General features: G+C 49.0%; 14 protein-coding genes and 3 non-coding genes across 42 annotated transcripts; 9 read left to right on the top strand and 8 right to left on the bottom strand.

The window, feature by feature from the left end:
* Positions 1–25,953: 25,953 nt before the first annotated feature.
* On the top strand, positions 25,954–42,583 carry Esyt1 (extended synaptotagmin 1). Its single transcript, XM_075954176.1, has 31 exons — positions 25,954–26,384; positions 28,289–28,330; positions 28,726–28,860; positions 28,954–29,027; positions 29,123–29,195; positions 29,444–29,533; positions 29,805–29,860; positions 30,678–30,801; positions 30,882–31,058; positions 31,153–31,235; positions 31,850–31,898; positions 32,033–32,119; positions 32,205–32,297; positions 32,520–32,591; positions 32,691–32,777; positions 34,979–35,128; positions 35,346–35,492; positions 35,595–35,771; positions 35,903–35,985; positions 36,073–36,121; positions 36,208–36,297; positions 36,379–36,474; positions 36,665–36,736; positions 36,840–36,926; positions 40,613–40,753; positions 40,914–41,062; positions 41,154–41,252; positions 41,336–41,467; positions 41,544–41,649; positions 41,819–41,868; positions 42,173–42,583. Exons 1-31 carry the CDS (start codon positions 26,022–26,024, stop codon positions 42,210–42,212), a joined length of 3,273 nt encoding a protein of 1,090 aa, XP_075810291.1. The 5' UTR covers positions 25,954–26,021; the 3' UTR covers positions 42,213–42,583.
* Positions 42,584–53,811: 11,228 nt separating this feature from the next.
* Positions 53,812–58,724, top strand: Myl6b (myosin light chain 6B). 2 transcript variants are annotated; one of them, XM_075954913.1, is made up of 7 exons: positions 53,812–53,914; positions 55,252–55,467; positions 56,003–56,030; positions 56,267–56,410; positions 57,753–57,926; positions 58,274–58,351; positions 58,463–58,724. In XM_075954913.1, exons 2-7 carry the CDS (start codon positions 55,297–55,299, stop codon positions 58,489–58,491), a joined length of 624 nt encoding a protein of 207 aa, XP_075811028.1. In that variant the 5' UTR covers positions 53,812–53,914; positions 55,252–55,296; the 3' UTR covers positions 58,492–58,724. The 2 variants fall into 2 exon arrangements, with proteins under 2 accessions (XP_075811028.1, XP_075811027.1); XM_075954912.1 differs by having other exon boundaries at positions 56,159–56,410.
* Positions 58,725–58,959: 235 nt separating this feature from the next.
* Positions 58,960–62,007, top strand: Myl6 (myosin light chain 6). Of its 4 annotated transcripts, XM_075954916.1 has the most exons (7): positions 58,960–59,057; positions 59,316–59,343; positions 60,164–60,307; positions 60,495–60,668; positions 60,759–60,836; positions 61,112–61,156; positions 61,836–62,007. In XM_075954916.1, exons 1-6 carry the CDS (start codon positions 59,055–59,057, stop codon positions 61,138–61,140), a joined length of 456 nt encoding a protein of 151 aa, XP_075811031.1. In that variant the 5' UTR covers positions 58,960–59,054; the 3' UTR covers positions 61,141–61,156; positions 61,836–62,007. The 4 variants fall into 4 exon arrangements, with proteins under 4 accessions (XP_075811031.1, XP_075811030.1, XP_075811029.1 ...); XM_075954915.1 differs by lacking the exon at positions 61,112–61,156 and having other exon boundaries at positions 58,973–59,057; XM_075954914.1 differs by lacking the exons at positions 58,960–59,057; positions 61,112–61,156.
* A 656-nt stretch (positions 62,008–62,663) lies between these two features.
* On the bottom strand, positions 62,664–91,568 carry Smarcc2 (SWI/SNF related BAF chromatin remodeling complex subunit C2). Of its 11 annotated transcripts, none has more exons than XM_075954902.1 (30): positions 91,395–91,568; positions 89,491–89,610; positions 87,756–87,841; positions 86,882–86,963; positions 86,697–86,789; positions 85,468–85,537; positions 85,196–85,265; positions 83,527–83,602; positions 83,244–83,375; positions 82,822–82,937; positions 82,451–82,575; positions 78,619–78,678; positions 78,466–78,503; positions 78,093–78,223; positions 77,830–77,901; positions 73,207–73,320; positions 72,681–72,834; positions 71,929–72,021; positions 71,487–71,606; positions 71,343–71,405; positions 70,729–70,987; positions 70,329–70,490; positions 70,013–70,077; positions 69,265–69,400; positions 69,018–69,184; positions 68,357–68,491; positions 65,159–65,540; positions 64,829–64,912; positions 64,484–64,549; positions 62,664–63,949 (listed from the first exon to the last, which is right to left on the bottom strand). In XM_075954902.1, the coding sequence occupies exons 1-30, from the start codon at positions 91,503–91,505 to the stop codon at positions 63,873–63,875; spliced, it is 3,459 nt and encodes a 1,152-aa protein (XP_075811017.1). In that variant the 5' UTR covers positions 91,506–91,568; the 3' UTR covers positions 62,664–63,872. The 11 variants fall into 11 exon arrangements, with proteins under 11 accessions (XP_075811017.1, XP_075811018.1, XP_075811013.1 ...); XM_075954903.1 differs by having other exon boundaries at positions 71,487–71,603; XM_075954898.1 differs by having other exon boundaries at positions 64,484–64,912.
* LOC142839048 (uncharacterized) lies at positions 76,822–77,793 on the bottom strand. Of its 3 annotated transcripts, none has more exons than XM_075954909.1 (2): positions 77,058–77,793; positions 76,822–77,024 (listed from the first exon to the last, which is right to left on the bottom strand). In XM_075954909.1, exons 1-2 carry the CDS (start codon positions 77,693–77,695, stop codon positions 76,916–76,918), a joined length of 747 nt encoding a protein of 248 aa, XP_075811024.1. In that variant the 5' UTR covers positions 77,696–77,793; the 3' UTR covers positions 76,822–76,915. The 3 variants fall into 3 exon arrangements, with proteins under 3 accessions (XP_075811024.1, XP_075811026.1, XP_075811025.1); XM_075954911.1 differs by having other exon boundaries at positions 76,822–77,090; positions 77,157–77,793; XM_075954910.1 differs by having other exon boundaries at positions 76,822–77,222; positions 77,256–77,793.
* A 579-nt stretch (positions 91,569–92,147) lies between the features above and the next one.
* Positions 92,148–92,229, top strand: Trnas-cga (transfer RNA serine (anticodon CGA)). Its single transcript has one exon. It is a non-coding gene; the product is annotated as a tRNA-Ser (tRNA).
* A 13,917-nt stretch (positions 92,230–106,146) lies between these two features.
* On the bottom strand, positions 106,147–139,498 carry Rnf41 (ring finger protein 41). Of its 2 annotated transcripts, XM_075954889.1 has the most exons (8): positions 139,178–139,371; positions 134,376–134,558; positions 115,613–115,725; positions 110,307–110,578; positions 109,408–109,543; positions 108,975–109,078; positions 107,817–108,194; positions 107,345–107,469 (listed from the first exon to the last, which is right to left on the bottom strand). In XM_075954889.1, exons 3-7 carry the CDS (start codon positions 115,700–115,702, stop codon positions 107,843–107,845), a joined length of 954 nt encoding a protein of 317 aa, XP_075811004.1. In that variant the 5' UTR covers positions 115,703–115,725; positions 134,376–134,558; positions 139,178–139,371; the 3' UTR covers positions 107,345–107,469; positions 107,817–107,842. The 2 variants fall into 2 exon arrangements, with proteins under 2 accessions (XP_075811003.1, XP_075811004.1); XM_075954888.1 differs by having other exon boundaries at positions 106,147–108,194; positions 139,178–139,498.
* Positions 139,499–140,007: 509 nt separating this feature from the next.
* On the top strand, positions 140,008–140,124 carry LOC142839073 (small nucleolar RNA SNORA33). The gene has a single exon (XR_012908680.1). It is a non-coding gene; the product is annotated as a small nucleolar RNA SNORA33 (small nucleolar RNA).
* A 1,310-nt stretch (positions 140,125–141,434) lies between these two features.
* On the top strand, positions 141,435–147,635 carry Nabp2 (nucleic acid binding protein 2). The gene is made up of 7 exons (XM_075954887.1): positions 141,435–141,566; positions 141,951–142,052; positions 142,486–142,624; positions 142,709–142,780; positions 142,946–143,027; positions 143,122–143,185; positions 147,104–147,635. Exons 2-7 carry the CDS (start codon positions 141,974–141,976, stop codon positions 147,301–147,303), a joined length of 636 nt encoding a protein of 211 aa, XP_075811002.1. The 5' UTR covers positions 141,435–141,566; positions 141,951–141,973; the 3' UTR covers positions 147,304–147,635.
* Positions 147,636–147,781: 146 nt separating this feature from the next.
* On the top strand, positions 147,782–155,708 carry Slc39a5 (solute carrier family 39 member 5). 8 transcript variants are annotated; one of them, XM_075954664.1, is made up of 13 exons: positions 147,804–147,859; positions 147,983–148,030; positions 148,525–148,580; positions 148,853–149,205; positions 149,570–149,753; positions 150,434–150,596; positions 150,711–150,880; positions 151,193–151,330; positions 151,689–151,782; positions 151,870–152,037; positions 152,161–152,241; positions 152,364–152,554; positions 152,868–155,708. In XM_075954664.1, exons 4-13 carry the CDS (start codon positions 148,922–148,924, stop codon positions 153,009–153,011), a joined length of 1,617 nt encoding a protein of 538 aa, XP_075810779.1. In that variant the 5' UTR covers positions 147,804–147,859; positions 147,983–148,030; positions 148,525–148,580; positions 148,853–148,921; the 3' UTR covers positions 153,012–155,708. The 8 variants fall into 8 exon arrangements, with proteins under 8 accessions (XP_075810786.1, XP_075810784.1, XP_075810779.1 ...); XM_075954666.1 differs by having other exon boundaries at positions 147,805–147,859; positions 148,463–148,580; XM_075954665.1 differs by having other exon boundaries at positions 147,807–147,859; positions 148,494–148,580.
* On the bottom strand, positions 153,084–171,629 carry Ankrd52 (ankyrin repeat domain 52). The gene is made up of 28 exons (XM_075954663.1): positions 171,468–171,629; positions 171,064–171,147; positions 170,544–170,622; positions 170,307–170,377; positions 169,144–169,344; positions 167,864–167,951; positions 167,493–167,635; positions 167,000–167,212; positions 166,692–166,770; positions 166,332–166,446; positions 166,065–166,147; positions 165,870–165,987; positions 165,636–165,704; positions 165,356–165,496; positions 165,198–165,278; positions 162,657–162,768; positions 162,402–162,473; positions 161,819–162,020; positions 161,548–161,635; positions 161,348–161,465; positions 160,371–160,590; positions 160,140–160,227; positions 159,966–160,049; positions 159,742–159,887; positions 159,309–159,391; positions 159,110–159,192; positions 158,837–158,928; positions 153,084–158,469 (listed from the first exon to the last, which is right to left on the bottom strand). Exons 1-28 carry the CDS (start codon positions 171,492–171,494, stop codon positions 158,219–158,221), a joined length of 3,231 nt encoding a protein of 1,076 aa, XP_075810778.1. The 5' UTR covers positions 171,495–171,629; the 3' UTR covers positions 153,084–158,218.
* Positions 171,630–179,937: 8,308 nt separating this feature from the next.
* Coq10a (coenzyme Q10A) lies at positions 179,938–186,384 on the top strand. The gene is made up of 5 exons (XM_075954615.1): positions 179,938–180,355; positions 180,898–181,044; positions 184,025–184,217; positions 184,666–184,767; positions 184,994–186,384. Exons 1-5 carry the CDS (start codon positions 180,216–180,218, stop codon positions 185,159–185,161), a joined length of 750 nt encoding a protein of 249 aa, XP_075810730.1. The 5' UTR covers positions 179,938–180,215; the 3' UTR covers positions 185,162–186,384.
* Positions 186,342–211,530, bottom strand: Cs (citrate synthase). Its single transcript, XM_075954614.1, has 11 exons — positions 211,201–211,530; positions 198,548–198,598; positions 197,551–197,658; positions 196,882–196,947; positions 195,509–195,640; positions 195,143–195,331; positions 191,060–191,259; positions 190,103–190,232; positions 189,878–189,979; positions 188,886–189,095; positions 186,342–187,875 (listed from the first exon to the last, which is right to left on the bottom strand). Exons 1-11 carry the CDS (start codon positions 211,240–211,242, stop codon positions 187,705–187,707), a joined length of 1,401 nt encoding a protein of 466 aa, XP_075810729.1. The 5' UTR covers positions 211,243–211,530; the 3' UTR covers positions 186,342–187,704.
* LOC142839069 (U8 small nucleolar RNA) lies at positions 198,905–199,032 on the bottom strand. Its single transcript, XR_012908677.1, has one exon. It is a non-coding gene; the product is annotated as a U8 small nucleolar RNA (small nucleolar RNA).
* A 10,029-nt stretch (positions 211,531–221,559) lies between the features above and the next one.
* Positions 221,560–225,845, bottom strand: Cnpy2 (canopy FGF signaling regulator 2). The gene is made up of 6 exons (XM_075954319.1): positions 225,598–225,845; positions 224,937–225,049; positions 224,690–224,805; positions 222,379–222,582; positions 222,054–222,150; positions 221,560–221,720 (listed from the first exon to the last, which is right to left on the bottom strand). Exons 2-6 carry the CDS (start codon positions 225,022–225,024, stop codon positions 221,677–221,679), a joined length of 549 nt encoding a protein of 182 aa, XP_075810434.1. The 5' UTR covers positions 225,025–225,049; positions 225,598–225,845; the 3' UTR covers positions 221,560–221,676.
* Positions 225,846–226,767: 922 nt separating this feature from the next.
* Pan2 (poly(A) specific ribonuclease subunit PAN2) lies at positions 226,768–247,146 on the bottom strand. 2 transcript variants are annotated; one of them, XM_075954155.1, is made up of 26 exons: positions 247,018–247,146; positions 246,017–246,415; positions 241,691–241,860; positions 241,474–241,594; positions 241,248–241,325; positions 240,618–240,885; positions 239,406–239,748; positions 239,112–239,208; positions 237,426–237,545; positions 237,083–237,202; positions 236,703–236,831; positions 236,393–236,592; positions 236,157–236,293; positions 235,921–236,027; positions 235,672–235,770; positions 235,285–235,355; positions 235,041–235,185; positions 234,622–234,765; positions 234,462–234,521; positions 233,727–233,817; positions 231,973–232,130; positions 231,730–231,873; positions 230,779–230,958; positions 229,743–229,836; positions 228,176–228,373; positions 226,768–227,642 (listed from the first exon to the last, which is right to left on the bottom strand). In XM_075954155.1, the coding sequence occupies exons 2-26, from the start codon at positions 246,296–246,298 to the stop codon at positions 227,608–227,610; spliced, it is 3,591 nt and encodes a 1,196-aa protein (XP_075810270.1). In that variant the 5' UTR covers positions 246,299–246,415; positions 247,018–247,146; the 3' UTR covers positions 226,768–227,607. The 2 variants fall into 2 exon arrangements, with proteins under 2 accessions (XP_075810270.1, XP_075810271.1); XM_075954156.1 differs by having other exon boundaries at positions 227,070–227,642; positions 236,157–236,290.
* A 5,330-nt stretch (positions 247,147–252,476) lies between these two features.
* Il23a (interleukin 23 subunit alpha) lies at positions 252,477–254,969 on the top strand. Its single transcript, XM_075954352.1, has 4 exons — positions 252,477–253,361; positions 253,741–253,842; positions 254,088–254,228; positions 254,330–254,969. The coding sequence occupies exons 1-4, from the start codon at positions 253,200–253,202 to the stop codon at positions 254,507–254,509; spliced, it is 585 nt and encodes a 194-aa protein (XP_075810467.1). The 5' UTR covers positions 252,477–253,199; the 3' UTR covers positions 254,510–254,969.
* The last annotated feature ends 653 nt before the right edge of the window (positions 254,970–255,622 follow it).

The following is a 255,622-nucleotide window of genomic DNA, read 5'->3' as shown; positions in this document are numbered from 1 at the left end:
GGGGCATGGGACTATTTGTTCCTTTCCACAACTACTTCAAGCTGACAATGGGGGCATTGCTATCAGGGCCCAAGCAGGTTGAAAGGCTAGCCAAAGGTAGGGAGGGAAATTAGGCAATGGGGCACTCATCAGACTTCGTTGAAAGGACAGGGTGTGTTCACATCAGCTGGACTGGTCCACATCAGCTTTCAGGAAGTCCAGGGCTTGCCGCCATTCAGAGCAGGTTGCAGTCAGCAGCTGATGCTTAGATGCGTCTGCCAGCCAAGTGGAAGCTATTGGGATAAGTTTAAACTGGGAACAGAAGTTAAATTTTATATACTTAAAGAAAAATCATGTTGTAGATAAAGAGCAGATAACAGGTATCTGTAAACAGAAGGAATAGACTCAGACCGTTGAGTCCTAGCAAAAACTATAGATTTTAGTTAGAAGCATGTTTAATTTTTTGCTCTCCAGAGAACTGTGTATAGTTTGGACAAAGATGCCTTTGGCCCAATGGGAAACACCGTTTAGTTCATATTTAAATGGCAACTAGAATAGATCTAAAATCTTGAGCTTGTGACCCACACAGTAAGTAGTCATTGCTCTATCAGCTTATTAGAACTCCGATAGAGGGGGAAGAAATCAGAAACATTTTCCATATCTTAACCTGTATTTACATCTCATTTTTTTCAGACCCTCAAAGCTTATGAACTTTTATATCCTCAGACCTTAAAACATTTTCTAAGAGACCAAGTAGCTTTAGAATGAGCTAACAAGGAGTTATAGCTTTGTGGAAGAATCTGGATACCTTTTGCTGCTAAACTGACATTATAACTGCCCTAGCCATCAATACTATCAGAGATCCTAGAAGGATAAATAAAGTATATCTGAGTACAGACCAAATAGTTTCCAAATCTATTAAAACTGACAGGGACCAGAGTCCATATACAAAGTCATACCCAGGTCTCCATAGCATTGGAGGCAGAAATATCTAGAACAACAGTCTTACTGTCTAAGCCAGGCCCATAAGGCGAATATTTTTCCTGTGGAAAAGAGACATGGAAAAGACTGACCTTATTTTGTTTAGACAAAATTGGTGCAATCAATTCTCCAAGGTCCTGCTGTTTGTCCACAGTCTGGACCTGGTCCTGGCAGCTGGTGTTGCACTGGGGCATCTCGCCCAGTGGTCAGCGTCATCATAATCCAGGTGGAGACATCTGGTGTCCATAATTTTCTTTGGAGACTTGGGTTACTGCTAGGATCTCAGAGTCTCTGCCTAATATAGTAAGCTTTTTAATCATTATTTTAAACGCCATATTCTGCAGATCTCTGAAGTATGAGGGCTGCCTAGGTATGTCTGATTAGACAAACTTTGGGTTTTTTGTTTGTTTGTTTGTTTGTTTTTTGAGACAGGGTTTCTCTGTGGCTTTGGAGCCTGTCCTGGAACTAGCTCTGTAGACCAGGCTGGTCTCGAACTCACAGAGATCCGCCTGCCTCTGCCTCCTGAGGTGTGCGCCACCATCGCCTGGCGACAAACTTTGTTTTTTATTACTTGTTTTAAATAAGGCTTATTTTTGTAACTAATTATATCAGTACTTTAAAGATGACTAACTAACTTGTATTTTCTAACGGTCTATAATAAGTTAGCAGCTTTTAAAAGACCAGAACTCCACACTCTAATGATTTAGAATTAAAGCTAATAAAGGAACTGAATTAGTCATTCCGAGGGTAAACACAGAACAAGTTTCTATCTAGCTGTTACTTCTGTCTCCTGCAAAGGCAAGGAACAGGTCCCAGGGTTAACTGGGAAAAGCAGGGAGTCTAAGGGTTAGCACTGCCCTAGGGTAAACTGAGGCTCAGGTCTACCTTCCTGCTGATCTAGAGAACCCATCTTGGCAGGTGTGTACAAAGTTGACCCGGGAAAGCTGCCCTGGACCCTACATTTTTCCCCCTTCACGAGTACCGATAACAGGACTCAATCATGGATCCTGTCTGTCCAGGGGCTCAAGGGGGGGTGATACTGGAACCTCTATACCATCAATCGAACAGAATTGATCCGTTCTCAAATAAAAGCCATCAGTCTGTTGATAAGAAGAAACAAGATCATTTGGGCCCATTTGAGCTGGAAGCAAGGTTGTTAACCAAGGAGACCAGTCGAACAAGTTTTCATCCAGCTTCCCTGTGAGTGTTCTGTTCTCTATCATTAACAAGGCCATCGAATCTCTAATTACCCCGGAGTGGTTGACATAGAAACAACATTCTTTCTCCAGAAGAGGAGGTCCTTAGTATCAATACAGAAATTTATGAGAGGCTCTTTGTATCAATACAAAAATTTAAGAGAGGCTCTTAATATCAATACAAAAATTTATGACTCAGTCTATCCAAACAGCTTAAACCTAACAAAGTTAGCAAGACAAGGAGGCTAAACATACATTGTTAAGTCTGAATAGACCTTGAACAAGGAATTAAATTTTTAAATTGTTAGTTAATTATTTTTAATGCTTTGACCTTTTAATATAGTATTCCGTGTTATAGTGATCCCCCCATTACAAAATCTTTCCCGTTGTTATTTTACAACTGCAGTTTTGCCTATATTGTGAATCTCAATTTAAACATCTGACATGCAGGTGGTCCCAGGCTACCCCTGTACAACCCCCAAAAGATTGAGAGTCACAGGATTGGATGCTGTTCCAAGCCCTCTATCAAACTGCTTGGGTCACTGTCTTCTTCATCACAAGAAATGAACATTTCCATTTCTGGTTAACTTAAAATTAGGCTCTGACCCTAATTTTTAGCCTTTTATTTTAAGTTCAAATATTAGCAACATAAAACATTTTTTTTTTTTTTTTGATTTTTCGAGACAGGGTTTCTCTGTGGTTTTGGAGCCTGTCCTGGAACTAGCTCTTGTAGACCAGGCTGGTCTCGAACTCACAGAGATCCGCCTGCCTCTGCCTCCCAAGTGCTGGGATTAAAGGCGTGCGCCACCACCGCCCGGCAACATAAAACATTTTATAAGCACAAATGTCCAACCACCTTATACATTTCTTTAAATTTTTTAAAAAACAGTAAGTCTCTTAAATGTTTTCCTGCAATATCAAAGATAACGTACTTCTTTGGTCCCACCCTCGACAGCATATGCATGGCCTGTTTTTTAGATCTCAGCCTGCTCTATTTCACGGTAGCTGGTGCTTCTTTGACTATCACCTGGCACTGGCATTCCTAAAACCGTTAAGGCCCATTGTTGCAACTGCACATTCTTTGGGACGCTAGTCCTGCCGTACATTTGTAGACCTCAGTTGTTTCCTGTGATCCCTTTATGTCTTTATAACCATTTTCACCTTGGTGACTCTTAAATTAACCAAGTCTAGCTGGCAGAGCTAGGTACATTTTTGAGTTTATAAACATTGAGGTGCAGCTTTAATAGTTTAAATTCTTTATATTATATTATATTTATATAATTCTTTATATTTATATTATATTTTAAACCTTGTTTTTAGAAAGAGACATGAGTCATCATGCACAAATCTATCCCAACCCCAATTATCTTGGAGGTTTGTTAGCTCCACTCCACATGGTCACCTTTAGTCAAGATGGCGGTGAAATCATGTAGTCATGTGACATTCTTTTTTTTTTTAACTCTAGCAAAATGGCAATCCAAAATTTAAAATGGAATCATGCCTTATGTTTTTTAAATTACCCATGTTTTATTTAAGTAAATAAAACTTAAATAAATAAATTTACTTAAATAAAACATGGATCTAACAAAGGAAGAGCCATAATTCAATTCTAGAGCCAGCTTTTCAATAAAAAATAAACCAGCACATAGCAGTTTTAACATTATCTATACCAAAAAAAATCATATGAATTTCTGCTAACCCAAATTCAAGAGTCAGAGCTCAATGATAAATTTCTGAAGTCAGGCCCATAAATGTGGCCACAGCAGTGATGGGTGGCAGAGACAACAAAAATAGCCAGACCATTTCTGTCTCAGCTCCACGCTTGCAAGAAAACTTACAAAGACAAACTTTTCAACAAAACAAGCATATTCAGTATGAAACCACAGCAAACATCATTTACATCCCCTTCTGACTTTTTATAAACCTTCAATCTGTTTTCCCTCTCTTTGTTCTTTCAGTCTCCTGCTCTCCCTCACTTTCCAGACAACATACCAAAGTCTTTCTCGCTTCTCAGACAACATAAAAATTCTTACCAAAGTCTTTCTTGTGATTTCCTTAAGTGGTGTATAATAAATTGTATGGCTACAATATTTTAAACAAGAACAGAAATATGCATATACTATAACAAAAATAACTTTAAATTTACATCATATAAAATCCCGCACCAGCCTGAAACATTTGAGACCAACAGTAGTTTTTTCCATACCCTAACCAATAATAATTTATAACCAACCCCTATAAATGATGATAGATATTTATAACACATTGAATCTGAATGACCAAAGCACCTCCGGTGGAGGGAAGTCTGGTTACAGTGTCACAACATGGCCATTGCAGCTTAACACCTATAGCTAGAGTCCTTGACCCACAGAACCAAACCTTGGTCAGGTTTGACCAGAAGTTGAGGCACGCAGCTCCCAGAGTGGGCGGAGAGAACTCATCCACCAGCATGGGAGGGGGCAGGGTGGTACGCAGCATGGGGGAGAAGGATTGCTAACCTCTCCAGCCACAGCAATTAACCCCAGAGTCTCTGTTCAGTGTTTGAAATCCTATTGGGGCAGTCAGTCCCCTATAGCTGTGGCTGGCACCCTTGCTACATTGTAACAACAAGGGTGTATAACCCAGCCGCCATCGGTACAAGCGTGCTGCCCCTTAGCCTCCTGCTTGTATTTGACAAACCTGCCCGTGTTGCCCTTGCACTACAGGCCAAGGCTGACTCCTTTTCATGAAATGTTTTAGGCGGGTCTCGAGGTTATTTGTCTTATCCCTTTTTTTTTTTTTTTTTTTTTGGTTTTTTGAGACAAGGTTTCTCTGTGGTTTTGGAGCCTGTCCTGTAACTAGCTCTTGTAGACCAGGCTGGTCTCTAACTCACAGAGATCCACCTGACTCTGCCTCCCAAGTGCTGGGATTAAAGGCGTGCACCACCACCGCCCGGCTGTCTTATCCCTTTAAGGAAAATATATCCCTATGCTTATGGCCCTATCTCTAAAGTCCTGTAAGTGGTCCCAATATCAAAGTCAAAGAAGTCGTGATTTGAGTCTGTCCCATATCGTCAGCGACAGGCTAAGTCAGGACGAAAAGACAAAAACACAACAACACACAGACACACAGGACAATAAACAGATAAATCCTCTTGACACGGAACGAAACCAAAGACGACAGCCTCAAGTTGTTTTGCAGGTGCGACCGCCCGTCTATCTACAGAACCGAGACATTGGGAGCATCCCTCATGTCTCTCTACAGAGCTGAGACCGCATCCCCCGTGTCTCTCTACAGAACCAATACCACATGCCGCGTGTCTCTCTACAGAACTGAGACTGTAACCCGCGTATCTATGCAGAGTTGAGACTGCATCCGCAAGTCTCTATACAGAACTGAGACCATTACCAGAGTGTTTCTGAGACCGCTATCCACCCACATGTCTCACCATAGAGAACCACCCTCTGCAGAAGGGCCCTGGGGACGTCTCCTCCTGGGAACTCCGCCTGTGATCTTTTCCCGTGTCCGCCTAGAACCTCTCTAGGCTCTTACAGTTCCTGGGCCGCTTACAGAAAGACATGAGACACAGACAGGAGACCTGAAACAGAACACAAACAACTTACTGGCCAGTTGAAGGCTTTACGGGTGGTAGTCCCAGTGGGCTTGGGGGATCCGGGACGAGCCCCCAAATGTTATGGCCAGATCCGCGAAGTCCCCTAAAATCCAACAAGGAGACCGAGTCCTGTATGTAAAAGCAAAGAGCCTTTATTTTATGCAAGTTTCCCAACTCGGTCTCTCCGCATGTCCAACATATTGGAATAAACACAGAGCCCCAAGCTAGTTAGAGTTGGGTTTTTATAGCAGTAAAGGTAGGGTTAATGGGTTTCTGAGGTTCAGCACCCCTGACTGGCTGACATTTGTCTAGGGGTGTCCTGGTGAGTGTGCTGGCAGGTGATCCTATCTACAGCGGTTGGCACAGATTTCTTGGGTGGTGCTCAGGTAATCTTAGTTTGTGGTTCTTCCTGCAACCAGGTATTGCTTCAGGGTAAACTGCTGAGACTCAGACCTCCATTAAACTTATCATGGCTGAGTCCTACTCTGGCAGGTGATGATGGTTGGAAATAAAGAACTTCCTTCGGGTGGTCTATTTCTATTTAGCTTATCGTGGCTAGCCCGCCCCTACAGCATCAAAAAGGGCAGTAGACTTATGTCTTTGAGTTGTAGTCAAAGTTTGGGAATCTAAACAATAGCATAGAGATGAGGAAAGAAATCTGTAACAATTTTTCATGTACCTTAAATCACTTTCTAAGACCCTCACAGCCTACTTAAGCTCCTGTACCCTCAGACCCCAGACCTTTGTAAACTCCCATGTACAGACTGTCCCCGAGGCTGTCACCGCCAAACTTTCGCATCCACAACCTTCGTAACTCTGTCTCTCTTTTAGACCATCGTGGCTTCAGACCTTTATAACTTGGTGGGTGGGGAAGGTGGGGAGATGGGGTTAGTTCACTGACATACTTTATAGGTGTGGGTTAGGCTCTGTAAAAGAGTCTTATCTGGGGGCTGGAAAGATGGCTCAGCGGTTAAGGTCACTGACTGTCCAGAGAACCTGGGTTCAGTTTCCAGCATCTACAGGGCAATTCACAACTGATACCCTCCAAGAGCTGAGCTGATATCCCCACCTAGGCAAACATACAGGCAAGACACCAGTGCACATAAAGCTTTATATATATATATATATATATATATTACCTGCTGGGGGTCTTGTCAGGTGAGTGGAGAAAGGACAGAAGGCATTTAGTATTAGAGTGATATTAGTTGATGTAAACAAATGATGTCCCGCCGGTTGTGGTGGCGCACGCCGGTAGGATTTGCTGAAGGAGGCAGAGGCAGGAGGATCACGAGTTCGAGGCCAGCCTGGGCTACACATTTAAAAAAAAAAAAAAAAAAAAAAAAAAAAAACAAAACAAATGATGTCCCGTGCTGGAGATGGTAGGGATGTTGTTACCTGGGTTACACAGTAAGGTGACCTGTAGGGAAGTGGGCAGGTTGCTTAGGGATGAAAGGGCAGCTTGATGGGCTGCCATGGTGACATTACTGTTGCCTTTACTGAGAATGGAGGGCTCAGTCTGATGTGTCTTGCAATGAAACAATGGCTTGTTTCTGAGAGGGTAAAAGAAAGGCCTTGAGGACATTGTGGATATATGAAGAGTTAGAAATTATGTTGTCTTTTTTGTTTTGTTCTTTTGGCCTAGCTCTGGAGTCAGCACCCAGCCCTAACCCATCCTTTGTGTTCCAGGTTTCTTTTGTTGCCCTATGGGAATCTTGTCTGAGAGTTTCCCATGGATACAAAGCCTATGCAAACCTTGGTTAGGGGGCAACCCGGAAAACCCCCTGAATCAGGTATTTGCACTTGGCATTGCATTTTTGGAAGCTTCATTCAGCATATGGAAATCAACTGGCTAACGTAGAAATATGGGAAAATAAAAATGCCCTGGGCTAAGGGAAAGTGCTTCAGTCCTTTGAGTCTGGATGCTCCTGCGGCCGCAAAGGCCAAGTTCATTGTCAAGCGTCTCTGAGTCTTCATTTTACGAACCCGTGTGAACTCACATCTGCGCCATGTCACCAGTGACATTTAGTGCCCAACATGTCGCTTGAGGAAGGACAAAGGATTCGCTGAAGAAGGGCAGTCCTAGAAGCTGACCACTCTGAGAACTAGAAGTGCTCTCAGGATAAGAGGACTCCAGGACCTTCACGGTCACGGGGAGTCCAAACGCGCCATCTCGGGAGCAACAAAATGTAGTCGCTAAAATGCTTGTCAAAAGAAAAGGTGGAACTGCACAATTTTTTTTTTTGAGACAGGGTTTCTCTGTGGCTTTGGAGCCTGTCCTGTAACTAGCTCTTGTAGACCAGGCTGGCCTCGAACTCACAGAGATCCGCCTGCCTCTACCTCCCGAGTGCTGGGATTAAAGGCGTGTGCCACCATCGCCCGGCCGAACTGCACAATTTTTAAGGAAAGAAATAAAATGGCTCCTGAGACAAAAAATAAATTAAGGAGAAAGGCCCTTCTCTGAGGGAAGGGAGGAAGACACAAGGAAATTTCCTGATAGAGAAGAGGGAAGGAAGGGAGACACAAGGAAATATCCCGAAGGAGAAAGGTCCTTCTCGGTAGAGAAGAGAGAAGGAAGGGAGACACAAGGAAATATCCCGAAGGAGAAAGGTCCTTCTCAGTAGAGAAGAGAAAAGGAAGGGAGATACAAAGAAATTTCCCGATACAAAAGGGAAAAATGTTTAACCAAGAAAAAAGGGTTTTGCTGGTAAAAGGGAGAAAATATTGATTCAAGACCTAAAAATTAAAAGGCCCAGTGAAAGATAAATAAAGGAAAGAAAAAAGCCTCTTCCCAGTAGATATGGAGGAAGAAGAAAGGCTCTTTCTGATCTAAGACACTGAGACTAGCGAAAAGTCAGAGCTCTCTCTGGCTGCACCCTGCCAGTCGGCTTCCAGAGGGCAGTGCGGCGTCTGAATACCGACAGACGGCCTCTCTGCTGCAGCCTGAGCGTGCTCCGCAAGCCCAGAAATTAGAATTTTGTTGTGTTTGCTTAACTTTGGTTAAAATTTTGTTGCTCCTCCCCCCCCAAGTGGGAATAACTCAGTAGTAAAGGTCCCTTCATGGGAAATAGTTTCTTTTTTTCACTAATAATGGGAATAACTCATTATCAATGATTCCCTTCATGGCAGAAAGAAGGATTTAAACAACCCCAGCTTCTAGTAAGAACAATTGAGGTCTAAATTTCCAGAGATATTGGTATTCATTATTTTGGAGATGGTCTCTTGATTGTCCAGTTAATGTTTAAATAAATGTTTAATTTTCATAGTAAAAAACTAAAAGAACAAAATTCATGATTTAAAACTATATTAGTGAGTATTATCTTGTCTCTTTATCATTATGGAAAATTTGACTCTGTCTTTAAGTTTTTCTAAAAATTTTAGTTAAATTCTATAAAAATGTAACACCTGAAACAGATTGGGTTGTTAAGTTATTAGATAATATGAACACTGTTAGGAATATTTCTTAGACAAGCCTCTCCACTGACACAAATAATTCCAATCAGACCGAATCAGACCAAATAAAAGATGCCCGCATTTAATGCAGCGCTCCCGGGTGGTACCCGGAAAGCATAGCGAGGGGAAGAGAGAGAAGAGGAGACCACACAAAACCCGGAGACCACGTGGACATTCTCTGGGGAGCAGTTTAAGTAGCCTGTGGGAGTGGTCTTGACCCTCCCTGGGGAGGGGGTCACCGTTTGGCAGGCTTTCTCCGAGGTAGAGTCTGGACTAAGGTACCTCCCAGGAAGAGGACTTGAAATGGAGTTTCCTGCCTAGTATTCCAAAGATGGGTGCCAGGGGCTGGGATGAGGCCCCCCGACTATAATATTCCAGACTCTTTGTATAAAGGGGTGTTAGGGAGCTGGGGTGATACTTTTGACCAAACATTCCAGGCTTTTTGGATAAGGGTGTGCCAGCAAGCTGAGGTGAAGCCCCTCAACCAAACATTTTATTTTTTTTTAATATTTATTTATTTATTATGTATACAATATTCTGTCTGTGTGTATGCCTGCAGGCCAGCAGAGGGCACCAGACCTCATCACAGATGGTTGTGAGCCATCATGTGGCCGCTGCGAATCGAACTCAGGACCTTTGGAAGAGCAGGCAATGCTCCCAACCTCTGAGCCATCTCTCCAGCCCTCAACCAAACATTTTAGACTCCTTGAATAAAGGGGTGCTGGCTCAAGTCTTGTTGCTTCCTGTGGGCTTGGGGAAATGTGAGAGAGGGGAGTGCTGGGAGTTGGTAGGCTCACGCTCAGGGAGAGGTGTGGCTGGAGCGGATTCTGGTTTATTGCCATCCTGGAGACCTCAGCCAGCTGTTTCCTGAGGGAGATGAGAAGGCAGGTGGCTATGAGGAAAAAATATTGTTATTATTGGCCCTATGAATGGGGCCAACCATGGGAAGAGTCATTAACTGCCTGAAAGAATGGGACAGAGAAGTGCCCTGGTTGTACAGGTGAGGCTTGAGCTATAAGTGGGACACAATAGCAGATAAAACCAGATTTTAGTAGGCAGGTGTCCTTGATCCAGGAGAGTTGGTACCGATGGTGAAGTCCCAGGAGCTGGTGCAGGTGTCGGCATTGTCTGGAGAGCGCTTTGTAAGTTGGTCTTGGCCCAGACAGCAGGAGTGACCTGTAAAATATGCTTGAAAATGGGTGGGGTTAAAATAGACTCTGGAGACTGCTAGTCTTTATCAGACCAGATTTCTTGATGACGCAGCAGAACTTTTCCCAGGAACCTGTAGGTATCTGTAAGGCAACTGGAACAGATTTACATTTTGGTGTCATAGCAAAAGGCTATTGCTTTAGGTTAAAAGGTATGAACATTTTAGAAGATATTTAAGGGGAACTGGAAACTCTGAACCTCTGAAGATACATCTGAAACCTGTTAGTCCTGGACTATGAAGCCTGTTAAGGAGGCACACCTGTCTGTGTTTTAGCAGGAAACTTAACAAATGAAGTAATGAGTTACCAGTACCTTAAGTCATCAAATGCCATTAGACAGATCTAAGGGGGATAAATGAGCAGAAACGAGACAGCTATTTTTGCTACGCAGGCAATCCCAAGCCTCTCCTTAGTCCTCGGAGAACACCAGCCTAGAAGCAGTGCTTGCCAGTAGCTGCTGAGTCCAAGAGGCCCAAAGATTTTCCTGTGTGTGTGTGTGGGGGGGGAGATTTAGTCTACCTGTCTTGGCAGGATGAGACGATCGATTCTCTAGGTGGCATCCAGGAACCAGGTACTGCCTCAGGTACTGAGACTCAGGCCTCTATTGAGCTTGTCAGGGCAGGGTCCTATAGTAGAAGGGACAAACTATACATATTGGGCCTTCACCCTCAGTCCTCCAATTAACGTAGCAGTGAGTTGGGGAAATATGGATATTCCTGTAGTGGTTATGAATTTTCATGGCTACTGTTCCTTATGACAGCCAAAATCCTGCTCTGCCAACGGAGGAGGGTAGAGTTACTATTACACCGTGGGAGTGCAGGGAATTCCTATTTGCATGGGAAATGGAACGCAACGCCTAAGTTTAACCTCTCCAACACGACTACCCGTACCCAATACTACCCAAAATAGTCTTAACAAGTTTTTTATCCTTCAAGCGTCTGGTTTTAAAGGGCAGGAGATGATGCTACTAGTTCCATAAATCTACCCTTCTGTGAGATGTGGGTTACCAACAAGGACTCTGGCTGAGCACACTGGCAACAATGTATGAGTGAGCGGCCTCAGTGTTAGTTAGTATCTCCTAGTGAGTGGCCTCAAATGTTAGTTTAATATCTCCTAGTGAGAGGCCTCAAGTGTTAGTTAGTATCTCCCAGGGAGCTGCTAGACAGCACAGACTGGAACCCTTTTGGTTTACCTCAAAGAAAATATTCTCACTCAGAGTTAAGATGGGAGCCGTAATTTGAATGGGACTGGAAATTAATGCTTCTGTTAATGAACCTGTTCCGTGGTATGGAGTTCTCTATGGCAAGTCCTCTCCTGCAATCTGGCGGCTCATTGCAGACTAGCTGGTAGAAACTGGCAAGTGCCTGTTACCCTTTTAAGGCACGGGAAAGAAAATTAAACATTAAGGCTGATAAATACAACTTGTCTTTTAGACTGAACCAGAGCCGTCCTTGCTGTCTACTCAAGGGCTGCACGATGGTAGCCTAGCAGTTACTACATCACTTGTGAACATTGTGCCTTCACACTGGTGTTAATTCTAGGATGTTTTTAAATTTGACCTTGAGAGTTTATGTATTCTTAGAGCAAGGCCAGCAATCTGGATACCGGTGAGGTTGTCGAGGCCATGGCAAGACTCTCCTGTGATGGTCCTGGTACAGAAGATGGCTGAGAGACTATTGAAACATATCGAATGGTGGGCTGGTTACTGCAGCTGTTGTTCTGGTGGAAGTTCCATCCCAAGCCCCCTCCCCTGCGACTTGCCTCAGTCCAGACTCCATCCCCGAGGAAGCCCAATGATGACCCCTCCCCAGAGATGCTCAAGACCACTCCCACAGGGTATTTAAACTGTACTGCAGAGAAAAAAAAACATGTGGTTTTCCGGTCTTTCTTCCCTATCTCCTCTCTGGGGGGCTGGAAGGCCATCTGGGAGCATGGTATCTATTAAACCTGGGCTTTTTTTTTTCTGGAATTCCATGTTGACTTGTTAATTCAATACGTTAACTATTTTTTTAATTTATTTATTTATTAAAGATTTCTGTCTCTTCCCCGCCACCGCCTCCCATTTCCCTCCCCCTCCCCCAATTAAGTCCCCCCACCCTCAGCCCGAAAAGCAATCAGGGTTCCCTGTCCTGTGGGAAGTCCAAGGAACCCCTACCTCCATCCAGGTCTAGTAAGTTGAGAATCCAAACTGCCTAGGCTCCCACAAAGCCAGTGCGTGCAGTAGGATCAGAAACCCATTGCCATTGTTCTTGAGTTCTCAGTAGTCCTCATTGTCCACTATGTTCAGAGAGTCCAGTTTTATCCCAAGCTTTTCCAGACCCAGGCCAGCTGGTCTTGGTGAGTTCCCAGTAGAACATCCCCATTGTCTCAGTGTGTGGGTGCACCCCTCGCGGTCCTGAATTCTTTGCTCGTGCTCTCTCTCCTTCTACTCCTGATTTGGACCTTGAGATTTCAGTCCTGTGCTCCAATGTGGGTCTCTGTCTCTGTCTCCTTTCATCGCTTGCTGAAGGTTAATATTCAGGAGGATGCCTATATGTTTTTCTTTATTTAGCTTCTCTAGGATCACTAATTATAGGCTCAATGTCCTTGGTTTATGGCTAGAAACCAAATATGAGTGAGTACATCCCATGTTCCTCTTTTTGGGTCTGGCTTACCTCACTCAGGATAGTGTTTTCTATTTCCATCCATTTGCATGCAAAATTCAAGAAGTCCTTGTTTTTTATTGCTGAGTAGTACTCTAATATGTATATATTCCATACTTTCTTCATCCATTCTTCCATTGAAGGGCATCTAGGTTGTTTCCAGGTTCTGGCTATCACAAACAATGCTGCTATGAACATCGTAGAACATATACTTTTGTTGTATGATAAGGCCTCTCTTGGGTATATTCCCAAGAGTGGTATTGCTGGGTCCAGGGGTAAGTTGATCCCGAATTTCCTGAGAAACCGCCACACTGCTTTCCAAAGTGGTTGCACAAGTTTGCATTCCCACCAGCAACGGATGAGTGTACCCCTTTCTCCACAACCTCTCCAACAAAGGCTATCATTGGTGTTTTTTATTTTAGCCATTCTGACAGGTGTAAGATGGTATCTTAAAGTTGTCTTGATTTGCATTTCCCTGATCGCTAAGGAAGTTGAGCATGACCTTAAGTGTCTTTTGGCCATTTGAAGTTCTTCTGTTGAGAATTCTCTCTTCAGCTCAATGCCCCATTTTATAATTGGGTTGATTAGCTAAACCTGGGCTTTTTCTAATTTGGTCTAATTTGGATTATTGCGTCAGTGGAGAGGCTTGTCAGGGTGCAGAAACCTTTCATCTGGGAGTCCCACTGAGGGGGTGTTTATCCCACTGTCCCGGAGGGCCATGTACTGGGAAAACACCCTTCTACCCCACACCCGCTCTCCTCCAGGCTAACATCAGCCGGGTAAGTTGCCCTTTTCAAGTCATTGCCTTAGAGACCTAGGGCCTTCTGTGATTTTCGGGGTGTCCTCCGAAAGACCCCCTGCTGCCAAAGGCTAAGTTCATCCTCTTCATTTCATGGACCCGCGTAAACCTACACTCGCTCCACGTCACCTGCGACAGGCCTGTATAGATCTGGGAGGCAGTGAGCCAGGGCTAAAAGAGAGAGCTTTTAAGTTTTAAGAATTGTTTGTCGATGGGAGGAAGAGGCTAATGAGAGATCTGGATGTAGCTTGGTGTAGTGGACATACTAGAAGGGAGAATCTAGGGACCCATGAGCAGAGGACGTTGGCCATCTCCAAAAAGGAAACCAGTTTAGATTTTGTTGAGGACAGGGATAAAGAGTGGAGACGGGCAAGGAGTCTAAAATGAGGTGCTTATGGGTTGGGGTGAGAGAGAACCCAAAATAAGTGGTGTGGGAAGAGGAGAGTTGAGCTTCAGGAGGCGAGATCCAGTAACTCCTGGAACTGAGAAAGTTGAGGACGAGGCAGCACCAGATGGGCCACGGGAAAGGAGGAGGTCACCCACCTACTGAAGCAGGTGGGAGGAGAGAAGAAGAAGGAGGGAGGCAGGCCAGGTGCCTGGGCAAAAAGGCGGGGTGTGCCTTTAAATCCCTGGGGAAGGACAGTCCGGGCTGGTTGTGGGGATTGGTGGGCATCAGGGTCTGTCCAAGTGAAGGCAAAAGATCTTGAGAATGAGCATTTAGCCATGTTGAGAAGACAGCATCTTTAAGGCCTAGGACTGAGAAGCGAGGAGTGTTGCCAGGTATATCAGATAAGGGTTGGGAACCAGAGGGCAGAGAGGGACAAGTGGCAGTGTTGATGGAGCAAAGGTCTTGGACGAGGCGGAAGGTTCTGGTAGGGTTTTTGACTGCCAATATTATAGGGTGAAGAGGAGGAGCACAGAAGCCACTAGAACAAAAGGGATAGAATGGCTGGGAGGTCGTATTGCATGCCTTTGATCCTAGAACTCAGGAGGCAGAGGCAGGCGGATCTTGGTGAGTTCGAGGCCAAACTGGTCTATAAGTGAGTTCCAGTACAGTCAGGGCTACACAGAGAAACCCTGTCTGGTATTCCCCCACTCTCCCCGCAATAAAGATTGAATGATAAATTTGAGTCCTCTGAGGCTGGTTAAGGGTAGGGCGTGTTGGACTTGGAGAGGAGTCTACAGATAGAAGATTCTTTTTTTAAAAAAAAAGATTTATTTATTTTATGTATATAGGTGTTCTATCTGTATGTATGACTTTATGCCTGAAGAAGAGGGCATCAGATCCTTCTGCAGATGGTCATGAGCCACCATGTGGTTGCTGGGAATTGAACTCAGGTCCTCTGGAAGAGCAGCCAATGCTCTTAACCACTGAACCATCTCTCCAGCCCCCAGGCAGAAGATTCTTTAAAGGGGTTCTGAGCCAGGTGGTGGTGCACACCTTTAATCCCAGCACTCAGGAGGCAGAGGCAGGCGGATCTCTGTGAGTTCGAGCCCAGCCTGGTCTACGAGAGCTAGTTCCAGGACAGGCTCCAAAGCTACAGAGAAACCCTGTCTCAAAACAAGCAAACTAAAGGGATTCTGGAGGGTGTTAGGGTGGAAAAATAAAATTTATGCCAGAAGAATATCTCTTTCTAGTAAGGAAATAGGGGTGAGGGAAGGAGGAGGCAGGAGCTGCAAGGAAAAGCCTGCGGGGGGGTTAAGGGTGGAGTCCGGAGGGTCTGGAGGACTGGCCATGCACTCCGGCTGTGGGCGAGGGAGGAGTGTGGGGAAGCAAAGGGCACAGAGTGAGGTCCTAGGCTCCTGGGCGGTGTTGGTGTGGGTTTAGGCGGGTCAGTCAGTGTCATCAGAGATCTGAGAAGGATGAGCTATAGTAGGTGGTATAATTTATGGCGTATGTATTAAAATGGCAGAGAGTTTTCCATTACCTGGACAGTTGCCCTCAGCTCCAGTGGTCTCGATGGCCGTGGTGGTCTTCACTGTCGTGTGGGCAGTAGGCCTTTGACTGTCAAACCCAGCTCGGAGAGATTTTACCTGCTGAGGAACTTGGGGAAATGGAGGGCAACCTACCCAGAAGTATTTACAGTTTGAGCAGAACCCTGGGAGCAGGCAAGGTGGGGGGGTAGTTTATCCAAGTGGTTAGCGTCACCACAAGCCAGGTGGGGTCATCATCAATGCCCTATGTATCTTCTTTGGAGACCATAGGGCTTATGGTAGGCATGTCTCTATAACTATTAAATATTTAAAATGCCACATTTCCATATTTTGTATATCTCTGAAGAGTTTGAGGACCAATCTATTCAGTATGTTTAACTTTGGAAGCATAGATAAATCAGGTGTGTGTAGTCAATGCAGAGAGAGGGTGGAAAAATGAAACTCCATTGAAGGGAATCTCTATAAGCTGAGGCGGGGGTGGCTCCGTGGCTGAGATGTGTTCGGGCATAGAGAAGCTATAGGAGAGGCCTAGGGGCTCTTAAGGAAAAGAAAGAACACGGAAGGAGCTGAGGGCCAGAGCTGACTGGACAGAGTGCAGGTGACAGGAGACAGACAATCGTAGGCAGCTTCTGGGAGATGGAGAGGAAAGGGTTAAGTTGGGAAATTGAACGTTGTACCTGCATGTATGTACGTGCTCCACATGCATGCCTGGTACTTGCAGAGGCTTGAAGAAAATGCCGGATCCCCTGCAACTGAAGCTATGGACAGCTGTACACTGGCGTGTGGGCGCTAGTGTCTGAGTTAGTCATAGACAGCTGTACACTGGCGTGTGGGCGCTAGTGTCTGAGTTAGTCACAGCTGTACACTGGCGTGTGGGCGTTAGTGTCTGAGTTAGTCACAGACAGCTGTACACTGGTGTGTGGGCGCTAGTGTCTGAGTTAGTCACAGACGGCTGTACACTGGCGTGTGGGCGCTAGTGTCTGAGTTAGTCACAGCTGTACACTGGCGTGTGGGTGCTAGTGTCTGAGTTAGTCACAGACAGCTGTACACTGGCGTGTGGGCGTTAGTGTCTGAGTTAGTCACAGACAGCTGTACACTGGCGTGTGGGCGCTAGTGTCTGAGTTAGTCACAGCTGTACACTGGCGTGTGGGCGCTAGTGTCTGAGTTAGTCACAGCTGTACACTGGCGTGTGGGCGTTAGTGTCTGAGTTAGTCACAGACAGCTGTACACTGGCGTGTGGGCGCTAGTGTCTGAGTTAGTCACAGACGGCTGTACACTGGCGTGTGGGCGCTAGTGTCTGAGTTAGTCACAGCTGTACACTGGCGTGTGGGCGCTAGTGTCTGAGTTAGTCACAGACGGCTGTACACTGGCGTGTGGGCGCTAGTGTCTGAGTTAGTCACAGACAGCTGTACACTGGAGTGTGGGCGCTAGTGTCTGAGTTAGTCACAGCTGTACACTGGTGTGTGGGCGCTAGTGTCTGAGTTAGTCACAGACAGCTGTACACTGGCGTGTGGGCGCTAGTGTCTGAGTTAGTCACAGCTGTACACTGGCGTGTGGGCGCTAGTGTCTGAGTTAGTCACAGCTGTACACTGGCGTGTGGGCGCTAGTGTCTGAGTTAGTCACAGACGGCTGTACACTGGCGTGTGGGCGCTAGTGTCTGAGTTAGTCACAGACAGCTGTACACTGGAGTGTGGGCGCTAGTGTCTGAGTTAGTCACAGCTGTACACTGGCGTGTGGGCGCTAGTGTCTGAGTTAGTCACAGACAGCTGTACACTGGCGTGTGGGCGTTAGTGTCTGAGTTAGTCACAAACAGCTGTACACTGGCGTGTGGACGTTAGTGTCTGAGTTAGTCACAGCTGTACACTGGCGTGTGGGCACTAGTGTCTGAGTTAGTCACAGCTGTACACTGGCGTGTGGGCGCTAGTGTCTGAGTTAGTCACAGCTGTACACTGGCGTGTGGGCGCTAGTGTCTGAGTTAGTGTTCTAGTGCTGTGAAGAGACCCCGTGACCACAGCAACTCTTCTGAGGAAAGCATCCAATTTAGAGCTGCCTTACAGTTTAGAGGTTCAGTCTATTATCGTCATGGTGGGAAGCGTGGTGGCACAGTGGCAGACATGGTAGCTGAGAGTTCTACATCTGGACCCACGGGCACACACTTCCTCCTGCAAGACGACGCCTCCTGATCCTTCTCAGGCAGCACCACTCCTTAACAACCATGCATTTAATAGGAGCCTATGAGCGCCATTTTTACTGAAACCACTGCAGCTTGGAACTGAACCTGGGTTATAATGAGAGATTCCACAGAGCCATTGCATCCGGCTAGAATTCCAGAGTGATAGCACCCAGGCTTTGAGCTACCTTTTGTAGTGATTATGATATAGAAATGAATACTTGGTATGGACTTTAGTTTATTGATAGAAATTTAAGGTCAATTTTGTTATATGTATATTTCTACTTTTATTTAAGGGATTATGTTTATACAGCTCATTTAAATTAATGTATAATTTAAAATTGCAGATTAATAGATAGTCATTTATAATAATCAAACTTGTAGTTGTGTTAGATTTTCTAGATATACAGAGATCTATTTCAGTTAGATTATCTTCAACACTTCAAAGACCTATAGAATATGGCATTTAAAAGGTTTTAAGAAGGCCGGGCAGTGGTGGCACACGTCTTTAATCCCAGCACTCGGGAGGCAGAGGCAGGCGGATCTCTGTGAGTTCGAGCCCAGCCTGGTCTACAAGCGCTAGTTCCAGGACAGGCTCCAAAACTACAGAGAAACCCTGTCTCGAAAAACCAAAAAAAAAAAAAAAAGGTTTTAAGAACTTAGACTTTTCTCAACAGGGAGACATGTCTGCTTCTGGCAGCACCAATTACTTCAGAGAGGTTAATGAGCATTGAAGAAGCTTGTTATGAAATTTGCCTTCAATGTGGCAAGACTAGTCATTTGGGCAAGAAACTGCTCTTGTCTGAACTGCTTGGCGGTATGCTGTATGAACAAGACATGCAGGACACACAGAAAATGACTGCTAAACTTGCCAAAAGAAGGTGAGACAGCCCTTCAGGGTTCCTGCTTCATGAAAGAGTCTGCTAGACATTGGCCACAGGACACAGAAGAAAGTGACTGACACACTGCCAGTATAGGTGAAACATTCTTTCAAATTTCCTGCTTCATGGAAAAGTCTGCCTGATACTATGGGCCTGTAGGCTGAAGATGGGTGCCCCAATGTCATAAAAGAATTTTGGGTGACTGTCTAGGCAGTGAGATGTCTCTGTCAATTCTAGAGTTTTGGAAGCTGCTTACAATGTACTTCCTATTTACTTAGGTAATACTATATGCTTCTGGAGTCTTTGATGGAATTGAAGAATAGATAATAATAACCACTTTCCTCATAACTTAGTGAATACACTTTAATACAAGACAGACTCCTCAGGATAGGGTGGTCACTGAAATAATCTCTGTTGGGGCTGGAGAGATGGTTCAGAGGTTAAGAGCACTGATTGCTCTTCCAGAGGTCCTGAGTTCAATTCCCAGCAACCACATGGTGGCTCACAACCATCTATAATGAGATCTGGTGCCCTCTTCTGGCATACAAACATACATGGAAGGAATGTTGTATACATAATAAATAAATAAATCTTTTAAAAAAAAGAAATAATCTCTGTTATTTGCTAATTACCTGAGACTGGACATTTAGCATGCATTTCTTGCTTGATGTTGGTTGTAATTCTATTTTTGTGTATGTTTTCGCTTTTTCTTTTTCCTGGACAATACTTGATATTTGTTATTATTGTATATAGTTTTGTTTTAGGTTTAGAGCCCTCCTATTCAGACTAAAGGGGGAGGTGTTGTGGGAACTCCTTCAGCCAATAGCCTTTTGAATACCAGCCCATTAGGGCATGGTCTGAGGTACCAAAAACACAGACGAGACATGCGCTTGTCCCCTTTTTCCTTTTGCCTGGTTGATGGTTGGAGTTTGGTCCTCAGCTCCCAGCACCCACAGAGAAGAAGAATGCAGTGGCTTTCTCATTGTGAATGCTCCCCAATAAACATTTGCTATCCTTTATTACAGGCTCTTGAGGACCTCCTTTAATTACACTACACTCTGGTGCCCAGCGTGGGGCTAGATAATTGTAATTATAGTTTTCCTTAGTATGATAAACAATAATATAGTTATGAAACTTTAGACTCAGAAAGATAGGATAGATGATAAAATATTTTCTTTAATTTTACCAAATACAAATAGACTAAATATTGTAACTGTAATTCTTGCTTGATACCTGTTTTGTTACATGTAATTTTACTATGTTAAAGTTAAATCCTTCCTCTTTATTTAGACAAAAAAGGGGAGATTATGTGGGATTCCCCTCTGTATACTGTGAATATGTTTTATTACCATTGGTTAATAAAGAAGCTGCTTTGGCCTATGGCAGGGCTTTATATAGCTGGGCAGGAAAACTAAATGGAATGCAGGGGAAAAGAAGGCAGAGTCAGGCAGATGCCATGTAGCCGCCCAAGAAGCAAGATGTGAGGTAATAAATCACGTGGTAAAATATAATAGAAATGGGTTAATTTAAGATGTAAGTTAGTTATTAAGAAGCCTAAGCTGATAGGCCAAAGAGTATGTAATTAATATTAGGCCTCAGAGTGGTTATTTTATAAGCAGCTTTGGAAACAGGTGAGCAGAGAAAACCTGGTTGGGGGGAGGGGAGGGCAGCGGGATGGGAAATATTTGTAGCTCCAGATTCTTATCTGAGTTCTTCCTGAAGGATTCCAGAGCTTTTGCAAAACTTAGTAATGAGAGAATCTGGCAAGCCAGGAGGTTTCAAGGCTGAGAATCACTTAGGCAAATGATTCCTTCAAACAACTGTAGATAAGAGGCTTGGGTATGCGGAAATTGCTTGCTAAAGGCATAAATTGTGTAGCAATAAAGAGGTTTTTTTGCAAAGTAATGAACTGATATAGAGATGAATACTTTGCATTGGTATGGATCTTGGCTCATTAATACAAATTTAAGCTCAATTTTGTTATATGTATATTTCTGCTCTTGATTAAGGTATTTTGTTTGTGCAGATCATTTAAAATGTAATGTACAATTAAAAATTGCAGATTAATAGATAGTATCTATAATAGTCAAGTTTGTAGTCATGTTAGTTAGGTTTTCTACATGTACAGAGATACATTTTAGATGGCTAGGCATTCTTCAAACCTTTTAAAAAACTAACAGAACATGGCATTTAAAATGTTTAAAGGGCTGGAGAGATGGCTTGGTGGTTCAGAGCACTGACTCCTCTTCCAGAGGTCCTGAGTTCAATTCCCAGCAACCACATGGTGGCTCACAACCATCTGTACTGACATCTGGCGCCCTCCTCTGGCATGCGGGCAGAGGCAGAATGTTGTATACATAATAAATAAATAAATCTTTCAAAAAAATAAAATAAAATGTTTTAAGAATTTAGGACTTTTCATGACAATGAGACACAGCTGCTCCTGGAAGCACCAATCTACTTCAAGAAGATGATGGGCATTGAAGAGGCTCCTTATGGAGTTTGTTAGCCATTTGGGCAAGACCCTGCTCTTGCCTGGCCTGCTTGATCTTGTACTGTATAAACTGGACTTGCAGGGCCCATAGAAAAATGACTGCTGAAGTTGCCTAAAGGCGAGACAGTCCTTCAGGGTTCCTCCTTCATGAGAGAACTGCCAGACATTTTCCAGGACACAGAAGAAGGCAGCTGATGAACTTTGCCAGTACATAAGAGATCTTCGAGTTTCCTGATTTATGGAGAAGTCTGTCAGATACAATGGGCCTGTAGGCTGGAGAGGGATGCCTAGAAGAACTTCAGGTGACTATCCAGGCAGCGAGATGTCTCTGTCAGTTCTAGAGTTGTGGAAGTTGCTTGCAATGTACTACTACCTATTAGCTTACATAATACTTTATCCTTCCGGAGTCTTTGATGGGATTGAAGAATAGATAATTATTATAATTATAGTTTTCCTTAGTTATGATAAAAAGTAAAGTATATATAAACATTGTAACTGTAGTTTTTGGTTGATAACTGTTTTGTCATATGTTAAAATTGAAATCTTCATTTTTAATTAGACAGAAAAGGGGAGGTGATATGGGTTTCCCCCCTGTATGCTGTGAATATGTTTTACTACCATTGGTTAATAAAAGAAGCTGCTGGGGCTAGAGAGATGGCTCAGCGGTTAAGAGCATTGCCTGCTCTTCCAGAGGTCCTGAGTTCAATTCCCAGCAACAACATGGTGGCTCACAACCATCTATAATGAGGTCGGGTGCCCTCTTCTGGCCTGCAGGCATACACACAGATAGAACATTGGTATACATAATAAATAAATAAATATTAAATAAATAAAAGAAGCTGCTTTGGCCTATAGCTGGGCAGAATATAGCCAGGCTGGAAGATATCTCTCTCTCTCCTCTCTCTCTCCTTTCTCTCTCTACATAGAGTCAGAGAGGTGCCATGTAGCTGCTGGAGGATGACACCCGGCCTTGGTACCAATAAACCACAAGCCTCATGGTAAGATATAAAATAATATAAATGGATTAATTTACAATGTAAGAACTACCTTTAAATAAGCTTAAGCTATTGACGAAACACTATTGCAACTAATATGTTTTCTGTGTGATTATTTTGGGTCTGGGTGGCCAGGAAATAAATGAGCAGCCTCCGCCAACAATGAAGTAACAAGCGGTCATTCATCAGAAGCTGGCTCGCCTTGCTGCCTTTTGCTAAGCCTGTATTATATTCTGGAGTGACTCCTTCTCTTCAAAGGCCCCATGCAGAATAGAACCCCAACACTGGGTCCTCTGCAAGAGCAGCCAGTGCTCCTAACTATACCTGTCTCTCCAGTTCTACAGATTTACATTCTCTATTAGAATTTCCATATCAGAAACCAGGCATAGTGCTTCATGTCTGTGATTCCAACACTTAAAGTTCTGAGGCAGGAGGATCAGGAGTTCAAGGCCAGTTGTAGCCCCTTTGAATCTGAGACCAGTTTGAGATATGAAAGCCTGTCTCAAAAAAAGGGGGGGGGGCTGGAAAGATGGCTCAGTGGTTAAGAGCTTACACTGCTCTTCCAGAGGTCCTGAGTTCAATTCTCAACACCCTTATTATGTAGATCACAACTCTTGCTCCAGGGGCATCTGATGTCTCTGGCCTCCCAGGCACCTCCACACACAGACACAAATACGCATGATTAAAAATAGTAAAACTAAATCTTTATCAAAACAATGAAAAAACCCACAACTCTTTTAGATCAGACTTGACAGAGGCTGAGCAGATAAAAGTACTTGCTGTGTAACTTGAGTTCAATCTCGAGTTCAAGGTGGAAGGGCCAAGTCCTGGAAACTGAACTCTACCTGCACATACATGAAGTATATAAATGTGACAATATATATCATTTATATTCCATGGAAAAGTGGGAAGAGAGCCACCTTCACAATGATATTCTCTGACCTATACACGCACACACTATACATAGGATAATTTTTTAAAAGACCAGGTTTGGTGAGGTGTGCCTTTAATGTCAGCATTTGCGGGGCAAAGGCAGTTGGATTTCTGTAATTTCTCTAACTTCAAAGCCAGCCTGGTCTACACAGTGAGTCCCAGGCCAGCCAGGGCAACATAGTGAAATCATTTTAAAGCTGCGTGTGTACCAGAGTGCACGGGAGCTCAGAGGGCGGCTCCCAGGAGTTGGCTCTCCACTTCACCTGGTGGATCTGGGCACTGATCTCAGGTCATCAGACAGCAAGGACCTTCACCCAGTGAGCCACCTCGAAGGCACTCCGCGTTATTTTCTGAGAATAAGTCTCACTGGATTTGGAACTTGCTATTTAGGCTAGACTGGCAGCTCAGCCAGTCCTAGAAACTCTCCTCTCAACCTTCCCAGAGTTAGGACGGGACTAAGACACATGCTGCCACATTCAGGGGTGCACGCACGCGCGCGCGCGTGTGTGTGTGTGTGTGTGTGTGTGAGAGAGAGAGAGAGAGAGAGAGAGAGAGAGAGAGAGAGAGAAGGCCCATGTGGAGTCCAGAGTTCAGGTGTGTGTGCATGCATTTGTATGTGTGTGTGCATGTGTGTGTGTGTTAGGGGGCCCACATGAAGGCCAGAGTTCAGGTGTGTGTGCATGTGTGTGTATGTGTGTGTGTGCATGTGTGTGTACGTGTGTGTGTGTGTGTGCATTTGTGTGTATGTGTGTATGTGTTAAGGGGCCCACATGAAGGCCAGAGTTCAGGTGTGCATGCGTGCGTGTGTGTGTGTTAAGGGGCCCACATGAAGGCCAGAGTTCAGGTGTGCATGCGTGCGTGTGTGTGTGTTAAGGGACCCACACGGAGGCCAGAGTTCGGGTGTGTGTGTGTGTGCATGCATGTGTATGTGTGGCGGGGTGTCCAAATGGGGGCCAGAGTTCAGCATTCAGGGGTTATCCTCACCTTTCTACTTCTGAGGCGGATCGCTCTGCTGCTTCATAAACCAGTTGGCTCTGGAGCCTTGGACAGTCTCCTGTTTCCACCTCCTGTGTCCTGAAGGTGCCCAGTGCTATTAGAGATGTTCTTACAGGAGTGTGGGGATCTGAACTCAGGACATCAGGCCTTTACCCACTGAGCTTTCGTTTGTGGGTGCTGGGGACTGAGCTTAGGTCCTCATGGGCTATACGGACTGAGCCATCTCCCAGTCTGCCCCCTTCTTTCCCTCCCTTCCTTTAGTTTCTACTATGTTGTATCTCAGGCTGCTTTAGCCTCCCAAATGCTGGATTACAGCTGTGAGCCATCCCTCCTGGCAGAATTCACTATAGTGTCTTAGAAGTTCCCAATTGTGCCAGGAGGTGGTGGCGCACGCCTTTAATCCAGCACTGGGGAGGCAGAGGCAGGCGGATCTCTGTGAGTTGGAGCTCAGCCTGGTTTACATGAGTGAGTTCCAGGAAAGGCTCCAAAGCTACCAAGAAACCCTGTCTCGAAAACAAAAAAAAAAAAGTTCCCAATTATGCTAATTGTATGTCAACTTGACACAAGCAAGGATCATCTGAGAGAAGAGAACCTCGACTGAGAAAATGCCCCCATTGGATTGGAGAGAGTTCAGCCCATTGTGGGTGATGCCATCCCTGGGCAGGTCCAAGGTTCTACAGGAAAGCAGGTTGAGCAAGCCATGGGGAGCAAGCCAGTAAGCAGCACTCCTCATGGCCTCTGCATCAGCTCCTGCCTCCAGGTTCCTTCCTAGTTTGAGTTCCTGCCCTGACTTCCTTCGCTGATGGACTATGACGTGTAAGTGGAAGCCAAATAAACCCTTTCCTCCCCAAGTCGCTTTGGGCCATGGCTTTCATTGCCGCAATCGTAAGACTGACTCAGACACCAAGCATCAGGAAATGACTGGAAAGGGAATTGCTGTTGCAGCGGAACCCTCACCTACTTTTGGTGTCGGTTTAGGCTCGATTTGCCCTCTGTGGTAGAGGTGACTAACTGGGAGATGCTAGAGAGAAACAACCCTCACTTCGCGTACTCCTCTCCGCTTCGCCACTTCCTTCAAGGCTGGAATATTAGAACTCTAATTCTCATTCTCTGGTTCTTTAGTTGTCTCACAGACAAGGGAGGGGACTGAGGACAGGATCAGTTGACAGCCGGAGTCGGTCATTCAAGGCTTTCATTCCAAATAGGGTCATTTCTCTGACGTCTCTGTAAGGACAGCCAGAAAACGCTCAGAAGACAAAGAATATTCTTAGAATGAAAACTTGGGAAAGTTGACAAAGACTATGGAAGATTCAGACAGACACTGCCAAGCCATCTGAAGGGGTGGAAAGATAATACTGACCACCCGCCACCCCTCAACACAAGCTCTCTCTGAACTCAGTAATTAGAGTAGCGGCTCTGCATGACGTCACTCCACAGGCGCTCCAATCCCACGTGGGAGGAGCAGTTGCTCCCGCCTCTAAGTGGGACGCCGCGCCCTGTTCTTTCTATGACCAGTCAAATACTGCCTTTTGGTTTCTTTCCTCCTTTTCCCGCCATCCAGCCCTCCCATCTTGACCCGCTGGTCCAATCACCGAGGTCCTGCCATCCCAAGCCCTCTAGTTTCTCAGGTCTGCGCGGCACGAACCAACCCCAACGGGCAGGGGCGTGGCGAAGCTTGAGGTCCCCGGGAGCACTATATATTTGGGGGGGAGCTGGACCAGACCCGGAGCTGCTGCAGCTAGTCCGGAGGGTGCCCCGAGAGGTTGCCCCATGGAGCGCTCCCCTGAAGAAGAGGGCGCCGGCCCCGAACCCGCGGGGCAGCCCCCTGCCACCGACACCTCGCGGGACCCGGGCTCGGGGGTCCCACCCGCTGGCCCAGGTGCAGCAAGCGAGGCCCTGGCGGTGCTGTCTTCCTTCGGACGGCGCTTGTTGGTGTTGGTGCCCGTGTACCTGGCCGGGGCTGCGGGTCTTAGCGTGGGTTTCGTGCTGTTCGGCCTCGCCCTCTACCTGGGCTGGCGCCGGGTCCGCGACGGGAAAGCACGGAGCCTGCGGGCAGCGAGGCAGCTGCTGGATGACGAGGAGCGGATCACAGCAGAAACGCTTTATATGAGCAACCGGGAACTACCTGCCTGGGTGAGTTGCCACTTCAGCCCTTGGTGCAGTATAGCTCTTCCTAGTCCTTCAACTCGGGCTCTCCCTCCCTATGAAGTAAGCTCCCCGACTTGGGACGGTGCCCCCCGCCCCCAGACTTCACCTCGTCCCGTTAGCGCTTGCTTGCTGGGACCGATACCCACTCTCTCCGCCCACCCTTGCCGCAGAGCGGATCCTTCCACCGAATCGGGACTTCTTCGTCAGTCTCCTCGGACTACGGCAGTACATCTGAGTGGCCGCTCCCAGCCCCGGCTCCCTCCCAGCCAAGCGTGTAGAATGCTCACTGTTCCTGACTTCTGGCGTCGCTCGCGCCTTTGCCACGCTGCCTCTGGGGATCCCTTCACCCCACCCCCCGTGATCGCTCAGAGGTTCCCCCGGCTTTGCTAGCTCTTTCAAGGCTTTTTATCTACTTAAGGGCATCAGGGCTTCCCGTTTCCTGCCTTGTCCCTAGGTACCCGCTGAGACCCAACCCTGCAAGCTTTGTTCAGCACCTGGAAGTGACCCACCGCAGTCGCCTTCCAGTCTCAAGTCAGCCGGGAGGCAGGGCAGCCGAGGCAGCTGCTGGGCCCAGGGAGGGGGTGCTGGGAAGAGGGTACTGTGGCCGCTACAGTTCCCGCTGCTCTCTCTATTCGCACCCTGGGCGGCCCCACCCTTTTCCGGACTGTGGGCAACCTTCGCTAGCTTGCTTAGCTGACCCAGGCCAGTATTTCTGTACCCTGTCTCCTGGGCTGAAAGAGATGCCTCTCTGGCCTTGCTAAAGCTGAGCGGGCTGGTTACCAACCCCTCCCTGGTACCCTTTCCAGAAGAGGTACCAGTTAGGTAGAGAGTGGCAGACACAGTCACACTTAACATGCCCTGGAGAGAGAAAAAGGAAGAAATGGTTCCATCTACTCCAAGCAGCAACTATTACTCCTACTCTACTTCGTATCATGGGAATTAATCCTCTCCTTCCCCGCTCCATGCAGAGCACAGGTGTCCTTTCCCATAGAAGGAGTTACTCAGGAAGAGAGAGAAAGGAGGTAGGGAGGATGGGAGCGAGGAGAGAGAGGACCTCTGCAGAGGCTTGCTTGCGCAGGCACTAGCGCACCAGGCCTCAGTAGCTCTTCCAGCCCCTCCCTAGGCTATCAAAGGGTTGTTTCTTCTCCTTCACCTTCTTCGATGGGAGCCCACGCCCAGTCCCAGGAGAGCAGGGAAGGCTGGACAAAAGAACCAGGACTTCTTCGTCCCAGGATTCCCTAGAGCTCTGATTTGACAGGATCTCCCCGGGAAAGAATGTGCCCTTCTCTTTAAGACTCCTCCTCCCTCCCCCTCCTTTGCCCCAGAAGCTACCATTTCTCCGCACTCTCGAAAGCCTGCCAGCTCCCCTCTCTAAAGAAGCCTGCGTGGCCATATTCTAAAGACAGAAGTCTCCTGCCCCCAGGATTGTATGCTTAAATCTGAATTAAAACCTTTTGCTTACTGGGCGTGGTGGCATAAAGCTTTAATCTCAGCACTTGGGAGGCAGAAGCAGGTGGATCTCTGTGAGCTGGAGGCCAGCCTGGTCTACAGAGTGAGTTCCAGGTCATGCAGGGCCACACAATGAGACCCTGTCTACAAACAGAAAACAACTTTGTGCTGTCTTTAGACATAGCCTCATGGCCCTCCTGCCTCTGCCTTCTAAGTGTTGGGAATGGTTTGTATTCCTAAACCCAGCCAACCCCCCCCCCTTTTTTTTGCTTTAAAAGGAAGGAAGAGGAAAAGAGAGGGAGGGGGCACACCCAGCCCCTTGGTGTGGGGAGTCCCTGCCAGAGGGACATGTCCCATCTCTTCTGCGTGCACCCCACTGTCCTCTTAGGAAGCATACATGTAAAGTATACTTACCCCTGACTCTGTTTCCCCACTTCCAGGTCAGCTTCCCAGATGTGGAAAAGGTTGAATGGCTAAACAAGGTGAGGACTGTCTTGGCTTTGATTTTTCCTGAGTGGGGTTTATTAATCTTTCGAGACCTCTTACACCTCAATTCTATTTGAGCCTAGTCCCCAAAGCTGCCCATGGAGATGGCTCTGTCTTCCTGCCCCAAAGGTAGCCTCAGACTCCTGACCCTCCCAGCTCAGCATCACTCCTCAGAAAAGAGCTATGTGCTGTCAGGCCCAGGCAGGTAGAACTTGCCTTTAGACCAGTGGTTCTCAGCCTTCTTACTGCTGTGGTGACCCCCGACCATAAAATTATTTCCATTGCTGCTTCATAATTGTAATGTAAATATCTTTGTTTTCTGATGAAAGGGTCGTTCGACCCCTGAGGGTCGCGGGCAAGGGGACTCTCCTCTGATTTCTTTTCCTCCCAGATTGTGGCCCAGGTGTGGCCCTTCCTAGGCCAGTATATGGAGAAGCTCCTGGCTGAAACGGTGGCTCCAGCTGTCCGGGGCGCTAACCCCCATCTGCAAACCTTCACGTTTACGCGTGTGGAGCTGGGTGAGAAGGTGCGCTGGGAAGAAATGGCCAGGGGGTTGGGGAGGCAGCAAGGGCTGAGATGCTCCTTTCCTCCTGCCTCTTCTGAGACCACCTCTCTTTAGCCAGTACGCATCATCGGCGTCAAGGTTCACCCTAGTCAGAGAAAAGATCAGATTCTATTGGACTTGAACGTCAGGTAACTCACCACCTCCCCACTCCCCGTGGGTGGGTCTCAGTCTCTCTGCTGAAGCCCTAGCACTAACCTTTATTTTCTTCCTCACTGCCTCCCAGCTATGTAGGTGATGTCCAGATTGATGTGGAAGTCAAGAAGTATTTCTGCAAAGCAGGAGTCAAGGGCATGCAGGTAGGGCAGGCATCAGGGGCTGTTACAAGAGCCCGAGGTTTCATGGGCTCTGGGGCAGGTGTCAGGGGCTCATTATGGGGAGCCCGAAGTTTCACCATCTCTGGCAGGCTCTGGCAGGCGTCAGGGGCTCCTTATGGAGAGTCTGAGGTTTCATGGGCTCTGGAGTGAACAGTCAAGGCTGGGGAAGTGCGGGAGGGCACGGGACCTCTTCTGGAGAAGACTCTGATCTTCCTGCTCTCTCACCCTAGCTACACGGTGTCTTGCGGGTGATTCTTGAGCCACTCACAGGGGACCTTCCTATCGTGGGGGCTGTGTCGATGTTCTTTATCAAACGCCCGGTAAGAGAGGCCATTGGCAGGAAATGGGAAACAGGCTTGTGGGTGTTGGGAAGAGAGAAAGGTGGTATAGAGGTAGCTAAAGGGATTGAGAAGACTGAGCGTGACAGTGCTCCCTGAGAGCCAGCCTGACTCTTCTGAGTGTGACAGTGCTCCCTGAGAGCCATCCTGATTCTTCTGAGTGTGGCAATGCTCCCCGAGAGCCATCCTGACTCTTCTGAGTGTGGCAGTGCTCCCCGAGAGCCATCCTGACTCTTCTGCCCTTTTCTTCCAGACACTTGACATCAACTGGACAGGGATGACCAATCTGCTGGACATTCCAGGACTTAGGTACTGGGCACCTTTGGGCACCTTCCCAGTCAGTATTGCAGTCCAGGGCTGAGGGTTCAGAGACACAAAGCAGTGAAGCCTCTGCCTCTGTCTTCGAGACCTCACTGCAGTGGGGAGATTGGACATGAACTCCAGGGAAGTTTCAGAATGGGGTTTTTTCTTCCATGGAGGAACATGCCATGAGGGAATGGAGACTCCTCAAGCAGGGGAAGAAAGAGCAAGGAAGGCTGGGAATAGCAAAGGGAACCAGGGCCTGAAAGGAGCAAGAAAGATTCTCAAAGTCTCCCGCTCTGGTGAGATGGCTCAGTGGGCAAAGGCATTTGCTGCCAATCTGATGGGTTCCCCACCATGTGGCATACGTGTGCACACACATATGAAACAAACGTAATTTTAAAAAAGACAAAGACGACTTTCTAAGCTAGGTGTGATGGCACACACCTGTAATTGCAGTACCTGGGAGGTGGAGGCAGGAGGCGGTCAGGGCAGGCATGGGCTACGCCTACGAGGAGTTCAGGGCAGGCATGGGCTACGTAACAAACCCTACGAGGAGTTCAGGGCAGGCATGGGCTACAGAACAAACCCTATGAAGAGTTCAGGGCCAGCATGGGCTACAGAACAAACCCTATGAAGAGTTCAGGGCCAGCATGGGCTACAGAACAAACCCTTTGAGAAGTTCAGGGCCAGCATGGGCTACGTAACCAACCCTCACCCAGCCAGGGATCCACAGCGAGACCTAAAAGGCTGAAGCCTTCTCTGCAGTGGGAACACAGTTGAGTGTGAGGAATTTGAACCTTTCCTCTTCCTACCCCTTGTTCAGCTCCCTCTCCGACACCATGATCATGGATTCTATTGCTGCCTTCCTTGTGCTGCCCAACCGACTCCTGGTGCCCCTTGTGCCCGACCTTCATGATGTGGCCCAGTTGCGCTCCCCATTACCCAGGGTATGGCATCTGAAGAGACCGATCTCCCTCAGGGGCCTGGGCTGGGTTCTTAACTTCTTACCTTTGGTTCCTAACCCCAGGGCATCATTCGGATCCACCTCCTGGCAGCCCGAGGGCTGAGTTCCAAGGACAAATACGTAAAAGGCCTGATCGAGGGCAAATCAGACCCCTATGCCCTGGTTCGCGTGGGCACCCAGACATTCTGCAGTCGTGTCATAGATGAGGAACTCAACCCTCACTGGGGGGAGACCTACGAGGTAAGACGCTGTGGAGCAGCAGTGTGTGGTCGTGGGAGAAGCCCTCACGCCTGCGGCCTGCAGCCCTGAGACCAGAGGTCACTGTGCTCCCCAGGTGATCGTCCATGAGGTCCCGGGGCAGGAGATTGAGGTGGAGGTGTTTGATAAAGATCCAGATAAAGATGATTTTCTGGGAAGGTGAGACTGTGCGTTTTAGATTCTAAAGTTCCAGTGTTCCCAAGATTCTGAAAGTTCTCTCTCTCTCCCCCTCTCCCTCTCCTTCCATCTCTTTTTCTCTCTTCCTCTTTCCCTCCCTCCCTCCCTTCCTCCTCTCTCTCTCCTCCTCTCCCTCTCCTTCTTCCTCTCTTCCTCTCTCCCTCTTCCTCTCCCTTTCCCTCCCTCCTTCCCTCCCTCCCTCTCTCTCTCTCTCTCTCTCTCTCTCTCTCTCTCTCTCCTTCTCCTTCTTCTCTCCCTCTCTCCCTTTTTATCTCCCCCCACCTCCTTCCCTTAGTGTAAGATCCTCTTGGGGCTGGAGAGATGGCTCAGCCGGTAAGCTTGCAGAGGACCCAAGTTCAGGTCCATGGGAGGTTCACAACTTCCTGTAACTCCAGCTCCTGGTCCTCTGGCCTCCCAGGCACCTTCACTCATGCACATACCCCACACAGACCACACAGAGACTTCTTCAAGATAAATGAGAAGGATTCTCTGGTTATCCCTGGGGGGTGAGTGGAAGGCCACTGACTGGCTGCTAATTACCATTCCCCCTTTCTCCTCACTGCCCCCTCTTCTCCCCACCCTCCCCACCCCTCCAGAATGAAGTTGGATGTTGGGAAAGTACTACAGGCTGGAGTCCTGGATGATGTAAGTTGGGAGAAGAGGATGTGGGAGTGACCTCACCCTATGGGCAACCGATAGCTGCTACCGTGGTGACGGTGATGAACGGATGGGTTGGTAACCCATCTCTACTTCTCACTTCCCTCACTTCCTTCCTTCAGTGGTACCCGCTACAAGGTGGGCAGGGCCAAGTTCATTTGAGACTAGAATGGCTATCACTTTTGCCAGATGCAGAGAAACTGGATAAGGTAAGCTGCTCGGGAAACAGAAGGCAGGCAGGGGTGACATTTGGGGACAGAAGGATGAGGTCTGACCACGGTTCTCTCATCCCAGGTCCTACAGTGGAATCGGGGCATCACCTCTCGACCCGAGCCCCCATCAGCTGCCATCCTCGTTGTCTACTTGGACCGGGCCCAGGATCTCCCTGTGAGTTTGTCTTGTAGAGTGGGTGACAGAGCCTTGGGAAAAGGATGCCCGCTCCTCCTTAACTGAGGATGCAGATGCCCCTGCCTACAAAGGGGTACCATGAAGGTTCTGGGGGGGTGGGGTCAGGTCTACCTGGAGGAAGAGAGTCTGCTAACCCCACCTTCCTTCATCAAACCCAGACATCCAACCCTCAAATTCTAAATTCTGTCCCCCCCAACACAGCTGAAGAAGGGAAACAAGGAACCCAACCCCATGGTGCAGCTATCAGTTCAGGATGTGACCCAGGAGAGCAAGGTAAGGGAGCACAGGCTCCTCCTCAGGATGCTTGCAAGTGAGAGTCAGCCAAACGGGAATGGTGTTGGGAACCCATCCTCACGCCATCATCGCTCTCAGGCTGCCTACGGCACCAACAGCCCGGTATGGGAAGAAGCGTTCCGATTTTTCCTGCAAGACCCCCGGAGCCAGGAGCTTGATGTTCAGGTGAGAGCCACCTCATTCTTCCTGTCTCCCAAGCTTTATCAGTACATTTTGTTCCGTGTGTGTGTGTGCATGCATGTGTGTGTGTGTGCACACGCGTGTGTATATGTGCATGCGTGTGTAAGATGCTGGGGATTAATTCAGGGCTTCATTTGTTCTAGGCATTAGATTAGGGCTTTTGTTTTGAGACAGGGTTTCTCTACATAGCCCTGCTTGTCACAGAAATCCGCCTGCCTCTTCCTCCCAAGTGCTGAGATCAAAGGCGTAGGCTGCTACAGCCAGTTCTGTTTTGGACAGGGTCTCACTGTATAGGCCAGGCTGGCCTCAGACTCAGAGAAATCCACCTGCCTCTCTGCCTGAGTGCTTAAAGGTGTGTGCTACCACACCAGGCCTAGAGTTCATGTTACAAGTGGTAACTCTGTGCTTGAAATGAGTAACTTTTATGGTGTGCAGATTGTGCCCCAGTAAAATTAAGATTTTAAAGGTCATAGAAAATCGTGAAAGCCAGTATCATGGCTTCTGTGCTCACCCATCAGTTTCCTAGAGGACAGACCTAATTATATACAAAGACCATATGTACAGCCTTTAAAATGGTGAGAGAAGACGTGGAGGCTGAGGCAGGTGGGATTTGGAGACGGGGGCTAGCAGAGCTGCTCAGAGGGTCAAGTCCTGCCTGGTGACTGGGGAACAAGCCACAGAATATACAGAGAGGCGGAAGAGACCTGACTGCGCCCTTGTCCTCTGACCTGCACACACATGCACGGGGCGCCTTCCATAAGATGTGCCGTCACGCACAACAGTTTTGTTCTTCCCAAACAGTGATAGAGTTTGTGAAGGAGCAAAGATCTCAATGGAGCCTAAGGCATAGATAAGTAGGGTTGAAATAGGCAGGAGGGAGAGAATGACAGTCTTCTCAGGGAAACAATGAGCAGAGGTAGACGAGATGGTGGTGTTGAAAAAAGATGGGAAAATCTGGTTGTGAGTGAACAAAAGGTTTGTGACTGTCTAGGAGGGAGTGGACAGGGAGATCAGCTGGAGTCATGTGTAACTGTCTGGGGAAGTGGGGTACAGGGAGATCAGCTGGAGTCATGTGTGACTGTCTGGGGGGGAGTGCGGTGCAGGGAGATCAGCTGGAGTCGTGTGTAACTGTCTGGGGGGGATGGGGTGCAGAGATATCAGCTGGAGTCATGTGTAACTGTCTGGGGGGAGTGGGGTGCAGGGAGATCAGCTGGAGTCATGTGTGACTGTCTGGGGGGAGTGGGGTGCAGAGATATCAGCTGGAGTCATGTGTAACTGTCTGGGGGAGTGGGGTGCAGGGAGATCAGCTGGAGTCATGTGTAACTGTCTGGGGGGAGTGGGGTGCAGAGATATCAGCTGGAGTCATGTGTAACTGTCTGGGGGAGTGGGGTGCAGGGAGATCAGCTGGAGTCATGTGTAACTGTCTGGGGGAGTGGGGTGCAGGGAGATCAGCTGGAGTCATGTGTAACTGTCTGGGGGGAGTGGGGTGCAGAGATATCAGCTGGAGTCATGTGTAACTGTCTGGGGGAGTGGGGTGCAGGGAGATCAGCTGGAGTCATGTGTAACTGTCTGGGGGGAGTGGGGTACAGGGAGATCAGCTGGAGTCATGTGTAACTGTCTGGGGGGAGTGGGGTGCAGGGAGATCAGCTGGAGTCATGTGTAACTGTCTGGGGGGATTGGGGTACAGAGATCAGCTGGAGTCATGTGTAACTGTCTGGGGGAGTGGGGTGCAGGGAGATCAGCTGGAGTCATGTGTAACTGTCTGGGGGGAGTGGGGTGCAGGGAGATCAGCTGGAGTCATGTGTAACTGTCTGGAGGGAAGTGGGGTACAGGGAGATCAGCTGGAGTCATGTGTAACTGTCTGGGAGAGTGGGGTGCAGGGAGATCAGCTGGAGTCATGTGTGACTGTCTGGGGGGAGTGGGGTGCAGGGAGATCAGCTGGAGTCATGTGTAACTGTCTGGGGGGAGTGGGGTTCAGGGAGATCAGCTGGAGTCATGTGTGACTGTCTGGGGGGAGTGGGGTTCAGGGAGATCAGCTGGGTTCGTGTGTGACTGTCTGAGGGGGAGTGGGGTGCAGAGAGATCAGCTGGAGTTGTGTGTAACTGTCTGGGGGGAGTGGGGTGCAGGGAGATCAGCTGGGTTCGTGCTGGTGTCCTCAATATGGCTTCACCTCACTCCTCCTGTAGGTGAAGGATGACTCCAGGGCCCTGACATTAGGGGCACTGACTCTCCCTCTGGCTCGCCTGTTGACGGCCTCGGAACTCACCCTGGACCAGTGGTTCCAGCTCAGCAGCTCAGGCCCAAACTCCAGGCTCTACATGAAACTGGTCATGCGGGTACGGTGATGGAGGTGATGGAGGATGCAGGGGTGCTGGGGCGGCCTGGGGATTCCTTGGTATTCAGAGCATGGAAGGGGAGCCCATTCATATCAAAAGGTGTAGCTCCTGTAGATGGGTCTGAGGCACATCAAACAATGTTCGCTCATCCCCAGAGCCCCTGCACCGTCCTTCAGCCTGCGCGGTGACTTAACTGCCATCACGCTGTCTTTCCCAGATCTTATACTTGGATTCATCAGAAATCCGCTTCCCCACTGTACCGGGCGCCCAGGACCTGGACAGCGGCAGCCCCCAGACAGGCAGCAGCGTAGATATGCCCCCTCGGCCCTGGCAGACATCTCCTAACAGCCACTTTGGGACTGAGGTAAGTGGTCCCCGGAAACAGAGAAGTTTGTGTTCGCCCACACTGTACCAGGCCTGTTCTAGGGTGGGTTCTGAGGTCTTGCCCCGTCTGTCCCTCCTGCAGAATGTTCTTCGGATCCATGTATTAGAGGCTCAGGACCTAATTGCCAAAGATCGTTTCCTGGGGGGATTGGTGAAGGGCAAATCAGACCCCTATGTCAAACTGAGGGTGGCGGGACAAAGCTTCCGGAGCCATGTTGTTCGGGAGGATCTCAATCCCCGCTGGAACGAGGTTTTTGAGGTCAGAACTGAGTGACTGGGACTCCTATCTGCTCCATGGTGTCTGCCAGTCCTCCGTGGTCAGAGGGCGGGGGATGGGCAGAGAGGAAGAGGAGAGAAATCCCTTTCATCTGCACCGTTTCCCCCTGGTAGGTGATTGTCACCTCGATTCCAGGCCAAGAGCTTGAGATTGAGGTCTTTGATAAGGACTTGGACAAGGATGACTTTTTGGGCAGGTAGGAGTTGGGAGTTCAGGTGGACAGATAATGTTGGCCACATGGGCCGTGGTATTGACCCCAGCCCCTTGTCTCCACTCTCTGCAGGTATAAAATAAGTCTCACCACAGTCCTCAACAGCGGCTTCCTTGACGAGGTGAGCATGAGATGAGACCCACACCTCCTCCTCGTCACCATGGCAACCATCTCATCCTCGCCCCCCCTCCCTGCCCATCTCCACAGTGGCTGACCCTGGAGGATGTCCCATCTGGCCGGCTGCACTTGCGCCTGGAACGGCTGACCCCTAGACCTACTGCTGCTGAGTTAGAAGAGGTGAGGGGGAACGGCTGGAGACAGGGTGGAGCTGGGTGAGCCTTCCCTCAGCTCCCATCCACAGCCAGCTCTGTGTCCCAGGTGCTGCAGGTCAACAGTCTGATCCAGACTCAGAAGAGCTCAGAGCTGGCAGCGGCCCTGCTCTCTGTCTACTTGGAACGGGCAGATAATCTGCCGGTAAGAGCGGCTCCCCATGGCTTTCGTGGCCCCTCTTTGGGCTCCCTTGGGTGTGAGTACACCTTATAGATCTGGAAGAGCAAGCGGCCCCACTGGAGGGTGGTGCTGGGATGAGGGGGGCTAGGAAGTGCACATGGCGGTGTGGGCATGGCATTAATTTGTGAATTTATGACTGACACTGTCCTTCCAGCTCCGAAAAGGCACCAAGCCTCCCAACTCGTATGCTACTCTCACTGTGGGAGAAACTTCCCATAAAACCAAGGTAGGAAAAGATGCCTTGTAGCGGGGATCCTTTACTGCTAAGGGTAGGGGGAAGAGCCAAGAAGACAGTTCCCCCCCACTGACCAACTCCTCATCTCCAACAGACCGTTTCCCAGACGTCAGCCCCTATCTGGGAGGAGAACACCTCCTTTCTCATCAGGAAGCCACATGCGGAGAGCCTGGAGCTTCAGGTAATGGGGACTCACTGCGCAGGTCCTGCGGCTCCAGCCACACGCCGCAGGAAAGCTCTTGGTGGCAAACACTTGTAATCATGTTGCTTGGGGATCTGAAGCAGGAGGATTGCCCTGAGTTCATAAGCCAGTCTGGGCTAGTAAGATCTTGTTTCAAAAAACAAAAAGGCAGGAAAGATGGCTTAGTGGTTAAGAGCACTGGCTGTTCTTCCAGAGGATCTAGCTTCAAATCCCAGCACCCACATGGTGGCTCACAACTGTCTGTAACTTCAAGATCTGACATCCTCACACAGGTATACATGCAGGCAAAATACCAATGCCTGTAAAATAAATAAATTATAAAACAATTTATAATTGGGAGAGGAAGCAAAGAAAGCTTGACTCCCCTATCCTTGGGAGTTACTCTGCCATAGGAGGAGGGCAGTAACCAGAGAATACATACAGCAGTGTAACTGAGGCCAGGCGGTGGTGGCGCATGACTTAATCCCAGCTCGTGGGAGGCAGAGGCAGGCAGACTGGTCTCTGTGAGTCTGAGGTTAGCCTGGTCTACAAAGAGTTTCAGGACAGCCAAGTCTGTTAAACAGAGAAACCCTGTCTCGAAAAACGAAAGAAAAAAAGAAAAAGAAGAGAGAGAGAGAGAGAGAGAGAGAGAGAGAGAGAGAGAGAGAGAGAGAGAAAGCAGTGTGACTGAGTGTAAAGGCAAAATGTGGGGAGAGAAAAGGAGGGGTCCTACCAGCTGAGGTGGGGCAGAGAAAACCATCCTCGGGAGACTTCTGAACTTTGAGACCCCATCTCAAGTGAGGGAGACATCGGAGTGATTACGATAGTACAAAGGTCTGCTAGAAATAGTTTAGATTTTGTTGAGTGTGCACACACATGTGAGTGCTGGTCTGTGGGAGTCAGAGGACAACCGTGGATGACATGACTTGATTTCTGCCTTGTTTTAGACAGGGTCCCTTTGGTTTGTTTTGTTCTGTGTCCACTAAGGCTAGCTGGCCAAGCTCCTGTGGCTTCTATCTCCTCATGCAGACATTGCATTGGTCACTTGGGTTGGACTGTGGGGTTTGAACTCAGGTTCTCATTGCCCCCACTGGGTCACCTCCTAGCCCCACTATTGTCTCCCTCTTAAACAAAACAAAAATAAGTTTTTATTGGATAACTCTCTGGCCTAGAGCTCACAGAGAGCCACTTGACTCTGTCTCCCAAGTACTGGAATTAAAGATATGTGGCACCATGCCTGACTTGTTTGTTTGTTTTGAGGCATGGTTTCTCAGTAGCTTTGGAGCCAGTCCTGGAACTCGCTCTGTAGACCAGGCTGGCCTTGAACTCACAGAGGTCTGCCTGCCTCTGCCTCCTGAGTGCTGGGATTAAAGGGGTGCGCCACCACTGCCTGGCGCCTGGCTATTTTTTGTTGTTGTTGTTGTTCGTTTGTTTGTTTAAAAACTTCTGGGTGTTTTTGTTGACTTTTTGAGACAGCATCTCACACTGTAGCCTCTACTTCTGACAGTCTTCCTGTCCCAACCCCCTGAATGCTGGAGTTGCCCGCATGGGACTCCCACCTGCTGTTTTTGCTTGTTTTGAGAGGAAGGTAGATGTGAATCGCCTGGGTTCCAGACTTAAGGTGCCTGGATGGGGAAAGGTGATGCTGATCTCATAGCAAGGGATTATTTGAATTTGCAGTCTTCAAGGGAAATCTCTGAAGAGCCACCCAGAAGGCAGACCTGTGTGGCGTTGACTGCTTTCCCCGTGGTGGGAGCAAGCGCCTGCCTGGGCCTGCAACCATGGGCAAGAGCGCCCCAGAAGCATGCCAACTGAAAAAGGCAGCTGATACGCTGTGCGCCCTCACAACTCAAAGACAGATCATGGAAGAATTTTCAAGGGACCTAAATTATAGCAAGAGTACCATGAAAGAGCAGGTTGCAGAAACCAAGATAGTTTTAAAAGACTGGAAGAGACCTCAAGTTTCCAAGAGGTAGAATAAAGACAATTTAAAAATTATGAGCCGGAAAAATAACGACAGCTTGAATTTTGCAGGAAAATGGATGGAACTAGAAAACATTATTTTGAGTGAGGTAACCCAGACACAAAAAGACAATTATCACATGTACTCACTCATAGGTGGTTTTTAAACATAAAGCAAAGAAAGTCAGCCTACAAATCACAATCTCAGAGAACTTAGACAACAATGCGGACACTAAGAGAGACATGCATAGATCTAGTCTACATGGGACGTAGAAAGTAGAAAAAGACAGGATCTTCTGAGTAAATTGGGAGCCTGGGGACCTTGGGGGAGGGTTGAAGCGGGGAGGGGAGAGGCAGGGAGGAGAGCAGAAAAAAAAATATAGAGCCCAATAAATAGCAATAAAATTAAAAAAGATACAAAAAAATTATGAGCTGGGCAGTGGTGGTGCATGCTTTTAATCCCAGTACTCAGGAGGCAGAGGCAGATGGATTTCTGAGTTTGAGGCCAGCCTGGTCTACAGAGCGAGTTCCAGGATAGCCAAGGCTACACAGAGAAACCCTGTTTGGAAAAACAAAACCAGTAATGAGACATGTAAAAGGTGTGTGTCAGTTCTTCTTGCCTTTCCTAACAGGAGGCAGTAGATGCTACACTATCTGTGAAGTTAAATAAGAGGACGGGAGACATGCCTCGGCACGTAAAAGCGCACGCATGCAAGCCTGACACCAGGGTGTGATCTCTGGAACCTACTCCTATCAACTGTCATGACATTTGTGATTCTGTACACACACTAATATTAAAAAGCCAGGAAATACAAAGAGGTATAGGCATAGCTGGGCGGTGGTGGCGCACGCCTTCAATCCCAGCACTCGGGAGGCAGAGGCAGGTAGATCTCTGTGAGTTCGAGGCCAGCCCGGTCTACAGAGTGAGTTCCAGGACAGTCAGGGCTACACAGAGAAACCCTATCTTAACTCCTTCCTCCCCCCCAAAAAAAAAGTTAGATGTGAAATATAGAAAATATGGTAGGCAGAATTTTCTTTTCTTTCTTGGAGACATGGAGTCCAAGCTGGCTCCAAACTTGGTCTGTAGCCTAAGATGACCCTCAATTTCTGGCCCTCCTGTCTCCACCCCGAGTGCTGGGATGATAGGCATGCACCCTCACACCCAGATTTATGTGGAGCTGGGGACTGAACTCAGAGCTTCAAGCATGCTAGGCAAGCAGTCCACCGACTGTGCTACATGCCCAGATACTCATCCTTTGCTTTCTCCTAGTGAGACTATGTAGCCCTGGCTGTCCTGGGACTTGCTATGTAGATCAGGCTGCCCTCAAACTAAGAGATCTACCTGCTTCTGCCTCCTGATTGCTTGGATTAAAGGTGTGCGCCACCATGCCTGGCAATTAACTTTTAGTTTTTGCTGTTCTTTTTTCACTCTGGTGGTCCTGCTGGTAAGCATGTAAAAGCTTATGAAGGAGAAAGTAGAGTCTAAGAAAAACTAGGCATGGTGGCTCACGCCTGTAATCCCAGCCCTGGAGAGGCTGAGGTAGGCGGATCACAGTATCTGAAGGCAGCCTGGATGAGACCTGTTCTCCGGGATAGGGGACAGAGGGGCTAGCGGATGTAAGTGTGTTCTGTTCTTCCAAAAAGGGACTCTCTCACCAAACCACCCAAGTGTTTGGTTCATAAACGCCGAGCTTCAATAATTGATCAGTAAATTTGCCCCACAGGTTCGGGGTGAAGGGACCGGCACTTTGGGCTCCATATCCCTGCCTCTCTCGGAGCTCCTCCAGGCAGACCGACTCTGCTTGGACAAATGGTTCACGCTCACTAATGGTCAGGGCCAAGTGCTAATGCGAGCGCAGCTAGGGGTGAGTACCAGGGGGCGGCAGCGGGGCAGGGCTCAGGGCTGAAGTACCAGGAGGCGGCAGCGGGAGAGGGCTCAGGGCGGAGCGATGCCCAAGGGATGGGAGCAGAGGTGGTGACCTTCTAGTGAGGACCCTGCCCAGCTCACGCCTCTCCTGCCCCCAGATCCTGGTGTCCCAACACTCAGGAGTGGAAGCCCACAGCCACAGCCACAGTTCCTCTTCTCTCAATGAGGAGCCCAAGGCCTCAGGGGCAGCCGCTCACATCACCTCCCCGGTGCAGGAGGTCCGGCATCGCCTGCCGCATGGTGACAGGTAAGGGATTGAGATGGAGATGGTTTGCCAGCAAAAATACGAAGTTTGGCTCAAGGCTTTCCTAGACGCCATATTCTCCGTTTTCCCACAGCCCCTCTGAGGCTCCTATTGGGCCTCTGGGCCAGGTGAAGCTGACGGTGTGGTACCACAGTGACGAACAGAAGCTGGTCAGCATCATCCACAGCTGCCGGTAAGACCCTGCCGCCCGTCCTCTGGGGTCGCTGCAGTCCTGCCGCGCCAGCGCTTCAATGCCCGCACCCTTCTCTGTCCTAGGGCCCTTAGACAAAACGGCCGGGATCTCCCAGATCCCTATGTATCGCTGTTGCTACTCCCAGACAAGAACCGAGGCACCAAGAGGAAGACCTCACAGAAGAAAAAGACCCTGGACCCGGAGTTCAACGAGCGGTCAGTGAACGGCCCTTTCCACGGGGAGGTGGAAGGCTTCAGCTGCGCCTTGTGCTCTAATCCCGTACCTTTCCAGGTTCGAGTGGGAGCTGCCCCTGGATGGGTCTCTCAGGCGAAAACTAGATGTGTCTGTGAAGTCAAACTCCTCCTTCATGTCAAGAGAGCGTGAGCTTCTGGGAAAGGTAAGAGGGCGAGGAGGAGGCAGGATGACCTAGCTTCCTGTTAAGGAGACCACCAGGGTGCCTCGGAGAAGTGACGCTATCCTCTCTGCCGTGGTTTGAGATCAGATGTGACGATGGCGTGTTCTTTAAATACCAAAATACCACCTCAGCCCTGCCATCTTCCACGCAGGTGCAGCTGGATCTAGCTGAGATAGACCTCTCCCAGGGTGCAGCCCAATGGTGAGTGTCCGCATAGGAGCGGGTGGGACTGGGTAGGCACGGTGGAGCAATCCCAGTCTCAGGAAGAGGACGCAGAGGAAGCTGAGAACCATTGATCCCATTAAGCACGGAAGCCCTAGGCATGTCTTTCACTGTGCCTGGTGGCTCTTGGCTGTAGTCCCAGCCTGTGGGGGGCTGGAGAATTGTGGGTTCCAGAACAGCCTGACTCCACAGCAAGTTCCAGGCTGGGGTGCAGACAGAATGAGACTCTGTCTTAGAAAGCAGGACAGACGCATCTGCCTGAGCTCCGTCCTTGTTTCCCTAGGTATGACCTGACGGATGACAAAGACAAGAATGGATCCTAGGAGCTGGTGACGCCTGACATTGCTCTGTCTTCTTGCCTTGCCTCTTGCCTCAGTGTGGTGAGCCTTCAGCTGGGGCTCCAGGGCTGAGCCTGAGCCCCTTTGCCTTCTGGGCCCGTATCAGGGTCTTTGCCTGACCAAAGACGATCATGTAACCCTCTGCTGCACGGCCTTTATCCTTCGGGCTCCTCGGGCAGGGACCTAAGCTGGCTATTTCCTGCTCTGCCTGCACCCCGTTCTGCCTCCCACCTCCTCAGGGCCTCACAACCTGTGCCTGGCCACTGGCAGCACCAGCAGTGGTACAAGATCATGCCAGATACAGCTTTTGGGAAGCTTTTTTTTTTTTTACATAATAAAAACTATACAGAAAAACAGCTTCACAAACTCGCGTGCCGTCTTTGTACAGGGCCAATGCTAATCTCTCTTATGGCTCTAAGTTAGTCCGTGCTGCCGAATTGAGCATCGGGTCTTCTGTAACTGCCATGGGCCACCAAGGAGAAACACCTGGGTGTGAAGGTAGACACGTGTAGAAAATGTACAGATTCACCCCCACCTTACTCAACCCACTCTTGAAAATAGACGCACTCTGATAGGCACACCAGTCTGATTCACTTTGTGTGAACTGGGAACACTTAGGTCTAACCCACCTCCAGGTCATTAGAAATTGGTCTGGAGGTGGTAATGTTCAGATGGGCAGAAAAGACTCCAGGCAGCAGGACTGGGTTTTGACAAAGGGCAGAGGCTCTACGCTCACCGTACAACTAATCTGATGTGGAGTTCCGCACCTCCTCTGTCAATCCACGGTATCTTCTATTAAACATTAGGCTCAAACCAACTGCGGCCCTTTCCCTACGGATAGGAACTCCAGCCTACCCACCACATCTCTCCAACTGTCAAAAGCTTTCATTCAATTTGAAAAGATGTGTTTACTTGATGGTTAAAACCTTCTGAGTGCTGGGACCACACATGCGCACTACTACAGCTGGCTTTTTTTTTCCTTTCTTTCTTTCTTTCTTTCTTTCTTTCTTTCTTTCTTTCTTTCTTTCTTTCTTTCTTTTTAAGACAGGGTTTCTCCGTAGCTCTTGGTTCCTGTCCTGGAACTAGCTTTTGTAGACCAGGCTGGCCTCGAACTCACAGAGATTCGCCTGCCTCTGCCTCCCGAGTGCTGGGATTAAAGGCGTGCGCCACACTCCCCCCCCTTTTTTTTTAAGACTGAGCCATACCCTGTAGCCCAGGCTGGCCTCAGCCTCGTGGCATTCCTGCTGCAGCCTCCTTTTGGATGCTAGACTTCCAGGCATGAGCCACCGTGTCCATCCAAGACTGAGTGTTGACTTCACTGTCTGTGAACGGAGCTGGCGTGTTTTTATCAGCCTGCGTGCGCTCGGCTACACCTATCGAAAGGTCCAGACCCCTCATTCCAGAATTTAAAACAAAGTTTAGTATTCTTATGTAGTTAGTCCAGGCTGGCCTGGAACATGTGGCAACTCTCCTGCCTCACTCTTCTGAGTGCCGGGATTACAGGTGTGTCGGCCACCTTCAACTTCACTTCAGCATCTAGGAGGGGGAAGAACTAGAGACACTAGGTGGAGAAACTTAAAACTAAAGTTTCTTATATAATTATGAGATGCAGGGCACAGATAGCCCAAGGCCTGCTGTTCTAGCAGGATTTAGAAAATATAACCTGCGGGTTTGTTATATATGATTTCAAAAGATGCTCACTTTTTTTTTTTTTTTTGTTTCCTGAGACTGGGTTTCTCTGTGTAATCCTGGCTGTCCTGGAATTGGTTCTGTAGACCAGGCTGGCCTCAAACTCAGGAATAAGCCTGCCTCTGCCTCCTTAGTGCTGGTATTAAAGGCATGTGCCACTACTTTTAAGTAATTGTATTTCCAGAAACCCAGAAGACTCGGTAACTTCTGCTCTGGAAGGCTCTTCCTCTTTTCCCAAAGCTACAGAAAGGAAGAATTCCAGATCACAGCAGCTTTGAGACAGCACGGTACACAGCTGCCTTTAATCGTGAGGCAAAAATGTGTTAAAAGCACTGGCTGCTTTAGCAGAGAATCCAGGTTTGGTTCCCAGCTCCCACACGACAGCACCAAACCCTTTGTAACCTCAGTTCCACGAGCTCCAATAGGCACACATCAGCATACAGCAAAACATGTGTACACAAAGTGAAATAAATCTTTAAAAAAACCACTGTCTATGTTTTTTAAAAGGATTTGAAGAATCGTCTGTCATGGAATTAAATACACTTGTTATTTCTCAAACAACTTTGTTTCTGTAGTCAGGACCTTATGCACGCTAGCTCTACCACTGAGTTGTAGCCTTAGTTCAAAACTTAAAAAATTTGAGGGCGGCAGTCTCACCAAGTTGCCCATACTAGCCTTGAACTTGTGATCCTCCTGCCTCAGCTCCCCAAGCAGCTGAGACTACAGACCTATGTCACTGGACCCAGTCTGTGGTTTCTTATCTTCTCTGTGTGTGCAATTTGTATGCATTCATGTGTTGGAGGTATGCTTGCATGTGTGTGTGTGTAGGTCAGAGGTCAACCTCAAGTCTTCCTCAAACTGTCCCTCTTTGCTTTTCATTTTATTACAATGATGTAGTGTGTGTGTGGTGTGTGTGTGTGTGTGTGTGTGTGCATGCATGTCACTGTGTGTATGTGGAGGTCAGATTGGAGGAACTGGTTTTCTCCTACCACGTGGGTCTAGGAATCAAGGCAGTCAGTCTTTGCCCACTGAGTCATTCTGCTGGCCTCTACTCTTGTCTTTTGGAGATAGGATCTTCCAATGTGTCCTTGGCTGGCCTTGCTATGTAGACCAGGCTGGCCTCTAACTCATTGATATCTGTCTGCCTCTGCCTCTGCCTCCTGTGTGCCGGCCCAAACTCAGGTTCTTGTGCTTGTACAGCCAGCTGTCTCCCCAGGAAACAATTTTGAAACATCTTGCTACATAGCCCAGGCTCGCCTTAAACAGTCCTCCGCCTCTGGTCCCAGAGTTCTGGAATTACAAGCACACGTTCCAGTACCCAGAAGCTTTTACTCTGTGTGTGTGTGTGTGTGTGTGTGTGTGTGTGTGTGTGTGTGTGTGTGTTGGGTACAAACCCAGGGCAAATGTTCTACCACTGAGTTACAGCCCCAGCCAGTCCTAAATGACGTACTCTGACAGTGGCGGGTACAGGCTATGCCCCTCTTGGAACATGGCTTTATTGGACCAAACGATGTGCCGTAGTTAGGTGACTGTGGCAACTCAGTTATCTGCCAGCCTTTCCCTTGTTCCCCACCCACAGAACCCTCCAGCATTCTTGGTGGCAGTGCACGAGCCCTAACGGGTTAACATAAAAGTTCCCCTCTCTAACTTGGAATAATTGCGACCCAGTTAGAGTCAGCAAGATGTAAAGAGAAGTTGGTTGGGAACTAGAGCACTAGAGAAAGCAGTTAAAGCCTGGCAGGCAAGGGGGGCACGCTTTTGATCCCAGCACTCAGGAGGCCAAGGCGAGAGACCTCTGTGAGTTTGAGGCCAGCCTGATAACAGTTCTAGTCAGCCAGGACCAAGTGAGAGACTCTCAAAGTACCTTACTGCTCTAGCAGAGAACATGGTACATATACGTACATGCAGGCAAAATGCCCACACACGTAAAAAGAAGCCTAAAAAATCATTTAAAAAAAACCACATGGAGCAACACAGTGGTGGCAAATGCTTTTAATCCTAACATATGCAGGTGAACCTCTTGAATTGAAGGCCACAGTGCTGACACTCGTCACATCAGGTGTGCTGATGACATACCTGAGATTGATCCCTAGATCCACATAAAGATGGAAAAAGTTGTGACCTTGACACATAGCCCACACAAACAAAATCTGAGGAGGGGCTGTTTTTTGAAAGCCTCACTTTGTGGCCCTGGCTGGCCTGAAATTCACAGAGACCTGCCTGGGGAGTGGGGGGAGGTCTCTGAGGAGCTCCAGGCTAGTCAAGGCTATACCGTGAGACTTTGTCTCCAAAACCCGATTTAATTAAAGTATCAATGAGTCGCCTGGAGCTCAGCGAGTCATTTCCCTTCCCTCACAGCATCTATTTCAAATCTTTACCACCTTCTGTAGTCATCTCCTCCCACTTCCTCCTCAGCCTGTCAATCACCTCCCCATCTCAGGGTGAGAATGTAAACAGTGTAAGGCAAGGCTTCCAACCTTCAGGCCTCCTGCGTGCCTCCCTGCTGGCTCTAGCTGTAGGGCAGATCGGCTCTTGACTGTCTACAAATATTTCAAGACTGTGTGTGGCCCAGGTGACCTGGTTCTGCTTGATGCTGGACAGTGACAGTGTGCATGCATGTGCATGTATGTGCATGCATGTGTGTATTGTGTGCATGTGCGTGCGTGTGTGTGCGTGTGCATGTGCGTGCATGTGTGCATGTGCGTGTACTGTGAGCATGTATGTGTGTGTATATGTGTGGGTGTACATGCATGTACACGAATGTGCCTGTATGTGTGTGCATGGTGGAAGAGGGCATAAAAGACCAAAGGAACAACCTGAGCAACCGAGAAGGTTATCTTTGAAGATCTGCAAGCTACTGGGCGCGGCTGGACAGGAACGCGGTCAGTACAGGAAATAAGTGTTTGAAGTCGAAACTGTGTTCCTTTCATGGGTTGTGCCGGCATGCTGGGCAAGAGCTCAGCCTGATCTATACCCGCGCCCTAATCTGTATCAAAGCACATGGAAGCTGATAAAAGCTGGTCATCACAGGAGGCTAAGGCAGATGAACTGCCACAGTCTGAGTTCCAGGACAGCCTGGGATACAGACTAAGATCCCGTCTCTAAAAACCAAACACCCACGCTGTCTCACAACAAAACAAAAACAAAGTATGTGCAGACCGGGTTATGAATATGAAAGGATTTCAAACAGGGAGACGACATAAGAAGTACATTCCGAGGTGGGTGGGCAAACTGGCTCATCCCTCAAAGCCACCTGCCGCCAACTGCAATAACCTGAGCGTGACCCCAGAGCTCACTCAGTAGGAAGAACCACATCTTCACAAATTATCCTTTGCCCTTAGCACCCACCAACCTCCACAAAACAAAGAACTTTTTAAAAGTACACTTTGAAGCCTAGGTTTGGTGGCACATGCCTTTAACCCCAGCACTCAGGAAGCAGAGGCAGAGGCAAAGGCAGGAGGATCTCTGGGAGTTTGAGGCCAGTCTGGTCTATATAGTGAGTTCAGAACAGCCTGGACTATAAAAGAGACCTTGTCTCAAAAAAAAAAAAAAAACCATTTTGAAATGATCACTGTTTATTAAAGCCTAGATTACTATGTGTTAGGTAGTTTGTTCTCTGTGCTTTCCAACAGGCTATAAAAAAACTACAAGAAGATCGGGTGGTGGTGGTGCACTCCTTTAATCCCAGAATTCAGGGGCAGAGTCAGGCGGATCTCTGTGAGTTCGAGGCTAGCCTGGTCTACAAGAGCTAGTTCCAGGACATGCTCCAGAGCTACAGAGAAACCCTGTGTCAAAAAATTAAAAACAAAAAACAAACAAACAAACAAACAAAACCTACAAGATTTCTAGGCCCAGCACAGACCTTAGAAGCAATCTGTGTTTGCTGGCACACAAAGTTCCCAGGAGATTTTAAAGAACAGCTAGTTCTCTGACTTCTGCCTTAGAAAAGGAAACTGGCTTTATTTATATCTATATATTGCATCTCACTATAAAAAGAACCCAGGAAGGGTTTCATAAACTACAGCTCATAGGACCGCTCCATTACCCTCCTTTTCATTGCGGGTCAGCTACTGTCTTAGCAGCTGCGACAAAACACCATGGCCGAATCAGGTTGGAAAGGAAAGGGTTTATTTTCTTTTTTCTTATTTATTTATTTATTTATTTATTTATTTATTTATTTATTTATTTATGAGACAGGGTTTCTCTGTGGCTTTTGGAGCCTGTTCTGAAACTAGCTCTGTAGACCAGGCTGGCCTTGAACTCACAGAGATCCACCTGCCTCTGACTCCCGAGTGCTGGGATTAAAGGAGTGCGCCACCACCGCCCAGCTCCCCCGTATTGTGGTTTTTTTTTTTTTTTTTTTGGTTTTTCGAGAAAGGGTTTCTCTGTAGCTTTGGTGCCCGTCCTGGAACTTGCTCTGTAGACCAGCCTGGCCTTGATCTCACAGAGATCTGCCTGCCTCTGTTGTTTTTGTTTTGTTTTTTTGATATCAGCTTCTCTGTGTAACAGCCATACCTGTCCTGGAACTAGCTCTGTAGACCAGGCTGGTCTCGAACAGAGACCCACCTGCCTCTGACTCCTGAGTGCTGGGATTAAAGGCGTGCGCCACCACTGCCAGGCAAAACATCCCAAAATTTAGAAGTCCCATAGACTTTAAAAATTCAAACACTAGGGCTGGCAAGAAGACTCAGTGGTTAAGAGTACTGGATGATCTTCCAGAGGACCTGGGTTCAATTCCCAGCACCTACATGGCAGCTCCAACTGCCTATAGCTCCAGTTCAAGGGGACCTGGCACCCTCACACAGACATACATGCAGGCAAAGCACCAATGCATATAAAATAAATAAATCTGGGGGCTGGAGAGATGGCTCAGAGGTTAAGAACACTGGCTGCTCTTCCAGAGGTCCTGAGTTCAATTCCCAGCAACGGCATGGTGGCTCACAACCATCTAGAATGAGATCTGGTGCCCTCTTCTGGCCTGCAGGCATACATGCAGACAGAACACTGTATACATAATAAATAAATAAATCTTTAAAATAAATAAATAAATCTTCACAAATTCACATATAAAAGCCCAAAGTTCGAATATTTAAAATGTTCAAAATCTAACTGTAAAATAAAAAATATAGCCAGCAGTAGAGACACACGCCTTTGAAATCCCAGCACTTGGGAGGCAGAGGCAGGCGGATCTCTGAGTCTGAGGCCAGCTCTGGTCTACAGAGCCAGTTCCAAGACAGCTGGGGCTACACAAAGTCTCAACTCCCCACCCCCACCCAAAGTTACTTTCTTACATCAAGAAGGAAGAAGCAGTTTGCAGTACAATCTGAACAAAGCAAAACCAAATTCCAACAGTGTAAACAGTGTCCAGTGTCTGGAATTCATGCGCCATCTGCGCTCCTCCAAAGGGCTCGGGTCACTTCTCTGGCTCCGCCCTCTGCAGCACACCCTGCCTGACTACTGGGCTCAGGCTGGCTCCACTCCACTGCCGCTGTGTTCTTGGTGGTCATTCCTGGCACTGGCATCTCCAAACGCTGGGGTCCTCTCCTGCGACTGGGCTGCACTTTCACCAACAGGCTCTCTTGGGCTCTCTTCAGGGACTCCAGGCCTGCAGCAGGGTCAAACCTCGGCGACTCTTGTGCGGTCCCTTTATGCCTTCAAAGCAGTATCAGTGGGTGACTCTTTCACTACCAAGTTCAGCGGCCGGCATGAGGCTCAAGCTTGGCTGCCTCTGGACCACAGCTTCAGTGCGCTAACGCGGTGGAAACACTTCCTGGGAGAGTTTGACTCAGTGAGTCACAGCTGACCCTTCAGCCCCAGCTGGCCAGATAGCAGAGGCCTCGCAGGGAAGGCCGGCTTCTTTGCTTCCCTCGGAAACTTCACAAGCCAGGCTTCCGTGTTCTGCACTGCTCCCATGTTTGTGTCTTTCCCACAGAACAGCCCGCCTGTAGGGTCCGGGGAGACGATGAAGACCCCCGACTTCAACAGTATGTGAGAGCAAACAGCATTTAACACTACAGCATGCGGGGGACCCTGAGAGAAGCTGCGGGCTCCTTTTAACATAGCTAGTGCTGTTCCGGTGACAGTGAGGTCATCACACCGCTAGTTGGTTAAGTAAGCAACAGTTACATTCTCTTATTTCTAATTGGCTGAGGTTTAGTCTTATCATTTTTGGATTTCAGGGGGGTTACAGGAACTGTCTTTGAGACCTTGTGGGGAGGACTCAGGCCTATGATGTGTGTTTTTCCTTCACCCCAATGCAGTGGATAATTGGTTCTCGGCTGGGGGGGGGGCACTTGTGTGTCCTCCTCAGAGAACCCAAACTGAAGTTCAGTTGTGAGACTGGCTGGGAGCGTTTAACCCCTTCACACTGGGCTCTGAGCCCAGCTGTTTGGTTTGTCCTCCACAACCAAACAGCTAAGGTACACTAATCGCTGGCCCAGGGATGGCACCACCCACCATGGGCTGCCCCCCCCCCCCCCCCCCCCCCGTGGTCCCCATCTTCTGGAGGCACTTTCTCAGTTGAGGCTGCCTTCTCTCGGATGATGCATTTGTGGCAGGCTGACATAGAAATTAGCCAGCCCACTTATCTTGGCTAATAATTTCTTTCTGTTGCTTTAGAAAGTAGGTGTTCCCCCCACCTAAGCTATTGTCCTCCTAGTGTTTAAAAACCTAGTTGTGGGGGCTGGAGAGATGGCTCAGTGGTTAAGAGCATTGCCTGCTCTTCCAAAGGTCCTGAGTTTAATTCCCGGCAACCACATGGTGGCTCACAACCATCTGTAATGAGATCTGGTGCCCTCTTCTGGCCTGCAGACATACACACAGACAGAATATTGTATGCATAATAAATAAATATTAAATAAATAAATAAAAACCTAGTTGTATGGGGGGACCCATTACCCAAGTTTCTGAAACGATGTGCCGCTGTGCAGTTATCAAAACGTCTTCCCTTTCAGGGCTATGGGTGTTGTAGAGTGCTTGCCCAGCGTGCAGGAAGCTCTGGTTCAACCCCAAGAACCTCGTAAACGCGGTTGCTGGGAGGTAGATCACTCAAGGTCAAGCACACACCTTTAACTCCGGCACCCGGAAGGAGGAGACAGGTGGATCCCTGGGAGTCCAGACCAGCCAGTGAGGCCATTTAAAAGGAAGCCATGCCAGAAGACCCATCTAGCTAGGATCATAGGTTGGGCTGCGCGAGATCTCTCCCCAAAACAAAATGTCTTTCTTTGGGGGGTGATGGAGACTGAACCAGTGCGGACAAGCGCTCTGCCTCCAGCCTTCTGTACCTGTTGCTTCATTGCTTCGGGGATAGCGTCTCTCTACATTACCACAGTCCTCCGGTGCTTGTTTGTCCTTCCTCCACCTCCAGACCGGGCTCCCACATAGGCACCACCAAGGCTACTTCATTGATTTTTCTTTCTGGTTTAAGACAAGGTCTTCCCGTGTCCCAGGCTGGACTAAGACTGCAGAGCTGAGGCTAAATCTGAACTTCTAATTCTCTGAGCTCCACCTCTTGAACGCTAGGATTGTTGGTGTATGCCACCACGCCCACTTTATCTAGTGCTGGCCCTTAGGAACGCTAGGAAAACCCCAGTCCAAGAGAGCTGTTCTCCTTAGCTCCTACCTCCCCCGGATTCTACCACAGAGCTAAATTTCAAGCTCTCAATTTTTTTGTTTTTGTGTTTTGAGACAGGGTTTCTCTGTGTAGCTTTGGAGCCTGTCCTGGAACTTGCTCTGTAGACCAGACTAACCTTGATCTCCCAGAGATGATCCACCTGCCTCTGCCTCCCGAGTGCTGAGATTAAAGGTGTGAGCCATCACTGCCTGGCTGGATTTTTAATATCCTTTGGAAGTGTGTATTAAATTATATTGAGACTAATATTAGAATAAAGTGGGCATGGTGATACATGGCTACAATCATGGTGAGGTTCTGGATTCTATTAAAAAACACTTTCAAAAATCAGCCAGTGCAAATTATGAGCTAACGCGTCACTTACAAACATGACCTTTCTCTAAAGAGTCTTGTAACTACTTATGATTAATGCATTCCTTCTTCCTCTCCCATCTGTTTACACCAATTAACCCTTCAAAAATGTGATACAAGGGATGTTGGGCATGGGGGCACAGCTCAGGCCCTCCAGCACCTAGAGGCAGAGGCAGGAGTCTTAGGAGTTAAGGCAGGATCAGGTGACATGAGACTGTCTCAAACAAGAGGCCAATAGACATGCTGACGTTGGGAATTTTCTTTGCCGTGTTTGGAGCATGTACACTCCATTCTGCTTTTTTTTCTTTTTAATTTTATTTATTATGTATACAACATTCCTTCCAAGTATGCTTGTGTGCCAGAAGAGGGCACCAGATCTCAGTACAGATGGTTGGGAGCCACCATGTGGTTGCTGGGAATTGAACTCAGGACCTCTGGAAAAGCAGTCAGTGCTCTTAACCTCTGAGCCATCTCTCCAGCCCCCACTCCATTCTGTTTTACTGATTTAATATTGCGTGACTATGGGGCAGGAGAAATGGCTCGGTGGCTAGGAGCATTGGATTGCTTGGGTGGTGGCCATGCCTTTAATTCCAGCACTTGGGAGGCAGAGGCAGATGAAACTCCTGAGTTTGGGGCAAGACTGCTTTACAAAGCGAAAAACACAGAAAAACCCTGTTTCAGGGGGAAAAAAAAATCAAAAGGGCACTTGATTAGGGTTCAATTCCCAATATCCACCTTGCAGGGTAGAACTTTCTGTTGCTTCTGTTCCAAGGGATCCAATGCGGTCTGGGACCTTCCTAGGCATCAGGCATGCAACGGTGCACACACATACATGCAGGCAAAACGACGTTTACTCATAAAAATAAACCCTTGGGCACATGGTGGCACAGGCCTTTAATCCCAGCACTCGGGAGGGGCATGTGGATCTCTGTGAGTCTCGGGATAGTCAGACCCGGCCTCAATAACAAACTTGGAAAATGTTACCGTGCCTAAGCACGAGAGTTATTTCATGGGACCAGAGAGACCACTCCCTTTCTCAGGTGCACAGCCTCCAGGAATATTGTTTCCTTTATCCTGAGACAGGATCTCGTGTAGACCAGGCTGGCTTGAACCTCCACCTCCTGAGTGCTGGGACCCGGAGCTTTGTGCTTGGTAAGTAAACACTCTATCAACTGAGCACCCATCCCCAGCACCCGTACAGACCTTTTTACTCTTCGGAGCTTTCTCCAGCTAGGGAGAGTGTGTTTGTTTCTGGCCACAAAGTTGGCTCGAGCCTCATTATTCCTACGGTGTCGTTGGCAGTTTTCTACCCTGAGCTATTTCTGGTCCACTTGCTTTCACAGGCTCTACTATGGGGCACCCCGCCAGAGTATTTACTCATCTGGCCAGGGACAGTGGTCCAGTTCCCTCTGCACCCAGACCTTTAGTAACCGCCAGGGAGAAAGGGCGAGCGCCCAGGCTGCAGAGCCCAGCGCGGCATTTTCAGGGCATCTGTGAGCACGGGGGAGGCCTCACCACTAGCGTCTGGGGCACATGACCCGGCTTAACTGCAAATCTTAACGTTTATTTCAGGAACCAGCTTCCTAAGAGCAAATGTAAAAATGAAAAAAAAAATTCAAACTTTACAGCTTCAAGCCACACAATTCCGCGGGTTTGGTTCTTAGCAACCGCAGGGAGGAAGCGAAAGCAACCTCCGCCCAGCCCCACCCCCAGGCTTGCGGGCATCCCCAGGCTTGCGGGCGTCCGTGGACCCCGCAGCCGTGAGGTCGTGGGTGGGGACCTTCAAACCCTTTCAGTTCCGGAACCCGCGCACACTGCGGAGCCTGAGTCACCAACTGCCACCGCAGGCCGGAAGTCACCGCCCCGCCACCTCTCACCGCGGGAGAAAGGTTTCCTGTGAGCCAGGGAGCGCTCACGGACTACGACTCCCAGCATGCTCCGCGGCCGCCGCAGTTAACCCTTCAGGGCCCAGAGCCGCCCTGCGTCTCGCCCCCGCCCCTTCCTAGCATCGGGCAAGGTAAGTTTTGCACGGTTGGGTGGGCCTTCTTTTCTCTAAGGTTTAGGAGTGTGAATAAGAGAAACAGGTGTGTTGTCTGCAGAAGGATTTCTTATTTTCCAAAAAAAATGGGACAATTTTCAGTAAAAAGATTCTGACGCCCTTTTACAAAGGCAGACACATTATCACTCCCCAGGGCCTAAGTGGAATGACCGGTCTCTCAGAAGGCTACCTAAATCTTCTTTCTCCAAGAATAGAATAGCCAGAGTCTGCTCCTAGTTCCCAAACACGACCCCTCCCCTTTGCCATGACTTCCAGCAGGGTTTGTGACTGAGAGCCAAGCTCAGGTTTTTATTCTGCTCCTGCTTGGGGTGTGGGTATGGGAATACCCATGGACCAGTCGGGATCCTGTAATCTTTCGGATTAGAGAATCTAGGCTCCTTGTCTCCCAGAGCCCTCCCTTCGTGTGTGTGTTCTCTACAAGCTCCTCAGGCACCCTAGCCTTTTGTCTTATTTGAATAACAGTACCTTGTGAGAAACCGTTCTTTCTTGGGAAGTATATGTGGCAGATGTTAAACCTTGTCTACACCTGCTCCCCTAAGTCAGCACCAGGTGCAGAAGACAGGGCAATGCCATTTTCCGGCTGCTGTGTGTGGCTCCAGGTTGGGGGTAGCCTAGGGACCTACATGCTCTAATGATCATTAAACTATGGGAATGGGCACACACCTCCCCTTTATTTAAAAATTTTCAGAATTTATTTAAAATTTTCCCACTAGGTTCCTATACTGGCCAGCTCCCCACTCCATCCCCAAGACCTCCAATGCTTGGGTCTTCTACAGTCTGAAGCTAATGCAACGGTTTTTGTTGCATTTTGTTTTGTTTTGTTTTGGAGACAGGGTTTACTCTGTTTAACAGCCTGGGTTGTCCTGGAACTAGCTCTTGTAGACCAGGCTGGCCTCGAACTCACAGAGATCCGCCTGCCTCTGCCTCCTGAGCGCTGAGATTAAAGGCTCCTGTGACCACTGCCCCGGCTCTCATTGTGTTTTTTACCCCTCTTCCCTTCACTCCCTTCTCAGCAGCACTGGCAAACACCCTATTCTCACCCTGGAGGTTAAATCTGAGAAGTCTCCTGTTTCTTTCCCCTACCCTTAAAGGAAACAATGTTCTTGTCAGCTTTGGGGGAGGAGTGGCAGAAGAAAGAAACTTTGGGACAGGAGTCCTGAACTACAGGAGGTCAGGGGAGTGAAGGCAGACAGGCGTAACTCTCCTGTCCCTCACCCTTGCCACCGCCAACTGGCTCCCTGCCCCGTCCCTGCCCCCGCCCCTTGACATCCCAGACTCCCTGCCTATTTAAACAGAGATGGGTGCCCCATCGGCACACTGTCCTTTGGCCACCTGACATCATGCCGCCCAAGAAGGATGTTCCTGTGAAGAAACCAACAGGACCCCCCATCTCTAAGCCTGCTGCCAAGTCTGCAGCAGGGACCCCTCCAGCCAAGACCAAGGCTGAGCCAGCTGCCCCCCAGGCCCCTGCAAAAACCCAGGAGCCTCCTGTCGATCTCTCCAAAGTCGTGGTGAGTCCCAGGAAAGTGTGGCTTGGAAGGGGAGGTTCAAGGATGCCATCCAGCCCAGGGAATCAGGGAATGGGTGGGAATATGAATGAGCACCGTAGGGAGATTGGGGGTTCCCAGGCCAGTTTCAAGGTGAAGGGAAAGGGGTTGTCTGTTTAACTCAAAAGACCACATCTCTGAACCCCAGGAGGGGAGACTAAAGAGGACAGGCTTGTTAGACAATCACAGCTGGGGGCAGGGGTAAATTTAGCCTTTGTTCAGCCCCCAGTTATGTGAGGGATGCAGGACTCAGGGCAGTGGAGGGAGGGGAACAGGTGGCATGGGATTAGCCCTGTTCCCAGGAAACCCTCCCCCTTTAATTCCTCTTGGGATTCTCCCAAGGCCCGAGCCGGGGATGGGACCAAAGTGGCGGGGCTCTCAGCCTCATCCCTTTGGGCCCCTCCCCAGAAGTGGCTGCCAGTGGGGTGGGCAAGCCAGAGAGGGATTGAAAAGGCCCTGCCATCTCTCCTCTCCTCACTTCTTCCCCCTCCCCTCACAGATCGAGTTTAACAAGGACCAGCTGGAGGGTGAGAAGCCATTTCCTAAACCCCATTGTCTAGTCCCAAGCCCCTGGTCAGAGTCTCTGCTCTGCAGTGCTGACCTTGAAGCCTCCCACTCTTGTCCTGGTTTCCTCCCTTGTTCTGCCCAGCTGCAGCACACAGTGCCTTGCCCAGCTCTAGCATAAGATGTCCAGACGAAACCTCCCTTCTGTCTGGAAGTGATGGGACTCCTCACCATCTCTCACCCTCTCCTCACACCCCAGAGTTCAAGGAGGCCTTTGAGCTGTTTGACCGAACAGGTGATGGCAAGATCCTGTACAGCCAATGTGGAGACCTGATGAGGGCCCTGGGCCAGAACCCTACCAACGCCGAGGTGCTCAAGGTCCTGGGGAACCCCAAGAGCGATGGTGAGAGGGACCCTGGAATATGTGGGTTCTCAGTTTTCTTCTTCTTCGAGATTGTATGGGTTCTACCTTGGGACGCTGCGCTCCCTATCTTTCTTTTATCTCTCTCTCTCTCTCTCTCTCTCTCTCTTGTGTTTTTGAGACAGGGTTTCTCTGTGTAGCACTGGCTGGCCTCAAACTCACAGAGATCCACCTGCCTCTGCCTCTTGAGTGCTGGAATTAAAGACGTGCATCACCACCACCCTTTTTTTGTTTTTCAAAACAGGGTTTCTCCTTCCCTTTCTTTTTTAACATGGAATGCTTCACCAATGTGCCTGCCGTCCTTGCACCGGGGCCAGGCTAAGCTCGGTACTGTTCCGCTTTAAGTATCTGTGCTGCCAAAGCAAGCACCACAGAGCTCCATTTCCAGCCTGTAGCTTTCTTTCGTGCTCCCCTCTCCCAGGACAGGGTCTCTATCCTAGCCAAGAGTGATTTTAAATTCTGATCCTTCACCTCCTGTCTACTTCTGCCTACCAGAATGCTGGGATTACTCCAATTTATGTGGCCGCTGGATTTGAATCCAGTGCCTTGTGGAAGACAGACAAGCCCTTTTTACTGAACCATATCCCTGTTCTTTTACTCTTTGAGACAGGTTCTAAGTTACTCAGAGTGGCCTTGACCACATGGCTTCTGCTGCCCTTGAACCTACAGCTCTATCCCAGTAGCACTAACAGCCCAGGTTGTTCTGGGACTAACTATATAGACCAGGCTGGCCTCAAACTCACAGAGCGCTGCCTTCCTCTGCCTCTGAGTGCTGGGGCAGCAGAAGGTGCGAGCCACCACCCACGGATTAGCAGTTTTCTCTTTGTCTTGAGTATCCTGACACTCCACTGGTCCCCAGTGCTCCCTTTTTAATTTTTTTTTTTTTAAATATTTATTTATTTATTATGTATACAATATTCTGTCTGTATGCCTGAAGGCCAGAAGAGGGCGCCAGACCTCTTTACAGATGGTTGTAAGCCACCATGTGGTTGCTGGGAATTGAACTCAGGACCTTTGGAAGAGCAGGCAATGCTCTTAACCTCTGAGCCATCTCTCCAGCCCTCCCTTTTTAATTTTTATGCAGACATGAGGAATCACTAAATTGTTTGGCTGGCCTTGAATTCGCCTGGCCACTCTGCTCCCCATAGTGGCACTTTTCCCTGATGGGTAAGGATGCCAGGCTGGATCTCAGGACTTCAGAAGCTGTCGAGCACGGGGCAGGAAAACATCCTGAATGCTGAGGGGGATGACGCTACTGTGACAGGACGGACGCAACTGGATCCTCACCTCGGTGATCCCTCTCTCACCTCTCTCTCATCTCCAGAGCTGAAGTCCCGACGCGTGGACTTTGAGACGTTCCTGCCTATGCTCCAAGCAGTGGCCAAGAACCGGGACCAAGGCACATATGAGGACTACCTGGAGGGGCTACGTGTGTTTGACAAAGAGGGCAATGGCAAAGTCATGGGAGCAGAGCTCAGACATGTTCTGACCACCCTGGGTGAGGCAGGGACCGGAACTGTGGGGTGGAGAAGGGGGTGGACCAGAAAGAGTCCGGTAAAGCCTGGAATGGGATTGCAGTCCTGCAGTCTTGGGCAGGGACTGGAAAGGCAGAATCAGAGGAACTCGCTCATCCAGAGGCTGAGGTGGGAGCCCCACGCCCCCCCCCCCCTTTGCAAGCCAGACTTGTGCTGATTCCATGCAAGTCTCAACCCTTGCGGCTTGTTTCGTTGTCTGTCAAAGCTTCCACCAGTTCCAAGGCACTGTTGGTGTGGGCCAGGTGGAAAGAAAAGGGCAGGGTGAAAGGGCAGGCTTGAGCTCATGAGGCGCTCGGGGTTCGGGGTTCAGGTGAGAAGATGACTGAGGAAGAGGTGGAGACTGTCCTGGCAGGCCACGAGGACAGCAACGGCTGCATCAACTATGAGGGTAAGGGGGCAGGAGCAGACCAGAGGATGAGGGGGGCACCCTCAATTTCCTTAAGTTCGATGGATTACCCTGAAGTCAGTTTCTGAAGTCCTCTCACCCTCTCTCGTGCAGCCTTCCTGAAGCACATCCTAAGCCTCTGAGCTCCTCAGAGTCCTCCCCCGCTAGTGTCGTCCTGAGGCTCCTAGACCAACCAGACAGAAGAACAGGCCGTGCGTTTTCGGGTCTGTGCAGCTCAAGCACCAGGGCGGGACAACTTTCTTTTCCCGACTCAGACCCAGCCGGGTCGATACTTACCCCACCTCCCAGGCGGCTAGGAGCGCATTCCTGCCACTAGGCGGCACTTAGAGTTTTCAAATAAAAACATGGTTCCTGCTTTGGTCTCCGACTGTTTTCTTTTGAGAAAGGGGAAGGAGGGAAGTAGTCCTGTCTTCTGTCAAAGCCCAAATTCCCTGTTCTTTGTGCAGCTCGGGAGAAGAGCTTCCAAAGAGTCGCAACCCAGGCCTGGGGCGTTTCTGAGCGGAGGGTGGGGGCTTCTCACTTCATTACTAATGTAGTGATGTCATCCGCATGGGCCCAGACTAGCATTCCTATTGGGTGAAGCTGCAGGTGACGTCGTACGCCATGGGACGTACTAAAGCTAGGGTTGGGTCGGGACTCGGAGCCATTACTGCCGGAAAAGGTCCTGCAGAGCTGAGCAGCCAAGATGGTGGGCCTCGGGTATCGGGAGATTAGGGGATTTGGGGCAAGGAGGGAGCCATGGGTCGGGGGAGAGAAGCCAGTGGATGTGGACAAAGGCAAGCCCAGGTCTTGGAAGGTTGTACGTGGGGGTCGGAAGGTCTAGGGCTCTGCCTCAGGAAGCGAGCCCTCACCTTGAAATAGGAGTCGGGGTTCAGTTTGTAAGGCCGGGATAGAAGCTTGCGGGGTTGGACTTGAGGTGCTGACCAGTGCCTTCTTCTCCGAGCAGTGTGACTTCACCGAGGACCAGACCGCAGGTAGGCAGCCTCTGGCCCCCAACGGAGGTCACCCTTACCCTAGGGGGACACCCTCCGCTGGCATCTACTCTCCGATCCCAGCTTGTCAGCTCTTCAGCATTCCCGGGAGATTGCCACATGGATTTCCTTCTCCTCCTCTCTGGATCCTCCATTTTCTTTTTTCATTCTTTCTTCCTTCCCCCTCCACTCTAGATCTGAGCCCCAAGCACTGGGCGAGTTTTAGGTGGTGTGGGTATGTCAAACAACTTGTTTGGTTACTGCCTGTTGTATGTCTGGTCTATTGATGGCTGTGTTCTGCCTCTTCTAATCTGCCACTTTTGCCTATCCCGTGATAACTCCCCCCCCCCGCCCCCAGCTTGGATTGCGAAGACTGTAGCAGTGCCTTGGTAATTGTGAAGATGGGTTCTGGGGAGTTTGCTAAGGATGTGACTTAACTTTCCCCCTGGAAGACCTCTGTAAGGGGAAGGGTGGGAAGTGGCTGGCTAGAATGACCCTAGATAGAGTCCCTAGCCGCTGCTACTTCCTTATATGGACAGGACCTAGCGGGGCGGCAACCAATTCCTAGGGAGTAGTGGAGAGCCTGCGTGCTGCGGGCTCGGGTGTGTAAACAAACAGGTGGATGCCTCCTTGTGCTAAGGGGAAGGTGGCTGTGTCTTTCTGGGGGACATTTGAGTTAGTAGAAATAGATCCCTATGGGCAGTCTTGGGTGTACAGGACAGGGGGTCCGGTTTCTCCAGCACGATTAAAGTTGAATTGGCAGCAGAGTTGTACAGTCCGGACTGGCTTCATTCCCAGGGCTGTTGTTCATTTGAATCCTCAGAGTTCAAGGAGGCTTTCCAGCTGTTTGACCGAACAGGTGATGGCAAGATCCTGTACAGCCAATGTGGGGACGTGATGAGGGCCCTGGGCCAGAACCCTACCAACGCCGAGGTGCTCAAGGTCCTGGGGAACCCCAAGAGCGATGGTGAGCTTCTCAAGAATTTAGTGCGCCAGTGGGTTTATGGTTGTTCGGCTAAAAGCACCCCTGTATCTTCATAGGCTCAGCCAGCCAGTCCTGCAGATTCTCCCTTCTCTGCCACACCCGTCAGTTCACTTGTGTTCCAAGAACACGAGTGGTTCTCTTGGCTGACACTTGTACCTCCTACATGCAGAGATGAATGTGAAGGTGCTGGACTTCGAGCACTTCCTGCCCATGCTGCAGACTGTGGCCAAGAACAAGGACCAGGGAACTTATGAGGACTATGTCGAAGGCCTTCGTGTGTTCGACAAGGAAGGGAATGGTACCGTCATGGGTGCTGAAATCCGGCATGTCCTCGTCACACTGGGTAAGGCTCTGTGACCTTGCTCTGGAGCTGGGCTGCCACCCTGATACACCTCACCTGTCACCCAGCTCTCAAATGACCCTTCCTCTGCAGGAGAGAAGATGACAGAGGAGGAAGTGGAGATGCTGGTGGCGGGTCATGAGGATAGCAACGGTTGTATCAACTATGAAGGTGAGTGTCCAGCTGTCAACTGGAGCCTTTGAGGAGGAAGTGGTTTTAGGGCACATTAAGGATGGCACCTGAGGTGTTTTCTCCCTAGATTTGGTTCCAGAAAGGAGCCAAGAGTCAAGGGGCAAGGTCCAGTCCAGCCTGGGAGGGGGCTCTGGGTACACAACGGCAACAGAAGGGTGGGCTATGAGTGGGAAGCAAACAGAACGTCTGTCCCCACTGCTGACCCCTTCACCCATGTCTGTGTCTTCACCATTAATGTCTCTTCCTTCCTGCAGCATTTGTGAGGCACATCCTGTCGGGGTGACGGGCCCATGGGGCGGGTACGGCTCCTCCCAGCCTCTCCTCTAGTGTCTCCCTGGTGTTTCCTTTCTTCCCAACTGTGCTCTCTAGCCCCCCGCCCATAGCTACTACCAACTGACTTCCTCCTGGCATGATTCTGCATGGAGCTGGCTTGGGAGGGGAGGGTTCCTCAGTAAGGAAAGCAGCTTGGGGGTGTGGTACCTCCTTACTTCTCTCCGGTCTCTGAGGTTGGACTTACTTGGTGCTGGTGTCAGGAAATTCTCACCAGCTTCTCGAAAAGGCTTGCCTTATGGTGGATCTTTGGCCCTGGAGCATGGAGAGTTGCAAAGGGGGGTGGGCTGCTTGCCCCGTTCTGCTGCTATAACAAAACGGTTCTCTCCATCCCTCTGCTGGACAGCTTGGAGGTACCTAACTCAAAACTGTCCTCTCCTGCCAGTGGCTGACAGTAGTTCTAGGTGTAGTTGAGAACTCTGCCTCTGCTGTGTTCTTGCTACTCAGCGTGGGGTGGGGGCTAACAGCTGCTGGGAGGGGAGCCAGGGACAGAGAGAACTGGTCACTCAAGGTGGCTCTTGGCAAACTAACCCCAGGGTTGGTTGCTGTGGCCATGTTCCTCATGCCACCTTCATGATCTGTGGTCTCCTGGCCCGTGGTGCACCCTCCCGAGCCCTTTCCTTGGCTTACTCCACCTCTCCCCCACAGAGCTTGTCCGGATGGTGCTGAACGGCTGAGGACATTTCCAGACCCCGAGCCTGTGCCTTGCCCAGTGTGGGATCTCCCTGTGGCCCCTCCTAGGCTCCCTTGTCACAGCACCTTGCCATCTGGTCTCTTCTGGATGTCTGTCTTCACCAAATAAAATTCTCTCTTTGCCCTATTTGGTTCCATTTCCTTTCCTGGTCAGGGTGAGGGAGGAAAGGGTGAGGCGGTACTGATGTCTGTTCTGAGACAAAGCTCTGGGCTGAGGGTGGGGTTTAGGAAAAACTGGATTAGGGCCTCATTAATGAAAGGCTCCCCTTTGGGGAATGAAGAAAGCCATAAATCCCTACAGCTAGCTGTGTGCTTGTGTGGGGGGATCCTTTTGCTCTATTCTGGGTCAAGTTATATTTCTTGGCCTTAGGGCTTCTTTGAAACAGGTCCCCACCCTCCTAGGTACTGACCGCCTTTGTGGGAAAGCCTGTGGGTATTCACTGGAGCTAAACTGCCGGGACATACTAGCACAGCTACAGCCTGTCTTGTGCTGTCTGCAGGGCTGGGGGCCAGTGACGACAGTGGGAGGTGAGTGCCTGCCTCCTCCCTAATAAGGGAAGGAATGTAGCCACTGTCTGAAAGGATTTAGATCCATTCTTCCAAGAGCTATTTCAGGGCAGGTGAACACGGCTGCTGCAGGTCCTAAATGCTGGGTTGCCTTTGGCCTTCTGTGGCAGGAGACTGACATCTGTGGGCCTGTGGTAAATGCCCAGTGAGGGACTCCAGGAAGGCTGCCCCCTCCCTAGCAGCCACAGGTAAGAGAACACAGGCATTCACAAGATGGAACTGAAAGCAAATTAATTTATATAAAAAAAATTAAAAAAAGAAAAAGAACAAAGAAAAGAAAATTTTACAGAAAACTTTGAACAGAGGAAAGGTGCCAAGATGCAGAGGAAAAGAAACACTGGGACAGGAGGAACAAAGGGCTGGCAGCAGGGACCAAGCATTGGTGTGGAGCCTGAGATCCTGTCTGCCTCACGAGGAGGGTGAGGAGAAGGAACCGGAGTGCAGAGGCACTGAAGTCCAGGGAGCAGGGCCATGCCACGCTGCCCCCAAATCTTTGTCCTCATTTGGGGAACTCCTAGCTATCAGTGAGGGTCTGTCAGGCTTGGTGGGAGAGGGCAGAATTAGCAGAGTGTCCCCACAGGTCTTAAGTGCTTTTCAAATTTTCAGGGTTTGCAAACTCCCCATCCTCTTAGAGCTCCCGCTTCAAGCCATCTAGGCTCTCACAGATACAACCAGAAAGAGCAGGAAGAACAGCCCCAACTGCGGCCCTTCCTTCCTCTATCGTCTACCATGGAATCCCCCCAAAATAATATCCCCACCAAATACACGTGCGCTGACATCAACTAAGCAGGTGACTTTTAAAAACAAACACAGCTGACATTCAGAGGGAAGGTCACTGCTGAGCTGTGGCCTAAAACAGCAGCGGGAGGGCTCAGCATGGTAAACTGGAATGGGTGAGGGAGCTGACTTAGTGCCAAGGGGCTCAGGGAGACAGGCTTGGTACCCTAGTCCATCCCCACAGCTCGCCCCCAAACCTTAATTCCCCTTAAAATCTGCCCTTCCCCCTCAAAAAAAGTTATTTTTTGTGGACTCCAATATGTCTTTTTAAAACCTCCCTTTTAAAGGGTTTTGTTTTCACGATATCCACTTCAAAAATACAGTAGTCTGAAGGGGGCACCCTCAGAAGTGGTTAGCAGAATCTCCTATAAACATCTTTCCCTGGCCCTTCCTTTGAGGGCTCCATTTCCACCCTAGCCTCTCTCCCAGGCATGAGGAACATCTTTTAGTCAGAAGTCCGTGGATAAGAACTGGATATAAAACTGCACACCTCTGATGGGCATGGTGGGGCGGTGAGGGGGCATGAGGAGCTTTCCTTACGTAGTGATGAACTCTCCAGGCTCAGAGAGGTCCCAGAAGTGGGGGAGGGCTGTTCCTGGAACTGTGACCTCCATGGGGAGTGAGGGGGAAAGATGGCTGGCTGGCTCCTCACTGTGGAGGCGGCACAGGGGTGACTGTGCCTGGGCTCGGAGCTGTGGGGTCTGGAGGCAGGGGGGTGCCGGGGTCTGCGGAGAAAAGGAAGATGAATGGGCTGGAGCAAGCAGAGGAAACGAACCAGCCCCAGGCTCCACACACAAACTGGGCATGGCATGCAGTGGGTGGGTAGATGGATGAGGTACCCACTCTGTTTAGCTTCTTTTCCCCAATACCCCTTTCCACCTGACACTGGGAAGACCCCAAACCATCTTCCTGCCCCCAAGGACTCTAGATGGGGCATCTGAATGTGGTGGGAACAAGCAAAGGAATGCCATCATCATGCGTATGGGCAGCTAGTGTCCAGGTTTACAACGGAGGTCCTCTGCGCACTGGACTCCTCCATGACCCACCAGTGAATGGCCCCAGCGTCATCCCAGAGGTGGCAGCTGCCAAATGGGGAAGTGGAGGACAGCCAGAGAGGCCCTTCCTCCTGTGTTCTAGTTTTACCAGAGTGCTGAGAACAGCTGTGGAAATTCTAGTATCTAACCCTTTACCCACCTGCCCTCCTTCCCACCATGTGGAACCCTCTCCCTCACCCTTCTCCCCTCCTGGCCCCTTCTCACCTGGCAGTGGGCTGGCACTGGGCAGGAGGTTGCCCTGAACAGCTGCCACAATGGCAGGGCTCTGGGCTGCGGCGGATCCGAGCCCCGGCCCGAGAGGCAAGGAAGATGGCATGGTGGTGGTCGCCGGCAGGTTAGGATGTAGAGGGTTCGCCATGGACACAGGCAGGTTAGGTGGGGGGATAGTGCCCGGGGCAAACGGGAGATGGTGGTGATGCCCATGCAGGTTAGGGGGAGGGGGAAGGTTAATACTAATGGAGTCAGCTAGACTACCAAATGGGATGATGGATGGAGCAGCAGGAGGAGGAGGAGGCGGCATGCCAAAAGGCAAACCCAAAGGAGCATTACCCGCCACGCCTGGGTGCCCGCTGCCTGGCACTGCCCCTGGCATCATTGAGGGAGGAGTTTGTTGGTTGGGGAACGGTGAGGGGCCTAGAAATAAACAGAACAAAGACATGAGAGGAGAAAAATCTTACACAGCAGCTCAAGCTTCCCTAGCCTGACACCAGAATAGAACTCCAGGTAAGTCTGGGAAGATATCCCTGCTGGTCTGTGGACATAATAACGGAGTCCACCTGTAGAAACTTATCGCCGGGCCCAGCAGGAATTCCCTTCAAAGGAACCAGAACATTTGCTTGGCTCTCTGCAGCCAACAAACACTGCAGGATGCATACTCACCGTGGGGTCCAGGGGGGGGTACCCCTGGTGGGACTGCCCCAGGCTGGGAGGCTCCAGCTGCTTGTGGCTGTTGTGGCCCTGCAGTTGACCCTGCTTGCCCGATCTGCTCAGAAGGGCCCAAGCTTCCAGGAGGGGCCCCACCGCCAGCAGGAGCAGGGGCCACAGCTGCTGGAGCCACAGCTAGACCGTGGGCCGTGGGAGGCCCAGCAGCCCCAGGCGGGGCTATGGGCTGGGAGCCTGGGGGCAGGGTTGGTGGCTGCTGCTGCTGCTGCTGGTGCATCTGCTGGAAGTGCTGCTGCCGGGCCCTCATCTCTGCGTACTTCAGCTGTTCCATGTGGAAGGCCTGCCGGTCGGCCAGGAGCTGCTGCCTCTGGTACTCCAGCTGCCAGTGCCAACAAAATACGGTCAGCAGGTCCAGATCCTTGGGCAGATGCCTCAGCCCCACTTTTTCTTTTGGAAGACCCTATTGCTCAGGCTGGTGTATCCCCAAGACTGACCCTTGGGCACACCCCAGTCCACAGACTCCCGGCCACCCATGCTGCTCCTCACTGCACGACTATCTTTTTTTTTGTTGTTTTGTTTTGTTTTTCAAGACAGGGTTTCTCTGTGGTTTTGGAGCCTGTCCTGGAACTAGCTCTTGTAGACCAGGCTGGTCTCGAACTCACAGAGATCCGCCTGCCTCTGCCTCCCGAGTGCTGGGATTAAAGGCGTGCGCCACCACCGCCCGGCTTGCACGACTATTTTCTGGTGTGGTTCCAGTTTGTTTCAGTCCCAAACTCTGAACTTGTTATTACTCTGATTTGAAAATGCTTCCAGTTCTTATGAATTCAAGTTCTCTTCTCCCTTCAAGACAGGCTAAAAACTTGACTATTCTAGTGAGCCATCCTACATGGGTTCACTGGCCTCTGAATTTTGTTTTTGTTCTGAATCTCCCAGATTTGTTTAGTTATTTATTTTTAGAATTGGGGTTTCTCTGTTATCCCTGGCTGTCTGGAACTCACTATGTAGACTAGGCTGGCCTCAAACTCACAGAGTTCTTTGCCTCCTGAGTGCTGGGGTTAAAGGTGAAGATTTTAAAGTTACTCTTAACGATGTGTATGGACATGCATCTGTGTGGGTGTCTGAGAAAGTCCTCCAGGGGCAGACATGGGTCTGTTCCCAACGGCTCAGCCAGTCTACCCCTTAGAAAATCTTCTAATATGAATTTTCTGGGTAGTTTAAGTATTGTTAACTGTTTCTGATACCTCCTATTAAATATCTGATGTCTCCAGGGTCCTCATCTTCTACTTCTTTATAAGTCCTCAAAGAAACTGACTTGATACTTGTCTGTCCCATCTATTGTCCAAATTTACATCCCTAGTATCTTATCACCTCTTAAATCCGTTCACTCACCCAACTTTAGGAAACTCTAGTAGAGAGGAAAGCAGTCTCCAGACTAGAGATGCTGCAGCAGCCAGAACCCAGCCGCAGCCCACCTGCCCCACTCTCCTCAGCCTCACACCCGAGCCCACCTGCCCCACTCTCCTCACACCCGAGCCCACCTGCCCCACTCTCCTCACACCCGAGCCCACCTGCCCCACTCTCCTCACACCCGAGCCCACCTGCCCCACTCTCCTCAGCCTCACACCCGAGCCCACCTGCCCCACTCTCCTCAGCCTCACACCCGAGCCCACCTGCCCCACTCTCCTCAGCCTCACACCCGAGCCCACCTGCCCCACTCTCCTCACACCCGAGCCCACCTGCCCCACTCTCCTCAGCCTCACACCCGAGCCCACCTGCCCCACTCTCCTCACACCCGAGCCCACCTGCCCCACTCTCCTCAGCCTCACACCCGAGCCCACCTGCCCCACTCTCCTCAGCCTCACACCCGAGCCCACCTGCCCCACTCTCCTCACACCCGAGCCCACCTGCCCCACTCTCCTCACACCCGAGCCCACCTGCCCCACTCTCCTCACACCCGAGCCCACCTGCCCCACTCTCCTCACACCCGAGCCCACCTGCCCCACTCTCCTCACACCCGAGCCCACCTGCCCCACTCTCCTCAGCCTCACACCCGAGCCCACCTGCCCCACTCTCCTCAGCCTCACACCCGAGCCCACCTGCCCCACTCTCCTCAGCCTCACACCCGAGCCCACCTGCCCCACTCTCCTCAGCCTCACACCCGAGCCCACCTGCCCCACTCTCCTCACACCCGAGCCCACCTGCCCCACTCTCCTCACACCCGAGCCCACCTGCCCCACTCTCCTCAGCCTCACACCCGAGCCCACCTGCCCCACTCTCCTCAGCCTCACACCCGAGCCCACCTGCCCCACTCTCCTCAGCCTCACACCCGAGCCCACCTGCCCCACTCTCCTCACACCCGAGCCCACCTGCCCCACTCTCCTCACACCCGAGCCCACCTGCCCCACTCTCCTCAGCCTCACACCCGAGCCCACCTGCCCCACTCTCCTCAGCCTCACACCTGAGCCCACCTGCCCCACTCTCCTCACACCTGAGCCCACCTGCCCCACTCTCCTCACACCTGAGCCCACCTGCCCCACTCTCCTCACACCCGAGCCCACCTGCCCCACTCTCCTCACACCTGAGCCCACCTGCCCCACTCTCCTCAGCCTCACACCCGAGCCCACCTGCCCCACTCTCCTCACACCCGAGCCCACCTGCCCCACTCTCCTCAGCCTCACACCCGAGCCCACCTGCCCCACTCTCCTCAGCCTCACACCTGAGCCCACCTGCCCCACTCTCCTCACACCTGAGCCCACCTGCCCCACTCTCCTCAGCCTCACACCCGAGCCCACCTGCCCCACTCTCCTCATACCTGAGCCCACCTGCCCCACTCTCCTCACACCTGAGCCCACCTGCCCCACTCTCCTCACACCTGAGCCCACCTGCCCCACTCTCCTCAGCCTCACACCCGAGCCCACCTGCCCCACTCTCCTCACACCCCTGAGCCCACCTGCCCCACTCTCCTCACACCTGAGCCCACCTGCCCCACTCTCCTCAGCCTCACACCCGAGCCCACCTGCCCCACTCTCCTCACACCCGAGCCCACCTGCCTCACTCTCCTCACACCTGAGCCCACCTGCCTCACTCTCCTCACACCTGAGCCCACCCGCCCCACTCTCCTCAGCCTCACACCCCTGAGCCCAGGCTTCTGGCAGGGCTCCAGGTTCCTGCTGACTCCTGACTGGAGCTACTCACTGCTTCTCGCTCCCGGTCCATTATTGTCTCTAGCTCCTCAAAATGGCGGAGTTTAATCTCTAGTTTCTTCATCTGGGTCTCCACCAGCAGGGCCACCAAAGACTTGATCTTCCTCTCCTCCACCGCAGCCAAATGCTAGGTAAGGAATGTGACGGGGTCAGCCAGAGGACTCAGCTGCAGACACTCCAGGGGGAGAGGGAAGGGCAGAGGCTGGCAGGTTTAAGAAGGAAGGAGCTGTGACCACAACTCAGAACACTATAACTATATTTTTTTTTGTTTTTTTGTTTTTTTTTGTTTTTCGAGACAGGGTTTCTCTGTGGTTTTGGAGCCTGTCCTGGAACTAGCTCTGTAGACCAGGCTGGTCTCGAACTCACAGAGATCCGCCTGCCTCTGCCTCCCAAGTGCTGGGATTAAAGGCGTGCGCCACCACCGCCCGGCAACTATATTTTTTTAAATATAAAAAGCACGTAGAAAAAGAATAGCAAGAAATAAGACAGGTAAAAGAAATCAAAGGGCTAGAAACAGCCAACATAAGAGATTTAAAAGGTTAAAAGAGATGACTAACTCATTTAGGATAAAAATTCAAGGGAAGAGGCCGGCCCTAAGGAGTGAGAAGGGAAGGTCTAGGTGAAGTGGGCAGCTTCTCTGAGGAGACCCTCACCTTGGCCTTCACTGCGGCAGCGGCCAGGGCAGCGGCAGCAGCTGTGGAGAGGTTCCCCTCACCAATGTCTCGCTCCACCTTCGTTCTCCTCTCCCCCTCTGACTCCACCGCCTCCTTCAGCACTTCCTCCTGTCCTTCTTTCGGCTCCTTGTCTTTCTCAGGATCAGCTGTGGCAGGAGGAAGGCTGACTCAGCCTTCTGAGTGCACATCCCGCTCCTGCCCACACACACCGTGCTGGGTGGCTCACCTGCCGGGTCCCCGTCGCTCTTCTCGGACTCCTTCTCACTGTCCCCTTCTTTCCCTTTCTCCTCATCCTTCTTGGGAGCCTCACTGGCTTCCTCCTTCGCTTCTTCCTCTGCAATACCTGCTCCTTCCCGTGGTTCCTGCAGTTCCAGAAGAAGAAAGGAAGACACTGGAGAATGCAGTTCTCACAGGCCCCGGGCTGTAACTGACTCTGACTTACTGCTCCTCTGTGTGCATGTGTAGTGTGTGCTGCATGGACATGTAAGGGTGTGTAAACCTATGTGTGAACATGCCGAGGTCAGAGCAGGACAGGGGTATCTCACTGCCTTAAAGACAGGTCCACCTTCCGATGGTCCCACAATGGTGTATCAGGAATGTAAAACGATGCCAAACTTGGTTTTTTGGTTTTTTTTTTTTGTTTTTTTTGTTTTTTCAAGATAGGGTTTCTTTGTGTAATAGTTCTGGCTGTCCTCGAACTTGCTTTGTAGAACAGGCTGGCCTTGAACTCACTGAGATCCACCTGACTCTGCCTTCTGAGTGCTGGATTAAAGGTGTGTGGTACCATGCCCGGCCAATGCCAAAGTTTACAAAGGTGCCAGGGATACTAATTCATATTTGTAGAACAAGCACTCTTAGCACTAACCGTCTCAGCCCCACACAACCCCTCCCTCCAGGAGACGGCCCTTCCACTGGATCCCTTATCCCACAGGCTGTACCCAGCCTCATCCAGACGCAAGTCTCTCCCTCCGTACCTTCGGCTCCTTCTTCTCATCTGCCGCCTGGCCCTCTGCCCGGGCCTCATCAGTCCCACTTTCCTCTGGACCCATGGAGAAAGGAGAGAAAGGAGAGATGTCTGTAAGTCCCATCTACGTGACAAGTTCTCAGCAGACAGAGCCTCAAGGACAGGACCAGAAGGAGCCACAGTCCCTAGAGTGACTTCACGAGGACAATAAACTCGCGGACTCTCTCCCATTTGTGCTGTGACGGGCAGACCACACGGGATGGCACAGGGCAGCCGGCTGGAGCAGGCTCTTGGTGATGGGGAGAGATCTAAAAGCCAGTGCTCACCAATGCGCTCGGGCTCGTCAGAGGTGGTTCCCGCAATGCCACTGCTTTCGAGACCAAAGGCAGGATCTGCCTTGCCTGTGACCTTGGCTGCTTCTTCCACTTTCCGCACATGGGCTTCCACCAAGGCTGTGGGCACCTCTTCCTTCATTTTGGAGAACTCTTCTGTAAGACCCAGAGGGGGAGAGGCTGGGACGAAGCAGGAGGCCCGTTCTGGTCATCCCTGTGAACGCTTTCTTACAAGCCCATCTTCCTCTAAGAGCAACATGGAGTTTAGACAGGTGCCTGACCTAAGGCAGCAACAGACAAGGCCAGCAGGGCAGCCAGACTTGAGAAGGTTTCACTCTGAGTGTCTAACCCTGCAAAACAAACCAAGAGGGCCGGCCCCCACACCCCAAATTACCTAAGGCTGACTTCGCAGCAGCAGAGGCGACACGGGGGTCGACGACAGAGGCCAGGAAGGCAACAGTGCTCATAACAGGGTTGCCCGACTGACTGAAGGGGATGGGCTGGTAGGCCAGAGGGCCTAGGGAGGCCTCCGAGTCCTCCAGGTATGGGTCTTCAATGGGAAGGCGAAGAAAATGCAAGATGCACTCGTCCTGCGTGCGGCTCCCCACATGTTCAGACACTTTGTTCCAGTCATCCTTGTACATTTCCAGAGCCTGGAGGAGTGGTGGAGACACAACTCCGCTTACTCAGCCACTTCCCTCCAAGGTCAGCTCCCCCCATCCTAAGGGCATCTGGCTTCAAAGCTCTTCGTGTTCTGGTATTTCTGTACTCGGCTGGATCCAAGGGGGATCTCCAAGTAGCACTAAGAAAGGATATGGGATGATAAAAAGGCCCAAATTCCTGACCTGGAGCTGTTCCTGGGACAAATGTGACCAGCACAGAGAGGGGAGCAGCCGGGCCTGGTGCTGCACTCACACCAGAATGCACGAGAGCTCCCTACTCAGGGGCAGCTAGCACCCCAGACACTTTGTCCTCACAGCAGAGCTCTCCTTGCCTTGCCCCAATTACCTCCAGGAGCAGCAGCGTCTCCTGTTCTGTCCACTCCCGAGTGGCACTGGCTGCAGCTTTACTCTGCAGAGAAACAGGTGCGTCAGTCAGAGTCAAACTGCATGGAGCCAAGGCTCTCAAGCCCAGGCCGACTGCACCTCATACCTTGGAGGCGACATTCTTCTTTGTATACATGTCTGTGCGCAGTCCAAAGTTCTGCATGTCCGTGGGTTTCTCTTTGCCTTTGTCAGGAAAGTTGAGCATTTGTTGGGAAGCAGAGCTCTGCTATTTATGGAAGGGGAGACGAGGAGCACATGAGTATAAGTGGTCACAGGAGGCAGAGAGAGAGAAAGAGAAAGACAGACAGAGACAGAGAGACAGAGAGAGAGAGAGAGAGAGAGAGAGAGACGGAGAGAGAGAGAGACGGAGAGAGAGAGAGAGACAGAGAGAAGGAGCTTCTTCCCCAAAGCCAGGGGTGCCCTGGCAGGACTTCCTCCCTTCCTGCTGCAGCTCCTCTGCCCTCTGCTCTCTTGCCTCTTCTTTCCAGGCAGGGGCCCCCCAGTGAAGGGGCAAATAAATAGCCCAGCGGGGTCTGCACCCCACCTACCAGCTCTGGCTTGCCCTTAGCCGTCTCTGGCACCAGGTCATCCAGCTCTTTGCCCTTCCGCCCAGCCTTGGTATCAGCATCAACCTGGCGGCCCTGGGGGACAGAGCTCGGCGTCATGGAAGCTGGGCAGAAAGTGGGCAGGTCAAGGCCTTGGAGGCCTAGAGGTGCACTGGGCAGCCACAGCTCTGGGAACACTCATGCCACTGTCCCATGCTGCCTCCAAGATTAATCAGACATGTAGTTGGCATGATAGACATTTGTAGTCACATGTATCTACAGATGCTCTAAGGAGCTGGACGGCAGATTCTAATCCTAGATTCAGTATCTTGTATGAGCCACGCAATGTTTTCTTCTCTGTCTAATAATGTATGGAATGGAAATGGAAGAAAACAAGGTGACAATAATTATGAGGCAAAAATGAAAAAATATGGGAAACATGACAAAGGGTAAAAACTTCATACGAGTTATGGCAAGCCATGTCTGTATCTGTTCTATCTCCTGCGTTAGCCTGTCTGTTCCCTGGGATAAGGAGCAACTTCTCTCCCTCAGCAAGTGTCAGGGCTAACAGAAGGATGAAACACAAGGGCTGACCCCTGTGGCCCCTTTCTAACCCATTGCTCAAGAAGAAGCCCTACAGCACCCCTGACTCAGTACTCTCAAACATACACAAATAAAAAGTGAACAGAAAAAGAAAAGTCCAAAGAAGTCCTGTCTTACCCACCCACCCTTGTCCCCAGTGCCCCTCACCCTACCTGTGGGGTCTTGGGCTGAAGAGGAACCAGCCCTGATGGTGTGTCCGCCAAGACATGGAAGTGAGACGTGGGTGGAGGCCCCATTGGGGTTGGTCGGCTCTCAGCATCTACCTGGTAGTTAATAAGACCCCATTGTTCCAGGAAGGCATGGACCCTGTGAGAGAAAGGAAGGGTGGGCCATATGGGACAGCCAGAAAGGAGGAAGACTAGTGCCATCACCTACTCGTCACTGACAGTGACACCCAGGTACACATCTCCAGCCTGGACTTCTCTCCATGACCACGTCCTAGTGACCATCTCCTCCTAGACGGCTGGTAAAGTCCATCCAACTGCCTTTCAGCTAAGGACACGGCCCTCTGTCCAATTTTACATCACATTTCCGATCCCCTAAGTAGTTATGTATGGCAGGGGCTTTCTCTAGGTGTGTTCTCCTGCTTATTCCCTATTTTCCTGAAAGCATCTGTAGCTCCGCCAAGACACACACAGCCGTCCTCTCAAACTCACTCTCCACGGAAGCAAGACCCACCTCATGATAGCGCAGACATCACCTGCCAAGTTCCGCCGACAGGCAGTGGATGTTAGATACTCCTGGGGATTCAGTCGGTAAGTGTCAATCATGAAGTTTCGATACGCCAGGTAGCTTACAAGAGTCAGAGAGACGAATAAGAGGAAGAAAATTAGTGTTTGTTGAGGCCCAAGGGGAGGAAAAGCGAGAAAAGTGCTACCGACCCCTTTTGTGTGACAAAGAGAGAGAAGCCAGGGCTACCTAACTCCACGGAGACGGCAAACCAGGTTCAGGAAAAATGTCTGTTTCCCAAGACACTAAAAAAGTCCTTGCCCACGCATCTAGCCAATCAGCCTGATGCTGGAGAAGGACCTTAAAGACTGCTTTTTTCATTTTTTTTTTCTGGTTTTGAGACAGGGTTTCTCTGTATATCCCTGCCTATCCTGAAACTCCATGGGTAGTTCCAGGCTGACCTCAAACACAGAGATCTGTCTGCCTCTGCCTCCCAAGTACTGGGGTTAAAGGTGTGCGCCACCACCGCCAAGCTGTTGATTTACTTTGTTATGTGTATGGGTATTTTGCCTACATGTATATCCGTGTACTACATGCATGCCTGGTGCCCAAGTACGCCAAAAGGAGTTGTTGGTTCCCCAGGAATTGGAGTTGTCAACAGATGTGCGCCATCACATAGGTGCTGGGACTCAAACCCAGGTCCTCTGCAAGAGCGGTCAGCCCTTCATCGCTGAGCCATCTTTCCAGCCTTTACGGGTTGCTTTTGTTTTGGCTCTTAAACTTTTTACTTATAATTTTTTAAATTTATCATTTTCTGACACAGTCTTGTGTAGTACAGGCTAGCCTTGTGTAGACCGTCATGTGTAGTACAGGCTAGCCTTGTGTAGACCGTCTTGTGTAGTACAGGCTAGCCTTGTGTAGACCGTCATGTGCCTCTGCCTCCCAATGGCTAGGATTACAAATGTGTAACACTGTACTTTTTAAAGTTAGTTTTTACATATGCTGGTTTTCTCCATTATTTACGCTTATGTATTCTTTACCTGTATGCACTCGCAGTCCACAGAGCACCTGTGGAGGTGAGATGGCAGCTTTCATGAGCTGGTTCTCTCCCGCCAGCACGGGGGACCCAGGGACCAATCGCAGATCAGACTCAAAACTGCTAAGCCTTCTCACTCCCTCTCTCTCTTCTGTTTTTTTAAAACTCCATTATTTCTTCACACACTTCACACATTTGTATTTGCAGTGTGTGTGCATGAGTACCATGTGGATCCCACCAGGCCAGCTAGCTCTTTCTCTTGTCACTTTTTTAATCAATTGTGTGTATTTGTGTATGCTCCAAGGCACAAGTATGGAGGTCAGAGGACAGCCTATGGGAGTCCACTCTCTCCTGCCATATGGATTCTAGGGACCCACACAGCTCATCAGCTTGGTGGCAGGCACCCTTACCCACTGAGCCATCTCACAGGCCCTTTTTGTTTCTTTTTGCTTTAAAAAAAAAAAAAGATTTATTTTATTTTAGGGGCCAGAGACAGGGCTCAGAGGTTAAGAGCTCCTTCTTGCAGAGGACCTGGCTCAGTTCCCAGCACCCACATGGAGGCTCACAACACATGTAACTCCAATCCTAGAGGATCTGATGCCCTCTTCTGACCCCAAAGGTACCTTGCACATACACAGAGAATGTACAGAATACATGTATGCATGCATGCATAAATATATTTAAAAATATCGAGGCTCACTTTACTGTTAATTATCTGTGGGGTATGCGCATTGCATGCAGGATCTGAGTTGTAAGTAGTTGAGAGCCGCTTGACGTGGGTGCTGGGAACCAAACTGGTCCTCTGCAAGAGCCAGTGCACACTCACAACCACGGATTATCTCCACACAACACTTCTTGTTTTTGTTTTTTGTTTTGTTTTTTGTTTTGAGACACAGTCTCACTATATAGCACTGGCTGCCTTAGAACTCGCTCTGTAGACCAGGCTGGCCTTGAGCTCACAGAGGTCCGTCTGCCTCTGCCTCCTGAGTGCTGGGATTAAAGATGTGTGCCACCATGTCTGGCTTTTTTTTCCCTCTTGAGACAAGATTTCACTTTGTAGTTCAGGTTAGTCTGGAACTTGCTTTGTAGCCTAGACTGGCCTAGAACTTATGATCTTGCCTCAGTCACCCAAACGTTGGGATGTAATTTATATTTGAAGTTAGAAAGATTTAAAGCCAGATGCCAGTCTTATCATGATAATGATGTCAAGTTATCCCTAACGTAAGACACCCCTGGTGTGACATGGGATGTCCGTGGGGAGCTACCTGTGTCTAACATATTGTAGCCCAAAAATGGCAGCTTCTGGGCTAGGGCTATGCAGATCCCAGCACGGGCGCGGACCACTCATGGCGGCCTCCAGTTCCAGCTCCAACAGATCCAGCACCCTCTTCTGGCCTCTGTGGGTCTGCACCCACATACACATACACACAGACAGTAACTTAACAAATAAAATAAATCTTGCCAGGCAGTGGTGGCGCACGCCTTTAATCCCAGCACTCGGGAGGCAGAGACAGGTGGATCTCTTGTGAGTTCTAGGCCAGCCTGGTCTACAGAGTGAATTGTAGGACAGTTAGGGCTACACAGAGAAACCCTGCCTTGAAGAAGAAAAAATACAAAGCCAAAAAAAAAACCCACCCCACTCTTAATATTAAAAAGGTAGCTGTTATAAAGTATAAAATCAGACTCTGAGCCAAACTACAGGTCAGACCCTGGTTTCACATCTTACTAGCTGTGTGAGCTCACTCAGGTGACACTGTCACCTGCTCCTCCTGCCAGCATTCTAGTGTGTAAGCTAGACACAGTGGTCACCAGCCTCCTGAGACTAGTCAGTGCTGGGGCCGCTCTCGGGGACGTCAGCAGTTCCCACTCGCCGTTCCTGAAAGCAGGTGTGATAACGGGACCATGTCATCTGGTAACCAACTCCCTGTCCTTCTGACGAACCCCGCCCTCCTCAAGAGGGAGAACAGACGCCCCGACCCCGACCCCAACACACACAGAGGGAGGCTGAGCAGCAGCAGGCACAGAGGGAACATCCCAGTCCCAGTCTCAGCCGTCCTGTCAAGTCTCACAGTCAGGTGTCTTAGAAGAGCCAGAGGGATGCATAAGAGTTTACAGCCAGCTCAAGGAGGGAGTGTGTCCCACATGGCACACAGCAGTGATCAATTCAACACCAACACCTCACCCTGGCCCTGGCTGGCATCAGATGTGTGGACGAGATTGACTCACAGAGGTCTGCAGACAGCGCTAGGACACAGCTCCTGTGCACATCAGGCCCGGGTTCTGCTTTGGAGCCACATCCCCGCCCTGGACCTTACATACTACTCTTTCAGAATGCACTCTCTGGTATTTCTTAGAACTGGACCTTCCCTTTAGTTCCTTCTCATTTTCTTTTTTCTTCTCTTTGAAAAAGTCTAGCTAGGAAGCCCACATTGGCCTCAAATTTGAGTTCTTGTTTCAGCCACCCTCCCACGTGCTAGGACCACAGACAGACGTGAGCCACCAGGGCTGGCCTTATCTTGTTTTCTTACCAGGATTTCAACCTAGTCCTAGTCATTTACATTTAATTAAAGTTGCTGCACACACTAAGGTCATGTACATTACAAAGAACAATTGTGACTGGAACTCTCTGAAGCCCACAGAAGGGCACACCTCCTCACACCTGAAGTCCACAGAAGAGCAGACCTACTCACACCTGAAGTCCACAGAAGGGCACACCTCCTCACACCTGAAGCCCACAGAAGGGCACACCTCCTCACACCTGAAGCCCACAGAAGGGCACACCTCCTCACACCTGAAGACCACAGAAGGGCACACCTCCTCACACCTGAAGCCCACAGAAGGGCACACCTCCTCACACCTGAAGACCACAGAAGGGCACACCTCCTCACACCTGAAGACCACAGAAGGGCACACCTCCTCACACCTGAAGCCCACAGAAGGGCACACCTCCTCACACCTGAAGCCCACAGAAGGGCACACCTCCTCACACCTGAAGACCACAGAAGGGCACACCTGCTCACACCTGAAGCCCACAGAAGGGCACACCTCCTCACACCTGAAGCCCACAGAAGGGCACACCTCCTCACACCTGAAGCCCACAGAAGGGCACACCTCCTCACACCTGAAGCCCACAGAAGGGCACACCTCCTCACACCTGAAGCCCACAGAAGGGCACACCTCCTCACACCTGAAGCCCACAGAAGGGCACACCTCCTCACACCTGAAGCCCACAGAAGGGCACACCTCGTCACACCTGAAGTCCACAGAAGGGCACACCTCCTCACACCTGAAGTCCACAGAAGGGCACACCTCCTCACACCTGAAGTCCACAGAAGGGCACACCTGCTCACACCTGACGTCCACAGAAGGGCACACCTGCTCACACCTGACGTCCACAGAAGGGCACAGCTCCTCACACCTGAAGCCCACAGAAGGGCACACCTCCTCACACCTGAAGACCATGCTTTAAGGCTCAGGCTGCAGCTGCCTCTGTCATGTGTACGTACGCCTGACAGAGAGCCTGCCTGGATGTTGCTAAATCTGGAAGGGTGAAAGCAGAAAGGACACCAAAAGACAGCCATGAGCTGAAATCTTACATCTCTGGAGTCTTGGACTTGTTCTTGCCGTTGAAGAACTCAGGGAGAGCCCTCCGCTCAATGGCGTGAACACTGCAGGAGAAATCACAATGGGTCAGGAGAGGGATTTAGGGGTGGAAGAGGAGCCCTAAAGGGAGTGTGGTCACGAAGCAGCCCTAAACTGTAGAGAGGCCAGAAACTCCTCAAGTGCTGGAGGGTCTCTGGAAGGCAGTGCAACATCAGCCTCACTGAGGCCGAAGGACTGACGGACGGGTTGGCCGTACCTATTGTAGTCAAACCAGGCGGCGTAGCTGGGGATGATGATGTGATGGGTCTGCTCGGTCACGTTGTCCTCGTGCAGGTCTGGATTCTTGGTCTGCTCCCCCTTGTTGCCCGTACTGCTCTCGTCCTCATCCTGTGATACGGAGGCTGCTGGACACACAGCATTCCCACTCCCCGCCTAGCACCCCTCCGGTTCCTACACCCAGGAGCAGGGACACTAAGAGAGGTGGTGAGAACGAGCACATGGGCCCTGGGGCTGTGAGCGGCTGCAGCACTGAGCAACAGCTAGAGGACTCTACGGTGGGAAAAGCCCAGGCAGAAGGAACTACAGTCACAATCACAGAGAGAGGTAGAGCCCCTCTAAACTGGCTCCACCTTGCCCGTGGTCTCCATGCTTTCATCCTCCTGTTCATCTGAAACGGAAAGAAGGCGAGATGTAAGGCTAGAGCCTCCTACTGAAAGCCAGAAGGCTAGGGAGGTGAGCTGAGCTCTCCCTGCCGGGCACTGCCCGCCTTAAGGCTGTCTTACCCAGGTCAGTCATGGTGCCTCCTTTAACTGGAGCTGACTCCGAGTCCTTCTTAGTGTTGACTGCCAGGAGAGAAGAGCCACTGTATTAGACACGCTGGCCAGAACCAAGCCCTCAGTTCTCGACTGTTAATAGTTTTACATGTCTTGCTTTCTCAGAACACTCTGAAACAGACTTGTTAATTCACTGCCCTTACTGAACCAACGATCTCATGTAGCTTCTTTATCTACGTGTGTGTGAACTCTTGACTGCCTGCCTCAACATCCTGAGGGCCATCTTTGACTGCTTCTCTACATAATCTTTTATTATGAATTTGAACTAGATCATTCCATAGATAAGTAGTTAGATGCCATCCCTTGATGGCCTGGAACTGACCTAGAGCCTCATGCATGTACGCAAGTACTCCACCAGGGTTACAGCTTCAGCCCAAGCCTCTTGTGTTTGTTCTTTTTAAGAGTGTCTCATGTACTCGAGGTTCCAACTCTCCAGCCCCGAGTGCTGGGGTACAGCCGGCATCACCACCACGCCCAGGTCCCCAGCACTCTTCCTTTTTTCCCTTTTTCTCCCCAACTTTTTAATTTTGGTTTTGGCTTTGTGAAACAGTCTTATGCTGGAGAGATGGCTCTGCAGTTAAGAGCACTGGTTGCTTTTACAGAGTTCCTGAGTTCAGTTCCCAGCACTCACATGGTGGCTCACAACCATCTGTAATTGTAGTCCCATGGAATCTGATGCCCTCTTCTGGAGTGCAGAGGTACATGTACACACCCATATACATAAAATAAATCTAAATAAATCTTTTTTTTTTTTTTAAGAAACACAGACTCAAGTAGCTCAGGTAGGTTTTGAATTCACTATGTGGCTAAGACTGGCTTTGAACTCCTGATCAACTTGCCTGCCAAGCGCAGGATTACAGTTACACAGTTATGACTTTGCTGCTTCTTTAGAGACAGGTTGGCTTTAGGAGTCATTCCCAGCCCAGAAGGCTTAGCACTACTTATCCCCTCCTGCCTCAGTCCTGCAAGTGATTGGGATTATAAGCCTATGCTATGCCACCAGGCTTAGTTGAATGGTTAGAGTGTAATTTATTATTATTATTATTATTTTGGTTTTTTCAAGACAGAGTTTCACTGTGTAGCCCTGGCTGTCCTGGAATTCACTGTAGACCAGGCTGGCCTTGAACTCATAGAGATCCACCTGCCTCTGCCTCCCAAGTGTTGGGATTTAAAACTATCTGCCACTAAGCCTGACTTAAATATTTAAACAAGGTTTTTAAAAAACTGCAGTACGGGGACAGAATGCAGGACTCTGTACCCCCCAGGCAGGTGCTCCACAATAAGCTGCACCCCAACCTAATCTTTGTTTGTTTGTTTTTGTTTTTTTCAAGGCAGGGTTTCTCTGTAGCTTTGGAGCCTGTCCTGGAACTCTTGTAGGTCAGGCTGGCCTCAAACTCACAGAAACCGGCCTGCCTCTGCCTCCTAGTACTGGGATTAAAGGCGTGCACCACCACTGGCCCGGCTCCCAACCTAATCTTAAACATCTTAAAGCAAAAGATAATTCTCCTCATTAATTCATACACAAACACTCTGGGCATGCAGCTCTGCGTATCTCAGCCTGGACTGCATTTCTGGAGGCTCTGAGGTTGCGAATGGGACAGAGACTGTAAGCCAGTACTGGAGTCAACAGTCTCTATATGGGACCCTCATACAGCGCGGCAGCTAACACCTCCGACATACAGAAGAAATGCAGGGTTTCTCTTTAGTTATTCCTGCTGCCCTTTACGTTTTTCTTTTTTAAAAAATATTTGCTTTATAGCTATATGCGTACATGTGCGTGTATGTGAACACATGTAACACATGCATGTGACCATGTGTAACATGTGTATGTGAGCATGTATGTATGTGAACACATGTAACGTGTGTGACCATGTGTAACATGCGTGTGTGTGACCATGTGTAACATGTGTATGTGTGAGCATGTATGTATGTGAACACATGTAACGTGTGTGACCACGTGTAACATGCGTGTGTGCGACCATGTGTAACATGTGTACATGTGTGCACATGTGTAAAGGTGCTCCAGGAAGCCAGAAGAGAGCACTGGGTTCCCTGGAGAGTTTTTATTTAATGTAACCCATCTATGTGGGTGCTGGGAACTCCCGGTCCTCTAAGAGCAGCATGTACTCTTAATTGCCGAGCCATTTTTTAGCCCCAATGTTTTTCTTTTTAAAAAATTCAAATTTTTTAAATACCTTAGTCTAGAGTTCTTTAAAAGGCATGGGGGGGGACCACAAAACAGACACTGTGAGGAGAAGAGGGAGGAAAAACTGCACTGGGATGTGAAATAGATAAATTTGCTAAAGGAATAAAAAAAAAGATAGGCCAGGTGGTGGTAGCGCAAGCCTTTAAACCCAGCACTTGGGAGACAGAGGCAGGCGGATATCTGTGAGTTCGAGGCCAGCCTGGTCTACAAAGTGAGCTCCAGGACAGTAAGGGCTACACAAAGAAACCCTGTCTTGAAAAACAAAAACAAAAGTAAGTCACTTTTGAGATGTATTTTATGTGTACGAGTGCTTTTGCTAGAATGTGCTCCTCCTGCAGCAGTGCCAGAAGAGGGTGCTGGGTCCCATGGGACTGGAATTCGACAGCTGTGAACCATCACTATGGGAGCCAGGAATCAAACCAGGGGCCTCTGCAAGGGCTCAGCTCTTAAACACTGAGCCAACTGTCCAGCTCCCACCCCACTCCATTTTTTTATGATAATGTTTGCATAAGCTTTATAATGGCCTAAAGTAATGTTTTTGTAGTATAATTTGTATAATTTACCTTGAAATATATATATACACATGTATACACATATTTAATGATTTATTTATTTGCATTGATGTTTGCCTACACGTACGTCTGTATAAGGATGCTGGATCCTCTGGAACTAGAATTACAGTCAGTTGTAAGCTGCCATGTGGGTGCTAGGAATTGAACTCTGGAAGAACAGCCAGTGCTCTTAATGGCTGAGCCATCACTCCAGCCCCTTTTGAAATCTATCTTATTGATAGGAATGAATAATCAAAGCTATTAGGTTAGAGCGATAGCTCAGTCAGTAAAGTGCCTGAAGACCTGATTAGTCCTTAGGACCCACGTACAGGGCCGCGCACAGGCATGGTGGCATGACCTTACCATCACAGCATTGGGAAGCAGAGAAAAGCAGACTAGCCTGATCCTGAAGACCCAGGTCTCAAAACACAAGGTAGAGGCAAGATAGTACAGTGGGTAATGGTACTTACAGCCAGTCCCTGGAGCACATGGTGAAAGGAGAGAACCAACCCCACAGCTGTCTTCTGACCTCCACATATGCACTGTGGCAAGTTCTCTCTCTCTCTCTCTCTCTCTCTCTCTCTCTCTCTCTCTCTCTCTCTCTCTCTCTCTCTCTCTCTCTCACACACACACACACACACACACAATGTAAATAAATGTTAAATAACAAGGCAGAGGCTCCTGAGGAACAACACCTGAAGGTGAGCACAGCCTCTATATGCTTGTATGTGTGTGCACATACACAAAAGGATTTGGAGAACCAGGGCTGTAGTTCTGTGGTAGAGCATTTGCTAGTACCCAGGAGGTCCTAGGTTCGATCCCCAGAAGAGGAAAACAGGAAGTGTGCAAACAACTGCCCTCAGCTGGAAGGATCAGACATGAATACCAAGCAAGAGGATTTCTCAGGGTAATGCTAATTTCACTGACCAGCTCTGCAGAAGGGAAAGCTACTTTAGATCTGGAGAACCCACCCTTTCAGGAGCTTGGCACAGCAGGGATGGGGAAGAGTGGGTGTTGGCCATACCTGCTTTGGGGAGTGTCACCTCTTCTACGTTTGGGACTGGTGAGGGTTCATCCATGTCTTTCGTCAGCTCTTCCTGCTCCTCTTCTCTGTGGCCTCGCTTTGACTTGGTGTAAGGTGTTGAGGGTCTGGGAAAGAGAGGAGAGAGAGAGCATCAGGGCAGAGCTGGGTGGAACAGAGTGGTCCGCAGAGTGATGGGGTGGTACAGAAGACTTCCTTTAGTGTAGGGACTACCACCATCAAGCAGGCATATGAAGATTCCCTCCCCATCCTCTCAGACACCCAGCCAGGGGCAGTGACTTCAAGAAGCATGTCTTTCCTTTAGCATGCACCACGTGGATAGTGCCTGTGGGCGCTGGCGAGGGGTCGCATACCCTTTCTTAGCGTTCTTCTTCTTAGCTTCTGGGGTCGGCGAAGGAGACGGAGAGCGCTTCCTCTTTTTATAGTTCCCCCCCTTCTTGTCCCGTCTGTCTGAATCCGGGCTGTTTACCTGCACATCAGAGAACTGGGATAAATGTCAGCCTCCAGCTCCCAGTGAGGCCTATTCTGAGGTTTAAGTTAGGTGCTCAAGAAAAACAAGCAGGGGCTGGAGAGATGGCTCAGTGGTTAAGAGTACTGTCTGCTCTTCCAGAGGTCCTGAGTTCAATTCCCAGCAACCACATGGTGGCTCCAAACCATCTGTAAAGAGATCTGGTGCCCTCCTCTGGTGTGTGGGTATAAATGGAGGCAGAAAGTTGTGTATATATAATAAATAAATCTTTAAAAAAAAAAAAAAGAAAAACAAGCAGAATTTCACCTCATCTGTCAGCGTCTTCGCCGAGATCTTCTTCCGTCGGGAAACAGGGCTTTTGTCGTCATTGACTTCATAGTCTTCCTCATTCATCCACTCATTGAAGGTGTCTGTGTCGAGGATCCACTTGGCGTGAATCTAAAGTGCAAAGGCAGATCATGTGGGGAGTTACCAGAAGCCAGGGCTCTGTCTAGAGACTCAACACAAGCCCAAGTGCACAGAGCCCCTGTCCCTACAGAGAGCGCTAGTGCAGGGTGTTACTCCAGGGGTGGAAGGTAGTAAGGCTCACCTTCCGAGGTTTCTCAGGCGTTGGAGCATCTTCCACAGATGCTTCAATTTCACTAGCTGGGATCCACGTATCGTAACTGCCGGAAGAGATTCAGCATGAAGTCGAGACAACAGGATGGAGAGATGGGAACCGAGTGCAGCCTTGCACTTCCTTTTCTTTCTCTCTCTCTTTTTCCCCACTGCACAGAGATGATGAAACCTGGGCCTCCACCACTGAATTATACACCCAGTCCTGCCTTTTCCATTTACAAAAAATATTCAGCTGTTGATTTGCCCAATTAAATTGGGATTCTTTTTACCATAAAGCAATAAAAGTATATTATAAAATATTTCAAGCAGTTGGGCGTGGTGACTTATGCCTATTATCCCCACACTCAGGAGTTGGGGCAGAAAAACAGATGCAAGTTCAAGGCCAGCCTAAGGAGCATAGTGAAACTCAGTCTCAAAAACCCAAATAGAAAACCAACCAACGAACAAAAACACAGAAGGGGAAAAAAAGCTTTAAAAAAACCTGAATTCTATCCCAGAACCTATATGAAAGTTCTGGGCATGGTACTGAGGAGATGGTTCAGCAGTTAAGAGCAACTGTTGCTCTGGCAGAGGACCCAGGACCAGTTCCTGGCACCCACATTACGGCTCACAACTGTCTGTAATTGCAGTTCAAGAGAATCTGTAGGCACCAGGCATGCGTGTGGTGCACACACATAAATGCAGACAAAACACTCATAAACATAAAATTAAACAAACAATCCATTCTACACCAATTGGTGAGTTCCAGGCCAATGAGAAACCCTGTCTCAGAGGAAATGGACAGGATGACCTGAGGATGACCTAGGATCACCCCACACATACATGTGCATGCACACACGCAGAGTAGAAACACACATTAAAAACATTTGGAGTGGCGGTACATGCCTTTAAACCCGGGAGGCAGAGGCACACAGATCTCTGTGAGTTCAAGGTTAGCCTGATCTACTTGGTGAGTCCCAGGTCAGCCAAAATTACATTAGTAGAACCCTGTCCTAAAACAAAACAAATACCAGGAACTGGGCACTGGGCATGGTGGTGTTTGTTGGTAACACAAGCACCAAGGAGGCTGAGGCATGAGTTCCAGACCAGCTTGGTAGAATGTCCTGGTCTCAAAACAAACACCAAACCAAAAAGCAGTGGCTAGAGAGATGGCTAAGCATTTAAGATCAATTGCTGCTCCTGTAGAGAACCTAAGTTTGGCTCCTACCACCCATAAGGTGGCTCACAACATCTGTAACTTCAGTTCCAGAGAATCCGATGCTCTCTTCTGACCTCTCTAGGTACTAGGCACACACATGGTTCACAAACATACATGCAGGCAAAACATTTATACACAGTAAGTAAAAAAATCTAAAAAAAAATCAAAGAAAAAGGGAACACACACAAAGTCAGTGTGATGGCGCAAGTCTTTAATACCAGCACTAAGGAGGCTGAGACAGGAGGATTGCTATAAGTTTGAGGCCAGTCTGAGCTACCCAGCAAGTTTGATGCCAGCCTGGATTACATAGCAAAATTCTGTACTTAAAAAAACCAAAACAAGGAAATAAACAACCCATAAACAGTGCCTTCTTGCTCTGCCAGATGGCTTCTGTGTCTCGCTGCGGCTGCTTCTCCCGACTACCCTGAGAACCCATCCTCACCTGTCAGGGTAGTAGCCCCAGTGCAGAAGAACTTGCTTGTCTCTCTTCATAACTGGCCGTACCCATTCCTCTGAGGATAGAGACAGAGAAGAGAGAGGTAAGCTGGAAAGAAGCACAAAGACCGACCAGACAAAGGCACTGAGCAGTCTCCTGTTCTGGCAGGAGATGCAGGGTTGCAACGCTCAGAGCCTCAGGTGGCGTACAGTGAACTAAGCTGCCCTTCATCCACTAGCCCAAGCCACTGTAGCAGAGGACGAGAAAGTGGGTCTCACCTTCTTCTAGGTTCCCTGGGACAGGATACACAACATGGGAGGCATTGCTCTTGTCCTCAGTAACAGTTCCCTGGACAGACAGACAAGAGAGCAAGTAAATCAACTGCCTTTTCAATCACTCTCAGGAATAAATCAAAGAATTAAAATGAAATCGCAGGTTTGCCTCTCTAATGACATCTTTCATGCGGGGGTATTGAATCCGTTTGTATTTCCTAGCAATACCATCTAAGTGGCACAGAATCACAGTGGCAATGATGTGCTCGCATTAGAAACGCCAAAGAACTACATGTCCCCCAGACAGCCCTCTGCACAGACCTGCAGTGGACAGGTGTGGTGTGTGCAGAGGCTTGGGGTCAACAAGTGTCCTTTATTCCTCTCCACCGTGTTTTGAGACAGTGAACCCAGTTTGACATCTCAGCTATGTGAGTTGGGTGACGAGCCCCAGGATGTGCTCGTTTCTACCTCCCAGCACTGGAGTTGTCGGTCTGAACCACAACACCCAGGTTTCACGTGTTCTGAGGATCCAGACCCAGGTCTTCATGCCTGCATAACACACACTGAGAGCCATCTCGCAGCCCTACCCATTGGAATTTGTTTTTGTTTTTACTTTTTTGTTTTTCGAGACAGGGTTTCTCTGAGTAACAGCCCTAGCTGTCCTGGAAGTCGTTCTGTAGACCAGGCTGGCCTCAAACTCACAGAGATCCGCCTGCCTCTGCCTCCTGAGTTCTGGGATTAAAGGTGTGCGCCACCACCACATGGCACCCATGGGAAATTTAAAGTGGACAATATCTGCCTATCCATAATATCTGCTTCTTATTAAAAACTAGTTCCAAGCACTCAAAAAAAAAAGTTCCAGAAAATAGAGATTTTTGTTGAGGCTGTTTTAACAATATCACTCTATAGTCCAGGCAGGCCTGAACATACTATGTTGTCAAGTATGACTTTTGATCCTTGTGCTGCTACTTCCCATGTGCCAGGGCATATCACTGCACCTGCTCCCAAGGCTGCATTTCTCAGAAATCAGATATGGCACGTTCAGTGGAAGGTCTTCTCCTTCAACCATGACGATGCAGCCAAGGGGAGCAGTGACAACTCTTTCGAGCCTACAAGCTGTTTCCTGATGGAAGACACCATCAGTCACGGAGGAAGACAGTGTAACCATGGTAACAATGGTGTAAACCAGGCAGGAGTTCAGAAGCCTCTGACTTACCGGCCTCCCTCATACTCACCTGGTGTCTCTTAACAATGTCTTTTAATTTCCCTAGCAGTTTGGGCTCAATCTCTGGGCACAGGAAAATGTTAGGTCGAGACAGGCAATTATTCTGTGAGGAGAAGAAGTCGCTGAGATGAGGAAAGGCTGTTTTATGTTCTCACTGTGGAGAGGGAAATGGAGACGGTGTGTGCTGAATTTTACCTGCACCAAGGACTTCTCAATGGTCATGAACATTTCCACGTTGCGGTCCATTCGGGACGGGTTCTGGAAATCGTAACGCCGCCTTGTAAAGGGACAGTAACCTAGTCAGTTATATTCTTTGTCTGGGGAAAGGAGAGGGTGAAGGATTTTCTCTCTTTAATTTATATTTTTATTTTACATGTATGGCTGCTTTGCCTGCATGTATGTACCATGTGTCTGAGGAGGCCAGAAAAGGTCATTGGATCCCCTGGAACTGGGGTTACAGAAGGTTGTGAGCAGCCATGTGGGAATGGGACCATGTCCTCTGGAAGAGCAGCCAGGGCACTTAGCCACCACTGAGCCATGTCTTTAGTCTCGACAGTACATAACTTTTGTCTTTTTTGTTTATTTGTCTGTTTGAGATAGAGTTTCTCTGTGTAACATCCCCGGCTATCCTGAAACTTGCTCTGTAGACCAGGCTGGCTTTGAACTCACGGAGATCCACCTGCCTCTGCCTTCTGAGTGCTGGGATTAAAGGTGGGCGCCATCGCCCTGTTTGGTACGTAACTTCTTACACGGGAAATCAGGAGGTAATCTTGTCACAAATTTTGCCCAAATCAAAGGGAACGAAGGATTCCTGGTCTCAACTGCATAAATCACCTCTGTCTAATCCAAAAGGACAAAGTTTGAGATGTCCACCTAAGAGGCCTCTTCCCAGACTTCACACCCCTCCCTCGTTCTTGGGGACTGTTCTGGCTGTGACAGCTATTTTTCTGACCTATGAAAATAAAAGACTCGTAGCATTTCTAATGTGTTCTCTCACTTCAGAAGGACCCCAGGAAATAACAGGAATTGTCTCTAAACTAAATGAAAGAGCAGAGAGAAGGCATCTCACCATCCCTGGTCACTCTTGAATTTGTAGGCGGCTGCAAGAATGTGGCACAGGGATCCTCCTGCTTTGAAATCTAGGAAACATTTGATCTGGAAATTGAGACAGGGAGAGGTGTGAAGGTTACATTGTATATTTTTTTTTTGTCACATAAAAATCCTGCCACAAAAATTCCACTCTGAACTGATCTCCCTCTCATGTTTTACTTTGTTTGCTTGTTTTTCCTTTTTTCTTTTTGTTTTTTTCAAGACAAGGTTTCTCTGTGTAACAGCCCTGGCTATCCTGGAACTTGATTTGTAGACCAGGCTGCCTCCAATTCACAGAGCTCTGCCTGCCTCTGCCTCCTGAGCGCTAGGATCAAAGGTGTACGCCACCCTGCCATTTGCTTGTGTTTAAGACAGTGTCTCACTATGTAGCCCTGGCTGGCCTAAAACCCACACGTAGACCAAGTTAGGCTGGAGCTTTGCAGCAATTCCTCTGCCTCTATCTACCGAGCTCTGGGATTAAAGGCATTAAACCCACGTCATTGCACCACGTGACCTGGAAAAAGTTAGAAAAGAAACCAATATTCATTTTCAAAATGTCATTTTGAACCAAGCATTCTACCGGATTACCTCATGTACTACTGATGAAATGCTACAAATTGGCTATCAAATTCATGGAGAGATGAAATTATTAAGACTCATAAAGGTTGCCCCACAGCCGTCATGGGACAGAACCAGGACTAAACACAAGTTTATGCAAACTCAAATCTCATTGCCCATTCTCAGGGATTGCATGTATTAGTTTATTGTGTCCATGTGTCCTCCTGGAGGTCTCTCCTTCCAGCATGTGGGTAGCTGAAGGGAGCCACCCCCTTTGTGGCACTGCAGACACAATTCGGGGCTAGGCACGCGCTCTGTCTGTAGGCTTCCTGACTCAGCCGACCCAGGTTTATTCTTCTTTTTGCCCTTTTTTTTTTTTTTCAAGACAGGGTTTCTCTTTGTAGACCAGGTAGTCCTACCACTCACAGAGATCCGCCTGCCTCTGCCGCTGGAGTGCCAGGATTAAAGTCATGCACCACCATGACTGGCTGTGACTCAGGCTTCTAAGTGGTGGGTATATCAGATGTGTGCCGCCATGCCTGGTCTCAAACCTCACTCTATTTGACTTTTTTCAGATTTATTTATGTGTATATGTGTTTTGCCTTGTGTGTGCATCACGTGAGTGAGTGCCCATGATGGAGAATCAGGAGGCCGTAAACCACCACGTGGGTACTGGAAACCAAACCTAGGTCCTCTGCAAGTGCTCTTAACCACCGAGCCATCTCTCCTGCTCCCAAAACGTCACCCCCTTTTAAGAGGGCAGCAGGAAAGAGACACCGGAGGACTGACCCCCACAGCCTGAGATTGCATGCTTTTTCAAAAATAACAGGAATAGTCAACTGAGGCTAGTTTAAGCCCTGATGCCCTGACCACTAGTGGAGACTTACTGTAGGAAATAAATCTATCAAAATTATGAAATTTGTTTTTAAAAAAGTGGGTTTTATTTTTGTTTTTCTCTTGAGACAGGGTCTCACAATATGGCACACACCATCTGAACTGCTATGTGGGTCAGGTTAGCCTCCAACTCTTGATTCTCCTGCCTCAACTTCCCTAATTCTGGGATTACATGCACGTAGGGGAAAAAAATAAAAAGGCAAACAATAAAAAACTCCCCTTCCAGTTGGGAGGCCTCGTCCCCCCCCCTCCTTTGCACTCACCGGCAGTTTGGTAAGGGGTGCGTTGCTGACATGTTTGCCAAAAACCTCTTCCTGAAACTGGAGCAACTGCACAACCAGGCTCGACAGGGACTTGTTGGTCGGTGGTTCCGCCTGTATGTACTGGGGAAGGAGGGAAAGGAAGACAGGGATGGCAGGCCGATTCTCTGCCACCTGCCATTTCTTCCCCGTGAGTTCCTGGAAGCCCCTGGGGCAGACATGTCTTGTCTATATACAGAGGACTCCAGCACTCCTGAATTGTAGCTGCACCCCAACACTGGCACTGCAGGACACCCTGATATCTGGCCATCTCGTCCCCAACCAACAGTAAAATCTGCAAGGTTTATAGAGCTCAAGGCAAGAAAACAAACATCCCTTTGAGGCTCTAAGTGACACAACAATGTATTTCTTGGGGGGCCATGATAAAGGAGCATGTTTCCACACATACTGTGTCTTAAAAGGGCAAAAAGGAGAGGCAGGGCAAGCCGACTTACAAACTAAGCCTGTACATTTTGCTTCTACTGAAGCCAGGCATGATGGTCATTGTTGGGTCTCCTCTCTAGAAGGAGCGCAGACCACTTCCCCCCCCCCCCCACACAAACTAAGTAGGAAGACACCCTACTTATCCCTTTCTGAGGACAGGAGACCTCAGACATTTCCATTGCCTGCTACCTGGGATCCTACCTTTCTGTCCTGTTCACTGAGCCAGGAGGTTAATTTTCTCTTTACCTTTTGACCCCTATTTCCTCTACCCTAATCGGAGTCAGCACCTCTCGGTGGGAGGTGTAAAAAGATCTGTTGTAACAAAAGAGTTAAACACTTGAAAGCTGAATCAGGTCACAGCTGTCAATCCCCTCGGGGTTCCAGACTTAAGACCCTAGTCGGGTCTCCTTTCAAAAGGTCAAAAAAAACGGAAGACTGGGAACCAGAGCCTCACGCAGGGGGTTCAAACAAGTCACAGAGCCAACAGCTGTTTGTCAAGAGTCTGACACCCACAGAGACCCCAAACGGTTTTAGGGCCAAAATCAAGCCAGGATTAGAGGTGAGTTCTGAAGCTGTCCACTATTCTGACAGGCTGCAAAGCCAGGGTAGGAAGAAAGCTAGAGGGGAAAAGAGCCCTTAGCCTGGGGTAGTGAAGAAGCAGGCCATACCCAGGAAAAAAAAAAAGGCCTAGGGACAATGAAGACATGAGAATGAGATTTGTGTAAAAAAGAGAAAAAAGACAGGTAAGGGCTTCTGAACCCTTTTGTTCACCACCTCTATTATTTCCAGTTACGGGGTGGGGGTGGGGTCTAGCGCTAGGAAGCTTATCCCAGCCACTGGACCTCAAACCCAAAGCGATGCTAGGTTGGGTGGCAGAGCGACTTTATTGTGAAGCCAAGGGCCGGGCTGAGGGACTGCTGCACCGGGACTCGCACGCCCCGTCCCCCGAGGAGGTGCGGGGACGAGCCTGGGAGACAGGTGATTCCCCAGGTAGAGCCCCTTCCCACGGCCTGCTCCGCGCCTGGATCGCCAGCTGCTTTCTCCGTCTGTCTCCGGACGCACACAAAGCCAGCACCGGGGAGGCCTGGGCCGCGCCGGTACCTGGCTCGGCGGGGAGCTCCGGCGGGCGCCGCGGCTCGCACACCGGAGGAGAGGAGGCGCGCGACGGCACCCGGCCGGCCGGCCCCGGGCCGGTTAGCCGGGAGGGTGACGGCTATCGCGCCCCGGGCCGCCGCCCCGGGTCGCCGCGAGCAGGGGGCAGAGGGCGCAGAGGGGCACGGTGGGGGCGGGGTGGGGGAGGGGCGCGGAGGCCGCGGAGGCCGCGGGGAGGGGCGCGGCGGCCCGAGGGTGGGCCGGCCCCGGGGAGCGCGAGCCCTTTGTCCCGGCGGCCCCGGGGCGGCCCCCGTGCGGCCCGGCCGGCGTACCTTCTTGTAGTTCTTGCCGAGCCAGAGCCGCACGTTATCGAACTGGGTCACGGTGTCCGCGGCCTCGTAGTACTTCACGTTGGGGCCGCCGTCCTTCTTCCGCACCGCCATCTTCTCGGGCTCGGGCCCCGCCGCCGCCCGCCCCGCTCAGCTCAGCTCCCGCCTCCTCCTCCGCCCGCCTCCCGCCGCCACGGCCGCCGCCTCCCGCCGCCTGGGCCGGCCCCGGCCCGCCGAGCGCCCCCTGCCGGCGGCCCGGCACGACGCGGCGGCGGCGGCGGCGAGAGCGGACGGACGCGGCGCACCCGGGCCCGCGACGGGGCCTCCCGCTTGGTTTCGCGGCGGGAACGGGCTTCGGCTCCCACCCCGCGGGAACGCGGGTCCCCGGGAGCCCCGCCCCGTCGCCCCGAGCGGCCCGCACCGTGCACGTTCTGGAGGCTCCGAGCCCTTTCGCTCCCCAAACTTCCTTCACTTATTCGCATTTCTCTGCCAAGCCCACGGGCGCCTGACGCTGCGGTGCCGGTGCACCTAGCACCCTCTGGCGCCACCCCGGGGGCCTCCGTGTGGTCTCCGGGTCCTGACAGTCATCTCTGGTTAAGGAATCGGTTTGCCAGCCCGGAGCCCCCGACCCTGCCGGGCGCGGCGGAAGACGGGAGGGCGCGGCTCGAGGTGTGCGCCTCGGGGCCACCAACGCGACGGGGTCATGGCCCCGAGCGGTCCCTTTCTGTAAGCGTGCGGCGAAGCATAGTTTTGGGAGTCACGGTGGCCGAGTGGTTAAGGCGTTGGACTCGAAATCCAATGGGGTTTCCCCGCACAGGTTCGAATCCTGTTCGTGACGATAGGTTCCTTTTTCATTTCCCCTTTTCATCTACACGAGGAAGTAAAATAAATGGTCGCACCATTTCAGTAGGTTAGGTTGGGGTGGCAGAAACTCAATTATGAACACTTGTATTGGATGCTAGGATACTAGACCCTTTGAGATTTCTGTAACCATTCATGGGATAATGAAGGATTTTGTTAGGGTATGTGGGTGTTGTGCAATGATAGTCAACCCTGAAATTTCTACGAAAAGAGGGTATCTCCAAAATTTACGATCAGGCCTAGGAGGAGGCCTATTGAAACTTGAGCGCTGTAGATCCCACGACTTGAGATGATAACTTGGTATTCAATATTTATTAGGTAACAGAAACAGGTTCAAATCTTTATGTACATTAACCAAACTAAGAACTCATCCTTTCTCAACCTCTTACCTTTCACTGCCCCCAGTTCTTGGAAACTTGTTTTTGCTTCATCTCATTTCCTGCATCACAAAATCTTCTCCAAGAAGGAGCTCTGAGAATTCATGGAGCTTTCTTGTATTTGTGCCGGTTTCCCACTGCTTCCCCGCACCCTTTTAAACACAGTTCCGCTGCCTCCCCATCACCAAATGTCCGCATTCCTTCAGTTCCACATGCGCTGAGTCGCTCCAGCTGGAACCTGTCGTCCTTCCATCAACAATAATTTGCGTACAAGGAATCTTTTTATTTGTTTGCTTTTTGAGAGAGTTTCACTGTAGCCCAGGGTGGCCTGCTGAGACTCCTTCTGCCTCCGTCCCCTGACTGTTTAAGATGACATGTTTGAGCTATCAAACCCACCTTGCAAGGAATCTCTTCTTGTGTAACAAATTATGTTGATTCTGGCTTCTAAATCAGCCCAGTTTTCTCAAGGATGCAGTGCAAGGAGGTTCTACCGCTTGTCACTCTTTGAGAAGCTGCAGTAGGCTGGCGCAAGCCTTTAATCCAGCACTCAGAAGGCAGAGGCAGGAGGATCTCTGGGAGTTCAAGGCCAGCGTGGTCTACTGAGCGAGTTCCAGGACAGCCAAGCTACATAGTGAAACCCTGTTGTAGGAATAAGGCCGCTAGTTAGTTCCCAGCCGTTTAGCCCAGAAATAATCACATAGAAACTGTATTATTTAAATCACTGCTTGGCCCATTAGCTCTAACTTCTTATTGGCTAACTCTTATATCTTAATTTAACCCATTTCTAGTCATCTGTGTATTGCCACATGGCTGTGGCTTACTGGCAAGATTCCAACCGGCGTCTGTCTCTGGTGGGGCTACATGGCTTCTCTCTGACTCTGCACCTCTTCCGCCAGCAATCATCTTAGGTTTTCCTGCCTAGCTAAATTCTGCCCTCCTATAGGTCCAAAGCAGTTTCTTTAATCATAGCATACAGAGGGAAGTCCCACATCACCCTGTCTACCTCTGAGGAGCTGTTTATTATATGTTTGGGTATATTGGAGTAGCCACTAACCTTAACCCCTGCCACAGCTGCTTGTGTGGCATGACCTGACTCTTAATCCCTCTTAGCAGGTTTTTACTGCACTCCATCCCCTGGTCATCTGGCCTTGTCCCGGCTGTTTTGTGTTGGCACGCTCTTCCTCATCCTTACTGTCCTTCCTCAGTCTCCTCTGGTTGGAGGTGACTTCTCTCTGGTGCACAATCCCAGCACTTCGGAAGACGAGGAGGAAGATTGCTGTTGGTTCAAGGTCAGGCTGAGTTGCACTGACTGGAGACTCAGCTCAGCTGGTTGAGTACTAGAATATGTGGAGCCTAGAACTACACGAACTGGGCGTGATGGGGCATCGGAAGTTCAAAATCATCTGCTACAGACCCTGTCTTAAAACCATTAAAACCAAAACCTTCCTGATCACCTGCTGCTCATCCCATCCTCCACCCTAAACCGTACAGGAAGTCTTTCTTCTGCCAAGTCCTTTTCCTTGCTATGTGAATGAATGCACGTGTGTTTTCGTCTTCATTCCAACTGGACTGTAGGTGTCCTGAGAGTTAGGGTGGTGTTTGGTTTTGCCTTGTTGTTTTTCGTTTGTGAAATCTCTTCAGCAAGGCTTTAAACACAGTTGTGATCAAAGATGTAGCACAGTAATTAGCAGAGTCCTCCCCCCCCCCTTTTTTTTGCATGCTTTCTGATTAAAAATCTGGAGCACCAGAAGAACTGGCCAGCAGAGGGCAGTCGACAGCCATGTTGTGAGGCGGAGAAGGCCCCGCAGTTTACAAAATGGAGGCTGCAGAAGGAGGAGGAGCTCCCCACACTTGGGGGTTCATGAAGATCATCCCTTCCGCTCTCAGATACTCACCCCAGAACCTTTAGGTGTGAGACGCCAGGGTTTCTGACCTGGGTGTGCAATAGGTACTTCGAATTTCTAGTTAGGCACAGTGGCACATCCTTGTGACCCCAGCAAAGATGAGACTGACTGAGGCAAGAGGATCATGAATTAGAGGTCAACCTGGGCTACATTGCATGTTAAGTTCAAGGCCAATTTGGGCTGTAATGAGACCCTGCCTAAAAAAAAAATTATTTTATTTTATTTATTTTTGGTTTTTCGAGACAAGAGTTCCTTCTGGCTGTCCTGGAACTCACTCTGTAGACCAGGCTGGCCTCGAACCCACAGAGACCCACCTGCCTCTGTATCCCAAGTGCTGGGATTAAAGGCATGCACCACCACCATCTGGCTAAAGAATTATTTTTATTGTTATATTATTTTACCATTATAGACATACTCTTTACTTTTTTTTACCCTTTTGTCTGCCCCAACAGACTCCATCCGTCCTTTGACTTCATGTTGAAGTGGATGAACCGTGCCTCCCTGTTCTTGAATATTTACACTCCGCTCAGTGTTTGACTTCCCAGCTCATCTCCTCCCATTTATCTTCACTGAGGTTTACAATCCTGCTGTCCTGGCCGCCTATGAAATCTTCCATAACACCTTTGTCTTAGGGTTTCTATCGCCGTGACGAAACACATGACCAAAAGCAAGTTGGGGAGGAAAAGGTTTATTTGGCTTACACTTCCACATCACTGTCCATCACTGAAGGAAGTCAGGACAGGAACTCAAGCAGGGCAGGAACCTGGAGGCAGGAGCTGATGCACAGGCCATGGAGGGGTGCTGCTTGCAGGTTTGATCAGCCTGATTTCTTATAGAACCCAGAGCCACCGTCCCAGGGATGGCATGCGCCACCATTGCTTGGCTGACAGTAGTTTTTATTCTTATTTTTCAGATAAAATGTTTGTCTTTTAAGACCTCAACAAAAAGCCAGCCACACTAAACCTTATTGAAGAGAAAGTGGGAAGTACACTTGAACGCATTGAACCACTTCCTAAATATAATCCCAGCAGCACAGACACTGAGAGAAACAATTAATAAATGGGACCTCCTGAAACTGAAAAGCTTCTGTAAAGCAAAGGACACAGCCAACAAGACAAAACGACAGCTTACAGAATGGGAAAAGATCTTTACTAACCCCACAGCAGACAGAGGTCTGATCTCCAAAATATGCAAAGAACTCAAGAAATTGGTCATCAAAAGAACAAATAACCCAATAAAAAAAATGGAGTACAGACCTAAACAGAGAACTCTCAACAGAGGAATCTAAAATGGTTGAAAGACACTTAAGGAAATATTCGATATCCTTAGTCATCAGAGAAATGCAAATCAAAACAACTCTGAGATTCCATCTTACACCTGTAAGAGTGGCCAAGATCAAAAACACTGATGACAACTTATGCTGGAGAGGTTGTGGGGAAAAGGGAACACTTCTGCATTGCTGGTGGGAATGCAAGCTAGTACAACCCCTTTGGATATCAGTGTGGTGATTTCTCAGAAAATTAGGAAACAACCTTCCTCAAGACCCAGTGATACCACTTTTAAGTATATATTCAAAGGATGCTCAATCATGCCACAAGGACATGTGCTCAACTATGTTCATAGCAGCTTTGTTTGTCATTGCCAGAACCTGGAAACAACCTAAATGCCCCTTGATTGAAGAATGGATAAGGAAAATGTGGTACATTTACACAATGGAGTACTACACAGCAGAAAAAAATAACGACAGCTTGAATTTTGCAGGAAAATGGGTGGAACAAGAAAACATTATTTTGAGTGAGGTAACCCAGACACAAAAAGACAATTATCACATGTACTCACTCATAGATGGTTTTTAAACATAAAGCAAAGAAAGCCAGCCTACAAACCACAATCCCAGAGAACTTAGACAACAATGCGGACACTCAGAGAGACTTATATAGATCTAATCTACATGGGAAGTAGAAAGTAGAAAAAGACAAGATCTCTTGAGTAAATTGGGAGCAAGGGGACCCTGGGGGACCATTGAAGGGGGAGAGGAGAGGCAGAGAGGGGAGCAGAGAAAAATGTAGAGCTCAATAAATATCAATTTAAAAAATCAGAAAAAAAAAGTTTGTCTTTTTGACTTTAGCTTTTCACTACCTGGATATCTTTTAGGTTAAAATTATTCTTTAATTTAAATTTTATATGTTTACAACAGTTCTCCCTTCTCCTACCAACTCATCCCATGTAATTTCCTAACCCTTAAATTCATGGCCTGCCTTCCTTCTGCCTTCCTTCTCTCCCTCCCTCCCTCCCTCCTTCCTTTCTTCTTTTGAGGCCTGGTTTTGCTACAAAGCACAGACTGGCCTTGAATTTACAGAAATCCACCAGCCTCTACCTCCTGAAAACTGGGATTAAAGGTGTGCACCACTATGCCCTATCTCACTTTCCATTTATTTATTTATTTATTTATTTATTTATTTATTTATTTATTTATTTATTTATTATGTATACAATGTTCTGTCTGTGTGTATGTATGCAGGCCAGAAGAGGGCACCAGACCTCTTTACAGATGGTTGTGAGCCACCATGTGGTTGCTGGGAATTGAACTCAGGACCTTTGGAAGAGCAGGCAATGCTCTTAACCACTGAGCCATCTCTCCAGCCCCCCTATCACACTTTCTTATTGTCGTTCTCTCTTACACACACACATGAGCACGCGTGCACACACACACACACACACACACACACACTCATATAAACATAAACTGAGCGTGGTGGCACATGCCTTTAATCCTAGCAGCACTGGGAGGCAGAAACTGGAGGATCTGTGAGTCTGAAGACAGCCTGGTCTACAGAGGAAGTTCCAGGACAGTCAGGGCTATACAGAGAGACCTTGTCTAGAAAAACAATAAATATAACCTGGGCTGCAGAGATAGCTCAGAGGTTAAGAGCACTGGCTGCTCTTCCAGAGATCCTGAGTTCAATTCCCAGCAACTTCATGGTGGGTCACAATGTTCTATAATGAGATTTGGTGCCCTTTTCTGGCACGTATCAACACTGTATACATAATAAACAAATAAATAAAAAATCTTTTTTAATATTTATTTATTTATTATGTATACAATGTTCTGTCTGTGTGTATGCCTGCAGGCCAGAAGAGGGCATCAGACCTCATTACAGATGGTTGTGAGCCATCATGTGGTTGCTGGGAATTGAACTCAGGACCTTTGGAAGAGCAGGCAATGCTCTTAACCGCCGAGCCATTTCTCCAGCCCCATAAATAAAAATCTTAAAAGAAAAAAATAAATATAACCTGCTGAGTTTATGAACAAACTTAGTGTTGTTCATGTGTTTTAGGGCTAAGCACTGATTGGATAACCAGTTAGGGGGCTCAACCCTGGGAAAGACCAATTCTTCCTCTCTCAGCAATCATTGTTTGTAGCTTTAAATCTAGAGGTGAGGCCCCACGAGATTTCCCTCATCCATGTTGGCATGTCAACTGGTGTTGGACTTGTTCAGGTCTTGTTTGACCATATTGCTGAGGGTTCACGGATACAGCTCCTGTCATATACAGAAGACACAATCTCACAGCAGATGTCCTGTCCTCTGGCTCTTACAGTCTTTCCGCCTCCTCTTCCTCAACGTCCCCTGAGCCTTAGATGTAGGAGTTGTGTTGTAGATGCGTTCATTGGTGCTGGGCACGCCACAGTTGTTTCTCTGCACTTTGATCACTTGTGGCTTCCTGGAATGGTCTCTTGTCTGCTTCAAGAGGAAGCTTTCCTTGTGAGGGGTGAGAGCTACACTTTTCTGTTGTGGCGAATTAGCTAAAGATGCAAAGATGGGTTGTTTATGTTACATTTGTTTAACTCTGTAAAGCTGTGTTACTTTGCCTGTCTAAAACACCTGATTGGTCTAACAAAGAGCTGAGCGGCCAATAGCAAGGCAGGAGAGAGGCAGGGCTGGCGGGCAGAGATAATAAAATAGGAAGAGGAGAGAAAAGAGGACAAAGGAGAGGAGGGGGCCAGCCGCACAGCCAATCATGGAGTGAGAAGTAAAGACAGAATATAGAATACAAGAAGGCAAAAGCCCAGAGGCAGGAAGTAGATGGGACAATTTAAGTCAAAAGCTGGCTAGAAACAAGCCAAGTTAAGGCTATGTATTCAAATGTAAGACTAGGTTTGCATGTATTTGGGGTCTGGGTGGTGGTCCCCCAAAGAGTAAAGATTAACAAACCAACTACACTCATCTGTGGGTGTTAGGATAAGTATTTAGGGTGCAGTTGGAAATTACACTGGTCCAATAATTGCCAATGGTAGGCCCTCTAAGCCCTATGACCTCACTAACCACAATGGTTGGTCAGAGTCACCAGGCATGAATTCCCCCATTGAATGGGCCTCAAATCCAGTTCAACAGTCACTATTGCATGTTTCGGGTTATCCTGCCATGCTGGTCATTGTTGTGGTCTATAGATTTTAGAGTTGGCAGGACCATTGATTGGTTTCCTCCTTTGGCAGCTTGCACAAGACCTCCTGGTGTTTTGAGAGCTTGTCCTCAGCAGAGACTTTTGGATAGGATCCAGACCCAGGTTGATTACTCTATGTCCTATTGGAACCACTTCCTTTTTAACATTTGTTTATTTTTTGTTTTTTTAAGACAGGGTTTCTCTGTGTACCTTTGGAGCCCGACCTGGAACTCACCCTGTAGACCAGGCTGGCCTCGAACTCGCAGAGATCCGCCAGCCTCGGCCTGCTGGGATTAATGGGGTGTGCCACCACCACCTGGAAACCTTCTATTCTTCCCAGTAAAATATTCCACACCTAGGCAGTCTGGTGACTTGTGGCTCCATGCGACAGCCAGTTCCTGCTGTCCTCGTGGTTCTTCTCATTCTAAACAGCAGCAGCTAACACCACTCTCCAAACCTCAACTACAAACCAAAACAGTTTTATGTAACTGACAGATTTTTTTAAAGTAATTAAATTTTTTATTTCTGTGTATATTTGCGTGTATGTATAAGTGCTGGTGCCCAAGGAGGCCCAAAGAAGGCACCAGATCCTCTGAGCTGGAATAACAGACAGTTCTGAGCTGCCCAACATGGGTCCTGAGAACTGAATTCAGATCCTATGCAAAAACAGCAAATGCTCTTAACCCACGGAATCACACTAATTCTACACACCCACATACACACGGGGAGGGGACACAGCCGTAGGAAGAATCCAGCACTCCTAGCTTAATATCCCCTTTCAGTTTAATGACTTGCTTCACATTTTAAAAGGCTTGGTTAAGCGTCTGTGGTTTATCCTAAAGCAAACCAGAGGACTTGGGCTAAACCGACCTTACCCCACAGCTGCTAGGAAGGATGGCATGTGCGGACACTTCGGGAACTCCCGACAGCTGATTTACAGGCCCCCTTACAGTGATTCATTGCTTCAAAACTGTCAGTTTTATCATGTCTCTTCCTTTGTTCTTTAATACCTCTGTAATTTACCTACGTCCATTCATTGCCTTCTATCTCTTTGTGCGTCTTCTCTAAGGGTAGCTTTTTGAGCTCAGTTTCAGGTAGCTTGGGAGCTCACTAAGTAGATGAGGTTAATTTCTGTCCCTCTCGCATTTACCTCCCACAAACTGGGAGTATAGGTGTCTCACCACAGGTAGCTTTATTATGAGGCAGGGCTGTGGTACATGGTCTGTGCTTGCCTCGTACTCACGGCACATTTCCTATTCCACCTGCGGAGTGTTGGGATTACAGGCGGGCATCAGCTACTCTATCGTCAGCATTGGTCCCTAGAGGGTCGGGATTACAGGCGGGCACCACCTACACCTACTCTATCGTCAGCATTGGTCCCTAGAGAGTCGGGACTACAGACGGGCATCAGCTACTGTATCGTCAGTACCGGTCCCTAGAGGGTCGGGATTACAGGCGGGCACCACCTACTCTATCGTCAGTACCGGTCCCTAGAGAGTCGGGATTACAGGCGGGCACCACCTACTCTATCGTCAGTACCGGTCCCTAGAGAGTCAGGATTACAGGCGGGCACCACCTACTCTATCATCAGTACCGGTCCCTAGAGAGTCGGGATTACAGGCGGGCACCACCTACTCTATCGTCAGTACCGGTCCCTAGAGGGTCGGGATTACAGGCGGGCACCACCTACTCTATCGTCAGTACCGGTCCCTAGAGAGTCGGGATTACAGGCGGGCACCACCTACACCTACTCTATCGTCAGCATCGGTCCCTAGAGAGTCGGGATTACAGGCGGGCACCACCTACTCTATCGTCAGTACCGGTCCCTAGAGAGTCAGGATTACAGGCGGGCACCACCTACTCTATCGTCAGCATCGGTCCCTAGAGAGTCGGGATTGGCCGGGCGGGCGGTGGTGGCGCATGCCTTTAATCCCAGCACTCGGGAGGCAGAGGCAGGCGGATCTCTGTGAGTTTGAGGCCAGCCTGGTCTACAGAGCAAGTTCCAGGACAGGTTCCAAAGCTACAGAGAAACCCTGTCTTGAAAAACCAAAAAAAAAAAAAAAAAAAAAAAAAAAGAAAAAGAAAGAAAAGAGAGTCGGGATTACAGGCGGGCACCACCAACTCTAGTCTATCATTAGTATCAGTCCCTAGCATATATTGATAGTCTCTGAGCAAATAATCCCCAAATCCATCTTTTATTTTTGAAAAAAATTTATTTTGTGTGTCTGTGTGCACGTATACTCCATGTAAGCAGGCGCCTGAAGAAACCATTGGGCAGCAGTAAATCTTTTGTTTGTTTTTCGAGACAGCTTTGGAGCCTGTCCTGGAACTAGCTCTTATAGACCAGCCTGACCTCGAACTCACAGAGATCCGCCTGCCTCTGCCTCCCGAGTGCTGGGATTAAAGGCTTGCGCCACCACCGCCCAGCATGGCAGTGGATCTTGGAGTTAGCGGCAGCGGATGGACGGGACCTGGAGTTAGCGGCAGTGGATGGATGATGGACGGGACCTGGAGTTAGCGGCAGTGGTGAGCTGCCCAAAAGTTATCTAGAAACCATCACTTGACTCTTGCTAATCCCCAGCCTGCTCTTTTAGACTTGCCAGGGTCAGGCTGACCTTGAACTCTCAGTCCTGTCTAGCCTCCAAAAAGTGCTGGGATTACAGGGGTGGGGCACTAAACTGGGGATCAAACCTAGGCTTTGTGAATGCCAGGTGCTCTACTGAGTAGGCTTCACCTCTAGGCCTCTAAACTCATGTCTTTTCGGGTTTTGTTTGTTTCTTTTGGTTTTTCGAGACAGGGTTTCACTGTAGTTTTAGAGCTCTTGTAGACCAGGCTGGTCTTGAACTCACAGAGATCCACCTGCCTCTGCCTCCTGAGTGCTGGGATTAAAGAAGGTGTGTGCCACCACTACCTAATTTTTTTAATGTTGCCAAATTTGAAAACACACACACACAATGAAGAGACAGGGGTAGTGGTGGGACAGTTGGGTCTGTTCTGTTGTCACCAAAACAAATTCTTCAGATGTCTTCAATTCTCAGAATTTGGATGCCCTTACACCATCAGGCTGGGAAAGGAATAGCAGTGTTAGGAGGGGTGACTGACCCCTATCACCATGAGGAAACTGGACTGCCTCTCCACCATGGAGGTCAGAAAGATTAGGTCTGGAGTGCAGGAGATCTTTCAGGTTATCTCTTGGTGCAACCATGTCCTGTAAGTAAAGTCGATGGGAAACTACAGTCTAATCCAGGCAGGGTGACAAAGGGCCCAGGCCCTCAGGAATGAAGGGAAGGGTCACTCCTTGAGGAAAAGAATCAGGACCCACTGAGGGGCTTGTTGAGGGTAGAGGAGATACAGAACGGGTGAAGGCCGTCATAAACACCAGCTAAGGCTACGTGACCAGTTGCAGAAATGATCATAATTGAGCTTTCTGTCCGATTTTGTTAGGAATGTGTGTGCCGGATAGCTTTATGTCAACCTGACAAAAGCCAGCACTGCAGGAGCCGAGGAGCCTCAGCTGAGAAAATGACTGCCGAGCCTGTAGGGCATTTTCTTAGTGACTGACTGACGGGCGGGGTTGGGGGGAAGACAGCCCATTCCGGGTGGGGCCCTCTCTCGGTTCATTAAGAAAGCAGGCTGAGCCAGCCCTGGGAAGCAGGCCAGTAAGCAGCTCCCCTCCACGGTCTGTGCATCAGCTCCCGCCTCCAGGTTCCTATCCCGACTTCAAAGATGAACAGCGATGTGGAAACAAAAGTCAAACAAACTCTTCCCCACAAGTTGCTTAGTCACGGTGTTTCATCCCAGTAATAACCCAGAGGAAAACACCACGCTTACACAGATATTTGTGTTCTCCTTCTTTTGTTTTTTTGAGACAGGGTTTCTCTGTGTGGCCCTAGATGTCCTAGAATTTACTCTGTAGACCAGGTTGGCCTCAAACTCAAGAGATCTGCCTGCCTCTGCCTCTCAGGTGCCGGCGTTAAAGGTGAGCCTTACCACACTGGCTTGATTTATCATGTAATGTAGCATCAATTGAGAGAGGGTATCAGTATTTGTTCTGAGTTACCAAGAGAAGCATGATTACGACATGGCTATAGTTTCCATTCGCAAGTTAAGCATGACATTGGAGATGCCATGGTATGTTACGTTGACAAGGGGTGGGTTTATAATGGCTGCTCTTGGTTGTTTTTTTTTTTTTAATGCTTTCATTCTCACATTTTCTTTTTTTTTTCATATTTATTTATTTATTATGTATACACTGTGTGTATGCCCGCAGGCCAGAAGAGGGCACCAGACCCCATTACAGATGGTTGTGAGCCACCATGTGGTTGCTGGGAATTGAACTCAGGACCTTTGGAAGAGCAGGCAGTGCTCTTAACCTCTGAGCCATCTCTCCAGCCCTGCTCTTGGTTGTTAACACTACATCTGGAATTTAATTAAAACCCAAGCAACTGCGCACACCTGTGAGGGACATTTTTTTTCTCTTAAATCATTCGAAGTGGGAAGAGTCATCTTTAATGTGGATCTTTTGAGGAGGGAAGACCGCCCCCCCCCAATCTGGGTCACACCTTTTAGTGGCAGCCTACAGAAAGGACATGGGGAAGGTGGCTCGTCTTTGGCTGTTTCCTCTTGCTGGCAGGTCCATTCCTTCACTGGCACAGGGCCTCCTCCTTCAGGATCCCAGCACATGCTGAAGACCTGATGAGGCGTCCAGCCTCAATGAACAACTATTAGATTCTTGGACTTTTCCATTGCTGGGCAGCCATTGCTGGACTAGCTGACTAATAGATCTTCATATTTACCATTGACCTATTTCTCTACCTACTTACCATGACTAATAAAAGACCCTTGTCTCAAAATAAAAACTCTCTGGAGCATGTGTGGTGACAGAGATAGGCAGAGATCTCTGTGAGTTAAAGGCTATAGCAAGTTCCCGGCCAAGTCAGAGAAGCTGCACAGTGAGACCCTATCTGTAAAAGAATTGTATAACCTAGAAAGAAGACAAGGGGCCATTCAAGGCATTCAAAATTAACTGCGGGGAATGATATGGAAAGTTCTTCTGTATATGTGTTGTTTTATTGGTTAATAAGATGATGCTTGGGTCTATGACAAGGCAGAATAGAGCTAGGCAGGAAAACTAAACTGAATGCTGGGAGAAAGAAGGTGGAGTCAAGGAAAAGCCATGTAGCCTCCACAGGAGACAGATGCTGGATGTTGGAAAGAATCTTACCTGTAGGCCACAAACATGTGGAGATACACAGATTAATAGAAACTGGTTAATTTAAGATTCTTAAAAAAAAGCATGAGCCAAAAAGAAGCATGAGCTAATAGGCCAAGCAGTGTTGTAATAATACAGTTCCTGTGTGATTATTTCAGGTCTGGGTAGCTGGGAACAAACAAACATCCTCCAACTACAAGAGATGGCTCAGTGGTTAAGAGTATTGACTCCTCTTCCAGAGGAGGACCCAAGCTCAGTTCCCAGCACCTACATGGTAGCTTCACAACCCTTGTTTAATTCTAGTCCTAGGCGATCAAATGCTCTCTTCTGCTCTCCTTAGATACCATGCATGCATGTGATACACAAACACATATGCAGACAAAACTTTCATACACTCATACTTTAAAAAAAAACTGCTTCAAGGGGAAAAAGTAACAGGATTCTTCTGACACAGGCACATACTTTCTCAGTGCTCCACACTGTGACTGCCAATCATTCTCTTTCTCCTCTCTCTTCCTCCTTCTATCTCTCTCTGTCCCCCACCCTCACCCCAATACGTAGCACAGGCTGGCCTGGAACTGTGCAGAACAAATGGCCTCTGACTCAACCATTTTCCCACTTCAATGTTCATAGTGCTTGGACTACAGGTGTGCATCACGGCAGAAGGCTCAGCACGGTACGTGCATAGCGGCAGAAGGCCCAATGGTCCGATCAGTTTCTGCACATGAAAGTGTGGACTCCAGAAAAAGAACATCCTTTCCCCAACTCCTGTGTCAGGAGAACTCCAATAGATTCATATCAGCTCATGATAAAGGGTCAACTAGTTGACAGAGTTGAGGGTTAGAGAGATGGTTCAGTGGTTAAAGAGCACTGGCTGCTCTTTCATAGGACCTGGGTTCAAACCCAAGCACTCACATGGTAGCTCCCAACCATCTGTGACTTCAGTTCCAGGGGATCCAATGCCCTCTTCTGGACTCTATGGGCAACAGCCATGCATGTGGTGTACAGACATACATACACAGGCAAAACACTCATATATGTAATCTTAACAAACACACATACACTCTTTGGTGGTTTCTCACAGTAGGAAGAAAGTAGTAATAAACATGTTTAGCAGAAGTATGTGAGCACATATTTGACATGCGTGTGCATATCCATAATTTCCAGGTGGTCAGAAGAGGATGCTGGGCATCCTGTTTTATTGCTCTGACTTATTCCTTCAACCTTTTGTTTTGTTTTTCAAGGCAGGGTCTCTCTGTGTAGCCTTGGCTGTCCTGGAACTCACTCGGTAGACCAGGCTGGTCTTGAACTCACAGAGATCCGCCTGCCTCTGCCTCCCGAGTGCTGGGATTCAAGGTGTGCACCACTATACCCAGCTACCTTATTCCTTTGAGACATCTATCACTGAACTTGGAGTCAGGGTAGAGACCAGCAAGCTCCAGTGAGCCTCCAATCTCTGCCCACACAGAGAGGGAGTTAAAAGATGATCTTGGCCATGCTCGGTTTTTCTGCACGTGCTGGGAATTTGAGTTCAGACCCTCATGCTCGGGCAGCAAGAATTCTTTCCTCCGTAGCCACCTCCCCAGCCCAGGGGAGTCCTGACCAGGGCTAAAGACAGCAGGATAGTGATTCCCACCTCCTTCCCTACATGTATTGTTGGGAGACCCTTCCTCACTTGCTGTCGGCTTCCAGATCGAGTGCCGGCAAGTCTCCTTAGCATCCCCCAAATGCAGGACCATTTAGGAAAGCAGAATTCAGGCCAAAGGCACACACTCCAAAGAGAATACAGTTCAGCTGACTGGAGGCAGGAAGGACAGAGCACGTGATGGATACACAGCTCCACAGACACCCGAGGCTTCGCAAAGTCAGTTTAGGGGACACCCGACAAGGAGGGTGGGCAACGAAAACGCAAGGTCAAAGCAAGGGAGCATTCTGTACATAAGGGGAGCCATTAAGAATTTAAAGTTGAATGAAAGATTTATTAGTGCAGGGAACACACGGACAGCAGAGAGAGCACAACAGAGAAGGGCAGACACCGGTGCAGAGGGCACGGAAGCTTTAGCCTCCTCGCTTATCCGAGAGTTAGGGAAGGACAGTGTGGGCCTGGACGAGGCAGGCAGGGCAAAGAGGAATGAAGAAATGTAGTAATCCAACTAAGTACAGCAGCCTTTCAAATACCTGAGCAGTGCCCTGGAGCTAGAACACCTGCCTTCTCCTTACGGTCCTCAAGATATAGACCGCCACCCCAACCCTAAGGGAGCCATGACTCAACTACCTGGACCAACAGCTGCCTGGAATGAAACTCCCAGAGAAGCTACTGTATGGTGAAGGGGAGCCCAGACACCGCCATTCGCACTCCAACCTATTGTTCCTCCTTGCTCACCTTACAGTCACACAGGGACCCAGCAATGGCCCAGGGAGTCTTGAGTGGGCCTGGGTCAGGCAGTGCATTCAGGCTGCACTTGGAGACATCTGATTTGTGCCCCATTTGAAGGTCAGGACCCAGATAAACAGAAGTTTCCTCAGGAAACGGGAGAAGAGTCGCCTTCAAAATGTACATGCCGATTCTAGGGTTTTCACAAGATCGGGAGGGCAGGAGCAAATTCTTCATGGGACACAGGTATTGTCTCAGATAGGGTGACGGGGGGGGGGGGGTTTAGAGCAGGTATCAGACCAAAGACTGTGCTGGAAAGGAAACATATAAAACAGGTCCTACCCAAACCCACCCTACCCGGAATCCCCACAATAGGAACAGCAAAAAAAAGGTTTTAAGTTTTGATTTTTTTTTCTTTTTTTTTCCTTTCTTAAAAAAAAAAAGTAAATAAATTAAATTGCCAACAATGTGGCCGGGCTGGAGAGCAGGAGAGCCATACTCAGGCTATTCTATGAAAACAAGAGTGGGTAACAGAAGGGACTTGTGACTGCGAATATAAACGGTGTGGAAGGAAATCAAACTCGCTACAATCCCAGGGCTGGGGAGGGGCTATGGAGGTACCAGGGACACGCCATGAGAGGCAGTGCCTATCCTAGTCAGCAGAGCCAGACAGCAGCTTCCGGCTTTCCTGCTGAGTGTATGAACCCCAGCCCTGCCCTTCCCTAATTATGAAAATGGGTGGGAAAGGAGAGTTCAATGGGCATCTCAGCGTCCTAGCCTGCATGGCCAGGGGGCTGCACAGGGGTGCACTCAGCACAGACCTCCAGTCTTCCCCAAGAGCCGTCAGTGGTGAGCAGGTCCTGACCTCGTTGCTTACTAAGAGGCTGAGCCCGCCTGCTCGGATGCCCTGGTTTTAGAGGAGAGGGACAGTTAGAGATTCCTTACTCCGCCCTGATCCTCTAGGGAAAACAAATGTCTTTGTGCTTTCTGAAAATGTTTGGGAGCCAGGGATCTTAGGCAGGAGAATACAGAAATGGGGATTTCTCCACCCAGACCGAAACGTTACAGACATTTGGGGGAATGAATATGGCAACAGGCAGGAATTTGGGCTCACCCACTGAAAGGCTGACCGAAGTGCCCCAAGGTCCTTCGTGCCAGAAAAGCAGGGAGTGTGTGGCTCAATTACAAGCCATGACATAAGGACAGGGAGAACTCAGGGCTCAGTGGCTGGAGCAGTGGGCTCTCCAATTCTACCTCTCCTGGAAGCCAGTCACGCTCTCTCAGATCTCCTCCACACCGTGCGCAAATATCATGACGAGCCCTGGTTCCTGCACCATGTCGTCGCCCATGTGCTGGTTCTCGCAGGCCATCACCACAACGGCCTGCTTGCCAGGGATGCGCTTGGCCACGTAGTTCTCATAGTAGCGCCGGTTCATCTGTCTCGTCTCTAGTGTGGCCAAACCCTGGGGCCAGCTCCGTTCATGGGCATTTTCAATCAGCTCGTTGACAATAGAGGCCGGGCAGCCACTTTCCACCAGCGAGCGCTTGATTACAGCCTGGAGCACGGCATCAGGTGTGGAGATCATCCCTCCCCAGCGGGTCACTCTAGCAGGCTGGAGGGAGTTCACCCACCTGTGGAGAGGGTTGGGATGCTCATTCCAGATCATGCCTTCCTCTGCTCTGGCTTTTTTCCCTAACAGAAATGACTACCTGCTCTGTAGGGTAGTTGACTGGTCCAGAAAACCCGAATCTTTGCCTAGTTGGTCCTGTCCAGGTCCCATCACTCACCATATTCAGCCCCGCGAGTCTAGACTGTTATTCTCTGAGGTCCCAGCGTGTGCCTAGCATGCTGCAGTGCCTGCTCCCCCCAGCGTACTGGATGAAGAGCTGCGTCCTCTCAGCACCACTGCACTCCAGTCTCACACTCACAGTCTGGGCATCAACTGTGCAGGCCTCTCCAACCTCCCCTGTTCACTTGCTGGGTTTCCCCACACTTTAGATGCCTTCCCGAGACAGGGTTTCTCTCTGTAGCTTTGGAGCCTGTTCTGGAACTAGCTCTTGTAGACCAGTCTGGCCTCGAACTCACAAAGACCTACCTGCCTCTGCCTCCCTGAGCGCTGGGATTAAAGGCGTGCGCCACCACTGCCCGGCTCCTCTGGGCTGCAAATTATCCGTTTGGTTCTAAGTACCCCTCAGCTGACTCTGACAAACTGCATCCTCAGGTAGGGGTCCTCCTCCATCCACCCCAATGAACAAGAGATCAGTACTGGAGCTGAGGGTTTTGCTCCTCTTGCTGCCCGTCCTCCACCCAGCAGTGGCCCTGCCCGATTTCTCTTATGCTCTTCCTCCTTTGGGGCCTTGGTGCCAGGCCATGGAACGAGAGACTGCACACCCATCCCGAATGACACTCACTCGAGAATCTCGTTGTACTCGATTGTCTCCTCCAGGTTCTGAAGGTTGGGGTTGACGCTGCGGATCGCACGCATGTAAGCCTTCAGCAGCTGGATGTCTCGCTTCTGTGGGGGGAAGGACAGCCAGAGGGGACGGTCAGGCCAGACAGCAATCTGAGAATAAGGGTGCTTACGATATCTGCGGAACAGTACTACAAATTTCTACGAGAGGACAGGCAGGGCTGTCTCACGCCAGCTGTCTCCCCAGGACTTAGCAGAGTGGCTTCGTGAAGAAGGCACTCCGCGGGTGTCAGGTGACTGAGTGACGTGAGTGGATGTAGGAAGTGAGGACATCCCAGCTGACTCTCTACAGAGTATCTGCTGTGGTCTCACGGGGGGGGGGGTCTGTGATGGGCAGGTTATTTAGGCATGCCCCCTCACTCGCTGGGCCCCACCTGTTCCGCCAGCTGGTGCTTGTGTTCAGCCGATGTCTTCTCCAGTTCTGCGATTCGCGTCTGCTGCTGCTGCACCACGGAGCGCAGGTGCTTAATGCAATTGTGATTTGGCAGCTCATCTTTGGGCATCTCCAGGCTGCAGTCCAGAGTGGGGTAAGAGAGAACAGGCTATTCAACAGGACCTGCGTGCTAACGGCTTCTTCAGCTTCTTCTATCCGCTGCTCACACGGCCAACAATCTTTCCAGCCTCCTCTCTTCGCTTTCTTTTCCTGGCCCCACATACTGAACTTCCACCCATCGAGACTTAATGTTCCAGAGGACCCCACCAACACCTTAAGACAAGGTCTCGTGCGGCCAGACTGGCCTCCAACTTGTGCCAAGGATGATCTTGACACTTCTGATCTCCCCCAAACCCCCAACTTTGTGTATAGGAAAGCAAGCACTCTACCAACTGGGAGTAATACATCCCCACCCCCACCTCCACCCCATCTTCTGAGCCTCTAAGAGCCTGCCCGATTCTTAGGATGCCGTTCTAAATTAGGAGGGAAACTGCTGTGTCCTGTCAGGCGGCTCAGTGGGAGTCTACCAGCACACATATTTCTTCTGGGCAGTCCTGGATTGCTGTTCCAGGTACCAGTGTTTAATCGAATATTTCCCACCCCACACAGACAGAAAATAGGGCAGAAGGGAACAAGAGAGGCTAGAAACTAGAACCGGCAGCCTGATGGAGAGAGAGCAAAGTGCCTCCATCTTCAGCGTTATCAGAGGGCTGCTGTCCTCTTTTTTAACAATACAAGAGCAAAGTGGCCATAGCTGGAAAGTGAGATCTGCGGGCAGGGAGCCTACAGGAGCGTAAATGGAAGGCCTTATCTGAACGGGGCGGAGGGAGGGACTCTCACCCACAGCCCTGTTCACAGGTCACGGGCCGCTTCGGGTTGTGCTCACAGTCACTGAGGTGGGACATGAGGTTGTCAAGCCGGACAACAGCACTGCAGCCAAACACAGCGTTGTCACAGGCGATCTGCAGCTTTGACAGCATGTTCCGCATGATCCGGGGTACGGGGCGCAGGTGGGCGACCGTGACAACGCTGCGGTCTACCGGACACGTCTGCTGCTGAGAGAACCATTGGGTGATGCAGGCGTTGCAGAAAGCATGCTCACAGTGAGGTGCCTAGAAGGGACAGGGAGGCGCAAAAGGGACACAAGGGAATTATCAGGAGCTGAGAGCCTAGATCTGATAACCACGAAGCCAGCCAAGCCTCTGAGCTGAGAGCCTGGATCTGATAACCACGAAGCCAGTCAAGCCTCTTGAGCTGAGAGCCTGGATCTGATAACTGTTAAGTTGGAAGCACAGCCTCCAGCCCCTGGCATCTATCCCAGCCCCCTGGCCTGGGAGTTGCATTGCTCTGGACTCCAAATCCCAGCATGCCAGGGTATTTAAGTAAGCTCCCAGAGGAGAAACGTGTGGTTCTGGGTTTGCATGGGCTCCCTGCCTTTCTGTTTCCCCGCCATGCGCTCAGCCACCCGAGAGCATCATTCTTAATAAAACGATGGGCATTTTGATTTGGTTTGAGTTGACCTAATTGGATTTCTTGCGCCGGCAGAGCCGCCTTTCTTATTATTTTTACTTAACAATAACCATGAAGCCAGTCAAGCCTCGGAGCAGGTTCTAGGCCCAGAGGTCCAGGGGTTGGTCACAGGGTCATGGCAAATTATAGATCTATTTGGGGCAGGGCGTTTTCGGGTCAGGCATCCGACTTACTTCTGTGTTTAATAGTACAAATGAGTTGTGAGCCAAGACAAACAAGGTTACACAACAGTAAGAGACATAAATAACACCAGGACAATGGGGTGATGACACAGGCGGTCAATCACTAATTGCTGACAGGACTGCACAACAGCAATTGCTAAGACGTCTAGAGGAAGGCAAGGTCGGCCACAGCCAATCCCAGGCTTGAAGAGGATTCAGATGCAGTTTAGAGGGAGCAAAACCTCACTAACCACAGCAGAAATAAGACAGTACAAGAGCTGGGTGGCGGCGGCACACAGCTTTAATCCCAGAGGAGGTAGAGGCAGGAGGATCTCTGTGAGTTCCAGAAATCTATCTTAAAAAACCAAAGAGAGAGAGAGAGGGAGGGAGGGAGGAAGGGAGGGAGGGAGGGAGAGAGGGAGGGAGGGAACAAGAGTTGCTGTGGCCGTGCATGGGCTTAGGCAGAAGTCTCCTGAGTGCCTGCCCTAGATGGCAAAACCTTGTTAGCCCAGAAACCAAATGGAGCTGGTGGATGACTCAGCAGGCTAGCTCCAGGGACTGCGTGTGTATTCACGAGCATGGACAGACACACTGAGCAAACACGCAAGAAAACAATCCAGCTGTGGGCGCCCATCTCTAATCCCAGCTCTCTGGAGGCAGAGGCAGGCAGATCTCTGAGTTCCATGTCAGCCTGGTCTACAGAGTGAGACTTTGTCTCAACAAACAAGCAACTGTCCCCTGGAATCCCTAAACAAACAGGTTGGAGAGATGGCTCAGCAATTAACAGCACAGGCTGCTCTTCCAGAGGACCCAGGTTCAGTTCCGAGCACCCACATGGAGCTCACAACAACCTCTAACTTTGGTTTCAGGTGTTCTGACAGTTTCTTTTCTAAATACATGAGGAATTCTCCTTTCCCTCCCTCCCTCTCACACACACATACACGTAAATAAAAATAAAAAATATTTTTAAGACATGAAAGGAAAACAAAAGACCCAACAAGAAAGCAAGTGGCCAGAGTCAGGAAAACTTTCTTGAGAGGTAAGAGTCTTGGCTATGTAGTCTCATTGTCCTTAAGCTTGTCCTACCTTCCCCACTCACAGCAGCTACACTGGGCTCCTAACCGAAGGATCTCAAGGTCCTGGCTAGTTGGATTACAAAACCTGTTTCAAAAACCAAAGCAACCCCTCCTCCTAACTACCTCCCACAATTGTATATACTGTATATATTGTGTACACACACACACACACACACTCACACTCATTTCTTTGAGAAGGTTGGTGCCCTGGTCCCTGAGACAACACTTTCTGGCACTCAGCAATGGGCAACAATACTTAAGTCAGGTTAGTTTTTGACTTCTTGGGTGTGCAAGTGCAGATGAGCCGTGGAGCTGCTCCCCACTCCACTGTGGCTCCCGGAGACTGAGCTCGCCATCAGGCTTGTGTGGAATGTGCTTCACCCATCTCACAGGCCCAGGTTTCACTTTTTAGAGACTCAGAGACAGGGCTGGGGAGACGGCTCAGCAGGTAAAGGTGTTTGAGACCCAGCCTGATGGAAGCAAACTGTCCTTTGACCACCACATGTCATGGCACACTCATGCCCACTCACTACACACACAGAATAATAGGTAAAATGTTAGTGGCCCCATGTTTTTTTAAAACAAAGTCCACACATGCCATCCTATCCGTGAAGCAGCTATGTAGGGAAGGCAGGTGCCAACACACCTGATTCATCTTCAAGCCTCTAAGAAAACAACCTGAGATCTGTATGCTTTTCTCCTCTATTGCTACGAACCCATTCCAAGTTCCTATCACACCATCTCTGACCTAAATTATTAAGCATGCCTCCCAACTGGTTTCTCTTGCCTCTTCTTATCCAGGCTGCATCTATCAGTCAGAACGATCATTTGAAAGGGCAAACCGGGCTGGGGATACAGCTCAGTGCAGAGAACCTGCCTGGCAGGAACGAAGCCCAGCTGCCATCTCTAGCACCACAAAAAGGAAAACAAGAGCTACATTCCTGGCTTCCCTTAAACACTTGCAGTCATCTGTAAGGCACTAACTAGAGAAGGATTGGTGAGATAGCTCGGAAGATGAGGGTGCTTGCCGCACTTCATGTTCAGCACCCAGGACTCCTGTCGAAAAAGAGAATTGAGGGGGCTGGAGAGATGGCTCAGTGGTTAAGAGCATTGCCTGCTCTTCCAAAGGTCCTGAGTACAATTCCCAGCAACCACATGGTGGCTCACAACCATCTGTAATGAGGTCTGGTGCCCTCTTCTGGCCTGCAGACATACACACAGACAGAATATTGTATACATAATAAAGAAATAAATATTAAAAATAAATAATAAAAAAAGAAAAAGAGAATTGAATTTCGTAAGTTGTCCTCTGACCGGTGTGTTCGAGGACACACATGCACAGACACACTCTAAATGTGATTTTTAAAAATGTAATTAAATTACATTAGAAGATACTTCTTTTTTTTTTTTGTAATTGGAAAAAGTTTTTCACACAATCTCTTCTGAGCCCCTCCAACAGGGAGTGAGGGACCTTGGAACACTCAGTCTTAAATGGGAATCTTCATCAAAGCCCTCGACACAGGGCTCAGGGGATCCTGAAGAGGAGGTGGGAAGATTTTAAGAGCCAAAGGGGACGGAAGGCAGCAAGGAATAAAGGCCTGCTAGACAAGACTAAGGCAGCATGCACAGGGCCTGGGCCCAAGCCAGCTGGCGTCCCGGCACTTCCCGGGGGAAGCGGACACGAGCCCCATTCCTAACTGAGAACTGCCACGAAAGAAAAATTAGTTTTCCCTTGACCTTTGACAATTTTACTTTTATTATTTTCAATCATGTGTAGCTGTGAGTGTCTGCGGGGGACATGTACGTGAGTGTGGGTGCCCGAGGAAGCCAGAGGCTTTGGAACCCCTTAAAGCTGGAGTTAAAGCACTAGAAAGCCACCAGACATGGTGCTGGGAATTAGTCTGGGTTCCCTGGGACATCAGCGAGTCCTTGACACCACTGCAACATCTCTCCAGCTGCAGCTTGACTTCAAAATCATTTCAATGTATTACCCATTCATAAATAAGTAAATAGTTCCGTGGTAAGACAAGCCCACACGGGCCCTTAGAAACAAACTGACGACCATGAGGGCCACCTGCCTACTCCCTGAGGAGGGGAACACTGGAGACGGGGGTGGCTCCTGACTTTGGGCTCACTGACAACCATTCATCTCTCCAGGTGACTCTCCTTAAATGACGGTGCCAGAGAGCAAACAATGCTCTGCCAAGAAAGAGGGGCAGGACTCCCGTGACCTCTTGACACCACCAGACAGTTGCTCACATCCATCTAAAGTGCCTTTAACAGCATTAGGCTCCAAAGACACAGAAAGGGCTCTGGTTCCAGGACTGACAGCCATTGTGGTGGACCTGACTCTGCTCCTTCCGGCGGCTGAAAACTGGAGAGGAAGAGTCAGCTCAGTCTGGAGGGAAGCCAGCCCTGTGAAGAGTCTAAAAGCAGCAATGAGATGACCGTAATTGGTGTCCTGGTTTGGAGAATTGTATCATCTCAATTGGCCAAGTGGCAAAGGAATAATTGGTATTTGCAAAACGAGGGCAACAAGGCTCATGGAGGATGATGTCCCATGCACGTCTGTGTCAGTGAGATTCACATTCAGTTTGCCTGGCAATTCCGAGCTTCTCAACCTATCCCAGGAGAAGACAAATGACTCAGAGCCTGGTCGGGCTGGTAGAGAAAATGACCTATTGGCCTGGCAGCTTTCACATCAAACAGCATGGCTCCACCAAACCTCCCAGTAGCTCCCAGGAAGAAAAAGGGGTCCCCATCTGTTAGATGCTAGACTCGAGGCAGGCAAAAGAGGTTCCAGGGAGACAGCTGGGCACACAAAGCATTCGCTGTCCGAGTGCAGCACGAACTGATCAAGCAAGCCTAGGTCAGTCATGGACAGAACACAGACCTTAGAGTTCTCACAAAAAAAGCAACTACCAAGCCATTGTGGGAAGAAATACACAGCTGACTATTTTTTTTAAAGATTTATTTATTTATTATGTATATAATATTCTGTCTACATGTATGCCTGCAGGCCAGAAGAGGGCACCAGACCTCATTACAGATGGTTGTGAGCCACCATGTGGTTGCTGGGAATTGAACTCAGGACCTTTGGAAGAGCAGGCAATGCTCTTAACCACTGAGCCATCTCTCCAGCCCCCCACAGCTGACTATTGTACACCACAAATATCTCAATGAACCCAGGTCTAGATACACTCCAGGATGTCATTACTTTCCTTGTAACCACAAATTCTCCTCTGTACCAAAGCTCGGCTGGGGGCAGGAATGGGAGAAGAACACAGGGACCCCCAGGAGTCCATTCCTCAAAAGTATGTTCTTTGGTAGTTTTAATGCCATAGGCTGCCCCCGCAAACCTGCCCTTATACCCACTCACCTGTACTGGCTCCTCCAAGACTCCGCTGCAAATAGGGCAGATAAGGTCCTCGTCAACGTCCCCCTGGAAACGTGTTACGTCATACCCCATGTCTCATCACTGAAACCCAGGTCCTGGAAGCAGTAACAAGAAAAAGAGGTCATTTTAGAAAAAGCTGCATCGATGTGGTCAAAACACCTGCTCACTGCCAAATCCCATCATTCACTCCATGGACATTCATTGAGAATCTGGTACCCGAGGGATGCGAGGACTAATCCAGGGAGAGCAGACATCACATTAGCGCACACACATCACGATGCGATGCAGGTGTCCCTGGAGGCTGAGACAGACAGGACTCCCAGCCCAGGCTGGAAGAAGGGAGCTTCTGAGACATTTTCCAGAAATGTGTCCTTAGGGCAGTAAGAGCTAGCTAGGTGGAAGGCGGGCCTGAGGGGTACAAAGAGTTGTCAAGACAGAGTCTAAACAAGCCAGCAAAGGCCAGGCCACCAAGAATTCCACGTGGAATTAGACTCCGGCACAAAGGCCATGAGCTGTCACTGAAAGGTTTAACAAGGAGCTGATGACATTTCTCTTTTGTGCTAGAGCGCACAGTGCACGAGTCCCCGGGTTCAATCCTCAACATCAAAAACTATCGCTGGGTACAGTGGCGCACACCTTTAGTCCCAACACAGGGGAGGCAGAGGCAGGCGGATCTCTGAGTCCAAGGCCAGCCTTGACTACAAAGTCAGTTGCAGGGCAGCCAGGGCTACATAATGAGACCGTTTCTCAAAAAACCAAAACCAACAACAAAAAAAAAACCTCATTGTGCCAACAGGGAAGCGACTGGAGACAAAAAACTGTAGGTGATGGTGAGAACCTGAATGAGTGCTTGTGACAGGGACAGAGAAGGGCAGAGCTGCTCTGCTGCCTTGGAGCTCACAAAGGTCAAACCCAAAGAAGTCAGGCTGAACACTGTCCCCGGCCTCTCTGTCCACCCGACCGACCGGTCAGGCTGAACACTGTCCCCGGCCTCTCTGTCCACCCGACCGACCAGTCAGACTGAACACTGTCCCCGGCCTCTCTGTCCACCCGACCAGAGAGGTCAGACTGAACACTGTCCCCGGCCTCTCTGTCCACCCGACCGACCAGTCAGACTGAACACTGTCCCCGGCCTCTCTGTCCACCCGACCAGAGAAGTCAGGCTGAACACTGTCCCCGGCCTCTCTGTCCACCCGACCGACCGGTCAGGCTGAACACTGTCCCCGGTCTCTCTGTCCACCCAACCGACCGGTCAGACTGAACACTGTCCCCGGTCTCTCTGTCCACCCGACCAGAGAAGTCAGGCTGAACACTTTCCCGGCCTCTCTGTCCACCCGACCGACCGGTCAGGCTGAACACTGTCCCCGGCCTCTCTGTCCACCCGACCAGAGAAGTCAGGCTGAACACTGTCCCGGCCTCTCTGTCCACCCGACCAGAGAAGTCAGACTGAACACTGTCCCCGGCCTCTCTGTCCACCCGACCAGAGAAGTCAGACTGAACACTGTCCCCGGCCTCTCTGTCCACCCAACCGACCGGTCAGGCTGAACACTGTCCCCGGCCTCTCTGTCCACCCGATCGACCGGTCAGACTGAACACTGTCCCCGGTCTCTCTGTCCACCCGACCAGAGAAGTCAGGCTGAACACTGTCCCGGCCTCTCTGTCCACCCGACCGACCAGTCAGGCTGAACACTGTCCCCGGCCTCTCTGTCCACCCGACCGACCGGTCAGACTGAACACTGTCCCCGGTCTCTCTGTCCACCCGACCAGAGAAGTCAGGCTGAACACTGTCCCGGCCTCTCTGTCCACCCGACCAGAGAAGTCAGACTGAACACTGTGTCCGGCCTCTCTGTCCACCCGACCAACAGGTCAGACTGAACACTGTCCCCGGTCTCTCTGTCCACCCGACCGACCGGTCAGGCTGAACACTGTGTCCGGCCTCTCTGTCCACCCGACCAGAGAAGTCAGACTGAACACTGTCCCCGGCCTCTCTGTCCACCCGACCGACCGGTCAGGCTGAACACTGTCCCCGGCCTCTCTGTCCACCCGACCGACCAGTCAGGCTGAACACTGTCCCCGGCCTCTCTGTCCACCCGACCGACCGGTCAGGCTGAACACTGTCCCTGGCCTCTCTGTCCACCCGACCGACCAGTCAGGCTGAACACTGTCCCCGGCCTCTCTGTCCACCCGACCGACCGGTCAGGCTGAACACTGTCCTCGGCCTCTCTGTCCACCCGACCGACCGGTCAGGCTGAACACTGTCCCCGGCCTCTCTGTCCACCCGACCAGAGAAGTCAGACTGAACACTGTCCCCGGCCTCTCTGTCCACCCGACCGACCGGTCAGGCTGAACACTGTCCTCGGCCTCTCTGTCCACCCGACCGACCGGTCAGGCTGAACACTGTCCCCGGCCTCTCTGTCCACCCGACCGACCAGTCAGGCTGAACACTGTCCCCGGCCTCTCTGTCCACCCGACCAGAGAAGTCAGACTGAACACTGTCCCCGGTCTCTCTGTCCACCCGACCGACCGGTCAGGCTGAACACTGTCCTCGGCCTCTCTGTCCACCCAACCGACCGGTCAGGCTGAACACTGTCCCCGGCCTCTCTGTCCACCCGACCGACCGGTCAGGCTGAACACTGTCCCCGGCCTCTCTGTCCACCCGACCGACCAGTCAGGCTGAACACTGTCCCCGGCCTCTCTGTCCACCCGACCAGAGAAGTCAGGCTGAACACTGTCCCCGGCCTCTCTGTCCACCCGACCAGAGAAGTCAGACTGAACACTGTCCCCGGCCTCTCTGTCCACCCGACCGACCGGTCAGGCTGAACACTGTGTCCGGCCTCTCTGTCCACCCGACCAGAGAAGTCAGGCTGAACACTGTCCCCGGTCTCTCTGTCCACCCGACCGACCGGTCAGGCTGAACACTGTGTCCGGCCTCTCTGTCCACCCGACCAGAGAAGTCAGACTGAACACTGTCCCCGGCCTCTCTGTCCACCCGACCGACCAGTCAGACTGAACACTGTCCCCGGCCTCTCTGTCCACCCGACCGACCGGTCAGACTGAACACTGTCCCCGGCCTCTCTGTCCACCCGACCGACCGGTCAGACTGAACACTGTCCCCGGCCTCTCTGTCCACCCGACTGACCGGTCAGACTTGAGTTGAACACATGATGTTATGCTGATCCCTCAGCCTGTGATGGTCTTGAAGAGGTGAGTCAGTTCTCAGGACTCAGAGTCAGACCATCCAATTCTATTTTGTTACTTATTGCGTGTGGGATGGGGACACACATACATACATGCCATAGTACATACATGAGGTCTGTAGTGGTTTGAATGAGGAATGTGCCCCACAGGTTTTAACACTGGGTCACCAGTTGGTGGTGCCACCACCTCATTTCCCGTTCTCTCATTTCCTCTCTCTGTATCCCCCCTTGTCTGTCTGTCTCTCTCTTTCCACCCCCCCCCCTTCTCTGTGTGAGGATAGAAGATGTAACAGTCAGCTACCTGCTCCTATTCCTGCCAGCGCCCAAGGCCTTCCCCACCATCACAGACTCTAGTCCTCTAGAACCTTAATGCAAGACAACCCCTGCCTTAAGTTGTCCTTGGTCACGGTGTTTCGTCACAGCAACAGAAAATGACTAGACAGTTATGTTTTGGTAATTCCCAGCCTCCTGAATTTTAAAAAAGTTTATATAGAAGCAAAACAACACCTTAGCGTCACCAGGAAGCCTGTAAAGGAGAATGAATTAAGAACCGTATGTCACAAGGCACGGTACTACACACCTGTCACCCCAGCCCTCATGGCAAGTTGGGAGGCCGGCCTGCTCCACATGGTTCCAAGCTACAAACCACACAGTGAGACTCTATCTCAGAACCAGAGCAGGCTAGGGAGATGGCTCAGGAAAAGTGCTCTAAGTGAGGACCATGCTGGGGAGGCGGAGATGGGAGCCCCGGGGCTAGCCAAATCAGTGAGCTCTGAGCTCAGTGACCGGTCCTGTCTCAGAAGATAAGGAAGGGAACAACTGGAACACTGGTCTCTACACGCATACTCACACGCATGCACACAGCTGGTCAGGGCTCATGCTTCACTCACTGGGAGTGTTTGGCAGGCACATCCATTGCTGTTCAATCTCAGCATAACAGAAAAATGAAAAATAACAGTTTAGCAAAAAAAAAAAATCTTCCCAGGGGCAGATTGGTGGTGTACTGCAGCGGTACACTGCTTGCCTAGAATTGTGCATACAATCCCCGACACTACAGAAAGGAGAATCTTTCTAGCTAGTGTAGGGACACATCCCTTTATTCCTAGCATTGGACAGGCAGAGGGAGGAGGCTTGCCACAAGTTCTAGGCCAGCCTGAGCTACAGTGAGTTCTAGTCTACCCAGAGAGACCTCATTTAAAAAAAGAACAAAGCCACCTTCCTAACCTATAGTGTACACTCACACACAGACACATGCGCCTGCGCACGCACACACACAGACACACAGAGAAAACATTTGCTGAATATCACCTACACATCAAGAAGCATGGCAAATCCTAGCTCCTCTAAAGTCACTAATGGAGTCAACACAAGGTTTAAGGAACATGAATGCCTTCAAAAATTGACCCAAAGCCTTTAATCCCAGCACTCGGGAGGCAGAGGCAGGTAGATAGCAGTGAGTTCGAGGCCAGGACCGCCAAAGATACACAGAGAAACCTTGTTTCAAAAACCAAAACAAAAAGGAAGGAAGGAAGGAAGGAAGGAAGGAAGGAAGGAAAGAAGGAAAGAAGGAAAGAAGGAAAGAAGGAAAGAAGGAAAGAAGGAAGGAAGAAAGTTACTTAGTTGACTCAAAACTGACTTTCCAGATAACTTTTAAACAATTTTCTCAGCCTAGGCAACACAGTAATTTGGAGCTAGGAAGTTCTTTTTTTTGTTTTTAGTTTCTCAAGACAGGGTTTCTCCACGTAACCACCATGGCTGTCCTGGAACTCACCCTGTAGACTAGCAGACCTTGAACTCAGGGAGATCCACCAGCCTCGGCCTCTGCTTCTCAAGATCTGGGATTAAAGGCCTGTGGGCGGCTGCCTAGCACACTGTAGAATGTTAAGGACCTCTGACCTCTGCCGCTAGAAGTCTGCAGCATTCCCCAAGTGTGACAAACAAGCACCTTTCTGGACCCCGAGAGAGAAGAACTAGCCCTGGCGGACGACCACTGCTTTAGGAAGATGAAGTCAGCATTGAGGCGCATGACACAGGCCTCTGACACAGATAAAAGAGCAAGAAGCAAATCACAAAGCCGTCTGCACGGGACACAGCTCGGGGACAGAGTGCTTGCCCAGCGTGCATTAAACCCTGGGCTTGATCTCAGCACTGATCAAAATAACAAAACAGCCAGAAATCAAAAGCAACTTAGTGTTGTGTAGTCCAAATACTGAAGAGATGGAGGCAGGTAGATCGCTGAGTTTGAAGTCAGTCTGGGCTTCTCTGTCAGTGAAACCTTAACTTAGAAACCAAAAGCATGCCGGGTGGTGGTGGGGCACACCTTTAGTCCCAACACGCGTGTGTCCTGGCACACTGTTACAGTTAGAATTAACCCAGAGCTCTGGTGTCCACTGGGATTGCCATGATGAACATTTATAAATTGTTATGTTTTTAACTTTTTACTTTGATGATTCTGACTTATACTGACTTCATCCTGATTCTCAATTTTTTCCCCAAAGACAGGGTTTCTCTGTGTAACAGTCCTGGCTGTCCTGGAACTCGCTCTTGTAGACCAGGCTGGCCTCGAATGCAGTGATTCACCTGCCTCTGCCTCCCGAGTGCTGGCATTGAAGGCGTGCGCCACTACTACTGCCTGGCTTCTCAAAATATTTTTAAAATTTATTTTTATGTGTTTTGGTGTGTAGCTGGAGTATTTCTGTCCCGCCCAGTCCGCTAGACCAGCTTTTTCCCGCCCACTGGATCCTGCAGCCACTTTTAAAATAATCATCGAGCCGGGCGGTGGTGGCGCATGCCTTTAATCCCAGCACTCGGGAGGCAGAGGCAGGCGGATCTCTGTGAGTTCGAGGCCAGCCTGGTCTACAAGAGCTAGTTCCAGGACAGGAACCAAAAGCTACAGAGAAACCCTGTCTCGAAAAATCAAAAAAAAAATAAATAAATAAAATAATCATCGAGAGGCTTAATATTAATTATAATTTTTTTGGCCAATAGCTCACACTTCTTACTGGCTAGCTCTACACACAAATTAGTCCATTCTAATAATCTGTATATCGTCATGTGTCCCAAGCTTACCAGTAATGTTCTGGTATCTTACTCTTCTAGCAGCTGCTGGTGTCTCCTTGACTTGCCTTCTTTCTCCCTGTATCTCTGTATGTATTTCCCACCTAGCAATATTCTTTTTTAAAAGATATTTATTTGTTATGTATACAATATTCTGTGTGTATGCCTGCAGACCAGAAGAGGGCACCAGACCTCATTACAGATGGTTGTGAGTCACCATGTGGTTGCTGGGAATTGAACTCAGGATCTTTGGAAGAGCAGGCAATGTTCTTAACCTCTGAGCCATCTCTCCAGCCCCTATCTAGCTATATTCTGCCCTGCCATAGACCAAAGCACCTTCTTTATTAACCAATGGTAATAAGATACATTCATAGGATACAGGGGGGCATCCCACATCACCTCCCCTTTTCTGTCTAATTAACTAGACAGTCACAGTTACAATCCTCTCAGATCTCAGCTAAGGACATTTTAAGTACAAAACTTGGACTCTTCAGAAGCGAACAGCTATTGGACTGTCACCTACAGTCTGGACATTTAGAGTGTGCTTCTTGCTTCATGTTGTTCTTGTTGGCTGTAATTTAAGTTTTGTTTATGTAATTACCTTTTCTTTCTTATGGACAATAGTTGATAGTTCTTATTGTATACAGTTTATGTGAGGATTAGAACATTCTTAATTAGAAAGGGAAAGTGTAGGAGCTTGATCCGTTTAGCTAAAGACATTTGGAGGTGACCTGACATGGCATGTTTTTTTCTGATACTTAAGAATGGGGGAGGGGAGGACAAAGGTGGAGGGGGTTGTGCTTGCGCGCTCCCCCCCCTCTCTCTCTCTGCCAGATGTGAACAGATTCTGATGCACAGGTGACCAGGTCCACAGCATGTATTATGTATGCACATCATATGCCTGTATTATGTATGCACTCCACATGCCTGTATTATGTATGCCCTCCACATGCATGTCTGGTGCCCATGAAGGCCAGAAGAGGGTGGTGGGTCCTCTGGAACTGGAGTTACAGATGACCTTGAGTCACCCTGCGGAAGCTGGGAAACAAATCCAGGTCCTCTGAAGATCAGCCATTAACTACTGAGCCATCGCTCCAGCCAATTCTCAAATTGTTAATATTTTATCGCATTTGTACGTTTCTCTATAAAAACATGTAAGTGGATGTATTGTAGCTGAGCATGGGGCTTTATACATGGTGCACAGAATACATGCAGGCAAAACATGCAAACACAAACAATAAAAATAAATATCTCTAGAGGAAAAACTCTGAGAATAACATTTAGACCTAACACCTTTTAAAGTAAACTTTGTTTTTTTTTTGTTTTTTTGTTTTTGTTTTTTGGTTTTTCGAGACAGGGTTTCTCTGTGGTTTTGGAGCCTGTCCTGGAACTAGCTCTTGTAGACCAGGCTGGTCTCGAACTCACAAAGATTCGCCTGCCTCTGCCTCCCAAGTGCTGGGATTAAAGGCGTGCACCACCACCGCCCGGCTTAAACTTTGTTTTTTGACAATTTCATACACTAAATGTTCTGGACCTTTCTCATTCTCCTCCTCCTCCGAATAACACCCTCCTCCCTAGATACCTCTCTCTCCCCCCTATTTATTAACTAGTTTTAGCTTTAGTGTCCCACAGAGTTTAAGTATGGCTGTCTGTGTAACTTTCAGATTGGACTTTCATGAGAGATTGCTGGGCTCACCAGTGGATACACAACTGGTTTACAGAGATCATTCAAGAGCAGCCAGGGTTACTCAGAGAAACCCTGTCTTGAAATACCAGAACAAAAACAAGCAACAAAAAACTGGCTGGTTAAATAAGAATACTGCTCTATCTGCCCTGTAGCTCAAGGCTGGTAAGGGTCTCTAGCACTGGGTTGCTACTTTTCCGTGGTGATGAATAACTGTACAAAGAGACTTTTGAGTGTGCATATGCCTAAAGTATTCTATGCAAGAAACTGGTATGAGTTGACCGTGGTGATGCACACCCTTTGATCCCACCACTCAGGAGCAAGACACAGAGGGGTCTTGGAGTTCGAGGCCAGCCTCACTGGTCTACACGGTGAGATTCAAGAGAACCAGGGCCTATATAGTGAGTCCTTATCTCAGAAGGGGGGAAAAAAAAAAGAATTGATACGATCAATTTTCTGGATTTTGTGTTTTGCTTTGTTTCTTGAGACAGGGTTTCTCTGTTTAGCCTTGGATGTCCTGGAACTAGCTCTGTAGACCTCAAACTCAGAGATCTGCCTGCCTCTGGCTCCCAAGTGCTGGGGGACTAAAGGTCTATGCACAGCCAGCACTATCGCCGAGTGCTTTGTATCTGTGTATATGTGTGTTTGCTTTTTGTTTTTTGTTTTTTTTTTAAATGTGCTCTGGTGTTTTGCCTGTATACCTATGTGAGGGTACTGGATCCTGAAGTTAGAGACAGGTGTGAGCCACCATGTGGGTGCTGGGAATTGAACCCAGGTCTTCTGGAAGAACCATCAGTGCTCTTAACAATCTCTCCAGCCCTTTTGCTGTTTTTTGTTTGTTTGTTTTTGAGGCAGGGTTTCTCTGTAGCTTTGGAGCCTGTCCTGAAACTCGCTCTGTAGACCAGGCTGGCCTCGAACTCACAGAGATCCATCTGTCTCACTCTCCTGAGTGCTGGGATTAAAGGTGTGTGCCACTACCTGGCCTTTTGCTATGCTTTTAAGACAGAGTCTTATGGAATACACAGGAACTGGCTCTGTGGTGGACTACCTTGAATTTCTGATCCTCTTTCTTCTGCCTCCCAAGTTCTGGGGTACAGATATGTGCCACCAGGACCAGCTAGCTCTCTGTTTTTAACTTGTAAGAAGGGACAAAGGCAAACCAGCAAATTTAACCTCCTGCATCCCCTCCCTATTTAGAATGCTGAGCATGTGCCTAAGGCCTACTTTATACAGGGCTGGGGGTTCTATACAACTGAGCGACACTCCTAGGTCTTAAACCTTGACTATGAAAGAGTTGCATTCTCCTCATGACTGGAAGTTTGCATGGCTGCCAAATTTCTTCCTGAAACAAACTACTGCAGTTAAAGTTCTGCTTTTAGCACAGAAACAAATCTTTTGCCTGAAGCAGGTACAGGTTCCATAGGATCAGGCACCATCTTCTGTCCTCCATGGGTACCACGCTCACATGTGGTACACAAACCTACACTCAGGCAAAACACCTTACAAACAAAATAATGTTTTTGTTTTGTTTGGAACTCACTAAATAGACCAGGCTAACCTAGAATCACAGAGATCCACATGCTTCTGCTTAGAATTACAGGTATACACTATTATGCCCAGTTAAAAATAAATTAAAAAAAAAAATAGCCCATGTAGTAGGGAGGGAAGGTGGTGGAGGAATCAAAACAATCATATGCACCTATGAAATTGTTTTAAAAAGAAATCTATCAAGTTAGAAAATCTAAAAAGTTAGAAAACTTTATGCTTACTTTGACAACACATATACTAAAATTGGAACAATAAGAGAAGAATAGCAGAGCCCTGTGCAAGGACTATGAAGTGATTTTTTTTTAATTGTGAGTGTGTGAGGATATAGTGTATATGTATCCTCATATGGATACATATATGTATGTATGTGTATATGATGGAGGCAGAAGTCAGCATAAGCGTCTTTCCTCCCTATGTTGTTTTTTAATTGGTTAATTTTGCCCATGTGTACTAGGTCTCACCTGCATGTCTATGTACCACATGCATGCAGTACTCAGGGGCCAGAAGGTGTTGGGTCTCCTGGAGCTGCCTTATAGACAGTTATGAACCACCATGTGGGTGCTGAGAAACACTGAACCATCTCTTCAACCCTTAAGTTTTGAGAGTTCTCTCAATGAACCTAGACGGGCTAGCCTGGCCAGCAGACTCTAGGGTAAGGGGCAAAGTTCAGTCATTATATCTGGCTTTGACACAGTTGCCAGAGATCAAAACTCATGTCCTCATGCTTGTCTGGTGGACACATTACTGACTCTACCCGTCACAGAGTTGGGGGACTTAATCAGTATTTTCATCTTATTTAAGTTTGTGTGTGTATATGTTTGTAGGCACATGCACACCATAGCTTGAATGTGGAGGACAGAGCTAACGTATGGAGGTTGGTTCTCTCCTTCCACCATGTGGGTCCTGGACTGGACTTGAATGTGGAGGACAGAGCTAACGTATGGAGGTTGGTTCTCTCCTTCCACCATGTGGGTCCTGGACTGGACTTGAATGTGGAGGACAGAGCTCACGTATGGAGGTTGGTTCTCTCCTTCCACCATGGGGGTCCTGGACTGGACTCAGGTGGCCAGCTTAGGGGATAGGTGCCTTTATACACCGAGGCGTGTCACAGCCCAAAACTTTCAAGTTTACTAGCTAGAGTGGAGGCTCACACTTACAATCCATCATTTAAGAAGCTGAGGCAGAGGACTGATGAATTTCACGGAAGCCCTGGGTATACAGTCAGACACGGCTTTAAAAAACGTCAAGTATTTAGGGCTAGAGACGTAGCTCAGTTGGCAGAGGGCTTGATTAGCATGCAGCCAGCCCCAAGTTTGAGCCTCAACAGCACATAAACCAGGTGTGGTGGGAAACACCTAATCTTACCACTCGGGTAGCAGGCACAAGATGATGAGAAGCTCAGGGTCATTCTCAGCCACAAAGAGTATGAGGCCAGTCTGGACCACGAGATAGTCTTTAATTAAAATAAAATATTAATAATCCATGCACTCAGCAGTCACACCTCTGAGAGGTTAAGACCCGTTTAATCTACATAGTGAGTTTCAGGCTAGCCAGAGCTACACAGTGACACCCTATCTCAAGAATAATAATAACAATAACCAAACAAATACATAAATAGACTATCTGGGACTGGAGAGGACTGCTGTTAAAGAGGGCCGGAGTTCAACTCTCAGGACCAACAGCAGACAGCTCACAGCTGCCTTTAACTCCAGCTGCAGGGGATCATACAATTAAAATACATTTAAAATTTACTGGTGTGTCTGGGTGCTGTTGAGATGGCTCAGCAGTTAAGAGCACTTGTTGCTCTTATAGAGGACCCTAGCTCTATTCCCAGAACCCACAGTGCTAAAAAACACTTCAATGCCAACTCTCTTCTGCCATTCACTGGCACTGCATGTACGCAGTGCACAGGAAAAAAGACCCCACACATAGAATTACATAAATTTTTAATAATATGTCATATATGCACACAATAGTAATTTTAAATGTTAGAAAATTTCACTGACATTTGTTTATTGTTTTTTGCCCTACCTTTCCTACAGTGATAATGGCTTGGGATTTGTTTGTTTGGGAGAGGGGAAGGGTCTCAGAGAGCAAACACAGAATATCATGTTTTATTCGTATTGAGGAATGACGACGCCAACATTCACTGACCTTTACTATGTGTCTGTCATGATTTTAAGCACTTTTAGCCTATTAACTAATCCTAGACAACTCTCTGATGTAGACACTATCATTATTCACGTTTTAATGAGTGACAGAGGCACAGAACTTAAAAAGCTTGTCCGGAATCACAGGACAAACTGGTGGTCAAACCAGATTCAATCAAAGCCAGGCAGACCGGCTCCAGAGCTGTGCCGCAGCGTGGAAACGCAAGCTATAAACTGTGCACGGCAGCCCCATCTTTACAGAAGCAGCTTTTACAGTGGTGTGCACAGGGCTGGGGAGGAGCTAGGGCACAAAGGTGTCTGGTGCTCAGCCTGATGACCTGGGTTTAATCCTTGAAACCAACACTGTGGAAGGAGGGAAAACAGCTTTTTGTTTGTTTGTTTGTTTGGTTTGGTTTTTCAAGACAGGGTTTCTCTGTGTCGCTTTGTGGCCTGCCCTGGAACTAGCTCTTGTAGATTCGCCTGCCTCTGCCTCCCGAGTGCTGGGATTAAAGGTGTGTGCCACCACCGCCTGGTAAGAAAACCGAGTCTTCCAAGTTGTCCTCTGACCTCACACACGCACTATGCCATACTGAGTACATGCTCACACATGCACATACACACACTTTTTTATGTAAAAGAAATCTAGATGTTAGACTTCTGTTTTAGCTCAAGCGTTACATTTTTGCAAGATTTACTTAACATGGGGGCTGGAGAGATGGCTCAGTGGTTAAGAGCATTGCCTGCTCTTCCAAAGGTCCTGAGTTCAATTCCCAGCAACCACATGGTGGCTCACAACCATCTGTAATGAGGTCTGGCGCCCTCTTCTGGCCTGCAGACATACATACAGATAGACTATTGTATACATAATAAATAAATAAATATTAAGAAAAAAAGGATTTAAAAATAAAGATTTACTTAACAATTATCTTTTTCTGTCTTGTTCTTTTCCCCCATGTACATTCGTGTTTGTGTGTTTATGTGTTTGTCTGTGTGCATGGGAAGTCATGTGTACCTGTGTGTGTAGAGGAGGCTCCAGGCTGACCCAAGAGTCTTCATCCTTGGTCAAAGCCCAGCTCTCACAATCACCGCTTGTGCAGCAAGTGGTGTAAATGTGGCCGTGGAGGTCTCCCCATGCCCTTTTTCTTATTCATAAGTGGCAACACAGCGGCTCATGTCTCTAGTACTAGCACTTGAGAGGTAGAGGTAGGAGGATTCCTAGTTTGAGCTAACTTGAGCCTACATAACAAATTCTAGCCGGGCGGTGGTGGTGCACGCCTTTAATCCCCGCACTCGGGAGGCAGAGGCAGGTGGATCTCTGTGAGTTCGAGACCAGTCTGGTCTACAAGAGCTAGTGCCAGGACAGGCTCCAAAGCCACAGAGAAACCCTGTCTCAAAAAAAAAAAAAAAAAAAACAAATTCTAAGACAGCCAGACTACATATCTAGAGCTGCCCCGAGGCCCCCAAAAAAGCCAAGCATGGTGGCTCACACCTTAATCTCAGTACTTGAGAGGCAGAAACAGAAGGGGTCTGAAGCTAGCTTGGTCTATATAAGGACTTGTCTTAACAGCCTGCCTGCACCTCCCTGTGCTGAGATTACAGATACGCACCAAGTTTGGTTTTATGTGGTGCTAGGATCAAACCTGGGGCATCGTGCATGCTGGGCAAGTGTTCTAGCAACCAAGCTTCAATCCCAGCACTGCTAGGCTAGGGTGTAGCTTAAGGGAAAGACACCTGCCTAGCAGATCTAAAGCTCTGGGCTCAATGCCTAGCATAGAGACGTGCAAGGAGGGAAAGAATTAAAGGAGGGAAGGAAGGAAAGGCAAGCTAGTAACGCCTTAAAAACACAAATTACATGAGATTCCCATGGCCCTAAAATAAATACCATGGGATGTCTCTGACTATACAGACAGCCAGGGGAAACAGAAACCTTCTAATGGTTAAGGAATTTGCAGTAACCTCATGGTCCCTACCTATCAAGCCAGAGTTCTAACAGCCTGAGGAGATGCTAGGTGTGTGGTTTGGGATGCAGCTCCGTGGTAAAGCACTTGTCGGGCGTGCTCAAGGTCTTAGGTCTAGAACAGAGCAGCAAAGTCAGGTACGTTGGTGTCCCATTTAATCCCAGCACTCAGAGGCAGAGGTAAGTGGATCTTCTGTGAGTCTGAGGCCAGCCTAGTCTGTATAAGAAGTTCCAGGACTGCCAGGGGTAGTAACAGAAAGCCCTATCTCAAAAGACAAAAACAAAACAAACTTACCAGCAGCACAGGCATGGTTATTTCTTTTTTAAAGGTGTGCTGGCTAGTTTTATGTCAACTTGACACAAGCTAGAATCATATGTGAGAAGGAGCCTCAATTGAGAAAATATCTGTATAAGATTCAGCTAAAGGCAGGCCTGTAAGGCATTTTCTTATAGTGATTGATGTGGTAGGGGCCGTGCCAGACTGGCTGTCCTGGGTTCTATAAGAAAGCAGGCTGAACAAGCCATGATGAGCAAGCCAGTAAGCAGCTCTTTTCCATGGCCTCTGCATCAGCTCCTGCCTCCAGGTTCCTGCCCTGCTTGAGACCCTGTCCTGACTTCCTCAAGTGATGAACGGTGACACGGAAGTGTCAGCCTCTCCAACCTGCTTTTGGTCATGGTGTTTCATCACAGCAACAGTAACCCTACCCATGAGAAAGAGGTACCAAGGTTATGGAGTATATGGCCATGTTGTTTTTCAGAGGATTGTGGGAAGACTTGGGGACTCTGAGCTAGGAAATCCATTGAGTGTTCAAAGCTGGGGGCTCTGTCCTGAGGAAGCCTGGACTCTTAAGAGCGCTGAGAGAACTGGGGGGGGGGGGGTGCCTGGCTCCTGAACCTGCAGAGGGAAGTGAGAGCCACCTAAAGACTCTATCAGGGTCAGCTGGGATAGAGAAATTAGCAGTGCCTGAGACGAGACTAGCATCACTGAGGGTAAGGAGACCAGGCTGGCCTCAAACTCACAGAAATTTACCTGCCTCTGCCTTTTTTTTTTTATATTTATTTATTTATTTAGTATACAATATTCTGTCTGTGTGCATGTCTGCAGGCCAGAAGAGGGCACCAGACCTCTTTACAGATGGTTGTGAGCCACCATGTGGTTGCCGGGAATTGAACTCAGGACCTTTGGAAGAGCAGGCAATGCTCTTAACCACTGAGCCATCTCTCCAGCCCCCACCTGCCTCTGCCTTTTAAGTGCTGGGACTAAAGGTGTGTGCACAGGCCTTTAATGCCAGCACTTGGGAGGCAGATGCAGGCAGATCTCTGAGAGTTTAAGGCCAGCCTGGTCTACAAATTGAGTTCCAGGACAGCTGGGACTGTTACACAGGGAAACCCTATCTCAAAAAAAAGATGTGTGCCACCATTCCCAGCTCTTTAAAGCATGCACATTCATTCACAAACGCATGCACACATGCTAAGGCAAGCATTAGAGCAGCCATCTTAACTCATGACATATTTTAAGGTGATTCGGGCATGCTGTCCCCATTCTCAACAAATGGTGAAGGGCAAGTGAGAGGTAAGAGATGTAGTCTCTTTCCTCCACTCCCTCAAAACATGTCATCCTATCTCTCTGTCTCCTAATAACCAGATCTAGAAAGAAGTGACGTTCCCTTGCATTAATCCTAAAAGGGACTTGAGATTACCTAATGCTAACTACTCACTTTAAAATAGCCAGTCTCTACTTCATTGGTTTTCGTCAGCATCTCAAGTCAAACTCTCGTGCTTACTTACTTTACTTTTTTTGAAGTAGCCTGGTTCAGGAACAGAAAATAAGGCTGCTCAGGGCTGGAGACGGCACTCAGTGATAGATTGTTCGCTTAGCTTGCCTAGGTTTCATCTCCATTACTTCACGTAAGATGGGGCTGGTGAGGTGGCTCAGCAGCTAAAGGTGCTTGATAAACAATCCTGGTGACCTGAGTTCAACCCCTGGAAGCCACATAACGGTGGAAAGAGAGAAGCGATTCCACAAAGTTGTGTCTGACCTCTACGTGTGCCAAGGCACAGCTGGCACCCTGTCATGCAGCCACACTACACCAATTCTGAGTCTGAGCCTTAGGTCTAATGCTATCTCGACCAATGTGTTACCCTGGACCTCAGTTTTCTTACACTGTGTGACAAGAACATCCTGGCTATGCAATTTTCAAAGCACTCTATAGTTTCTATGATTTTGTGATTAAGAATATAAAATATAAAACAAAAATGGATATGAAGTGACAATTATATTACAAAAGGCACTTAGCTTTCCCATCAACGAAACTCCTTCCTCAGCAACTCTCTTGAAAGGAAGTGTGCTGTGGTATAATCTTTCTGTACACTGTGACTATATGTTGCTCTCATTGGTTGATAAGAAAAGCTGCTTTGACCTATAGCAAGGCAGAATATAGCTAGGTGGGAAAGCCAAACTAATACAGGGAGAAAGAAGGGCAGAGTCGGGAGAGATGTAAGCCAGCCATCCAAGAAATAAGATGCCAGCAGACCAGTAAAACCCATGTATCACCCATGGCCACGTGGTGATACATAGACTAATAGAAATGGGTTAATTTAAATGTAAGAGCTAGTTAGTGATAGGCCTGAGCTATTAAAAAAAAAGGAAGAAATACAGATTTACAAAAATACAGTTAATCAAAGTTATAGCCATGTTAGTTAGGTTTCCTAGATATACAAAGAAATATTTCAGATAGCTAGGTATTCTTCAAACATTTCAAAGACCTACAGAATATGGCATTTAATAACTTAGACTTTTCCTGACAGTGAGACACATCTGCTCCTAGCAGCACCAATATATTCCAGAGAAGATGATGGGCATCAAACAAACTCCATATGAAATTTGTTCTCTTTATAGCAGAAGTTAGCCATGTGGGCAAAGAAACTGCCCTTGCTTCAACTGTTAACAGTAGTGTCCAAACTGGAACAGCCGGAAACAAGAAGGCAACAAACTGCTGAACTTTACTAAGACAAGGGAGAATAGTACTTCAAAATTCCCCACTTCACAGAAAAGTCCATCAGACATGTTAGGCCTGTAGGTCAAAGATGGATGCCTCAACATTGCAGAGGAACCTTGGGTGACTGTTCAGGCAGCCAGCTGTTTCTGTCATTTCTTACATTTTTGGAAGTCATTTGTTTGCACTTCCTGTTTACTCAGGTAATATTATTTCCTCCTTGGGTCTTTAATGGAGTTGAATACTAGTTATAATTATAGTTTTTCTTAATTATAAAATAAGGTAAATTAGATATAAAACTTTAAACTCACCAAAATAGGATAAATATTTTCTTTAATTTTGTCTAATACAAATAGGCTAGATATAGTAACTGTAATTCTTACTTGATAACTGTTTTATTGTCTGTAATTTCACTATGTTAAAGTTGAAACTTTTCTTTTTGATTAGACAGAAAGGGGAAAATGCTGTGGGAAAATCTTTCTGTATGCTGTGAGTATATGTTATTTTCATTGGTTGATAATAAAAGCTGCTTTGGCCTATAGCAAGTTAGGAAAGTCAAACTAAATACAAGGAAAAAGAAGGGTAGAGTTGGGAGAGACACAAGCCAACCTCCCAAGAAATAAGATGCCAGCAGACCAGTAATGCCATGGCCACATGGCAATACGTGAATTAATAGGAATGGTTAATTTAAATATGAGATAGTAATAAGCCTGAGCTATAGGTAAAACAGTTTGTAAGTCTCTGGATGATTATTTAGAAGTGGAAGTGAGAACAGAGAAACCTCCATTTATAGAAGCAGCTTCCTATTATTATAGCAGGAGAAACTGTAAACTGAAACTGTCTTCAGAAATCAGTTTCCCCCTTTATGAGATGGGGAAGCAGGGCTGCCTGGCTTCTCAGCTCTATTTACTCCTAGAATGTCAGAACTGCCATTTATCAGAGGATAGTTACTACTCTAGAGGGCTTTTGGTTTTGAGATAGACAGGGTCTCAGTATGCAGGCCTGCTTGTCCTCGACAATTCATATTCACAGCAATCCACCCTTCTGCTTCTGCCTCCCAAGTGATGGAATTAAAGGCGTGCACCACTACACCTGGCTCAGAGGACTTTTAAAGTTGAGTTTCTTTAGTACATTTAATTGGGAGTTCGTTCTTCCTCCCTCCCTCCCTCCCTCCCTTCATGTGTGTGCAGTGTGTGCAGTGTCACTCCTGGGACCTGACTACCTCTCACCCCCAATGTTTGTTTATAGGCTTTTACACAGCTCCTGGGGATTTGAACTTGGCTCTTTTTGCTTTCACAGCAAGAGCTCTGATGCACTGAACCATCTTTTCAGCCCTAAATTCACCTTCTTGAAGAATTCAGAAGGCCTACAGTTTTTTATTTGTTTGTTTGTTTTTCGAGACAGGGCTTCTCTGCCTCCTGAGTTCTGGGATTAAAGGCGTGTGCCACCACTGCCGGGCTGGGCCTATAGTTCTTTAAGAACCAATCAAATGTCTGATTTAAGGCCTGCCAGGCTTCGAAAGACAGCAGGGACTCCCAGCTGTCCAGCAGCTCACAGCACTGTTTGTGTGGTCAATCCAAATCTCCTTTCATCCTAAGTATACAATCCTCTTGTCAACCGAGACTTGTAGGGAAGAGAAAACATGACTCTCTTCTCACTAAGGCACAGGTATAATCCAATGAGTGTACAAAATGAACAAAATAAAACTATCAACAATGAGTGAGGTAACCCAGACACAGAAAGACAATTATCACGTACTCACTCATAGGTGGTTTTTAAACATAAAGCAAAGAAAGCCAGCCTACAAACCACAATCCCAGAGAACTTAGACAACAATGCGGACACTAAGAGAGACTTACATAGATATAAACTATGTAGAAAGTACAAAAAGACAAGATCTCCTGAGTAAATTGGGAGCCTGGGGACCTTGGGGGAGGATTGAAGTGGTGAGGGAAGAGGCAAGGAGGGGAGCAGAGAAAAATGTAGAGCTCAATAAAAATCAATTAAAAAACACTATCAACAAAATTAGAGACACAAACAGGATAGCATGCATTCATTGCAGAGAGCTTCAGGGAACCAGGTTTTCGAGGTCAGGAGGAATCTTCACAGAGAAAAGAAGCAAGTCTGAAATGAGATTCCAAATCCAGGCTGTTTACCTTCCAGGTGGTGGGGGCAGGCTCCCTGTTTACAAGGTTCCAACCCCCTGATGCCTCCACTCTGGGCCACTCAGGAAATGCTCCAAGGATCCCATCTTGTTGGCTATTCTCCAACTGAGCCTTTCTTCCTAGTGACAAGTTTCATGGCCAAGAGGTGGGTATGATGTCACAATCAGGAGTAATCTATTAAAAGGAACAGGGAAGAAAAAATGTCAGTAGGGAATTGATTGCCATTTAGCAGTAGGGGTGGGGAAAGGGACGCGCGGAGACCCGGTGGGCGGGGCATCCAGGTGGGCGGGGCATCCAGGTGGGCGGGGCATCCAGGTGGCAGATGAGAAACTCCTCTCAGGGCTGCAGGTTTCTGTACCACTCTACAAACGAGGGACTTGGTCTAGTAAAGTCAAACACAGCGAGTGGAGGGAAAGAAACAGCAGCAAAGGTAGAAAGCAAAGCTACTGGAGGCAAGATTTGTTTAAAAACATATAGGAAAAGAAAAAGGAGCGCTGAGTCTTTGCTTGTGCGTACAAAGTCATGAACTTCATCCCAGCACCACACAAACTGGGGGAGGGGGTAGTGATGCAGGCCCATAATCTTAGTGTTCTGGAAGTAGAGGCAAGAAGATCAAAATTCAAGGGTACCTGGGGCCCTGACACGCACACACATGGACTATTCCTTTACACTGTGTGAATATATGTCGCTGTGATTGGTTTGATAAAAAAGCTGACTGGCTGATGGCGAGGCAAGGTTTTCAGGGCGGAGAGAATGCTGGGGAGAAGGCAGAGTTGTAGAACACACCACGAGACAGAGAGGAAGCAGGGTGGGAAGTACGCAGAGGAGGTAAATGAGCCTTGGGGCAGCACCAGATGAAGAGAAAAGGGTTGTTATAAGTGCTATAAACAAGCTGAGCTATGGCTGAGCATTTATAATTAATAGTAAGTCTCTGTGTAGTTATTTTGGAACTGGTTGATGGGGATATACATACGCATTAATTTTAGAAAATTATTTTATCTCATTTTTTATATATGGGGTACAGCCTCCTATGTCTGTGCATCACACTGTGCCTGGTCCGGGAACTGATCCACTGTTACTGGAGTTACAGACAGCTGTGAACTGCCTGGTAGGTTTCTGGCATTGAACCCTGGTTGTCTGGAAGAGCAGTCAGTACACTTAACCACTGAGTCATCTCTCCAGTCCCTGTATTTACACTTCTTTATTCAACATATGAATTCTTATTTTCCCTGTACTAGCCTCGAATGTTTGCAAAGTGCTTTCTCGCAAATTATTTCCTGTCAAAAGAATTCTGGAGACCGTGACTGGTAGGTAGCTCATGCCTGTCATCCCAGCACTCGGAAGGTGAAGTAGGGGAATTCATGACTGGTAGGTAGCTCATGCCTGTCATCCCAGCACTCGGAAGGTGAAGTAGGAGAATTCATGACTGGTAGGTAGCTCATGCCTGTCATCCCAGCACTCGGAAGGTGAAGTAGGAGAATTCTGAGTTCGAGGCCAGCTCCAACTACATAGCGAGCGTAGGATGCAGGCCAAACCTTGTCTCAAACAAAAACAAAAACAAAACTGCTGGCTTGAGATGCAGCAGCAGAACATTTGCACTGCCTGGCATTTACAGGGCACTGGGACCCAATCCTTAGTGCCACAGAAAAAGCCCTGGGCTGGACAAGATGGCGCATGCCTGGAAGCCAGGACTCAAGTGGGAAGGCACTGAGTTTCAAGCCAGCCTGGACAGCACAGAGACCCTGTCTCAATAAATCAAGAAGTCTATTTCTAAAGTGTGTCCAAACCCAGTTTTCAATAAGAGAGAATTAGGCCAAAGCAGAAATGCTGGTTCACACCGCAATCCTCGCACTTGGGATCTTGGGATCAAGAGCAGGAGTTCAAGGTCAGCCTGGCCTATATGAGACCCAGTCTCAAAAAAAAAAAAAATTAAAACTTTCAAAACGCAGCCAGGCAGTGGTGGTGCACGCCTTTACTCCCAGCACTTGGGAGGCAGAGGCAGACAGATCTCTTGTGAGTTTGAGATAGGCTTGGTCTACAGAGTGAGTTCCAGGACATCAGGGCTACACAGAGACACCCTGTCTTTAACAAAACAAAAACAAAACCCAAAGCATCTGGAGAGATGGCTCAGTGGTTAAGAGCATTGCCTGCTCTTCCAAAGGTCCTGAGTTCAATTCCCAGCAACCACATGGTGGCTCACAATCATCTGTAAAGAGGTCTGCGCCCTCTTCTGGCCTTCAGGCATAAAGACAGAATATTGTATACATAATAAATAAATAAATAAATAAATAAATAATATTAAAAAAAGGGGGGCTATAGAGATGGCTCAGTGGTTAAGACCTCTGCTCTTCTAGAGGTCCTGAGTTCAATTCCCAGCAACCACATGATGGCTCCAAACCATCTGTAATGAGATCTGGCACCCTCCTCTGGCGTGTGGGTATACATGGAGGCCGAAAGTTGTATAAATAAATAAATTAATTAAAAAAAAAACCCAAAGCATCCAGGCCCCACCTTCCATGTGGAGAACATTATTTGACAGAGACAACCAAGAATGCAGCTATAGGTGCAAACTGGGAAATACTCCTGAAGGAAATCAGGCTTTAAAAAAGGAGAGAAGAGGGGTGGGGGCTGAGGAAACTGGTGGTACTCAAAAATCAGCTCCTACCTGTACCCAACTCCTGGGAGGCTGAGACAGAAGGATCACTGCAAATTCAAGGTCAGCAGGGGCTACAGGGTTGGACTACAGGTAGGTTGACCCTTTCTCAAATAACTGGTAAGGAGGGAAACATGGGGTGGTGTTCCAAGGAGGGCAACTTGGCAGGTTAGAGCAGCGGGGCTGGGCTGACTAGAGGCAGAGCCATGCCTACAGAGATGGAACCAAGTCCATTCAGTGACAGACAGGAATACTAACCAAACTCCCGCTAACCATGCTTCTTGCATCATTGTGATGTGTGTATCAATAGTTCAAGGGCTATGTTGGGATGAAATAGGATAAAGATTTTTTTTCATTTTATTATTATTATTGTTGGTTTTTCCAGGCAGGGTTTCTCTGTGAAGCCCTAGTTGTCCTGGCACTAGCTCTGTAGACCAGGCTGGCCTCGAACTCACAAAGATCTGCCTGCCTCTGCCTCCCAAGTGCTGGGATTAAAGGCGTGTGCCACCCCCACCCAGCGATGATGACGACTTTCGTGCAGAACGTACAGTCTCCATCTCCCGAATACGGAACATTTGCTAGACAGTTCAAACACTCAACTGCAGCATGCTCGGCGTGTGTTCTCCAGTGAAGAGACGAAGGTGTAGAACCTGGCCCTTTCTCTTCCCAGCGGCCCAAAAGAGAGTGTGAGAGCTGATGCTCCTCTACACTACTTGTTCCCCCGAAACACACATAACACGGCAGACGGAAAGCTTCCTTCCTTTGCACAATACCCCATTTCCCAACAACCTGGCACACGCACCTGGACCTCAAAAAATGCTTCCAGGAAGAGGGATTATTGGCTATACTCAGTCTCCTAGGGTCAAGTTTCACACCCAGAAACGAAAAAGCTTCCCGCACTGGGAAAATGGGACCAGAGATTGTGGACCAAGCAGAGAGCCCGGAGAGAAAGGTCTTGGGTTATCCCAGCCATCGCTCTGCCACCCAACAACCAGACAACTTCAAATAAGCCATTGTAACCTTTCAGTTTTCAGTCTCTCCAACTGTCAAACAGAGATGACACTTGCCTTATCTTACATATTATCTCAGAAATCAAACAAGATAATGAATATAAAAGGAGATTCTAGACTGCTATTAGTTGTGGCAACAGGAAGGGACAATAAATTCACAGGGACAAGAGGAAATGTATGACATTGTTTGTTCCTTCTTTTCAATTACTGGGAAGCAGGCCCTGCCACGGGGTCTACTGGAAACAGAGTGGTACCAATACCTTCTCTTTCCCCTCACCTTCTCTTACCGCTATTCAATCCCATTCCTTCTTGAGGAAATACTAGCAAACAGCAACACTGTTATTAGCTAAAACTATTGAATAAGAAGTACCTGCTCTGACAACAGTGGCCTTCGTGACCGCCACATTTGCTACCAGTTGAGATGAAGCTAGTTTCTTAGTAGGAAAAGTGTATGCTAATCCAAAAACACGCTCAATCCTTCTTGTTTTCGGCTCTTTCTCCTGTTCCCTGCTCTCTATCCACCAACTGTTCTGCCTCCTTGGGCTGGGGTGGATTCCCAGGGTATAAAGTGAGGAGATGTGCAGACGGGAGAGCGGAGCTGCAAATCATTCAGGGGTAAGGATGTAAGGAATGTAAGAGTCCTCCACGGAGGGGTGGGAGGGGAGAGGAGCGGCGAAGGAATAAAAGAGAAAGACAAGGCTGCCAAAGACAAGGCATGGGAAAGAAGCCAAGCTATGGCGCTCGGAGGGCGGAGGTTTGGGTTCCGCGGTTCCTGCCAAGGCTAGCCCCCAGAACGTTCCCTTCCTCGCCTCCAGCCCCGTCAATCATTGCCATTTAAACTCCACGTTGTCCCCTAGCCCGAGCGGTCTGCTCCTCCCCGGTCCTCAGGCCAGCACAAGGCCACTCCCGCACTTCCAAGGCTTCGCTACTCCAAAGGACCTCCCCAAGCTCCAGAGCCCCCAGCTCACCACCGACTCCTCCCAGCCGAGCTAGCTCCCTTCCTCCATTTTCCGCTTCCTCTCGACCCCCGGCACCTCCGACCCAGGCGCCAATCCACTGGGACCTCGCCCCCTCCGCTCCCCTCCCCTCTCACACCCTGGGTTAGAAGCTCGCTCAGGCGCGTTACGCACCGCTCTGGACGCGGCCTGGGTTCTCCGGACGCGGGACCAGACTGGAGCTGAGGCCACGGCGGCCGCGGAGTAGCCTGGGTGCCGGGTCTCAGCCTTTCCCGGCAGGGGAAGGGGAAGGGAAGGATGGGGAAAAGGGTTCCGACCACTCCTGGTTGTCTTGGACTAACCCTTTGCCACGCCCATTGCTGCTACGCAACGGGGCGGAAGCCCGTCACCAAACCCCGCCCCTTTGTTTAACTCGGTGGCGACCCGACGCTCCCCGCGAGCTGCCTACGCGGGACCTGGGCTAGCTAGGCCTCCTCTCGGGGCCGGAAGTTCTTCAGGACCCCGGCTGGGACTTTATAGCCATTTGGGAGGGAGGACTGTGTCCTTCAGGTGTGACAATCTGGGGCGATCCTGGGTGAACCGCCCTGCTAAGTCGCTCCGCGTTCGATAATGCACGTCTCGGGTGCTAGAACTGAAGCAACGCCGGGGCGAGACAGCCTCGGGGCAACTGGTGACCTGCTGTCCTCCCAGTCCCTCAGTTTCCAGTGCTGTGGTCAGCCTCGCCGAGCCTCCCGACCTTGTGACTCACTGTCACGGGAATGGATACAGCAGTTAACTTGGAAGGCTGCGGGGTGGGGAGGGAGTGTCTTGCCGCAAAGCTTTGATCAGGGGTGTTCTAAGGGTCGCCCGACTGCCAGCCGCACACTCTTGCAGCATTCACGATGCCTCTTCAAAAAACCCAGAGCGCCCTGAAACACTAAAGGGTTTGATTCCCTAAGGGTGCGGCGCCGTGATTGGAGGGATGTGGGTGGGAGAGAACCCGGGCTTCGAGGAAAATCTTGGTGGAGTTTAAAAGTCTCTGTGCTTCTGCAGATATTTAGAAAAGGCAGGCAATAGTGGTGCTATGTTACGAGCCTTAAGGACAGCTGAAGTCCTTAAGGTCCCTGAAAATGGCTAAAGTATAAATAAATAAATAAATAAATAAATAAATAAATAAATAAATAAATAAAAGCCTCTGTGATAGGTAAGGGATCAAGCAAGACAGAAAGTGCAATTACGTTACCTCTTAGGCTAACTTGTGTCAAACAGTATCTGTTATAGTATCTTTTCACAAGGGAAATACACATTATTACATAGGTAACTGGTTTATTTATAAGAATATAGAGCTAGCGGTGTGGTGGTGGCGCACGTCTTTAATCCCAGCACTCGGGAGGCAGACACAGGACTGTGAGTTCGAGGCCAGCTTGGTTTACTGATCGAGTTCCAGGACAGGCTCCAAAGCTACAGAGAAACCCTGTCTCAAAACAAAGACAAACAAACAAAAAAAGCAAACAAAAAAAGAATACAAAATAATACCGAGCCTTTGAAGACACTCTGACAATCCAAGGAAACTAAAAGTTCTGGGTGGTTTCGTGCTCGAGGAAGCTATAAGGTCCAGTGAGAAAAGAAAATAGGAACCAGACATGCCTTGTGAACCAAATGAAACTTGCTTTTTTTATGTCCTGGGTTCCATTTCTGCCACAAGGAGACTGAGTCTGCCTAATGCCTTTCTATGAGTAAATGCCATTGATGCTGAGGTCGAATAGTGTATTAAAGATGAAGGCACCCTATGGGAGGAGGTGGAAATTTTTAATAAATAAATGCCGGGCGGTGGTGGCGCATGCCTTTAATCCCAGCACTTGGGAGGCAGAGGCAGGCGGATCTCTGTGAGTTCGAGACCAGCCTGGTCTACTAGAGCTAGTTCCAGGACAGAGAAACCACAGAGAAACCCTGTCTCGAAAAAACCAAATAAATAAATAAATAATAAATGAATGAATGAATGAATAAATAAATAAATAAGATGAAGGCCCCGTATGCGTAAATTCCTGCTCTGTCTTAGGTATCGCTTTTTACCGAACTTTCCATTTTCATGTGTAAAAATGGAATTTATTTGTTTAAGAATTGCAGAGAAAAGAAGCGAAGAGACAGGGTGGGATTCAAACTTTTGTCCGCTGCATTCCAAAACCCTTGGACCTTTTCTCCATTGTGCCACTACTTGAAAAGGAAAAAAAACTCTTGAGAGCTTGAAGTCCTTTCTCTGAGCCAAAGGAATGATTGCTAGTTGAGGCGCCCCCTGGTGGTCCGTCCATCTTTTCTCCTACGGAAGTAATCTCCCTCAAGGCTCCTTTAAAGCCTAAACCCGCCCCGTTCGCGGCGCGTGAATATCGGAGTCTGATTGGAGGGGCGGTGGCTGGAGGCGGGACACTGGAGAGCGCATCGGTCCCTATTGGCTGGAGAAGGTCAGGGGACACTTCCGGGAATGTTTGCGCTCCCGCGTTCCACTCCGCAGCATCCGGGGGCAGCTAGCCCCCTGGCTCCCCCTGCGGGTGGCTTGGCGGTGTGCACGGTCCCGCCTGCCGGCTGGGTGGGTAGTGGGCTGTGGGTGGGGAGGGGATGGTCCGAGTTCTGGGTGTGGGATGAGGGTTCAGGAAGATCTGCGGAGTAAGTTTCTGGTCCCTGGCTCTGCACCGAGTTCCCTAGGAGTCTCCTTTAGCCTCCCTGCTTCGGAGCGTGAGACTAAAAGCATCCTGACCGAGGGAGGGCCAGCCCCTAAGCATCTTATCCAGAGATCTCTGAGTTCTGATCTTGAAGTACGAGGCCCCCAGGGAAGTTAGTTTCTCACCTCCTAGAAGGGTTAGAGAAGGACCAAGGCTGCCGGATCCCCGCCTGGTGTGGTGGGTAGGCCAAGCGGGAGCATGGGGACGAAGGCTTCAGACCTTGAGCCTTCATCTCCCGTTTCCACTTCCAGCGGGGTGCCGCGGTTCGGGAAGCATGACGACCGAGACCTTCGTGAAGGATATCAAGCCCGGGCTCAAGAACCTGAACCTCATCTTCATTGTACTAGAGACAGGTGGCTTTGCATGCGCAGTGGACTCGGGGGGTGGGGGGCGCAAACGGGGAGGAGCATGGAGAGTGGGGGCACACGGGACCACCGCCTGCGTTCTGAACTTGTTGCCTGCACTGGGAGGAGACTCCCCAAGGCCCTCTAATCCCTCAGACCTGCTGGCACAGGAGCTAGCTGCCCGTGGGAAGAGAGTAGACAGAACTCTAGATAGCCTAATGCCTCAAGAACCACGCGGGCCTTTTCCACTCAGGGCTCTCTCCATGGTGCTGGACCCTCCTGTCTCACCCCACACCCACGCATAACCTCCTGCCCCAAGGAGGGATACGAGCTTTGCTTAGCGTCTACACTTTCACCTCATTCAAACAATACCCAGACTTCCGCTACCACCACACCACTTGTAGGACTTTGATTCGACCCCCATGTATTTCTTCCCTCAAAGGCCGAGTGACTAAGACCAAGGACGGGCACGAGGTTCGGACCTGTAAAGTAGCAGACAAAACGGGCAGCATCAATATCTCCGTGTGGGACGATGTGGGCAACCTAATCCAGCCTGGCGACATTATCCGACTCACCAAAGGGTAAGTCAAGGCTCCTAGCAGTGGTTAAAAGTCGCTACGCTTTTCTCAAGACTGAATCCTGCTTGCCCCCACTCCACCCCACAGGTATGCTTCCGTGTTCAAGGGTTGCCTGACACTATACACCGGCCGTGGGGGCGATCTGCAGAAGATTGGCGAGTAAGTTCTGCCTTGGGAATTTGGGTAAGCACTAGCTGCTCCAGTCAGAAAGTTACGGTTTCCCAGAAGGCATCGCAGACAAGCCTGTGCAGGCCACACACCTCAGGGCCGGATTTGTCTGTGGCCCAAAAGATGGCTCCAAGGCTTTGGCTTCTTTCCTTGCAGATTCTGCATGGTTTATTCCGAAGTTCCTAATTTCAGTGAGCCCAGTCCAGAATATAACACTCAGCAGGCGCCCAACAAATCGGTGAGTTCCCCGTCTGGAGAAGAGGTGCAAATCAGCGTGGTGCTGAGGAGGGTCTGAGTGTGTGACCGACCAGCCTGTCAATCTGTGCTTTCAGGTGCAGAACGACAGTGGCCCTGCTGCCCCGCCAGCTACCACAGGACCCCCTGCTGCCGCTCCAGGTAAATAAGCACATTTCTTTCTGCCCACCTGTCCCTTCTCTCAAGGCTACCGTCTACCACCTGGGTCTCCCTGTGCCTTCATTTGCATACCTCCTCAGTAGTGTTAAGATGTGGAGACCGGTCCCATCCACGGACAGAGCTACAGGGCTCTCTCCTTTTGTCACGAGTTAAAAATAAAAGGAAAATGCTTTCTCCACAGTTGCCAATGACTATTGAGAGCAAACAAGTTTATATGGACCATATTTAAAATATTCTTGTAATAAGTCCATATATACACACTCATATATATAAATATATAGTCATAAATTACTAAGTGATGGGACTATATTCAGAGAAAGAGTTACATACACACATCCCTTGATTGTGTGGCCTACTACATCCCTAAGCTATGTGGCATGACCTATGGTTTTCTTTTTAGTTTGTCGTTTTCCTTTTTCTTTTTCTTTCTTTTAATACAAGATAGGCCAGGCTGGCCCAAATTCACAAAGAATCCCCTGCTTAGGTCTCACTAAGGGATTAAAGGCATATGCTACAATTTTAAAAATCATTATATTGTTATTTAAGTTTTCATGAGCATAATCCCAGCACCGGGGAGATGAGACCAAAGAATTGTCACAAGTGCCTAGCAGTGGTGGTGCACACCTTTAATCCCACACTTGGGAGGCAAAGGCAGGTGGATCTCAGAGTTCAAGGCCTGCCTGGTATACAGAATGAGTTCCAGGACAGCCAGAGCTACATAGAGAAACCCTATGTTGAAGAAACAAAAACTAAACATAAAACAAAAAGAACGGTAAATACTTATGCAGTAACATATGATCACATAGTAACTGATTATAAGTGATATGATCCATAACTGTGTGTTGCGCCTTTTTAAGGCCCACCGCTCTTCAGGCTGCTTTAACCGCATCACTGCAAACACATCCTGTTGCCTTACGCTGCAACTGCTCTGGCTGCAGTAGCAGTAGGCAATGGGAAGGTCACAGAGCTAGTTCCAGGTCAGCCAGGACTACACAGAAAAGCCCTGTCTCGAAAAGAAAAAAAGTGATATTTTTTAATCTATTTTTACTTTATATGTATGTTTTGCCTACATGTATGTCTGTACCACATGCATGCAATGCCCAAGGAGGCCAGAAGAGGGTCATAGATCCACTGAAACTAGAGTTACAGGTGGTTGTTAGCTGCAATGTGGATGCCAAACCTGGGTCAGCTGGAAAAGTAGCCAGTGCCTAAGCCATTTGTGGCTGTCTTGCTCTGTCTGGCTGTTGCTGACTGAGACCAAAGGCTATGTATCCAATCACAAGCAAAGAGACTGAATTTGTGCTTTCATGCTGGAGTTCAGCTCTTAGAATGGGCCACCCAAGCCCGACAAAGCAGCCTACACCCTTAATCCCATCTTTTGTGAGTCACCAACAGGTGGGTCTCTGTGAGTTCAAGGCCAGCCTCTTCTACTTAGCAAGTTCCAGGACAGTCAGGGCTCAAACAAACAAAAAAAAAAAAGATGAGCCACCCACAGTGGACTGAGTCTTCCCATGTGATTAAGTTAATTATAGTCCCTGGCAGACAGTCCCTCATTTGATATGTGACTGTATATATCACCTACTGGTTCTGGCTTTGTGGAGAACCTCCAATGGTATAATACAAATCGATGCTATTTCATCACACTATAAAAATTAGCATCTGCGGTGGCACATGCATTTAATCCCAGCACTCGGGAAACAGAGGCAGGTGGATCTCTGTGAGTTTGAGGCCAACATGGTCTACAAAGTGAGTTCCAGGACATCCAGGGCTGTTACACAGAGACACCCTGTCTCAAACACACACACAATCAGCATCTCTGTTTTCAGTTGAAAATGACTTAAGAGCTAGAGAGATGGCTTGTTGGTTTAGAGCACTGGCTGCCCGTGTAGAGGGCCTGGTTTGGTTCCCAGCACTCTTTCATGGCAGTTCTAGTTCCAGGAGATCCAGCACAATTTTTGGCCTTATGTGTCCTGGTCAGCTAATGTGGGCACTCATGTGGACGTCAGAGGACAGCCTGTGGGTGTCAGTTCTCCTACTGTGTGGGTTCCGGGGACAGAACTCAAGCCATCAGGTTTGGCAGCCGCTGTCCTTATCCTCTGAGCCATCTTGCCAGCCTCATGACCGTATTGTAGTAGTGGCGATGGTGGCTGTTTTAAAATAGGTCTCATGTAGCCCAGGCTGACCTCCAACTGCTAGGTAAGGCCTAGAACTCCTAATCTCCCTGGTGTGTGTGTTGGGGGGTTGCAGGTAGGGGGCTCCATGCTCAGTGATTTGTGATCGCCAGGCATCTTGGTTCCCCTCTGTTGTCGTAAGTTATCCTGGCAGCTAGCAGTGCAGGGGAGGAAGGACTTTCTAGTTCACAGTTCCAGGTTACATGTAGTCCATCAGTGAACAGAAAACAGAAACAGCTGGCCACATGATGTGCATGGTCAGGAGCAGAGAAATGGTGCTACCCAGAGTGGGCTGGGTCTTCCCACATCATTAATTACAATCTCCCATAGACATGCCCCCAGGCCAACCAACGTAGACATCCTTCTTGCCTCTTGCCATCCTCCCAGGTGATTCTAGGCTGTCAAGTTGGTATCATAAGAAACCATCACACAGGGGCTGGAGATGGCTCAGTGGTTAAGAGCATTGCCTGCTCTTCCAAAGGTCCTGAGTTCAATTCCCAGCAACCACATGGTGGCTCACAACCATCTGTAAAGAGGTCCGGTGCCCTCTTCTGGCCTGCAGACATGCACACAGACAGAATATTGTATGCATAATAAATAAATAAATTAAAAAAAAAAGAAACCACACATGCTGGGCGGTGGTGGCGCACACCTTTAATCCCAGCACTCGGGAGGCAGAGGCAGGCGGATCTTTGTGAATTCAAAGCCAGCCTAGGGAAGGGTGGTGACGATATAGTAACTGGTGTTTCATCATCTCACATTTGTGACTCCATTTAAATATTTAAAATATAGAAGTGTTGGGATCAGCAAGATGGTTCAGGAGCTACTCGACATCAAGCCTGACAACCTGAGTTCAATCCCCAGCGTATCCACATGGTAGACTTCTGAAAGTCGTATGCATGTACACACACACACATACACATACACACATGGGCGTGTACACACACATACATACACACACACATACATATACACACACGGGCGTGTACACACACACACATACATACACACACACACAGGCGTGTACACATACACACACAGGCGTACACACAGTAAATACAGAATATATGTGGGGGACAGGATGTGATGAACAGCTAAGAGGCTCCTCAGTGGTAGAGGGATTTTCACTGAACAGAAACCTCAGCCCTTCTGCCCATGCTGCTCCATTTACAATCACCTTGGGCCTTAGGACATTTTTTCAGAGCCTTGAACCGAACAGCTAATTCCAGGTGTGATTCCCAAAGAACACATACCAGAGTTCATGTAGCGGCTCCCAAAACTACCAAAGGGTCCCATTCGTATCTGTAGTCTGTTGCTTACTGCACTCTATTTATTCGGAACTGCCTGCCTAGGGGATGGTGCCACCCACAGTGGACGGGGTCTTCCCACAGCATTAATTACAGTCCCCTATATACACACCCAACAATGTAGACAGTCCCTCACTGACACTTCCCAGGAGACTCTAGGTTGTGTCAAGCTGACAGTTAAAATTATCAAGCCTTCCCTGTCATGATGGTCATGGACTTACCCGCTGAACTGGAAACCCCAATAAACTTATTTATAAAAAAATTGAGGCTAGGGCCCCGTTCATACTCACGACAGTCTTTTTATGCTTGGTCAGCACTCAGACAGCTGTGCGTGACGACCCATCCACTTGCGGGGCGTGTAAGTAGGCCTTGAGGATGGGCTCTTACCTAAACTAATTCTGTGTTTCTTCTCCTACGACCAGCTTCTGAGAGCCAGAATGGGAATGGACTGAGCACCCCACCAGGCCCTGGTGGCGGCCCCCACCCCTCTCACACTCCCTCACATCCTCCCAGCACCCGAATCACTCGAAGCCAACCCAACCACACACCTTCTGGCCTTCCTGGCCCCTCCAGCAATCCTGTCAGCAATGGCAAAGAAACCCGCAGGAGCAGCAAGAGATAGCAAGAAATGAGTTCTCTCCTTCCGCCACGACCACGACCCACGCATCTCTGCCAGAGAACAAGACAGTCTTCTACTGGGCTGCTGGCTTTGAGACTGGAGGGTGGAGTCGATTGTATTTCAGCCACTACGTTTCTCTGAGGGGTGCTGAGCAGTAGCCTTGTGCACCTCAAGCTCATGCCTTCCTTGTCCTGCTGACGCTGCCTGTCCCCTGGGATCCAGGGCCCTCTGCCTGCCCTCCTTCCTCTGGAAAAGACAGTCTGCTTTTTTGTGGGGGATATGAGGGTCTAACTGAAAACCCTCCTTCCTAATAAATGCACCCACTCTCTTCTGGACTCTTTTTTTTTTGTTTGTTTGTAGGAAAAGCAGTTAGTTAGCAAGTGTGCTCTTAGGGAGTGTGGCGCCCAGGCAAGGAAGCCTTAGGCAAAGCAAGCCTGCCCCTTTAAGGTAGTGTCCCTCCCCTACCCCCTCCCTGCAGGTGACCCTTGTCCAGCCTTGCCTGCCACAAGAAGGCTGGGTGCCCCTTCCTCTGGTGTCCTGTCTCCTGGCCTGCTGTCAGGTAATGCCAGCCTTAACCCCCTCCCCCGGCCAATCACTCTAATCAGACTTTGATCCCCTGATCTCAGGCCAGGTCAGATGTCAGAAGGGAGCCAGCCCTGTTCTGGTTTCTTTTCCTCAACAGGGTTTCCCCTTTTTCGTTCATTGATTCCAGAGTCGTGAGTGCGGGCAGGTAGCACTTGCTGAATTGGGGAATTGCTGGGAGCGGTTTCTGCCCTGAGCGCATCTGCGATTACTACTTACCTGCCTCTCCCCCACCCTCAGTTTAGGGGCACCTTGGTTCAACTTTCCAGGGAAGGAGGGGATGGGGTTGGAAACAGGAAGCTCAGTACCTCACATAAGGTACCTGGGGAGGGGTGTTTTCAGAAGGCTCGGTGGTACTGAATGGGCTATAAATATTTAAGAGGAAAAAATCTGAGAACCCATGTTCCTAACCATGTGGCTTCCTTAGGGCAGGTGGTGGCCCCTCCCCAGTCAGGACGACTTTTGACCTTCTCATCCCAGAGACCAGTGAACCATTAACTCCTATATGAACCTTCCCACACTTGCCCCACCCCTAACTCCGCCCCAAAGCAGCTGGGAAGAGGGGACCTATCCATTTCAGCCCTGTGACAGGACTTCCATTGCATCTGAAGGCTGAACTCCTGACTCAGGAATCTCTTAAAGTCCACAGTGAGAACTTCCAGGAACCTGCGGTGACACCTCTCACACTGCCAGCAGGGGTGAGGCCCTGCGTATTGAGGGGGAATAGGGAGGTGGAGCCAAGTGAGAGGTGGGTCTGGGGGAATCTGAGATGTTAGTCGACTCTGGACCAGATGGAGGGAGAACGCCAGTCAGGAGGCTGCTGCAGAAGGCAGAGGAAGGGACAGGAAGCCTGAGCCTGCAGAGCCTGCTGACGGTCCCAGCTGAAGCTGCATTAAGTGCATGCAACCATTCTCCCCAGCTGAGCTGAAGAGCAGACTGACCTGACCCCACACCCTCCTCCTTGTTCTAGGACACAATCCTCAGCATGCTCAAAGGGAAATAGAAGTCAGAACCAGAGCCTCTAACCTGTACCCCAGTGATGGGGCCCCCCGTGCACCAGCTGGTGGCTGGCCTGTGCATGGGGGTGGTCTTGGGCTGGGTAGGAGGCTCAGCCCCCAGCCTGGGCCCAGCTGAACAGGAGCAGAACCACTACCTGGCCCAGCTGTTTGGCCTGTACGGCGAGAACGGAACACTGACTGCAGGGGGCTTGGCCCGGCTTCTCCACAGCCTAGGGCTGGGCCGAGTTCAGGGGCTTCGCCTGGGACACCACGAGCCTCCAACTGGGCGGGCTGCACCCCCAAATGGCGACAATTTCACACACAGGTATTACTCTCTCTCCCAACCCCCAAAAGTCCCAGCTCCCCTCAGGGCTCTCGAATTGCCTATGGCTGGCTTCTTGAGTCCTCAAGTGCCCAACTGCTCCATATCCTTGAAGGTCTTGCTAACCTTTTCATTCTCCCCTCCAGATCCTTAGGTCCATAAAGTCCTTGCTCTTGGTCTTAATACGCACATCTCCAGGCTTCTCCACCCCAGGCCCACAGTTACCCATTCTAGGCTCTCCTGTAAATGACAGCTCTCAGACTTTCCTGGGACTATGGCTGTCTCTCCTTCACAAAAGCTCTCAGGAGACTCTCAGAGCAGATGTCTGGGAATTTAGGGAACCTGACTCTTAATCCATCTAATCTAGACTACAGGAACCGGAGCTGAGCGTTCATGTCTGGGCAGGAATGCCTCTGAGTCCTTCAGGCTGGGGTGACCTGGAGGAGTCAAAAGCCCCTGACCTGCCCCACGAGCCAGGACCCTCGGGCCTAGACCTCTTTCACAGGCTTCTGCTGCTGGACCATTCTTTGGCTGACCACCTGAATGAAGATGTAAGTGTGAGGGAGCAGGAGCCACGGGACTAGGTGGCCTCAAGTGTCTGTAGTCAGTAATTGTTAGGATACGTTATTCTAATAGTGAAAGATATCTCCTCTGACCAAATTGCCACACTTAGCACACACACACAATCCAGAGAAGTATCTCAGGGTAGGTTGGTGATGTGGAGAGTCCCGGAGATGACAGCCCCGTCTATCTAGAAAAAGTCATTTTTCCCCTTGTTCCACATATACAAGAAGGCAAAGCTGTCAGAGCCTGAGATCAGTTGTCACGCCCCATCAAAAGCAGCACCCGGCCTAGGCTGGATCAACGCACGACAGGGATGTTGACTAAAGATGTCGGGTTCCTTTCCCTTAGAGGATTCTGGTGTGGCGGGCTCTAGCCTAGACACCAAAACAGCTCCATCACTAGAGCAAGGAAACTGCCAGAGCATGAGGGAGAAACGACAGCAGTACCCACCAGAAAACTGAGAAATTTATGTTGCCTACTAGGACTGAATCCTCACCAGTGACTAACAGACATTAGTTATTAAGTTCCCTTATCTGCCTCCCCCCCCCCCCGCGCTCCGTCTCTAATGCATGTGCCAGTGTGAGCCAAGGGGATCCTGAGAGAACTGGGACTTCTTGGCTGTAGTTCACTGTGACTCCCTAATACACAGTCCTCTCCTCAATCCCAGTGTCTGAATGGTTCCCAGCTGCTGGTCAACTTTGGCCTGAACCCTGTTGCTCCTCTGACCCCTCGTCAGTTTGCTCTGCTATGCCCAGCTCTGCTTTACCAGATTGACAGCCGTGTTTGCATCAAGACTGCAGCTCCAGCACCTCCAGGAGACGTACTGTCCGGTCAGTGAGTGACCGAGTCCCTCGCTAAGAAAAGGGGCTCACTGGGGTCCACCCTCTCCTTGGTGCCTCTGGGCCAGCCCTGGCCTGACATTAGCCCCAATTCTTCCTTCCCAGCTCTGCTTCACAGTGCCCTGGCGGTCCTGCTGCTCAGCCTCCCTGCTCCCCTCTCCCTGCTGCTGCTGAGGCTTCTGGGACCTCGTCTGCTGCAGCCTGTGCTAGGCTTCCTGGGGGCCCTGGCCGTGGGCACTCTTTGTGGAGATGCATTGCTACACCTGTTGCCTCACGTACGTGAAACTCCATCTTCATACCCTGACCCAGTGGCAGTTAGCTGACCTCCAGGGATCCTTGTGCTCCTAGCCATAGGACTCCCTCCCCAGAAACTTTCTGTTAGCTCCCACATCCTAAACCCCTGCCCCCGCCCCTCCGGCTTCAGCCACACTGCCTTCTACTGGGATATGAGTAAAGCTTGCTACCCCTTCACTGGGAGAAGGGGATGCTATGGGGTGGGGGTGGGGGGTCCCAGGATCTGCCCTGACCTACTTTCTGACAGGCGCGAGGAAGGCAGCACACAGGACCTAATACCTACTTTCTGACAGGCACGAGAGGGGCAGCACACAGGAACTAATGAGCAACCAGAGGACCTGGGTCCGGGGCTGTCAGTGCTTGGTGGCCTCTTCCTGCTCTTCGTGCTAGAGAACGTGCTAGGACTGGTGCGGCACCGAGGGCTCAGGCCAGTGAGTGACACCTTTTCTACTCCTGCTAAACCCAGCGTCCTAGCGGAGCCAGGAGCGGGGCCACATGTGCTCCTGGGCCTTGGCTTGCTTGGCCAAAACCGCATAGGACTTGTCCGCTACTGAGTGGTACGGGTTTCTTAGCATAGACTCAGGACTTCTGGCCAAATGGCATTTTCTGTGGTTCATATCAACAGTCAACAGAGGGAAATGCCAGCCTGGGAAAGGGAGGAGGTCAAAAAGCATTCTCCAGGTGCTGGAGGTGGAACCAGGTGTTCATTTTCCCAGCTGCTGGCCCAGTTTCCCCTTAGCCCCTGGCTCTGCTGCCTCCTCCACCAGGAGGGATGCCCTCCCATTTCAGAGATGCTGCAGGCACAAAAGGGATCTTGGAGAATCGAACCTTGACCCAGAGGATGGCAGTGGGATGGTCCTTCGACCCCTACAGGCAGCTCCAGGTGACTAGAAGAAAACATGAGTACACTACCAACCTGTGGCTCCCACTTGCAGTCAACTAACACGTGTCCCGGTCCTTCTTACTGCAGAGCCAGAGGTTCAGGGCCAGAGGGAGATCAGCCAGTCCCCACCAGCTCCAGCCCCTCCTGGGCACCGAGGCCACAGTCATGAGCAGCAGGGAGGCAGCGGCACCAACATTGCATGGATGGTTCTCCTGGGAGACGGCCTGCACAACCTCACGGACGGGCTCGCATTAGGTGTGCAGTCACGGGAGCAGAGGGGGGAGAGGGTGCCAGGAAGGTGCGAGAGGCGAGGGAACCAGAGGGAGGGCAGACAGCAACTCCCGTCTTCAAGAACACCCTTGGATTCTGCCGTGCCAGGTGCTGCCTTCTCTGCCGGCTTCTCCAGCGGCCTCAGCACCACCCTGGCGGTCTTCTGCCACGAGCTGCCCCATGAACTGGGTAGGAATGGCAAGAGGGGGGCAGGTGGGGCAGAAAGGAGACCTCCGCAGAGTGGAGCTCAGAGGTAAACGGACACAAGTGAGGGGCAGCCCGACTCACCCTCCTCTCCTGTCCCCCCACAGGTGACTTTGCCATGCTGCTTCAGGCAGGGCTGTCCTTCCGGAGGCTGCTGTTGCTGAGCCTCGTTTCTGGAGCCCTGGGACTGGGGGGTGCAGCCCTCGGGGTGGGGCTCAGTTTGGGCCCTGTCCCCCTCACTCCCTGGGTGTTTGGGGTCACAGCTGGGGTCTTCCTCTACGTGGCCCTTGTGGATATGGTGAGACGTGGGATAGGACAGACAATTCAAGGATAGTGGGTAGGTGGGCGTGGGGGAGAGGAAGTGCTAGCTCATCCTTCACTTTGAGGTCTGGAGAGGATGGCGCAGGGCCCCATCAGAAGTATCCAAAGGTGGGGGCACAGGATGGGGGCAGGCTTGGTGGCATACACCTTTAATCCCATTACTCACTCAGGAGGCAGCCTGGTCTACAGAGTACTGTAGGCCAGCAGGGTTAAACAGTGAGCTCTTACCTCAGAAGTAAACAAGTATGTCACAGGTAAGAGCAGAGATCTGACAGTCTCCTTCCTTCCAGCTGCCAGCCCTGCTCCGGCCTCCTGAGCCCCTGCCTGTGCTCCACATCCTCCTGCAGGGGCTGGGCCTGCTGCTGGGGGGCAGCCTCATGCTTACTATAGCCCTGCTGGAGGAACAGCTACTGCCCGTGGTTCCTGATGGCTGATGGGGGCCAGTGGCAAAGGATCCAGATTGCCCTTCCTTCCCCCCAACCACAGGAACGGAGGCCGGACACAGGGCCAGTAGGAGCAATAGGATTTTAATAAACAGAACCCATCCCAAAGCCATGACTACGACAGTTGTACTTGCACCAAAACAGCATAGAAAACCAGGGTGTGGTGGGAGGGCTCAAAGCAGGTTGGGGGAGGACAAGAGTGGGGGCCTGGAGAATGTGGGGTGCATCAGTCTTCAGGGATAGCATTGTGCTTTAGCCCAGGTAGGAGGGGGAGGGGCAGGGCAAATGCACCAAGGTTCCCGTTTGTGTTTTTTCTGCTGCCCTCAGCACCCTGGGGTGCAGGTATCTGGGCTTTATTGCTGCCCACCAGCATTAAACACCCCTGACCCCAACACTAGCACCACAGGTGGATCCGGGATAGGGGGAAGGGCAGGAATGGGGAAATTGCTTAGAGAAAGATTCAACTAGAATCCAGTGAATTGTGCTCAGTTCTCTTTACTTCCTACAACCGAGTACATGGGTCACAGGGTGGAGGGTGCGACAGGACATGGAACATGCCCCTCCGTGCCCAACACACCTGCACACAGGATGGTGGTGTCTGCAGCATCACAGGTCATGCAGGGCATGGGGAAGGGGAGGTTCACACACACATAGTTGCCCACAGTGGGTACCAGACAGAGAACACCCCTGAATATACACAGCTGTACATGGGGAACCCCAGGTCCCCACCCAACCCTCTCCCCTGTCTTGCTGTTCCCCAGCAGGGGAACTGTATTGCTTTGAGAGAGCCACCCTGGGGCTGCTCTGCCAGGCACCCTCCCCTCCCACCCACCCCTATTTTGGCACATCTGCAAGACACACGGCAGCGAGAGTAGGCACCCTCTCTCCCAGGCTTCTGTGGCTTGGAGTTGGGGAAGGGGGTAGGAGATACCACCCTCCATCTTTCCCCTAGCCCTTCCCAAACCCCTGCCAGACCCACTCCAGCCAAACCCACCCACCCCCGAAACACGCACACACTCACACACACAGCTGAGCTATCCAGGAATACGAGTGAACAAGATTGTCCAGGATGGGAGCAGAGGCGGGAGGAAGGACTGGAAGCAGAGACCCCACCCTGGCATGGGTTAGACTGGCACAACAGCTACTTTAGTGCAACTGGAGGGGCGCCCAGAGCGAGGTGGGAACAGGAGGGCCCAGGGGGGTCCTCTCGTCACCCGCCATCCTCTGCCCTCCCAAATGCAGTGACAGTGTCCCCCTCACACCTACGTGGGCAACAGCAGCCTCAGAGTCAGTACCTTCAAGTAATTCAAAGAGCAGACCCTCCCCACCCCAACCCCTCCCATCTCTGGGAATTTGGTCGCTTCTCTACAGGGCTGGGTTGGGAGGAGAAGCCCCAAGTCAAACCCTTCTTCTCTACCTCCCTCCTCCCCGGCCACTGGGCTGGTCCTCAAAGACTCCTTCCTCTGTCCTCGCCCAGGCTGGGTGCAGGCCCAGAGGGTTGGAGCCACACAGAAGGAAGAGGCTGCATTGCTCCCTGCCCCTCCCCAAAGGTAGGGTTCAGACTTGGCAGGAGGGATGGCCATACTGGCTTGCCCCGGGAGCAGGGCTAGGGTCTGTAAGGCTATTTTCCTTTGCGGTGGGAGGGGGGCAGGGAATGAGCACTGGGTGTGGGAGAGGGTGAGAAACAGCTGAATGGGAAGGAGGAAGAGGAGGAAGGGGCCTCCCCGCTGGAGCATAGTTACCGGAGTCATTTCAGCAAAGAAACGCTCGTGTGCATAAGATACACAGTGCGCATTCCCAGCCTGCCAACCTGGCCCCACCCCACCTCTCGGGACCCCTTCCAAGACCACAGAGAGGGTTTTGGGGGTACAGTTGTAGAACCACCCCCATCCCCAGCCTCTTCTCCCCTCTGGTCCGGGAGGAGGAGGAGCTCGGCTGGCGGACAGCGGTGGAAGCGGTATTGTTTTCCTTTGGTTACATATTGAAGGCAAAGGTGAGCTGGACTTACAGTCAACACGGACAGGGTGAGGAAGGAAGAGGGGCCATGGCTGGGGTCAGAGAGGGAGGCGGCCCTCCTCAGCCCCTCCACCCCAAGGAACACATGTCTACATGGGGTGGCAGTCCCTCAGTCTCATGTCTCCCACCCCCCACAGCACCAAACAAAAGGAGAAGCCCCCTCCCCCAAGGGCTACTCCCCACCCCAACCTGGGCTGTACATTCAGTGGTTTTCAGCAGTCCTATGGCTCAGGGGGCCACGGGGTGGGGGAGGTGGCCCACCAATCTTAGAATCTCAGTTGGACAGTGGCAGTGACCTGGGTCTGTGGTCCATCCCAGGACCCACAGTTTGTGCCATTTGTTTTTTCTAAAGGATGGTACACAACCCTACAAAAGCCACCGCCCAATCAGAAACATCCCCCTAAAATCGGAAACTAAAAACTGGCTCTTCTCATGTCGCCCCGACTCACGCGTCTGTTTCCCTGTCTCCTATGTAGCCCCGCTCGGCTCCTGTGCTGGGACCTCGGGCTGCCCCGGGCCTCACGTAAAATGGGTCTTTTCACAAAAGTGCTTATTACTCGATGCAAGTGCTTTAGAGCTGCGGTGGGGGGAGGGGAGGGGAAGAGGAGAGGGAAGGGGGTGTTCCCTCCCCACCCGACCCCCTTAAGATTGGGGGGCATTCTGCCTGTTTTACTTCTCCACACCCGTTTAAGTCAAAGAGGTTTAAAACAAAATCTTAACATGACAATAAATATGCAGTGGCCATGAGGATGGTCAGAATGCTTCAGAGACAGCGGCGGGGAGCCGGGGGTGCGGGATTTCCTTTGGCATAAGGAGAGGAGGCTGCTGGCCCTCCAGGCCCCCTCACACCACATGAGGGACAGAGGGCTCCCTGTCATATTCCCAGCACTGCTGACACCGTGCTCAGGACAGCAGGGAACAGACAGCCACCAGAAATCTCATCTAGCAAAACCAAACAATGGGGCTCCTGACCAACGCTCAGTCAGGTTCCTTCTGTCATCGCCAAGCAGTGATAAAGGAGAACACGACTGATGCCCAAGTCCTCCCCAGGGGAACCATTTCCCTGCTCCCCACGCCCCCACCACCTAATTCCCAGCACCAAGATGAAAGGGAGGGGGTGAAATGGGAAGGTTTTAGGGAAGAGAATCAAAGTTAGGGGCAAGCTATGCAGAACCAGCAGGGTGGGGGTGGGGGCGGCAGCCCTTAAGAGAGGTCACATTGATTGTCGTCTAGGGAAGGAGAGGGCATGAAGGGATGTGGGCAAGAGGGGCATTGCAAGGCCCTTTGGCTTTGAAAACAAAAATAAAAACTAAAAGCTGCACAATCCTTCTCACCAATATGGTCACGCGGAAGCCTTGAAATGGTTTAGGATCTGAGGTGGGGTAGCAAGACACAGAGAGATAAACAGGGACCACAGAAAGCAAAGTCGAACACCCCAGGCTTCTGGGAACCAGCGTGAGGTATGGTGCAGGGTGTCTGTAGGGGGAAGGGCTCCCTGGGACAGCCCCTCTCCCATCAGCTCACCCTCGGCAAGGGTGGCAAGACATTCAAGGGACACAACTGAGAAACGGGTAAGAATGTGAGCAGAGCGAGCGGGGTAGGGAAGGAGGTGGAGGGGTCCCTGGGAGAGACCCCTGGACTGTGTAAACGAAGCCCATCCAGTTCTCAGTTCTCAGGGGGCAATACTGATGGCAGCCAAACTGGGCAAGGATGCACGGTGGGGGAGAGGGGCAGGACTTCTATTCAAGTTCTGTGTCTTGGCCCCTGGCTGAGGTATTGCGTGTGAGGAAAGGACACTGGGTTATGGGATTGGGTCCGACTGTGCAGAGGCTCACTAAGGAGATGAATGGACAGGGCATCTGAAGGGACCAGGGCCAGACGCAATGCTACATTTAAAGAGAGCACCGCCCCTTCTCGTTCCAGCCCAGTTTGGCTTCTCAGGTACATTCCAGGAATCGTATTCGTGCAACGCCTACTCAACCCCATCTCTCCCCACGCTAGGAAGGCAGGGACTGAGCCTCAAGGTCCATCTGTTGCTCCCTTGACCAGTGCTTTCCCTCACTGGAGGAGGCCTGGTTCCCTAACAAGCAGGCCCTACACTGCCCCTGCCCTTCCCACCATCTTTGGCTTCATATCAGGAGCGACTGGGGCAGTGGGTACTCTCAGACATGACAGAAGGTGGAGACAGGGGCATGGAGGAACTCCGGGACTGGGGGACACAGGAGGAAGAAATGGTCCCTACCTCCACTCACATGCAAACACATGCCTGAAACACAGAGGACATACTAGGGCTGTACTTTTGAAATGGGCAGGATATTAATTTGTTTCTTCCCCTAAAGAATAAAATGCTTACTTAAAAATTCATGACAAGCCTCAGAATTCAGGGAGAAGAGAGCCAAGGAGGGAATGGCCACAGGCTCCCCTCCCCGAAAAGAAGTTAAAAGAAAGAAGCAAGGTTAAAGTGCGTGGTTGGAGGCCAGGCTAGAAGTAGGGGAGGAAGCAGGCTGTGGAGGCAGAAGCAGCCCTTGGTTTGCACATGAGGAGCCAGGGGAGAACGTGGGATGAGGGCCAGGTTCAGTAGTTGCTGCTTCAAGTGTCTGCATTTGAATTTAAGGGATGATAGGATATGGGGGGAAGCTCTAGGCCCCAGTGCTAAATACCCTCCCCCCTCATCCTCTAGCTGCCCCTGAAGGGGGAGGGGGACACCCCCAGAGTGCTCACACAGTACCAGAAATTAAGGCTTCTCACTGCTGCAGGGATGGAGGGGCCAAGCAGGAAGGCAGTGATGGGTATGGAAGAAAAGGGGGAATCTGCCTGGCAGCAGGGGAAAGAGGGGGACACAGAGAGGAGAGTCAGAAGGAAGAGTTGGGGGAGCTGGCAGCAAACAGGGGAAACTGAGATGGAGTCAAGGAGGGGGAGCCAGGCATTTAGCAATCATTTTGGGACACTTGGCAGAAGGGGGTGCCCTGGGGGTACCAAGAGCCTGGGGTGCTCCCTGTGGGTCCCAGACCTCTGCCAGGCCAGGATGGTGTGGCAAAGGGGTAAGCAGCTGCTCCCCAGTGCTTCCTCCCCTACCCCACCGCCCAGTCGTGTTCTCCTTTAAAGTGCCCAAATGTTTAGACTTCCTCTAATAAATAGAATAAGGTATCAGCCGCCGGCAGGGAGAGGGACACTGGAGGGGGCTACTCGGAGTAGCAGCCATCTAACCCAATGGCGCCATGCCGCTCCTGGCTGTAGGGACAGGAGGCCCCATGAGGCAGGGCGCCACAGCCACCCACCGTCTTGGCGGCTGCGATGCCGCAGTTCTTGAGCAGGCTGAAGCTGAAAGGACTGACGGCGTCCTTGGGTGGGAAAGGCTTCATGGTGGAGAGGATCAAGGCCAGGCAGTCCGCCACATCCTTGTTTGGGGCGCAGGCCAGTGCTGGGGTGTGACCTGCGGGCCAACGGGAAGGACTGAGCACTCTGGGCACTGGAGGGGTACCAAGAGGGGCAGGAGCCCACTGTAGTCAGAAATCCAGGTGGCAAGGGCCCAGGGAGGCCCATGGCAAACTCTGACTGCAGGGTAAAGGGCAGCAAACACACAGACAGCAGACTGGGGTGTGGGAGGCCTTCCTGACCCTGCCAGATCCACCTCATTCCACCAGATTCCCCTGAGACTTAGAATACTGGTATTGGGTCCCTAATCTCAAGAGGTCCCCTGGGAAGAAAATCTCACTTATGGCAAGGGGAAGAAGTCACCTTCTGAAGAAGGCCCCTGACCCCAAACCCAGGAGAAGCAGGGGGCTCTGGATTCCACCCACCTTCTTCATCCACAGCCAGCACTGTGGCCCCACGACTCAGCAGGGCCTGCACCACAGAAGCAAGTCCATTCCGGGCAGCAATGTGGAGTGGCCTTAGAAGAAAGACAACAGAGAAGGGACAGTGAGCAGAATGCCAGGCTGTCTTGCCACCCCAAGGTGGGTGACAAGGACACTGAACAAATACTGTGAGCTCCAGGGAGCCCCTGGAGTATAGGTTGCTTTCTTCACCCACCTGCCTCCCCCAGCCAGGAGCCCCCTTCCCCGGGCACTCACATCTGCAGCGCACTGTTGGTAGCATTGATAAGGCCAAGGTCTTGGGTTTCTGCCAGGATCATGAGGGCACATTTCTCATGGCCCTGAGGAAGAGGACAGAAAGTGGACACTTGTGGAGTAGAACCCTAACAGACCACAGAGTAGGAGCAGTCTATCCCACAACCCTGAGCCACTTTCCCGAGCCTGCTCTGGGCAGTACCTTGCTACAAGCCAGGTGCAGGGCAGTGTTCTTGTTCTCGTCCAGCACAGTCAGGTCTGCCTTCCCGCGATACAGCAGAAATTCTACAAAGGGAACAGGATAGACTGATGTCTTCCCCAGAGCAGTAGCCAAACCACTCACCCTCTGTCCACAGGAGGTGGGACACCCCTTTGGGTTTTTTGTTTTGTTTTGTTTTTTGAGATAGGATTTCTCTGTACCTTTGGAGCCTGTCCTGGAACTAGCTTTTGTAGACCAGGCTGGTCTCAAACTCAGAGCAATCCACCTGCCTCTGCCTCCCAAGTGCTGGGATTAAAGGTGTGCACCACCAGCGCCCAGCGACATCCTCTTGTATTATAAACCCCAGGTCCCTGTATGCCCTCCAGGATGGGCTGGCCCACCCCATCAGCATCCTGTCACGGTGGCCCCTACACACCCACAGCAGCAGTCTGCCCGTTCTCGGCTGCCGTCATTAGCGCAGTGCGGCCAGTGTGGTCAGTGGCATTCACTTCTGCTTGATGTTGCAACAGCATCTGGAGCCCAGAGACATTGTCCGCGAAGGCAGCGGCGTGAAGGGGGGTCCTGGAGGGGAGGCAGAATAGAATGAAATAGGGAACACTCTTCTGCGGGCGCAGAAACCAGAGGATTCCTGTCACTCACCGTCCTTTGGCGTCTCGGCTGTTCACAATCTTGGCACCCAGAGCTCCCAGCAGCATCTCTGTGGTGCTGTCCTGGTTATTAATTCTGGAGAGGGGAGGAGGGATCATCAGAAGCAGCGAACTAGAGGACTTCCTACCTGAGCCCGGGTCCCCCCGAGAAGGTTGATGCACATACACTGCACAGTGCAAAGGAGTGAAGGGGTTTCCCTCCAAGTATGAGAACGGGCTGTGTTCAAGTAACAACTCCAGACAATCTTCATGTCCTGGCACAAGGAAGAAAGCACAGTAAGGGTGAGAAACAGCAAAATCCTCCATGTGTCCTGTCCTGCCTCTGGCCCCCCAATCTACTTCCAGATCCCCCTCCGACTATATACATCCCTGTGCCCGCCAAAGGCCCCACTCGTACCAGTGTAGGAGGCCCAGTGCATGGGCGAGTATCCGCTGTAATCAACACCAGCATCTAGGGGGTCTGTGGAAAGCGCAGCCTGCAGCAGAGTCCGCAGCACTGCAGTATGGCCACAGGCTGAGGCCAGGTGAATAGGGGTGCGGCCCTTAAAGTCTCGGCACAGCACAAATGCATCATGGTCCAGCAGGGCAGCCAGGCAGTCCTCACAGCCAGTCACTGCCTGCAGGGCACACAGAGGACAAGTGGTGATAAGCCACTCTTTTTCCAGTGGCTAGTTGCTGGGGGCTGGCCCAGCAGCAAGAACTATTTCCAGGAATCCATCCTTTCCACAATAATTCTAGTGTTAGGGGTCAGCAGCTACTTTCCTCATAGGCAGAATGGCCAGAGTCAATCCTGAAACTCTCGGAACAAAAGACCAAGCAGAGGGTGAGGAGACTGAGGCCCAAAGGATTCTGTGGTTCTGAAAGCCAGGCACACCTGGAGTCTCAGTTACTCAGGAGGCTGAGGCTGGAGGATCCCTGGAGCCCAACAGTGGAGAACCAGCCTGGGTGACAGAGACCCCTCAGATCAAAAGAGCTGCTGGGCACGGTAGTACACACCCAGCACTTGGAAACCAGAGGCAGGCAGATCTCTGAGTTAAGGACAGCTTGGCCTACGTATTAATTCAGAGCCTGCCAGGCTCCATAGCGAGATCCTATCTATTAAAAAAACAAATCAACCCAACCCAGCCCTGAAAGGACAGCAGCAAAGCTTAGGTGGGCAGCAAGCACAGTCTGGGTGGGCAATGGCTGAAGATGATGACAGACAATGTCACCAGAAAGGAGGGGAGATACTCATCTCAGAGCAAACACAGGCCCGGGAAGACTCAGAGGCAGAATCCTATTCTACTTACTGACACTGATGCCCTGCTGCCGGGGGTCCTGTGCTCCCACCCGGAGCCTGTAGGTGAGCAACCTTATCCCCAGCAGCCCACTCACCCCACGGTGGAGGGCGGTGCGGCCCCGGAGGTCAGCAGCATCAGCTGTGGATCCTTTCTCTAGCAGCAGATGTACACAGTCCACGTGACCATTCATAATGGCCAGCATCAGTGGGGTTCTACAGAGCAGGGAGGAGAGAGGTGAGGGAGAAAGGACAAGGGTCTGGCAAAGGGGAACACACACCCCTGGCCCACACTCACTGTCCATAGGCATCCATGACATCTGTGATGTCAGCTCGCTCCCCACTGTCAATCAGCAAGTGCAGGGAGTCAGTGTGGCCAGAGGCAGCTGAAAGAGAAGGGGGCCTCTGTCAGGACAAAGTCGGGAGGGAAGAAGGGCTCAAGGACTGCAGTCCTGCGATGGCCTAGGGCAAGGAGAAAGCTTCAGGTAGGAAGCCATGAATCAAGACTTGGAGTTTCCGTCCTCCTTGCCCTAGCACACTCCCAGCCCTACTATTCAGGGGCCACTAACCAGCAGCATGCAGGGGTGTCCACTTGCGTTTACGCTCCTTGATGAGGGCAGAGGCACCGTGGGCCGTGAGCACCTCCACACACTCTGTAGAGCCTCGCTCCGTGGCCAGGAAGAGCGCGGTCCGGCCCTTGTGGTCCCTGACATCCAGATTCACCAGCGTTTCTGCCAGTGTCTTCAGGGCTTCACAGTGACCGTTGTAGGCCTGTGGGCAACCGACAATCAGCTGATGACCGTCCTCTTCCTACTCTGCTCCGGGACTCAGGGGAGCTCCAAGTACACACAGTCAGCACACTCTTTCCAGACAACCCGTCTGCCGCATCCCAGTGAGAATGCAGACACAAGGCTGGCGGGGGCTCAGCAGGGAAAGATGCTGTACAAGCCTGAGAACCTGAGCTGCAGCCCTGGAGCCCAAACACAGGTAGGAGGAGAGCTTCACAGGCACACTATGGTACACACATGTCCATGCACACGTCATCATCATTCATACACACAATCATACTAAGTAAAAAAATTCAAGTTATTCTTGACACCTGCGAATGGTCAGGTCAGAACAAGAAGGCACAAGGAGAAGACATGGACTCACAGCTAAGTGCAAAGGGCTGACGGGAACGGTGCTCTCCACATCCTCCAGGCAGTTAAAGGACATTTCTAAGAGCTGCAATGAGCAGGAAAATACATGCTGAGGTTCTGGAACATCCAAGATGTGGGCCCCCCCCTGCCACTTACAGGAACCCCTTAATCTCCCAATTCTACTGCCCCTGGCTTTGTGACCACGAACCTGAAGGCAGACTACAGCCCTGCTCCTGCCCCCTCCCCCAGACCAGGTTCCCAAACGTACCAGTTCGAGGTTCTGTCTGTTGCCGTAGGCGGCTGCATAGTGCACAGCTGTGTAGCCCTGCCTGTCCCGCAGGGAGGGGTCTGCACCATTATCCAATAAGAACTCCAGACAGCTGGGGAGCCAGGGTAGATTGTCAGGCAGGGATAGGCCCAGCCCAGCAAAGATGCAGCTGAGGGGGAGGGGGGGAGGGAGCAGGGGCAAGGGAATCCCGCAGGCCAAGTTCTGTTCTGAGCAAGTTCTCTAAATCCTGCCCACCTAGTCTTCAACCCTACACCTGGACCACCAGCTCCAACACTGTCCTTTCCTCTGTACCCTCTTCCAGAGAACATGGGCACATGGTTGGCTAACAGCCTGCTGGTAGAGGTGGGTATGCTCATTCCTGCCTCCAAACCTGCTCCTCCCCCAAATGGCTAAAGTCCAACTCACTGAAAACTCAGACTGCCTTGCTCTGCTGTCTGGGGTCTTCCTAAATACCTGTTTGTTCCCTTCGCAGGGTTCCCTTGGTGCTCTTCGCTTCCCTTAGTCAGAGTTGTAACAGTAATGACATTTAGCATTTACTCTGTGTGGTAAGCATCTCTGCCTATTCATTTAACTGTTGCAATCATGCTCAGAGCTAGGTATTTTCATCCCTACTAGAGCTGAGAAAACCTAAGCAGAGGGGGAAGTCACAGAGCTGAGCCTCTGACCCCTTCAACATCCCCGCCCCAGGTCTTTCTATTGAACTCACTCTGTAGACTAGGCTGGTCTCAAACTCAGAGATCCATCTGTTTCTGCCTCCTAAGTGCCAGGATTAAGGGTGTGTGCCACCAGGCCTGGGTTTTTTCTTGTTTGCTTTTTGAGCCCCCTGTAGCCTAAGCGGGCTGTAAACTCACACTGTAGAGAATGACCTTAAGTTCCTGACCTTCCTACTGTATCTACTAAGCATTAGAATTAAAGGCCTGTGACACCATGCCCTACGTTTTCTGTTTTTAAAGTCAGGGTCTCATTTAGTAGCCTTGGCTGTCATGGGAGCATCCATATAGACCAGGCTGGCCTTGAACAGAGATCTGCTTCTGCCTCCCAAATACTAGGATCAGAGGTGGGTGCCATAATGACCAGCTCTGTTCAAACTCAATTTCTGAATTCTAAGACTTGCAGACAAATCACAAGGACAATGAGCTTCCATACACCTCACACTCAGTCTCCCACGGCCAACTTCTTACATCAGCGATACGAAAGCTCTTTACCTATGGTTTTTTTCTTTTAGTTTTCTGAGAAAGGGTTTCTTTGTGTAACAGTCCTAGCTGTCCTGGAACTAGCTCTGTAGACCAGGCTGGTCTTGAACACATAGAGATCTGCCTGCCTCTGCCTCCTGAGTGCTGGGATTAAAGGTGTGTGCCACCATCGCCCGGCTGTTTTAGACTTTTTAATGAGGCTTATGGAAACACAATTTCTCCTATTCATTTACGTCACTAGTTTTCAACTAATTTTGCCCTCTAGGCAAACAGTCCTTGACTGGAAGCGTCACTCCAGTCCCTGGCATCCATTCTGGGATGCTTGGTCATAAACATCACCTCAGCTCCTTATCACACCCCTATATCCAAGAGTCTGAAATGTAAAGCAGGGGGCATCACCCCAGCCCTCTAACACCCCTATATCCAAGAAGTCTGGGATGACTGGAAGCCCCTGGCCTAGCAGTTGCCCTGGCTTGAACTCCAACTCCCAGCTTGCCAAGCGCTGACCCCTCCCCGGGGAGGGTCAGGACCACTCTCCCCGGCTATTTAGACTTGTGCTGGAAAGAACACTTGGTTTTGGGTCTCTGTGTCTGTGTGCATTTTCTTCCTTTTCCTTGCCGTGCTCTCCCGGCCACCCAAGGATGCTGTCTAATAAAGCCGGGCACTTGATCTGTTTTAATCTGGTCTGATTGGATTTCTTTGTGACGGCACAGAGATTTTTCCTAACAGTACTGAAGAAATTTTTGGTCGTCACGTTGTTTTGATGTTGAGAACTGTTTTAACATTGTACTCTACCCCCACACAGCCCTGGAGTAACTCAACTGTCCTGTTTTGTCTGAGAGAGAAGGTCTGACTGTGTAGCCCTGGCTGACCTGTAACTCACAATATAGACCAGGCTGGCCTCAACCTCTGCTTCCCGAGTGCTGGGAATAAAGGTTCATCTTTCATCCTTTAGTACCAGCTAGGAGGTGGCCCAGCAGCATACTGCCTGCCCAGAATGAACAAAGATCATCCCAGGATTCATCCCCAGCACTTCAGTACCTAGAGCCACACCTGGAACACGAAGAATGAACATTCGGTTAAGACGTCTCATGTATGTAGTTTTCCCAGCTTTCTAAGGGGCACTTTTAAGCCTCTCCCTCAGGACAGGGGCTATCTGTCATCTTTCACCACAGGCAGTGCCCTATCACCCCACACTGCTAGCCAACTGACAAGGCAGCACTGGCGGTGGTGGCCACAGCAATGAAGATTCAAAATGGGCGGGAGGATAAAAGGGCCAGGTGGCACCGCAGGGGAGGCCCAAGCCAGTGTCCTCCTCAGTACTTACAAGAAGGCCTCCTTCCTGCGGGATTCCTTCAGTAGCTCATCCTCTTCAGCATCGTGGCTGGAAGCAGTGTGGGGTTCCGCTCTGGCATAACAGAGGAGAACGGTTAGGAGATCGAGGAGAGACAAAGGGTTTACAAAGAAGCAAGGTAGGAGCCTGACCTCCGGTAGGTGTCAGAAGCAGCAGCATAGTGAAGAGGAGAGCAGCCTTTACAGTCAGCCTCGTTGACGCCCGCCCCGGCGGTCACCAGTGTCACTGCGCACTGATAGCTCCCGTTGGCAGCTGCATAGTGCAGTGGGGTCCTGGGGAGCATGTTACAGTATGAGTGACAGACTCAGGGACAGATAGAGCAGGCCCAGATGTGTAGTAAAAGGGTACACGGTAACACGCTCCTCCTCCTCCTTCCATGGCCAGCCCTGGGCGCCCTGCACATGAACTTGCCTTCCAAACTTGTCTCTCCTTCTCAGGTCCGCCCCACTGCTCAAAAGCAAATTAAGACATTCAACATTCCTAAAAGAAGATCAGGCGCAAAAGTGAGAGCCTTGAAGCAGGGCCACCAACCCAAGGAGAAGCTGAGAACGCAAAACAAGACCATCTCTATCTGTTCAAGGCAAGAGTCGGGCAGACAGTGGGTACCCATGCCCAGCTCACAAGGCCTAGAAGGAAAGGACTCACCCTCCAGAAGCAGCAGCATGAAGACAGGTGCGGCCAAGGCTGTCAGGTGTGTTGATGTCAAACCCAGCAGAGAGCACGTGCTCATTGCTGAGTGAAGACACGATGCTGTACAGCTGACCTGGAGGAGCACACCAGCCACATAAGCATCCAGGAGCCTCAGCCTCCTCTGCCCCACCCCCGCCAGTCAGCACATACCTGAGGAAAGAAGCTTCCGGCAACAGTCAGAGAATCCAAAGAGAACAGCTAAGTGCAGGGGAAACATGTCGTGGATACCGCGCCTGGGAAGAGGTTGAGGGGCTCAGCGCTGGGGCCAAGGAAGGACCAGTTACAGAGCTCCTTTCTGTGGTCTCTCACTGCCACCCTAGGAATTAGGGGAAGAGGGTCCCCAAACTTCCCTGACAGCATCTTAGGGCCTCTGTGTTTGACGTGAACGGCACACACAGTCCCGCTGCCGCGACTCACCGGGCGGTGTCCGCGCCATTGGTCATCAGAGTGCTGATGAGCAGCTCGTGTCCATAGCGAGCGGCCACATGTAGTGGTGTGTTCCCAAATTTGTCAGCACAGTCGATCTCGCTACCTGAGGCCAGGACACACAACCCAGGCACACCTCAGGCTCAGGTCTACTCACACCAGGCAGGGAGCACTTGAGGGCTCTTTATTACAGGTTGGACTGAATAGGCATTCTCCATGCTTTTTTTTTTTTAAGCCTCAGACTGGGAAAAGGTAGAGTTCCAAACACCTATCTTGAGTGAAGATGGGGAGAGAGGAAGCAGGGGGTTCTAGGTCCCCTGGAGGAAGAGAGCACAAAGTCTGAGCCCGTACCATTCTGAATGAGGATCTGGGAACGCGTGAAACGGCCATGGATAGCAGCCATGTGCAGAGGACTTTTTCCTTCTTTGCTCTGTGGAGACATGTTGGTGCTTGTTAAACATAAAGCAGAAACTGCCCTGTGTCCTCTTTGAAGAGCACATCGACCAGGATGGAAATGTGACATGGTTACCCAACCACGGTCTCGAGGCCCTGATAAGACCTAACCACCCAGGAGACCAGTGGGTAATTCCCCCAGGAGAACTACATGGACATGGTTGGAGTTTCAGAGCTATTAATATATGTCTCATCCTCTTAGGTACCTGGTAGTTGACATCAGCCCCGTTATTAACCAACAGCTCCAAGCAGAGGGCGCCATTGGTGGAGACAGCAGCCACATGCAGCGGTGTGAAACCCTTGTCGTTCGGCTGGTTGACGTTGGCTCCGGCGTTCACCAGCTCAATAGCCACAGCATCCTGGCCCAGGTAGCAAGCGATGTGCAAGGCTGTGTTTCCAAAGGCATTGGGCTCATCGATCTGGGTTTCCAGGGGGAAGGTATGGGTTATCAGTCGAAACAAGGCTGGAAGCAGCCAATTAGCCTAAGAGTCCTAGAAATCCACCCATCAGTCCCTTCGGGTTTCTGCTCCAAAAGAATAATGCCATTACATAACATGAGCCTTCTTCAGGTCCTTCCACCGTACCCTTCCAACCTTCAGAAACCACACCAACAGCCCCAGAACCCGCCCATCTCTATAACAAATTCTGACTTCCAATTCCCTGTCTTGAACACCGAGACACAGCGTTTACTGCTCTGACCTCAGCCCCCATCCGGAGCAAGTACTTCACCACTTCAATCTGGCCGCTGGCCGCAGCTGTGTGGAGCAGCCCGTAGCCCTTTCGGTCCTTACAGCTGAGGTCTGCTCCACGTGCCACCAGCAGTTTCAGGACCTCCAAATGCCCTAGGGAAAGAAGGAAAAAAAAGTAGGCCTAGGGTGAACCCAAAGGCCCCAAGCTCCTCCCCAAAGGCCCCAAGCTCCTCCCCCAAAGGCCCCAAGCCCAAGCTCCTCCCCCAAAGGCCCCAAGCTCCTCCCCCTCAAGGACACCAAGCTCCTTCTCCCAAAGGCCCCAGGCTCCTCCCTCCAAAGACTTACTCCCTATTCCTGCCCCTTTCCCTATGTGTCTCTCACCTAGGAAAGCTGCCCAGTGCAGCGGCTGCCGCTCCTTTTTATCACAGACATTCAGGCTGGCTCCCTTATTGAGGAGCAGGTTCACCGTCTATGTGAGGATAAAAAAGACACAGACAGGTTCATGCCCTCAACCTACCCAAGGGCAGAGCCTGCCGATCTCCTGAAAAATAGATGGCAGCCTGGTATCTTTTCGCTTCGTGTTTAAGTGCCTGGGTAGCAGCTAGTGCCTCTGTTCCTGAGCAAAACAATCTGGGATCAGGCACCACAAGATGCCACTGGATAACAGAAATGAAGGCTCTCTTGGGTGCTCTGCCGGCTCTCAGAATCTCACAAGTCTCTGCAAATGTGCTGGACAACATGGACTTTCTCATCATAAAAAAAGACACATACATAAAAAATTTCCAGTGCCCCACGCCTTTAACTCCAGCACTCCAGAGGTAAAGACAGGCAATCTCTGAGTTTGAGGTCAGCTTGGCCTCAGTTGAATTCCAGCTCTACTTAAGGAAACCATGTCTCAAAAAAAAATTAAAACAAAACAAAATACAAATAAAAATTTCCATGGAATCTCAAAAAGTCCTCCTGAAGTCCAAGTCAAACTTCAGGATAAGTATTGCGGCACATGCCTGCAGTAACTTAACTAGCGCTCGGGCAGGAAAACTGTCACAGTTTAAGGCTGTCTCAAAATAATAGCTAAAAAGAGGGATGTAGCTATGGTTGAGCAGTTGACACTCACCTACCAACGAAAACACCAGAAAGCAAAAGAATTTCAATTGTGGATTCGAAGTACAGCTCAGTAACACAGCCCTTACTGAGCACATAACACAGTCATTTAATAAAAACTCAGTGCAAACTGCTGATGGTAGTGCATGCCTTTAATCCCAGCACTCAGAAGGCAGAGGAAGGGAGACATAGGTGAGTTCAAATTCAAGCCTGGTCTAAACTACACAGCAAGTTCCAGGCCAGCCAAGCATACGTAGTGAGACCCTGCCTCAAAAACAGACAAAACAGCCAGGCATAGCACACGCCTTTAATCCCAGCACTTGGGAGGCAGAGACAGATGTCTGTGAATTTGAGGCCAGCCTGGTCTACAAAGAGAGTTCCTGGACAGTCAGAGCTGTAACATAGAGAAACCCTGTCTCGAACAGACAAAACAAAATCCCACAAAACCCTCAATCTAATCATTCATTTGCTGCTCGAGCCCCTCCTGCCCCGAGCCCAGAAACACGGAAAGAGTGAGTGGGTGGGGAAGGGGAGACTGCGCAGAGCAGCGTGGTCCTCACCTCGAGATGCCCACTGTGTACTGCATGGTGCAGAGCACTGCGCCCGCTCCTGTCAGCCACGTTGAGGCTGCTCAACAGGGGAGCCAGAGCCTCAGCACACTTGGTGGCCCGGTTGGCAGCAGCCACATGCAGTGGTGTCTGCCACAGCTTGTCCCGGGCATTCACATCAGCTGAGTGTGCCAGCAGCAGTCCCAGCACCTTCTGTGGAGGAGCAAGGGACAAGAGAAGATAGAAGGAGAGCAGGAAGTAAAACAAGAGGGAGGAAGCAGGAGGGGCTGGCCCCGCTCCTTCCCAGGGTAGCCTCTTCATCCTCTTCTTTTCTCTACACTGTTCTCTCCTAACCTGATCTCACGAGAGCTTAAACATCTTTGCTGAGGGAAACAGATCCTTCTTCCCCAAGCCACCCTCCGATCGCCCTCAACCCAGCTCCTAAACATCTTCACTCACACGTACCCCCCCACCCTAGGTAAACCCATACACCCCAAGCCTAACCTGCAGGAAAATCAAACGCTCACACTACATTAGTGCCAAAAACACCATCCCCAAAGCCCTTCCTTGGGCACCAAAATCCTATCTATTACCCCAACAAACACACATACTGGATCCTCTCCAAACTCCTACCAAAATGCCCCCCCTTAGACACCGCACACATCATTCTACCTGACCTCAAGCTTTTCCCCTCCTAGCAGCTGGAGCTAAGGAAGTGATGGAGGATCCAGGAAGAGGTCTTTCCCTCTCTTCAAGGTTGACGGCACCATGGCACGCAACTCCACAAATGAGTTTGTCCCCTTATGCAGTCAGCCTCCATGTTGAGTGAGGGGCAAGGACGCATCACTACTTGCCACCCCATCACAACTAGAGAAATCTTAGTGCCCAGAGGGGGACCAGACTTAAGGTGGCCCCCCGGGGAGGGATGACTCACTCAGGCCTGGCAGCAGGGCCCCCGCAGTCTGCCAGCCCAGTGTTAAGCTCTCCCTGACGTCACATCAGCTGGCAGCACTCAGCCCCCCTTACCAGCCAGTTCTAGGGGCAGGAAGGAGGGGCCAGAGCCTGGTCTCCTCCCTGCATGGGGCAGAATAGTCCACAGGGCAGAGAGCTGAGTTTCTCTAGCCCTTCAACCCATCCTTTGTGGAAAGGTGAACTGAGTGAGGTAGGGTCCATACCTCATTTCGGGAGGCAGCGGCACGATGAAGAGGGGTCAGCCACAGTGTGTCCTTAGCGTTGACATTAGCACCTGTGTGGACACAGTTTCCTATTTTGTTGGGATTGAGGGGTGGGGGAATGGGAACCTGAATGGACAAAGAGGCACATTCCTGGACCAGGCACCCGCAATCAACCCGTGGGTATGAAGAGTCTTCTCCCCTCCCTAGGTGCCACACCTTCCTGCTCCCCACTTTCACCTGACATCAGTAGCAACTGGAGGATGGGGACATCGCCTACGTAGGCAGCAGCATGCAATGGGGTTCGCCTCTCTTGGTCCTGGAAAGGCAGAAAGAGGCAGCTGCAGAGAGAAATTACCCTGGACCCTGGCTCAAGTATAAGAACTCCAAGCCCGTCCCTACCATCCCTTCCTCTAGGTTCTGCAGGGTCTCAAATCCCTATACTGGGATTCAAAAGGCAGCATCCTGGGAGGGTGGAGTCAGGGACACCGACCGAGAAACCTACTCCTTTTTCCAGGAGGGGTGGGGGCGCTGCAGACCCCTATGGTCGAGAGGAGAACATCGTTCTCTGGGTATCCCCAGAACCCGTTGGTCGGTGCTCCATGCCTGACCAACCCTTAAATGCGGAGCAGGCTCTCATTTCGAAGTAGAAAGAGCTGCAGTTTCATCACAGCAGAGGAGAAACGGAGCCGCCCCACTTGTGGGGAGGGGTCCCGAACACCGGAGCCCGGATTCCGGCTCGCCATCCTCCCCAACTCACCAGCACATTGATGTTCTCCTTCTGCGAGAGGAGGGAACGCACTTCCTCCACATCTCGGCTAAAGATGGCCTGGACCAGGGGCGGCTGCAGGGAGAACCAGCTTTCAGGGAGAGGGCCAGAGCCAGAGCGGAACCGGGAGGTGGGGGAGCACACAGGTTGGAGGGGGGCGTCGCTGGAGGGGCTCCGCTACAGGGGTCCTGGCTGCAGCAGATTCCGGCGGTGCCTCCACCGGTCGCCAGGCCCCCAAGGACACCGGCTCCGCGGACGGCAGCACGGCGTGGGGCGCGGCGGGAGCCGCGGGAAACCCCGGGCTCGGGCCCAGCCTAGGCCGCACATCCCCAGGCTCGCGTGGCGGCGGGGCCGGGCCCTGGAAGGAGGACGTGGGGAAGGGCAGAAGGGCTGACCTGGTCCGTGATGCTGAGGATCCCCATGGCCCGGCCCAGGCTCCGTCCGCATCGAGCTCGCGGCGGCGGTGGCGGCGGCGGCAGCGGCAGCGGCAGCGGCGGCGGCTCCACCGGGGACACGGGGCGGCCCAGGCGGCGGCTGCGGCGGCGGCGGCTGCGGGGAGAGGGCGGCCCCGCCTACCGGGGGGCGGGCGAGCGGGAGCCCGCAGCGCTCCCTGGCGGCGAGCCTGGGCCGGGCCTCAGGGCGCTCTCAGCACCGACTGCCCAGGCCTCGCTCCCTCCGCCCGCGCCAGGGCGAGCGGGGCAGTCCGGGCTGCTTCGCCAAGCGCGGGTTCCTCTGCTCCACCCGCCGGCTGCGCCGTGCTCGCCGTGCTCGCCGCTGCAGCCTAGCGGCCCGAGAGGGCCCCACAGGGCCATGGCACGAACTCGGGTCTGATCCGCCGGGGACTCCCAAACTCAGGACCAAGCTGCGGGCCAGAATCCACACAACCCACATTGCCCCAGCAGAGCAGACTTCTCCCGACCGCACTCACTCACACCCTCAAGTCCTCTACAGATAGGAAAAACTCGGTGTATGGCGACCTGAGGCTTATATAGAGCCCCAGAACGAGTCTCCAGTGGGGGGAAAGAAAATAGCAAGACGGCTAAATTACAGAGAAATCCCAAGAAAGACTCCTGTTTCAGGAAGCCCCACAAAAAGCAGGACATCTGGCAGCTGGAGAAAGAAGGCCTCTAAGACCAACAGAAGGGACACCAACCAACTCCATAAGAACCCCGCTGCCGGTTAGGGTAGTAACGCTTTAAAGAGTGGTCAGTAAAGGCAAACTCCCCTTCACCCGCTGGAGAGGAGGGAGGAAGAGAGGAAGGAAGTAAAGAAGGAGGAGGGGAAGGAAGGAAGGAAGAAAGGAAAGAAGGAAGGAAGGAAGGAAGGGAGGGAGGGAAAGGGGGAAAAGGCAGTTAATTAGGGACAACTGGTAGGAGGGAACTGGAGGAATAAAGAAAAGTGGAGTTTGGTAGATTAGTACAACTTATAAATTCATGCCAGAGACAGGCATGAATCATGCCTAAAATTCCTACACACTGGAAACTGAGGCAAGATTGTGTGTTCGAGAACCGTCTGGGCTAAATAATGAGACCCAGTCTAGCCTAGTTTCTTTTCGTTACTACCAAAAACGACTAGGGGAGGCAAGGGTTTATTTCATCTTACACTTCCAGGGCACAATCCTTCTTCGACTAAAGTTAGAGCAGAAACTCACACACGAGCCGGAACGCAGAGCCAGGGAGATGAAAGCTGAAGCAGCTCAAGCTGAACTAAGATTTCTAAACCAGCTCAGGACCACCTGCCTAGGGATGGTACCACCCACAGTGGGCTGGGCCCTCCTACATCAATCATCAATTAGCAAATGAGAAAGTGTTGGGGCTGGGGAGGTGGTTCAGCTGGTTAAGAGTGCTGGCTACCCTTCCAAAGGACCCAATTCCCAACACCCACATAGCAACTCACAGCGGTTTATAACTCCAATTCCAGATATTTTGGTAGGCTTCTGGCCTCTTTGGTCACCAGGTATGCATTTGGTGCAGACCTAGATATGCAGGTGAAACAATACATGTAAGGTAATAAAGGCATGCCATTAATCCCAGCACTAGGAGGCAGAGGTAGGTGGATCTCAGAGTTCGAGGCTAGCCTGGTCAACAAAGCACGTTCCAAGACAGCCAGGACTATTACATAGAGAAACCCTGACTCAAAAAACAATAGCAATATTAAATTAAATTTTTAAGTTAAATTGAAAAGAAGGAAAGGCCGGGCGGTGGTGGCACACAGCTTTAATCCCGGCACTCAGGAGGCAGAGGCAGGTGGATCTCTGTGAGTTCGAGGCCAACCTGATCTACAGAGCAAGTTCCAGGCCAGGACTGGCTGGCTCCAATAGCTACTGAGAAACCCTGTCTCAAAAAGCCAAAAAAGAGGAGAAAAAAAGAAAAGAAAAAAGAAAATCCTTGGGCTGGAGAGATGGCTCATTGGTTAAGAGCATTGCCTGCTCTTCCAAAGGTCCTGAGTTCAATTCCCAGCAACCACATGGTGGCTCACAACCATCTGTAATGGGGTCTGCTGGCCTCTTCTGGCCTGCAGGCATATACACAGACAGAATATTGTATACATAATAAATAAATAAATATTAAAAAAAAGAAAAAAGAAAATCCTTGGCATGCTCTCAGGTGAATCTTATCTAGGCAATCATCTCGCTCTCTTTCTTTCTTTTTTGAGACAGGTTCTCACTATGTAATGTAGCCCAGGCCATCCTGGAACTCCCAACTCCCTCTGTAGACCAGGCTGGCCTCTAACTCCCAGAGATCCATCTGCCTCTGCCTCCTGAGTGCTGGGAGTAAAGGTGTGTGCCACCACCGCCCAGCTATAACAATTATTTGAGCAGCAGAAGTAAAGGACCTGAGTTCAACTCCTGGGCGCCACATGGTAGGAGAGAACCATGTCCTGAAAGTTGTCCTCTGCCCTTCACATGCAAGCTTCAACACATAAGCACCCCCAATTCCTCCAGTCTCAGGGGACCCAACATCTGGTCTCCATGGGCTCTTGTACCTCCCCTCTTCCCAGATCACTCTGGGTTGTGTCAAGTTAACAATAAAAACTAAATAATGCCAGGTGGTGGTGAACTTTAACCCCAGAACCCAGGAGGCAGAAGCAGGTGGATCTCTGTGAGTTCAAGGTCAACATGGTCTACAGAGTGAGCTCCCAACAGCCAGAGCCAGAGCTTTTACACAGAGCAACCCTGTCTTTAAAAAACTAAACCATGCCAGGCGGTGGTGGCGCATGCCTTTAATCCCAGCACTTGGGAGGCAGAGACAGGCGGATCTCTGTGAGTTCGAGGCCAGCCTGGTCTACAAGAGCTAGTTCCAGGACAGGCTCCAAAGCCACAGAGAAACCCTGTCTCAAAAAAACCAAAAAACAAAAAAAACAAAAAAAAAAACTAAAAAAACTAATGGTCTGGTGCCCTCATTACAATTTTTAAAATATTTATTTATTTATTTATTTATTATGTATACAACATTCTTTCCATGTATGTCTGCAGGCCAGAAGAGGGCACCAGACCTCATTACAGATGGTTGTGAGCCACCATGTGGTTGCTGGGAATTGAACTCAGGACCTTTGGAAAAGCAGGCAGTGTTCTTAACTACTGAGCCATCTCTCCAGCCCTCAACAACGTCTTCTGACCTCTTCAGGCTCTACACAAATGTGGTGCATTTACATACATGCATGAAAACACTCATACACATGAAATAAAAATAAATAAATATTTTAAAAATTACTACAATTACTATTCTTGTTATTAATTTTTTAAAGGTTTACTTATTATGTATACAGTATTCTGCCTGCATGGATGCCTGCAGGCCAGAAGAAGGTACCAGATCCCAGTATAGATGGTTGTCATCATGTGGTTGCTGGGAACTGAACTCAGGACCTCTGGAAGAATAGTGCTCTTAACCACTGGGCCATCTCTCCAGCCCTTGTCACCAAGTTTTATGACCTAAGTTTAATCCCTGGAACGCATACAGTGGGAGAGGAGAACCTACTTCCGAAAGCTGTCATCCCTCACCCACACACAGGCCATGGCGCAGCACACATGTGCATTCGAAGGCTTATGAGTACACACAGAAGTCAGTAAATAAATACATGTGAAAATGGTTGGGGGTTTTTTTTGTTTTTTTTTTTTTGTTTGTTTGTTTTAGTGATACAATGTTTGCCTAGCATGTGTGAAGTCTTGGGTTTAATCCACATCATTACGAATTGAAAAAAAATTGTGGGGCTGGAGAGATGGCTCAGCGGTTAAGAGCATTGCCTGCTCTTCTTCCAAAGGTCCTGAGTTCAATTACCAGCAACCACATGGTGGCTCACAATCATCTGTAATGAGGTCTGGTGCCCTCTTCTGGCCTGCAGGCATACTTGGAAAGAATGTTGTATACATAATAAATAAATAAATATTAAAAAAATTGTATCACACACCCAACACCTAAGTATTGGTTTTTGCTGTTACTGTCTGTTGGTTAGTTGGTTTTCTAAGCCTAGGAAATCAGCATCTGGGACAGGCACTTTATATCTGAGGCGGAGGAAGAGGGAGGAGATAGAAACTGAACCCAGCTGAGGGGCACATGGAAGCTAGTGTTTTAGCTTGCCATTGGGTGTGAGCTTGGTCATTGGGTGTGATGGGCATCCAGGAATGGCTAAGCTGGGCTGTGACCCAAGGAGGAGGAGAGGAGCACACACCCTCCACTGCCCAAAATAGCTTAGTAACCTGAGGAATGGAGGCAGGGGTTGAGCTGGAGTCATGTGCTGGGGCCTGGCTCAGGAGTGGAGGTGAGTGAGGGACAGAACCAGACTGACCCTCTGGGCAGCTGGAAAGAGGAAGGGCTGGGGGTTAGCTAGTTACTATTAGTTAGAGCAAGAAAGACAAGAAATAAAGGAAATGATTTAGTAACATTGTCACATCTGGAGTTCAGAGTGAAGCTAAGAGCGGGAACTGGTGACAAAGGCCACCTATGCACACAGTGGAACTTTCTGGAGATGGTGACATCACTTGTGTTCCCAGCACTTGTGAGGTCCAGGTAGGAGGGTCAGGAGTTCAAGGTTCAGGGAAGCTTGGACTAATAAGACCTTGTCTTTAAAACCAGAGATTGTTGGAGGTGGGGGGTCAGCATTTAGGAGCCCTGGCTGCTTTTCCAGAGGACCTGGGTTCAATTCCCAGAATCTACACAGAAGCTCATAACCATCTGAGAGCCTAATGTCCCCTTCTGGCCTCTGAGGACACCAAGCACACACGTGCATGTGTGTGTGCACAAACATACATTCGGCCAAAACACCTATACACATAAAAAATTAAAAATAAATTGGGTAACTCTAGACTCTCTCTCTCTTCCTTCTTTTCTCCCTCTTTTTTTCCCCCTTTCTCTATGACAATGTCTTACTCTGTAGCCAGGATGGCCTCGAACTCACTATGTAACCTACTCTGGCTTCAAAATCATCCTGAGTTCTGAGATCCCAAGTGTGCAGAATCAAGCCTGATTTGCCTTGCCTTTCTTTAGACTGGTTTTCATTCTTCTAACGTAACAATAGGCACACAGACCGTAGTACAACCCACTCTATGACGGACCAGTGGGGACCGTAACACAGTCCTTAGCACAGCTGACTCCATGATGGAAATACCATTCAGATCATAAAATCCAGCATGTAGACCAGATTGTTTACCTGCCAAAAAGAAAAACAGAGCCTAATCCATCAAAGCCCATAGTTCTGGGAAAGTCCCTAAATGCACTAACCTTGCTTTTTGGCTTCTGTAGTTCTGCTTCTGGCTAACGGTTCTTGTTAACTGAAGCATATCAACCAGGATATTGTTTTTATGCTTTAAAAACTCACCCTGAGAAAGGCTCAGGGCTATGCCGGGATCCTGATTACCAGTAGAGTTGCCAGCTGACTGATGAAGGCTTTCTATTGGCTTACCCCCATGTCTGAGCAGTCTTATCTGGGGTCTACCCCACAATGCTAACAAGGATTCAGTATATATACTGCACTATACTAATAAGTCAGTAGGTAGAAACTTGGGGGTTTTAGAAGGATGGTGGGTACACTTTTAGCCCAACACTTGGGAGGCAGAGGCAGACAGATCTCTGGGGGGGTTGAGAATAGCCTGGCCTACATAGGAAGTTCCAGGGCAGCCAGGAATATATAGTGAGAATTTGTCTCAGGGCTGGAGAGATGGCTCAGAGGTTAAGAGCATTGCCTGCTCTTCCAAAGGTCCTGAGTTCAATTCCCAGCAACCACATGGTGGCTCAAAACCATCGGTAATGGGGTCTGGTGCCCTCTTCTGGCCTGAAGGCATACACGCAGACAGAATATTGTATACATAATAAATAAATATTCTTAAAAAAAGAAAAAAGAGAATTTGTCTCAAAACAAACAAGAAAGGAGTTATAGCCAAGTATGGTATCATAAGTCTGTAACCTCCACATTTAGGAGGAATATCAGGAGTTCAAGGCCAACTTTGGTTACATAATAAGTTTGAGGAAAGCCTGAGCTATGTGAAACCCTGTCTTAAAACCAAACAAAACAGAAGGTTTTTGTTTGTTTGTGTTTTTAAGAAACTTTTAAGTTATGGCAAGTGTCTCTTTTTGAAAATAAAGCAAACACATAAAACAGTGAATGAGAAAACACAGGATGTACGCTTGTTTACATTGAATTCTGCGTTCAGGGCAGTACTGCCTGGGTTCCGTCGAGAGTCTTCCTGGAGGAAGACATGGAAGGAACTGTAGATGGCAGGGGCACAACAAGAGCTAACGGAGTGAACTAGGCAAGGATTAAGCGGAAGTAATTAGCTATTTAATTAGTCGAAGGACAGCAAGCAAATTGGTTTTGTAGGGCTACTGGACCTTAGGGATTCTGAAGCAAGTTAGCTCAGTGAAGGCAGAGTGCTAATGAGGTCATAGTTCAGTCATGTATCCCAGTTAACTCCTCGCTTTTCCTCAACATGCTCCTTCCTGCTCACTCCGAGCAGCTGTCTCCTACGTCAGAGGTGGGTTCAGACCAGAGGGTGACGCTGACCTGACAAGTGGCTGCCCTTCAAGGTCACGCGCCCTCAGAACACCACTTCAGACTGGAAGGAAAGAGGGCACACCAGGCCCTCCCTGAGGTGCCTAGAGAGAGAGGTGTCAGAAGAAGAAAAAAAAAATGAAAATATTCTGCAGCTGGGGGTTTCATTCCCTCAGGAAGGTGGAAGAAAGGGAGCAAAAGGAAAAGAGTCATTTTAAAAAAAACCAAACTTTTTATTAAGTGTATGTGCGCGCACGCGTGTAGGTCAGAGGAGAAGGCTCTTTCCATGCAGGTCCTGGAGATTGAATGCAGATCAGGCTTGGCAGCAAGCACCTTTACCCATTGAGCCATCTGGCCAGCCTGTCTTGGCTGTGAGATGGGATCCAGGACCTCATTTGTGTAAAACCATTCGACTTGCATCACAATGTAGCTTTGCCTGCCTGTCCTCTCGCTGCCACCACCTTTGATTATCAGGCTCCGTGACAGTCCCAACGTCCTTAAATTCAGCCGCACATGACAGAATTGTGCTTGCTCTTACATCCATCTAGGTCTAGTCTCTTTCTAATTTGTAGTTTGTTTCTCTTCTCTCTTTTTCCTTTGGTGTGTGTGTGTGTGTGTGTGTGTACAGTGTTCTGTACTGCAGGCCAGAAGAGGGCACCAGATCTCATTACAGATGGCTGTGAGCCACCATGTGGTTGCAGAGAATTGAACTCAGGACCTCTGGAAGAGCAGCCAGCCAGTGCTCCAGCCCATAATCAGCAAATTTCCTTCAAGATAATTAACTTATTTTTATTTTATGTGCATTGGTGTTTTGCCTGCATGTATTTCTGTGTCTGAAGAAGTTCGATTCCCTGGAACTGGAGTTACAGACAGTTGTGAGTTGTCATGTGGGTGCTGGGAATTGAAGCAGTCAGGGTTCTTAACCACTGAGCCATCTCTCCAGCCCCTGTTTGTATCTATCTACTTTTACCAAGAGCAATTGTTTTCTCCTTGAATCATGGGAAGTAATAGGTGGTATTCACTGTCGGGCTTGAACTGTGATGTCTCATCTTCCATTGAGTACACGTTTTTCCAGACAATGATGGTTCTTTTCTCTAAAAGTAAAATTTGGCCAGCTGTGATGTCTCACATCTGAAATCCCAGCAACTAGGAAGCTGTGGCAAGAGAATTCCTGTGAGTTTGAGGTCAACACAAGTTACAGACCAAGGTCATGTCTCAAAAACACCTCCCTAACGTGATTGCCACCTGAGGTTCATGCCCGAAACCACAGCAGCCAAGGACCTCCGAGAGCTCCAAACCAGTCTGGCCTACAAGTGAGGGCGCCTTAAAAAAACAAAACATGTCTTATGTTTGGTTTGAGACTGAGGCTTGCCTCAATGTGTAGATCGGGCTATTCTACAACTGGCTATGTAGCCCAGGCTGGCTTGAAACTCGTGGCAACCCTCCTGCCTCGGCCGCTGACCTCTTCTCATAAATATTAAGGGGAAATTGTGTTCCTAGGGACGTTCGTGAAGGACTGCGAATTCAAGGCCAGCCCAGGAGAAGAAGCTGAATATCTTGTCTAGAATAACGAGGCGGGGGAGGGAGAAGAGGGAGTGGAGAGCGATGGGAAATTCAAGTCAGCCCAGAGCTTGCAACGTTAATATCCTTTCCCAAAGACACAAATCAGCAGCAGACACCGCGAAGCCCACCGAGCTGAGCGGGAGCCTCGCAATGCTAAAGGGCTTGTGGAGCCCTAGCTCGGGACAGCTACGGACACATCTGCCGTTGACCCGCCCACGACGTCGCCTCTGCGCCTACGTATCAGGTCCTGTGACCACAGCCTCGCCAAGTAGTTTGTGCCAGCCGACCTCGCTCCCCCAGCTTAATCGCTATAGCTCCTCAGACGCGCACCCGGCGCCCTCGCTCTCTCGCCAGAGGTGTCAAAGAAACTACATCTCCCGACAGGCAGCGTTGCCCTTTCCTTCCTCCCTCGCTCTCCCACTCCAGATCCCTGGCAACGGCGTGACGTGAGGGGACCCGGAGCTGCGGTCAGTGCTAGCCTACTCGGCGCGCGGGCCGGAGCAGGGAGAAGGCATCCGGAGCCCGCGCCCGCCGCCCTTCCCGCCCGGCCTCCTCCGCAGCCGCCGCAGCCCCGAGGACCAGGGACGGGCGCGCGCATGGCCTCTGCGGGCGCGCGGAGGCTCCCGGCCCCGACGCGCGCGGCCGCCCGGAGCTGCTGCGGCTTCTCGCTCCGCCCGGGCACGCGCGCGGTCCCGCCCCCGCCCCCGGGCCCTCCGCGGCCGCCGCGGCCAATGAGGTGAGAGGCGGACCCGGGCATCCGCTCGGGACGGGAGGGGGTCGCCCGGCCGGCACCCCGAAGTTCTGCGGTGGAGGGTGGCAGCCCTTACATGGCGGGCCGGAGAAGGGTCGGCATTGGTAGTGCCCTGGGAGCCCGACTGGAGCTCTGGAGATACAAGTTACATGCTCGGGGTGGTGCGTGCCAGCCTCTTCTCGGCTTCGCGGGCGCCCTGGCTTTGATGGGCCCGGCCGGACCGTGGGCACGGGGATGCTACGAGTTTGCTTGCAGCAGTAGCGTTGCTCCAAAGGCAGCTGGCACCTCGGCCGTGTCCGTCTTTTTCCCATCCCCACCCCTGGCCCTGTCCTCAGCCGCCCTCGACCTTTCGCACTCGTGACTGCCTGGCCAGCCAGCCAGCCCTGCTAGCTGGAGCAGGTGCTGGGGGGAGAAGGGCTTGCCCGAACGACCTTCCTCCGTGATGCATCCCTCTTCCCCTTCACCTGGAATTGGCTGAATACAAAAAAAGAACCGTGACGCTGCCTCTCCTTTCCTTTTGGTGCTAGGTTTCTGATTTCCTGTAACCTCTTCTTGCCTCGCGCTGCCCAGGTCTTGGCGGCTGAGGCTGGCCTACCTCCCAGTCGTTCCTTCATGGGCTTTGCTGCTCCCTTCACCAACAAGAGGAAGGCTTACTCGGAGCGTAGGATCATGGGGTGAGCATCCTTCTCTTCCACTCCAAATAAATAACCACGTGCTAATAGTTGGTAAAATCCATATTGGACCACCCACCTCCCCAGCAATGTTTTTGCTGCCAGCCTCCCAACCTAAATTTCCCTCCTCGGTTGCTCTGCCCCTGCATTAAATGAGTCTAGAATTGGGTTACCTCATAGAAACGTTATCAAGTACAGGCCGACCTGTATGTAATCTCAGCTCTGGAGGCCAGAGGCAGGATTGCAAGCTTGTAGTCTCCCTGGGTTACATAGCCCAGAGCCTGCGTCATACATATTATACACACACACTTGAGACAGGGTCTCACATAGCCTAAGTTGGCCTTGAACTTCTAACTATCCTGTCTCCACCTACCTCTCTAGAGCGGGGGTTACAGGCACGTGCCACCGTGCTGGTTTCCTGCAGCGCTGAGGACTGAGCCTAGAACCTGTGCATGCTAAGAAACCACTTCCCAGTTTGTTTGTTTGTTTGGTTTTTGAGACAGGGTTTCTCTGTGGCTTTTGGAGCCTGTCCTGGAACTAGCTCTGTAGACCAGGCTGGTCTCGAACTCACAGAGATCCACCTACCTCTGCCTCCCGAGTGCTGGGATTAAAGGCGTGCGCCACCACCGCCCGGCGTTGTTTGTTTTTTTTGAGCCAGGATCTCATTATGTACCCCTGACTGTCCACCTTGTAATTATATAGACCAGACTGGCCTCTAACTCAGAGATCTGCCTGCTTCTGCCCTGAGTGCTGGGACTAAAGGCTTGCATCACTATACCAGGCTTCATTTTTGTTTTGTGACAAGGTCTTATTATGTAGCCCTGGCTGGCCTGGGACTTACAGAGATCCAATGGCCTCTGCCTCCCAAATGCTGCGATAAAGGCATGCATCACCATACCTAGCTGCAACAAAATGCTTTTAAAAACTTATAAACTATAGGGTCTGGAGAGTCGGCTCAGTGGTTAAGAGCACTTGCTACAAAGCACCCAGGTTTGATTCCCAGCCCCACATGGAGGTTTACCACCTCTTCAAGCGCCAGCACACACATCGTGCACAAACATACATGCAGACAAAGCACTCATACACATAAAAATAGGCCTAAAGATTGTTTAACTATGAAATGGTTTAATGACTCCAGCTCCAGAGATCTTGCATCCTGCTCTGGACTCTGTAGGCACAAGCATTCATGTGCCCATACCCTCCCCGAAACATACACATAATTAAAGAAAACTCAGTAGTGACGAGTACATGCTTACAACTTTAGCACGCTGGAGGCTTAGGCAGCAGGATCCCTATCAGCTTCACCCCACTAACCTGCACTACAGGCTACACTGCTAGACCTTGTTTAAAAACGGGGTGGTGGTGGTCAGATGGCTCTGGAGGCTGCCAAGAGTGATGACCTGAGTTTGATCCCCTGGATCTACATGGTGGAACGGCAGAGCCCACTCGGGAGTTGTCTTCTGATCTCAGAGTGCACTGGGGCACAGCTCCCACACACAGATAAACAAATGCAAAATACTACGTAATTATTTGAGTCAGGTCTATGTAACAGCCCTGGACGCCTTGGAACTCACTGTAGACCACCTGCCTCCTGAGTGCTGGGATTAAAGGCTTGTGGTACTAGAAGTAACATATTAAAGAAGAAAAAGACCGGGGCTGGAGAGATGGCTCAGAGGTTAAGAGCATTGCCTGCTCTTCCAAAGGTCCTGAGTTCAATTCCCAGCAACCACATGGTGGCTCACAACCATCTGTAATGAGGTCTGGTGCCCTCTTCTGGCCTGCAGGCATACAAGCAAACAGAATAATGTATACCTAATAAATAAATAAATATTAAAAAAAAAAGAAGAAAAAGATGCGGGGTATTATTTTGAGCCTCGTTATGTACTAGCTGCTAGGCTGAATGGGTGAGCAATCCTAAGTGCTGAATTACAGGTGAGTACTATCAAACCTGTTTATTTTTTTAAGAGTTTTAATGATGTGTAACTGTATGTGGGTGTATGCACATACATGAGTGCAAGTGTTTTTGGAGACCAGAGTTGATCCTCCTTACAGAGGTTGTAAGCTATGGGTTCTGGAAATCAAACCCGGGTCCTCTGAAAGAGCAGTCAGTGCTCTTAACCAATGGGCCATCTCTCCATCCAGTGTATGTGGTGCTGGTGACTGAACCTAAGGCTTCACGCCAAATAAGTGTTCTACTAACTGAACTATGCCTCCAGTCTATACAGGTAGGTATTTTACATAAACTGTCTCATTTCATCCTCACAAACAAATGAACCGAGTATTATTTGCTCGTGTATTATAGATAAAAGAAAGGAGGCATAGGTAGTTTACCTAAGACCACACTAATAAGTTGTAGAGTTGTTCCCAGCACTGCTGAGGCAGGAGGATCATGAATTGGAAGCCAGCTTGTGCCCATAGTGGTTTAAGGTCAGCCTGAGCCACAAAAGATTGTCTTTTCAAAATAATCCAATGGCAGGGCTGGAGAGATGGCTCAGTGGTTAAGAGCATTGCCTGCTCTTCCAAAGGTCCTGAGTTCAATTCCCGGCAACTACATGGTGGCTCACAATCTGTAAAGAGGTCTGGCGCCCTCTTCTGGCCTTCAGGCATACAGACAGAATATTGTATACATAATAAATAAATAAATATTAAAAAAAAACCAAAATAATCCAATGGCCCAGCACTTGGCACCAAGCATAAAGACCCAATCAAATTTGATTCCTCAACTCCACAAGCTAGAAGAACTGGCTGCTTTTTCTCTGCTCTCCACACGTTTTACAAAATAGTAAAATGTAAAAAAAAAAAAAAGACTTGGCTACCAATAAAACTGACATCCTGTCATCTAAAGCCTCTATCGGGATAAAATAATGTATCATCCAGGTCTCTTTGGGTGCCTGGTTTGTGGGCAAAGATTGTGTCAGGGCCAGTGGCAAGGAGGACCTTGACCCAGCCGGCAGCTCTTGGTCTCCGATTCCTTTCGTTCTAGGTACTCAATGCAGGAGATGTTTGAGGTGGTGTCCAATGTCCAGGAGTACCGAGAGTTTGTGCCGTGGTGTAAAAAGTCACTGGTAGTATCCAGCCGTAAGGGTCACCTGAAAGCCCAGTTGGAGGTTGGGTTTCCACCTGTCTTGGAACGTTATACCTCTGCGGTCTCCATGGTCAAACCACACATGGTCAAGGTGAGGCCTGTCTGGGAGGATTCAGGGTATTTTCCTTAGCAGTTTCATATTCAAGGGTTATTTTTGGCCTTTCCTGTAATTACTTGATTTCTACGTGTGAAGTGTTCGCCTAACATTAAAGGGAAAGTCAGTTATCGTGGTGGTGGTGCGGGGCCAACCTGACATCACACATACTATGCAGTAGTTCCACGAAGCTAAACCCTCAGACCCTCAACTTTTCTAATGCTGTGGCCCTTTAATACAGTTCCCCATGTTGTGGTGAGCCCCAACCATAAAGTTACTTTTGTTGTTACTTTGTAAGTATAACCTTGCTACTGTTGTGAATCATGTGACCATCCCTGTTTTTGGATGGTCTTGGGTGACCCACAGGTCGACAATGGCTGCTCTAGCTCCTTACACTACCCCTCTTAACAATGGGAGTTAACTAGCCAATTGTATCCTATTCTAGGCGGTTTGCACTGATGGCAAGCTCTTTAACCACTTAGAGACTATTTGGAGATTCAGCCCTGGTATTCCTGCCTACCCTCGAACCTGCACTGTGGACTTCTCGGTGAGTCAGGTTTCGTGGCACAGACCTTGGACCAGGCATGAGGGTAAAACTAAGCACTAAACACTTCACTACGTATTCAGAGGTCTAAGTCTCTATCAGATTTGCATTTTGCTCGTTTTAAAGTTACGCTTCTTAGGTGATGTCTGGAGGGGGATGTAAAGAAGGCAGTTCAGATTAGTACCCTTCCAACATGGTCTTGAAGTTTCTGTCTCTTATGCATTTCCAGATTTCCTTTGAATTTCGTTCTCTGCTGCACTCCCAGCTGGCGACCATGTTTTTTGATGAGGTTGTCAAACAGAATGTTGCTGCCTTTGAGCGCCGGGCGGCCACCAAGTTTGGTCCAGAAACAGCCATCCCCCGTGAATTGATGTTCCATGAGGTGCACCAGACTTGAGACAAAGGATTGTTCCCTTGCCTCCACCCCCTCTTCCCACCCAATTTTTATTTATTTGTTTTGGCTCTTGCTCAGAGAGAGGTCTAAGTTTCACCTCTCGATTCTTCCTAAACTGGGCTGCATGCTGGCTGGACATGTGGGGAAGATAGCACATATGGAAGTGAGATACACAGCAAAGAATGCCTTGTGCCCACGGCTGTTTCACACCGAATAAACCCAGAGCTGTAGTCTCTGGACCAGGTCAGGCGGATATAGTAGTAACTTCCTCACACAGAGGTACTGGCTGGCAAGTAACTTTGACCCCGCTAAGATTTCTCAGGAGAAGCGAAAGGCAACCTGCCTCAGCTTAGGAAAGTGTCCATGCTGTCTGACGGGTAGAAAGCGAGGAGCTGCTTCACACCAGTGCCACAGAGCAAAGGAGGAGGAATTCCTTAAACAGTGTTGGGATGTACCTTTTTCTTCCACGTGGCCTGAGTTTTTATAAAACTTCAATAAATTGTGACAGTGTGAATTTGCTTTTTTTGGTATTGTTTCTCAGAGTAGGGGCGGGGGTAACATATAAGCAGAGTAGAAGTCACAGCTTCCTTTCCTGTGGGAATGAAGGTGTAAGGCAGCCTCTTGGACACGGCGTCCCTGCTAACTATAGTAGCACACCCTGCATGCCAGGACCTACTACCTACCTTCTTGCCTATTTATAGACTTTTTTTCCAGAAGGCCAGCTGTAGCAGGACAGCCTTAGATCTCCCATAATCTAATGCCCCCAGGACCACCCCTTATTTTGGGAGGCCTCCTTAGGGAAAGTAGTAAGGGAGAGGCACTAACTATAAGTACCCTCTAGTCTTAAGTACTAGTCTTAAGTCTGGAGCTAGCAGTCCTCCATTTGTCCTTGGTACAGTTCTTGTCCCTTTCACCCACTGGGCTAGACCAGCTCCTGGATTAGTCAGGCAAGTACTTGTGAGGTCTCTATAACAGAGAGGGATGGGGGTTAAAGGTAAAGGACTCCCCAACCTTGGGAAAAAGACTGAACGTCTTTGGAAAGCAGCCTTCCCTCTGCATGTCCAACTCGCCCGAAGAAAAGGGGATATACACAGACTCACTTCTCACCCACTCGTGCAGACCTTCCTACCATATTTCTTACCTCATAATGATTCTTTCAGGCCTATGTAATAGCAAGCTCAAGCATTGTTAATAAAAACATTTATTATTTTTCATTTTATACAGAACATCTGAAGTCTGCATCATGACTTAACAGTCACCCAGGGGTTTACAGTGTGTCCATCTCAACAGTGTGGTGCTGGGGTTTGGGTTCCACACAAACGCAGGCAGGAGTCTGGGGTAGGGAGGGAGCACAACAGGAGTGTATCTCAACCCTTTCTCAAAGAAAAGGCAATATAGCTTCTGAGTCACTGGAAACCTGTACAGACGGGGCTGCTAAGATAACCACCATACTGTGAGCTCGTAAGGGAAGAGCAAGAGTGACCTCGATAAATAAAGGGACATGTCCTCGACGCAGGGGATCAGAAGGCGGCTCACTGTTTTGAATGCCCTCAGCCCTAGGTCCAACTGATATTCAGAGGGAACTATGTCTAATCGCAAGTCATTTTTCTGTTCAAAAAGAAAGGCTAGAACCCCTGGGACCAGCCCATGAAGAGGCTGGTCATTCCTGAGCCCTTGTTCTATGTGCCAGAGCATATTAACAGGAGAAACCAAGGTCAGAAGAGAGTGGCTTATGTTCCATGGAAGTAAAAGGCCTAGTTCACATTAAGTACTGAAAAGCCAAATGACTGGGAAGACCACAGATCACAGACCTGCTAAGAGAACCCTAGCCGAGGCTAGGACAGGGAGACCCAGAGCCTCCTCAGCTGAGGCACAGCAGGTATAGGAAGTCTGGGAGGAAACAGAACACTTGCAGACCTTAATTTAATGGTATAGTTTAAAGAGAGAAATAGAATCAAATGCTGGGTACCAGTAAAACAAATATGCCACTTATGGCCACCTGATAGCATCAAAAGTTGCCAAATAACCAATATTCATTTCCAGCTAACCAATAGATCTTTCTAGGAAGTGCTTGCGTACACAGGAAAAGGCCTTAGGGTTTGACACAGCTGACACTCAACATGATTCCTATGGAAACAAACAGGGCCTGGCCCTGGCCTCAGTAGCTCAGAGGGCTGGTAGGGTAGAAGCAAAAGCTTCACAGAATGACTGCAGCTTTTCTGTAACCTGCTTTGACCTAAACAAGAGGAGCCAGACTCTCGCTCTAGAGATGGTGGGTAGCCAGATCTAACCTGACCACATGCATTAGTCCTGGTCATCCTACAGTTGGTAGACAACTCATACCAGGGAGGGAAGTGAGCTGGTGAGGGAAGAAGGGGTTGCTTTTCATCTTTTAAGTCTTAATTTATATTTTAACTTCAAATGTATTTTCAGTGCCTCGGATACAGGTTAATCTTAAGTCTTAAAGGCCCCTGAAACAAAACAAAATTATACTTTATTTTAAGCTTCCTCGTTTTCTTATAGTCAGTTTCCCGCAATCTCCCGTTTTACCCTGACTTAGAGTCCACAAACTTCATCAGACCGTCCGTGCTCATGGACTTGGGCCTCTCTAGAGGGAAGCCTAGGGCTCTGCTCCAGATGAGCTGTGCCAGCACACCCAGCGCTCTCGACACTCCGAACAGGACCGTGTAGTAATTCATCTCCTTCATGCCATAGTACTGTTAACGTAGAAGAGAAAAAAGCTTTATTAAAAGCCAGGCACACACAAGTCTATGGCAACAAAAACCTTAGAGACTCCATTCCCCCTTTTATCCATAGTCTTAGCCCACTCAGCCTTAAATAAATAATTTGAAAGAACATTAGGAAAAGTAATACAGCTGCAGCTCAGTCAAGAGCTCGACTGTGTCAAAGGGCTCTGTGAGGGACGCTAGAGGAGACCCTGCTCTAGGGGAACCCGGTGCTGTAGACCTGAAATTCTATCTACTTTTACTTAAGAGGCTGAGGCAGGAGGTCAAAAGCTTAAGGCCAGAGGCCAAGGAAACATCTTGGTTGGTAAACGGTTTGCCTTTCGAGACTTAGGACCTGAGTTCAGATTCCCAGCATGCACACAGAAGCAGGGTGTAGTGGCATATACCTGAAATCCTGTGAGCAGGACGACCCTAGAGGTTCACTAAGAGACTCCAAAAGGTAAGATAAAAAAAGTCTCCAAAATGTAAGATGAAAAGTAACAGAGGAGGGGGCTGGAGAGATGGCTCAGTGGTTAAGAGCATTGCCTGCTCTTCCAAAGGTCCTGAGTTCAATTCCCAGCAACCACATCGTGGCTCACAACCATCTGTAATGAGGTCTCGTGCCCTCTTCTGGCCTGCAGGCAATACATGCAGGCAGAATATTGTATACATAATAAATAAATAAATATATATATTTTTTAAAGTAACAGAGGAAAACACTTGACATCACCTCTGGCATCATACATGTGCCAGCACACACATAGACACATAAACACATTTACCACCAACTAACTAGAAAAAGTGCCAGACCTTAATTCAAAGCACTTGAAGAGGCAGTGGATCTGAGTTCCAGGTCAAGCTGGTCTACACAGAGTTCCAAGCCAAAAGGGCCCTGCATGAGGCTTTGGGTTCCTCGCCCTTATTCTGATTAGGGAGTTTTGTGCAAAGCAAAGAACAAAACAGTGGTACAGTGAGAAGGCAGGCAGGGAGAACGGACTCACCTGGAGCAGCACCCCACTGTGAGCATCTACGTTGGGCCAAGGATTCTTGGCCTTCCCTTGCTCTAAGAGGATATTGGGCACAATCTTGTACAGCTGAGCAACCAGCTTAAACAGAGGGTCGTTAGGCAGATGTTTCAGAGCAAACTCTCTCTGGCAGGAATACCGTGGGTCAGTCTTCCTTAGCACTGCATGACCATATCCTGGGACAACCTGCAAAGGGGGGCGGGGGTCACAGAGCTGGCATATTCAGGAAGAACTGTCCCCATCCAGATCATTTGGTCCTGATCGCTCAAGCAGGACTGTAAATTCAAAGTCAGCCTGGGTGATTCAGTGAAAACCCTGTCTCTAAATAAAAAGATAATGCAGTCCGGCGGTGGCGGCGCATGCCTTTAATCCTAGTACTCGGGGAGGCAGAGCAGGCGGATCTCTGTGAGTTTGAGGCCAGCCTGGTCTACAAAAGCTAGTTCCAAGACAGGCTCCAAAGCTACAGAGAAACCCTGTCTCAAAAAAATCAAAACAGGGCTGGAGAGATGGCTCAGCGGTTAAGAGCACCGACTGCTCTTCCAGAGGTCCCGAGTTCGATTCCCAGCACCCACATGGCAGCTCACAACTGTCTATAATTCTAATTCCAGGGGACCCAACACCCATGGCAAATCACCAATGCACATAAATAAATAAATATAAAAAAAAATCAAAACAAAACAAAACAAAAAAATAAAGAAAGAAAGCAAGCAAGCAGCGGCTGGGAAAACAGGTAGTAGAGCACTTGCCTTGCTAGCCAGAGATGCTGGGTTCAAGCCCAAGCATCATAAAAAAGAAAACTAAATCCACAAGGCAAACAAATGGGGAAACAATAAAAGAGGCAGTTTTCTAGCTAATGCAGGGGCTGCTTTTATTCTTTTATTTTTTTCCCTTGAGACAAGGTCTCAATAGCCTGGAATTGTCTTTCAAATTTCAGTGTTTGGGTCTTAGTCTCTTTCTTGGTTGCTTACCCGTCCTGAGTTGAGTGTATTCCAGATGTAGTCTCGTAACTTCTCATCTGACACGTCTTTGCCAACTTCCTTCTGTAGCTGTGTTAGCCAGACAAGCACTTCCTATGGGAAGTTTAGGATGGGAAGAGGAATGTCAATACACATGCCAAGGAAAGGGTGTCAAGATGGGGGACAGATCATGTGAGTAAAAAACACAGACGGGGGGGGGGGGGAAGCTAGTCTTACCTGATTGGCTAGTCCATGGAGCGGCCCTGCCAGCCCATTCATGGCTGCTGCAAAGGCCAGGTAGGGGTCTGAAAGGGCACTGCCCACCAGGTGGCTTGTGTGGGCACTTACGTTACCACCCTCATGGTCACTGTGGGGACATGAGGCAGAGCCAAAGTGAGAAAGGAAAGGGCTGATTACAACAGACACTGCTTTTCTCTCGTCAGATCCTGGCCTTCTGGGATCCTGACACCCTAGCTGGTCAGCTGTGCCTACTCCCTCTCTCCACCCCCACTTCCATTGTTAGGGTCAAATACAGAGCTCAAAGTATACATTAGCACTGAGCTACAGTCTCAGCTATCTCCCCCATTTTAATAATGGTGACCAGAAGAGGGAGCTCCTGGAAAGCTGACGGACTCGTGTGTTTTTTTCAAATCAGAAGCAATTCCCCTAAAACTTTCAGCTTTTCTTCCTTATTTCTTGCCAAGTTTCAATCCTTACAAGATGTTTCTACCTATACCCCTTTGCTATACAGGTCATCTGTTCCTAGATAATAACATTAAGGAACTTTAAAATGTAGTCCTACCCCTACCCTCATTGCTGGGCACGGTGGCACACGCCTTTATTCCTAGCACTTGGGGGGCAGAGGCAGCTCTGGAGGATCTTTATGAGTTTGAGGCCAGCCAGATCTATATAGTGAGTTCCAGGACCAGGGCTATGTAGAAAGATTCTGTGTCTCCAATAAAAACCTCAAACCAAATCAAAGAGTTTCCCATCAATCCAGGGTTGCCTCCCCACCCCCTATCCCCCCTAGACAGTTCCTGGCTGTCCTGGAACTCGCTTTGTAGACCAGGCTGGCCTCAAACTCACAGAGATCCGCCTGCCTCTTCCTCCTGGGTGCTGAGATTAAAGGTGTGCACCACCACCACCCAGCTCAATCCAGGCATTTAAGGGGTATAATTATTAAATCTAACTTACCTGTGGATGGTGAGGTACAAACGCATAAGCTCGGTGAACTGTGCATCAGTATAGCCTAACATATTGGTAAAATTGTGGGACCAGTCCAGCTTAGAGTCAATGGCCCCAATGCTGCTGCCTTCCCGGTAAAGATTCCGGTAGATTTTTGCTGCAACACAGGGTAGCTTCGCAATCAGGTCCATACAATCTTCATAAATCAACTGATTAAAGAAAAGGTGGAGAAAAGAGGAATTACCTACAAAGCATTAGGCTGCAATATTGTTTGTCCTTCATAGACAGTGTCTGAGTTGACTGCTGTATGCTGGGAAGTTATATATTAAGTATATTTCAGGGTACAGAATAACAACAACCATGTACTGAGTAAATTACTGCATCCTAGGTTTCTAATAACCCACAATTCTCCATTGTTTCCACCCTCCTCAACGTAAGAGCACGCATACACGAGCTGAGGTTCCTTAGTTAAGTATCAAAGTAACCCGTGAACCTGATGTGCCACACTGCGATGTGCTGAGGGTAGCAGAACTTTACACTAGACGGACATGCTAAGGACACCTTTACATCTTCAATAGCACATAGTGAGATCAGAGGATGACTCTGAAGTCCCTTCCTTCCTGCCACCTTTATGTGGGTCCTGGGGACTGAGGTCAGATTCCTGGGATTGTACACGTGCTTCCACCTGTTGAGCCATCTCACTGGCCCGTTTTCTAAAGTTCATTCTTTCTTTCTTTCTTTCTTTTTTTTTTTTTTTTGGTTTTTTCGAGACAGGGTTTCTCTGTGGCTTTGGAGCCTGTCCTGGAACTAGCTCTTGTAGACCAGGCTGGTCTCGAACTCACAGAGATCCGCCTGCCTCTGCCTCCCAAGTGCTGGGATTAAAGGCGTGCGCCACCATCGCCTGGCCTTTATTTCTTTATTCTAATGTTTACTCTTATAGTTTAGATTGCATTGAAAACTTATTACATATGTTAGGAGTCAAAACAGTGTTGACCAATTATTGAATAGCAAGAGCTTCAAGGCTTTAGATACGTATTATGCTAGATCTATTATACAACGTTTTGAAACACGTATACTTTGATAGAAAACTTGTGCAGCATGTAGGTGGCCTGGACTCGATGCCTAGCATTTGCCTAAAAGTACATCCAAACATGGGTGGAGAGATGGTTCTGCAGTTAAGAACACTTGCTCTTGGGCTGGAGAGATGGCTCAGTGTTTAAGAGCATTGCCTGCTCTTCCAAACGTCCTGAGTTCAATTCCCGGCAACCACATGGTGGCTCACAACCATCTGTAATAAGGTCTGGTGCCCTCTTCTGGCCTTCAGACATACACACAGACAGAATATTGTATACATAATGAATAAATAAATATTTAAAAAAAAAAAAGAACACTTGCTCTTGTAGAGGATCCCGGCACCCAACATAGTAGCTAACAATGATCTCTAACTCGGTTCAGAAGATCCACTGCCCTCTTCTGGCTTCCACAGACACTTCATGCACAGACAGACTTGTAGACAAAACATCAGTACATATCAAAAATAAATCTTGAAAAATATACCAAGAAGAGTACACTAACTGGTTATTGAAAACACATACACAAGTAACATTATACAGACCAAGCAGGTCATATTTACCTATTTATACACATGCACGCACACACATGCACCAACAATTAATAAAAATAGATGTAATAAATGTGAAAGAGAGCAAAGATGGGAGGGTCTGCAAAAAAAGGGCAGGCAGTGGTGGCACACACTTTTTATTCCCTTGAAGAGTCTTGTATGTGAACAAACCCAGGCATAATTGCCAGGTTGTGATGGCACATGCCTTTAATCCCAGCACTTAGGAGTTAGAGGCAGGTGGATCTCTGTGAGTTCGACACCAGCTTGGTCTACAGAGTGAATTCTAGGACAGCTATAACAATTATTTGAGCAGCAGATGTAAAAGACCTGAATTCAACTCCTGGATGCCACATGGTAGGAGAGAACCATGTCCTGAAAGTTGTCTCTCTCTGTCCTTCACATGCAAGCTTCAACACATAAGCACCCCCAATTCCTCTAGTCTCAGGGGACCCAACATCTGGTCTCCATGGGCTCCTAAGCACATATGGTGCAAATAAACTCACAATGGCTCAGACATATACACATAAATAAACCTTGAAAACTGTTTGCCTAGTATGCAAACAGCACTCAGTCCTCAGCATCTTATAAAATGGTGCGATGGCAAGTGCCTATAATCCCAGTATTCAGGAGGCTGAAGGTTCACAGGTTCAAGAACAGTGTGGATTATACAGCGAGTTCAAAGACAGTAGTAGTAAGTGCTACCTACATAGCAAGATCCTTTCAACCACCACCACCACCACCACCACCACCACCACCACCACCACCACCACCACCGTTTACAAAAGCAGTGCACATAAGGGAGGTGGGGGTTACTTTCCCTATGCCACAAGATGGCTTAGTCAGTAAAGGGCGTACGACTCAAGCACTCAAACACGAGCATTTGAGTTTGAAACTCCAGCACCCTTGTAAAAACCCAGGCAAAGCAACAGTATCTATAACCACGATGTTGGGAAGGCAGAAACTGTTGGATCTCTCAAGTTAATTGCCCAGTCAGACTAGCCAATTCAAGGGGCTTCAGTTTCAGTGAAAGACCCTGTCTCAAAAAATAAAGTGAATGTAAAGTGGAAAAGATAAGACCCTTGGTGCTGACCTTTGTTGCACGTGAGCGGGCACGCGCGCGCACGCACACACACACATACACGTCACTTTTCATTTTAGGATTCTACGAACAGGACGTTAGTCTTTGTCTCTCCTGCAGTATCTTAGGTGGTCTAGCCCAGAGTGACTGGCATCAGTCCTCCTAGACTACAGTGTGATTAGCTATCAGTCCTCCTAGGCTACAGTGTGATTGGCTAACAGTCCTCCTAGGCTACAGTGTGATTAGCTATCAGTCCTCCTAGGCTACAGTGTGATTATCTCAGTCCTCCTAGGCTACAGTGTGATTAGCTATCAGTCCTCCTAGACTACAGTGTGATTGGCTATCAGTCCTTCTAGGCTACAGTGTGATTATCTCAGTCCTCCTAGGCTACAGTGTGATTAGCTATCAGTCCTCCTAGGCTACAGTGTGATTATCTCAGTCCTCCTAGGCTACAGTGTGATTATCTCAGTCCTCCTAGGCTACAGTGTGATTAGCTATCAGTCCTCCTAGACTACAGTGTGATTAGCTATCAGTCCTCCTAGGCTACAGTGTGATTGGCTATCAGTCCTCCTAGACTACAGTGTGATTGGCTAACAGTCCTCCTAGGCTACAGTGTGATTGGCTAACAGTCCTCCTAGGCTACAGTGTGATTGGCTAACAGTCCTCCTAGGCTACAGTGTGATTATCTCAGTCCTCCTAGGCTACAGTGTGATTATCTCAGTCCTCCTAGGCTACAGTGTGATTAGCTATCAGTCCTCCTAGACTACAGTGTGATTGGCTATCAGTCCTCCTAGGCTACAGTGTGATTGGCTAACAGTCCTCCTAGGCTACAGTGTGATTAGCTATCAGTCCTCCTAGGCTACAATGTGATTAGCTATCAGTCCTCCTAGGCTACAGTGTGATTATCTCAGTCCTCCTAGGCTACAGTGTGATTATCTCAGTCCTCCTAGGCTACAGTGTGATTAGCTATCAGTCCTCCTAGGCTACAGTGTGATTAGCTATCAGTCCTCCTAGGCAAGAGTGTGATTAGCTATCACTCATCCAAATCCTAAGGCGTCATAAAAATTGTCCTTATTTGGGGCTGGTTCAGTGGACAGTGGTACCTGACAAACTGATCAATGGTACAAACTCTGTATGAGGAGAAAACAAATTCATAAGCTGTCTTCTGATCTTTACACACTATGAGTGCACAAACAAAATATAAATTAATAGGCAAAAAAACCAATTCTCTATTTTCTTTATAATTTTAACAAGTCTTATAGTAAATTTTTGTTTTAGTGTTAGGGATTGCCTCAGTTTGTGAAGTGGATTCCTCAACTAAGCCAGAAGTGTTCTTCACATTCAGATACTCCGAACCCCATTACAGTCCAACCACACAGCTCAAATTTCCTACCTCCCAGTACTTGGTTCGGTTGATTCCCTCTGCATAGGCACGAGCAAAGTTACTTTCACTGTTGAGGGCTGTGATGGCTGCACTGAGCTGAGACATGGGGTGCAGGTTAGTAGGAAAGTTGTCCAGCATGGTGACCACATGAGAAGGCAGAGCTGCCCTTTTGGCCCATTCTTGTGAGAGCCAAGATACCTGTGAAAAAGGAGATTCGCTCAGAAACGCCTGAGTACAATCCTCTCAGACGTAGTCAGACCCTGCTCACTTCTCGAAGCACTCTAAAAAACCCCAGCTATGGGCAGATGAAGATTAAATGCTGACGACTAGAGAAAAGCAAGGAAGGGGAATCAGAAGGGTCAATGTTGACCATACCTGTTCCTCTGTTGGCATCTGTCCAGTTACCAGCAGCCAAAATAGGCCCTCAGGTAGGGGTTCTTCCCCACCCTTAGCCTTAGGCAGTAGTTTCTGGCACTCAGGGATACTATGTCCTCGGAAACGTATGCCCTTGAGAAAGAAAATGACAATTGTGACCCAATTTATTAATCTGTCAGTCACAGAACAGACTAGTCCTAATCATCAATCATTTCAGTGGTAAACACACACTACTAAGCCTGAGCACCTGAGTGTGATCCCCGGGACTCACACAGTGATGCAAGAGAACCAACTCCCACAAGCTGTCCTCTGACCTCCACACTTACAATGTGAAATGTGGGACTTGTACCTGGGCACTTGTATGAGAACACGTACAAGAACAAGTATTTACTTAAAAGTTTACTTTATAGGCTGGAGAGATGGCTCAGTGTTTAAGAGCATTGCCTGCTCTTCCAAAGGTCCTGAGTTCAATTCCCAGCAACCACATGGTGGCGGCTCACAACCATCTGTAGTGAGGTCTGGTTGCCTCTTCTGGCCTTCAGGCATACACACAGACAGAATATTGTATACATAATAAATAAATAAATATTAAAAAAAGTTTACTTTATGTATGTATGCATGTGTATGTGTGTATAATTTATTTATTTACTTATTAAACAAACAAACAAAAAACAGGCATGGTGTCACACTCCTTTAATTCCAGCACTTGGGAGGCAGAAGAGACAAATCCCCGAGTTCAAGGCTAGTCTGTTCTATGTAGTAAGTTCCAGGACAGCCAGTGCTACACAGAGAAACCCTGTCTCAAAACAAAACAAAACAAAAACAGAAATAAACTGGCTCGAAAAAAACAAAATAGATAGATAAAACCACAACAAAAAAACCAAACAAACAAACCAAAAAAAAAAAAAAAAAAAAAAAGGAAAAGCTATATTAAATAATCGTTTTTTGAGGCAGAGCATGTCTATGTAGTCCTGGCACTCACCTTGAAGACCAAGGGTGGCCTCTGCCTACTGAGTGCTGGGACTAAAGATGTGGCTCTTTCTATTACTTTCAATTGTGTGTGGACGTGAGTGCATGAATTTGTGTGTGGGTGCAGTATGTCTTCTTAATTGCTAAGTCGCCTCTCTAGCCCATAAATGTGTTTTGTTTTTTCAACAACAACAACAAAAGTACCTGCCATGAGTTCAAAGCCAGTCCGGTGTATAACCACAAGTTCCAGACCTGCCCAGGCTATAACTTCAAACAAAAACAAAATCCTATTCTTCACATATTTATCCTGCCTTTGTTCTCTTACTCTGTACAGAGATGCACGAGAGGAAATTGTTTCCAGCTGTCCTAGTATGGACAATCACTGATAGACGATGATGTCTTACCTCATCAGGATCCAGAACTGATGTCTCATACACGAGTCCCTTCATACCTCTCATGCCGCCATACATCTAAGGAGAGAAGTGTGAGCAAGCATCACAGACTCGCCTGCAGCGGCTGGAGCTCCTGTGCTCAGAAGACCTTTACTCTCTCACCCATAATACTGTATTTGGGAGGTAGGTTCTGTCAAAGGCTGCTAGCTCAGGCAACGAGCATTTGCACCAGGTCACTACTGTTTCTTTAATGTACCTGCCTTTGCTTCCTTTTCTTATCTGTATTTTATTTTTCCTCATGACCATCCTTAATCCCCTCCACATTCCCAATGATGAGCTAAATGGAATTAGATCTGTTATGGGCAAAGGGAAAGGAGCACTGACTGAAGAGCTTAGGAAGTTATCCTAAGGCTGCTCCAGAGGATTCACTGGGCCTGCAGTCTAACTGGATGGCCGTGACAACAATCAGAAGACAGTCTGGCCCTAGCCGAAGCTGGGAACAGAACTATAAACTGTATCTATCTTTGTTCATAGGTGAACAAGGTTAGGCTTAATTATAAATTTGCAGGAAAAAAACAATTATTCTCTAAGGAATACCATAAAACCTAACATTTCATTAACAGCCAGTAAAGGAAATGGTACCTTTGTGGCATACGTCATCTAAGACACCACCGCCCTTACCATATCCACGGTGATTTGGCCAACCACTGTCTTCCCATGTTGCTGTCTGAAGGCTTTAATTCTGGCCTGCTCCTTAGGTATCAGATTGCTCAATACATCTTTCAAATTCTAGAAGGAGAAATAGAAGGGTTAAGAGGTCGTAAAACAGAGCTTCCTACTGTGAAGAACATATATGAAGACTGCACGGGGAGGAGTGAATGGGAGCTTCATTTTGCAGAAAGGAAAATGTCCTGGATATGGACAGTGATGTTCGCTTAATTAATAATTAAAAAAAGTCATAGCCGGGCGGTGGTGGCGCACGCCTTTAATCCCAGCACTTGGGAGGCAGAGGCAGGTGGAGCTCTGTGAGTTCGAGGCCAGCCTGGTCTACAGAGTTTCAGGACAATCAGGACTGCCCCACAGAGAAACCCTGTCTTGAAAAACTGAAAAAGTCAGCCACTCAAGAGGCCAAGGCAGAAAGATGAGTGAAGCCACCCTGTTTCAGGAATTTGATAAAAGGGATATAAGATCCTGTATTAGAATTTAAAACAAACAGTACATTTTATTTCATTTAGGGGTTATGAACATGCTTTCGTGGTAAAGTACTTGATACCATGTGTGAAACTCTGGGCTTAATGCTCAGCAGTACAGAAACTAAAGGGAAAACATTTGCTGTTTCCACAGCACTACACTACTGAATAAGAGGCTGGAGGGATGGCTCAGCGGTTAAGAGCTTTTCCAGAGGACCTGGGTTCAATTCCCAGCACCCACATGGCAGCTCACAACCATCTGTAACTCCAGTTCCAGGAGATCTGACCTACATGTAAGTAGGCACAACACCAATAAACATAAAATTTTCAAAAATATTTTGTAAACAATAGTAATAATAATAATCATCATAACAGTAACAATTATTGTTTAATTCCAATAGACTTAAGATAATAAGGCAAGTAGTTGCCAAACAGTGTGTCCTGAAGTCAGACTGCTACAATGATTCTGCATTCTTGACAGATCTTACCGTGGAAGAAGCACTGGCATGCCGGACAGCAAGAACAATGCAGGATGAGTTCTGCAAAGAGATTAAGACAAAATCCTTATGAATACCCTTCCCTTTTTAAACCACGAAGCTGCAGTGACTTTCACCTTAAGAACATCTGACATAAACTTTTATCAGGCCATAGATAGCCCTGGCAGAAGCCTGCTTCTCACATCCTCTAAGAGCTTGTCTCACACACGGGGTTGTTACACAGATTTAACTGTCAACAGGAAGGTGGCCGGGTACTGCTGCAGTGCTCTCTCCACCCGCTGACAGCCTCAGGCAGGGCAGCCTTTCACAAGAGCATCTCCAACCCTCTGCTTCTGTTTCTTCCTGAGAAGCAGACAAGAGCAAGCAGGGTGTTGCATGTAGTGACTGTAAAAGACGCTAATCACAACTGATGCACACTTTAATCATGTTCTGTCTTGCCCCCTGAAAAGAGGAATAAATAAATTATCCACTTACCATCCTATAACTCCAGTTCTGGGGAATCCAGTGCCTACTTCTAGCCCCTGCAGGTACCAGGCATTCAAGTGGTGCTCAGGCACACATGCAAAAACACCCATTCACATAAAATTAAAAATTACAAGAAAAAGGAAAATTAAATAAATTAGAGGAATTTTGAAAGTAATAAGTCACCCTGGAAACTATGTGTGACATCTGTTTTAAGTGTCAACTTGAGAGTATTTCTTTAGGATTTATTTACTCATTTAGTGTGCACTGGGGCTCTGCCTGCATGTTTATCTGTGTGACGGTGTCAGATCCCTTGGAACTGAAGTTACAGATGGTTGTGAGCTGCCATGTGGGTGCTGGGAATTGAACCTGGATCCTTTGGAAGAGCAGCAGTGCTCTTAATATCTGAGCCATTTCTTCAGCCCAACTTGAGAGAGTATTAAAAACACCTCAAGTAAAGATGCTTCCAGAAGAGATTAGAATGGGAGCCTGAGTGGACTAAGTGGCTCCTCAACATGGGTATGAACCTCATCAGCAGGGCGCCTCATAGAGCAAAACTAGGAAAGGTAAATCAGCCTCTTGTCTCTCCCAGCTAGAAATACTTTTCTCCAAACATAGACAGCAGACCTCTGCCTCTGCACACATGACTGACTGACACTGGCAATTCTCAGGCTCTCTGACTTACGGACTTGAACTGAAACCCACTACCACTATTCCTGGTATCCTGCTCACTTCTATAACTGTGTGAATATGCACACATACATACATAGATATACACACAAATATAATTTTTATTTTTTCAGGCAAAGTTCCTTCACGTTGCTCTGGCTGTCTCTGTCTCCCGAGGTCTGGTGTGGAGGTGTGTGCCACCACTCCCGGGGTCTGGTGTGGAGGTGTGTGCCACCACTCCCGAGGTCTGGTGTGGAGGTGTGTGCCACCACTCCCGAGGTCTGGTGTGGAGGTGTGTGCCACCACTCCCGGGGTCTGGTGTGGAGGTGTGTGCCACCACTCCCGGGGTCTGGTGTGGAGGTGTGTGCCACCACTCCCGGGGTCTGGTGTGGAGGTGTGTGCCACCACTCCCGAGGTCTGGTGTGGAGGTGTGTGCCACCACTCCCGAGGTCTGGTGTGGAGGTGTGTGCCACCACTCCCGGGGTCTGGTGTGGAGGTGTGTGCCACCACTCCCGGGGTCTGGTGTGGAGGTGTGTGCCACCACTCCCGGGGTCTGGTGTGGAGGTGTGTGCCACCACTCCCGGGGTCTGGTGTGGAGGTGAGTGCCACCACTCCCGAGGTCTGGTGTGGAGGTGTGTGCCACCACTCCCGGGGTCTGGTGTGGAGGTGTGTGCCACCACTCCCGGGGTCTGGTGTGGAGGTGTGTGCCACCACTCCCGGGGTCTGGTGTGGAGGTGTGTGCCACCACTCCCGGGGTCTGGTGTGGAGGTGTGTGCCACCACTCCCGGGGTCTGGTGTGGAGGTGTGTGCCACCACTCCGGCATTTTCATCCGTCATCTACGTGCACTGTACACACAACTCTTACTGACTCTAAACAATGACTAACAAACTATCCAAAATGATCAAGGAAAAATTCGTGTTAGACCTTTAATTACAACGAACACAGAATACTTCATCTGGAAAGGAAAGCTGCGCATGGGATGGTGCCTATCTGTGACAGAGCCAGGCCAAGTCTGCAGAGATGGCTCGGCAGCAGGAGCACCAGCTGCTCTTCCAGAGGACCCGCAGTTTCCAGCAGCCACACTGCAGCTCACAACCATCTATAACTAATTCTAAGAAACCCAATGACCTCTTCTGCTTCCACAGGCACCAAGCACAGATGGTACACAGTCATACATGTAGACACAAAAAATAATTTTAAAAAATGGAAAACTAAAATAAGGGGTATGAGGATGTAACTCAAGCACTTGCCTAACATGCACAAACCCATGGATTACCCCGCCCCCAGCACTCCGGAAACGTTATACAGTGATGCAGTTTATAATCCCAGCACCCAGGAGAATCAGAGTAAGATCACCCTCAACTGCATGAATTTGAGCCCAGTCTCCAGCCAAAAGAGATTACATCCCCAAGAATAAATAAAAACAAACTAATGGAAATTCAGACTTGGATCTCAGACTTAATTTCAACCTACAGTTTACACGAAAAGCACAGCAAATCCTAAATACAGGCCTGCCATTTTCATCCTGTTGCCTTGGCTATGAGACCCTAACATAAACCTCACTGTTCAATTCTCTAAAATGGTAATTAAAAAGCCAATGTTAGGGTGTGGGAGATGGCTCAGTGGGCAAGAGTGTTTACTCTGCAAGCTTAAAGCATATGCACCCTCATAAAAGCCAGACATCAACACTAAATTGTATTTTGTTAAATCTTGAAGCATTTTGTTATCAAATAAATGTGACCAGTAAGTTCTTTTCGGAATGTTTTGACATTTATGTTAAATGCCATTTCTAGTCCATAACTAGTATCTTGCAAAAATATAGACTGTTAGAAAAAAAACAACACTAAGAACAAAATAGGCATAACAAGCCGGGCGGTGGTGGCGCACGCCTTTAATCCCAGCACTCGGGAGGCAGAGGCAGGTGGATCTCTGTGAGTTCGAGACCAGCCTGGTCTACAAGAGCTAGTTCCAGGACAGGCTCCAAAGCCACAGAGAAACCCTGCCTCGAAAAACCAAAAAAAAAAAAAAAGGCATAACAGCTTGTAGCTATAACTCAGAAACTGGATCCTAAGAGTTTTGGCCAGTCAACCTAGCCAAAAATGTGTGAGCTTCCTGTCCCCAAGGCATTAAAGCAGACAGTGACGGAAGACACCCAAACTTGTCCTGCACACTGCCACGCGGCATTCACCACTGGTCTTGTATGGCATGGTGGTAACATCCTTGTAATCCCAGCGCTACAAAAGCTGAAGCAGCTGAAGACTCAAGTTCCAGGCTAGCCTGGGCTACAGAGAGAAACCATGTTTTTGAAAAAAGAAAAGAGCCAGGCGACATGGTCACAGGCCTACAATACAATCAGTTGGAAGGTATGTAGAGGGAGAGATCAGGAATTCCCTATCAGTCTCAGCTACACAACATATCCAGTTGAGGAGCCTAAGCTCTGTGAGAGCCTATCTCAAAAGTGGGAGGGGGCAGAGAGTTGTATTGGCTGTAACAATCCATCAAGTGCCCAAACTCTGGTCTAGTCAGAATTCATCACAGGAAGAAATCTGTCAAACCCTAGGAAAGGGTAAATGGCTAATTTCATTTAATAACAAGACCTCAACTTCCTATTTTCTTGGGAGGGATATCATTTTTAGCTTTTTTGAGATAGGATCACTTATGGTACAGGTTGTTCCTGAACTCACCATATAGGCAAGGCTGGCCTCAAACTCCTGTTCCTTCTGCTCTCTCCCAGTGCTGGGACAGCAGGTTTTTCTGAGACAGGGTGTTCTGGAACTCAGTATATAATCACACTAACCTGGAACGCCTGTCAGCACTCCTGCCTAAAGCCCTCAAACTTCACTGGCAGCACTAAGAGCGCTGAGGATGGCCTTACACAGTAAGCTCAGGTCACACCACTGATGGGGCAGGCGAATCACTTCTCAACGTCTTCCCCCCAGCTCCTCCCCAGCCCTGGAGCTGTGACAGCTGAGATTTGGGCATCTGGTTGCTTGCCACAAGTAGTCACTTCACTGATCAGCAGCTGTCAGGTGAGGCAGGCAGTCACTTCACTCAATTGGTCAGTTCCTTCATGGGGAGAGCCAGAGAGACTGCTAAAGCTTGGTGAATAATGGCTGACAGCCAGGAGTCCCAACGGGGGAAAGTGGAAACACCACAACCATTAGGAGGTTTTTGTTTTAACTCACATGCTGGTGCCTTGAGCTTTCTTGTTTTATTTGCTTGTTTGCTTGTTTGTTTAGGTTTTTTCAAGATAGGATTTAATCTGTGTAACAGTTCTAGCTAGGCTTGAACTCACAGAGATCTTTTTTAATTTACTGAGACAGGATCTCATGTAGCCCAGGCTGGCTTTGAATCCACGCTCCTCTTGTGGACTCCTTAGGGCTGGGATTACAGGTGTGCTTGTTTTTCACCTGAATGATGGCTTGTGTCATTTCTCAGACAAGGTCCCACTATGTAGCCCACCCTGGCCTGGATCCTGTCTTGGGCTCATGAGAGTGGGACTGCAGGCACAGGTATAGCCCTGTGAGTCTGCTATTACTGATGGAAGTGGAGTACGGTTCTCAGATGTGCTGATAATACATCACAGCCTCCATCTTACAGGGCAACGAGGGGAAAAGACCAATGAGTTATATGGAGGTAATGCTTCAAAGAACTTTTCTATATTACTTAAGAATATTCCGGCTAAAGGGCTGAAGAGATGGCTCAGTGGTTAAGAGCACTGGCTACTCTTCTAGAGGAGCTGGGTTCAATTCCCAGCACCCACATGGCAGCTCACAACTGCTTGTAACTCCAGTTCTAGGAGATCTGACACTTCACATCAATGCATATAAAATAAAGTTAAATAAATCTGAAAAAAGAATATTCTTGCTAAAATAGGACAGTGAGCAAATGTGAACTACTACTCCGCACTCATGAACCTTGTCTGGATAGCCACTGAATACGGTTGTTGGACCCTTATTCCTCTCACCTTATTAACACTAATTCCTATGAAGGGTTCTCTTTTACAGGGACATTTTTTCTTTGCTCTCCATTCTAGGCACCTCATCCTACATTTCCAGGACCTCCAACATTAAAGATTTGAGAGAGGCCAGACATAATGTCAAAATCCTTAATCCCAGCACTCAGAAGAGGCAGGCGTATCTCTGTGAATTTAAGACTAGCCTGGTCTATACAGAGTTCCAAGACAGCCAGGAATACACAGACCCTGTCTTTAAAAAAAAAAAAAAAAAAAACTAGGGTAGTGGTGGTGGAAAGATGGCTTGGTGGTTAAGAGAGCCTGGGTTCAATTCCCAGCGCGTACAGAGTGGCTCACAACTGTCAGTAACTCCACTTCCAGGGTATCCATTGCCATCTTTTGGCCTCTTCAGGTATCAGGCATGCACACAGTGCATAGACAAACATGCAGACAAAACTCCTATACACATAAAACAAAACAGAAAGAAGTCTTGAGAAAAAGCACCCTGATTTTAACAAGACACTGTCAACAACAGATGACTGAGCAAGGGGGAAGCACATACAATACCAGAACTCACCCATAACCAGTAGGAAAAATCTTAAGCTACTGGGGCTTCTAATGCAGAAAGAACTGCTTGTATTAAGAAAAAAGAAGCTGGGTTGTGGTGGCTCACCACTTTGATTTGATCCCAGCACTTAGGAGGCAGAGGCAGGTGGATCTGGTCTACAAAGCAAGTTCCAGGACCGCTAGGGCTGTTACATAGAAATGCTGCCTCAAAAAAACAAAATAAATGAAAGAAAGAGAGAGAAAACAAACAAACAAGCTAGGAGTGGTGATGCCCTCTGGAGGGAGAAGCAGACAGATCTGAGAGTTCAAGGTCAGCTTGCTCTATACAGTGAGTTCCAGATCAGCCAGGCATACATAGTGAGACTCTACCAAAAAGATGATGGGCAGGAGAGATGGCACAGTGGCTCAGACTGCCTTACCAGAGTTCAGTTCCTAGCGCCAATGCTGGACAGCTCACATCCCCTGCAACTCTAGCTAAGCGGGGTGTGGGGGTGGTTGTTAGGGGGCTTGAAGCCACTGCTCTCAGAGGGCAAACATACAAACACACTCAGAACGAAATAAATCAAAAAAAAAAAAAAATGAAATAAATCAGGCAGAGTACAGTGGTGCTCACCTTTAATCCTAGCACTGGAGACACAGAGGCCAAACAGACCTGTGAATTCGAGGACAGCCTGGTCCACACATCAAGTTCTAGAACAGCCAGGGCTATCTCGTGAGACTTTGTTTCAAAAATAAATAAAAACTGTCTCCTTATCATATCAATCTCAAAAACAAATAAGACACGAAGCAGTGTCATGGTGGTGCACATTTATAGTCTTAGCCCTTGAAAGGGAGTTTAAAGCATGCCTCACTTACGTGGGATCCTGTCTCAGAGAAACTCAAAGAGAAACCAAAGAAAAATCAAGTCAGGCAGTGGTGGTACACACCTTTAATCCCAGCACGTGGGAGGCAGAGGCAGAGGCAGGCGGATCTCTGTGAATTCGAGGCCAGCCTAGTCTACAGAACAAGTTCTACACAGAGAAACCCTGTCTCAAAAAAAAAAGAAAAAAAAAAGAAAGAAAGAAAAAAGAAAAAGGAAGGAAGAAAGAAAAAAAGAAAGAGAGAAAAATCAAAACATACAACGACAACAAAAATTTGGCCTAGGACAAAGAATCCTCTTTCCAGAACCAGGTCAGAGAGAACTAAAGCCATCGGAAGCCTGTGTTTCACAATGGTCATGCTGGAAGCCGGCCTGCAGGGTTTGGGCAGGCTACTCACAGCCCTAGCAGAGCAGTCCAGACCTCGCACGCCACCCCCAAAGCTAACAGTAGTTCTCTCAATAATTCTGTCATTTCCCTTTAAAAATGTTTAACCATGGAACTATTAAGTGCTTGAGTGACACAGACAGACACACCATGGCTTTGGTGTCAGAGAACAAATGAAGGAATTGATTCTGTCTTTCCAACATGTGGGATGGGAGTGGTTATCAGGCCTGGTGGTCAAGTGCCTTTACCTGCTGAGCCATCTTGCTGGTTCCCACTTGCCCCTTTCTATCAGTAGGAAGTCCTACTTGCCTACAGGTCCACCAATTATTCAGACAGGAAGACCATAAAAAAATAACACTCAAACCTCCGAAAAGGACTGAGTTGCCAAATAGAAAACAACGAATAGTCTTAGCTTTTTGTCTCAGCAGAAACTTATTCTGTTCTTTAGGTCTGCTTATTTTATTACGTACTTTTTGGTTAGTTTCAAACTCACAGAGACACATCTGCCTCCAGAATGAAGTAAATAAAGTAACTGCCAACATGCCTAGCTTATAAAATTTATTTTTAAAGATTGCTTTTATGTCCGAGTATGCCATTGTGTGCAGGTACCCAAGAAGACCAGAGGAGGGCGTAGGATCCCCTGGACCTGGAGGTAAAGGCAATTGTAAGGCCACCCTGTGTGGGTGCTGGGAACCAAACTCAGGTCTTCTACAAGAGTAGTTCCTGCCCTTAACGGATTCACCATCTCTGCAGAGTCAATTTGCTGTTCTTTTTTTTTAACGTATTAACCTTTACTACTTTTAATTTAGAAAGTTATGCCGGGGCTGGTGAAAAGGTCCAGCAAGTAGAAGCCCTTTCTGCCAAGCCTGATGATCTGCGTTTGCAGGAGAAAAAAATGAACGCATATAAACTGTCCTGACATCCAGAGTGCTGTGACACACACACACACACACACACACACACACTAAAGTACTGATGTGTCACCTCAACACTTTCCTGGAAATACTAATGATTTCCTTACTGCTGCTAGTTTGCTTTTGTTTTTGGCTCCTAAGACTCTGCTCTAGGTTTTACAAGAATTCATTCCTAAATCATGTGAAAAAATAAGCTGGGTATGGTGGGTCACGCTTGTAATCCAAGCATCACACATCATCAGTCCAAAAAATATAAACTGTCAGATTCTATCCACGTCTTCAGAATCACGATGTGATCCAGCACCCAGGTAATAACGCCCCAGAGTCTGGGCAGCTGTGAGAACGGGCAGACGCTGAGAAGACACTGAGAAGGTGCCTCACCGCTTCAGATTCCACACCCTACTCATCCTCCCCGAAAGTACTGACGTGAGGCACAGGAATTACTGTGCGGCTCTAGCTCAGAGCCACAACTGGTTTCCTGGGCTAGCAGGCTCAGATTCTAAGAACCAGAAATGACATAGATCCCTTCTCAATTACACTGACTACACTTCTGTCCTTGAAGCCTGTCCATTTATGCCCTGACTTCATATTCACCTGCTCCCAATTTAAAGGCAGGTAAGAACAAAGAGACTTATCTCACAATTAACACAAGGTAACCTCCACTTGGTCAAGAAAGGTAAATACACAGAGATCAGAGCCCTGCCTTCAAAAGTTTCAGGTGTTAAGCATAATTTCATGGGAGAAAAATGATTGCTTTGTTAAAATTAACTGTGGACTAGGTTTATAGGGGGCATGCTGCAAGTCACTGTTAATGTAAAACTGCACTCATCTAGAGAAGAAATTCTCACTGGCACAAAATTCCCTTCAGGGTGGATGAGGAGGATGGTACAAGCCTCTAACTCCAGCACCTGGGACAGACTTAATGGGAGGCAGGTGGATCCCTGAATCAAGGCCCATCTTGTCTACAAAGTAAGTTTCAGAACAGCTAGGTTAAGAGAAACCCTGTCTCAAAAAAAAAAAAAAAAACAACAACACAACAACAAAACAAAAAACCTAAACCAAAGGAAGAGAAAGAGCCCTGGACCAGACTGGGATACAGGATGAGATTCTGTCTTAGCCCTTTTAGACGGGGCTAACTAAGCATGCTGACTTCAAAAGCCTCCAGGTGAACCTGTGCTCCTATTCAATTCCTAGCCTAACTACAGACCCAGGCACACGTGAAACACCAGGACAAAACCCAGGTCAAGTATGGATAGGTATAAACTACACACCTCCTGGCCAAGATCTATTTATCTGTCTACATAGACTGGGGGCAGGGGGATAAAAATAATTTTTCCCTTCTAATTGTTTTTAATTTTTTCCCTTAACATGTAGTCCCCAGCTGGCCTGAAACTTTTGGGATGTGAGCTCTTCCTACATTCCTGTCTCAGCTTCTCCAGTCCTGCAATCACAACCGTACATTAGTGAGGTAATTCCAGCACATGCACACATGGGCACACACATTCTGGAGAGTGATAAACCTTGGGTCTAACAGTCTGAGCACTGGCTCAATGGAATGGAGCGCTGCCTGCAGAGCCCGAGGTCCCAGGTAAGTGAGTTTGTACTGTGTTGTGTGTCTCTGGGCCTGTACTGTCTGTGTGCCGTGTGAGTGCCGTGTGCTTGCATAATTAATCAGAAAAAAACAAGTTTGGGGGCTGGAGAGATGGCTCAGTGGTTAAGAGTACTGGCTGCTCTTCCAGAGGTCCTGAGTTCGATTCCCAGCAACCACATGGTGGCTGACAACCATCTCTAATGAGATCTGGCACCCTCCTCTGGCGTGCGGGCATACATGGAAGCAGAATGTTGTATACTTAATAAATAAATCTTAAAAAAAATAAATAAACCTTGGGTCTTACACACTCAAAGCAAACACTCTATTTCTGAGCTCTATCTCCTTATTTTTACTTTTCAGGGTTTCTCTGTGTAGCCCTGGCTGTCCTGGAACTCGCTCTGTGTAGACTAGGTTAGCCTTGAGCTCAGAGATCCGCCTACCACCACTGCCTGGCTTACCTTCTTAGTAAAGCCTCTTTTAATATTAAAAAGTAAAGATTTATTACCAATGACTAATCAAACTGGAAGCTAATTTAGAAATTAGCTTAGGCAGATAAGAGCGATGCTGATATAATAAGGATCCTCAAAATTCCAGTTATACTGCAGACTCTCAAAATTCTACTCCTTAATTTTGTTAGGCTTTTACAGTTTTATGTTTCTGTGGTTTTGTTTTATTGTTAACTGTTCTCTCTCCATGTGTGTCTGTTTGTACACATTCATGCTGTGTGTCAGAGTGACTTCAGGTGTCTTCCTCTACTGCCCTTCACCGTATTAACTTTTACAGTCTCTCATTCAAATCTGTTTCTGCTGGCTGACTGGCAGAGTTCCCATCTTGTGCCCAATCTTCCTCCATCCCAGCACTATGAGGGTTATAGGCACATGTAAGATAGGCTATTGTTATACCGTGACACATCTAAACGGCCAACAGCTACAGCAGGGACTTCTGGACACAGAGCTGGCGGTGTTGCCAGCAAGATGGGCAAAGCAGAGTAAAGGTAGCCAATCCACATAAAGGAATGTAGATTACAAGAGATGGGCTCATTTAAGATAAGAGCTAGTGGGACAAGCCTAAGCCATAGTCTAAGCTTTAATTAATAACCTTTGCGTCATCTGTTTTTGTGAGCTGGCAGCCCTCCAGAAAAGTCTGTCTACAAGGTAGGGATATGAACTCAGGTCCTTATGCTTGCCAAGAGCAAAGCACTTACCCTTTGAGTTCAAGTTTATGTATGCATAAACTGTATGCAGCCCTGGTTGACCCTGAATTTGGTTTTTTGTTTTGTTTTGCTTTTTATATTTTTTGAGACAGGGTTTCTTTGTGTAACAGTTCTAGCTGTCCTGGAACTCAATTTGTAGACCAGGCTGGTCTCGAACTCAGAGATCTGCCTGCCTCTGGCTCCCGAGTGCTGAAATTAAAGGCGTCCCACACTGCTTGGCGACCTTGAATTTGTGATGGTTCCACCACCTAAGTTCCCAGGATCTGCTTCTGGGCTTTGCTCATTTTTTTAAATTTTATTTTATTTTATTTTGGTTTTTCGAGACAGGGTTTCTCTGTAGCTTTGGTGCCTGTCCTGGAACTAGCTCTTGTAGACCAGGCTGACCTCAAACTCCCAGAGATCCACCTGCCTCTGCGTCCTGAGTGCTGGGATTAAAGGCGTGCGCCACCACCGCCCGGCTGGGCTTTGCTCATTTTAAGCCTTACCCCTTTTCTTGGAGGTAGGGTGTACTGTAGCTCAGTATGTAGCTTGTCTCCACTCCCCAAATGCTGGGAAGACAGGTAGGCACTGCCACACCCCACGCAAGGCAGGTACGCACTGCCACACCCGATGCAAGGCAAGTACTTCATCAACTAAGTCCAAAAGACTTCTAAGGTTTCCAGAATGGCAGCACAGTCATCCCCAAAACATTCTGAGATTTCCTAGGGCCCTAACAGACACGATAAACTCAAAAGGTAAATTCAGAGACTTTTTCAAGTTAAGTTGTGTTAAGACTATCTGGTCTGGGTGAGCAGCTCTGAAATGATCTAATTATAGGTCCGCTATTCTGCCAAAACACTGTCTAAAGCTTGCTTCATTTCCCAAGAGGATTCCTTACCCAGTTCCCTGGCAGCAGGAGTAGCAACAGACAAGGCAGACAAGTATCTACCAAGTAAGAAGTTTCTACCTTGTTTCTGGGTGCTTGCTCAGAAGAACCCCAAGATAAATTCTACAGGTTCTGTGGCACACCTGGCAACTATGAATTACACAGATCAAGTCAAAACCATTCTGCCTTTCTTCTTTTTTCCAGGTATATTCAGCTTCAAGCTGTCTACGGAAGAGAGAAACCCTAAGTTCTTTACAGAAGTCAAGGTCGTTGGTGGGACTGTCCCCACTTGGAGTAGGGGGCTGAATCTCTGCTAAAAGCGCCGAGCTACACGGAGCCCAAAGCAGAGATTAATCTGAAATTAGAGTTATTACTTGGACTTGAATTCCTGGATTCAAAAAAGCAAAAATGTCCAAGCCAGGGTGTAAGAGGAAGTACTCTTGGTTAGAGGAGACTTAAGACTAGCAAGAAAACCCGCACGAGTAAGGAGTACAATTGGTCATGTGACCTTGGTTGGTTGCTACTCCGCTGGCCGGTCTTCATTTATTGGCCTGCAGCTTGGGGGAACAACCTTTCTGGTTCTTGCTCGAGTCATCAGTGATATTCTATCAGCAGGTTTAACAAATGCCCCACCCTATCCTAGCTCCTCCTATGTACAGTTGACTCCCAAGGACAAAGAGGTGCTGGGGGCTCTACCCTGACAAAACTGACCCGGCCGGGTCACTCAAAGGCCTCAATTACAATGAGAAACGGAACAGGTCCTGACAGGACTCTCCCTACAAAGCAGAGCCCAAATTAGCCCCGGCTCCAGCACAGTCGTTCACCCCCACGCCTCCTCCAAACAATTCTATCCCCCAACTCCGGCTGCACGCCACACCTCTACTCTCGAGCCCTTCGGCCAGAACCGGCATCCCTGACTTGCACCTCGGAGGTGACAGTCAGACCGGGCCCGGGCGGCCGGGGATCGCAGGCCGGCGCCGGAAGGAAGGGCAGCGCGGCACATGGCCTAGCCGCTCCGGAACGGCTGGCGGCCGGCCAAGGCCGGGCCCCTTTAAGGCGCGGAGGGATGCGCTCCGGGGCGGGAGGGAGGCTCGGTGCCGGAGGGCCTGCGGTCGCCTCGGCCCCACCCCGCGACGACGCGCTTCCCTCCCTGAGCGGCTCACCTTGGCTCCCCAGAGCCGGGCTGCCGCAGTGAGGAGAGCCATGGCGGGCGAACTCCGGGACCTGGCGGGAAGGAACGCGGGGAGAGAGAGAGCTGCAGCTCCGACGGGAACGGCCGCCGCTGCAACGGAGACCGCGCCAACCGGCGGACAAGGTTGAAAGGAGGCGGCTGCAGGAGAGGGTGGACGAACCGGCAGAGGCGCCCAGCCCAGGGTCCTCAGCGAGGCCCCGCCCCCCGGCCGAAACCCGATCCCGCCCCTCGCCGGGGAGTCCCCGCGGGCTCGGCCATTGGCCCGAGGTGGAAAGGGGGCGGGACTTGAGCCACTGACAGATGTTCTGGCGGGGAGGATTGGACCGTGCGGATTAGGCTAATTAAGAGTGGGTGGAGAGGGGCCCGTAGGTGTCTTAGGATGTGCCTGAGAACTCAGTTAACTTCCTTCTTTGGCTTTTCCCTTTGCCCTTAACACATTTCGGATTCTCCGGAGAATGCGAAAGATACCGCTCCAGCACGCGACTTTTGAAGGTCACAGCACACAGCAACTGACCATTGCATTTCCCCCACCAGCTTGGCACGCCTCTTAAAGAATGTCTTTGGCTAATGGCTTCATGGCCATGGAGGTGACATCGTGAGGAAAGCAGGCTATGATGCCAAAGTTGACTACTCGATGAAGATCATTTGAGAACAGCAGAAAATCTGGTATTGTAGATACGAACCCCACTATGTGGAGAAGAACAGAAACAGGGGCCTGAATATTTAGTGCTGTTTGTGAACTGTAAAGAATCCAAGCCTTACAAGGCCCTCTTAATGAGAAGGCGCCTGCATCTTTCAGTCTTTGGGTCCTGGATATTATTACTCTGTCTTTCTTCACACTACCTCATAGAGCCAGCCCACCTCACATTCAGCCACAGGCTGCAGATCTGCCTTCCGTCCAAGGGCAGGCATTAGACACTCCCTGTTTTTGTCACATCATCCGCAGTATTTCCAAAGGGCTTTAGGACACTTCTCCTACTTGGCTCTCATACCCTCTGCTCCTCCAGAAACCATTGCACTAAATGACACAAGAATTGAAAAGAATCTTACACATCACTCTTAAGCTCCCTGGGTAGAACACCTCAGAACTTTAGTGCTTTCCTAAGCCTATCTTTGTAATTGGCCTAAGGGTGGAGGGAAACTGACCCGATGATCAGGGCCCCTTATCTACAAACCCCAAGCTCCAAGTGAACGATCCTTTTATCTTCCCACATGGCGGTAACAAAGTGCAGAGGTCTCAGCACCCATGAAGCCAATAGTCCTTGTTTATGGAGGATGTAGTTTGTGGCTGAGGCTTGGAAAAGGAGAAAAAAAACCCCTCATTTTCCCAAATTCTCTCACAGGCAAATTGAGACCTGCCCACCAGTTCTTCTGGCCTGGAAATCAAATAGTTCTTAGGAGAGAGGAGCCACACCCTGGAGAAGCAACCCCCAGGAACTTCAAAGCTTCACTGATCAATATTTGCTCCCAATTTAGCATCTCACATAGAGTTTCCTCATAACCCCAGAATAGTCTGACCTAGCTGATTCCCCCTAGTTAATAATCCACAGAGACCAGCTAGCAGATCAGAGGACTGAACTCCAGTGCCCTAAGAAAAAGAGCTTTCCCCATCAGGTGAGACTACGGGAGGGACAATTATTGGGTGGCCACAATGGTAGCTGGAGTTTTAATAACTGCAGAGAGAATCTGGGGACAGAAGTGCTTTAATTCCCTTGGTGTAGGGTCCTGGATTTTAACATCCAGATTTTTTTTTTTTATTTGAAGTTGTTCATCCTGATAGTTATTATTATAAAGTAAATATGAAAGCCTGAAGTTGAAAGGGACCACGTGGAACCTCCCAAAAGCTGAGTCTGTGTTATCAGTCTCTGTTTCTGGAATTAAAAATGTAGATTCTAAGATGGTTGGTGGTGGTGCACAGCTTTAATCCCAGCACTCAGGAGGCAGAGGATAACCGAGTGTTAGGCCAGCTTGGTCTACAGAGTGAGTTCTAGGACAGCCAAGGTTACCCAGAGAAACCCTGTCTTGGGAGGCAAAAAGTGGCTTCTAACATGCTATACTAATCCTCAAACACTAAGCCACACCCCTAGCCTACAGTCTGTTTCTGAACATAGGTGGGAAAGTTAAGGCTTCCATGAATATAATAAGTAAATTCTAGGCCCAAATATAACCAAGTGAGTGAGAACAAGAAGGGACAATAAAGAAGGCCCAGACTTGACCTCATTGTGACCTTGGGAAGATTTAAGATGCACAGGGACAATGGTGCCCCCTGGTGGTCCAAAACAAATAGGAGCAAAATCCCCAAATAGGCCCCAAATCCCCTTAATCCCTTAACATTGTCTCCTATAGGTGAAATAAACTTCCTTACTTGGTAGACAATAGCTTGCTGTCTCTGTGTGTGTACATGAACATGGGTATGGTTCCGTGAGTCTTACACACGCTAAGCCATGAGCTATACCAAAGCCCTGTTTTTGAAATTTTGAGAAGCCAGGAGTGGTGGCACGTGTATATAATCCCAACATTTCGGAAGTGGAGGCCAGAAGATCTGGAGTTCGGTTGGGGTCATCATTGGTCACACAGTTAAGTTCAAGGACAGCCTGGAGCACGTGAGACCCTGTCTAAAAGAAAAATTAAATTTACTTTGAGGCAAAGGCTCACTAAATTGCCCAGGTTGGCCTAGAACTTCTGATCCTCCTATCTCGACCACTGGAATAGCTAGGACTGCCATGCCCAGCTGACAAAAGGTGTACTTCGTGCTTACTACATCAAGTTACTATCTAGCTATAATACATGAGTCATCGTAATTAATCCCCACAACTGGAAAATATGTAGTAATAACTTTAAAGAGGAGGAAACTCAGATAAAATATCTTGCCAAGGACCATTGCACATAATTGGCCTAGAATTCAGACTCAAGTCAATCTCATTCTAGAGCCAATGTCTGCCAGGCTTTACCATGGACTCAGGAGGTGCTGGGACCAAAGCCAAGACATCCTGCATACGAGGCAGGAATCTTACCAGAGCCACACCCCGGCCCCAGATGATGTCCTGGAGACGTAGGCACAATGCCTTGCTATAAAGATACTTTGAGAGATAAGAAGTATGCAATCTCACCCACTTGTAAAACCTTTGCACACCCATCACTGATATATATAAAGAACTATGTAGTCTCACCCACCTGTAAAACCTTTGCATGCCCATCACTGATATATATAACCGGAGACACCCACCCTAGTACACATACAAGATGATTAAAAAAAAAAAATTAAAAAAAAAAAAGAAACCTAGCAGCTGAAATGACCAAGGTGAACAAGATGGATGCCGTCTTCCTTGCAGTGGCAGGGATCAAACACAAGGTTTCAGGAACACTAGGCAAGTGTCCTACATGTGAACTACAACCTGTTTTGGTGGAGAAATGGTGGGTTTTGTTGTTGTTTCTTTTTTCTTTTTTTGAGACAGAGTTTCTCAGTAGCTATGGAGCCAGCCCTAGAACTCACTCTGTAGACCAGGCTGGCCTAGAACTCACAGAGATCCACCTGCCTCCGCTGCCTGAGTGCTGGGATTAAAGGCGTGCGCCACTACCGCCCGGCTGAGAAACAGGGTCTTATACTATTGATAGGCTGGCTTCAAATTCCTAGGCTCAAGCAATCCTTCTACCTCAGCCTCCCGGATGGGTGACAACTGCGTGTACTGCTCTACCCGGCTCTACAACAGGCTGCTGCTTTTAGACAATTTGGCCTTGAACTCATGAATCTTCTCCACATCCTCAAAATGGGCATCTGGAAAAACAGGATGTAATGCTTTTCTAGTAGTGATTACCAGCACTCAGAACACAGGCATTCGATCCTGGAAGTCATTTTCAAACACATTTTAGAAGTTTTCCTTTTACACAACTATTAGAGATCGTATGGAGACTCTTTATAAAGGGGGATGTAGCAGAAAGGTCATTGGTTTAGGTGATCAGGGGTGGTGGAGTCTTCTGCACTGACTAGCAAGACCATTAACCTTGCAAAGTTTGCTTCTTCATCTATATAATAGAACAAATGACACAAGGCAGAGGGAATGCCTTGAATCCCAGCACTTTAGAGGCAGAGAGGCAAGCAGATCTTTGAGTTCAAGACCAGCCTGATCTACATCCAAGATAGCCAGGGTTACATAAAAAGACCCTATCTCAAAAATAAAAACAAAAAATAATATATAGCAGGGTATGGAGGTGCATATCTGTAACCCCAGCACTTGTGGCTGGCGCAGGAAGATTGTGAGAGACAAGCCAGGGCTACATAGCAAGACCCTGTTTCAAAAACACCTCCAAGCAAAAAGTGGTGGTACACCTTTAATCCCAGCACCTGGGAGGCAGCTGCACATTGGTCTACATATAAAGAGGTCCATCCCAGCCAGCCAGGACTACATAGTGAGATCCTGTCTCAAAACCAAAACAAACCAAAATTCCCGCAAAGGAATAATGCCTATTTTAATGTTTTTTCTTTTTCTTTTCATTGTTGTTGAGAATAAAATTCAAGAACTTGCACATGCTGGGTAAGTTTTTCTTCCTTCTTCTTTAGTTTGTTTTTTTTTTTTTTTTTGAGACAGGGTTTCTCTGTAGCGCTTTGGTGCCTGTCCCAGAACTAGTTCTTGTAGACCAGGCTGGCCTCGAACTCCCAGAGATCCGCCTGCCTCTGCCTCCCGAGTGCTGGGATTAAAGGCGTGCACCACCACCACCTGGCTTTTCTTTAGGTTTTTTTGAGACAGGGTTTCTCTGTATAGCTTTGGCGCCTGTTCCAGAACTCACTCTGTTGACAGTAGTTTCTGACCTGCCCAGTCCCGCAGTAATTCAGTCCCAAAGAAACACACAGAGGCCTACATTAATTATAAACTGGTTGGCCTATTAGCTCAGGCTTTCTTATCAACTAGCTCTTACATCATACATTAACCCATTATTCTTGTCTGTTAGCAACGTGGCTTGGTACCTTTTACCAGCAAGGCATTCTCATCTTGCTTCCTCTGTGATGACTGCAGACTAACTCTTTCCTCATCCCAGAATTCTGCTGTTCTGGTCGCCCCACCTCTACTTCCTGCCTGGCTACTGGCCAATCAGCATTTTATTAAAATACAATGTAAGTGACAGGGTACAAGACCATTGTCCCACAGCATCACTCTGTAGACCAGGCTGGCCCCGAATTCAGAGATGGGCCTGCCTCTGCCTCCTGAGTGCTGGAAGGCAGCACACAAAACAAAACAACACAAACGTAAAGTTACAAAGAGCTGGAGAGATTGCTTGGCAGGTAAGAGCATTTGCTTCTTTTTGTTTTTTGGGACAGGGTTTCTCTGTAGCCGGGAGTTCGCTCCGCTCGTAGACCACTCTGCCTCCGTAGTGCTGAGTTAAAGATGTGCACCACCACTGCCCAGTAACTTACTGCTCTTATAGAGGACCTGGGTCCCATTCCCAGCACCTATGTCTGACAGCTCACAACCACCTCTAACTCCAGGTCCAGGTCCAATGTCCTTTTCTTTTTTTATATATCTTTTTTTAAAATGATTTATTTATTATGTATATAGTGTCCTGTGTGCATGTATGCCCACTTGTCAGAAGAGGGCAGCAGAGCTCATTATAGATGGCTGTGCTGTGTGGTGGCTGGGAATTGAACTCTGGTCCTCTGGAAGAGCATCCAGTGCTCTTAACCTCAGAGCCATCTCTCCAGCCCCTCTTCCCCTGATATCTTTTTCTAGCTCCCAATGTACCGCACCAGCATATATCTAGTGCATATACCTTCATGTAAACACTCACAAATACATATAAAAATTGTTTCTTCTTTTTTTTTTTTTTTGGTGACAAGGTTTCTCTGTAGCTTTGGAGCCTGTCCTGGAACTCACTCTGTAGACCAGGCCTCAAAGTCACAGAGATCCACCTTTCTCAGCCTCCCAAGTGGCACTTTTAAAAAATATATCTTTGGGGGCTGGAGAGATGGCTCAGACGTTAAGAGCATTGCCTCCTCTACCAAAGGTCCTGAGTTCAATTCCCAGCAACCACATGGTGGCTCACGACCATCTGTGATGGGGTCTGGTGCCCTCTTCTGGCCTGACAGACAGAATATTGTATATAAAAAATATATCTTTTTAGCTGGGCGGTGGTGGCGCACGCCTTTAATCCCAGCACTCAGGAGGCAGAGACAGGTGGATCTCTGGGAGTTCGAGGCCAGCCTGGTCTACAAGAGCTAGTTATATATATATATATCTTTTTATCAGGCAGTGGTGGAATATAGCCTTAATCCCAATACCTGGAAGGCAGAGAGGCAGACAGATCTCTGTGAGTCCAAGGCCAGTCTGGTCTACAGAGTGGGTTCCAAGATGATCAAGGCAACACAGAAACCCTGTCTCAAAAACTAAAACAAACAGTTTCTTGAACTTGGTGGCACATACCTTTAATCCCATCACTCAGAAGGAGAAGCAAGCAGATGTTGGTAAATAAAAGGTCACAGAGAGACAAGGACAGCCAAGACTATATAGAGAAACCCTCAACAAAAAAACATAAAAACAAATACATCAGAGGCTTACAACCACCTCCACGAGGATCTCCAACAGTGGACACCTGCACTCGTGTGCACAAACTCACAAGCAGACACATAAATAAAAAATAGTAATTTTTGATTAAAAATAGTAAATTTCTTTTTTTTTTTTAACAAAATCAGAGAGATGCAAAGATCAGGTGAAAGCATGCTGGTCATGCTGGCATGTACCTGTGATTTCATTATTCAGGAAACTGAAGCAGAAAGACTTAGCACTGAACACCAGCCTGGGTTACATAGAATTTAGAGCAGCTAGCACTACATAACCACACAGTTTGTTCCCCGTGCCCCCCCCCAACAGAGTATTAAGGAAATATGCTAGGTTTTGTGTGATTGAATATTTAACGTACGTTTCCTTCCCTGTGCTATTAAATCCCTGTCCAGCATGGCAGCACATGGTGTAGCCCCAGGCTTGCAAGGCTGAGACAGGATGATATCAGGCTTCAGGACAGGCTCAGGAGTACCAGATTAGCCTCGGAGTATAGCAAGACCTCGCCTCAAATAAACAACAACAGTAATAAAGGACCTGGCTTCTGCTGTCTCGTTTAACAGCAAAAGAGAAGCAAAAGCACACAGCAGTAGAACACTTGCTTAGCATGGGCAAAGCCCTGGGTTCGATCCTCTTTCAAATACTGTTTTTTTAGGCAGGATCTTACTGTATAGCACGGGCTGATCTTCAACTTGAGAGGTTCCTGCCTCCACCTTCCAAGCGATCAGATAACAGGCCACAGGTGCACAACATGGTAAGACTTTTCTCTACTGGGATTTTGTTTCACTGCATAGGTTGGTTTCCAACTTGTAGTTTCAAGTTATCCTTCTACCTCGGCCTCTAGTAACTGGAACTACAGGCACGGGACACTGGATGATATTGCTGAAGGACGACATTTCCCTTCTAATTCTTAAAGTTTTATTTTATGTATATGATGCTCTATCTGCATGTACACCTGCACACCAGAAGAAAACAGCAGATCCCATTAGAGATGGCTGTGAGCCACCATGTGGGTGCTGGGAATTGAACTCAGGTCCCCTGGAAGAGCAGCCAGTGCTCTTAACCACTGAGCCATCTCTCCAGCCCCCTACATTTTCTTTCTAAAATTAAAAATTATTTAGATGAGCCATATGAGCATCTAGCACCCATGCAAGTCGGAAGAGGGCATCAGATCTTCTGAAACTAGAGTTACAGACAGCTGTGAGCAGTCATATGGGTGCTGCGAACCAGTGTCCTAAACCAATGCCGGGGCTGGAGAGATGGCTCAGTGGTTAAGAGCACCGGTTGCTCTTCCAGAGGTCCTGAGTTCAATTCCCAGAAACCACATGGTGGCTCACACCATCTATAATGGGATCTGGCGCCCTCTTCTGGCAGAACACTGTATATTTAATAAACAAAATCTTTAAAAAACGGCAACATCATTTTTTAAAAAAAAAAGGTTAAACCACTGTGCCATTTCTCTAGCCCAGGACTATTTTTTCATATAAGATCCTGGCTAGGGGGCTGGAGAGATGGCTCAGCGGTTAAGAGCACTGGCTGCTCTTCGAGAGGTCCTGAGTTCAATTCCCAGCATCCACATGGTGACTCATGACCATCTACAACGGGATCTGATGCCCTCTTCTGACACTCAGGTGTACATGCGGAGTACTCATACATAAAATTAAATAAAGTTAAAAAAAAAAAAAAAAGATCCTGGCTACATCCAGACTGTCTTTTGGAAATATCTATTGAAGCTCTTCAACTTCCTGATAAATAAATGAGAAGATATCTAAGGCTTAAAATAGAACTTGATTTGCAAGATCAAGAATATAGGTTTAGCCAGGCAGTGGTGGACACTCCTGTAATTTCAGCCCTCAGGAGGCAGAGGCAGGCGGATCTGAGTTTGAGGTTAGCTTGGTCTATAGAGTGAGTTCCAGGACAGACAGAAATCTTGTCTTAATAAAGAGGGGCGGGGCTGGAGAGATGGTTCAAAGGACCTGAGTTCAGTGGCTCACAACCATCTGTAATAACATCCAATGCCCTCTTCTGACCAGCAGGCATACATGCAGTCAGAACACTAGATACATAATAAATACATAAATCTTAAAAAAAAAAAATCCTCAGTCTGTTTGGATGCTCACCTTCCTAGACCTGGATGGAGGAGGGAGGACCTTGGACTTCCCACAGGGCAGGGAACCCTGACTGTTCTTTGGACTGGAGAGGGAGGGGTAGGGGAAGTGGGGGGATGGGGGAGGGAAATGGGAGGAGGTGGAAATTTTTAATAATAATAATAATAATAAATCCTGTTCCACTCCCAGCAACCCCATAAAGCAACAGTAACAACAAAAAGTTGAACCATTCCTTCAGATGCCCTAAGGTATTACTGAGACAAGAATGTTTCTAAACTCTGATACATCTCAACATCAGTATATTTAAGAAGTTCTAAGAGGTAGGTATCTTAGATTTTCCACACTATGTCCAGGACAGAATAGCCTACTAGATTATCAATGGCTTGTGATATGTGAGGGTAAAACCTTTCATGGTAGCCGGGCGGTGGTGGTGCACACCTCTAATCCTAGCAGGAGGATCTCTGTGAGTCTGAGGCCAGTCTGGTCTACTGACCAAATTCCAGGACAGTCAGGACTGTTTCAAAGACAAACTGTCTCGAGAAAGAACAAAAAAATAAAAAACAAACAAGAAAATCTTTCCCAGTAAGAAGTGTTTATATGTATGCACACTTTGCCTGAATGCTTGACTGTGTACCACTTGTACACCCGGTGCCCAAAGAGGCCAACAGAATCAGATTCCCTGGAACTAGAGTTACAGACGGTTGTGAGCTGCCATGTGGGTGCTGGGAATTAAACCTGTGACCTCTGAAAGAGCAGCCAGTGTTCTTAACCGCTCCACCATCTCTCCAGCTAAGTGGGAGGAGTATTTCTGAAACAGGGTCTCATTATGTAGCCAAAGCTAGCTTCATACTTGTAATTCTCCTGCATCAGCCTCACAGGTGCTGGCACCTTTTTTTTTTTTTAAGTTTAAGTGAATTGTAATTGTTTTTTGCTTGCTTTTTTTGCTTTTGGAGACAAGGTTCCTCTGTGTAGCCTTGGCCATTTTGGAACTCACTCTGTAAACCAGATTGGCCTGGAACTCACAGAAATCCTCCTGCCTCTGCCTCCTGAGTAGGCCAACACTGCCCAGCAGTTTTCCAGGGATGTTTACATGTTAGACAAGTATTTCACCACAGAGAAATCCCATGCAAAAGAAAGATACACTTTAATTGCTGCTGTTCGCATCAAACCCAAAACTTAGAGCTAGCAAGTAAGGCCTTTCATTACGCAACACGCCTTACCTCCTCTGTCCCTATCGGAGAAAGCCCTGTTTTTCAGCTGAGCTGGTCACATCCATTTTCCCCTTCCTGTCTCTGCTCCTGCTGGTCCCTCCATCTGGAAGGGCAGAGGGAAGAATAGTAGTCTGTCTCCATTATTTCCTTCTAGACCAATTCTGAACTCCCACCTCCAACGTCTTCTCAGCACAAACACAAGGACTCCCGACAACCTGTTATGTTCCTCAGCTCACACAGCTGCTTCTTTTCTTCACAGTGCCGTAGCGACCACACACAAAGTACCTATGCTTTAGAGATGGGACAGGATCCCAGAAGACAAGAACTAAAGGGCCAGGGCCTAACTTTATGCTATCCCAATCCCTATACTCTACCCCTCCTTTTTCTGTCTCTCTGCAATTCCCTACCTCCAAACCTAACATAAAGGCTAAATTTGGGCATAAAAAGACAACACAGTTTGTAGTTTTGGTTCCAGACATTCTTTCAGTTCCTTTCCATAAAAACATAATATAAAAGGCAATGCCGCCATCGTCCCCTCCTGGGGGTGTTCTGTCAAGTTGGTCTCAGCTGCTCCAGTGATTCATAGCTCGTCATGAGATCTCTGCAGGGCATGGTCACAAAGATCTGCAAACAGCACGTAACGGTTTAAAGGGAATGGCCGCTCTCCCACACATACCCGTTCCAAGAGAACACCCCAAGCCAAACCGACACCCACCACCATTCTTCAAAGAACGTGTTTACAAATGACAAAGCCCCCCCCCCGCCCCCGCTCTCTCTCCTCTGTCTAAGGCAATGGAGATACAGCTTCTGAAAGCTGAGAGGTAGAGAGCGGAGAAAGCTGACTCCAATCCCAGGGAGTGGAAAGCCAGCTGTGGGGCATCAACCGGAGGTGTGTGGGCACACTCTCCTATGTGTGGGAGGGGCCGTGAGCACAGGCAGCAAAGGGGAGGGGCTTACCTGTTCGCTTACTGCAAAGTTTGTCTTTAACGTTGTCAGACTCTCGGGAAAAGAACTCAAGAAGTTCATCTTCGTACTCCTCCACGATGCTCTCACACTGTTAAGTGAGGGCCAGAGGTGACAACCCCACTCTCCACTTGGTGTTTTGGGGGGGATTTTGTAGGCAAGGTCTTACTAGCTGGCCTGGAGCTCACTATGTGGACCAGGCTACCCTCAAACTCATGGTGATCTTCCTACATCTGCACCTTAAGTGCTGGAATTACAGACATGCAACACCACACCCGCCTCCACCCTCCAACTTCTGCCCAACCATCCAGCTACTCACCGCAAACTTGAGGGTGCCACTGATATCTGCGTCGATTCGGATGCCCTGTAAGTCTAGCTCACTGGACTCTCCGTTTCGGCTCACAACACGGACGTAGTTCTTGCGGTGGGTGGAAGGGTCAATCTGTTCCCCATACTCCTTCATGCGGTCACACACTTCCTCGAGCAACTCTGTGAGGTGGGCCTCTGAGCGGGCATAAGGTACCTAGAAATACACTCAGCCTTTGGTCACTCCCTTTAACAAACTTACTTTCCCTTTTACATCTAGCTCAAACAACTCATAAAAAAAAAAAAGAAATCCTTCCTAATAGTTATAGTTTCATGTCTGTCTGTCCTTCCTTTCACACACATATATTTCTGTTGGTCTTTTGGAATAGGGCCTCACCCTGTGGGGCTGACTGGCCTTGAACTCACAGAGATCCACATGCCTCTGTCCCCAAGAACTGGGAGTAAAGGAATGTACTGCCACTCTGGGCAAATGTACAATATTATTTTACCTGATTATAAAATCCCAAGGAATAAAACACAGGCACCACTACCTCTAAATTTTAGGCAGAAACCACTTTGATTAACTGTAATCAGCTGTGCTGTTTTCCTGTAACTTCCTCAGTTCTGGGGACTTCTGTTCAAGGCCAACCTGCTCTACGTGGTTGAGTCCCGGAACAGGCAAAGACAGACCTGGCCTGAAAAAATAAAAAATAAACAAGCAAACAAAAACTGAAGAGGTGGTATAGGTTCTGATAATAGCACAGCAACACCCTTCCCAAGACTGTTTCCTTTTAGGGGCTAGAGAGATGGCTCAGTGGGTAAGAGCACTGGCTGCTCTTCCAGAGGACCTGAGTTCAGTTCCCAGCACCCACTTGACAGCTCAAAACTGTCTGTAGCTCAAAACTATCTGTAACTCCTGGGGATCCGACACCCCCAAACAGATATGCAGGCAAAATACCAAAGTAAAAATAAATCATTTTAAAAAAAGAATATTTCCTTGTATATTACTTAGTAGGTATAACTTTGTGTATGTATGTCTTTTTTTTTTTTAAATGTTTATTGGTGTTTTGCCTGCATGTGTATCTGTGTGAAGGTGTCAGATCCCCTGAGGCTGGAGTTACAGACAGTGCTGAGCTGCCATGTGGGTGCTGGGAACTAAACCCAGGTCCTCTAGAAGAGCAGCCAGTGCTCTTAACCACTGAACCATCTCTTCAGCCCATGTATGTATGTATGTCTTATGCTTCCAACTAATACATTTCTTGAATACAAATACTTTCTTTAAAAAGATTTTTATTTTATTATTATAATTTTTTTTGATTTTCGAGATAGGGTTTCTCTGTGGCTTTGGAGCCTGTCCTGGAACTAGCTCTGTAGACCAGGCTGGTCTCAAACTCACAGAGATCCGCCTGCCTCTGCCTCCCAAGTGCTGGGATTAAAGGCGTGCGCCACTACCGCCCGGCTGATTTTTATTTTATATATATGAGTATTTGCTTGCATTTATGCATACCGAGTGCTCACAGACATCAGGGGAGGATGTCGGATTTTTAGAATGAGTTTTGAGTCACTACGTGGGTGCTGGTATCTGAACTGAGCACCAAACAACAGCAAGTGCTTCTAACCACTGAACCATCTCTCCAGCTCCAAGGAAGACTCTGAGAACATGTAAGGGCCACAGGTGAGTACTGCATGCAGGGTTTATGGGGTACTAAGGACCGAACCCAAGACTGCATGCTAGCGTAGCACGCTCTCACCTGAACTGCACTCCCAGCTGGAAAAGACCTTTTATCCTTTTATAAATAGATGTATGTATCTATACTGCTTTAGTGAAACAAGAGTCATTATGAACGAGGGAAGTGCAGAAAGGGACTGGTCAAGGCTAATTCCTACAGCAGAAATAATGAACTGAGGTTTGGGGCCAGGAGGTACATAGGTTATGAGCTTCCAGCCTCTCCCAATAAGCCCAACTGTTCTGTTGTCTGTCTGCGAGGCAGTTTCAAGTAGTCCAGGCTGGCCTTGAACTCCTGACCATCCTGTCTCTACCTCCAGTACTACGACTATAGGCACGCAATACCGTATCTGGCATAGAGCCCAATCTTTCAGACACAGAATGTTCTGGTTGGTTGTTTTTTTTGGTTTCTTTTCTCTTTGAAGACAGTATCTAATTCTGTGGTCCAGACTGGCCTGGGACTCAGGGAGATCCTGCTTCAGCCTCTGAGTGCTGGATTATTACAGGTTATATGCCGCCTGCTTTCTTCACTTCTGAACTAAACCAAGTTCCGAGTTGTAGACTCGGTGAGCTACTTTATCTGGGGATAGTAAGTTACCTCTACAACTGACTGGCTGCCGTCTGGATTGATCCGGAAGGATCCCATCTGAATGGTCTTCTTGGGGTCCACCCGGGCAATTTCCCACTCTAATTCATCCACCAGAGCCCTGCAAGCTGGTGCCAGGGAAGAGAACAGGGGTGGGGATGAGGAGAATGGGCTCGACCCAGGGACTTCTATCCATCCTTGTCCGGATACCTCCCAAGGGTCGGCTTCCTCCCGCTTCTCCTTGTCCTTGTGCCTTTACCTCCACAGTGTAGATCCTGGCTCCTTCGAGCCCAAGCAGTTCCCAGCAGGACCCCCGAAAGTAGGGCCAGCCAACCCCAGCCTTTCATCTTTAGCGTAATGGGGTCGCTCCACCTGGATTCGTGTGAAAATTGAAAATAAAGCACAGGTGTGAGGAGACAGCTCCATTTCCCCCCTGCCTGCCACCCTCCATCCCAAGGCCTTCAGAGGCCTCGGTGTGATGGGTTCTACTGTCCAGGAAAAGGCCAAACACACACCCGAGGGGCTGAAGTTCCCTGGGAGTGGGAGGGTGGGGGAATGGGAAGTGAGAACTCAGTTCCAGAAACTCCTCCACAGGTGATGGCCTGGTTACTGATATTTCAGCACTGGACGCTGAGGGTTATGCAGTCGCTATCGGATGGAGATTATCAATCGTGCGAGGACGACGGGCAGAAAGGGGCTGCCAAGAAGGCACCATCAGTCAGGCCATGAGGCCAGCGAGAACACTCCATAACTAGGGCCCTTGCGGACCTAGCACCAAGGGTTCCAGAATCCCCATTTCCACTATGTAAGTAGTTCCCGTGCAGACCGGTCCCTTTTCAAAGGACTCCGCCATTGCTGTCGCTCAGGTCCATCCCCAACCTCAATGTGCCCACAGCCTCAGACGCTCGCATCTGTCCCACCTCTGCTCCCACGGCCGCCGCCGTGGCTCAGGAAAGCCGCCGGACTCTCACTTTTTGTGGCTCCCAGCCCTAGCAGCTGTCTGGGAGGAGCGAGGCTGTCCCGGTTTCTCCAGAGCGATCCAGCGCCCGCCAGGTCCAGGGTGGCCGGGGACTGCCTGGCCCAGCGGTCCGCACCGAACTAGGGACCTAAGCAGGGATCGGAGAGTGCCATGCGAGCCCCCACGGGAAACTGATCCTAAACCCGCCTCTCCAAACTCTCGCGCGAACAGGCAGCTTAGGAGCGCCTCAGAAGCAGCGAGGACCCCTTGAAAGGTTTAAGGACCCAGACTTGCGTGGCGAATCCGTTCACGTGACCACCCAAAGAACAAAGGTAGCCTAGCCAAAGGTGAGCACCAAGCCCAAGTGGTGCGTGGGGATAATGCATCAGTCCGGGCGGGCTAGGACTTCCAAGTAGATGCAATTAGTGAAAGCGAGACCTAGGTTTCACTATACAAAGAGTTTATCGTAAAGGAAACTACATTTCCCAGGAAGCTCTGCGAAATCAAGCTTTGACCGTAGCTACAGGTCTTTTTGTCTTGTTTCCTTTTTTTTAAAAAAAAAAACTAGTTGTTAGATTCCTCTTGTGCCATATTAATAAATTATCGTGACTAGGTATGTGTAGGGAAAATTACTTTTGGTACTATCTGCCTTTTCATGTGTTCTTGGAGAGTCCTGTAAGTTATCCTCTGAGGATGGGGACGGGACTGCTATGTTAAGTTTATTTAATATTAGCTCTCGGGCTGTGAATTTCCTAGGACGATTTCCCTGAATACCCAGCACATCGCTGATACTATTATAAGTTCTTGGAGGCAGGGTCTTGCTGTGCAGCTCAGGATGACCTTAACTCCCCATCCCCGGCTAGTCAGAACTGTCAGGATTACAGGCAGACACCAAGCCTGGCTCCACAGGTCTTAAGAAACTGGATTTGTGATCTTCTGTCTTTAGGGTGCTAGGTAACTACAGCAAAGACCGAACACTGTCCAGGGGAAATTATATTCTTCCTGTTTCCACCCATTTCAGACTCCAACCTTCATTTCTAAGTGTGAATCTGAACACAATTTGTCTTTGTTCGGTGAACGATGAATGAAACAGGGGAGGGCAGAAGCCAAAGAACCACACCAGCGGTTTTCTAATGAGATAAAAATATTTTTATTTTATAAAACATGCCGTTTTAAGCAAATTTTCTTAAAAAATAAAACAAAACTCAAGATAGAATGTATGGAAGACAGATTCTTGTCAGCTCAGCTTCCTCCACACTGGTTTGATTGGCCCATTAGGATTCCACACGCTGGTCCATCCAGCCATCATTGCCATCATCTGTCAGGCAGCGGGAGGCTTGTTCTGTCTGGATCTCTTGTACCGGCACCGTCCAGGACTTCAGTTCTCTAGCTGGCTGGGGACTCAGTTCTGAGTCTAGGAGCTTTTTTTTTTTTAAAGACTTATTTATTATGGATCCAGTGTTCTGCCTGCATGTATGCCTGCACACCAGAAGAGGGCACCAGATTGATTGCTGGGACTTGAACTCGGGACCTCTGGAAGAGCAGCCAGTGCCCTTAACCATCTCTTCACTCCTAGGAGCTTTCTGTTTAGATATCAATAATCCAGGATATTTATTAAGAATACCAAGTATTGCTGGGCAGTGGTGGTACAGGCCTTTAATCCCAGCACTTGGGAGACAGAGGCAGGCAAATCTCTGTGAGTTTGAGGCCAGCCTGGACTACAAAGTTGAGTTCCAGGACAGGCTCCAATGCTACAGAGAAACCCTGTCTCGAAAAAGGCAAACAAAACAAAAGAATACCAAGTATTTTCCCCTGGGTCAGTTTAGGCTTTGCAGAGGATAAGGAGGGACTCTGGCCGGAAAGACCGACTGCGACAGTTTGGCTGCTTTCCAGTTCTGTGAACAGCACCATCTGCAGGCCCTGAGCAGATCCAGTTCCGGAGTGGAGAGGCTGTCTCTCAGGCAAGGACAGGTCAGAGTGCCAACACTGAGGGGAAGACAGCTGTATCTGTCAGGAGACAGAAGCAGTGAGACAAAGAGTGAGCAGAGACAGCAGAGACACCTCCTGTGAAGACAGGACACAGCAGAGGCACTTCCTGTGAAGACAGGACACGAGGAGGAGGAGACAGCAGACACTTCCTGTGAAGACAGGACACGAGGAAGAGGAGGGCACGGCATGGATCTTCCTCAGATATTTTAGGCTGGGCAAGCGGCTTTAGACCAATGGATAATTTAAAAAATAAAATCCAAGCCAGGCATTCGCCTTTAATCCTAGCACTTGGGAGGCAGAGGCAGGCAGATCTCTGAGTTTGAGGCCAGCCTGGTCTACAGAGCAAGTTCCAGAACAGCCAAGATTACATGGAGAAAACCTGTCCCCCAAAAAACAAACAAATAAATAAATAAAAATAATAAAGTCCATCTCATTGACTGGTAGAAAACGAGGTGATCTGTAACCAGTCAGCTGCTTCATGAGTAGATGCTAGGAGTACATGCCACCAAAACCCACCCACCCCAGCTTCCCTGGTCTCAACCCAGCCTTACTCTTGGGACTTGTCTGGCTTTCAGGCTCAGGCACCTTCCAGTCCATCTTCCGGCCCTTCTCATAAAGCCCCTTGAGCACCTTGTGGAAGGACTCGGGTTCAGTGCCGTTCTTGCTCAGCTCCAGGTACTTCCGGTAGAGCTGAAGTGCTGTGCGGGCATCCTCAATGCTGTCATGGGTCTCACCTTGAATCTTTAGGTCTGCAGAAATACAGTGCTTAAGGACCTCACAAAAGAAAAGGCACCCCATTTCTGACACCCAGAAAACTCCCCTACAAGTTCCCCTAATCCCATGTAGATTCCCAGTCTCCCAGAAAACTTTTTTTTTTTTTTGGTTTTTCAAGATAGGGCTTCTCTGTAGCTTTAGAGCCTGTCCTGGAACTAGTTCTTGTAGACCAGGTTGGCCTTGAACTCACAGAGCTCCACTTGCCTCTGCCTTCCGAGTGTTTTTCAATTTTTTAGAATTATTTTATGTGTACCGAATGTTTGCCTGCATGTATTTATGTACAGGTGTGCGGGTGTGCATGGTGACCATGGAGGTCAGAAGAGGGCTCCAGATTCCCTGGAACTGGAGTTATAGATGGTTCTGAGCCACCATGTGAGTACTGGGAACTGAACCTGTAGGTCCTCTGCAAGAGCAAAAGGTGCCTCTTAACCACACAGCCAGCTCTTCAGCCCCAGAAAACATGTTACTGACAGTAGCTGACTGAAACCATTAGCAGAAAACACATTTTAATTCTAAACTGAGAAATCACTAACTGCTCTTCATTCCAAAGTCTCCTGCTCTGTTTCTGTTGGAGTTTTTGCTTCTGTTTTTGTTGTTGTTTTTTTGGTTTTTCAAGACATGGTAACAGTCCTGGCTGTCTTGGAACCCACTCTGTAGACCAGGCTGACCTTGAACTCAGAGATCTGCCTGCCTCTGCCTCTCAAGTGCTGAATTTAATGGCGTGTGCCATCACTGCCTGGCAAAACCTTTTTTTTCTTTAATTTATTTTTTACATGTGAGTGCTCTGTCTAGAAGACATCAGACTTCCTCGTTTGTATAGTAGTGAGTATCCCCGCCTGTCACGCGGGAGACCGGGGTTCGATTCCCCGACGGGGTACCAAAAAAAAAAAAAAAAGACATCAGACCCCATTACAGATGGCTGTGAGTCACCATGTGGTTGCTGGGAATTGAATTCAGGTCCTCTGAAAGAGCAGCCAGTGCTCGTATCTGCTGAGCCATCTCTCCAGCCCTTGTTGTTATTTTAAGACAGTATCTCCTCTATGGCCCAGGCTGGCTTCAGATTTCTATAGCTGAAAGCATTAGCCTCTTTATGCTTCCTCCTTTTTAATTTGGACAAGGTCTTCTGTAGCCCAGGCTGTCCTTGAACTCGTTAGATGTAGCTCAGACCAATGCTGAATTTGTGTTTCTTCTGTGTCTACATCCTGAGTTATGGCTGCAGGCAGGCAGGTGCCACCATGTCCACTGTCATGCTAGGCAAATACTATCGACTGAGCTCTATACCCTGCCCCCAATGTTCTCTACCATTAATCAGTACCACAGGGTATACAAGGTAGAGCAGCTCACCTAGAAAGTACCAAGCGAGAAACCGTAGGGAAATCATTCGCTTTCGGGGCATGTGGAACAGGTAGACTGTGTCAAGAACTTGGTCCTTGGGTACCTGGCAGGGATCAAAAGAGCAGAAGACTTAAGATAAATGATCCATACTCTCCCACTCTTAATACAAAATATATAAACTAAGAAGTCCACCTTCAAAAGTAACTCCTGCCAGACAGTGGTGTTGTACACCTTTAATCCCAGCACTCAGGAGGCAGAGGCAGACGGATCTCTGTGACTTTGAGGCCAACTGCCTGGTCTACAAGAGCTAGTTCCAGGACAGGCTCCAAAACTACAGAAAACCCCTGCCTCAAAAAAACCAAAAAATAAAAAAGTAACTCCTAAGTCAGCAAGATGGTTCAGCCGGTAGGGCACTGCCGCCGAGCCTGACAATCCCAAGGATCAACACGATGGAAGGAGAGAATCCTCTTCCACAAGTTGTCCTCTGACCTCTACACATACAATGTGGGGCTCTCAGGAGCTGTATGAGCACACAGACAGACAGACAGACAGACACACACACACAAATGTAATTTTGTTTTTAAAGTATGGTGCATGGGAGTGGTAAGAACAGATTGTGTGGGAAGAAGGCTGTATATTAAAGAAGAAAAGATGCCAGGCATGAGGGCGTATAACTTTAATCCTAACAGAAGTCAGGTGGATCTCTGTGAATTTGAAGCTGGCACGCTCAACATAACTAGTTACAGGGCAATCAGAGCTACAAAGTGAGACCCTGTGTCAAAATAAACAAACAAGCAAACAAAAATGAAATAAGAAAAAACAGTAATGTCATCCGGTGGTGGTGCACACCTTTAATCCCAGCACTCGAGAGGAAGAGGCAGATGGATCTCTGTGAGTTCGAGGCCAGCCTGGTCTACAGAGTGAGTTCCAGGGCAATGAGGGCTATTACACAAAAACCCTGTCTCAAAGAACCAAAAGAGGCAAATAAAAGAAAAAAACAATAATATTAACAACAAAAACACTTCTAAATAAACCCTGTCCGAACCATGAGGTTGATGACCCGGAAGTCCTTCTGCAGACCATGACCCACAAACTTGACTCCAATATCAATGAGAAAACGAAGCTTTAAGTAGGTAGACTTGAGAGTAGTAAGGTGCTTGGAGGAAATTTTTGCATCAAGGTCGCCTGGCTTTATCCCCGAGTACTGAGTCAAGTAATCTACTACCTAGGGACAGAGAAAAAGACAAATCAATGGACACGAGAAGATGCCGTCTCTTCCTACCACTCTCCCCAGCCTTCTCAGGCACTCTATACTAGCACAGGGCTGTTCCCAGGGTTCTCAGGCACTCTATACTAGCATAGGGCTGTTCCCAGCGCTCTCAGACACTCTATGCTAGCATAGGGCTGTTCCCAGCGCTCTCAGACACTCTATGCTAGCACAGGGCTGTTCCCAGTGTTCTCAGACACTCTATACTAGCATAGGGCTGTTCCCAGTGTTCTCAGACACTCTATGCTAACACAGGGCTGTTCCCAGTGTTCTCAGACACTCTATGCTAACACAGGGCTGTTCCCAGTGTTCTCAGACACTCTATGCTAACACAGGGCTGTTCCCAGTGTTCTCAGACACTCTATGCTAACACAGGGCTGTTCCCAGCGTTCTCAGACACTCTATACTAGCACAGGGCTGTTCCCAGCGTTCTCAGACACTCTATGCTAGCACAGGGCTGTTCCCAGTGTTCTCAGACACTCTATGCTAGCACGGGGCTGTTCCCAGCGTTCTCAGGCACTCTATGCTAGCACAGGGCTGTTCCCAGTGTTCTCAGACACTCTATGCTAGCACAGGGCTGTTCCCAGGGTTCTCAGGCACTCTATGCTAGCATAGGGCTGTTCCCAGTGTTCTCAGACACTCTATGCTAGCACAGAGCTGTTCCCAGGGTTCTCAGACACTGTATGCTAGCACAGGGTTGACTTCAGTGGTCCCTTCATATTCTAATACCTGCTCCTGGGTAGAGATGTAGTCATCAATGAAGGGGATACCCTCATTAGGCCCTTGGCCCCGAACACAGGTGATCCTTGCTACTGACATCTGGCTTGGTTTAATGGTAGACTTGGTACCATCACTGCGTAACTCTGCTTCTTCCTATGTCACAAGAATTAATACAGACATCAGAGAAATACCTAAAATTACTGATATCCTCAGAGTTCTGTTCCTATGTCCCATCTTTTTAGTTGTAGTTACCTCATTAAGAGTGACAAACTCGGCATCAAGGCCCACCAGGTCCCCAACCTGTGGCATCTCATTCAGCATCAGTGGAATAAAGGTAGTATGTGTTTTCCGCTGCTTCCGTGCCAACGAGGCTTCTGCCAGCAGCACACTAGCCTCAATAGGGTTCTTGACTGAAAAGGAGAACGCAGAAAAGACAGGAGCTGGAGAAATGGCTAGGGGGAGACCCCAGGATGGCTGCTCAGGGGCCACTGGTCTATATTGTGATCTCTCTCTCTCTCTCTTTAAAGATTTATTTATTTATTATGTATCCAGTGTTCTGCCTGCATGTATGCCTGCAGGCCAGAAGAGGGCACCAGATCTCATTACAGATGGCTGTGAGCCACCATGTGGTTTGCTGGGAATTGAACTCAGAGCCGGGCTATGGTGGCGCACGCCTTTAATCCCAGCACTCGGGAGGCAGAGGCAGGCGGATCTCTGTGAGTTCGAGACCAGCCTGGTCTACAGAGCTAGTTCAAGGACAGGCTCCAAAGCCACAGAGAAACCCTGTCTCGAAAAACCAAAAAAAAAAAAAAAAAAAAAAAAAAATTAAACTCAGGACCTCTGGAAGAGCAGCCAGTGCCCTTAACCTCTGAGCCATCTCTCCAGCACTATTGTGATTTTTTGATAACCAAAGAAACTGAGTAAAAGAAGAGTATCTGGGCTGGCCAGACAATTTAGCAGGTAAAGATACTCACTGCCAAATCTGACAACCTAAGGTTGATCCCCAGAATCCACATGGAGGAAGGAAAAGATCTATTCCCACAAACTACTCTCAAGTCCACATCTGTGCTGTGTATGGTACTAATACACACACACACACACACACACACACACAATGTACACATATACACACACATACACAGAGTAAATTAAAATGTAATAAAAAATTTAAAAAGACTATATCATAGTCTGATATACCACATCAGACCAAATCAGAAAATTATCAAGAAGTAGACCAAGAAAAAGATAAAAATGGTTGGAAAGAGAGAGTATGATTTTCACTTTGACCCTTAGCTTACAAAAATCCAGAAAAGCAAAGCCACAGAGAAACTATTGTCTAAAGGTAGCAAATCCCCCAAAAAGAGATACCATCTGAGAACAGCTGGCAGTGGCAGCTGCCAGGCTCAGTGGTGAAACACTTGTTTCGCAGGCCTGACAACACAGGTGGAAGGGAGAACTGAGGCTACAAAGTTGCCCCTTGGCCTGCACACACAGTAACAATAAATAAACACAGTAATAAAGAACATTTGGAAAAAGATATCTTGTGGGGCCATTCTCATTCAAACCACTACAAAGAGGAGATAGGAATGCTTAGAATCAAAATCATCACCAAAGTCATTTTTATAAAGCTTCCTCCTTCCTTCCTCACGTCACCCTCAGAATTTCCAGCTTCAAAATTAATTAATTAGTTAATTTCATTTTGTGTTTTTGAAAATGGTTCCCATTCTATAGCCCAGGTTGGCCTTGAACTGACTATGTAGTCCAGGTGATCCTTGAACTCATGTCAATCCTCCTGCCATAGCCTTTTGAGTGCTGGGATTGCAAGCAAGAATTACCCTCTCCAGGCACTTTCTAAACTTAAGACCTCATCAGCAGGAATTTCTTTACTATGCCTGGAAGTCTTACCACCAGTCAACAATCCTCAAAACTACAAAGATACCCCCCAGGTTTTCTCCTGAAGTCCTATTTAAACTGCCTAAGCCTTTGGGCCACTCCACATCACTTACTGTTCAGGTTGTATCTGGAATTGAGATTCCTTTTGACGTAATACAGGATAGCAGGTACTTTCCAATTCATGTCAAACTGCACAGCTTCATACTACAGGAGGTAAAACACAAGGGGCAGAAGGGGTAGCTCAGTGGTGGAGTGTTTGCCTATTGTGCATAGGCTCTTGGTTTAATCCCCAGCACTAAAATTCCCCACTCTAGAAAAAGAAACAATACAGTGTCCTATCATAACAATGTATCTCATTACTTCTCATCGAGACAGGCAGAGGCCAGGACCCAGGTACTATTTAAAAAAAAAAAAATTTCCTGACGCCATTTATTTCCAAAGCTTCCTTCTTCCATTGTGAACCTTGCAGGCACTCATTAGGGGCCTGAGAATAAAAAAAGCCAAACGGTGGTGATAGCACAACCCTTTAATCCCAGCACTCAGGGGGCACAGGCAGGCGGATCTCTGTGAGTTCGAGGCCAGCCTGGCCTACACAGCAAGTGCTAGGACAGACTCCAAAGCTAAAGAGAAATCCTGTCTCAAAAAACAAAAACAAACAAACAAACAAGGAAAGGAATACTAACAAAGACAGGTGGATAAAGGGGGAATGGAGCTGCAATTACACCTGTAATCCCTGCACTCTGGAGGCTGAGGCAGAAGCACAGTGAATTAGAGAACAACCTGGCTCACACAGCAACACCCTCTCTCTATCTTCCCATGAAAGGGGGAACAGAAATGTCTTGATTTACCTTATCAATAGGTTCAATAAGAAAGTCATTGAAAAGATACCACTGCTGGTGAGTCACACCCTGTCAAGAGAAAGGGCAGTGATAGCTGGTCTACTTATACTAGAAGCTCAGGGCCAGCCGTGGGGCTCTAGGAGTGTTTTCCTGCTACCAACAGACTCACCTCCTTGCGCTGGTGGTAGGTCTCGCCTACTTTGATGTGAGCCACCAAGCTGCCTCCTGTTCGTGAGTCCAGGATGTGTACCACAGTAGCCATCAGGTCATACACATAGACACCATGCTCCTCCTCTGCCCTGGCTGGACCCCACTGTGAGGGGGGTACCCAGGCTACTAAGCTATGTTTAAGGATTGGGGTTTGGGATGGGGGATGGGGATAAAGGGAAGAGGGAAGGGAGTTCTGGGAATGGGGAGTCAGGGCAGATTGTCTTCATCTTAGTTCATCTATGACTTCCCAACACTAAACTGAGTTATTCTGGAAAACCCCACAACTGGCAGATACCCTTTATTCTTGTCCTTGGTCCCAGGTTCCACCATCCCCTTGCCCTGCCTTCACTCCCTCTCTTCTCCCATTGTTCCAACAACCTGCATCTCATTCCCATCAGTCCAATTGTAAACTTCCAGCCCTTTGTTCTTGGTCATCTGCATGCGAATGGAAAACGGAAGCCAGACATTCTTCAGCTCCTCAATGGAGGAACACAGCAAGCCCTCTGGACTCCTCGGTTCCTTCCTATCAGGACAGAAGAATAAGAAATGTGCTCTGAAGATACCTAGCCAATTAACAGAGGACTCACCAAGTAGTCCCACCATTTGATGACAGGGTACCTACCGGTCAGCCAAGGTAAACTCCTTGTTCTTAATATCCCCACCGTATTTCTTCACCGCTATTTTGAAGGCAACCTGAACACACAGGAAAGACATCAAGATTCCTAAGAACATAATCATACATAGAAGTAAAACAAGTAATAAAAATAAAAAGAACGCAAAAAAAATTAAAAAAAAATAAAAAGAACGCTTCAAAAGTCCTGCTTCCAACCAGGCGGTGTTGGTGCATGCTTTAATCCCAGCACTCGGGAGGCGGAGGCAAGCCCATCTCTGAGTTTGAGGCCAGCCTGGTTTATCTACAGAGTAAGTTCCAGGACTGCCAAGACATAAGAAACTGTCTCAAAAAAAAACCACACACACACAAAAAAAGGTCCTGTTTGCAAATCATCACCTCAGCTTGTGATCTCCAGAAATCAGCCTCTTTTGAGCTATTCACTTCACAGTTAATGACAAGAATGTCTGGCAGATGTCGGATGTTGCGGGTCTGAATCTGAAGAATGAAACAAGAAACGGCAGAGTCTATAGAAAAAGAAACCTAGACAGGGCTGGTAAACCTGGAGCTCCTCTTTCCACTCCCTTAGATCCCTGGAAGGCAATGCTAACAGTGCCCGGAGGCAGACCGTGGACCGCAGCTACTCACTGTGGGCTGGTACTTCTCGCAGCTGTCACACCAGGCCTGCGTGTTCTGCTCCAGGCAGATACTTCGCTTCAGGATGTGAGCAAAGTCATAGTTCTTCCCGGCTTTATCTGAGGAGAAACTGGATACTTCACTCCAAGCTCTCCCCTCCACCCATGGTCCCCCACACCCACTAAGGTGTTAACCAGGTAAGTGAGGGAGCCTCCCCCGCCCAGCTGCAGGGTCTACCGCAGATCTACCCTCAGGGTAGGAGAGTGTGAAGAGCAGAGTGGAGGAGGCTCGCACAGTCTCGCTGCCACAGCGGCAGAGGCTACAGTTCTCCATCTCACAGCTGAACAGCTGCCCGATGACAGAGTCCCCTGACGAACAGAAACTGCTGAGAGTGGAGAGGGCAGCATACACACAAAGGGTTAGAAGACCCTTTGAGACCCAGAGGGGCATGCTTTGGTGGCATTATTCTCGTCCAGCTCCATACCTTCCTCCAGCGCCTCGATAAGCCTGGGGGACTTCTAGCTCCTGCATATCCTGGTGCAGCTGAGTGAGAATGAAGCGGTTCCACCTCTGGATAAGCCTGGCCAGGCTGCCCTTGCCTGAAGCCTCATCCGAATCAGCCAGGATGAGACCCAGTGCTGAGGCCTCAGGAATCGTGCGGAATGCTCGAAGAAAATTACTGCCCTGGAAGAGGGTTATGTTGATGAAAAAGGGTTACTTTCTCTTCTGTGCCATTTGCACGGCAATGCCCTTTTCAACCATCCATCTTCTGTCCCCAGACTCGAAGGACGGACCTGACAAGGATCGCCACGAGAAAGCTCCAGCATATGGAAAAGGAAGCCGAGCTCACATGCCAGGCAGAACTCCTTCTGGCACAGGTGGTTCTGGATTAGACAGCGAACAGGCTCCAAGAAGTAGAGCACCTGGAGGGAAGAGCAGGAGAGCTGGTGCGGGACACTGGGAGGGGGAAAGACGGGGTGCTCTGTAAGCCACCGGAATACAAAGCAGGACTCCACTGAAGCTAAGGAGCTCACAGAGGAGACTTGAAGTATGGGGTGCATAGGAGATGAGGCTTGACTGAGGAGACCCAGGAAGAGCAGAGCAGGGACTAAGGGGCAATGGGAATGAAGAAAGGCGGGAAGCGTGTTCAAGCTCAGGAAGAGCCAGCCCTTACCTGGATCATGCAGTTACAGTAGGCATTGGGGATATGGGGCTCTAATCCAGCAAACAGTGTCTTATTGTAGTGCTTGAAGTCAAAGTCTTCCAGCCCTAGCTTGGAATATTTGATGGTTACCTAAAGCAGAATAGTTTGAGCAGAATGAGTCAAACCTTTTTCCAGAAGCTCCCTCCTGGGTCTGGAGTTGTAGAGGAGACTTATTGATTAGACTCAATGATTTTCCATATAATCCCTTTCCCCCACATCCCACAAGAGCCCTGAATCCGTGTCCCCAGCACCTTTCGGTACTTCTTAGAAACCCCCACATCCCACAGGAGCCCTGAATCCGTGTCCCCAGCACCTTTCGGTACTTCTTAGAAACCATGTGCAGATGCGGCTCTTCTTCTCGCCCTATCGGGGACTCCGTGACTTGGCTGAAGTTGTCAAATTCACTGTCCGACTCCTTTAGTCGATAGGGAATCTAGGGTTTGTGTTTTGAAAAAAGAGGAACTCTGTTGGATGTCTTAAGCAGCTTTGGCTTCCCCTTTACTTTTTCCTGTCTGTTTCTGTTTTTTGTTTTGAGATGGGGTCTCACTGTGTACCCCTTGTTGGCCTGGAATTCAGTATGTAGACCAAGCTGGCCTAGAATTCCGCCTTTGCCTCCTAAGTGCTGGAATTAAAGGCACGAGCCACCACAACTGACTCTGTTATTTTGTTTGTTTTGAGGCAGGGTCTCATGTAGCCAAGGCTGGCTTCAAATTCAATATGTAGCCAAAAAACCCTTGACCTGTCCAGCCATCCAGGGCTGGGGTGGCCAATGTATGCCACCTCGCCTAGTGCTCACTTAATTCCTTTTTTTCCCTATCTTTCAACATAACTGTGCTTTCAGAAATATATCCAGCCGGGCGGTGGTGGCGCACGCCTTTAATCCCAGCACTCGGGAGGCAGAGGCAGGCGGATCTCTGTGAGTTCGAGACCAGCCTGGTCTACAAGAGCTAGTTCCAGGACAGGCTCCAAAACCACAGAGAAACCCTGTCTCGAAAAACAAAAAACAAAAAAAAACAAAAACAAAAAAAAAGAAATATATCCACATCGGTTAATGAAATACAATTAAGTTTAATTTGTACATGGTTTATGATTTTAAAAAACCAACATGCCTGCCATCTAGTTTATTTTTGTCTACTACAAATACATAAAAGATCCTCCACTAAAATGCTCCAATAGAGACAGAAAGAACAGCGAGAGATATGCCTTTGGTTTGTCTCAGAAAAGAAACTCATGGGCTGGAGAGATGGCTCCGCTGTTAAGAGCACTGGCTGCTCTTCCAGAGGTCCTGAGTTCAATTCCCAACACACACATGGCAGCTCACAACTATGTAAAACTCCAGTTCCAGGGGATCTGACACCTTCACACCAATGCACATAAAACAAAATTAAAAAAAAAGGAAAGTAACACCTATTACCATATTACACTGGAAAAGGTTATAAATTTGGGGCAGAAAAAAAAAAATTGGGGGCAGAGTAAACCTGATGACCCCAGTTCAATCCCCAGATCTCAAGGTAGATGGAAGAATCAATTCCTCTGACCTCCACACACATCTATACAATAATAATTTTTTAATGAATTTTAAAGTCTATAAAATTGTCATAAATGCTGTAATTTTTCACCACCACCATTTACTTCCTGAACATCCGTGACTATTCTGTTATTGTCCATGTTTTCACCTCCATAACCATTTACCCTATCTATTTTGTTACGTTGCCCTTAACTGCTCCAGCCCGAGTAACAGCTTCCCTTTGAAAAGTTCTGGGAGAATGCTAATGACATTCTTTTGGCATTTAAAACCAAGATATAAATAATTTCTGATGTTGCTAATGTCTTACTTTCAACCAAATAACTTTCCTAAGGGATAAAACCACATTATCTCTGACTTAGACAAGCATTGCTCCTTGAATTCTGTCCACACACCCCAAACCTTTACTATCTAAAAACGAAACAAAAACTAGTAAAAGGTAAGAGAACACAGTAGGCTCCCCTCTGAACACACCTGATTGCGCAGCCTGGTGCGAGGGTTGGGCGCGTAGCCAATGAAGCCCACTTTCTTCATGGTTCGAAGAATCTCTGCATCCACAGGTGGTGCTCGCCTATAACCCAGTGTCGTTCTAGGGCTTGAAGGCTCACGACAGCCACCCATGCCTTTCCCAACCCATGGGTTCAGAAAGGGAAACAAAGCCTTTAAGGCAGACAAAACTAACCATAACAGTGGACTAATAATCAGGCTAACAGAAGTGTCTATTTCCCTGGGCCCCGCCCTCCATCCGGCCCAGGGGCCAGGTACAACCTGGGAGCAGGGGCGGAGTTGGCAGCAGGCCAGTCGGAGAGCAGCGTGTCAGTGGTGAGAGGAACAGGAATAAGGGAGAGAGGCAGCAGGTCCTGGCTCCAGTCCAGAGGCGGCAATGTGTCCACAAGACAGGGCAAAGCAAATTCAGTCTCACGGGAGTAGGGGTTGAAGGACGGCTCAGGGGAATCCGTCCAGAGATGCACACAGCCCTCAGAATCCCCAAAGGCCAGAGCCTGCTTGCTGGCTGACACATCAAAAGTCATCAGCAGAGGGCCCACGGCACTCACATGAAAGATGTCGGCTGGGTTGGCCAGGCCTGTGGGCTCACAAAACTGGCACTGACCTAGGAGAGGAAAAGAAAAGCCAGACCAGTGAGCTATGAAAAGTGCAAAGAGAAGAAACCCTTTACACTCTTACCCTCTTTATTACCAGGGAGATGGACACCAACATCCTGTGCCTAGACACAGAGAGAACACCGTCTCATGCGTTCTCATAGGCACAGACTCTACTCCCCAGCTAAGGGCAATTCTCAAGTTATTTTATTTAGTTGTTTTTTTTTTTTTAATTTTAAGAAATTTTTTCCAAGACAGGGTTTCTCTGTGTAGCCCTGATTGCCCTGGACCTCGCTCTGTAGACCATGTTGGCCTCAAATTCAGAAATCTTCCTGCCACTGCCTGCTGTGTGCTGGGAAAGGTGTGCACCGTCATGCTCAGCTAAGATTAATTTCTCAATTGTGTGTGTACATGTGTGTGTGGCAGGGGGGACACACAGGAGTGCAGGGGTGCAGAGGCTAGAAGAGGGCATCGGATCCTCTGAAGCATTCTATTAGGTGCTGGGCACTCAACTCTGACCCTCTGTAAGAGCAGTAAACAACCTCAGTCGCTGAGGTCTTTTCTCTGTCTCCTTCTACTTTTGTTTCTAACTTACTCTGAGACTGAAGCCAGAGCTTGGCACCTTGTGGGCAGTCATTCTGTCACTCAGCTACAGCCCCGGCCTGCCTGTTTTTCTTTTTCTAGACGGAGTATCACTATGGTGCCCAGGTAGGTCTTCCATTAGTTCTGTAGCCCAGGCATGGATTGGACCGAAGTGAAAACCTGGGAGCCTGAGAGATGGTTGTTTCTATCCCCAACAAAGAGGCATATGGGGATTACTTCTGGTGGATGAGTTCTCTGCTCACCAACCTGCCCTCCCCGATGCTGACCCCTTTCACACCTGACTGGGAGATGATAGCAAGGCGGGAGGTGTACGTAGGGATGAAGCGCAGGAAGGCAGGGTCCACGTGGACTTGAAGCGGTGTGATGGCACGCATCATGCGTAAGTCATACACCTTGAGGAAACGGTCACACGCCAGGCCGGTGAGGCGGCTAGAGAAGCCACAGGCAGCCAGCAGGTTGCCATGAACATCAAAATCTGACAGACTCCCTGAGAAGGCATCAAATTCATGCTCCACTTTAAAACTGCGGAGGTCTCGCAGGGAAACCTGAAAGAGAAAAACTGTTCCTGCCACCTCTGGGACAGGGAGGAGACTCCGCCACCAAATTAATCCTGCAAACATCCTGCCAAAGAGGACAAAGGTTCGAGGATACTGACAGAGCAGAGAGAGGCAGAAAGGAGAGCCAAGAAATAGAAGGGATGCCCCAAAGAATTCCTTCACTTTTTTGCCTCCAAGGCACCTAGCTGTAGAAAATGTCAGGACCCAAGAAAATCTCATGCACAGAGTAACACCCTAAGCAGGAAGTGATGTCATCCTTCACACCCCTCATCTTGAATCCAACTGGGGAAAGCAGACCCCAGGATTTAGTGAACCCAGGCCTATGGTGGAGGACCAAGGAATCCGGTTACCTTGCCAGATGTATGGCCACAGAAGAAGAAGCGATTTGTCTGTCTCATGATGGTGACTCCAGGTGTCTCCACTGCATACTGGAGAGAGAAGCAAGAGAAACCAGTGAGAGGACACTCCCCACAGACTAAGGGACACGATACATCAGCGCATTTCCGGCCCAAGCACACCCCCACCATGACCTCAGGTCCCACACGGGTTTTTCCTGGGCTCAGCCCAGGTCTGCACCTTTTGAGTCTCCTGGACACTGTTCAGGTCAATCTCCAGCACGTGGTTCTGCAGCCCGCCAATGAGCAGAGTGCTGCTGTCAGTGAGCAGGAGACTGTGCATGTCCTCACACTCATCCAGCCTGCGTGAGAAGGGCCGACAGGCCAGGGGCTCACCAGCTGCCAACCCTAGCTTCCTAGGGTTCTCCCTCTCCCAGCTGAGTTGAAAGACTACTCACAAATAGTCAAATATGATGAGTCCCCCACGGGCCATGTACTTGAGGTTGTTCTTGGTGAGGAAAAGGATCCCATTCTCCAAGCTCTGGATCTGCCGAATGTCATCGCTGCCATTGACCTGGAAGGATGAGTAGCGCTCCAAGGCTGGACCGAAAAAGGAAGTGGCATGGCCCTAGCAAGGATGAAAGCAACACCTGAGTGGAGGGGCAGGAACACCCACGCACATGGCAGGGACTGCACATTCTTCTTCTCTCCTCTCACCTGTCCTTCCTGTCTAGGGGCAACTGAGGCATAAAGCTAGGAACCAGGACTCTCGGTGATAAAAGCAATGATTAATACCTTATGCTAATACACCACATAGTATTAAAGATGTTTTTATTATTCTTATTTGTGTATGTGTGTATGTATCTGAGGGCACCGGATACCCTGGAAGGGGAGCTACAGACAACTATGAACTGCTATGTGGGTGCTAGGACTCAAACCAGGATCCTCTGGAAGAGAACAAGTGGCCTTAACCAACTGGAGCCATTCCTCCAGCCCCAAATTATTTTTGTTTGCCCAGCACAAAATAGTTATATAAACTCTCATTCTCACAATGACCCCAATCAATAGGTAATGCTTCAGTTAATTGGAGATTTGTTTCTTCAGAAGGCCAAGGACACAAGCTGATCCTCCACTGGCCACTTGTTCCATAGTAAAGTCTTAGGGTGGTTTTTATTTTTGGCTATATATATATATAATAGGGTCTCATACAGTGCATGGTGGCTTGGCACTTGCAGTGCAGACCAGGGTGTCCTCAGTTATACTGATCCTCCTGCCTAGGCCTCCTGAGTGCTGAGATGAGAACTGGCTTCATGGCCAAATCTTTTTGTTGTTGCTTTTTTACATACATGGTCTATGTAGCCTTGGCTGTCCTGGAACTTGCTATACAGACCAGGTTGGCTTCAAACTCAGAGACCCTCCTGCCTCTAGAGTCTCAGTTTGGTTAAATCTTCATCTCTACCAGCATGAGAGACCCATACTGAGCCAACGTTGTAGGCCAGAGCACAAGACTGTGAAACACACCTCCCTGCTGTCAATCATTCACTCCTGCCTTCTGGCTCCTATGTGCACCCCTTTTTTGTTAGAGAGAGGGGGTTATCATGCAGCCCCGATGTCAGGCCTCTGCCCCCCAAGAGGGATGAAGGCGGGTGCCTCCACACCCAGCTTCCCCTTCTTTTGATCATTCAAAGGTCTGCCTTCTCACTTTATCTTCCTAGGCAATCTCATTTGCTCTCAAGCGCTTTTTGCTTTAAATACACTTGTGCTTGACTTTTGTCTTATTCATTACTAGAGATCAAAATGCTAGATAAGTACTCGGCTAAGACACATCTCCAGCCTTTTTTACTTTATTTTGAGATGGAGTCTGGTTACACAGTACTAGATGGCCTGGGCTTTACAGGAATCTGCCTTGGTTTCTCAAGTGCTGAGATTATAGGCAATGTGCCTACCCTGAATCCCGCTTCAATTCTCTTATTTGTCTTTTTTTGTTTTGTTTTTTGTTTAGTAAGGCAGCTCTGGCTGTCCTGGAACTTGCTTTGTAGACCAGGCTGGCCTCAAACTCACAGAAATCTGCCTGTTTCTGCCTTCCAAGTGCTGGGATTAAAAGTCTTGATTCGTGAAATGAGCTTTGTTTTTTAACTACTTATTCCAAACCTAAGCCTTACAAGCAAGTTCATACCTAGCAGTTGACTTACTAATTTGAGAATGTGGGAATATAGCTCAGTGATAAAGACTTGCCTACACGTGAGGTCCTGGGATTATATTCAAACACTAGAAAAGCTGGATTTTCCCATGCCTTAGGCATATGAACTATGTGTATATGGGGAGTTTGATCCCAAGGCCTCTTGTATTCCAGGCAAGCACTATCACTGACTTACACCCCCAGTTCATGTTGTGTGCTCTTCATCCTGCTAAAAAAGGGAATATATCATTTTGAGTGAGGTAACCCAGTTCCAGAAAGACAATTATATGTATTCACTCATAAGTGGTTTTTAAACATAAAGCAAAGAAAACCAGCCTACAAATCACAATCCCAGAGAACCTAGACAACAATGAGGATTCTAAGAGAGACATACATGGATCTAATCTACATGGAAAAAGACAAGATCTCCTGAGTAAATTGGGGGCATGGGGACCTTGGGAGAGGGTTGAAGGGGAGCGGAGGCAGGGAGGAGAGCAGAGAAAAATGTAGAGCTCAATAAAAATCAATAAATAAAAAACAAAAAGAAAGGAAATATAGATTAAATGAACAAGTGCCTACGTTTCAGCTTCCAGCCCAATATATCTTTTTTTTTTTTTTAAAGTTCAAAGCCAGGCATGTGGTGCCTACTTAGAATCCCAGCACTCAGAGGAGGTAAAGGGAGGCAGATCTCTGAGTGTGAGTCCAGCCTGGTCTACAAAGTGAGTTCCAAGACAGTCAGGACTATGAAGAGAAATCCTATCTCAAAAAAAAAAGTTCAACCAGGTACTAAAGTCCAAGGTCATTCTTGGCTACAAATCCAGTTTAAAGCCAGCCTGGGATAAAGGAGACTGACTCAAACAAAGACAAATTATTTAGTACATTGGAGAGATGGCAGCAGAGCTGCCTGGAGGCCAGCACGTTTAAGAAGTTGTGGTCCCTGCTCGCTCACTCCCCACTCTGTATGACACCCTGGGGATCTACGCTGAGGCAGCTTCCCTCCCCTTCACTCCAGCTTCTATTTTGTGAGACAAGGTTTCCCGGAGCCCAGGCTGGCTTCAAACTCAGGGTAGTAGCCAGTGATGACGTTGAACTCCTCTCCCGGCCTGTTTCTCCCACTGCTAGGACTACAGTATTTAACACACTCTCCACACACCTATTTCCCAAGACTCCTTCAGCTTCACTCTTGCGGCCCTTTCTGACCCTTGCAACCCTTCACAGATACTTAAGGCTAGGAGACCCCTCATCTGTGTGCCTTTCTCCTCTCACTACATTGTGAATTCTGTGAGAGCAGGAACTTTGTTTTGTTGGTGATGGTTACTATAGTTGTGAAGCTAGTCTACAACTTGCCATCCTCCTGCCTCAGCCTCCAAGTTAAGGTTACGGGGTGTGAACAACCACACCTATCTAAGGTCTACGTTGTATTCTGTTTCATTCCTGTGCCTCGTGCAGCAGTAGACATGCCTCACTGAACTGAAAACGTCAGTGAAAAAAAAATCATTTCTCCTAATGAGAAAACAATTCATGAATCATTAAACGGTAAATAAGTAAACTCAGGTCTTCCAGGAACCATTTGGCTTCACAGCATACATAAATACACACTTTAAAATTAACACCGAGACTAAAATCAAGAGAGAGAAGACAAAATGATTCCAGTAGATGCCATTCTACAATTATAAGCCAGGTGTGGACCTGGTGCACGTCTGAAATATCAGCACTCTGAGGTTCAGACAAGGCTGCTCCTGGTTCAAACCCACCCTGGGATGTATAGGAAGTCCCAGATAAGAAAATACTACATAGTGAGACCCTGTTTCAAACCCCCACCCCACTCCTAATTCTAAACTGGGTAAGAAACTAAAGATTGGGTGAATATACTGAGTGATGGTAAAGGTCATCAAAACATCGGACCGAGCTCTGCTTAGTGACACCACTTACAGTCTCGGCACTCTGGAGATCAAGGTAGGATTGCAATTGAGGCTGGCCTAGGATACAGAGCAAAACCCTGTCTTGAAACCAAAAACAGGAGTGGTCATATTGCTCAGTGAGTAGAATGCCTGCCTACTACACAGAAAAAGCACTGGGTTTTATCCCCAGCACCACATGAACCAAGCACGGTTTTGGTGCCTATATTCCCAGCACTCTGGAGACTGAGGCAGGAGGCTCAGAAACTCAAGATCGTCCTTTGCTATACATAAAGTTCAAGGTCAGACCAGGAAATGTGAGACCCTGTCTTTAAAATAACAAAACAAAACAAAACAATAAACAACAGTCAGACACGGTGGCACACAAAACTCAGCACGTGCGAGGCAAAAGCAGAATTGCTGTGAGTTCAAGTCAGTCTGGACTATATATAGAGAGATGTCTCAAAACAAGACAAGGGATGGGCAAATGGGCAGATGGGACGCCTTAGGAGACCAAATATGTAACCAATCTCTGGGGCCCAGATTCCCCAGTTCTTTCTCCACTCCCTTTTTGTTTTAAGAGATCCAGCAAACTCTCAGCACTCCGACTCAGTTTTGACTCCATGCAAAGAGCTGTGCTCGGGCAAAGACCAGATAAAGACTTCTAATCCACCCTCTCAGGCTGCGGGAAAGGGTCTCGTTCTTACCCCATGGCTCCCCACCCATAGCATCTCCTCGTGTAAGTCAAAGTGGGAGACGGACACGGGGACTCCCACTTCAGCCACCACGCTGTGCAATTCCGAGTAGACACCTTCCATGATGTGCACGGATTCCTGGACCGGAAGCGCCTCCAAGGCCACCCCCTCTGGGTCCAGCTCCACATTCTGTAGCAGACTTGGGTTCAGGTGGGCATCCAAGACTGGATCCAGGGTGGAATGCATAGCAGGGGAAAAGTCGGCCAGGCCAGGATCCAGACCCTCAAAGTTCATGGCGATGACGGGTGAGGCTCAGGCCCGAGTCACACCCTCCCTTGCCACGACTCCTAGGGACATCTGACCCAACCTTCAGCAGGGCAGCACCAATGGGCCTAAAACGGACATCCTGGCCTGTAAGGGAAGGAGGCACCTCAGTCAGGGCTGGTGTCTTCTATGTGGACAGGACAATGAGGCAGGCACAAGGCCCGAAACTGCCAGACAGATTTAAGAAGCATGCAGTGGGGGGACACGGGCAGGGCTGCAAGGTGGGAGACCTGTGTCCTTCACGCCGCACCCCTAAACTTTCTAAGTTCCCTAGCATCCCACCACACGAGCTAATCTGACTTCCCTTTCTCATGAACCACAGGGTGAAGGGAGCAGGTACAGGGAATGGAGTTTGGCAGAGAGGTCTAAGATGCTTGCTTCCTAGAATTGGATGTGAGGGGAAGGGGTTGGGCAGTGAAGAGAGCCAGACAAGTCAGTTTCCCAGAATCCTTCACAGTGGTTACCCAGCATTCTCCAGGGGGTGGGTAACAAGAACGGCCAGTTACCCACAAACGGGGCGGGGGTGGGGGGGTGGGGAGGCAGAGAAACAGATCGCTACCCAGAATTCTCTGGGCGAACCAGAGAAACTGGTTACCCAGAATTCTCCCCCGGCGCAGGGGACGGGAGGGGAAGGAGGAGGGCAAAGGTCAGATGTGTTCCTGGGATGCTTACGGGGAATGGGTCATTACCAAGATTTCTCCATGGCGGATATTTTGGAGCGCGTGGAATTCAAACGAGTAGGGGGGGAGAGAAAGCGCCGTCAGCTCCGCGGGAAATTCCAGTTTCCCTACTACGTCCCCGCGCCTCTAGCTCAACCTAACCCCAGCAAGCCTGGCAGAGGATTGGCAGTCGTCGCTTCCAATCAGCAGAGGCCTGGGGCTCGCCTCAGCCAATCAGGAGGAGCCAGGTACAATCCATCCGGAGGAGGCGTGTGACGCCAGAGGTCCGTCAAAACAAGGTTACGGAATGCCGCTGGGGACAAACTGAGTCAGGCGCTGTGTGATGAAAAGTAATCCCTTCAGTTGTCAGCCTCGTCAAACGAAATTAACTTTAGGCTTGGAAACTACGCCTTTGCGCTCCCCGAATAGAAACTGGCCCGAGGGGGGCCGGAGGCAAAGCACAGGGACGCGCCTGCTGGGTATTCCCGGCGTAGCGGGGTCTACCCCTTCGTCCTGCTGTGCCTGTGAGCCCTGCTGCTGCCGCCGACCCTGCGTCCCGAAGCTCCCTGGCATTTCCTATGACTGCTAGATACGGGGAAGAAAAAGGAAGCGGGAGCATGACTTCTAGGTTGACCCAAGTGGCCACCTTTTCTATATTTCTAAAGGCATCCAACTGAAATTCCCATCCATGTTTGTGTCGCCCCCAGAGGTCCCCATAATTTTCCCAAGAAACAAGGCTCCCGGGTTGTCAAATTCCCCTAGACCGTGGAGTTAAGACATTGTCCCTCAGAGGGAGATAAACAGTTAAGTTGAGTCGGTTGAGTCAACCGAGGCATGCATACGCTATCAACAGCCCTTCTGGGGGATTCTTGACTAGCCTCCAACTCAGAGATCCGACCGTCCCTAATTCTGTGGGAGGATGTCACCATGTCCGACAGATTCTGGGGACTTGGCTGTGTACTTAAACTGCTTTAGAATTAATTGGTCCTGGCTGTGAGATGTCTTAGGACACTCAAGCTCAGCTGTCGTTTCTGTTTTTGGGCTGCCCTGGAACTAGCTCTATAAACCAGGTTGGCCTTGAACTCACAGAGGTCTGCCTGCCTCTGCCTCCCCGAGTGTTGGGATTAAAGGAGTGCACCGCCACTGCCCGGCTCCTAACTCCTGTTTTTAAAAGTCCACACCTGCAATTCCTGCTTTCTTAAGGCAGGAGCAAGAGGACTCCACAAATTCAAGGCCAGATTAGAGTACGTAACAAGGACACCAGGCCAGCTATGGCTACACAGTGAAGCCCTCTTTCAGCAAACAAATAGTATAAAGGCCAAATTGTGGGATGCCTGTGGAAGAAATTCCTCACCAATGATAAACTTTTCTAGCATTTCCTGGGCCATGGAATAGTGGGGACGTACTTGTAATGATAGTAATCCAGAGATAGAGGCAGGAGGATTAGGGGTGCAAGACTAGCTTCTGCTACATAGCAAGTTCCAATCTAGTCAGGGTTGCATGAAACTCTGTTTGAAAGCAACAACAACAACAACAAAAGCCAAGCTATGTAGGTTTGCAAACCCAACACTCAGGAGGCAGCAACAGACAGATCTGTGTGAGTTCAATGCCAGCCTGATCTATATAGTGAGTTCCAGGCCAGGGAAAGCTACACAGTAAGACCTTGTCTCAAAACAACAACTCCTCCAAAAAAAAACCCAAATCAAAAATGTCTTTCTTTTCAAAAAGGTGAAGAAAGCTTTTAGGATGGCACAGCCGGCAGGGTCCCTGCTGCCATGTGTGAGCACCTGAGCCCCACCCTTTCAGGATGGCACAGCAGGCAGGATCTCTGCTGCTATGTGCGAGCACCTGACTTCGATCCCTGGGACTCATGGTGGAAGGAAAAAGTGATGCCCAACATCTGTCATCTTCACTCATGGACTGTGGCACACACACATAACACATTTCTGCACACATAAGAAATAGATACAGCTATTTTTATGAAAGTCAACTGCTAAAGCATCTGTTTAGCACATGTAAGCACCTAGCAGGAACAAAGCCCGAGTTTAACCCCAGTATCTCCAAAAAACAAATATTCTCTGGGCTGAGTCTATAGGTCAACAGTTTAGCGCTTGCATAACATACACACGTATAAGAAGCTCTAGTTCACAACATACATGCACACACGCACATATCCATGTCTGTGTGCTCTCTCTCTGATTTCTCCCAATAAAAGCAAGTAGAACTTCATGCAAGAACATGAGGTGGAGGCAGGTGGATCAGTAGTTCAAGGCCATTCTCTGCAGCATCGTGACTACGTAGCCTGGGCTATGGGAGATTCTATCAAAAAAACAAAACCGCAAAAGGGGCAGGCAGGAGGACATAGGCACTTGGTATTCCATATTCCATGGACTCCTATATCAAAATAGGAAATACCTAACTCAAAGGATCTCTGACATCACAGGTTCACACACAAAAGCTAAGTGCTAAGAGGCTTCAACAGTTCCTATACAGAAATCTCTACATTGAGAGCTCATAATTCTCATAATTTAAGAGACCTCAGGAGTTAAAGAGCTTGAGATACATGGAATGAATAAGTTACTTTTGGTTTTGTTGAGCTAAATTCTCACTATGTAGCCCAAACTGGCCTTGAAATTGTGATTCTCCAGTCTAAGTGCTCCCAATACTGGGGATAAAAAAGGGGGTCACCACACCCCACTCAAGAGTTTATTGCTGGACAGTGATGGTGCGTACCTTTAATCCCAGTGCTCAGCAGGCAGAGGCAGGCAGATCTCTGTGAGTTCAAGACCAGTCTGGTCTACAGAGCTAGCTCCAGGATAGCCGTGGTTACACAGAGAAATCTTGTCTAGAATAAAACAAACAAACAAACAAACAAACAAAAGACTGAATGGATCAAACAAAACAAACCAAAGACTAAACTGCAGTCTATGAGCCTATGAGGTGAGCCTGATGTAGATCTATAATCCTTGTTAAATTAGGAAGTAAAAATTTAAAGATCCGCTGGGTGATGGTGGCGCACTCGGGAGGCAGAGGCAGGTGGATCTCTGTGAGTTTGAGACCAGCCTGGTCTACAAGAGCTAGTTCCAGGACAGGCTCCAAAGCCACAGAGAAACCCTGTCTCGAAAAACCAAAAAAAAAAAAATTAAAGATCCAAACCAGGTGTGGTAGTGCTCACACCTTTATCCCTACAGGAGGCAGCTGAGGCAGGCTGATCTCTGAGTTCAAAGCCAGCCTGCTCTGCACAGTGAGTTCTAAGCCACCCAGGCTACATAGTGAGACCCTGCCTCAGAAAAAAAAAATTCTGGAGATCTGATGAGAACACTTGCCTAGCGTGTGTGAGGCCTTAGGTTCATTCTCCAGAACCACAACAAATAGGGGAAGTGTGAAGCCAGTGGGAAAGATGCCTCAGCGGGTAGAGGTGCCAGCTGCCAGAGCCTGGCAACCTGAGTTCAGTTCCTGGAAAGCACGCCAAGGTGGAAAGAGAGGACTGACTTAAACGTTGTCCTCTGATGTCCACAGGCGTACTGAGGCACACACGCATCCACACACATGGTAATTTTAAGCATTATTTTGTTTGTTTGTTTGTTTTGTTTTTGTTCCCCGGCTGTTTGTTTTTTGAGATAGGGTTTCTCCGTAGCTTTGGAGCCTGTCTTGGTACTAGGTCTTGTAGACCAGGCTGGCCTCAAACTCACAGAGATCCGCCTGCCTCTGCCTCCTGAGTGCTGGGATTAAAGGCGTGCACCACCACCGCCTGACTAATTTTAAGCATTGTAAAAATTTTTTATGTACATTGGTATTTTCTTCTTTCTTTCTTTCTTTCTTTTTTTCTTTCTTTTTTCTTTCGTGCCCGTGTGAGGATGTCAGATCCCCTGGAGCTGGAGTTACAGTCAGTTGTGAGCTGCCATGTGGGTGCTGGGGATTGAACCCAGGTCCTCTGGGAGAGTAGTGCTCTTAACCACTGAGCCATCTCCCCACCAATTTTTAAAAGTAGAATCTGAAAGCAAGTTATTGGCACCATAGTTCTAGTGGTCTGTGTTAAATTACTTATCTCCGCCCCAGGCTCCCCAGCTGTCATATGCAGTATGTAGTATAATAACACTTACTGAGTAGAATTTCTTGTGAGACTTAGGTTAATGCACATAAAGTGCTTAGAGCAAGTGCACAGCAGAACGTGAGAGCCAACTGCACGTTAGCCATCGTTATTACCCACCTGGGGGACCTTCAGCTGGACTCGGAGGCTGAGCATCCAGCTGGAAAGGCCTGTCTAGGAGTGTCTTCTGAATGTGATTTGCATAACGGTTGAGAGCCAGCTGACGTCAAGAGCTTCTTGAAGTCCTAGGTCAGCCGTAGCCTTGGAAATGGTCCCAGCTGCGAGACAGCCCCAGAGTCTCCCCACGGACCCTGCTTCCTACTCCACTGCTAAAGCAGCAGGAAGTGAAACAGCCCTGGGCCTACAGCTCGCCCCATCCAGCTCATCCCACCTCCCTTTCCTTATCTTTCCTTCACCTTTCAGCTCCTTTTAGGACTCTCGGGACATGGACCAGAGGTAGCAAAAGTAGAAGAGACATTACACCAAGTAGGGGTGGACTCCCCAGACAGCCTCTCAATTCCCTTATTCCATTTCTACCCATCCTACGTAGACGAACCATCTCTCCCCCAAAATCTCTCCCCTACGGTGCTGGCAAGGTCTCATCTAAAGGTAGGCATACCTGCTACAGCATCCTAATGACACATGAGCCGGAAGTTTCACTGCGGTTTAGAACAGTCCCGAAGGGTCCTAGCTTCCGCACGCCTTGCTAAAATCAGAAGGATACGGAGATTGGCATCCCTGTGCAAGGGTGACATACCAATCCGTAAAGCATTTTATATTTAAAAACTAGACTCTGGATGGTGGCATACACCTTTAATTCCAACACTTGGGAGGTGGAGGCAGGCAGATCTCTGTGTTTGAGGCCAGCGTGGTCTACAGAGTGATTGCCAGGCCAGCCCGAGAGGGGCCCCTATTGAGAACATGTCTCTCAGAGGAACAGTTAATTTTGAGAGCCTTCCGTGTGGTCGTCTACAGTCTCATTCTGACGTCCAAATTGTCCTGGGCCCCTCCGTAGGGCTGGGGCAATTCCAGCTCCAGACCACCCTCCCCTCCCACGTCCAACCTCACGCTGTCAGTTGCTTCCCTGGATGTTGCGTCATGGACGGTGATGAAATCAGCCATCAGTGGATTTTACCCATGGATGCAATAGGCTGCAAGCCCAGCACGGATCACTGCCACTGCACCTTCAGCTGCCCAGAACTTGTAGCGATACTGTTCCAGCCATGGGGTAGGACGGGTAGGGGTGGAACTTCGAAGCTGCATTTCCAGTCCTTGTTTCCATTGGTTCCCTGAAAAATCATTGCCTCAAACCCACAGAACTGAGGACAACCTGAGGCAAAGTGGAATGAGAAGTCAAGCGGTTCTTGGCCAACATTATCACCCCAAAGTAACCCTTTCCCACAGTGAGGGCTGGCATAGTAATGTCTTACCCTGCCCTGAAATGGCATCTCAGGTCACAAAGTACTTCCATGGTTACTGTTGCCTCCAAAAGCAGGACCACCCAGTGAAAAGAACACCCTTTCCCACGGTGGAAAAGACGGGCTTTGTTCTCACGTAGATGGTATCATACGGGAACCAAAGTTCATTTCAAACTGAGCTCACCCTGGGATTTGGCGATGAATGAATGCTGTTTTGGTTTTTCCTCGGGCAAGAGGAAGTGAGGAAATCAGAATGGGATGAGGTAAGAATAATGCCTTGAGAGGCAAAAATATCAGACGGATTGCACGGGAAGGAACTGGAGATGGCATGAATTGAAATATTCGTTCCTTCCCTACCCCGGCTGCAGCCATTTCTGTTCCTGGAGAGTGTGACACACGTCCCATCCTCGGCCTCTGGCCACAGCGACCTCACCGCTCATTTCCCCTGGAACCGAGGAGGCATACCTGGGCTCTCCACAGAGGGAGATGATGCAGGGAGGGGAATCCCACCTGCTCTGAGTCACCTGCTAGTGTAATGGGCGGGTCTTACAGCTCAGGGACCTTAAAAAGAGACTGTGAGACAAAGGGAAGAAAACAGGAAGCATCTTAGAAACCGGACTACAAGAGTCAGAATAAAAGGAGGCGGGTGGAGAGTCCACCAGGCCTGGTGCAGGTCACAGAGGATTTGAGAAGCAGACACCAAGATGCTGGACTGTAGAGCCTTACTACTGCTGTGGCTGCTGCCCTGGGCGGCTCACGGCCGGACGGTGCCCCGGAGCAGCAGCCCTGACTGGGCGCAGTGCCAGCAGCTCTCTCAGAATCTCTGCACACTGGCCTGGAGTGCACATCCCCGAGAGGGACCGATGGTAAGTGCGAGCTCCTGGAGCCATGCAGAAACCTTCGCAAGCCCTCGAAGTGTGAAGTGTGATGTAAGCTGGGGCCCTGGGTGGACTCTGGAGGGCTGAAGGTCGTCACAGAATGAGAGAGGACAGAAGATGAACTTCGGGGAGAGCCTAAGAGTCCATTGTAACGCAAAAGTTACTTGTGTTGCCGGGCAGTGGTGCGTACCTTTAATCTCAGCACTCAGGAGGCAGAGGCAGGCAGATCTCTGTGAGTTCGAGGCCAGCATGGTCTACAGAGTGAGTTCAAGGGCAGGCTCCAAAACTGCACAGAAACCCTGTCTCAAAAAAGCAAAGCAACAGCAACAACAAAACCTTATCTCATCCTCCCTTGGCCCCATTCCAGGATCTGCTAAGAGAAGAAGGAGGTGAAGAGGCTAGAAATGATGTCCCGCACATCCAGTGTGGGGACGGCTGTGATCCCCAAGGACTCAAGGACAACAGCCAGGTACCATCCAGATGATGTTAGTACATCTAGGGCAGGGGGAGGAATGAGCTGGCATCATATCAACCCCTCACTATTCCTGAGATGGTAAAGAACTGCCAAGGGCTTGAAGCCGGCCTGAGCTACCTGGTGTAGGTTTAAGGCCACAGCCTGAGCTAGTGGGATGCTGTCTAAAGAAGAGGGAGAAAAGAAAGCAGGGCACTGGAAAAGAGTATCCATATGTTTTCATTGCTTCCTCCTTTCCCTAGATGTGCCTGCAAAGAATCCACCAAGGTCTGGTTTTTTATAAGCAGCTGCTGGACTCAGACATCTTCACAGGGGAGCCTTCTCCACTCCCTGATGTGAGCCAGCTTCATACCTCCCTACTGGGCCTCAGCCAGCTCCTCCAGGTATGAACCCGGGGTCTGGAGGATGGGACTAGCCAGTGTCTGAGACAGAAGCTGGGAGCTTAGTATTAGAACCGTTCTGACTGTATCTTGTGTCCTTTCAGCCAGAGGATCATCCCTGGGAGACCCCACAGAGGCCTAGCCTGAGTCCCAGCCAGCAGTGGCAGCGTCCCCTTCTCCGCTCCAAGATCCTCCGAAGCTTCCAGGCCTTTGTGGCGACAGCTGCCCGGGTCTTTGCCCATGGAGCAGCCACCCTAACGGAACCCTTAATACCAACAGCTTAAGTATAGCACCCAGGTTCCCAGCAATGATAAGATCAATCTACCAACCCAGGCATCTGTAAGCCAACAAGCTAACTGACCCATTAGTACTTTTGGTTGTTGTTCTGTTTTGTTTGGAGGGCAAGGGCAGCTTTACTACGGGGGGTGGGGGGGGGACCAGAGCAGGTAGCTCCCTAGAGGAAGGAGATGGAGATGAGAAATAAAGTCCCGCGGGAGCACGTCAGGGAAGCAATGAGAAAGGCCAGAGCACCAGAAAAAGTGAGCCCAAGCAAGCTCGGTACCTGCCTGCTTAGTCCCTGAGGACAAACGGCCAACGTGGATGGACTGTGATTTCACCTGGGACAAAGCTGCATATTTATTAACCCGGAAGGGAGATTTGGGTATTTATCCTTGTAACAGAAGTTTACAGGATTGTTATTTATTATATTTATAAGGAATTATGTATTTTTCCAATAAAGACTTATTTATGTGGCTCTCTGAGTCTAATTTCCCTTTCTTTTTCCTTCCTTCCTTCCTTCCTTCCTTCCTTCCTTCCTTCCTTCCTTCCTTCCTTTCTTTCTCTCTTTCTTTCTTTCTTGTTTTTCGAGACAGGGGTTCTCTGTGTAACAGCCCTGGCTGTCCTGGAACTCACTCTGTAGACCAGGCTGGCCTCGAACTCACAGAGATCCGCCTGCCTCTGCCTCAACAGTGCTGGGATTAAAGGCATGCACCATCACTGCCCAGCTTTCTTGACTCTACTTTCTTTTTTTTAATTTATTTATTCTTATTTAATATGCATTGGTGTTTTGCCATGGGTGTCAGGTCCCCTGAAACTGGAGTTATAGACAGTTGTGAGCTGCCATGTGGGTGCTAAGAATTGAATCCTGGTCCTCTGGAGCAGTCAGTCCTCTTTTTTTGTACATTTTTTTAAATAATAATTTTAATTAATACATTGAAAGGAAAGGGAAGTTATGATCTGAAGAGGAACCAATGCATATCAGACCATTTCTAGATTAAAGGCAAATATTAAGGCGACCGCTTTTATAAGATTCAACCACAGTTTGTAGAGAGCGGACGAAGAGATCGATCAACAGTTAAGACCACAGATTATTCTTCCAGAGGGTCTTAGTTAAATTC

Source organism: Microtus pennsylvanicus, chromosome 20 (genome assembly GCF_037038515.1).
Source record: "Microtus pennsylvanicus isolate mMicPen1 chromosome 20, mMicPen1.hap1, whole genome shotgun sequence".
NCBI classification, from domain to species: domain Eukaryota; kingdom Metazoa; phylum Chordata; class Mammalia; order Rodentia; family Cricetidae; genus Microtus; species Microtus pennsylvanicus.
The sequence above is the reverse complement of the archived record's forward strand: the minus strand, read 5'-3'. Positions and strand labels throughout refer to the sequence as shown.

Coding starts and splice junctions, on each gene's coding strand:
- Esyt1 (XM_075954176.1), top strand. CDS start 26,022: ATGGAGCGCTCCCCTGAAGAAGAGGGCGCCGGCCCCGAACCCGCGGGG. Junction 31,059..31,152: donor ACTGGGGGGAGACCTACGAG/GTAAGACGCTGT, acceptor TGTGCTCCCCAG/GTGATCGTCCATGAGGTCCC. Junction 40,754..40,913: donor TAATGCGAGCGCAGCTAGGG/GTGAGTACCAGG, acceptor TCCTGCCCCCAG/ATCCTGGTGTCCCAACACTC.
- Myl6b (XM_075954912.1), top strand. CDS start 55,297: ATGCCGCCCAAGAAGGATGTTCCTGTGAAGAAACCAACAGGACCCCCC. Junction 56,031..56,158: donor TAACAAGGACCAGCTGGAGG/GTGAGAAGCCAT, acceptor GCCCAGCTGCAG/CACACAGTGCCTTGCCCAGC. Junction 56,411..57,752: donor GGGGAACCCCAAGAGCGATG/GTGAGAGGGACC, acceptor TCTCATCTCCAG/AGCTGAAGTCCCGACGCGTG.
- Myl6 (XM_075954916.1), top strand. Junction 59,344..60,163: donor CACCGAGGACCAGACCGCAG/GTAGGCAGCCTC, acceptor TTGAATCCTCAG/AGTTCAAGGAGGCTTTCCAG. Junction 60,669..60,758: donor GCATGTCCTCGTCACACTGG/GTAAGGCTCTGT, acceptor CTTCCTCTGCAG/GAGAGAAGATGACAGAGGAG.
- LOC142839048 (XM_075954909.1), bottom strand. CDS start 77,695: ATGGTCTTCAGGTGTGAGGAGGTGTGCCCTTCTGTGGGCTTCAGGTGT. Junction 77,025..77,057: donor TGCCCTTCTGTGGGCTTCAG/GTGTGAGGAGGT, acceptor TGTGGTCTTCAG/GTGTGAGGAGGTGTGCCCTT.
- Smarcc2 (XM_075954898.1), bottom strand. CDS start 91,505: ATGGCGGTGCGGAAGAAGGACGGCGGCCCCAACGTGAAGTACTACGAG. Junction 83,376..83,526: donor CGCCTGAGAAACCTCGGAAG/GTGAGCCTTACT, acceptor TTTGCACTTTAG/ATTCACGCCAAGTGGATCCT. Junction 77,902..78,092: donor GCCTGGTTTGACTACAATAG/GTACGGCCAACC, acceptor TTTCTCCTGCAG/TGTTCACGCCATTGAGCGGA.
- Rnf41 (XM_075954888.1), bottom strand. CDS start 115,702: ATGGGGTATGACGTAACACGTTTCCAGGGGGACGTTGACGAGGACCTT. Junction 110,579..115,612: donor TCTTGGAGGAGCCAGTACAG/GTGAGTGGGTAT, acceptor TGTCCCTTCTAG/GCACCTCACTGTGAGCATGC. Junction 109,079..109,407: donor AGCACCAGCTGGCGGAACAG/GTGGGGCCCAGC, acceptor TTCCCCCCACAG/AAGCGAGACATCCAGCTGCT.
- Nabp2 (XM_075954887.1), top strand. CDS start 141,974: ATGACGACCGAGACCTTCGTGAAGGATATCAAGCCCGGGCTCAAGAAC. Junction 142,625..142,708: donor ATTATCCGACTCACCAAAGG/GTAAGTCAAGGC, acceptor TCCACCCCACAG/GTATGCTTCCGTGTTCAAGG. Junction 143,028..143,121: donor AGCAGGCGCCCAACAAATCG/GTGAGTTCCCCG, acceptor CTGTGCTTTCAG/GTGCAGAACGACAGTGGCCC.
- Slc39a5 (XM_075954671.1), top strand. CDS start 148,922: ATGGGGCCCCCCGTGCACCAGCTGGTGGCTGGCCTGTGCATGGGGGTG. Junction 150,881..151,192: donor TGCTACACCTGTTGCCTCAC/GTACGTGAAACT, acceptor ACTTTCTGACAG/GCACGAGAGGGGCAGCACAC. Junction 151,331..151,688: donor GGCACCGAGGGCTCAGGCCA/GTGAGTGACACC, acceptor CTCCCATTTCAG/AGATGCTGCAGGCACAAAAG.
- Ankrd52 (XM_075954663.1), bottom strand. CDS start 171,494: ATGGGGATCCTCAGCATCACGGACCAG. Junction 166,148..166,331: donor AATGGCGCGGACACCGCCCG/GTGAGTCGCGGC, acceptor ACCTCTTCCCAG/GCGCGGTATCCACGACATGT. Junction 165,279..165,355: donor GCTTCTGACACCTACCGGAG/GTCAGGCTCCTA, acceptor CTGTTATGCCAG/AGCGGAACCCCACACTGCTT.
- Coq10a (XM_075954615.1), top strand. CDS start 180,216: ATGGCCTCTGCGGGCGCGCGGAGGCTCCCGGCCCCGACGCGCGCGGCC. Junction 181,045..184,024: donor TCGGAGCGTAGGATCATGGG/GTGAGCATCCTT, acceptor CTTTCGTTCTAG/GTACTCAATGCAGGAGATGT. Junction 184,218..184,665: donor TCAAACCACACATGGTCAAG/GTGAGGCCTGTC, acceptor ATCCTATTCTAG/GCGGTTTGCACTGATGGCAA.
- Cs (XM_075954614.1), bottom strand. CDS start 211,242: ATGGCTCTCCTCACTGCGGCAGCCCGGCTCTGGGGAGCCAAG. Junction 195,641..196,881: donor CAGTTCTGGATCCTGATGAG/GTAAGACATCAT, acceptor TTCTTTCTCAAG/GGCATACGTTTCCGAGGACA. Junction 189,096..189,877: donor ATACACTCAACTCAGGACGG/GTAAGCAACCAA, acceptor CCCCCTTTGCAG/GTTGTCCCAGGATATGGTCA.
- Cnpy2 (XM_075954319.1), bottom strand. CDS start 225,024: ATGAAAGGCTGGGGTTGGCTGGCCCTACTTTCGGGGGTCCTGCTGGGA. Junction 222,583..224,689: donor GCAGCCAGTCAGTTGTAGAG/GTAACTTACTAT, acceptor GTGTATTTCTAG/GTACCTTATGCCCGCTCAGA. Junction 222,151..222,378: donor GTGGCACCCTCAAGTTTGCG/GTGAGTAGCTGG, acceptor CTCACTTAACAG/TGTGAGAGCATCGTGGAGGA.
- Pan2 (XM_075954155.1), bottom strand. CDS start 246,298: ATGAACTTTGAGGGTCTGGATCCTGGCCTGGCCGACTTTTCCCCTGCT. Junction 235,771..235,920: donor GCGAGAAGTACCAGCCCACA/GTGAGTAGCTGC, acceptor TTCATTCTTCAG/ATTCAGACCCGCAACATCCG. Junction 234,766..235,040: donor CTGATGGGAATGAGATGCAG/GTTGTTGGAACA, acceptor CCCCCCTCACAG/TGGGGTCCAGCCAGGGCAGA.
- Il23a (XM_075954352.1), top strand. CDS start 253,200: ATGCTGGACTGTAGAGCCTTACTACTGCTGTGGCTGCTGCCCTGGGCG. Junction 253,362..253,740: donor ATCCCCGAGAGGGACCGATG/GTAAGTGCGAGC, acceptor GCCCCATTCCAG/GATCTGCTAAGAGAAGAAGG. Junction 254,229..254,329: donor GCCTCAGCCAGCTCCTCCAG/GTATGAACCCGG, acceptor GTGTCCTTTCAG/CCAGAGGATCATCCCTGGGA.